We start from the raw sequence: 272,297 nt of genomic DNA, 5'->3' as shown, positions 1-272,297 counted from the left end.
TGTATCACAATGAAGTGGAGGGAATCTGAAAACTCATCTGTTAGAAAATAGTAGGTTCACTAATTTTCATAATGAAAAATTAAGTTTTGATGATCACAAAGAGAAAGGAGGGATTCCTCTCATTTGTTATCGGGATAGTTCCCTTTTTTGGACCAAAATTTGTACTACTGCTGACAGAGTTCCTTTCCTAACAGTGATCAGGTTTTCTTAGAAGTGACCAGAAGAGGGTGTGCATGGCCCCTGAAAACAGTCAAAGGCTACCATGTAATATTAATAACTTTTTTTTTAAGTGAGGAGAGAGGGAAGAGAAGTATCCTGAACTATGGGCCTGACCATACAAGGTGCTTAGTTCTGAGTCTAAGCTCAGAACTCGGGAGCCATACACATAAGTATTTCATTTTAGAAAGAGAACACCATCAGAAGACATTTAGATCACACGTTAAGTAGTTCAATTATTTGAAATTTCTAAATTATCTCAGCAATTCAGTATTTTAGCTTAACATGGGTTCTTCTGACACGTATGAAATATGACACCTGGCTTATTACATTATAGATAGTAATGGCAGCCTTGTGGATCACAGGGCCAAAGCATGTTTCACCGGAGCTCCCACAATGCAGAGCTTGGAACAGGGGGAGATGTTTCTATTTTGGACCCAGTCTCAATCTCTTTATTTCCCCTCACCCTGCTCCTCCCATCTTTCTGACACTTTGAGTAATTATTTGGCAACCCTCTGGCAAGGAAAGAGGTTTATTCTTGCAGAAATGAGTTGGGTAACTGTGTGGCTATAACCTGGGTGCCTGTATTCAAGGTACAGAGGGTTAGAGCAAATAAGATACTGAATTGCATGAGATTTGGAGCTCCTAGCTGAGCACCCAGAGAGTGCAATTGTGAGTTAGCTGTGGTTTGGGGCCTGGAGTAGTACAGGTTTCTGTGGAAGGAATGAGTGCTTTGTCTTCTCAGAAGCATCAGGCTTGGTCATAGCCTTGAATTACTAGAGAGCACAGGTAATAACCACAGCCTTCCTATGGTGGGACTCTGATTTAAGGCAGTGTTGGTTGCACCCTTAGCTATTAGAGGAAGAGTGATGTGAGTAAAAGTGGTTCCTACTTAGGTGTGCAGACTCCCCAGATTATTTTTGCTTCTTTGTTTACCTGAGTTGGAGCATTTTCATTGCTTTGCAAACCCTCTGCTTGAGAATAGGATAATGATTGAAATTTAAGCAGTTAATTTTGTGTGTTAGCTCTGGTTAAGGAGGAATAAGAGAAAAGTTGGAAAATTATTGGTTTCTCAATCATAGGAGAAATATTAGAGGTGATTATCCCTGTCATTGTACTTGTACTTTTTCCTTGCTTTCCCTTTCCTAAAACCTGTCTTGTAAGGCAAATGGTGATTTCTCATAAATGCTCTAATATTTGTAATTAGGAAAGTAAGAAAGATCTGTGTTCCTACTTTACAAATATTCAAACACAATGATGGCCAAGAAAAAGGATTCAACTATTTAATTTTTACGTGTTCCTTAGTACTCAAGATGCACCATTTAAACTATTTCATAACCTTTTAGTTAAGGGGATCAGCAAACTGCATGCAGCCTGTGAGCCAAGTCAGCCAGCAGCCTGTTTTTTGTTTGTTTGTTTTGGTTGTACCGGGTCTTAGTTGCGGCAGTCGGGCTCCTTAGTTGTGGCATGCGAACTCTTGGTTGTGGCATGCATGTGGGATCTAGTTACCTGACCAGGGATCAAACCTGGGCCCCCTGCATTGGGGGCGTGGAGTCTTAACCACTGCGCCACCAGGGGAGTCCCGCCAGCAGCCTGTTTTTATAAATAAAGTTTTCTTGGAGCATAGCCTCACCCATTCATTTACATATTGTCCATGACTGCTTTTGTGCTACATTAACAGAGTTGAATAGTTGTGACAGAGACCATCTGGCCCTCGAAGCCTAAAATATTTGCTATCTGGTCCTTCACAGAAAGTTTGCCAGCCTCTCAATTTGATGATGATGTCCAACAGCACTCGATACTGGTGTGGTTTTTCCCCAGTTCTTCCCTTTATTTCTAGGGATGATACATCTGTCATGGATGTACTAGAAATCGTATAAAGTTCTACCCAGTGGTAGAAGGCATGTGGCTGCCTGGGAGGAGCATCATCAGAAACAAGCCCTGCTGCTTTGTCAGTACAGGGCTTTGGGAGGCCTGGGCCCATGTTTCTCATTCTCTACTCCCTCTGGAACATCGGCCAAGTCCCTTGATTCTCTGGTTCTCCTTTATCAACAAGGGATGTGCCGGTTGAGTCAGTTATCCTCCTTGGGGAAGCAGCAAGTCTGTTCCTTGGTCAAGGGTGGTCCTGAGTTGGACCAGGCTGGGCACTTTCCGAGGCCACCATAGCCAAAGGCTGCCAGTACCCTCAAAGCAGCTTGGTACCCAGAATGGGCCATGGTAATTAAGTCAATCACCCTAGTTTCCTCAAAAACTTGAACTGAAGGCCACAGGAAGTGAATGGAGTGGCTGTGCCAAGACAGTAGAGAGGCCACTGATGCCGAAAACTTGGCCTCTGTGCACCAGTGCCAAATCAAATCCCAGAGACGGAGGTTCAGGTGAAGTAGAAAAGAACGGCTTTGTTGCTCTGCCAGGCGAAGGGAGACACAGTGGAGTTGTGCCCTGAAAAACTTTGTGTCCCAACCCAGGAGGATTTGGTGAGGAGTTTTATAGCAAGGGTTCAAGGGCAGGCTTGCTGATAAGGATCAGGGTGTGTGCAGGGTCTGCACTCCTGTAATCTGGTCTCAGGTGGTCTGATGAGCTTCTCAAAGTTATCAAACTGTCATCTTCTCTGGAGTGAAGAATGCTGACATCTTCCATTTATTGGGGGTTTTAGTTCTGTATAGAGCTCAAAGATATTGTTACGTGTATCCCTTGAGGTGGAACCAGGACCCTGCCCCAAGGCTGCACTATTGTTTCTTGGCTGCCCCTTCCTTGTTTCTGCATGCCCCCCGCCCTTCCCTGATTGGCAACTGTTCGAATCTGTCCTGTGTAACTCAGGGAAGGTCATGGAGGCTGGAGTCTGTTCCCTACAAACAAGAAACAGGGGACACAGAAAGGCTTTCGTGCCCAGGAACAACTCAGGGTTCTGCTCAGTTTCACCATGAGAGCAACAGAACAAGGATCTGCCTTCTATGCTGACAGCTTTGCCTTTTTAGCCCGTTCCTAGACCTTTGATCACTACTGTTTTTTCTTAATTATAGAGAGCTTGTCTGTTTTTAACAACCAACAGAGTCTTCCATAGGTGGTCTTTAAGGTTCCTTTAAACCCAAATGGTCTATGATTCTCTGAAGAGAGGCGTTCACCATAAATGCTTTGAGAACTTTCCACCTTTGTGGTTACATGTGGCAAGAGCCAGCATTGTGTCAGGGTGGGTGGCTGGGGGCATAAAGAGTGGTACCAGGGCTGCAGTGGGGACACAAGAGCACCTGGAGGGTGCTCTCTCCAGGCAGAGCTGTAGGTGTGGAAGCCTTTCAGCCACTCCAACCACCATCACCTCCATTACACCCAGATAGGGTGTCCAGAACCAACTAGCCCAAATCCTTGAGATCATCCTTGAGCCCTCTTCTTCCCACACGTCCAGTCCGTCAGGAAATTCTGTTAGTTTCATACGAAAATATAACCAGAATTCAATGACTTTTCACTCCTTCCTGGCTTCACCATCTCTCACATGGATTCTTGCAACCATCTCTCCCCTGGTCATACTGTTTTCACTCTTGTGCTCCTGTGGTCTATTCTCAACACAGCAGCCATAACAATCCTATTACAAACCTAAGAGATCATGTCACTCCTCTGTTCTAAGCCTTCCAATGGCTCCATCTCACCCGGAGAAGAAGACTTCTTCCTTATCTACAGTGGTCCATATGCCTGTGCACTCACACAGAGACCTCCTCTGACCTCCTCTTCTGCCACACCTTTCCGCCCACCCTCGCTCACTCTACTGGCCTCCTTGCTAGGTCTGGAACATGCCAAGCATACCACTGCCTCAAGGCCTTTGCACTCCGTTCCCTCTGCTGGAAAGTCTATTCATCCCGCACCTTCTTTGGGTCTTTGCTCAAGTGCACCTTTACAGTGAGGCCTCAGGGGAGTCAGGGGCTACCCTATCTGAAATGGAACACCCCTTCATCATTTTATTGCCCAAACCTGCTCTTCCCCTCCCCCACCCATCTGTACTTACCAAGCTCTTAACTTCCTCTAGATTTTATTCATCTTGTCTCTCCTCCCCTACTAAACCCTGTGCAGGCAATGACTTAGGACTGTTTTGTTTCTGCTTACCCTCAGTGCCTAGTACAATGCCTGGCACAAAATAGGCACTCAATAAATCTTTTGAATTAATGAATGAAAGCAGACTAAAGCAAGGAAATCAGCATTTGCAGTGCAGCCGTGCTCTGTGCAGCCACTCCTACTCTCTGACTTCCTGACAACCCCTACTTCCCCTTTTGTTCGTGGTCTGGGACTGGAAGAAAAACTAACCTAAATCTCAAAGGGAAAAAGCCTTACCCTAGAATAGGGGGGCTCCTAGAGTTACTCTGTATTTAATGGTCCTGTGTTGCTTATAACTCAAAACATATGGTAGGTTTAGTACCTAATGATTCCTGTATACGCGGAGGTGACAAATATATGAGACATTTCTGTGAGGTTAAATGGGAAGGGGGCAAGAATGCACAAGCAACTTCCAGTGTATCTGTAACGTTTCATTTTTAAGCTGTATGATCAGTACATAAGAGTGTGATATATTATTCTTTATATACTTTTTACATGCTTGAGATATTTAATTAGAATAACCAAAAAGAACAGGCCAACTAAAATGCAACCACTTTCTATTCTGTAACTGACTTCCCAAACTTTGTACTGAGTCTGCCTTCAGTACATTGACAAAGAAGATTAGTGGTAGAAATGGAACTAGAAGTCAGGATTAAATCCCTATCTTGATTGATTTAGCAAATAGTTACAATTTGTTAAGAGCCAATAGCTACAAATTTTATCTTCTTCCCCATGAACCAGAAACTGTCTCACTTCATCCATCACCTGGCCTAACCCTCCCCCAGGTAATGAGAAATATGGCTCGCACCTATGACTTTCCCATCTGCTCTCCAGCTGGAACAAGGTGCTTTAATCTTCGTGGAAAGATTGAAGACTGTGTTGGCAACCCACTTATCTGGTTTCCTTAGCAACGAGAACACAGTATTTAAAGTGATGGCTTCCCTTGCTCAGAATAGAAATTAAGTAAGCCTAATCCTGGTGCCCTGTGTCTGCTCAGGGCTGCTTTACCTCTTCAAAGACCCTTTCACACCTGTTCAGGTAGCAAAACTCTAAAGGGACGACCACCTAGAATATAATCATAGCAAACACTCTGGACCTGTATCCATAGCCAACTCACCCTTGCCAGTTATAGTGGCCCCCATCTACGATCCCTGGAAATATTGACCAAATTCTCTTTTTTTTTTTTGCGGTACGTGGGCCTCTCACTGTTGTGGCCTCTCCCCTTGCGGAGCACAGGCTCTGGACGTGCAGGCTCAGCGGCCATGGCTCACGGGCCTAGCCGCTCTGCGGCATGTGGAATCTTCCTGGACCGGGGCACGAACCCGTGTCCCCTGCATCGGCAGGCGGACTCTCAACCACTGCACAGCCAGGGAAGCCCCAAATTCTCTTTTTAATTCCAGAATTGAAGAAAATTTTTCCATGTCCTTGCAACTTCTGCAGCAATTTAGGTAGGCTGCCACCAGTTTCCATGAAATCTGAGCAAGTATCAAGATGATGAAGCTGCCCAAACATTGAGGAAAAGCACAATGGAAAAAAAGAGAACTTTTAAAGGAAATTGCTATTAAAGGACTGTGGCCAAGCATCTACTGTTTTGTCAAACAGAGTTGAACAGGTTTCCTTACTGTCAGACTTTTTATAGCCTCTAATATCCTAATGCATTTTGACTCTCCATGAGGGGAAAGATTTATTATATGTCAGGCAATTCCTCAACATGTTGGACCATGGAACATGCGATTATTTACTTGGCCATAGAGAGCTTTCTCTGTGCAAAAACTGTGAACATCCTGGAGGCTGGTAATTAATGCTAACTTTGAAGCCAGTGGGGCATCAGCCCACAAACTGGATGCTGTGCTTGGTCTTGATGGTGGCAGTGACAGCATCATCATGGCACAACAGGAAGCAAAAGCCAGCCATGTATTTACTATGGCAAGGGTCGCATTTCACCATCTGGTTGGCTGGCTCGGAGCAAGCATTGGTAATATCTGCTTCAGAGTTCATAGTTTGCAGATTTCCTGGGGAACTAGCTTTTCATGTAATGTGCATAAAAACATGTTGCTTAAGCTATGAAGGTCCAGGAAGATGGGACCCACAGGGACTCCTGGACTGCTCTAACTCAGAGGTTCTCAACCAGGGGTGATGATCTCCCCCAGGGACATTTGGCAATGTCTGGAATATTTTTTATTATCACGACTGGAGAGAGTGCTACTGGCATCTAGTGGGTTAAGACCAGAAAATCTGCTAAGTATCTTACAATGTACTGGACAGCACCCCCCACATGTCAACAATACAGAGGTTGAAAAACTGGACTAACAATGTCAGGATGCTTGATTAGTCCTGAATGGGTTCAGGGCCCCCAGTAGACTCACACTGTGCAATCCGCGATCTTGACTTGTGTTTCTGGCACATGTTTAGACATTCTCTAATGTTCCAGAGTGAACTTAACCAGGCACATCCAGATCCTCTGGATAAAACAGGCCCTTCTCTCCCACGTACCCTGGGGAAGAGGATGAGGAGAGTTCACCCAGAGCTTCTGATCACATGCCGGTGCCCCCTCCCACGGCTCCTATTTATTTTCTCCCATCACATGGGGAGGCATGTGAGGAGCGAAAGGGCAGGGAGGCACGTCTGGTAAGGGCTGCTGAGTGAATGCTCCAAGACAAGCATGAGTCAAGGGCTCACGGAAGGCCCTAGGGTATGAGCTGGTCTGGCCCTGACCACACAATGGACTCAAGCACGAGTGGTGAGGACAACACCGCAAAGTGGAATCCAGTCACCTGCCCTGGTGAGCAGTGTCCCTGAGGCAGAGGCCTTAAAGCCTCTGCTTGTTACTCTAAACTCCTTCTCAGGGAACAGCTGCCCAGGCCACGCCCCTCAGGAGGATCCCTGGACAGGGGCTTGGAAATGCCTGAGCAGCCTCCATATTCCCGGAGAGGAGAATAGAGCGCAAAACCCCTGCCTACAGAAGATTCGCTCTCTTCTTTAAGTCATATCTTCGTTTTAGGAGTGAGGAGATCCCCGGATGTGGGACTTAATTTTAAAACCGAGACCGTCCTAGCTAATCTAGGGAGAGTTGGTCACCCTACTGTTCGTAGACATAGGGAGACTTATTAAGTCACGAAAAGAGGACCCTTTATTATATTGATATTTTAATTGGATTAGTGGAGTATTGCTGATTATGTGCCCGTGACTGAGTTAGGTGCCTTGGTGGAGTTGAGAGGAGCACAGTAGTCCTGACCCACACATGGTTGTGTGCTGAGAGTGTGTAAACAGTTTGCTTGGAACTCAGAACATTTTCCCAAAGAAACTACACTAAAGTGCTGGTTATACTTCCAAGCTAAACCCCAGAAGCCCTAAAATATAACTCAGAGTTGAAATGATAGGAACCTCACCCCCCTCCACCACCACCAGGACTACAGGAAGCAAAGCGGTTGGAAATGCAGTGTTTCAGCTACCTGGGTCGAAACTGCTGCTGTGATTTCCCCTTGTTTCTAGGAGAAGGTGCCTAGAAAGTGCCATCACTCAGGATGATAGGTGCACAGTCACAATTTCCTGGTCCCTCCTCCTAACACATGCAAGTGAATACACATGTGCGTGTACACATACACAAGTATGTACGAGCTCTGTTTCTTTTACTTTTTTTAGTGAAACCTAAATTAATGAGCTTTTATTATAGGAGAAGATTGTCAGTTGTGTGAATATCAGTACTCTACCCATTCCTTTAAAAATATTTTGATCAATAATAGATTACAAAATTTTCAGTAAAGATAATGGTCGGCAACTTTATTAGTTAATTAATTTAATTAATTTATTGAAGTAGAGTTGAATACTTAAAGATATTTACAATGTTTGTGTTAATTTCTGCTGTACATCAGCTATACACATATATACATTCTTTTTTGTATTCTTTTCCATTATGGTTTATCCCAGGAGATTGGATATAGTTCCCTGGGCTATACAGTAGCACCTTGTTGTTGATCCATTCTAACTGTGATACAGTAGCTTGCATGTACTAACCCCAAACTCCTACTCCATCCCTCCCCTTCCCCCCCAACCCCCTGCCCCTTGGCAACCACAAGTCTGTTCTCTATGTCTGTGAGTCTGTTTCTGTTTTGTAGATAGGTTCAATTGTGCCATATTTTAGATTCCACATATAAGTGATATCATATGGTATTTGTCTTTCTCTTTCTGACTTATTTCACTTAGTGTGATAATCTCTAGTTTCATCCATGATGCTACAGATGGGATTATTTCATTCTTTTTTATGGCTGAGTAGTACTCCATTGTATATATGTACCAGTCTTCTTTATTCATTCATCTGTCGGTGGACATTTAGGTGGTTTCCAATGTCTTGGCTATTGTGAACAGTGCTGCTATGAACATAGGGGTGCATGTGTCTTTTTTATTATAGTTTTGTCCGGATATATGCCCCCAGGAGTGGGATTGCTGGATCATGTATGTGGTCTGTTTCTTACCCAAACTCCCACCCCAGTATGACAGTGTGAGAATCAAGATTTCTTGGTGTGATGTCAAGCCAGTGGCACTTTCCTCTGCTGGGGTGTTCACATCTCAGGGAGGCCTATCTGTGGCCTCCAGATGCTGATGACTGGGAAGGGGAAACCCAGCAGACTCCCTAGAGACTGTCAGAGAGAGACACAGGGCTGGCAGCATGTGGGTGAGGACATCGCAAGCAGAACCCAAGGCAGAGTTTCCAGGACATAGGATCTTTGGTATGGAGAGAACCAAAGAGATGATTCAGTTCAAGTCCCTCATATACAGATGGGGAAACTGAGGCCCAGGGAAGTGAAGGGACCTGCCCAAGGTCACAGACTTTTGGAGGCATATTAAAAGAACCCAGATTTCCAAATCCCCAGGCTCTTGCCACTCCACCCTTTGCCTCAGAAACTAGAAAATCCCCTAGTTTATTTATTTTTGGCTACCTTGGGTCTTCATTGCTGCACGCGGGCTTTCTCCACCTGCGGCAAGCGGGGGCTACTCTTCGTTGTGATGCACGGGCTCTAGGCGTGAGGGCTTCAGTAGCTGTGGCACGTGAGCTCAGTAGTTGTGGTTCACGGGTTCTAGAGTGCAGGCTCAGTAGCTGTGGCACACGGGCTTCATTGCTCCGCGGCATGTGGGATCTTCCTGGACCAGGGATCAAACCCATGTCCCTTGCATTGGCAGGCGGATTCTTAACCACTGCGCCACCAGGGAAGCCCCCAATTCTACTTTTGAAAATAAATTCTCTAAGGAAAGCTTTGTTTTCTGGCCAAAATAGTTGTGCTTGCTGAGCTGGGGGTGATAGAACTCCTGAGGAAGAGGTTGCCAAAGTTTGCTACCCCATGACATTGCAGACCCTACAGCTTCCCTGCACCTGGAGTCTTCTCTAGCCAAGCAAAAAATAGCAACAGAGCAGCACCACCAATCACCAACAGCTTCTACCATCATCACTGTATTTACTTCCACCAGTTGCAGAGGGGCTGCCTTTCTCCTGGCCATTTTCTTACCTCTGTATATGTCCTTAAGCCCCAAGAGCAGTGAGACCACTTCCTGTGGGTGTGCGATGGTGTTAGAAGGGGAAATATAGGCGCTTTGCTGAGAGATTTCATTCTGGTGTTTCGTGCTGCTCTAGCCACAGATGTCTGTTGGACTATTCAAATCTCTTTTCTAACCTGGAAATGCCAATTATCTCCCTCAAGGCCATGCTGCTTTTTGCAAGGGCCTCAGGTGTCCAGAGGGGATGGACGTGCTCTGGATATTCAACTATGATGTTAGTGATGTGTGGGATATGCGGGGTGGTTCGCGCCTTACAAAATGCTTTTGTGTAGGTGATCTTGTTTGACCCTGTGAGGAAGGTAGGGCCGCTATTCCTGTACCCATTTAATGGATGAAGAAACTGAAAATAAATCTGATTATTATTCAGATTTATCCAGTGGCAGAGATGAGGTTAGAACCAGGGCCTCCTGGATTCAGTATCTTTTCCACCAAAAATAGAGTAGTCTTTTAAAATATTTTAATTGTTTTTAACTAGAAAATACCTACACATCATTCAAAATTCGAAAGGTACAAAAAGGTGTACAGTGAAAATAAGTCTCCTCCCTGCTTATCAGCTCTTCCTACCCCCAAAATGCAACTTCCTAGAGACACAGCTTCCAGAGCTAAACTAGACACATACGGGCAATATATATGGCTACATGTTAATAAACACATATATTTGTGTGTATAAACATAAAGGAAGGACTGCTTTTATTCACTTAAACAAATGTATTTTCCTCTTCTGCATGGGAAGCTGCCTTCCCTAATGATCAGTATCGTTCCTGTGGTTGGGGGGAGTTAAATACATGCCCTCTGGAATCAGGCAGATCTAGGGCAGAGCTGGCACTCACCACGTTCATGTTACATAACCTTTCTCATCTGACAAATGGGCGTAATAACTCCTAACACAGGGACTTCCCTGGTGGTCCAGTGGTTAAGACTCCACGCTCTCAATCCAGGGGGCCTGGGTTCGATCCCTGGTTGGGGAACTAGATCCCACATGCTGCAACGAAGATCTCTCACGTGGCAATGAAGATCCCGCGTGCCGCACCTAAGACCCGGCGCAGCCAAATAAATAAATGAATATTGAAACCCAAACAAACAAACTCCTAACACATAAGTGAGGCAGCATCTGTAATGTGTTCAGAACATAATACATGTGCTCAATAAATGTTGGCTGTTTCCTGTGTGCCTACTGTGTGCCAGACCCTGTGCTGGTACAGGAGAAAGGAGATTAGTAAAAATGAGGTGTTGGCCCTTAAAACGCTTATCATTTAAAATAGAGGAAGGAGATCTAATAAACAAACAAATTACAGTACAGCAGAATGAACAGAAGCACTCAGTCGATTAGAGGATAAGAGTACAGACTCTGGATTCAGACATTCTGGGGTTCAAATCCCATCTTGGACAAGTTAACCTTGCCCTGAGCTTTTTTGTCTACAAAACAGGAGTTGTGAGGGTTAAGTGAAATAAAGCACAGCACTTAAAACAGTGCCTGGCACATGATAGACATTCAATAAAGAGTGATTTTAATAGTTATAGTATCTAATTCCACATATGAATAAATGCCACAATAGGAATACGTACCAGGTGTCAAGGTGGCAGGGGGAGAAGGGGAGCATTACAATGACACGAGCAACATGACTGTAGCCCCTCCGTTGGGATTCCCACCTGCCGGGCCCTGTTGCTGGCATTTCACCTGGGTCCTCTCACTTAATGCTCGCAGCCTCCCTGTGAGGATGGCATTACCCCCTTTTCACAGAAGGAAACCAAGGCTTCGAGAACTTCTGCCAAGGCAGAGGCAGAAATGGCAACTTCCTTTTCATCCTCCTCTTGCCACCTGGCTCCCCAAAGAAGAGAGTCACTAAGACCAGGACGTCGGGGACCCAGGGTGCTTCCTGGGTGGACCTCTCCTTGCTCTCCAGTGTGTACCAAGTCCTGCTGTGGCTCTGGGCCTGGGCCAGAGCAGGAACGAGGTGGCCGCTCCAGCAACCTCTGGGGACCCTCAGCGTGCACCCATGGCCACTCACAGCTGTGACAGACAACGAAGACATGTGGGACCCCGGACCCACGCGGTTCAGGAGGATTGGGGTTCTATCTGTACCTGCTCTCGCCTTACCAACATCTAAGTTCCGGGGGGGAGACTGGAGGGAAGTGAGGGAGAGACAAGGAGTAGGGGAGGGAGGAATTGGGCACGTTATTGAAGCAGGGGGGAGGATGGGCCCTTTTGGCCTGGCAATCTCGGGGAGTCCTCTCGAGGGGCTCCTGGTGCCACTGCTGTGATGAGCGCAGGTCTTGAGCAGCACCGGCAGGGCTCACACAGCGGCCAGGCCAGTGTTGAGTTGGCAAAATGCCAGAGGGTAGCTTCTGCTGCTGTCATCACTGCTGTTGATGTTACCATTTACATCGTTTACATGGTACCTTCTAGTTTCCCCAGCACTTTTATACCCACCATTTCACTTTATTTCATAATTGATTACAAGGTTTATGGACAGTTGGGATGTGTTGGCGTGGGGAGGCTGGGAATGGGTCTTCAATTTTCTACCTTCTGCAGTAGATTAAGTAGGTATTATTAGCCCCATTTTAGCAATAAGGACACTCAGAATGTGAACACTTAAGTGTCTTGCCCGAGGTCACAGAGCTTATATGTGGCCAAGCCAGGGGTTTGATCTGCAGGGTTCTCGTGCTAACATCCTGTGATGCTACATGTTGATCCCTTGTGAGACCCTGCACAGCTTCCGCCCTGTACCAAAGAGCCTCTCGGTTCTACGTTCTTTACCAGCTAGGACTAGCCTGTGTCCCACAGCCTGAAGGAATAAGGTTCTCATTGGCAGATCTGGAATTTTCTCCTTTCCATGTTCTAGGGACACTCCCCTCACCCAACCTTTGGCTCCTGTTGTGGACTGAATTGTGTTCCCCTCCAGATTCACATATTACAGCCCTAACCCTCAGTGTGAGTATATTTGGAGATGGACCTTTAAAGAGGCAAAAAGGTTTAACAAGGACATAAGGGCGGGGCCCTAATCGGATAGGATAGGTGTCCTTATAAGAAGAGGAAGAGGCACCAGCATGCTGTCTCTCCGTGCATGCACAAAAGAAAGGCCTCATGAGGACACAGTGAGAAGGCAGCTGTCTGAAAGCCAGGAAGAGAGGTCTCACCAGAAACCAACCCTGCCAGCACCTTGATTTTGGGCTTCTAGTCTCCAGAACAGTAAGAAAATAAAGTCTGGTGTTTAAGCCACCAGTCTGTGGTATTTTGTTATGGCAGCCTGAGCACACTAATATAGCTCCCATGACCAAATCTCTACCCTCCATCTTCACCATAAGGCTTGGAGTCCATGTGATTTACACAAGTGATCGCCTAGCATTTTCCCTATTACTGTGTAAACGCTTTTGTCTCTTTTTTCTCACCTTCTTAGCTCACATCCTTCACCTTCAAGTTAGTTGGACTAACTTAGCTGCCCTCTGTTGTTCTGTTTCTTATCAGCTTTTTTCTGGCCCGCTAGGTATTATCCTTATAAGACACTAGGTCTCTTTTCTTCTTTGATTCTCTTACAGTTGCCCATGACTTATTCCATGTTGGTGGAGCCATATGTAGAGTTGTGGAAACATGATTTGGAGTCTCGGCTCTACCATCTTCTAGCAGAGGGCCTTGATCAAGTCTCAGGATTGCTGGAGTAAGTGGATTAGTGTACTCGAATGGGGTGCGCCAGTTGTGAAGTGCTAGTCAGTGGCACAGTGCTATTGTAGTTGGTGGTGTAGGCGAAGGTGATTTAAGTGAGCTGCTTGGAAGAGCGCCCTCACTGATTTGTGCATGGACATTAGGCCATCACGGAAGAGCATTATGAAAAACATCCCTGTGAAACTCTTAAAGAATATTGCTGACGTTCACAAAAGGGCTGTGTTTATTTTCACAAAAACTTTCAAGAGAAATTTGTAGAGAAATAGCTTGTGATCCTGAGACACAGGTTTGCTTTCATCAGTGAACACCAGGAATCATGGAAATGATCATGTTTCCCTCTTTGTCTTGGCTGCTTGGGAGCCAGGAATTAAATTGACAGCCTATTTCTAGCAAGTTTACTTTCCCTTCTGTCAAACACTTTATATACTATCACCACTGCTGTCACCTTAATTTCCTTGTTTGTTATCTTCACTTGGTTCTTCAGTGTATTTATTTCACAAGTTAATGGATGAATACATTCTTGTTGTAAAGATAAAAAGAACTCAGAATTATACGGAGCACGACTTGAAAGTATTCATTTATTATTTATGGTGTAGTACTGTCTATATTTGTGTAAGCAGCCTCAAATTCATCTGGAACAATATTAGGAATAATCAGGTCTTAAAAAACAAATGAAGAAAAAACTTTATTTGAAAGCTTACTACCATGCTCGGTACATTTGCATATACTTTCTCTTTTAATTCCAACAGCAGCTCGATAAGGTAGATATCATATGCCCACTTTACAGATGAGGCAGTTGAATGAGGTTAAGTTAGTTGCCCAAAGTCTTAGACAGTAAGTGGCAAGGCTAGGAATGAAACTCAGTCTGAGATTCACAGTTTGTGTGTCAGCTCGTTTGTTGTTGTTTTAACTATCTCACCTCTCTAGAGCAAAAAGTAAAATTACAAAATTTAGGTACAACTAGATAGAGAGAGTGTGTGTGTGTATGTGTGTCTCTGTGTGTGTGTGTGTGTGTGGCGGGGGGGATGGCGGTGGGAGTGGCTTATGAATTGCTCTTCATTACACCCACTCCTCACTCTGCTTCAAGCCACTGAAATTATTTAGGAATTCAGCCAAGAGCCTTTTTTCCTCCTTAAGTGCCAACAAAGACCTGGCCCACGATGGCTGATCTTGTGCCAACTCCAGGTGAAAACTCAGCAAAGGTCAGGTGTAAGAGCGGGTAGCCTTTAACCTTCCACCATTGACCTTCCCCTGCTGATCAATGGGCGGCAGCTGTCAGGCCAGAATACAGGGGTGGCCTCTCTCTTTTGGGAAGCGGCAGTGGCAGCATCTGTATTGCCAATAGCTGGTTAGGGTCTGGTGGAAAGGAGTCTGCTCATCTCCCATTCCTGTCCTCAACACCCCAACAAGGGCAAATTCTTATTGCTCTGTAACACGTTTGCCTGGGCCGCTCCAGGGCCACTGGTTCCAGTAATGTGTACTGGCTTCCCTCCTCCTCACTGGCCCTGGCCAGAGGATGCAGCTGTTGACATAAACACTGACCGCTGTCCCAGCTAGCAGGCAAGCACATTGCTATTTTCATCTGAATTCCCAGTATCTTCGAGAAAGAGCTTGGCCATTCCTATCACCGGATCCCTGAAGAGGGAGGTGAGCCTGCGGGCTCCTTCTGTACCCTTCCTTCGACTTGGACTCAGAAGACAAAGGTGAACTTGAGTGCTGTTGGGGACACAGCTTCCCTTTATGCTGCCGCCAGGCCCCGGGGGCTGCCTTCTCTCCAGCACTGAGGCCCTTTTGTCCTGCGGGGCACCCACGGCCTGACTGCCCACACTGTTAAAGCGCAGTTTCGGCTCCCTCCCCCCGTCCCCCGTGAGTCGCTGGGCCTGGAGAAGGGCTTTTGAGTTTCGCGAGCGCACACTGGCCCTTTTCTTCTCCGGGCGCCTGCAGCTTAGATGCTGAGCGCCTGGCAGCCTGGCGCTCAGCTGCTCTTTTTCAGGGAGGCCGTGCGAAAGCGCGCACAGGGCGCTCTTGCGGCCCCGGGTTTCCCGGGACTGGCGGGCAGCACCCCCCAACCCCGCCCCGCCGCCTCCGGCAGCGCGGGACGAGCCCACCCGTGCCAGAGTTCATCCGGGAAGCTGGTCGTCCAGCTCTCATTCCAGGACTTGTAAACAGGCATCCTCGTTGACCCAACTCATTCTGTATACGAGGATATTAAATTTTTTTCACTCTAATCCTATTATTAGAAATTTCAAACATGCAGAAAAGTTGAAAGAATGATAAAGTGGTTACTCATATACCCATAATCTAGAGTCTGCAATTAGCATTTTTTGTATGGAAGGGTTTAGCTATAAGAGCTAGCACTACCCTATGGTGTGTGTGTGTGTGTGTGTGTGTGTGTGTGTGTGTGTGTGTGTGTAGAAACCCAAATACATCCCCCCCCCCACCCCATTTGTTAAATTATGGCACATTTGCACAGTGTACCACATAGCAATTAAAATAACATGGTACATTTAGTGACGTTGGAAAATGTGGGTTTTCTGCTAACAGAAAAAAAAAAAGGTAGAAAACTGTATGCACAGTATTATGTTATTTTTGTTTGAAAAAATGTTCATGACTGGGGGAAAAAAACCACCCTGAGGTTATATATTACAATATTAACAGGATTGAGCCTAAATTAGCATATCAGTGAATTTGATTTTCATCTCTGGCTTGTTTTTATTTCTTTCAATGAAGTACTTCTTTGTAAGGTGAAAACATGGATTTAAAACATGTATGGAAAAATGGATTTAAAACAAGAGGCCGACATGGCTCCCTGGGATTTTCCAGCACCATTTACTGTGACAGGAGTCCTGGGCTGTCCTGCCTCCTATGCAAACATTGCTGCATCGCTGGTCCTGGCCATTTAGAGCTCCACCAGCCTGACACAGGTTCCCAAGTATGAGCACCAGGCTCTCCTTTCCTTCATTGTCCCTGCTCTCCTGCAGCAAACTGGATTTCTCCCTCTCATCACTGACTCGTAGGCAGGGGGGTTCTTAGCCACTAAAGAGTGAGAGTCCTATCATGCTATTCACTTGGCCCCCCGGAAGTAAAAGTCCTGGGGGATGGAATTCCTCTTCTTCAAGAGAAGGCCAGGGCCTAACCCAGGGGGGCTGTATGCTGCCCGTGGGCCCCTGAGTTCTTTCTCTGTGAGAGGCCTGGCCCCATTTAGACTCCCAGGAGAAGCTCTGCTTTAGTTTGGGTTCCTCAGGAAACTTTAGGACCAGCTGGATAATATTTTCATCACCATACAAAAAATGGCAGTTTCAGAGACAACAGCAATAAGAGCTCATTCTATACACATATTTTTAGCTCACAAAGTAAATTCATACACTCTCTTACAGTGGTTCCCAGAGCAGTATCAAAAGTCATTTGGAGATGGACATAGGGTTGCCAACTTTTATTTTGCCATGTAAAATCATTTAAAATCTACTATTTATGATTACAATTACTTCATTACAGAAAAGACGTTTTACCACATATACAAAATAAAAAGAATAATCTCGAAAAAACAAACAAAAAAACCCCCCAGCATTTAAATTTAACTTTATAAAATCCTTACTATATAAAGTATACCTCTCCATCTATGTACTTTTGATATTATTACCATTTCTCTATAAATTGGCAAAAACTTTTTTAAAGACAAGCACTGGTTTGGGAACCAACATTTGGGAACCATTTCTCCATCGTTTTTGATACGTACAATCACCCACTTGCAAGTGAGAAAACTGAGTTTCAGAGATCATCAGCTCATAAGTGGTTGCACTAGGATTCAAATTCAAGTCTGTCTGCTCCAGAACAAGTGATTTTCTCCTGTTCCAGATTGTGTCTGTGTAACCAGGCTGCTTTGTGGTTCTTCCAAGAAATAGTTGACAGAAAACAGGCCTGATTTGCTTTTCAAAGTCTTGGCTAGACTTGGGTCACCAGAGTAAGCCCAATGGATCAAATTTTGTCTTTGATCGGAAAATCACTGAGCTCATCAGATGGTATTAGCCTTTGAGAAGTTCCTCCCTAATTTCATTATTTGCTTTACCAGCAAAACTATCCTTACAGTTGGTTTCAAGGTCAGGAACACATATTAGAATTCTAATCTACCCGTATACATCTACTGACTGATGCCTGAAGTTCCTCCAGTTCAATCATCTCCATTGATGTGTTTGAAAAAGAATATCATTAAAAACTAGGGAATAAAGTAAAAAAAAAAGTGAACAGTATATCCTTTCAATGTTATGGTGAAGCATTGTTTAACAGACACAACCAAGAATTCTTTAATTATCCAGGGAATGTAGTTGTGTCTGACTTTGCTTTTTACTATTAATTAAGGGCTCAGGCTCTGAAGTTACATGTTAACTTGTAGACTTTGTCTAGAATAGAGGCAAATTATTTTTGTCCAGTAGAAAAGATAACCCCAAAGGTTATGGTTTTATGGCCCTGTAGAACATTAACCAGTTTTGTCCCTAGCTTGGCAGACTTATTTCATTACACCTTTCCTGGTAGACTATATAAACCCCTGTTCCTCCAATTCCCATTTGAAACAGCTTTACCATACTGCTGGTTTCATCCCTCTTTGATGAGCTGAATAAAATCTATTTAAAGGCAGTTACCACATATACCACTTTAAAATATTATCAATTATTTGCCTCAGTGTGAATGAAGAATCTGAGAACAGATTTTGAGAAGTTGAAAGATACAGTATTTGGGATGTGAGGATGATGAGGGAAAGGGTGCATGGTGGGAGGGGAGATTAGCTAAACTTCTCAGGACAGTTGTACAAGAATACCTTCACATAGTTCCTTTTTTCACATAGTTCCTTTGTCCTTGAGCAGTGGCCAGTAAGCATGCCTTGCTAGAAACAGGATTTACAAAGAATAATGACTGGAGAAGAGGTTGAAAAGCTAGTTGGGGTTGGCCATGGTGAGAGATTGGAGTTGTACCCTGTAATTCATAGGAGTTATTAAAGGTTTTAATCCAGGAACTGATAGGATCGTATTTTTGAATTAGAAAGAAAGATAATTTTGATAAGAGTACATTGAGGGCTTCCCTGGTGGCACAGTGGTTGAGAGTCCGCCTGCCGATGCAGGGGACACGGGTTCATTCCCCAGTCCGGGAGGATACCACATGCCGTGGAGCGGCTGGGCCCGTGAGCCATGGCCGCTGAGCCTGCGCGTCCAGAGCTTGTGCTCCGCAACAGGAGAGGCCACAACAGTGAGAGGCCCGCTTACTGCAAAAAAAAAAAAAAAAAAAAAAAAAAAAAAAAGTATATTGGATGGGTGGAGAGAGAATCTCAGTGAGAGATGACCAGAGTTTGACTTGTATGTGAATATATATGAATGGAAAGTTGAGTATAAAATCAAATGACAGTTCCAAGGTAGAACAGACAGATTTGGTGAGTGATGAGATGTAGGAAATGAAGAGAGGAAAGAGTCTGAGATGACAGTTGGATGGATGGGAGGATGGTGATGTTGATCAAAGTCTGTATTTTTGACCTGCTGAGTTTGAAGATTGCCAGAAATTTGAACTTAAGAGTTTGGACTAGAAAGAAAACGAAGTTTAGCAGTTCACTGATTATGAATCAAAGCCATGGACGTGCATAGGAGTGTTGAAGAAAAACATATCATTGGGAAACCTCTCCACTACTTCACCGGCTAGGGAACAATTGCATAGTTCACCAGAGGGCACCCTCTTCAATTACAGTACGCTACTGCCATGAACAGAGCTGCCCAACGAACAGTGAATAGTCCATGGCTTTTCAGAGCCATGAAGAGTTCACTGTCCACCACCTTGGCAAAAAATATCCATTTCCCACAGCCATTTTACTTTGTGGAATTGGAGGCTTAGAAAGACAAAGCACATTTCTTAAATGTATGTTGCAGGAATGGAAGATTAGACTAGAAACACTTCCTAGAGGTAATGCTGCAGTCCTGGCAAACACAGGTGACTTGACCCAAACTTTACACCCCTCATGCCTTCATTGTCTTCATTGTCTCATGTCTATTGACAAGCCTGATAAGAGCAGAGCTGAGTATGGGACAATTTGTCTACCCTATTTTTGTCCCTCCCCAGCCCTGCTTTCTGCAGTGCTTTTTCTTGACCTCCATGCCCCACCTGTAGGATCAACGATTCCAGGCTGCAAAAGTAGAGAGCAAAGTGTAATTAATTCCCATGTATCCATCATCCAGCTTCACTAATTATCAGCACACAACCATCTTGCTTCATTTGTGCCTCATTCCCACTACTTTTCTCCCCTGCTAGATTATTTTAAAGTAAATTTCAATGATCACATCACTGCATCACTAAATACTTTCATATGTATCTCTAAAAGATAAGGACTTTTGAAGGGGACATAATTTAGGGAAAATTTTAAGATGTTTTAGATTAGAATGTATGGGCTCAGTATCCATTCAGCCTTGCTGTTGTTCAGCTCTGCTTCTCCCTTGTACCTTTGCTCTGATAATAATGGCTATCTCATAATGATGGCCTGCTATATGTCACACACACCTATTTAGCCCTTATAGTAATGCTGCTTATATGACAGACATTATCTTTTTTATACAGATGAAGAGAAACTGGGGCTCAGAGAGGTAAAGTAACTTGCCAAAATGACATGGATGGTATGAAGGGAAGACTAGAGACCAAAGCATTTTTTGGTCAAAAGAAAAACTTGTTTACTTTGTTAAGGAGGTTCTGTAAGGGAGCCCAGGCTTTCGAAAGTTTAGGTCACAAAATAAAAAAGTTTCTGTCCAGTTTTAGCCCCAGTTTCTCTTTATGTATAAGAAAAATAATGTTGGGACTTCCCTGGTGGCACAGTGGTTAAGAATCCACCTGCCAATGCAGGGGACACAGGTTCGAGCACTGGTCCGGGAAGATCCCACATGCTGCGGAGCAACTCAGCTCGTGCGCCACAACTACTGAGCCTGCACTCTAGAGCCCACCAGCCACAACTACTGAGCCCACATGACACAACTACTGAAGCCCACACGCTCTAGGGCCCATGCTTCGCAACAAGAGAAACCACAACAATGAGAAACCTGTGCATAGCAATGAAGAGTAGCCCCCACTCTCTGCAACTAGAGAAAGCCCACGTGCATAAATGAAGACTCAAGGCAGCCAAAAATAGATAGATAGATAAATGTCTACTGTGCAGCATTACTGTAAGGACTAAGTGGGTATGTGACACAGAGTAGGCCATCGTTATGAGCTAGCTATTATTATTAGAACAGAGGCCAAAGGGAGGAGAAGAACTGAACCTTACCAAGGCTGAACAGGTATTTAAGGGGAAATTTAAATCGATATTTAAAGAGTAAAACACAAAATTACCAAGGTTACCAGGTTTGCACTTAGTCCACTCATGGTGGAAGAACACCGATTTTCTCTTGTGATTATCACATCTGCAGAAGCCATCACATATCTTCACTCATCAGTATTGCAAAAGCAGTTTGGGTAGGGAGTGTGTAAGTTACAGGAAAGGCTCACGATATCATTTATTTTGAGGACAGAATTAGATGGGGCAAACTTTTTCTCCCATTTATTTATTTGCTTATTTATTCAGGTTATTGTTGTTGTTGCTTTTTTAATCTCTGTGTGCAAAATGCTTCTTCGCCCCTGATTCTTAGTACTAAGTGTCTGTATTTGTTTCTATTGTTGCCATAAAAAAATTGGCACAGATTTAGCAGCTTAAATGACACAAGTGTAATATTTTAACTTCCCACAGGTAAGTGTATTTCTGGCCACTAAAGTCCACATCTGTCCCACGTGCAAAATATACTCACCTCATCCCAAATTCCCCCAGAGTCTCAACTTATTACAGCATCAACTCAAAGTCCAAACTCTCATCAGCTCAAAAGGTTTAAATCTCATCATCAACTCAGGTATGGGTGAAGCTCTGGGAATGATCCATTCTGGGGCACGATTTCTTTCTACCTGTGGACTATGAAATTAAAGAAACAAAATAGAATGCTTTCAAAATATAATGGTGGGACAGGCATAGGATAACAGTTATAGGTATTTCAGTTCAAAAAGGGAGAAAGTGGAAAACAAAAAAGAGTCATTTGTCTCAAGTATTTCTAAATCCAGCTAAGCAAATTCCAGTAGGTTTCAAGGTCTGAGAATAATCCTTTGTGGCCTGTGGCTCTGTCCCCTGGACTCATGGCTCTGCCTTCTGTCATCTTTCCTTTTTCATGAAGGGTAGCATAGGTTTGCAGCTGGGAGTAGTTTTATCAGCCTGTTTCCTACGTATAGAATTTTTGGAGTTTGACAACCTTCTTTAATTTTGGACTTTCTCTGTCCGTTTCAGTTCAAGCTGGCAGGGTTTCTGCTGGCATGACATTCTCAAGAACCTTGTGGGTATCCCATGTATGTAATGGGGATTTACTCCATTAGACAAGAGGCTCATTCACAAACCTTTCCTAGGTAATCCCATTTCTATTTTTAGTTTTTGTTTATATGGCTGAGAGAACAGACCTTAAGCTGTCTAGTTTGATTGAGGGTATTTATGAGGCACATCCTTAGTCCAAGGGCCTTTTGTGACTTTATTCTCTGACCTTTTGACCTTTCCGAGATGTCACCTTCAGCTTTTTCTGTAGAGTGCACATTTCCAACAGTGAATCTTTTAATTTTAGCACCTTGCCATCCAGATACTCTGAGAGTTTTCAAAATGATAAAAATCCTGGTTCTTCTTTGTTTAACAGTTCTTCCCTCAATTTATCTCTTTCCTCTTACATTTTACTAAAACCAGCAAGAAGGAACTAGAACTCGCTTTCAACACTTTGCTTGGAAATTTCCTCTGCTAAATGTCCAATTTTAGTTTTTACAAATCCTGCTTTCTACACAACTACAAGACACAATTCCACTAAACTTTTCTTTTCAAAAAAGTTTTATTTATTTATTTATTTTTGGCTGTGTTGGGTCTTTGTTGCTGTGCGCGGGCTTTCTCTAGTTGCGGTGAGTGGGGGCTACTGTTCATTGTGGTGTGTGGGCTTCTCACTGTGGTGGCTTCTGTTGTTGAGGAGCATGGGCTCTAGGCACGTGAGCTTCAGTAGTTGTGGCACACGGACTCAGTAGTTGTGGCTCACGGGCTTATTTGCTCTGTGGCATGTGGGATCTTCCCAGACCAGGGCTTGAACCCATGTCCCCTGCATTGGCAGGCAGATTCTTAACCACTGGGCCACCAGGGAAATCCACCACTAAACTTTCTGCCACTGTATAACAAGGATTCTCTTTTCTTCAGTTTATAAGGGCATGTTTTTTAGTTTCTTCTGAGACCTCATAGGCAGTAACTTTAATGCCCATATTTCTAATAGTAATCCACTCAAAAGAAATCTAGACTTTTAAAATCATTCTTCCAGCCATTGCCTGTTGCCCAGTCTGAAAGCCACTCCATATTTTGTATTTGCTACAGTGGCACTCCACTCCTGGTATCAAAATCTGTATTAGTTTTCTATTGCTGCCACAACAAATTACCACCAACTTAGCTTCAACAACGTAAATTTACTAACTTACTACTCTGCACATTAGAGATCTGCCATGGGTCTCACCAGGCTAAAATCAAAATGTTGGGAATGACATATATATACTATTATATATAAAATAGATAACTAATAAGAACCTGCTATATAAAAAATAAATTAATTAATTTAAATTTTTAAAAAAAGTGTTGGCACGGCTGCATTCCTCTCTGGAGGTTTTAGGAAAGCATTGAGAGTTTTGTTTATTTGTTTTTTGTTTTTGCTCATCTGGGTTGCTAGAATTCAGTTCTTTGCAGCTGTAAGTCTAATATCCCTGTTTCTTTGTTGGTTGTCAACTGAGGGCCCTTCCTAGTTTCCTTGACTCATGGTCAGCCTTCTTTTTTTTTTTTTTGCGGTACGCGGGCCTCTCACTGTTGTGGCCTCTCCCGTTGCGGAGCACAGGCTCCGGACGCGCAGGCCCAGCGGCCAGGGCTCACGGGCCCAGCCACTCCGCGGCATGTGGGATCCTCCCGGACCGGGGCACGAACCCGTGTCCCATGCATCGGCAGGTGGACTCTCGACCACTGCGTCACCAGGGAAGCCCAGCCTTCTCCTTCTTAAAAGCCAATAACGGCAGGTTGAGTCCTTCTCATGTTTCAAATCTCTCCTCCTTTTTCTGTCTTAAATCTCCCAGCTCTTTCCACAGCTGGGAAGGGTTCTTTGCTTTGAAAGCCTCATGTGATTAGATTGGGCCCACCCAGATAATTCCCCCATCTCAAGATCTGTAATCTTAATCACATTCTGTGATATTGTGATTTATAGTAAGAAATATATATTTGGTCTAAAACCTATAAAATTTCCCAAGTGATGAGAGCATCAAAGTTGTCTTTTGTCATATTGATGAAGTGAGTTTTGGAAAGCACATAAGAATGGGAGCTGGTTGCCAGGGGAGCCGACCATGTCATTAGAGGGTTGGAAGTTTTAGTTCTAGCCCTCAGCCTCTGGGGAGGGGAGAAGGGCTGGTGGTTGAATAGATTGCCAGTGGCCAGCGATTTAATTGGTCATGCCTATGTAATGAAGCCTCCATAAGAACCCCAAACTATGGTGTTCTGAGAGCTTCCAGATTGGTGAACACCTGGAGATTTAGAGAGCGTTGTACACTCAGAGAAAACATGGAAGCTCCATGCCCTTTCCGCACACATTGCCCTATGCATCTCTTTGAGCTGGCTGTTCCTGAGCTATATCCTTTCATAATAAACCAGTAATCTAATAAGTAAAATGCTTCTCTGAGTTATGTGAGCTGCTCTAGCAAATTCATCGAACCCAAGGAGGGAGTTGTTGAGACCTCCAATCTATAGCCTGTCGGTCAGAAGCGCAAGTAACAACCTGGGCTTGGGATTGGCAACTGAAGCGGAGGGCAGTCTTGTGGAACTGAGCCCATAACACGTGGAGTCTGATGTTATCTCTGGATAGAAAGTGCCAGAACTGAGTTGAATTGTAGGACACCTAGTGGTGTAGGGGAAACACCTCCCCCCACCCCCGCACACATTGGAATCTGGTGATGAGACCACCTTTTACATTTGCAAAGTTTCTTTTACCACGTTTCTGATATTAGGACGTGGATGTCTTTGGGAGTCTTTAGTCTGCCTACCATACTGTCAGCATCCATATCTGAACCCAGGTTAGTCTGACTATGTTTGGACTTTTTTCACCGGACTCCATAGTTATTTCCTAATTGCCCAGAGGCTCTGCTCATCTTGTACCCCTGTTCTTGCCACTGTGTTTGTATCAGATAATAATGCTTTGGGCCATAAGTAACAGGTACCAGATAACCAAGAGCTGCTTGAGCTACTTAAACCAGTAAAGGTTTATTTTTCTCATATAACAATGTATCTAGAGATGATTGCTGGTCTTGTTGCAGTGATTCAAGGATTTCAAGGCCATTGGCTTGATAACTTGGTTGGTCTTTCTTTCATGATTGCAGTATGACTGCCACAGCTCCAGATAGCACATCCACATTCAGGATAGGAAGACGAGGTTGTTTTTTTTTTTTTTTTTTTCTTTTTTTTTTTTTTCTTTTTGCGGTATGTGGGCCTCTCACTGTTGTGGCCTCTCCCGTTGCGGAGCACAGGCTCCGGATGCGCAGGCCCAGCGGCCATGGCTCACGGGCCCAGCCGCTCCGCGGCATATGGGATCCTCCCAGACCGGGGCACGAACCCGTATCCCCTGCATCGGCAGGCGGACTCTTAACCACTTGCGCCACCAGGGAGGCCCGAAGACGAGGTTTTGAAAAGGGAGGGGAGGCTCCAGTTTTCTCTGCCCCTTTTGTCAGGAAAGGAGGTGTTTTCTCAGAAGCCCCCATGAAACTTTCATTACATCTCATAGACCAGAACTGTGTCACATGCCCTGACACCCTGCAGTTGCAAGGAAGCCTGAGAAAGTGGGTATTTAGCTTTTCCTGGTAGAGGTGGGCAAAGGAAAAGAGGATTGGAAATGAAGTTTGGATTAGCCAACTCATAATGCCAGAGTTTCAATTGGTCCAGGACCCTGTCTTTGCCTTCTTCTCTTGCCAATCCACAGTTAGAATTAGAATCCTGCTCCTGGGTCAGACACCTCGTGATGACTGTGCTGGGGATCACCTGTCCAACACCCACACACTCTTTGTAAGATATCCCTAACCCCAATTAACCACTTAGAATGCCATCTGCAGGGATCTGGATGCACTTCCTGTCACTGTCTGCTGCTGGCCCTGGAAGCACCTGGCCACCTTTCAGAGGCCTAGAGACTCCACCAGTCCATTTGGCTATGTACAAACAAGCCTCTGTTCTGATAGCACCTGTTTTTAAATGGGTCATTTTAAAGCTTTATGCATGTGTGTGTGTGTGTGTGTGTGTGTGCAACATGGTGCATGTGCATACAGAAAAAAGGGGAAATAGGCCACGTTGACCAAAGACGTTTTTATTCTCTGTTAGCTTTAAATTCTATTTAGGTAGAAGGTCTTCTGAAAATATTACTATGGCAGAGATACTATTTTCTATCACAATATCCATTCTCCTCTCCTTCCCCAGTAACAGACTATGATTTTATGTGCAGCAGCCATGCACCCAGACAAAAGACTTCTTCATTCTCAGATAAAGAAGACTTCATTATCTCTTACAGCTACTTGCAGCCATGTGACTAAACTCTGGCTAATGTGATGTAAGTGGAACATTGTGTTGGGCTTCTAGGATATTTCTTTAAAGAGAGTGGGCATGTCCTTCTTTGTCCTTTCATCCATTTTGCTGCCTGGAGTGGAGATGAAATAGCTGGAGCTTTATCTGCCATTTTGGACTATGAGGAAAAGAGATATACTTTAAGGTTGGCCAAGAGCTGACACTATCCTTGGACTTCTCACTTCCAGGGAAATAAATTTTTTGTTCAAGCCACTCTTCTTTAGAATTTTTGTTTTATTTTCAACTGAACCTGACCCTAAGTAACTCATCTGTTTTTCGTCTGCATGATGTCTAACTCTACATAGCACTTTCAGGTACATTATCTCATTTCCAACAGATGGGAAAATATCCATTTTCCTGTGCAGTTTCTAGCTGGCCCTGGTTCCATGAGAGCCAGTGAGGACCAATAGCAACCATCAGAGAGCTATTTACCTACCAAAGTTGAAGACTATGGGGAAACTGGAAACATTTGGTTCAGGAGGCAAAAAGAAGATGTTGCTTTCAGAGTTAATGACGACTCTGGGGAGAACTCTGCCTCCGTTTTTCGAAGCTCGGTCGTGACTCTCAGAGACTCAACCCTTGTTCACTACCTCACTACCCCATGTTTAAAAGGGTATTGGTCTGGGGCTTCCCTGGTGGTGCAGTGGTTAAGAATCCACCTGCCAATGCAGGGGACACGTGTTTGAGCCCTGGTCCAGGAAGATCCCACATGCCACAGAGCAACTAAGCCCGTGCACCACAACTACTGAGCCCTCATGCTGCAACTACTGAAGCTTGCGCTCCTAGAGCCTGTGCTCCACAACAAGAGAAGCCACCGCAATGAGAAGCCATTACAATGAGAAGCCCGCGCACTGCAACAAAGAGTAGTCCCCACTTGCTGCAACTAGAGAAAGCCCGTACGCAGTAATAAAGACCCAAGGCAGCCAAAAATAAATTAAAAAAAAGGATATTTGGTCTCTGCCAAGAGATTTTTATGAATATTGTCTTGTGGAAATTTTTTTTCCTGAAATAGAGCTTCAGCTGTGTTTTCACTCCTCACTGGTGGGCTGTTGGACTCATCCTCAGTGAAAATTCTTAAGGAGTAGGTATTGCCCAGTGACTGTTCTTCAGGAGTGGGTCTGCTTTGTGATGGACATGGTATCGGTGGCTGGAGTAGGAGTCCTAGCCTCTGGTGCCACCTGCTCCACTTTGTTCCAAAATAGCAACTGGTCCACCATCTCCCAGAGTTGTTTTTGTCTTGTTCTATCTCCACCCCCCTATACTCTCTAGCACACCCTTCCTCCACCCCAACTCCCACACTGGGTTCTCTTCCAAAGCTGGGCAGGCATCTTTGCCCAGGTCCCCTTCTCCTCCACTCCTCTAAGAAATCCTAGCAGGACCTGGCTAATTCTATCATGGCCCAGCCTGACCCAGCACTTCCTTGAAACTGCTTGTTCCACCCAAGTAGCCCAGCCAGGGCAGGCTGTCCCTTAAACTGACACTTTGATTCACAACAGGCTCCCTTGGAGGGGGGGCAGTGTGTCTCAAAGCAGAGGAGGCATACACAGTGGTCTCAGCAGAACCCTGCTTTCCAAGGGCAGTGATGAGAGGGGTTAATGTACTCTGATGGTTTAAAGACAATAATGGTTTTTCTTATCTATTATTCATATTTTTACTCCTAACAGTCCTGTGAGGTATTTCAGGCGAATTTTATAGATATGATCTCCAAAGAGGAGAGGGGAGCAAAAACTGACATTTAGTGAGCACCAAGTGTGAGTAGTTAGGTTCTTGCACACACTGGCTGTTACCCTTCCCAGCAGGGAAGGGTACATGCCTGAAACGAGTCAGCGCTCAGTTCTACACGAGACCCACCATGGGGCTTGCACAAGCCAGTAACGCAGAGCAGCTTACTATAAACTCGGAACCTTGACTGTGTCTTCTGTAGTGTGGAGATGACAGGCCTGGGATCTAGACTTGAGCTCTCTGGTGTCCCGGGCGGCAGCGGAGTACAATGGCTACCAGCACAGGCTCTGCAGCCAGGCAGAGCTGCTGGAGGGATCCTGGCCTCATGGTTCAACAGCCAGGGGACCTTGCCCAAGTCACTGAACTTGCTCTGAGCCTATATTCCACGTCGGTAAGGCGGTGATGAAAATTGTGCCGGCCTCCAACATCTGTTATAATGATTGAATGTGAGTGCAGGTAAACTGTCTTTTGTTCCATCATTAGTAGCTCTTGTTAATATTATTTTCATCATTACTAACTGAAAGGGATGTTCTGACATCCTGGGAGAAAGGAAGCCATCGGCCTTGCCCACCCACCCACCTGGAATGGAGATCTTACTCAGTTAACGAGCCTGCTCTGGGGCTGTTGGGGTAGTTTTTCAGCTTCTGTCTTTGGCCTGAGAGCTGCCCAGCCAGCCTGGCTGGGCCTCTGAGGCTGTTCCCCACTCCCCAGTTGCAGATCTGGTTTCTCTCACCTTCATGAAAGGCCCCGGCAGAGATGCCTACCAGAGCCAAGATCTCCAGGGTCCCCTAGGTACAGAGAAGCAGCCCACGGTGGCCATGGCTGCTTTCTTATCTTACCTGGTCCCACTTGGTTCCCCTCCCTCTCCTCCCCAGCCCTTCTAGGATTCATTCCTCCTGAGGGACGGGGGCTGGTCTTAGCCCCTGGAGTGTGGCCCGCACAGTGCATGCCTGGGTGAGCAGGCCCCCTGGGCACCCCCTCCTCCAGGCATAAAGACCTCAGCCAGGACTCACATAAGCCAGGCGGACTCCTGTTTATCTTTCCTTCTCCAGGCCCACACGAGTGTTAGGAAATTGTTTCTTTGAACAGTGTTGGCTTTCTCAGCTTCTCCTACTTTGTGCTAATTTTTCTTTTTAGTTGCCTTGGATAGTGTAGACTCTACTCTGTAGGGGGTAAGAGTGCCAGCTTCGGGGGCTGCCAGTCATGTGCTTGGTGAGGCAGGCACTGTGTGGGGCATGTTGCCAAGTGCCTTACAGAGATCAGGATTATCTCATGAGCCCTTAAAACATCTCCATTACGTGGCTGCTCCTAACAGGTGAGGGCATTCAGGCACAGAGAGGTAAAGTAACTTTCTCAAGATAGCATAGCATGGGGTCTGTGACACCCAGGAAGGGACTCTTGTGAGAGAAGGAGAGAGGTGGGGAGGAAAGAAAATGAGGAAGATTACTTCACAGTCCTGCCCAGAGCCTGTCTCCTCAGCCCCAGGGATGTGGAGTCCAACTGGCTTAGCCACTCTCTTCAGTTTTGCCAGGAGGAGGTGTGAGGGCAGAGAGGGGAGGTCGGTGAGCATTGATGGGAAGATTTATAAAGATGCAAAAAAGGCCTTCCCAGGGAAAAACCATCCTAACAGTTTTGGCAGGCGGGATGCGAAAAGGTGCAGAATTTCTGTGGGGGAGGAGGAAGCCAGCAAGGATGCCTTTTCAGCTGCTTATAAGTAACCATTTAATTCAGAACCTGTGTTTGGATCTCAGGGGAACTCAGGCCACCAAAGTCATAAATACACATGAGCCTAATGCAGCCTTGTGGGCAATAAGGCAGTGAAGGTGGCATCCCTGATTCCCGTGGCTGCCGGTTTGTTTTAATTTTTGGCTTAATGTTCAGTTTCAGAGGCAAGGGCCTTGGCCCACCAAGAAATGTAACCTTCAGCCGAGATTTTCTTGTCTCTTCTGATATGTGATTTCACATCCTCTCAGTGCTTCAGCAGTTTCCTCTTCTCCATTCCTAAAGAACCTGCATTTCCCTTTCTCAGCTCCCTTCCTGGCTTCCTGCTAAGCCTCTTGCAGTTGTCTTCATGTCTTCAGAATGCATTTGATAGGTACAGGAAGTTGCACCAGACGGGAGATGGAACCAGCAATCAATAAAAAAAAGAACTATGTTTCTAAGAAAAATGCATCACGTCTTCCCCCAGGAGTTGTGTACCATATGTCCTAATATCCGTGGAACAATGGGTCTAATTTTTAGCTCTTCTGCTTGGCTTTCCCGGCCATCTCAACACAAAAGAAAATGGACCTTTTAACCTGCTGCCCAGCTTGCAGATGATTTACACTAAAGATTGCCTTTCCCTTTAACCCTTTCCTCAGATATCACAAAATAAAATCTCTCCTTTCTCTCCCTCCAGCTTTATTTCTCCTGGCTACTAGTTTAGTATATTTATGGTGCATGAGTCATCAAGCTGCCGCCTGATTGGATAAAAACCAAGCACCCCTGAGACTATCAGTCAATTACAGCTATTCTCAGCTTCATTCACTGATTTATTAGCTTGCACACACAGAGAGAAATTCATTCAGCAAAGTTCATTCATAAAAATTTCAACACTCTGCGTATCATCCTGCACATCTCAGCCTTCTGTTGCAGATAGGCTCCTGAAAGAAGCTCTGAGGGGAGTCGGGGAGGGAGGGAAGCTCGGAGCCAGGGTGGGCAGGCTGGGAGGGGATCTGAGGATCACGGAGGGATCACAAGACCCTGAAATAATGCGGAGCAGTGCCTGTCACTAGCACTCCTGGCTTGTGGCCCAGAAGGGATGCATGACAAGATCTTCCAAGAGAGGGCAGCCATCAGAAGAAACGAACCCGGGCACAAGGGCCTTTGGCCCACATATACATTTTCTTTTCTCCTTTTTTTAAAAAATGAGCAATCATTGGAACAAGTAAAGGGTTAATGAGCCAGACATTGCCCCGCCCTGTGGGAACCGGAGGGAGCAGGTTTGAAAGTTCCTGTGTGCAGAAGGGGAGGCTGGGGGTAGGGGGCGTTAAATATTTCTGCAAGGCTCCCGCACCGCCAGCGATGCGGCGGGACCGGCTGGCCGGGCGCGCGGCCCCGTGCCGTGCCTAACAGTTGGCCGTGAGCGGTTGCCGCCGCCGCCGCGAGGCTGGGTCCAGGCTTTCCCAGCAAGGAATCCGAGGCGAGAACACCGGGTGCCGCCGCTGGGCCAGGGAGGGACTGAAATCAGCTGGGAAGGCGTTTTCCCCTGGGCTGTTACCCTCGAGGACCCGGAGCCGAAGCGGGCGAGGGCGAGAACGGAGTTGGAGAGGTGGCAGCCGCCAAGTTGCACGGGGCGTTGAGGCGTTTGCTTTCCGCACTGTTTATCTAGCAGACGACGAGGCGATTTATGCAACAGTATCCTGTTTCAGCACTGCCAAGGCTATGCGAGAACGCGGTCCGGACAGCCTGGCAGGACTCGTGCTGTATGTAGGACTCTTCAGGCACCCCGGGATGCTGCACAGGGCCAAGTATAGCCGCTTTCGGAACGAGTCCATCACGTCCTTGGAAGAAGGCAGCCCCGGAGGCTCAGCGGGCAACAAGGGCTCGCCGCAACCTCCCTACCCCGCCCTGGCACCTCACCTGCCGGCTGAAGATGCCACCTTGGCGTCCCAGGAGAGCCCCACCCCACTGTGCACCTTGATCCCTCGCATGGCCAGCGTAAAGCTGGCCAACCCAGCCACCTTGCTGAGTCTGAAAAACTTTTGCTTGGGTACCAAAGAGGTACCTCGACTCAAGCTCCAGGAAAGCCAAGACCCGGCTCCCAGCAGCCCGGCTTCCCCTGAAACCAGTCTGAATAGGGCCATGCCAGCACCTCCGCCTCAGCGGGATGCCCTGGGGCACAGGGCGACCTCTTTAACTCCTGATGCCTGCCCCCTTCCCGGCCCTGGGGAGCCAACCCCCGGGGGCAGGCAGGACAAGCACTTTCTGCAACACCTGTTGGGGATGGGCATGAACTACTATGTGAGGGTAAGTCCATTTTCCTCTCTGCACCCCTTCTACAAGGGGCACCTTCTCTGCTTTCTGAAAGGGGCTGTACATCACCCGGCCGGGTTCTAGGTTTGGATAAGACATTGTGTAGCTGGAGGGAGGGGAGGAGGGAGGCTGAGCTTACAGGTTTCCTTACAGATATCTGGCCTGTATTGGAGTCACACAACTTTTGGCTCAGGGGCATGAACTGGTGCTAACTCATAGGTAGTTGCCAGGTGTAGGGGCAACTTCTCATAGAGACAGCTGAGATGTCCCCCCTGGACTGATCATTCTGGCCAAGAAGACTCAAGAATTTCAAGTCTAATTAGTGATTGAGACCCCATAAATTTTACTGGCCACTGTGTTTCAGTAGAGATTTTTGTGCTAGAGGAATACATGGTGTGTAAGAGACTTGTATTATTTCTGAAAATCTAATTCAGCATTTAACAAACACTTCTCAGAACATGGCTGAGCTTCTAGCCTTGTGCTAGGAGCTAGTCTTAGGTCTTCGGTGCACATTTTTTTGTCTTTATTGCCTACGCTGTGCCCACTGGTCCTTGCCCATGAGCTATGTGCAAAATCAAGGTCTTTACTAGCCTTGCATCTGCCCTTTTCCATTCCAGATCTGGGTAAAAGAAGAATAGAAGATTTGGCCTCTGCCCTTCTAGAGCTCACATTTCAATCGGGGAGACCAACAAATGCATGTGAAATAATAAGAGGACAATATTTAGCAATAGATATCTGGTGTGAGAATGCTGAGGGAATTCAGGAAAAGGGAAAGGTTGTTGTGGTCTGGGATTCATTCATATGGGAAACCTTCAGGAGAAGGTGCATCTTGGAAGAGCTATCAGATTTTTATTGGCAGAAAGGGGGAGACACCTGGCAGGGCAAGAATATGAGCAAAGTCCAAATGGCAGGTATTACTGTGGTGGCTGCAGGGGAGTATCACACTGGGCTTAACTGGAGAAGAGAGGGGATGCTGGAGGGTAGTGGGTGATAGAGAGTATGGCTGGCACATAGTTGATGCTCAAACAAATTTGAGTCAAATAAAGACAAATACAGATCTCGGGTAGCTTGGGGAGGAGGGAGCAGCTGACCAAAGCTCTTAATGCCGTATGGGGAGTTTGTAAACACTCTGATTCATAAACAGAAAGTATCATAGGTTTGTAGGCCAACTATAACTTGATGAAAGTGGTTTCAAAAAGGTCAGTCTGTGAATTTATTTTAGATGGACTGAAGCAGGGAAAAATTATAGATTTGGAGGCCGATAAGAAAGATACTCTGGGAGTTTAGGCACCAGGGGATGGGAACATGGATTAATGTGAAGGTGAGAGAAAGGAGATGAATGTAAGAGCCTCTGTGAGAAGCCTCAACAGTCTTGGGTGACTGAGAAGATCATTTCAGATCATAATACACATAACAGAATGGTGAACATTTATTAAGCAATGGATAGATTGCTGAGTGTGTTATTGCTATTTATAGAGGTTGTGGATGATTATTGATAAAGGAGTTGTGAGGAATGAAAAATAACTTCGAATGTAAGCCTCAGTATGGGATTGGTGATGTCAGTGATAGAAACAGAATGAGTTGGGAAGGGGGTCATGCTAAGTTTGCTTTCGACATGTTATGTGTAAAGGGATGATATCTAAGTGGTACTAATTTGTAGGTAGCAATCATATAAGACTAGCATTCAGGTGAGAAGTCTTATCTGAAAGTAGACATTTAAGAGATAACCCAATAACTGTATCACACACAGACGGTTAAGATCTCAAAGAAGGCCAAATAATGAACACTGGAAGGGTTACAGTGAGAGCAGGCTAGGGCAGCCTAGGTGAATTGATAACAAAAATCTCCAAGGAAGATAAATTTATGGGACACTCAGCTCTTACCCTCCCTCACAGTGACACAGCTCAACATGGAAATAGTTACATGTATCTACTAAAAGTTCGTGGGCAATTCTCACTGGTCAAGCTTAAGGATCTGCCAGGCTCTAATGGAAAATTGTGACTCTCCAAACCCATACTTGGCACCTGCCTTCCCATTACCTAGACATCCTCTGCTGTCTGCCTTCCCTCTCCTTCCCTCTTGTACTTCCTTCCACCTCCCCACACCCACACACCTGTACAATTTTAAATGTGAAAGAGTTGCTGTGTGATCTCCATTTTCCTTAGGGAGTGTCGCCACTGGCATTTTAGATTTTTAACGAGGATTCCGACTGTCTTTTTCTGGCAATGATGACTGACCCCAGGAAAAGTGCTGACCCCATGATCCATGTGAATCATACTATGTTGCCAATAGATAGTGACGTGACACCAGTTAACACCTCTTTTAGGAAGTCAAAATACATGGAAGAGCCTACTTTATTAATTTTTATAAAACCCTACTTTGAAAGGTGGAAGGAACTCAGAAGTTATCAAGTTCATTGCCTCTGTGGGGAAACTGAAGTCCAGAGAAGTGAAAAAAAAATTTTTTTTTTTTTTTGCGGTACACGGGCCTCTCACTGTTGTGGCCTCTCCCGCTGCGGAGCACAGGCTCCGGATGCGCAGGCTCAGTGGCCATGGCTCACGGGCCCAGCCTCTCCGCGGCATGTGGGATCTTCCCGGACCGGGGCACGAACCCGTGTCCCCTGCATCAGCAGGAGGACTCTCTACCACTGCACCACCAGGGAAGCCCGAGAAGTGAAATTTTTTAAGGCCATATAGGTGAGTCAAAAGGAGAGTTAGCACTAGACCCCAATTGCCCCATGTGCCAGTCTGTGCTCTTTTCACCACAGGTTTTCATCCTGGTTGAGATCCTTCTCAGAATTCTTTTAGGTGTGATGTGAACCAATTTTAAAAGACAAAATGCCAACCTATTAATTTACAGTGAAAAATATTGTGCCAATTAAACCAAAATTGTGATCCCATCTGTAGGAAAATGCCCACAGAAAGATTTAAGTCAAAGGTTTCTTGGTGATGATGGAATCAGAGCAGAGAAGCGAGAGACATTCTTTTTAAAAAAAATTATTTTATAAAGGTAACACTTGTTTATAACATTATATGTTTCATGTGTACAACATTATATTTCTACTTCTGTATACACTACAGGGTGCTCACCAACCAAAAGTTTAGTTTCCATCCATCACCATACAGTTGACCCCTTTACCCATTTTGCCGCCTGCCCCTCCCCCTCTGATAACCTGTACTCTGTTCTCTGTATCTACATGTTTTGCTTTGTTTATTTTTGTTTGTTTGTTTTTTATATTCCACATATGAATGAAATCATATGGTATTTGCCTTCTCTGTCTGACTTATTTCACTTAGCATAATACTCTTAAGGTCCATCCACATTGTTGCAAATGGCAAGATTTCATTCTTTTTTATGGCTAATATCCCAGTGTGTGTGTGTGTGTCTGTGTGTGTATATGTATATATATATATGCGCCACATCTTCTTTATCCGTTCATCCATTGATGGGCACTGAGGTTGCTTCCATACCTGGGCTAGTATAAACAATGCTATGATGAACATCACGGTGCATATATCTTTTTGAGTTAGTGTTTTGAATTCTTTGGATAAATACCCAGAAGTGATGATTCTAGATCGTATAGTAGTTCTATTTTTAAATTTTTTAGGAACCTCCATACTGTTCTGCATAGTGGCTGTACCAATTTACATTCCCACCAACATTGTTTGGGGGTTCCCTTTTCTCCACACCCTCTCCAGCATTTATTGTTTGTAGATTTTTTGATGATGGCCATTCTGACTGGTATGAGGTGATAGAGATATTCTTGATGGCTAGTGGACATAGGGGCAACTCTTTTAGGCAAAAGGCAGCCACATATTGTACTCTCTTATCCACATCATGTGACTGCTCCTCTCTTTGCTCAAATTTATTTTATTCATTCTCTCATCTACTGAGAAAATACGTGCTGTGAACCAATTATGCGACAGGAACTGTTCCAGGCCTTGGGCATACATCAGTGAATTAAGAGACCAGGTCTGAGCCCTCATGGAACTTACATTCCAGTGAGGGAAGTTGAGCCATGATTGAATAAACAAGCAAATATAATATGTCACATGTAATAAGTGCTAGGGAGCAATAAAGCAGGGGAAGTAAGAAAGGCAGTTATTGGGTAGAGATGGCGGATACTGTATTCTTTCTGAGTAAAAATGGCATAGTTAGAGCTACTTTTAAGTTTGTCTTGCATCTTTTATCTTCACATTAGGGACTTAATTTGCCATCTACTCTAAGTTAGAGTTGACTTTGGATTAAATATCCTTTTAAAAAGGACTCTTCTTTTGGTCTTATTATGTAGAATCAATGTTACAGCTGAGAATACTTGATGAATCCTGAGCACCTATTTTTGAGTAACTTTCTTTTAAGCTCAGAACTTGAACCCCCTGAAGGTCACTCAAGGAAGGTGGGCTAGCAAACCATTCTTTGAGAGATATCAAGTTAGAAATGGACAGCCAAACTGGGTCTGGGCAAAGTAGTGAGGTGGGTGAAGTCTGTTAAATGTGGCCAGATGGTAACATTTGTTCCCACCATAAGATTAAGTTTCATTTCTTTATGAGGTCTTCCCAAGTCACTTCATCTAGCAACAGACATTCATGTGGAGGTCTCCAGGTGCCCAACGTGGTCTGTGCATGGTGAGCATGGAAAATATACAACATGACCAGTGCTCGCATGTCTAAAATGAGAGGACTGGTCTGTATGGCCTTTAAGGTGCCCCCATCACCAGCATTTTTCTTCTTCCAGTTTTATTGAGATATAATTGACATACAACACTGTATAAGTTTAAGGTGTACAGTATCATGATCTGACTTACATATATCATGAAATGATCACCACATAAGTTTAGTGAACATCCATCACCTCACATAGATACAAAATAAAAGAAAAAGAAAGAAATACTTTTTCCTTGTGATGAGAAGTCGTAGGATTTACTCTCTTAACCACTTTCATACATAATGTACCATCACCGGCATTTAAAGGCACTAAAGCTCCTTTCTCCACATAGGAGGTATTTAAATGTTAGTTTCCTTTCCCACACCCAGTCCATAGATTGCCTACAAATTAATTCAAAGACTAAATAAAGTAGAGGCAAAGAAACTAACCTGGATAGAACTGCCACAGGTAAGCACAGTAGTTCTCACAATAACCCTCTGAGGAAGGCAGTTTTCTCCAGGTGAGGGCACAAAGACCCCAAGAGTTTGTCGTCTACCCAACACTTTACACCTTACGTAAGTAGCAGACTGAGAATTCAAATCCAGGTTTGTCTCACTCCAGTGCTTGTCTTCTTCCCACCCTCTCCCCTTACCTCTGACCAAGTCAGGCAGTCCTGCAGGTTCGTAAATGGAGTAGCACAGATGAAGGACCACGCTGGGCAGGAGAACTTTATTATAGGACCAACCCATAGAATTTGTCTGCTTGCATTCATTTGCATGATTTCAGTCTCCTCACTTCAGCCTCACTCAGCCCAACCGTTTCCCCAGACTGTATTAGTGTCCTAGGGCTGTTGGAAAAAGTATCATAAACTGAGTGACTTATAACCAGAGGCATTTATTCTTTCTCAGTTCTGGAGGCTAGAAGTCTGAAATCAAGCTATCGGCAGGACATGATCTCTCTGAAGTCTCTCAGAGAGGATCCTTCATTGCCTCTTCTAGCTTCTGGGGGCTGCTAGCAATCCTTGGCATTCCTTGGCTTAGAGATGTATGGCTCCAGTCTCCACCTTCATCTTCACATGGCTTTCTCTCCTGTGTGTCCAAGGACACCAGTCATTAGATTAGGGCTCACACTACTCCATTATGACTTCATCTTAACTTGATTATATCTGCAAAGGCTCAACTTTCAAATAAGGCCACATTCATAGGTTCTGGGGGTTAAGACTTCACCTTATCTTTTCGAGCAATGCAATTCAACCCTTAGCAGTCCCCAAGAACATTTACTGCAATGTGTTTGTCCACAGAGACTTTCTTGGGTATTGGGCTCATCAGCTTTGTGTGCAAATATGATCTTTTTTACTTCCTTTGTACATCTCACGGTATAGTCTCACCATCCTGAAGCTGTAGACTAGTATTGTCTATTGTCTTGTCTACAGTAGATGTGGTCGACGGTACTACAATGTTCTGTCTGCCCCAAGTGTCTTTTCTGCAGGAGAGCACTGGTCTAGGAATTATGAGATCTGGGTTAAAGTAATGGCTCTGACACTAGCCAGCTGTGTGACCTGGAATGAGTCATTTCACCTCCTCATTTTCTCATATTTAAAACAAGAGTTTGAATAGAATGCTGCCTAAGATCCTGAGACCCCAGGTCTCCTTTCCCACTGGTCTGAAATCTCCTTCTATCAGGATCTCTTTTCTGAAGGAAATAACTTTTCACATCTTTGTCTTAATAGAGAAGAGGTGGTATGTCCTTAGCACCCTCTTACTAACACTGAGCTGGCTTCACCAGTAAAGCAGAAACATTGCACTGGCATGGGTGCAGGTGGTCAAAATTTTACAGAGATGGTGAGATAGGCGTCATATGGAACAGCATCCAAGTGTGGGATTCCAGGGAGGAGCAGAGGGTGGACAGGTCCAGGGGGCAGGCTAGGGTGCATGATGATGGCCGGCACTCTGGAACCGTGGCCTAGCTCATGTGGTCTTGCTGGCCGGGTCATGCTGGGGCTTGGTGTCCAATCTGAGGTCTGTAGGAGCAGAAGGAGTTAACGTTTCTCTGTTGTCTCTGGACAAAAGTGATAAGAGAAAAAGGCCCTGCCACACACACAGACAGTCTGGTAACTCTAACCTTGAAAGAGGAAGATTCCTAACCCTGGGAAACTTTGAAGAGACTGTCCCATGGTCTATGCAAAATAAAGGCAGACCTTGGTGCTGTGGATCAGGTGCCCACAGCTAATGGAGGTGCTTTCTGCCTCTGCTAATTTCCCCTTTTTCAAAGTTATTGGTGGTTAAAAGAGACGTAATATGGGTGGGAGGAAATAATTCCAGCTAAAACTGACAATTTGGCATGGAGGGTATTATATTTCCTTCCTGTTTCTTTCTTGAAGTAGGTGAAGAGGTAGATTCTTCTAGAACTTAGGAAAATCCTGGTAGGTTTGACCTGTTGTTCCTATTCTCTTTAAACTCTCACACATTCCTTGATCTGACCAGTCCTTGACTACCCCTGACCACTAGAGCATTAATTGGAATACAGAGTTTCAGAGATCGCCAGGTCCAAAACCTTCATTTTGCAGTTGAGGAACGAGGCTCAGAGATGTGAAATGACTTGCCCCAAGCCACACAGCAACTTAGTGGTGGAGCCCAGACAAGAGCTCCCAGTTCTGTCTACAACACTCTTTTTTTTTTTCTATTGAAGTATAGTTGATTTATAATGTCGTGTTAGTTTCAGGTGTACAGCACAGTGATTCAGTTATACATACATATATATATGTGTGTGTGTGTGTGTGTGTGTGTATATACATGTATAACTGATATATATATTCTTTTTCAAATTCTTTTCCCTTATAGATCATTACAAAATATTGAGTATAGTTCTCTGTGCTATACAGTAAGCCCTTGTTGGTTATCTCTTTTATATATTGCAGTGTGTATGCCCAACACTCTATTTTCTGCCCCTATCTTGCTTCACCTTCCCTCACTCCCCAGAGTAAATGCGCTATGTCAAACATGCCTACTTGATTGAAATGTTGAGCGTATGTATTTTTTTAAACACCAGAATAAAATCTTTTTTCTAATAGGAAGACTGTTTTTAAAAAGCAGTGAGAAGGAAAAAGAAAGCGAGGAAGAGTGCAAGGAGGCCGAAGTGCAGTGGCTTTGCCAGTTTTACCCTTTGTTTATGGAGGTCCCTGTGGGTGGCAACGTGTCCACGTCGGACCAGGATTTGTACAACATGCATGGACTGGCCCCGTTTCATTCATCTTCCGAAACCCTTTGGGGTCATTTCCCTGATGCAGCTTTTCCTCTCACTTCCATTTTCATATTACTTTAAAGCCAGTACCATGTCATCACACGGGTTGGATTGAACAACCCCTGTTTCCCAATGTGACAGTCCCATCACGAGGAGAGTGATCTAAGTGATACACACAGCTCACAGGGCAAGGCCATTTCACAGTTTCTTCCCCAGAGCAGGAGTATGAGGTAGCTGGGGTCTCTTACCCTCTCCTAAGAGATACAAGCTTTGGATCTCAGGGAGGTCTGGTCAGATTTGCAATGAAGTATTAAGATCATGGTGACCACAAGATGCAGGCCTCAATGCTGCATGCAAATAGCTGCTATATGAAAAGATTGCATCTGAAACAGGAGAGTTTTGTGAAGGGGTATTTGGAAAAGTCAAGAGGCCTCAAGGAGCTGGATTTTTGAACACATTTGTTGGGAGCATCATATGAAAATGTATTGATAGCATAGCAAGGATGATAAAGAAGTATAAATTTGCAACCATTAGCTTGGGCGTACAAGGGATGTCATTAAAAAAATATATATATTTAAAATCACATGAAATCCAGCAACAAGCCCTCTCTTGTTTGTTTGACAATACTGTCAGTTTCGATCACTATTTGTCCCCCAATCTCTGGATCACGTAATGAATCAAGGGGCTTATTTAGCACCCCTAAATTGGGGAAAGGTCTCTGAGCTTCAGTTCATTGTTTATCGATGGTCCCCTAAAGGCAGGAGCACCCCTGCATCTAGACCTCCATTTGTCCACTAGGATGTTTACTCATTCTGGGAGCCCCTTCTGAGAATCCAGCCTCTCTAGCTGCCCCTCCAGCCATTCCCCTCCAGAGGCCTTGTACTTCCCTGGAGCCTGGCCAGGATGCAGGTTGGGGGTCTGTAATGCTTAGAGGCCCACCAATATCAACCACCCATCACCTTCCCACTTATGCCCCCGAAGAACAGGGATGACAGATGGCTAAAGCACGTTCATGGGAAACCCAGAAGCAACCAGCAATCAAAGGGGTGTGATTGTTGGAGGACACGGCACAAGGGCAGGAAGGAGAGGGAGGACATTCAAGGCTAAGGAAGGATGGGATGAAGTTGAAGGAGCTGCTCGCATTTGTCAGGGTTAGACACTGGTAGCCAAGGGTTCTGAAGGAAAATGAGGCCGAAGGCAGTTCTTGGGAGGAATTGGAAATCTTGTTGCCTGTGGGAGGTTCATGGGATTGAGAGAGGGAGGGAGAGGGGGAAAAGAATGCAGAGTACAGGCAGTGCCTACCCAGAAAAGAATCTGGAACACAGAGGTCATAAAGCAACAGTTTAGCGATGTATTTTGTTTGGCCAAATTAGAAAAAAAATTTTTCTTTGGATTAGTGCCAACGTTTAAAAACGAAGACATTCCAGATAAAACTCTGGATTTCTGGCTTCTTAGAAGAGCTGGCAGCACCAGGCTGACCACATGTCAACAGATGACCAGAGCTGGGGGCTGAGCCACGGTCCCACCCAGTTTCACTCGCTTACATCACCTGTCTGCCCCCCGAAGGTGGCTGAGTTTGCATACCCACCTGTAATGTTATCTTTCATTTTCCAATTCAGAATACCTGGGAGAGAAGCTGAGAATGGCTTCTTCGTGGGCAAAATAGCAGGGCTTCTCTCTTTTATGCAGGGCATGGGACAGAGTACTGGGAATGGGTGAGACCCAGGAGGCCGGGATCTGGCCTTCTCCACTCAGAGAGCCTCTCCCCATCCTAACAAAGTTGCAGAGTTTTCAAGAGTGGTGGAGCTCCAGGACTAGTACAGGCTGTCCCTATTTTGTAAAGATGTGTCAGGCAAAGTTGGTTTGTATATCAGTTCTTTGTTACAATGAATTTTCCCAGAGAAATAATGTTAAAGGTTGATAAAGTTTTCTCATCTGGCTCGGGAGAGGATTAGATGAAGGTAAATACGTACAAAGCTTAGTGCAGAGCTTGTCACGTGGTAAGTCCCAGGTGGAGGGAGGAGAATGAACTTTCAAAGGTCTAGGTGTGCCTCTGGGCAAAAGAAATTTGAAATAGTCTAACTTTGATTTTGGCGTTTTACCATGTCCCTTTGGCATCTTTCCTCCCGGCCACCAGTGCTACCCCCATGGAACTTTCTTCCCTAAGCCTTTCCTGCGGTGCTCACCAGGGCAGGCCTGCCCTCTTCTCTAAAGTTGCCTAGTATTCCTTTACTAGTCAGCATTCCTCTTCCCTCAGTGCAGCAGAGGGAAAAGCATTTGCTTTTGGAAAATATTTATTACTTCATCACCTCTTCATTGTAATATTTCCCAAAGTTTGCCAAGAGCCAACTATATCAGTCAAAAATACTTGCTAAAAGTGCAGATTCTCTGCCCCCCATCCCCATTCTGAACTCGCTGGATCAGAATCTCTGAGGCTGGGGCCCTGAAACCTGCATATTAAACAAGCCTCGTATGCACAAATTTTCTGATGCACAGACAATTTGGGAACCTCTGCTGGGTCCAGTTAGTGCAGTAGTTCTCAGCCAGGGATGATTTTGCCACTCAGGGGACATTTGACAACACCTGGAGACAGTTTTAGCTGTCATAATGGGGGAGGGGGAGGAGGCCCTACTGGTCTTTAGAGACTAGAGGCCAGGGCTGGGGGCTAAACACCCAACAGTGCACGGGAGATCCCCCCCAACACAGAATTCTCAGGCCCGACATGTCAACAGCACTGAGGCTGAGAAACCCTGAGTCAGAGGGACGAAGCATGTGAACCTGGGCTGTGCATTAAGAGGTAATTGTGACTAAAAGAATCAACACCCAATTCAGCATTTGACTTGTAAAAATCTAACCTAACGTAGTGCTAATTTTCTCAGGCTTTCTCCTTTACCCTCTCTTAAATCCACAGAGTCTCTAAAATTACAGTTCACTCTCTTACATCCACCCAGGCAGTACTCCTTTGGCTTCCATATCAGGATCTCAGATGGTGGGAATGAGGGGGGGGGGGTGCCCTACGTTGTTATGACTCAGCTGCACATCACGTATGTTCACATTGGCAGCAGATTCGACACTCAGGTGTGCTCTGGGCTAAGTGGCATTTATAGGCTAAGTTGGTATCCTAACCAGGGTATCCTACCATTACTTGTACCTTCATTTCTATAGGGAAATGCCTTCAGGGTTTTAACAGCTAACTTACAAGTAGATCTTAAGAACCGAGCCTGTCTTGGATTGGAAAATTCCTCTAGTTAGAGGGAAGGAAGTGCCAGAAAGCAAGCAACTTGAGCAAAAAGTCTGTATGCTGTTAAGTGTAACCCCAGAAATTAGATTTTTCCCCTCAGTGTCATAAGAGAATAATTTATATGAATCATTCACTGGGAAATGGTGAAATGTATAATTCAATTTTTTTTTACCTAGTGCCAACTCCAGGTCCTTGAAAGACATTGTCCCTCCCTGTCCTCTCTTCTCAGTATGGCTCTTTTTTTTTTTTTAACATCTTTATTGGCGTATAATTGCTTTACAATGGTGTGTTCGTTTCTGCTGTATAACAAAGTGAATCAGCTCTACATATACCTATATCCCCATATCTCCTCCCTCTTGCGTCTCCCTCCCACCCTCCTTATCCCACCCCTCTAGGTGGTCACAAAGCACCGAGCTGATCTCCCTGTGCTACAGCATGGCTCTTTTAGCCCTGGACGCAGGACTCAGACTGATTCATTGACTACAAAGTTCTGTTTCACAGTGAGTTAAGTGATCCAAGTTCACAGGGCTCATGAGCGGTCGAGCAAGGACTAGAATTCAGGTCTCCCGACTCCCAGGTCAGGGCTCTTTTCACTACCTTTTGTGAATGCGATGTAACCTTGCATGAGGAGGTTACAGTATGAAAGAAGAGCAAAGGTGTCCACACAAGTTCCTGTAATATAAGGCAGGGCATAATAGATGACACCAAAGTGACACGAGTAAAATGTGTGGGAGTGCAGGGAGGAAAGGGGACTCTTTTGAGGTGATTATAGAAGGTTTCTTGAAGGACGAGGCATCTTAACTGAGTCTTGAGAAATGGGTGGAGTTTCCATAGGCAGAGATAGAGGAAGAGCATTATAGGCAAAGAACATGACAGGGGTGAAGGCATGGAGGCAGGAAAGTGGAGGATGTGTTTGGAGAATAGAGAGTAATTGGATTCGGTTGGACAGTGTGTTAGGTATATGCCGGAGATCAGAGCATGGGCTGGTGCTCTAACAAATTTGTATAGTATCTGAAAAGTTGGGTTTTCCAACAGGAAACTATTGAAAATTTTTTTGAATAGGGGAATGACAAACTCGGAGGTATGTTTTAGAAAGATTCTATGGGCTGCAGTGCTTAGAGAGGACCCAAAAGGAGGGAGGCTGAAGAAAGGAAGCCCAGGTGAGAAGCGGGTCGGGAACAAAGGCAGTGGTGATAGAAACAAGGAAAGATGTGAGAGCCACTTGGTGAGGGAGGGCGGAGGCCGGAAAGGTTTGGGCGTCAGGGGTGAATTCCATTTCACATGTGCTGCTTTCAAGGTGACCTCAAAGCATCCAGGTGGAAATCTCCAGAAGAAAATAGAACAGTTAGGACTGAGGAGAAATTATTTTTGTTGCTGTTGGCATCAAGGCCCAGGGAATGGACAAGGCTACCAAAGGGAGAGTGTAGAGCAGGGGGAGAAGAGGGTTTGGGGGATGCCACATTGAAGTATTCTGTGGAGGAGGAGGAAGAACAGGCCTTGATGACAGAACAAGCAGCATGAGGACCAGGGTGGAGAGAGGACAGGGTCACCTAGGGAGAAGGAGGACAGAGTTCCGAGGAGAGAGAGGTTGAATGAAAGAGTGTCAAGCCCATGGAGGATTCAAGGAAGACGAGAACTGAGAAAGAGCCATGGTGTGTCCTTTCATCTTCTTCTTTTTTTTTTTTCCTGTTAAAATTTCTTTTATCCTACATACACTGTTCCTATGACAAATTTGTTTAGATAACATAATTTTATTTCTGTTCACTTCTACAATAGAGATTTTCATTTATTTTTAAAACTATCTCTTACATCATGAGATGTGATTGAGATGAGAAGTTTTTTTTTTTTTTACATCTTTATTGGAGTATAATTGCTTTACAATGAATGGTGTGTTAGTTTCTGCTTTATAACAAAGTGAATCAGTTATACATACACATATGTTCCCATATCTCTTCCCTCTTGCGTCTCCCTCCCTCCCACCCTCCCTATCCCACCCCTCTAGGTGGTCGCAAAGCACCGAGCTGATCTCCCTGTGCTATGTGGCTGCTTCCCACTAACTATCTATTTTACATTTGGTAGAGGGCAAGCTGTGACAAAGCGACAGAGTGGCATGGACATATATACACTTTCATCTTCGTACTCCCCCTCTCCACTAAGGTATCCAGATTCAACTGTTGCCAACCAAGCACAGCATTGGATGCCCCACACTCCCACTCTCTCCCCTTGCCCTCTCAGTGAGTGGCATCTCCCACTTGTCCAAGTCAGAGCTACTCACTCTGTCATACTCCACACAGCCTGCAATTATCAAGTCCGGTCAACTCCACCTTTAGGACGCTTCTCATGCACATCCATTTTTCTCCACCTCCACTGCAGTTTCTAAGGTGGAGACTACAGTAGGCAGCATTTCCAGACTCCATGATCAGCTTCTGATGGAACTGTTTTATGAGACACACTTTGCAAAACTCTACTGTTGTAGCTTTCAGTTGAAACTAGGAGATGAATAATCGTAATATAAGGTGGGAAATGATATACACCTATAGAAAATAGATACATCAGTGTACTGAACTCAGAGGCAGAGACAACTTCTAGCTGGGTGGTCAGGGAAGGCTCCCAGGGGAGATGCCATTTGAGATGGTCCCTAAGGTCGGATAGAAGTCTAACCACAGGGACTATTTTTAAAAAGGGTACTCCAGATGAGGGGATGTAGATAAGGAAATATAGATCATATATAAGAAAGAGCACTGATTTCAGGTTGGCTAGAGTAGAGGCTGCTTGGGAAAAACCAGTAGATAGTAAACTGAGATTTGAGCCAGATTATTATTATTTGAGCAGGCCTTAAATATCAGGCTAAGGAGTCTAGAGGTTGAAGCAGAGGCATGAGGATTCATTTGTGCTAGAGAAGGGAGTGACTGGAGGTGGGGAAGCCCTTTCAAAGTTCATTACAGCAATAATCAAGGTGAGAAGTGTCTATATTAGGGTCTTGTTAGAGGGAGTGAAATAAAGAAACACTGGTAGAGACATTGTGGAAGAAAAATTTGAAGAGGGCAGAGAAAGAGGGCAGATTCCAATCCAACCTGCCTGAGGCTTTGAGGTAAAAGGCTTGGGGTGGGATGGGAGGACATGACAGTAAAAGACACGGAGGATGACAGGAGGAGAAGCAGAGTTGAGAGGGAAGGTAAGAGGTTCAATTGCCGACACGTGAAGCTTGAAGCTGCTGAGAGTTATCTAGACGAGAGGGAGGTGTCCTGCAGGTGGGCAGAGTTGGGGAGAGCATCAGGCCTGGTGTGCGCTATGTGAGTCAAGCCAAGCAATTGGGCGTCCTTATCTGACAATTGTCCCAGTGAAGCAGAGAGAGTTTAGGTGATTTTTGAGAGTGGTAAAGAATGGAGAGTTTCTTAATGTTATATGGCAGAAGGTCCCTTCTCTGATGAAATGTTTCATATATACTTTTGACTCAAATTAAAATTATAGAAATGTGCTTTTGTGTTGTAGAGTCAAGGCCTTTTCTCTCAGTTTTATACATACAACGATTAATATCCCTTTTCATCGTTCTTGCATAAATTCTACTCATAGAATTTATATAGTTTCTCATCTACATTCCTCCTTTCAGTTTTTTTAAAGTGAGGTGAGTTCTCAGAGACATCTTCAAATCACTGTGAGTGCAGAATCAGTTTTATTTAAAAAATCTTTTAGAGTTGTCTTATCCACATCAATTTAACACTGTTATTTTTAAATTAATTTATTTAATTTATTTTTATTTTGGCTGTGTTGGGTCTTCGTTGCTGTGCGCAGGCTTTCTCTAGTTGTGGTGAGCAGGGGCCACCCTTTGTTGCAGTGCGTGGGCTTCTCATTGCGGTGGCTTCTCTTGTTGCAGAGCACAGGCTCTAGACGCACGGGCTTCAGTAGTTGTGGTGCACAGGCTTAGTTGCTCTGTGGCATGTGGCATCTTCCCGGATCAGGGCTCAAACCCATGTCGCTTGCATTAGCAGGTGGATTCTTAACTACTGTGCCACTGGGGAAGCCCAACATTATTTTTAAAAGCATCTTGTCTTCATAAGGTCTTTCTAAAGCTTTTGACTTAATTTTCAGATAAATTATAACCTTTAAAAATCATATTTTATCATTTTGTTTAATATCTACTTAGATGATGTGATTTCAATAGCAGTTACAACTTCCATATGCAGGTATGGCACAAATACAACGGGGTTCTTGGTCAGTCCACAATTCAAATGGTGGCAGCAGAAGATGTGGACATTCCAGTACCCTGCTGGCTGCAGCAAGTTAGTTAAGTGGCAACCAGTTAGCAGAGTTTTATTGTAGTATTGTGTGTTAACAGTACAGCAACTTGGTTTGTTGATATGTCTCACAATGCATTTCCAATTTTTGTCATCACATAGAAACGCTTTGTTACATGGTTGTAATCAGTGAGCATGTTGTCATTCTACTTTTTTTCCTACTAAACTTGACAACAACATCTTGCCCTTGAAGAGCAAACAGCATTTAATGAATTCTGTTGTACTTAGTCTCCAAACGGTTTCTGTTCAGGGAAAATGATGTACAAAGAGTGTCCGAAGGCAAACTAGGAAATAAAAACCACAGCTAGGAATACAGCAGATATCCTGACTACCCATGCAGAATCCCATTCAAGACCCTGTTTTTAAGAGATGAAACTGAATCAGCAACTGTAAGGGTATCTCTGGGGATGGAAGTTTAAATTTAGAAACTCATCTATGGCCCTAAGCCTTTCCCTTTATAAAGAAAACCAGAAAACACTTGGGGTTTGAGTCCCCCTCACTGTTATCAACATTTTTACCAGCTTGAGACTAAGAAGGCCCTCTTTTTTTTTCTCTTAATAACATTCTGCATTTTATAGGGTGCCCTTTGCATCTCCATGCAATTTTGTAAACATTAAACAAATAGAATAAGTTGTTACAAGGGCAGATGTAATTTATTCTCAGTAGCTTTTGTTTGTCACTTGGAAAAAATATGTATCTTTCTCAGGTGCAACAATATTAAGTATTAAAATGTGCTCTACCAAAAACCAATTTGGCTTTACGTAGCTCTTTGTCATACTCAACAAAATGGATATATTTTAACTCTTATTTGCCTGGTGCTCCTTGGGATGCAAAGGCTTCCCGGATTGTGGTAAATGAGGTGGTTCTCTCATCTGTATTTGTGTGTGTGTGTGTGTGTGTGTGTGTGTTACACGGGCCTCTCACTGCTGTGGCCTCTCTGGCTGTGGAGCACAGGCTCCGGATGCGCAGGCCCAGCGGCCATGGCTCATGGGCCCAGCTGCTCCACGGCATGTGGGATCCTCCTGGACCGGGGCACGAACCCATGTCCCCTGCATCGGCAGGCGGACTCTCAACCACTGCGCCACCAGGGAAGCCCCTCATCTGTACTTTCTAAAAATGGAAAAGTCATGACTATAATAAGGAAAAAAGAGCTATGAGGACTAACTTTTCTGAGTTCTTTTTGTTTAATCTAATTTTGTTCTTTATTGTATTTTGTGCAATGTCAAAGGTAAAGCATACTCATTTTGGGAAAAATTCAATGCAGAAGGTTAAATGTGAACACCCCTTCTGTAGGGTAATTGCCACTATTAAGTTTGTTTTGTATTCTGTCAGACTCTTCCCCTAAGCACTGCATATTTATATATACACATAGACAGACTGTGTCAACACATACTTGTTGACACAGATGAAGATTATACCGGACACCCTGTTCTGCATCATGCTTTTTTTTTGTCTCTGACTGGTAGATCGGGGCACCCTCCTGTGTCAGTACGTGCTGATCCTCTGTGGCGATGTAGTGTCCCAGAGGAGGGGCCATGCTTCTTGTCATTCCTCTATTGAGAGACAATTCCTGGCCCTGAGAGGGAGACCTCTCCTTTCCTGCCCTGTTCAGCTTGATGTCTTCTGTCCCTCAGCTGCTCTCCTCACCTGCATAGCTGCTTGCCCAAGCCCGGTTCCCCAGGAGGTGGGTGCTCCCAGCCCAAGGGGATCCTGGTCCTCAGCATAGGGACATGCTCTTCCACTTATTCTGTAGCTGGGGATGCTAAGATCCATCAAGACAGACCATTTCCCCAAGGAAAGTGAGAGAAACTTAACTAAGATTAGCCACCTTGCAACAACTCACCCCGGTGTGTGGGAGCACATCTGTCGATGTGTGTGTATGTTGTTTTGGAAAGCAAAACCTGAGATTTTGTCTGATGTATTTCTATTAGGGAATAACACCAGAATTAAATAAATTCAGGTGTGCCTTTTTTGGCTGGCAATTGGTTCATTCTAGTATTCAGACTAACTTATTTAGGGCTAGAAAGGATGACCTCATGTTAGGCTCTTGGTTTCTCTTTCATCATTCAGCTCCGACTTAGCTTCTAGAAGTCAAAACTAGTCATGTGTGATTACCTTTGAACTGATGAGAGAAGGTGTGGACTTGGGGGCGATACCCCTGGGCAGGCAGGATCCTCTCCCTCCTGCCCACTGACCCGAGTCGCTTTGCTGGGGACTGCCGCGAGGCCTGGTACTTCAGCCAGGAACAGAATCTGTGGGGTGAGATGGAGGAGAACCCTGGACCAGAGGCTCAAGTATTTTTATGCTGGTTTTCTTTTGGTTTTCTGAAAGGGTGTTAAAAATGCTATTCAGGCTAAATGAAGAGATACTTGGAAAAAGTTTTTGATTTGAAAATAAAATGTCTTGGAAGTACTGAAAGTTTGAAATAAATCCTTAAAACTTTCAAAGTAGCTCTAACTGTACATCCACCCCTATCTCCAATTCCCCATCATGCACATCACGGGTAGACAGTTCATGGGAGCTCACACATTCCTGGCTGCATAATGCTGGACTCTCCGGACCTGTCTGAGTTATTTTAGGTATCTCTTCTCAATCCCTTCAAATACAGAGATGAGTTTAAAAAATATGTTAACCCATGTGGAGTAGCTCTAAGCTGTTCACTCAAAAACAAAGAAACCCTTCTTCAACACCAGATCTTAAATTCTTTATCTTTTATGACAAACAGTAATAGGTTGCAAGGTTCTGTGAAAATAAAAGGCTAAGACTTCAAGCGCCCCATCACTGTGCCTGGTCCAGTGATAGGAATGCTTTATGGAGGGAATATTCAGAATGTACTGCACAGAGGGAGGGCAAAAAAGAGGGGAGAGAGCCATGCAGCAAACCCCAACGTGACACAAAGTAAAAGAGATTCTGGCCTGGGGTGTATGGTGAATTTGCAAATCTCCCTTCAGAAAATGTAAGAATTGGATTTGCTAACTAGGCTATCAGCTATGAAGAGAAGGAGGAGAGGAAAGGGAGAGGAGAAGGAAGCGGAAGGATGAGGTGGGACGTGAACATTGCTGTGGGAGGCCCCTGGGTCCTGGCAAGGAGTGAGTATTGATCCTGGAGGCCTCCAGGAAGACTAATGTGCATACTCAAGGGTGATGTATTTATTTCTGATTTATACCCTGCTGACTTCCAGAAAGGTTTTGACGTGGCTCACCTGCTAGTGAGCTAATGCTTCCTACACACACTGAGCAACCCTGAAAAATGAGAGGGCAGAAACTCTGTGAGTCATCACCCAACTGTCTAAGTGAGCTAAGAGTGGGGCTGTTTTTCTGAATGAGGTGCCCACAGATGCTGTCAGCACCACTGGTAGGAATCCTGATAAGTCAGGCTCATTTAGTTGGCCTCACCAGGAAATCACTGAACTTTTCAGATAACTGAAGTTTCTCCGTTTAGAAGTCAGTCTTCTAGAACTTAAAATATTTTATATGGAAAACTCTGTCTAATGAAATTATATGCCTTTTCCTCTTCAGAGATGCTTGATAGCTGATTGAAAAAAAATTCTTGAGAGGGAAATGCCAGACTTTTTTCTCTAGATCTAAGTTTTATTTTTTTATAACCGTTTTATTGAGATATAATTCACATACCATAAAATTTACTCTTTAAGTGTACAATTCAATGGTTTTTCATATATTCTCAGAACTATGCAACCATAACCACTATCTGGTTTTAGAACATTTTTATCACTCCAGAAAGAATCCACGTACACATTAGGAGTCACTCCCCATCACATCTTCCAGCCGCTGGTAGCCGCTGGTCTACTTTCTGTCTCTGTATTTGCCCATTCTGGAAATTTCATATAAATGGCACCATATAACATGTGTCCCTTTGTGTCTGGCTTCTTTCACTTAGCATAATATCTTCAAGGTTCATCCATGTTGTAGCTTGTATCAGTACTTCATTCCTTTTTTATGCCTGAATATATTCCATTGTATGGATATACCACATTTTGTTGATCCATTCATTAGTTGACAGACATTTGGGCTCTTTCCACTTTTTGGTTTTTATGACTAACGCTGCAGTGAGCATTCATGTATAAATTTTTGTGTAGACATGTGTTTTCAACTTTCTTGGGTCTATATCAGTGAGTGGACACAGATTGGAATGTAACCTCACTATTCTTCTGGTGGAAATGGAGTCTTCATTCTAATAATCGTGGTGCTATGCTGGGACCCAGGGCCTCAGAAGCTAATGAATGTGGTGGGTTAGTTGTCCTGAACTGCAAGTCCCCAGATGGCTGAGCTTTTTAAGTTTATATGTCTATTTTTTACAATTTTTCAGATTTCTTTACTCAGTCACCTATCACTCTTTGCTTTTGACAGTGAGCCAGCCTCCAGGGGAACCCAAAACTTCAATGTGGGTTTCTGAGCTCCCAAGAGGGCCACCTTTTATAACTGTATCTAAATCAAGAGTAAATGGGCTCTGAGAGTGTAGGGACCATGGAGCAGATTCAGATCTAATTTCAAAACCTGCAGCTCGGGCTTCCCTGATGGCGCAGTGGTTGAGAGTCCGCCTGCCGATGCAGGGGAGATGGGTTCGTGCCCCGGTCTGGGAGGATCCCGCATGCCGCGGAGCGGCTGGGCCCGTGAGCCATGGCCGCTGGGCCTGTGCGTCCGGAGCCTGTGCTCCGCAACGGGAGAGGCCACAGCAGTGAGAAGCCCACATACCGAAAAAAAAAAAAAAAAAAACAAAAACCTGCAGCTCTGTCCAGCCATTTCACAGCTTGGAGGATAGCCACCCAAACCTATCCACCGACCTGTGATTATAAGATTTAAATGTTGTTTGTTGTAGCCACTATGTTTTGGAGTGGCTTGTTAACAACATTAATGAGGCAATAGCTGACAAATATAGCTACTGTGAAGTCATTAAAAATCATATTTTTGAAGGTTTTTTTTGATAATTTGAGACAACGGTTATATTATAATGCTAAATTGAAATTATGGTATAATTATGAAATTATTATATAATTGAATTTATGAGATAATGCTAACTGGAAAACTCAGGATAGAAAGTTACTTTAAAAATGACATTGAAGTATATTTTTTATATATACATTGCCCAAAGGAATAAAATAAAGCATACCAACATGTCAATAATGACCATTTCTGGTTGGTATAATTATGCTCAATTTTAGCTTTTTTATTCTCTGCCGTGAAATAGGAGCTCAATTAATATTGGCTAAATAAAAAGTTGAATAAATAAATTTCCACATATTCAAAAAAAAGGGTAAATAGGTTCTGAGTGAAGGACTGAGGTGCTTTCCTAAGAGAAAAACACAAGCATAAGCTTTAGTGTTAACTTTAAAAAATCGCTTTGGGCATTTACTTCTGTATTCTCAGCCACGTTCAGGACGTTTAAAGTTGTCAAGGATGAGACTTCCATTTAAGGTGTTATTGTAAAGGCTCTGCTTTTGGGTGATAAGGATTAAACATAATCCCTATCACAACATACTTTTGCTGGTATATAGGAAAATCTATGTAGGAACTACTGAACTGATTCTAGTCCTGGACCTTTTCACAGACCTCTCATTCAGGAGGAAGGGAGCCACAGAGGACCCCTGAGTCCTCAGCTGCCATCTGCAAAGCACAGGTTAAAAGGCCTCTGTATCACTTTGGATTAGGTTATCACAAAGGCTCAAATAACTGGAGTTTAAATAAAACAGAGATTTACTTTTTTGCTCATGTGAAAAAAATCCATAAGTAGGTAGACCAGGGCTACATAGTGGTTCTATAGTCATTAGTAACCCAGGCTCCTTCCATCTTTGTCCATCTTTTTTTTTAAATTAATTAATTAATTTATTTTTGGCTGCGTTGGGTCTTCATTGCTGCACAACAGGCTTTCTCTAGTTGTGGCGAGTGGGGCCTACTCATCGTGGTGGCTTCTCTTGTTGCGGAGCATGGGCTCTAGGTGTGCGGGCTTCAGTACTTGTGGCTCGCGGGCTCTAGAGAGCAGGCTCAGTAGTTGTGGCGCAAAAGCTTAGTTGCTGTGCAGCATGTGGGATCTTCCTGGACCAGGGATTGAACCCATGTCCCCTGCATTGGCAGGCGGATTCTTAACCACTGTGCCACCAGGGAAGTCCCTGTTTGTCCATCTTTAACACATGGCTTCCATCCTCAGACTCACTCATTGCAATATGGCTGTGGGAGCAGCCCCCATCATGTCCGTTTTCCAGGAAGCAGGAAGAAGGAAGGGCAAGGACAAAACTGGTGCGACCCCTGGCTGAGTTGGCCCCTTTTAAGTAGTTTTCCTGAAGTCCTACCCAATGACATTCTCTTACATCTCATTGGCCTCCTGGCTTCAAGGGAATCTGAGAAATGGTAGTTTTTAAGCTAGATACATTGAGGGTTCTGTTAGTATGGAAGAAAGAAAGAAAGGAAAAAAAGGGGGGAGGAAGATATAAGCAGGCAACCCAGAGTCTGTGCCCTGGCCTCCTAGGAACTCATGGTTTAGGATGGACAAGACAAAGGCAGGTCATCAAATAGTGTTACACACAGAGCTGTGCAGAACTTTACAGCTGCCTGTCCCTGGATCACTTCAAAGTGTGTAGGTGTAGATTGTTGAGAAGGATGATTTTTGGTAATGGTTGAATTGTCTATCTCAGTTCTTCAGTGGGAGGACCAGAGGACTTTCTGGAGGATATGGGATTTCAGAAGGATGTTAAAGGAAACGATGGTATGAACAGAGATCCTTTTCAGGTGTTTTGGGAATGGCTGGTCTAGAGCCATCTGTGTGGTATTACCTACTCTTCTTGGTTTCTATTTGTGTCCTCAGTGGGTGCTATTTGATGAGGTGTTCAGGACAATGGTTGGAGGTTTGGAGTTAGCTGCTGGGGAAGGAAAGAAGCTTCTTGCTTTCCATGAGAATATCAAACCTGAACTAAACTCACTTTATTAGCTATAATTGATTGACCTCTCCCTGCCTCTAGAATCTTACTTTCTGTTCCCTTTTTTTTGATTAGTTACAATGAACTATATATTCTTGTAGAAAGTCATTACTTAATTTAATAACCAATGGTACTAATGAGCCACCTCATGGTAATGGACTTTAAAGGAAAGTATAGATCTTCCTGCTCTCTTTTCTTTCTCCTCAGCTAAAAATTCTGAGATTTTTTTTTAAGTACAAACTATAAAATAAGCAAACTGAATCTGAGAGTCTATTTGAGTTGCTTTCTGAAGGTGTCACTTTAAGAAGTCTAAAGGCATTATTTGAGTTTGATTCACAAATTTCTGTTAGAATTCATTGGGAACTTGATGTCTATGATCGTGAACAGATCAGCAAATGTCTATACTTGTTTAGAGCTTTGTGACCTTGTTCAAGTCACTTAAATAAGGGGTTGGGGACAAAAAGTCTTTTCCAATGCAAAAGTTTTATGAGTCTAGGGTTTTGTTTTATTTATTTATTTATTTTTCAAACATTGACTCGATCCAATCACAATGCTCCTGTGATTTAATTCTGAAGCAACCCTGTGGTTGCTGAAGTGGTAAGATCTTGCTGCTGTCCAACATTAATGGCGTTTCCACTTAGGCGAATTCAGGCTTGATCTTGACTATTTAAAAGAATATTTAAGAATCTCCAAATAATATCCAGACATATGAAAAGGGCGAATGTTTCTTCCAACTTTGAAAGCTGTTTAATTTGGGTACTTGGAAGACTTTGACTCATTTAAAGAAATTATTTGAATCAGGCCTTACATATTTCCTGGGTAGTCTACACTTCTGCCTCCCGGGGACCATGATCTCACCTTCCTCTGTTACTGTCAACCTTTCTGTCATATGAGCATGAGCATGCTCAAGTCTGTTCCACCCTTAAAGTAACCTCCTCCCTTAGCTTATCTTTACTCTTTTGTTAAAATATAAAGTTCTCAAAACAAAAATAACAACAAAAGCACTCTGCTCGTTGGTTTACTTCCTCCCCTCTAGACCACCCTCTAAATATCCTGCTCTCTGACTTCTACTGCTCTGCTTTACTGATATTGGTCCACTAAAACCAACAGTTAAAACCAATAGTTAGGGCCTCCCTGGTGGCGCAAGTGGTTGAGAGTCCGCCTGCCGATGCAGGGGATACGGGTTCGTGCCCCGGTCTGGGAGGATCCCATATGCCGCGGAGCGGCTGGGCCCGTGTGCCATGGCCGCTGGGCCTGCGCGTCCGGAGCCTGTGCTCCGCAACGGGGGAGGCCACAACAGTGAGAGGCCCGCATACCGCAAAAAAAAAAAAAAAAAAAAAAAAACAATAGTTACCAAATTCCAGTGGACATTTTCCAGCCTCTAGCCTATTGGTTTTCTCAGCCGCCCTGAATTCAGTTAACAATCTCCCCCTCTGTAAAACTCTCTGTGCCCTCAATGTCCTCTGTATCATACTCTTCTGGTTCTCCTTGTACATTTCTGACTTTAGTTGTGTGTCTTGAGTGGACTTTCCTCTGCCTGTGCTTTAAATGCTGAGTGACATCAGATAAACCACTTAATTTTTTTATCCATGAAAAGTAGAGGGGTTGAAATGGATAATCTCTAAGTTCCTTTCAAGCCCTCGTATCCTTTTAGTCATATTATCTGGAGTCAGAATTCACTGACTTGAACTACAGAAAACTCTTGTGTTTCATGTACAAAGAAGTGTAATGAGAGATTTTTAACATTTGGGCTGCCGTTCTGCAAAGGCACATTGTTGGCTGCTTCTTTTTCAGAGAAATCATAAAAGCTGAGAACTAGTACGGCATCATTCAGCAGTTTATCACCAAGTGGGAGACTGACAAATGTGGTCTGTGGTTTCAGCATAACTGAACAACTGACCATTCATATAGGACTTCAGTGCCGTGACTGGGAAGGAAGGTGGCGTGAATGAGGTTCTTTGGCCACCGTGGCCTCCAGACATGACCACACACTGGGCATGGTTACAGTCCTAGAGAGCTGGAAACCACTGTCACATGGATGCTTCTACGGTGGACATCATGTTTGACTAAACATGGCAACTGATGACAAAAATGTTGGCCTTTTTCAATTGGCCTTTTCCAGTAATACTTAATTAAATGGTACCCAGTTTTTCATAGTAGTTTAGTTAGATGTACTGATATCCGAGATTTCAGATTATTTATCGAGGGTAAGATTCAATTTGACAGGCAGGGGCAGGAGCAAAAGTTTAGGGGTCTTTGAGTCTCTCCTGGGATGGGTGCAGACACTGCTTGGTGGAGAAAAGTGAAAAGAAGAGAAAGTTTGATGGGGCTGCTAAAGTTTGTCTACCTTGTGGTAGTACTTACAGATGCTCTCATTTGTGAGTGTGTAGTGTTCCTTCAATAAGTGTTTAATTTTACAAAAACTCTATGTCCTGAGTTAGATTTGTGGGATTTGGGGGTATGGGCTATACTTTAATTTTTTTGAGATGCTCAGAACTGAGAAATAAGGACATAAAAGCTCAAAGCTGTAACATTTTAAGGGGATTTATAGGTTTACAGGAGAGACCATACACACACCATCATTATTAGATTATATTAAGTTCTTAATTAGACAAGGATACAAATATATTGGTAAGTCATCCACGAAGCTATTCTGCGAAGGTGTTGCCTTGGCTATGGCAATAACCAAATTAAGGAAATAGCCAGCAAGATGGTGGACATGTTGGACCACTGATACAGTAGACAGGGCCCTACACCATTTCTTGAGCACACACCCAGAGTACCCTCTCTGCCTCTGTGCCAGGGGCGATCCCTCTGCTGCCCTGTATGGGATGCACAGAGCTGCTGCCCCTTGGCACCTCTGAATGAGAGCCTTAGAATACCAGATGAGCACCCAATGGCAGACCTGGGAATTACATTAGCTGTATCTGTGCAGTGATGGTGCTGGCATTTCGCCTCACCTTTGGAGCAAAGGACATCCAGCAGCACTCTCCTGGGAAGCAGATTAACTTCAGTGAGTCACTGCTTTTCCATCTCATTTATGATTCATGACCTGGGCTATATTTTTAGCTTGTATTTATTTGGGTCTGTGAAGTGGGCTGGGTGGAAGTGTTGTTTGGAAACTTACAGAAGAATGAGGAGAAATTGGCATCACACTTAATCTTAGGTGGCCTGAAATTTGGTTATAATCATCAGACATTCTGTGACCATTTATTGAGAGCCTACTGTGTGCCATGTACTGTGTGGGACTCTAAGGATGCAAGGTAAATGGGACCCAGATGCTGGCCACCAAGAGCCCATTGAATTACGTGGGCAGACAGTGACCTAGGTAACTAATATACTGTAGCCCCTGCCTATACCTCCAGCCATATCTCTGGACTTCAGTCATATTGAATATTGAGGGCTTTTGGAGCACAACTTATTCTTGCCCTTTACCTCTTGCACATGCTGTGCCCACTGCCTCACACCCTCCCCCATCCTCTCCTTAGTTGCCCATCATGACTCACACCAGCATGCCTTCTTCTGAAACATCTTCCGTGACTCCCTGAGGCTGGGTTGGAGTCCCTCCTACATACTCCCATAGCACCTTGCATCCCAGTGTTTATCACACTCCTATAAAGAGTGCTCTTGATTGAGGTCCCTTCACAGTAGTTGAGGCTTATTCATCAGCTCCCCAAACTAGGAGGCAGGTGGAACTGAAGAGGAGGGGGAGGAACAACAGCATCCCAGGATAGTCACTGACCTTTTCTGAGCCCTTCCATCACTGGGCTCAGCACCCCACCTGCATTACCTTATTTGAGCCTCATAATAAACTTATGAAACAGATAAGTTATTGTCCCTGTTTTGCAGATGAGGAAACTGAGTCCTTGAGATGTAAGTTATCTGCCCAGGGTGTCACAGCTAGTACACATGCAAAGCTGAGTTTCAGACCCAGCCTGCCTGACTCCCAGAGCCCATGCTTCTAGACTCTATGGTCTGTTCCTTCTCCCCCTTCATGGTTGCCATATGGGTCAGGATAGACTAGGTCATTCTGTGTTAATAAGCAATCCCAGCGTCTCAGCGGCATAGACGATAGTGTCCAGAGCATGAGGACCTTCCAGGGAATAAGAGAAAGATTGCCTTTTTAACCACAGGTCTCTAGTTAAATGGCTGTTGGGATCAGTTATTCAGTTGTTCTTCCTGTAAGCAGCACTGCTAAGGCTTCTTCTCTTCTGAACATATTAATGCTTTGACACAACTTAGGATTTCACTGGATCCATCAGGAGAGAGTAGAGTCAATTGCTATTTCAAGGGCAACGTCATCTGAGTAGGGCTAATATTCCAAATCTCATTTTCATTATGGGGACCAGTCCTCCAAGTTAGAGGCCTTCTCCAAGAACAACAGAAAATAGCCTTCTTGATTTCCTAGGATTATACCTACACAGTGATAAAACTCTCTTAAAAGTTTCTTAGGAGACTGGGTCACAGGGCCAACACTTGCTCTTCTCCACAAAGGACGTAGCTTGAAGCTATTGGTTGCAGCTTTTGAATCTCAACAATATTAAAATTGAATGTAAGATATAAGGCCCCCAAGGAGTTTCTGCAAAGAGCACACTGAGAATATTTTTTCATGGGGAATTCACCTTTGTACGATGCAGTGTTTATTTCTGCAGAACACCAAGGGTGATCAATACCGTGAGGAACTTACTGTTTTAGGTGATGGTTGCAGCAATCAATCCTCAAGTTCCTATAAGTTATTATAGAATATAAAAACATCTGCCACCTATAGAGGATGCCTGGCTTTCCTACTCTTTCTCTTCACGCTATAATGAAAATATATATATATATTAAAAAGAGAAATATATATATATAATGACTGTTTGGGTAGGTGAGTGGAGGAGAGATACAATGCAGTATCTTCAGTCCAGAAGTTTTCAGTTCCCTGAATTCATTTTCATTTTACATGTCTCCTTAGACTCTACCCATCATGGAACATAGGGCACTGCAAGGAGGTAAGCATCACGGGGAATCTTCTCTTACCTGACCCAAGTACTGTGGGGAAATTGCACACCTGAGTCTCTTACATTGGTGTTCAACACCACTATGCATTAGCTTGTATTTTTTATAGAGGTAGGGCTTGGAGACTCCCCTAGATGGTCAACTTCTCCAGGTCAGGGAGATGACGTGGAATAGCATAGCTTTAAGCATCAAAAGATCTGGGTTCTCCACGAACCAGTCCTGTGGCCCTTGAGCAGAGCACCGAACCCCTGAGAATCAGTTTCCCATCTGTAAACGTGGTATCATACAACCGTTCAGGTTCTGTCACAGTTTCACCGTGGGGATCAAATGAGATAACACTTGTGAGAACAGACAATGTAAATCGCTGTTCCTACAAAAGCTCATGACCACGTACGATGACTTTTCTGGCTGTACCCAGCAGCAGAAAGAGCCATTCGTGTCTCCCAAGACGTGGGTGTAAAGTTATTCCTAGGAGAGGTCAGAACCCTCCAAAGGCTCTCAGTGTGGATTTTGCTGCAGGGATGACCCTCAAGCTGATTGACTGTTCTGTGCTCAGGTCTGTAGGCAGGGATGAAACCTCTCTCTGTTCAAAAAAATGCCTGAGTGTAAGGGATTTTCCATGCGAGTAGGACTGTTGGTATGAGATGCTGCACAGCCACCTCGTGTTACGCAGATGATTGTCATACTTTGCTTGCCCACAGACAACCAGTAGTCTTTTTCAGATGAATTGAATTTTTTTTTTGGTTGCTTGTAGGCAGCTTATATCCTAGCATATTAGAGTGTCAATAAAATGCCAACCAGACCAAGATCCTTATTGCTTACTTTGGCTTCTGGCCCTCAAGACACTGTATTTGCAGGATCCTGGTTGCCCACTGTTAAAGAGAAACTTTTCTTCTGAATCAACTTAGAAATGCCCTTATTTAATTTTAAAATTCCCCAGGAGATTATATTTAAGATGTTATCAGTTCTTCTTGCCTTAGGGTAACTAGGATGGACTTTTTTTTTTTTGGCTGCGTTGGGTCTTGGTTGCTGCGCGCGGGCTTTCTCTAGTTGCAGTGAGCGGGGGCTACTCTTTGTTGCGGTGCATGGGCTTCTGATTGTGGTGGCTTCTCTTGTTGCGGAGCATGGGTTCTAGGCACGCAGGCTTCAGTAGTTGTGGCACACAGGCTCAGTAGTTGTGGCTCATGGGCTCTAGAGCGCAGGCTCAGTAGTTGTGGCACATGGGCTTAGTTGCTCCGCGGCATGTGGGATCTTCCTGGACCAGGGCTCGAACACGTGTCCCCTGAACTGGCAGGCGGATTCTTAACCCCTGCTCCACCAGGGAAGCCCCTAGGAATGGACTTTTAAAATATAGGTGCTCTCTCCATCTGCTGCAGGCGAAGGAGTCTACTTAGTGGGGAAAGAGCATAGAAGGTGAAGATCTGGGCCAGAGTGGTAGGGTTTGCTCCCTTCACAGCCCTGCTTTGGCTTGGACAGGAAACCTGGAGAGAGAGATCTTGCTTTTGGAAGGAGAAGCAGAACACACAACTTACTTTAGAAGATTCCATCTTTGTAAACATTAAGGACTCAGAGGATTGAAATTCCCTGGTTGCAAAGACCCCAAGTGGGAATGAATGACCAAATCCAAATTTTCAGGCTTTTGAACCTGGAGCAGAAGGAGTTTTCATCAGTGTAGATATTTGGATATAAAAAACCTGTTCAATTTAATCAACCAAAATTTATTTTGAGGGACTACTGTGTACCAGACAGTACTCTAGGTGTTGGAGAGAGAGCAGTCCTGCTCTCTGCTACTAACCTTCTAGTGGGGGAGACAGACAATGAACAAACAAATACTGACTGTTGTCAGCAGTAAGTGCTCTGAAGAAAAGCAAATACAAGAAGACAAAGAATGGTGGAGAGCAGGAAAGTGTCAGCAGCCCTGTGCTCTCGGAGAGGAAGTTTCAAAGGTGCTGTAAGATCATCTAAGAAAAGGCAGTGTTAATAGACTCTCAGACATAGAAAATAAACTTATGGTTCCCAAAGGGGAAAGGGTAGGGGTAGGGAGAAATTGGGAGTATGGGAGTCATAGATACACACCACTATATATAAAGTAGATAAACAATAAGGATTTACTGTTTAGCATAGGGAACTATATTCAGTATGTTGCAATAACCTGTAATGGAAAGGAATCTGAAGCTGTACACCTGAAACGAACACAATATTGTAAATCAACTATAGTTCAATTAAAAAAAGAAAAAAAGAGGGCTTCCCTGGTGGCGCAGTGGTTGAGAGTCCGCCTGCTGATGCAGGGGACACGGGTTTGTGCCCCGGTCCGGGAAGATCCCACATGCCGCGGAGCAGCTGGGCCCGTGAGCCATGGCTGCTGAGCCTGCGCGTCCGGAGCCTGTGCTCTGCAACGGGAGAGGCCACAACAGTGAGAGGCCCGCGTACCGCAAAAAAAAATAAATAAATAAATAAGAATAAAAAAAAAAGAGGAAGAAAAGGCAGTGTTTGCTAAGACCGCTTGTGCCTCTTCCCTTGAGGCCTGTCTCACTGATCTCTCCCCTGAACTCGGTCCCCAGTGTTGCTCCCATTCCAGAGGCAGAGTCCCCCTCCCCAGTGTCCATCTGCCCAGGTTTGCATAGATTGGTGCTTCCCCTAAATGGGGACGGACTTTCCACTCCCTTCTCACACATGCAACTTCCGACTCACAGCTGGCACAAGAAGGGCTTTGACCAGCTTCACTTCAGTATTATTTTAACTGGAAATATACCTCTTTAAGAAGGAACACATTACAGATGGACCAGTTAGGATGCAGGTTATTTTGAGACTTCCTGAACATTATTTCTTGGCTACTTCATTCAAATAAATTGTTTATTGCCCTGTAAGAGGTGCTGGGGATAATGATGACTAAGACTCACTGCCTGCCCTTGAGAAGCCCACAGTCCAGCAGCGGACAGGCATAGACATTTAAACAGATAAATTGCAGCACCACTGGGTGAGTACAACCTTGTGGTGTGACCAAGATGTTCTGGGAGCCCAGAGGAAGAGCAATGAACTCTGCCTCAAGAGTGCTGAAGATTTCAAACAACTATAATCATTTCTGAAGCCTCATTCCTAGATTGATTATTCATCCATTCACAGGTATTTCCTAAATGATTTATATCAGGATCCCAAACTGCCTGAAGATATTATTTGTTGGCCTATTATTGTTGTTGTTATTGTTGCTTGATAATAGTTCTATTGATATATAATTACATTCCATACAATTCACCCATATAAAGTGTACAATTCAATGGCTTTTAGTATATGCACAGAGTTGTGCAACCATCACCAATATTAGAACATCTTTATCAACCACCAAAGCAACCCTGTAACCTGAAGCACTCATATCACATCCCCCCAAACCTTCCAACCGTCCTTTCTAGTTCTATAGATTTGTTTATTCCAGACATTTCATATAAATGGAATCACACAATATGTGGTCTTTTGTGACTGTCTTCTTTCACTTAGAAAAGTATTTTCAGGGTTCATCCATGTTGTACCATTTATCAGTAATTCATTCCTTTTTATTGTCAAACACTATTCCATTGCATGATATACCACTTTTTATTGATCCATTCATCAGTTGATGGATATTCAGGTGTTTCTACTTTTTGGCCATTATGACTAATGCTGCTATGAACATTTGACTGCAATGTTTGTGTGAACATGTGTTTTCACTTTTTTTTTTTTTTTTTGGCGGTACTCGGGCCTCTCACTGTTGTGGCCTCTGCCATTGTGGAGCACAGGCTCCGGACGCACAGGCTCAGCAGCCATGGCTCACTGGCCCAGCCACTCCGCGACATGTGGGATCTTCCCGGACCGGGGCACAAACCCGTGTCCCCTGCATCGGCAGGCGGACTCTCAACCACTGCGCCACCAGGGAAGCCCCCTGGCGGTTTTAATATGCAGTCAGAGTTAAGAACCAATGGTACAGAGTGATGGGAGAAGGGGCGTTGTTTAAAGAAAAGATGGGGGTGGGGTGGGGAAAGGAAGCAGTAAAGGAGACAGAGAAGGAAGAGTCAGAGGATAAAGATGGAGAACCAGAGAATACTCTCAAGAAAACCAAGGAGAGATGCTCCAAGGAAAGAGAAGGAGGTGGCTAGAGGTCAGCAATGGCAGTTTCTCTGGATAGATGAATTGGAGACCAGAATAGGTCACAGTGGACGAGGAGATCATTGGTTTGCTCAGGGAGTTTCAATAGAGTCTTGAGACCAGAAACTGCTGTAGTTGGTTGAAGCATGAATGGAAAATAAAGAAGTGGAGACAGTGTCTCAATGTTGTGAAGAGAATGTCCTCTCCCCATTCCCCCCAACTTTTTTTTTTTAATGGGAAAGACTAAATGTTATTTAGAGGTGGCAGAACAATTCTGCAGTGTCTTCAGGCCACATTGGTGGCCTCTACCATTGTTGAACATTTATTGCATGAAGGTCAGACCCTTGTCATATCATATTTGATATACTGTTCTTCAGTGTTCTGATTGTTTCCAAGTGTCATTCCTTCCCATCTTATTAAGTGCAGGGCCAATGCCTTTAACCTTCTCTTGAACAATATTTCTCCATTCTCCTAGCACAGGGACAGGCACATTCTAAGGAAGGGAATATGCCATTGAAAAAAAGGGATTTAACCCTACTTAGTAATTTATAGATTGTGATCCCAAGAGGTTAAGTGGTAGGCCTTATTTAATTTTTAAACTCTAAAATAATACCATCTACTTATTTTCAAACATAAGCAATACAAAAATGTAAAGTAAAAAGTAAAAGCCTGCCTCTCTCCCATTCCCAGAGGTAACCACTGTTAACTGTGTCTTATGTATCCTGCAGACATTTTTTTCTGAGGATATAAGAATATATATCCTTTTTCTTTAGGTCTTTTGAAGTCATCATTCTGTAAGAGTCAGGTGAAAATTTCCCATAAGTTAGCTCTCATTCCTTTTCTCTGAAAACTGCAGTAATTTCTTCTCTGGAATGCGAAATCCAAGATACACAGGCCATGAATAGGCTGTTCATCTGTCCCTGGAAGCAAGGGGCTGAAGCTCAGACAGTACAAGAATATTATGACTGCCTTGGGGCACGAAGGGAGTGCGTGAGCGGGGAGCTAGGTGAGCCATCTGTCAGGTGCTGAATGGGAAGGTTGTCTGAGTGTCGCCACGTTCTCACCACTCCTGGATGCCTCTAATAAAGGTCTTCAGTGTCCTCCCCTCATCACAGGGTCAGGAACTAGGGAGTGTCTTCTGCCTCATGCCACCTCCTGCAGGCCCCTGAAGAGCTTGGATTCGTGCCTGCTCTTACCATGTGGCCCCCCAGGCTCGTTACCTTCTTACACACCTGGGGAGACCAAAGGAGGAGTCAGTGGGAGCAGCTGGATGACTTTTTCCTTTTGCTTTTCCTGTTCCACAAGGCTCACACAAAGGTTCCCAGAAATGGGCTGTGGCCTCCAGAATAAGCCCTGATTCAGTCTCACTGAATACATGAAACCGAGCCAGGCACTTCCCTTTAATAGGCCTCAATTTCTTCATCTATTTAATGGAATTAACAATGACTAACCTCATAGAAAGAAAAGATAAATCATCTCTTTCATGGTTGGCCTATCCTCATGGGGCTGGGTTTCTTGAGAACAGAGAGCACGTCTTATGCAGTTCTACATTTAATAAATGAATGGGGGGTACTATCATCCCTAGTTTATACTGAAATCAACAAACGAAACTCCTCGTCCCTCAGGCCTGGACATTCAGCCACTTTCCGCTTGGGCAGTCATCAGGTACCTGAATGAAGATGCAGACAGATTCTTTTCCTGCACTGCCCTCTCCCTGCTTCCTCACAGCGATGGTTTCGGAGTGGAATGGACTGAGTGGGTCAAAGGGAAGACCAGCTGCTTCGGGGCTTCAGGGTCATTGTGGAAAACATCAGGCATTGCTCTTCTCCCTTCACATTGCCCAGAGTGGCTTCTTCTTCACGTGCCCGGGGTCGACGGGGAATGTGCTCGTGGAATGTGCTCATTGTCACGATCCCCTCAGGCTAGGATTCACGTTTATCACAGGGAGGGTGACAGAAGGTGTGCCACAGACAAGCGTGTGAAGTAAAACAGGTTTCAAGGAAGGGGAGGGGATTGGAAGCAGTGCCTGGGGCTGCCTTAGAAGGAAGGACATGAGGTGGTTATCGCCATGAAGCGTGATTAAGAACAAAACCTTGGAAGATTCCCCTCCTCCCTGTCTTCCTCTCCCGCTCTCTACTAGAAACCCCTCTCCGCATTGTTAACCAGAATCCCACCATGGCTGCTTCACTTCACTGGGCTGAGGACTGCACCATCTGACACCCTCCCTCACGTGGCTGTTGAGCTTCATCAGCCTTGGAGCATTTCTGTCCCAGCTGACATTTTTCTGCCTCTTTCTCCCCGTCCTGTTCAGATCCGCAGCCTACTCTCCTCCCTGTTGGAGTCCCCACCGTCCACTTTATCGCTCAGGGCTCTCCCCTCAACCACACCTCCCAGCCCTGGAACACCTGGGGAGTTGGGCCCATTCTCCCCACCTTCCCCTTGAGTCTCTTTCTGAGTCCTCAGTTCTGTACTCCTCACTCATCCCCCAGGATGGGGAGAACGGTCAGACCTTCACCTCCCTCTGCTCATTTTTTTTTTTTTTTTTTTTTTTTTTTTTTTTTTTTGCTGTACGCAGGCCTCTCACTGCTGTGGCCTCTCCCGTTGCGGAGCACAGGCTCCGGACACACAGGCTCCGCAGCAATGGCTCGCGGGCCCAGCCGCTCCGCGGCATGTGGGATCTTCCGGGATCGGGGCACGAACCCGTGTCCCCTGCATCGGCAGGCGGACTCTCAACCACTGCACCACCAGGGAAGCCCCTCCCTCTGCTCATTTTGAAGCTCATGTTGGAGCTGAACAGTAGGAGCTTTCTCCACTCTTTCATCCAGTATTTTTTGGATGCAAAATCTAGCATTCGCTGTGGCCCAGGCGTTGTCCCAGGTGTTGGAAATACCATGGTGATCATGGTCCTTACTCTTATGGTGCTTATGGCCAAGGGAATGAAGACAGGTAATAAACAAGCAAATTGACAAGTAAACCTGATAGTGGCATGAAATGACAAATGAGGGACTGTGATGAAGGTGACAGGAGGGGGCCTCTGAGACAGTGACATTTGAATTAAAACCTGAAGGACAAAAAGGAATTAGTCCTGCAGTGCAGTGGGGGAAGAGCTAGGCAGAGCTGGCAATGGAACAGCAAGTGCAAAGGCCTTGTATTTGTAAAGTGTTGGGTGTATTTGAGGAATAGAAGGAAAGCCAATGTGGCAGCGAAGTGCACAGGGGCAGAGTGACACAGATGGAGTTGGAGGGGTAAACAGGGGTCAGAAAACACAGCGTTTAAGTGTTTATGGCAACAAGTTTGCTCTGATAATAAATACCAGAGGTTTTAAGCAATCAGGGGACATGGCCTGATATTCATTTTTTAAAAATCACTCTGGCTGAGTGTGAAAACTGGAGGTGCTTCATCACATTTCAAAAACTGTACCTGGATAGGCTGTATCACCTGGTCTTAAACTGAAAATTTACAGCTGAAGGGAAAGATGACACCACCTCTGCACTAACAAGGCTTCCTGGGGGGATTGGAGGTATAGCCTAGACCTGTTCCCCAAACTGTGTGGGGAGTCTATTCTTTCCAGGTTGAGGGATGCAGGAAATAGGGGAGCAGGTGCTAAGCTCTGGAATGGGAGGAGACACGGAAAGGCAGGAAAAGCCAGAGCAGCCAGTGAGGATAGGAAAACTTTCTTTTCAGTCCACTCTCAACATGGAGCTTGGACCCTTGCAATCTCCTTTCATGACAGTTTTTTTTTTTTTTTTTTTTTTTTGCGGTACACAGGCCTCTCACTGTTGTGGCCTCTCCCGTTGCAGAGCACAGGCTCCGGACGCGCAGGCTCAATGGCCATGGCTCACAGGCCCAGCTGCTCTGCAGCATGTGGGATCTTCCCGGACTGGGGCACGAACCCATGTCCCCTGTATCGGCAGGTGGACTCTCAGCCACTGCGCCACCAGGGAAGCCCTCATGACGGTTTTGAGATGGGCTTAATACCGTGCTACATCTAGCTTTCCTTTCCTACTATGTCTAATGGTTTATTGAACAGAAATCTCTAGACATCACTTACTTCCTTGAGGTACTCAAGCCTTGGGATGTTAAATGTGATTGGGGCAGAATAAAATATTTAAAAAATTTTTTTGTCAGTACTAGACCCCGCAGGAGGAATGTGATGAACAGGAATCTGGCTGAGAATGGCCAGGTAATTGTCCTGGCCAGCACGCTCTACCCTGCACGAGGCTCTAGGCAACACTTGGTGCACTGACCTCCTCTTAGGATGTGAAATCTGTAGAATTCGCTGAGAGATACTGCAAGAAATATCTGAGGAGGCACGCCCAGCTCCTGCCATCTTTCCGCAAGCAGAGGGAGGCTGCAAGGCTTCCAGAGGAAAGCTAAACAGGAAGCAGATCTTTTCCAAGGAGCCTACAGATCACTTTCAATCAGACCACTTGGCTCTCATAACATTTCCGAGCTCATTCTCAGAGAAACACTCTCCCTCGTCACCTGAGGCCCTGCTAAGAGGATTACTCCCACTGCCTCACCTGGCAAAGCTACACAGAAGACTACTAAGTCCCTACACTGAATGCCTCTGCACGATTCCAGAATCCAATTTTCAACTATCAGCTTGTTATTTCCTGGATACCCCACCAGTGTCTTTCAGTCAGTGGGTCCTAAACCAACTCATCTCCCCCTCTCCTGGCTTTCCTGTTTCTGTTAATGGAATCACTGTTCCCTCTGTTACCCTGGCTGGAAACATCTGAGTCATTCTTGACTCATCCTTCTCTCTTATTCTCTAGATCAAATCAACTGCCGAATGGTGTAGTCTCTATTTCCGTGATGTCACTTGAATCTGTCCCCTTCTTCCTACTGCCACCATCCCTCCTCCGTGTGAGCTGTCATTACTTCCCTCTCGACAGGAGCATCCTCACTTTTTCTTCGCCATGAACCCACCTTCATACCGCTGCTGACATAAAGCTCCTCAAACACAGACGATCCCATCACTCTCTTTCCAGCAGCCTGATGGCTCCCGCTGCTGCCACATTAAATATAAACCATCTTTTAGCTTTATAAGTCTCAACGCCTTTTCCAGTACTCCATGTTCAAGCTAAATGTACTCATTCCTGGTGTAGGATATGACTTTTTTTTCCCTTGAACCTTCTGAATAAATAAATGATCTTGCAAAAAGAAACTAAGATCTTCCTATATTACTGTCCTGTATGATCTGCACTTATATGCTTATTTTGTCTCCCTAGAAGATTTGATATTCCTGTATTACCTTTAGTTTTGCTTCCTCTGATCTCTGAGCACATGAATGTATCAGGCACTGCTCTTAGAACACCTGTAGGAAATAATTTTACTCTCACAACAATTCTGATTGTATCCCCATGTTACTGTGACAAACCTGAGATGCAGAGAAGTTGAGTAACTTGCTGGGGTTCCGTAACTAACAACTGGCAGAGCCAGGATACAGATTCACATGGTCTGGCCCCAGAGCCCAAGCTCTTAACCTCTGAGCTCACATTTGTCAGGGATGACAGCTGTATTCCTGATACCATATTTTGGATTCAGCTGATGTTTTATAACTGAACTGCAGTTGAAGGCATGTGGCCATTAATGGTCAGAAATATCAATGGTAGGCTGAGTGTGCAAATGTAATTTGATATCAGGAGCTGATTTACGGTGTTTCCCAGGAAATCACTCTGAAGCTAAGAGCTATCTTTGTGCTATTTTTTCCTACTTGTTCTTTTTTTTCTTTTCTTATTCCAGTACATGGGCTGTATTGAGGTGCTGCAATCAATGAGGTCACTGGATTTTGGAATGAGAACCCAAGTTACAAGGTAAGAGAACAAAAATGGGACAGACTTTGAGGACTATAGTCTAAAGTCACAAGAGTTTCTCCCCACAGGAATTTCATGCAAGGCTTCAAAGGCATCATGGGTTTTTATTCATAAGCCTGGGAGGTACACCAAAGCCCAGTGACCTTCGATGAGTAGCTTTGCCTCATCACGTGAAAGATTTCTCAGCTGTGTGGCGGAGCATCTGCATTTCATATGAGAACTGACAAGATGATATAGTCGGAGAAATAGCTGGTTTCCCAGATACTAAATGTATTTAAAATAATGTCTAGAAACAGGACATTACAGAATCTCAGACCTGTCGAAGAAGTAGCCGAAAATAAGAACAGGGAAAAACTTTCCACATCAGCAAGCCCAAGCTCTCCCCATTTATGGCATCCTTGACACAAGAAACTCTTACTCCTTGTCTGGGTCTCCTTCCTCCATGTAAGGTGAGCTGGATGAAAGAGTTGAACCTGGGGACCCTTACCCAGGGTGGCCCCCAGCAGCTTAGGGAAAGAGCCAGAATCATTATTACACAGAGCACAAGTCAGAAGCAGAAACACAAGGCATGGTTCTTTAAGGCCAGGTTCAAAGCAAGGATGGAAAGGGGAATAATTGAGTGCTGAGACTGGTAACTGGGAAAATTGTGAGGTGAGGGGGATGAGGTGAGAGGACTGGATTTATAGGAATGATTCAGCATGAAGACTTGGGCATCTGCGGTGTGTGGTGCCAGTATGTGTCTCAGGGGCAAGCTGCAGTGCCTGTCTGCATCCGTGGTTGCAGGCCACCGTTTCCACAGGTGAATGTTCTCATTATGAAGAGAGGATAACTTTTCCTAATGCTCATCTTACGGAAGTCCGAGGCCTTGAAAAATTGTCCTCTTGACCAAAAGGTTTGGGGAAAGGAATCATACGCTCTTTAGGAGAGTCACAGTTTACAATGATGTGCAGTATTAAAGACCCTGAGAAGTCCTGTGCTATAGTTTAAAAAGCGCTAACTTCATCTTGAGATTTTCTAAATTTATTTGGCCCCAGAATTCTTTTTTTATGTAACATAAATGAACATTCCATGTATCTCTGGGGTTCCATGAAATGATCTTTAAGAAATGCTATTGTGGACTCTTGTTTACAATGCATTCAAATCTGTCTTTCCAAATTTCTCACCAATCCTTGGTATTCCCCAGGAGTTAAACAGATGAAATCTAATTCTTTTTTTTTTTTCCTGTATTCTTGGTGCCTATATCAGTCCTTGGCACCCAGAAGAGGCTCAATGGATATTTATGGAGTAAATGCATGACTCTACCTGACTACTTTCCAGGATTTGGAAATGGCTACATCTTCCCTCCCTTTTAAGCCTTCTCTTTCACATTCTCAGGCCCTTCAACTATCCTTTAAGCGAGAGGGTTTCTAGATTACTTCCTACTCTCTTAGCCCTAATTTGGACACATTTCAGGTTTTATTTCATTCTGATGATGCTTAATCTGGAGAAAGCCCTTCCTCCAATCCTGAGCTGGTTACAGGTGGGAGGAAGAGGGTCACTACCCCAGGTGACTGGAGTGGGGATACAGGAGAAAGGAATGCCACTGTCCATACTTGAGGATGACTGATTTTTCTGTTCATTCCCTCATCCATGCATTTTGACTTATTCTCCTTCACTTGAATATTTATGGAGTGCTCATTAAGTGCCTGAAACTCTTCGAGAATAAAGGATGAAGATGCCTCTGACCTCAGAGAACTTACATTCTACCTGGGGAAACAGACTATGGCAAGGAAACAAATAAAGAGACAATATACTTTCAGGTAGTAATAAGTGCCATTACTATAATAATAAAGCAGGGTAAGAGTATAGAGATGTAGTAGGTGGGCCTTTAAATTTTATTTTATTATATAGTTATAAATATACTGTATATTTACTTAGAACATTTAGAAAATACAGATAAATATGAAAAAGAAAATCACTCATAATCTCACCTGGAAATAATGTCTACTAACAGTTTGTGCTTTAGAATAACCTTCTGATCTTTTCTTCCTTACATGTGCTTACAGTGATTTTTGTAGAAAATCTGAAAAATATTTGCTACTGTTTCTCCCATGTTGGGCATTTTCCTGTTGCTAAATATTCAGAAGAATTTTTAATTGTGGTAAAATACGTATAACAGAAACTTTACCATTTTAACCATTTTAAGTGTCCAGTTCAGTGGCATTAAGTTCATTTCATCTTGTTGTGCAAACACCACCACCATCCCTCTCCAGAACTTCTTCATCTTTTTGAATTGAAACTTAGTATATTAAATAATAACTTCTTATTCCCTTCTCCCCCAGCCCCTGGCAACCACCATTCTACTTTCTGTCTCTATGAATATGACTACTGTAGGAACCTCATATAAGTAGGGTTATATAGTGTTTGTTTTTTATGTGACTAATTTATTTCATTTAGCATAATGTCTTCAAGGTTTATCACTAGGTCAAACAATATAAATATTTTGAAGGCTTTAGATCTGTTTTGCTAGATTGTTCTGCAGAAGAACCATATACTAGTTGATATCCTCCCTCTCATCCATGTGTCTATTTTTTGTTACTATCTGTTTTTATTTTTTATTTTTTTAATTTCTATTTTATATTGGAGTATAGTTGATTTACAATGTTGTGTTAGTTTCAGGAGTACAGCAAAGTGATTTAGTTATACATATACATGTATCTATTCTTTTTCAGATTCTTTTCTCATATAGGTTATTACAGAGTATTGAGTAGAGTTCCCTGTGCTATATGGTAGGTCCTTGTTGATTATTTATTTTATATATAGTAGTGTGTATATGTTAATCCTAACTTCCTAATTTCTATTTTTAAAACATCTTTATGAATTTGTCAATCTGTATTTTCCTACTGTTTAGTAAATGGTAAAAGACTATTTCTTTCTCTGCCATGAAGATTTGGTTCATGACTAATGTACAGATCCAAGGGAAGGTGTCTGGCATAGTACCTGGATATTATTCCTTGTAGATGTGTCTGTATGAGATTCAGGCATGGCAAACTGTGCTCTGGGCAGATTTGTGGAAGCTTGAGGGTGGCTCACTTTCCATAAACCTCTAATTCCCACCCTACTTCGCAAATATTTACTCTTCTTCCTTCTCTTAATTTTTCCTTCTTTATCTCCTTCTCCTTTCTTTTCTCAACTTACATATATATTCACATTCAGCCACTATTCAAGTTGCTCTATTACCAATTACCTTATATGTTATCAATATATAACTGTTGAATCAGGTTTCAAATAGTTTACAATTTGAATTTCACATATTCACAAAGTTTCGTTTAACTCATAATCCTACTTAACCCAAGAAAAAAATTCAATGGACCAGTTAGAATTCTATAAGAAAGAACTTTATTTTGTGTGACCACAGGTATCTCCTGACATTTACCATCAAGCAGAAGATTAATCAGGTGTGACTGCTGATAAACAAGTGAAGCTAATTGCCACTACACATACAAACAGGTGTATTCAGGCTGATGTCCTACCTATGTTCATTGATCTTACCATCTCTCTACTAGTTAGTACATTGTTCCAGTTAATAGAGAGACAGCAACATGAAGTTCCTGGTAATAAAGGAGGAGGCATGGTTAAGATACAACAGTTGGGTCAGTGTTTGAAACAGAGGAGAAAGATGGAGCCAAATTCTTCTCATTATGAGGGACCTTTCTGCCAATTGTTTGAGGGCTGAATCCATAGGACCTCTAGAAAACAGAGAATACTCAGAGCAGAGAAAAAGAAAAGGACAAGGAGGCCATGTACTTTGTCGGCAGTTCCCTGGATTACACCCTTTCCAAAGCTCTCATCATACTTCTTTGACTCCGGATTTATCCACTAATTCTCACCCAGGCATTTATCCACTTGACTGATTTAGGACCACATCTTCATTTTTAGTAATCTAGTGTTCATGCGAAAGGGAAAAGGAGGAGGTTTTTCCTGATAGAAAAGAGAAACAAGATGATTAAGAAGACAAAGGCCCACAGTGATGGTTGTCTTCAGAATGTCTGGAAAACAATATCAGAAGGAAATAAGAGAAGGGGAAAATGAAAATCATACTAAGGATGACATAGTCATTCCTCTCTCCTATAAAAATGTTCTCTACATGATTTTTATTTTTTAATTTTTGGGGGGGAGTGGGAACTCAAAACTTCTACTAAGATTATCTCTGTTAAAAACTCTCATTCTACTAACGAGGAGATGAAATTTAGATTTAGTAACTTGCCCAAGGTCACACAGCTAATAGATATGAAGATGGAACTTCAGGTTAAGGCTCCAGGATTAAGAAATTTTGCTCTTTGGCACTATTTTACTATGTCATGATGGTTAAATAATACTTTAATTTATTATTGTAGAGAACTGCATTAATAAGTTTTAAAATATGGAATAATCATTGAATTCCTGCTGTAAACCCTTCTTAATTGTCATGTCATCATAGGTAGCAGTTACATACAACTTGTTAATATTTTATCTCAAATTTTTGCATCCTTATTTTAAGTGAGTTTTCTTTTTTGAACTATACTTACGAAATTTTGGTTTCAGGAATAGGTTAGCCTCATAAGAATGATTGCAGAACCTTTCCATATTTTCTGTGCTCTGCCACAACTTGAACAATGTTGGAATTATCTGCTACTATAAAAGTCTTTGGAACTAGCCCAAACAACTCTCTGAGCTTGTTAGATTTTTACCTCCATTGTCAAATCTTCTTTTTTATTAGACTTTTCAAATTTTTTTATCCGTCTTTTCAAATTTTTTTATCCTTTGGTAAGATAATTTTGGGGTGATTTTACCCCCAAAGTTGGGCATTTTATCTTGATTTTTCAAATTTGTCACATAATGTTGGCCATAGTATTCTCATCTAATTTTCACATAGCCTCTATCTATGTGATTATGCTCTCTTCAACATTTCTGATTTGTTTGTGTGATCTTTTAAAATTAGATTTGCCAGAGGTTTATTTTATTGCTCTTTTGAAAGAACCAGGTTTAGTTTTTATTATTCAAATCTACTTGGTCTTTGGTTTTCTAATTCATTTATTTCCTCTTTGTCTTCAGTATATCTTTCCTCCTTTTTAAGTTTATTTTACGCTGTTCTTTCTTTAATTTCTTAAGATTATTCTTTCATAATTTCTTTATTTTTATTTTTGTCTTCGAGTTTTATTGAGATATAATTGATATACAGCACTGTATAAGTTTAAGGTGTACAGCATAATGATCTGACTTACATATATCATGAAATGATCACAATAAATTTACTGGGCATTCATCATCTCATATAGATACAAAATTAAAGAAATATAACAAAATGTTTTTCTTATGATGAGAACTCAGGATTTGCTCTCTTAACAACTTCCATATATAACACTCAGCAGTGTTAATTATATTTATCACGTTGTACATCACATCCCTAATACTTATCTTATAACTGGAAGTTTGTACCTTTGACTCCCTTCCTCTAATTCCCCTCCCTCCACCTTCAGCCTCTCGTATCCAAAAATCTGACCTTTTTAATGAGTTTGTTTGTTTGTTTTTGCAGTGTAATTGACCTACAACATTATGTTAATTTATGGTATACAACATAGTGATTCGATATTTCTATACATTTCAAATTGATCACCATGATAAATCTAATTACTATTCATCATGATTTTTAAAACAAAGATAAAGAAAACAAAACCTCATTTGATCTGAAACACACACACACACACACACACACACACACACACACAAGAAATCATGTCACTAAAACCTAAAGCCCACTCCCTCCCTTGCATAAGCATCCACATCATGCAAAGAAGAAAAAAATCTTCCCTTTCCCACTAAGGATGCCTCTTTGTGTCTTGGTGGGAAACTACCTCCGATACTGAAGGAGGAATAAATTATACGTCAGGGTAAATGCAATAAGTGGAGCTGGTGGGACAGGGCTTGGTTTTCAACCCTGAAGAACAGAACTTCATAGGAAACGTGGAGGGAACATTTAGTTCATCACCACAGGACATAATTTACCCCAAGGGCAGGCACATTGCTGGTGAGAGGAACCTCCAGATCATTGTCTTACTACACTGTCCTCTTCCTGTGTTTATTGCCTTACATTTGTAACTCATCCATGGTAATAAAATCAGCCAGGCTAAGCGCAAAGCACCCAGCACAGGATCTGTCCATGCCAGGCTCCAGGACAGCTGGGAAGCAGCAATTCTTGGTGAGTTATTAGCCTCATTCCTGTGACGGCCACCCCTTTGGGGGTGGGGGTCTGTGAAGGAAATGGGGTGTGGTTAGAGAATGAGTGGTGAGTGCTTCCTTTTGGGGTCCTGGCTTCAGATTCATTTTCTCTAACTGATCATAAGGGATCTGCCCCATTCCATTCCATGGTGGGGAGAAAACCCTGAGTAGTGGTTTTTGGAACTGCTCCTGTAGACAGTAAGCAGGCTGTTTGGGTGTAGGTAGTAGGTAAAGCAGCAAGGAAGCATAGATCATAATTCAGAGGATGTTGTAATTGGAGTAGTTTCCTGTTTGGAATGTTATTGCTCCTGAGCCCTGATTCTGCAAATTTAATTCACTGTATTGAAATTTTGATTCTTTGGCTTCAACAGGACATTAAAGGCAGCTCTTCAGAGACAAATGCATAATTCTGTGTGTGTGTATGTGTGTGTCTGTGTGTGTTAGCAACTATTAGATGCAAAGCAGATCCAAGATGCAGCTGAACATTTACCTAAAGTCCTGTGGATGAGCTTTATAAGAAATGTGAACATCAGGAGGGAAAGTTTTAAGTATTCTGTAGAGGTCAAATATCTGCATGCTAGGTGGCTAAATTAAGATATCAATTTATTTGAAAATAGGCTGGCATTTATGTAAATTTCCTGAGGAATGTATGAATGAGATTGATTGCAGCTATGCATGGATAAGTGTATCAGTGTAAAACCTGGAGTAACTGTCCGGCATGTGGTGTGTGGGTTCTGTGTTGACCTGTGAGGAGACCATGCAGTGAAGTGTGGGATTGCAGCTCACATGGCAAGCAAAGTAAAGACAGCAGAGCTGGGATAAAGGGCCGAGTTTATTAACTTGCCAGAGTTCTAGTTCATAGTGGTCATGCTAAAAATTGAAAACGAGCACTTGCTGAGGCAGAATGTACGTGGTTGGATAAAACAAGTTTCATCGTTCATTGGTCAGGAAGGAATGTAAAGGCCCCAAGAAGGGTCTGGGGTCCCACGGTCAAGGCTTATGACCTTTATCAGCTGATGAGAACAGTTACAACACATAACAGTCAAATTCTCCTCGGCAGGCACCGGTGTGAGTGGACCTACTTCCTCCCACACACCTGGGGACATCAGGGAGCCCTCATGGAGGTTTTGTGTGGCGTGTGTCTGAATGTGTGGACAGTGACCACCTCTGCTAGCTTCAAGCTATGCTACTCCTGGTTCCTCACAACCTCGTTAGGACTGAGATCTCGCTTCTCAGGTATCTGAGATGAAATAGCCAATTAAATTCCTTTTAGAGGTCTTCAAAGATACAGTAATTTAAAAAAATTCCCAAACTGGGACTTCCCTGGTGGCACAGTGGTTAAGAATCTGCCTGCCAATGCAGGGGACATGGGTTTGAGCCCTGGTCCGGGAAGATCCCACATGCTGTGGAGCAGCTAAGCCCGTGCACCACAATTACTGAGCCTGTGCGCCTAGAGCCTGTGCTGCACAGCAAGAGAAGCCACCTCAATGAGAAGCCTGTGCACCGCAATGAAGAGTAGCCCCTGCTCGCCACAACTAGAGAAAGCCCACGTGCAGCAATGAAGACCCAATGCAGCCAAAAATAAATAAATAAATGAATAAATTTATTTAAAAAAAAAAGTTCCCAAGCAGTTGGGAAGGATTCTGATAGCATGACGGAGTCAAACCCACAGAGAGAGGGTGTGAAAGTCAAGGGCACCTTTTCCTTAGAGTCAATAGCACAATGTCTCTCACATGCAGATGCAGTTACTATTTGAATGAGCACAGGTGAGGCCAAGAAGTACAGTTACTAAGGCAACCCACAGAATGGAAAAAATATTTTTAAGTCATATATCTGATAAGGAATTAATATTCAAAATATGTAAAGAACTCCTGCAACTCAACAACAGGAAACCAAACAACCCTATTAAAAACTGGGCAAAGGAATTGAATAGACATTTCTCCAAAGAAGACACACAAATGGACAATAAGCACATGAAAAGATGCTTAACACCACTAATCATTAGGGAAATGCAAATAAAAACCACCATGTGATAGTACTTCACACTCATTAGAATGACTATTATTAAAAAAAAACCAAAAACAACAAAAAACTAGAAAATAAATGTTGGCAAGGTTGTGGAGAAATCGGAACTCTTGTGCATTGCTGGTGGTGATGTAAAATGGTGCAGTTGCTGTAGAAAACAATATGGCAGTTCCTAAAAAATTAAAAATAGTGTTACCATATGATCGAACAATTCCACTTCTGTGTATGTATCTAAAAGAATTGAAAGCATGTATTCAGACAGATATTTGTACACACATGTTCATAGTGACATTATTCACAAACTCAAAAGGTGGAAGCAACCCAAGTATCCACTGATGGATGAATGGATAAACAAAACATGGTATATACATACAATGGAATATTAACCTTAAAAAAGAAAGAAATCCTGCCAGTTGTGACAACACAGATGAACCTGGAGGGCATTATGCTAAATGAAATAAGCCAGACAGAGAAAGATAAATACTACATGTTATCACTTATACGTGGAATCTTTTTTGAAAAAGTCCAGCTCATAGCAAGAGAGTAGAATGGTGGTTGCCAGGGACTGGAGGGCAGGTGGGGAAATGGAGAGATATTGGTTAAAGGGAACAAACTTTCAGTTATAAGATGATTAAGGTTTGATGATCTAATGTATAACATAGTGACTATAGTTGATAATACTGTATTGAAATTTGCTAAGAGAGTAGATTTTAAGTATTCTCACCAAAAAAAAAAAAAAAAGACAAATGTGTGAGCTGATGCATGTGCTAGTTAACTTGATTTTGGGAATTCTTTCACAATGGACACATCTATCAAACTATCATGTTGTACACTTTAAATATATTATGACTTTATTTGTCAATTATACCTCAGTAAAGCTGAAAAAAAGGAAATTCTGACACATGCTACAACATGGATTAACCTTGTCTTAGTGCATTTGGGCTGCTATAACGAAATACCATAGATTGGGTAGCTTATAAACAACAGATATTTATTTCTTACTGCTCTGGAGTTGGGATATCTGAGATCAAGGTGCCATCATGGTCAGGTGAGGGCCCTTTTCTGGATCACAGACTTATTGTATCCTCACATTGTAGAAGGGGCTAGGGAGCTTTGTGGTACCTCTTTTATAAGAGCACTAATCTCCTTCATGAGGGCCCCACCCTCATAACCTAATTACCTCCCCAAAGCCCCACTTACTAGTACCATCACCTTTGGGGGGTTAGGATTTCAGCACACAAATTTTGGGGAGTCACAAACATTCAGCACAGTGCAGGCCTTGAGGACATTGTGCTAAGTAAATAAATCAGTCACAAAAAGACCAATACTGTATGATTTCATTTATATGAAGTGCCTAGAGTAGTCAGATCCAGAGATAGAAAGCAGAATGGTGGTTGCCAGGGGTTATAAGGGGAGGGAGTTAGTGCTTAATGGGTACAGAGTTTCAGTTTGGGAAGGTGAAAAAGTTCTAGAGATGGATGGTGGTGCTGATTGCACAACAATATGAATGTATCAATACTTAATGCCACTGAACTGTACACTTAAAAATGGTTAAAATGGTAAATTTTATGTATGTATGTTTTACCACAATTTTTTAAAAGTATCAGTTACTAGATGAGTTATATTTTTGAAGTATTCAATGTAGTCTGTTTATCTTGCTGAAAAGGTGCAAAGCCAGTAAGAGCAGGACAACTGAAGCATCAGGGCCTATTGTCTAGCAGGTGCCACAGCTGAGAGTATTAGGGAAGGAGTGCATAGTGGCCTCTTCTAACTTCTTGACCGGGAAGCCCAACCAAAAACCATGCTGGCGGAGAGGGCTGCTGCAGGACAAGAGGCGAGAGTAGTTAACAACAGCTGACATTTGTTTTGCTTGCCCAGGGCTTTTACATTCATGTTCTCTTATGAACCACACAATCACCCTGAGAGGAAGGCACTGTAATTCCCCATTTTGAGCAGGGGGAAGCTGAGGCTCAGAGAAGATAAGTGACCATCCCAAGACCACACAGCTCTTTTGCTGGGCTCAAACCCAGGTACTCTTTTTTTTTTTTTTTTTTTTGCGGTATGCGGGCCTCTCACTGTTGTGGCCTCTCCTGTTGTGGAGCACAGGCTCCAGACGCGAAGGCTCAGCGGCCATGGCTCACGGGCCCAGCCGCTGCACGGCATGTGGGATCTTCCCAGACCGGAGCACGAACCCGTGTCCCCTGCATCGACAGGCGGACTCTCAACCACTGCGCCACCAGGGTAGCCCAAAACCCAGGTACTCTTAAACCAAATCCTGTCCCTACGGCACTTAATGTTTCCTAGTGACATTGCTTTGGTTTAAAGCGAAGTAACTGCTCTTATAACTGTGAATAGACTAAGATGCTGGGAGACAATTCAGGCAGTAAAGGGAAGCCTGAGTCATCTTTATCCACATTTTTTTTTTTTTTTTGGCTGCGCTTCTCGGCTTGTGGGATCTTAGTTCCCCGACCAGGGATTGAACCCAGGCCCCCTGAGGTGGAAGCACAGAGTCCTAACCACTGGACTGCCAGAGAATTCCCCTGAGTTGTCTTTAAAATCACTTCTAGGGCTTCCCTGGTGGCACAGTGGTTGAGAGTCCGCCTGCCGATGCAGGGGACATGGGTTCGTGCCCCGGTCTGGGAAGATCCCACATGCCGCGGAGCGGCTGGGCCCGTGAGCCACGGCCACTGAGCCTGTGCGTCCGGAGCCTGTGCTCTGCAATGGGAGAGGCTACAACAGTGAGAGGCCCGCGTATGGGAAAAAAAAAAAAATCACTTCTAACTGAGAGAACAGCACGGTTATGATCATTACCATCGCTGATGTCAGGTCTCTGTGGAACATCTAATTCTTAACATTTTTTCACTATTTCTTTCTGATTATAAAAATTAAATGTGGCTTATTGTGGGAATTGGGAAGTAGGGTAAAAGAAAAGAAAAAACAGACAAATCACTGGAGGTAATCAAGAGTAACAGTTTGGTATAAGGTTTTTCCAGTCATATGTTTGGAAAGTAAAGTGAGATTATATGGTGCTTATTAATTTGCGATGTGTTTTTATCATTTATTATGCACATTTTCTAGGTCATTAAGTATGACCAGTACTTGCTTTGACCTGAGCTTTAAGGTGGCAGAAATAATTTTAAGTGCATCTACTTGCCATAGGTATATTTATTGAGTCTTCTGGCTTTAAGTAGCAGAAAATGACTCTGCCTAGCTTGAGCCAAAAGGGGGATTCTTGAAAGGATATTGGGGCAGCTCATGGAAGCTGAGGAGCAGTGAACAATCAAACCAATAGAAGGATATGGTCAGGGCTGCCGAGGCCTCAGCAGCAGGAGTGCAGAGACTCCCCATCTCTGGTTTTCTCAGTTCCAAATATCAAATTCCTAGGTAGGATGGTGACTGGGGCCTAATCCTGAGCCAGTCATCTTTGGCCAGGGCAGAGTTGCACTGGGGCAATATGGTAGTTCTGTAACACTCATATATTGAGAAGGGCATTTGCTGGGAGGAGGAAAAAACAGCTTGTAAAAACAGCAGTAGTAAATGCAGTAAAAAATGGATTCCTACCTCAAAGAACACAATAGATCGATTTCTTCGAACACCTTAAAAAAAAAAAAGATTGAGAATATATAAATCATCCCCCAAATTCTTCACTAAAATCTAAGGGTTGCAAAACTGTTAGTCAAATGTTTGATGTTATTATAGTTAGTGCATTAATTTTTGAACATAATTCAATTGAGCTGTATGTTTAAGTAGTGTTTGGATATTTCAAGAAACTTTGAAACTACACGTATAGGTATTGTATATGTTTATGCCTTTTTATAGGATGTAGGGCATTGTTTTAGTGTTTTTGAGATATTTATAGAGGTTTATAAAATGGTCATTAGTTTTGTTTTACAACAGGCTGTTTACAGCATCTATATTTGATTTGCTGAGAAATCCTTGGTCAGGAATGAAACTCCCAATTACAGTATTTTTTCCATGGCAAATGTGATCCACTTTATGAAATGGTTTCTAAAAATATGTTGCAGCTGAAATCAGGGCCTGCTAATTTATCCATATGAATCTATAGAAACTTACAGATGTGCAGATATTATTGTATGAACACACACACATGTACACTCTCTCTCTCTCTAACAGGCAATATACACACATTCACTGACCTAAGTGAGAAGAGTTAGCTATCTGTCCATGTCTAAGTATGGATTATAGTGGATGGCCTCAAGAGTTTGAGGAGAGACAAATTAATGCAGAGCTTAAAATGCATGAATGTTAAAGCCTATGCATTTGGGGGTGACCCCAGTATTTTTAGCTTCAATTACTAAATGAAATAGCTTTTTTCCAGTGACTTTTTCCCCCAGGCCTTCTCTACCATGCAGAGTTCAGTTGAGAATACTTTCCGGTATCTCCCTTTTGTGGCCCTCTTTGGTTTCCTTTAGAAGTCGGTACTGGATGTTTGTAACACCCCATGCATTTTCAACTAGACTCTGTGTAAATGTCTCCAGGACCAAGAAACGGGGTTTCTAATTTTGATTTTAATGGACATAGTGGTCAGCTCCTGCTATGAATAATTTAACAGTGCAATAGAATAGGCCTTTTGAACCATTGCTCCTGGAAACACCAATGCTGTGGTTGCACAGGCGCTTCCTGAAAAAGTCCAGAGTGGGCCCCAGAGTGTGTCTGGCCTAGAAGGCCTTGGGTCCCTATGGTCCTTTTTCAGTGGGGCAGTCAGTTGCAAGGGCGTCATCATCCATCATCTTTGGGCCTTAAGGTTCTCCCTGGAAGCCTATTCCATGGGCCTGGTAGGTTGCAGAGCCACAGTGACTGGGGCATAGTTGGATCAATAAATATTTATTGGTTAAAAGAGAGGTTTCAGGGACTTTAAGGCCTAGATCACATTTCTTTAGATGACTCTGGAGGTCTTGAAGGTCACTGCTAGTAGTCAGAGAAAAGCAGAAAAGACCTAGATATTCTACAAACATGGAATCTGGCATCTTGAACCAGACCAAATTCCAGAATGAGGAGCTCTTAGACAATTGGGTCAGGTCCCTGGCTCCATGGTAGAGCATCTGGCACATGGACCCCATTCATATACATTGTTGAACAAAGGGGTGAAAATAAATTCACTGAAGATACTCAGTTTGATTCAGAGAGCCTTGGGGTCCAAGGAGTTGATTCAGTTGAAGAGAAGGATTTCTTGATCCCAGGGAACTGGCTGTACTTCAACCTCTTTCTAGTTCAGGGATTCAAACAGGGTTTTCAACTTTTAGGAAGCAGTCTACAGAGCAGTTTATTATTAATTAATAGCTACGGTCAGCATCATAAAAGTTAACATTTATAAAATATATTACTAGTAGTCCTATTTTGCGCATGAGGATACTGAGACTTAGATAAATTATGGAACTCCCGTAGCAAGTTAATAAGTGGTGGAACCAGTAATCAGGTCTGCCTGACTCTTTTTTTTTTTTTTTTTTTGCGGTACACGGGCCTCTCACTGTTGTGGCCTCTCCCGTTGCGGAGCACAGGCTCCGGACGCACAGGCTCAGCGGCCATGGCTCACGGGCCCAGCCGCTCCGCGGCATGTGGGATCTTCCCAGACCGGGGCATGAACCCGAGTCCCCCGCATCAGCAGGCGGACTCCCAACGACGCGCCACCAGGGAAGCCCTGCCTGACTCTTGTGTACTATGCCTCAGTCAAAATGAGAGAATTCTAAGGAACAAAACTCAGGGAAATGCTGAAAGCCATAAGTGACAGAATAAGGAAACATCCAAACCTCAGGTTAGAATTTGTCCTAGGTTCAAGATACCAGATCCCTTGTTTGTGAGTTCTCTCTGGAAGGGCCTTCATAAAGATGCTCAAAAGTATGTAGGTGAGGATACTTTTAGTATCCTTTTCTGATCTCTACTAAGGAAAAAAAATATGTGTCAGACAGTGGTTCTCAAACTTCAGCACATGAGAGAATCAATCACCTGGAGGGCTTGTTAAAGCACAGAGTGTTGGGCCCCACTCCCAGAGTTTTGAATTCAAGAATTTGCATGTCTGACAAGGTTCCTGGTGTTGCTTATGCCACTGGTCTGGGGACCACACTTTGAGAACCACAGGTGTAAGGGAACCCTATCAGTGGTTTCAAAATGAGTTCTCTAGTTGGACCACGGATCATATGGAAATCCCTTATTTTTGAAAAGGTGGATCCCCAGAAAATCCCCAAAAGCATCTGGAGGTTATTTTTGCTTTTAAGAAAGGAAAAGGGTAAAGCCTAGGGAATACCAGAGCAGCGAGTTTTAATTCTGATATATGTATGTATGTATATATATACATATCTCCAGAAAAATCAATGTTACAGTTCCTTTTAGGAAGAGTGAACTAAATGGGAAGCACTCAGAATTCATTAAAAACTAATCTCAGCCTGAAAGACTTTTCTTTGATAAAAAGAGAGCTTTGTGGCCAAAGGAAATACAGGACAGTTGGCATGTCTCTCCACCTGCCAGGCAGATTTGTTCTGTTTCCTGTCAGGATTCTCCTTAGGAAAACTGTGAAATGCCTAATGGAATAAATGCAGGCTCTGACCCCTTTTCTTAAACATGAGTTGGAGCTTGCGAGAGCTGCACCTACTCTAGGAAAATGTGCATTTTCACGTATGTTTGATTAATAAGAGGGTGGATCTTTTTTTTTTGCGGTACGCGGGCCTCTCACTGTTATGGCCTCTCCCGTTGCGGAGCACAGGCTCCGGACGCTCGGGCTCAGTGGCCATGGCTCACGGGCCCAGCCGCTCCGCGGCATGTGGGATCTTCCCGGACCGGGGCACGAACCCGTGTCCCCTGCATTGGCAGGCGGACTCTCAATCACTGCACCACCAGGGAAGCCCGAGGGTGGATCTTTTTGATCTGGATAATCTGAGCCACTTACGAGGATTTTCTCTGATTTTTTTTCACTGTCATCTGTGACAATGCAGATTCTTAAAAAGGAAAGACATCCTCTAGTTAAGTGTTTATGACAAAGTAAAGTAGCATAATTCTGGCAGCAGCTCATTAGCAGGACTTAGGCTGGATCTAGAAACAGACTCTGAGATGGAGAGTCAAATGCAAAAGGTTTGCTGGGCAGAGTCTCAAGATCAACACTTGAGAGAGTGAGGGATACAGGACTAGACCTGGTGGGGCAGGCAGGGCAGCTTGAATAGTGATGCTTTCTCTACAAAGGCTTCAGCAGATCTCGTGGGTAAAGAGACCGGGCCTTCAAACCCCGTATTGACTTGTCGTTGGTGCCTACTGCCTCCAGGGAGGGACATATCTGTGGGCTAGGTAACTGCCTTAAGGAGAGGAGTTCTGGGGAAGGAACTCAGCTGTGAGCTATTAGCAGTGAACACTCCAGCAACAGGGGCAATGACTACCTTTGTTCCGAAGGGGTATCTGGTTTATACAGGGGGACAAGGATCATACTTGATTTCAGTGCCATAGAGCTGTCTAAATATTTACATATTGAACATTCAGTATATCCAAGGCAGGTGCCATGGGGTATCTAAAGAAAATCAGATAAGCATTCTGCCTTTATAGAAATGTGAACTATCCATTACTACTTGCATAATAGACATAATTGGACCTCTTCTACAACATACTATTTATAACATTCCAGTTATAACCATAGAGTACGCTGCTGGGTACTAGGTATTGTAAAAAGCAGGTTAGACCCAGTTCTCAAAGCAGACAGACATTTTAAGGATAAAGCAATAATAATGGCTGACATTTACTGAAGCATTGTTCAAAGCACTATTATTATTCCCACTATATAAATTTAAGAAACTGAGACATAGAAAGCTTTAAAAACTTGTTTAACATGACAGAGCTTATAGGAGACTGCTAGATTTTGAATTCTGGCTGTCTGATTGCAGAGCCCACTCAATGAGCCTTTCTTCATTCTATTATCATAGAAGAGTTATAGATAAATTAAAGTGCTCCACTTTTTTCCCTTTTAACAATTATGTATAGTAATTTTACACTTTTGTTTATTTCTGTATTCCTGCAAGCACTTTGTACTATATCATGCACATGATACCATGCCACTCAATGAAACTTAGTTGATAGAAAAAAAAAAAGAAGAAGAATGTCAGTTCCCCTCTCCCTTCACTGAATGCTGGTAGGAGAAACAAAGAATGGAAGATGATAATTAACAGTTGTAGAAGAAGTTCCATAATCCTTATATTTATACAATAGAAGACTCATCTCTTATAAAACCCAGCTTCCTGTACCAAGATACTTAGCAAGACCAAGTCCAAAATATGTATAAATAATCTTTGTGAAGATTAAAAGGTTGTGTTCTAATGGTTTTTCTGCCATGTACAAGCTAATAGCTGACTGTGACCCCAAGGCCTCTTACATTCCTTTCTGGTTTGCTCCAGAAGAAGGGTGAGCAAACCACCTGCTATCTGATTTTGATTCTGCCACCTTTTGAGCCAAGAATGTTTTTTGATTTTTTTAAATGGTTGGGGGGAAAATATCAAAGAAGAATATTTTGTGACATGTGGAAATTACATGGAATTCACATTTGTGTCCATAAGTGTTTCTGGCACACAAGCATGCCCATTCGTTTATGTATTGTCTGTGGCTGCTGTTCAAGCTACAACTGCAGAGTTGAGTTGTTGCGACAGTCTGTATGGCTCTAAAAGCCTAACATTTTCACTTTCTGGTCCTGTATAAAAAGGCATGCCGACTACTTCTATGAAGAGATTCTCAACCTGACTTAGCTCTGTTGGAAGCACTTCCAGTAGTCCCACCCTCACCCATTAAATCAGAATGTCTGGAGATGAGACCCAGTCATCAGGATTTGTTAAAGCTCCCCTGTGTTTCCCCAATGTGCAGCCAAGGTTGAGAACCACTGCCTAGAGCATGAATACATTTCGAGGGGCAGATGGATTAGGCTTCTTAGCATACAGGCTGCCAGATGGGAGAGAATGCAGGTCACTTATCACCACCCATGTGTGCAGGGGGTCATGTGAGCAAAGATGTTCAGGACCTCCAGATGCCCTCTGGTGAAAGCCCTTCCCGTGAGGAGATAGCCAGGATAAAGGGGACAGAGTGGACAGGAGAGGATTATACCAAATATCTTTCCCAGCATATTGACTAAGTTGAATACAAATTTCTCGCTGAATGGAACATCATCAAATGTGCAGGTAGTGTAGCCTTCCCTACCGTAGCTGCTAGGAGCAGGTGACCTAATTCCTTAGCATCCACTAATACAACCATCTGGTTGAAGCTGTAGAGCACAGAACCAGTCATACTGTGCAGTGAGTTCAAGTAGAAGTTCTAATCCGCTGTGTGGTCCTTGAACTGATCTGCTTCAGAATCACCTGGGAGGCTGTTAAACTACAGACCTATAGAATCAAAATCTCAAGAACAGTCCCAGGAATCTGCATTTTGAACCAGCATCCCAGTTAATTCTTAAGAACTTTGAAGTTTGATCACCATGTACCTAAATGGTTATCTCAGTGAATTCTTAGCAGATGTGCATGCCAAAGTTGTCCGACCAGTGGATTCAACTGGCTAAGCCAGTTACTAATTCCTTCCAGAGGCACACACGCACATTTTTAAAAAATGGACTTACCAGATAAAATCTATAGTATATACACCAAATGGCCCATAAAAGAAGGAGTTATGGGGCTTCCCTGGTGGCGCAGTGGTTGAGAGTCCACCTGCTGATGCAGGGGACACGGGTTCGTGCCCTGGTCTGAGAAGATCCCACATGCCGCAGAGTGGCTGGGCCCGTGAGCCATGGCCGCTGAGCCTGCGCGTCCGGAGCCTGTGCTCCGCAACGGGAGAGGCCACAACAGTGAGAGGCCCGTGTACCGCAAAGAAAAAAAGGCGTGTTTTTTTTTTTTTTAAACGGTGGTGGAAGTCATACACTCATTCTACCCATTATTGTCTTGCTCAACATTATAGATACCTTTGGCAAACTGTTTTAAGTATCTTAAATGGCACCAAATCTTCCTTTTTTGAAGATAGGCCTAATTTTTGGAAGTAGATAAACATCATTTGGAGTGAAATGCGATGAATAAAGTGGGTGATTATGTTGGATCTGTTTTGGTTTTTTAAAAAATGAATTTTGATTCTTAAGTGACCACACTGTATGATCAGTACACTCTTTAACCCCAAAAGACATGCCTTCATAATATTTTAGTATATTTTGTCTAAAACAGAGTTGTTTTAGTTTATTCCAAGGTAAAGGAGAACAGTCCTTTGGATTTACCAATTCCAGTGTGTTTTGTGTGAAATCAACCCCATTTCTCTGTTGTCATTTCATATTTGAAGGTGTATAAGCCATCAGTATGGGGGTGTGTTTGCATTTTGAAATATGTGATTCTATTACGGGAAAACATTGTGGGGATAGGAGAAAATCAGCACTTCATTTATGTTTACTGGGGAGATACTTGCAGGGGAGGTGCCATCCTGGGGACGGGATGGTCTTTCACTTCATTAAAGTGCAGTTGATGGGTCAACCTTTGCATCAGAGCCAAAGGGCAGAATCACAGAGTAGACAGAACAACCTGTGTTCTATGGTGGCTTGTGTTGGGTAGAATTGCAAATGTACTTTATAATCAGATTTTAAATAGAATCCAGGTTGAACGGAGTGGTGAGATAAGTCCATGTGAGAGTAAATGCTGTGGGCAGTCCTGAAAGGTTTGATTTGACCATCTGGGACCTGAAGTACCTATTTCTAAAATGAAAGGATATATTTTACGGGCTGTGTCGACCCTCCCAGAGTGCATGGGCGATGCCCCTTGATAATAGCACAAAGGGATTTTGAAGTTTTCCATTTTCCGCTGGTCTAGGGGCATTGACTGCACTCATTGTGTGCTTATCGCCATGGAGGCAGGCTCATGTTCTAAAGTGTCCTGTCTGGGGCTTGCACACATTCTTGGATGTCTTTAATTTCACCAAGCTGAACAAAATTGAACACATAGATCACTGAGGCTTGATGTTCTGAAGGCAAAGATTTCAAAAAAGCAGGTACTAGTTTCCCTAGAACAATTGGAACACCGTAATACCACACTGATGTGGCGTCTGAATTACTTACGCGTCCTCTCATTCATCAATAGGAAAGCAGTTTGAGACATTCAGGTGACAACTTGTCCCTGCGACATTGTTAACTGATTTCTTTAAGGGTTCAAGTTGGAGACGAAAAGTAAGGGAAAATCCCTGGGCCTTTGTTCTGCCTACATATTTTTTGAGTTTTAGTTTGGAAAGGCTCTTGCTGGGATTAAAATGTATTCTCATTTCTGTTTCCTTGGACAAAACAGAACCACTCCTTGTGTGTGTGTGTGTGTGTGTGTGTGTGTGTGTGTTGGGAGATGGGGATAGTTGCTTTTAACTGCTCTGCTGGGCCATTTGCCTGGTTTCATGTGACACAGTTTCTGGCTTTCCTATTTACTGAAGAACTGTATTTTGACATTCATTGGAAACATTCTGTCCCACAGGCCCCCATCCTCCCTTAAATGCTCCCCTTTGTCTTGGATTAGGATATTGCCTTCCAAATTTTAAAAAACAAAGATTGGGCAATATTGCTTCCAGAGGAGCTTAACTGTTTAAGAGTTAAAGACACAGAAAAATTATAACTTCTTAAGTACTGTAGTGGCCAGGGGTTGATGAAGAAAGGTGCCTTTGTTTGGGTGATTAGTTTGGACTCTGTTAAAACAGACAAAAATATCTTTTTTGGGTCTTATGGCGTAGGCAGGGTTTTATATGCTTAAAAGCAAATCTTCAACTGCATTCTCATTCTCTTACATCAGCCCGCTTCTCCCCTTCCCTCTCATGTGGCAAAACAATAAACAAAGTGACCACTGTTGGTGCCGTGGGTCTCTCTCTCTCTCTTTCTGGTACAGGCTCCCAGGATGGAAATCTTTAGCCGTTTAAACTCTGAAAAGTCTTGCTCCTCTAAGAGAGGACGATTGCTGAATGTTTGCTTGCTGGAGAATGTCCCATGGTCGTCAGCTTCCAACATGCTCTGCAGAAATGCAGGCTGCTAGAGCAGCTGGGATGGTGGGGGGCACCCCCGTCCTGTGAGGAATCCCTGCTTCAGGATCTCCGTTTTCTTTTTTCTCAGTATTTGTAAAGTCAGTGCTTTAGATCGGAGGGTGTGTCTGGAACTCCAGGAAAGCATTGAAAGTACTATTTGTTCTTGAAAATGTTACAGTTAATCTCTTGGTCGAGCCTGAGGGGAAGAAAAGATCTTTGTGAAGAAAGGCAACAAAACGCAAGCATGTATGTGTCTTCCCTGACTAGGGTTTCAGATTTGCTAACACTGAGAACAGCAAAAAAAGGAGAGTTTTGAGATGTTATTTTAAAGCAGTGGTTCTTAACCTGGGAAGTGTGGATTCCCAAGAGGCCCACAGATGGTTTTCCAGGGATGGTGCTGAGGGGCGGGTGGGTAGGGGTGGGATGGGCCCTCTAAAACTGAATAGAAACATTTGTACAAATAGGCCTTTTATTGAAGAGAGACCTATGATTCTCCTTAGAGTCTCAAGTAAAAAAAAGTAATAACTACTTTATTTTTGGTAGCTCTTTTTCTCTATTATGGCAAAAGACACATAAAATAAAATTTACCATCTTAATTACCACTTTAAAGTATTGGGTTGGCCAAAAAGTTCGTTTGGGTTTTTCTGTAACATCTTACAAAAACCTGAACGAACTTTTTGGCCAGCCCACTATATAGTTCAGGGGCATTAAATACGTTCACATTGCTGTGCAACCATCACCACTGTCCATCCCCATAATTCTTTTCATCTTGTGAAACTGAAACTCTGTACCTATTAAACAGTAACTCCCCATTCTCCCCCAGACCCTGGCAACCATCATTCTACTTTCTATGATCTTTGACCTACTCTAAGTACCTTATGTAAGTAGAATCATGCAGTATCTGTCTTTTTGTGACTGGTTTATTTCACTTTGCATAATGTCCTCAAGATTCATTATGTTGTAGCACATTGCAGAATTTCCTTCCTTTTTAAGGCTGAATAATATTCCATTGTATGTATATACCACATTTTGCTTATCCATTCACCCATTGAGGACACTTGGGTTCCTTCCATGCTTTGGCTATTGTGAATATTTTATTTATTTATTTGTTTGCTTGTTTTTCTTATTTTTTTTGGCTGTGTCAGATCTTAGTTGCAGCACACAGGATCTTTTGTTGAGGCATGCAGGACCTTTTCATTATGGCATGTGATCTCTTTGTTGCGGCGCTCGGGTTTCTCTCTAGTTGTGGTGTGCGGGTTTTCTCTCCCTAGCTGTGGTGTGCGGGCTCCAGGGTGCGTGAGCTCAGTAGTTGTGGCACATGGGGTCCAGAGCGTGTGGGCTCTGTAGTTTGCTGCACGTGAGCTCTCTCATTGAGGCATGTGAGCTCGATAGTTGCGGTGCTCGGACTTAGCTGCCCCATGGCATGTGGGATCTTGACCGGGGATCGAACCTGTGTCTCCTGCATTGGAAGGCAGATTCTTTACCACTGGACCACCAGGGAAGCCCCTAGCTATTGTGAATAATGCTTCTGTGAATGTGAGTGTACAGTATAACAACTTTTTAAAAGCAAGTTCATAAGCACAAGTTTCCCCTTTTCTCTTTTGAGTTGTATATTAAGAGACTTTCTGAATCTGTGAAGCTTCTGGTGCCTCAACTTACTTTAAAATTCTGAGTGAGTTTGCCTTGCACACATGTGTGTTCTTCCCCTGAGGGCATGTGGCTGGGCTCTGGAAGTTCTTCTCGTCCCTAAGGAGATAACAGCCGATGTATAGAAAGCAAAGGGCTGGGGCATCCTCATGGGCCTTCTCAAGAGCTGACCCCTACCACTTTGCCTTATTCCCTTGGCAGGTTACTCCAGCCACAATGCAGAAGGATTGGCCAAAAAGGAGCCCCTTTCTGTGTTGGGGAGTGAGCAAGGGAGGGACCAATATGTTTCTCCTCCCTAGTCCCCAAAGTCTGGGACTCCCTCCTTTTCATGCACTTGGCATTATGGTCCCTCTCTGGGTGAGTGTGGATTTTGAAGTCAGACTTGGATTTGCATTCTGTGTCTCCCACTATCCGCTGCATTATTTGGAGGCAGTTATTAAAATTCTTTGAACTTTAGTTTCTTCATTTGTAAAATGGGGATAAAATACCTACCTTGAAATGACATTATTAACACTAAATGAGAAGACGTACATAAGGTGATGAGTGCTGAGCCTGACCATATAAATAGGAGCAGCTTCTTCATTAAAACCCAGGCTCTCGGCTACAAATCTAAAGGTAGGGATTTCTAATGTGAAAGCATTGCTAAATCTGGTCAAGGGTTTTTTTGTTTGTGAAACTTTGTGGAGTGGAAACTGGCAAATCTACCAAATGAACTGAAAAGATAAATCTGGACTTAGTGGCTATAAAGACGGAGGCGTTAAAGGCTAAGCAGGGATGGGAGCAGAGAGAGAAATGAAGATCTGTTATTATCTATAACATGAGCATTGTCCCATCTCTGCAATTGTTGGCAAAAGAGAGGCAGGCTGTGTCACTCTGTCGGGACATCCTTGACGTGCCCTCACATGTCCACAGTACGTGAGCAAAACTCCTGCTGAGGAACTAACTTTGCATTCTTTTGAATATTTTAAAAGATTTTTTATGCAATCAACTGCACAATGAAGGAAAACATAACACTGTTTACATCTAAACATCAATAGAATCAAAAACAGGAAACAGCAAATCACACACAGAAGACACCTAAACCAAGTCACTGTTTATATGCTCTTTCTATGTCACTCTTTATACAGAATTAATTTTATATAGCTGCTATCAGTGTGTATATGCCATTCCAAGTTCTACTTTTCCCCACTAATTTGTATAGATTCCTCCATATTTCTATAGTTCTCATACTTAACATTTCAAGTGGCAGTATTTATATTGATTTGTTTTATATCTATATCACAAGCTTTGGGGTTGGTTTTTTACTCTAAAATAAATGTTTCTTTTACAGAACTACTCAATGCTATTTCCATACAAATTCCTCCTCCCTTGTCAAAAGCTCTGATAAATATTATGACATTTGTCATCTTTTATGAACTTTATCTCTAGAAAGATTGTATTAATACTAGTCAAGGCCACCAGCAATGGATAAATATACCTGAAGTGGAATTATTCCCATTTCCCCCAATACTGGCTTTGTAATTTTCTTTTTTGTGAATGTAATAAGAGTGGAGCAAGTATCTTATAGTTCCTTTAATTTTTAATTCTAAAAGTATAATGAATGTCAACATTTTCTTGTTTCTTAAAACTGAACTATTTCTAACTCCGTTTGTGTGAATTACCTAATCCAGGAATTGGCAAACGACAGCCCTTGGGCTAAATATGGCCAGTTGCCTGCTTTTAGAAATAAAGTTACTGGAACACAGCTCTGCTCATCTGTTTACATGTTGTCTACTGCTGCTGTTGAGCTACAGTGGCAGAGTTCAGTAGTTGCAACAGAGCAAAGTCTAAAATATTTACTATCTGGCTCTTTACAGAAAAAGTTTTCAGACTCTAATCCCATCTCTTAGCTCTTACTCACTCTTGTTCTACCACACTTTATGCTCCTGCAATATCAATGTCAAAGTACTGTAGTTCCCCACATGTTGTGATAATTTATGTTTTAGTGTCTTTACACATGCTCTTCCCTCTGTCTGGAATTTCCCAACTCCACTCTGCCAGGAAGGTTCAGCCTTCCAAACCCTCCTTGAGGGGTGCTCATCCTATAAAGCATTCCCTTAAATTCAAATTCATAACTTTACTTTTTGTTAGAAGATATTGACAGTTGGAATGAGAATCAAGAAAACAGTGCCTGGAAAAGCAGTTTATAAAACTATAGGTGCTATATAAAAGTAACAACTTCTAATAATAACTATTATTATACTTGGCAGCATCAGTGCCTGCCTTTGTTTCTACTTTTATTTCAAACCATTTACAGGGAGCTTTTTGGACCAAAGCACCCCTTTTGGCTCTCATGGAGTAAAGGATCTAAGAACACCTTTCCCATAATCTCTCTTTGTTAAATACCAACAACATATTTGGGTACCTGGACTAGTTATTTTGGCAACACCAGAGGCCAATTCGGATCAATTAGATGTGTCATCAATTATTGACTAAACATTAAGATGACTCAAAACATCAATCAACCAACCAAACCAAAAAGACCAACTCTCTGAGTTGTCCTGTTTGACTCCACAGAACAAGTTTGGAATCCTAGAGAAGCAATAAACATAAAATTCTGAGAAGATATGCTAAGGCAAAAAGCCTTTCTATCCATTGGTTGCGGGTAATTATGTTGAGAACATAGCTCTGCACTACTATGTATATAGACCTACCTATCTATCTATATTTATTTATATATCTTTATATCTATCTATCTATAATGTATATATTATTGTTAATGGGTCTGCATTCCTCTCTCTGTATCTCCCTTCCTTTGGGAATCAAAAACATCTCATAGAAAATATTTTCATGAAATCTAATATATATAAAAACTGTATATTGGGTGTGTGTGTGTATGTGTGTTTGTGTGTGTGTGTGAATACAGTGTACTAATTTAAACGATGATGTCCAGTGGATCCGGAAGGAGTTTAGAGATTTCCATTTGCTTTGTGAAAAGTTTGATATGTGTGTTGAAAGCCATGAAGCGAAGGTTCAGATTACGCCACGTGAAAGCTTGGGTGGTTCTGAATGCTGAGTTCCAGAGACAAAAGCTCTTAGTTATAACTGCATTTCTGGAGAGGAGGGCGCCAGTTCGTTCACCACTTCCATTAAGGAACAACTACTTCTTTTAGCGGTGCTTTTCTCTCAGGAAGTGCAATATATAGTAAGGGCAGAAAAATAAGCAAAGGAGGAAATCTGTTATTGATTTTCTTTTCTTCTGTGAAATTACATGAAAGCTCAATGGCTTGGAGCAGTAACTTAGTCAATAAGGCTCCATTTGAGACCACCTTGAAGTTCAGTTCTCTCTCAATCCTTTTAAACTTCCTCTAGTGTTGGATTCTTTTGTATTTAATTATCTTTGGTGCTGAGATACTATGAAGCTTTTTTATTCATCACACCACAGAGGATTTTGCTAAAGGTAAAACTGTAAAGTATTCCCAGACAGTAAAATTCCATCAGTCCTTTTTGGTTAGAAATCAACAGCACTGAAAACCAATCCTTAAAAACCAAGGAAAAAAGACGAAGAAGGTGAATAGTAGGGCTCCTTACTGTAAAGCAATTTTTCAATATTAGGGTTTTGCTGGATTTTCTTGGGTTTGAGCTGCAGAGAGACTAAGCTCAGTGTTTTCTCCAGTGGGAGTGGGGAAGGTCATTTATGTCAGACTCACCATTATGTGAGTGTAGTTTTGGTCATAATACTTGCTAATGTTTATTGAACATTTACTGTGTGCTTGATAGTATGCTGAGTCTTTATATGGTTTCTGTTCTGTAGGGAAGCAATAAGTCGCCTGTGTGAAGCTGTCCCTGGGGCAAATGGAGCCATTAAAAAGCGAAAGGTAAATATTGGTGTGGTTTTTTTGTTTTAGTTTCCCTAACTATGGGAAAGATAGTATCAAAATAGTTGTTAGTTCATTCCACCACATGACCCAAGGTCCAGAATGGCCTTGATTATTTGGCATGCTATCTGAGATGCACTCAAAGTTGTTCTTGTCCCTCAAATTTTTCTGACTTGCCAGACACTGTCTGAAATGGTGATGCCTGAGGGTCAGAGTGGAGAAAGCACCTGGGTCTTTTCAAGTCAGAAAATCTGGTTGCAGAGCTAGGTATTTACTTACCTTTGAGCATGGTATCTCATCTCTCCAAAACTCCATTCTTTTTCCTGTAAAGTTAAGCTGTTGAACCAGATGACCAATTTTGGTACCTTCCAATTTCAATATTTTTTATAATGTATGTATTCTGCATTTTAACATTTTAGACTTTTAGGACTCCATGTCCTATTTTCGGATGGAAACAAGAGTGCTGGTAGAGGTAAGGGTAATAAATGGGTAGAAGGAGCTTTTCATGTTGAAAGAAATCATGAGATTTGATGTTAGACTTGGATTTAAATCCTGTCTCTGCCACCTACCAACTGTGTGATCTTGATCAAGTCATTTCACCTTTCGAATCCTTGGTTTCCTCATTTGTAAAGTAGGAGAAAATAGCCCTTAGTTTATAGAATTATGTAAGAATTAAATGAAGTGATGTGTAAGTGTCTTGCTTATATTAGGCTTTCAACGCTAATGGTAGTTAGTATTATCCCTAGAATACTTAGTTGCTTTGAAAAGTCCAAAGGGGAGGTGCAATGGCTCTTAAGATAACTATATGAATTATAGAATTATAGACTGTTTAAGAGGGGAGGAATTTTTAGAGATCTCCAAGTTGAACCCTCTCACTTTGCCAGCTGCTAAACTGTGGCTCAGAGAAGAGACTTGCCTTGAGTCACTAGGAAGATCAAGGTCAGCGCCAGCTGTAGAAGCCAGGTTTTCAGAGTCCCGGCTTACTGCTCTATTTCCATACCACCTTGCCTAATTTTTTATCATTACTCATTATTTTGCATAGGGCTGAACCCACTGTCACCCAGAGTGACTCAGATGAGCCACATGATCTGGGAAGGTCTGATGAATGGCTCTTGAATTCTAGTAGAACTCCCATTACTAGTTTCTCTGACAGAACCAATGGTCTGTCTGTAGACTCTAGCCTCCTCCTGCCTCTCATAACCTCTGTGAATAGGAGGTTCCGACAAACAGGCTTATTCACTTATGACTTTCTCATTTCAGGAGTAGTGGGAGTCCACACTCCACAACAAAATAAAACAAAAGCAAACCAGGCTATCATCTTTCCAGAAAGTACACATGTAAAGAAGTTAAAAAAAAAAAAGAAATTTTTGAGCTAATTTCTTTTGATAGCTAGCATTTTTATTGAGTACTTAATACATGCCAGGGACTCTTCCATGCACTTCATATTTTTTATATTCTTTTTCCTCCCAATTTGAAAAATTGTGGTAAAATACACATAACATAAAATCTACCATTGGAACCATTTCTAAGGGTGTAGTTCAGGGATATTAAGTACATTCATATTGTTGTTCAATCACCACCCCCATCTATCCCCATAACTCTTTTTTTTTAGGAAATAAAGTCATTTATTTGAAGAACAGAATATACTTAGAATTGTTTGCTTCTATAAAGCCCATTTCCCCCAAGCCTTAACTTTGAAATTTCATATTAAGCAATGAAGTTATTTTACACAATCTAGTTAAATAATTTATTAGGAATAGTCCCATAACTCTTTTTTTTATCTTGTAAAACAGAAAGTTTATACTCATTAAAAAACAACTTCCCATCCCCCCCCTCCAGCCCCTGGCAACCACCATTCTACTTTCTGTCTCTATGATTTTGACTACTCTAAGTATCTCATATAAGTGGAATCATACAGTATTTGTCTTATTGTGACTGGCTTATTTCACATTACTTCACATAATGTCCTCAAGTTTCATCCATGCTGTAGCACATGTCAAAATTTCCTTCCTTACTAAGACTGAATAAATATTTCATTGTATGTATATATCACATTTTGCTTTCCATTTATCTGTTGATGGACACTTGGGTTACTTCCATGTTTTAACTATTGTAAATAATGCTGCTATGAACATGGATGTACAAATATCTCTTCAAGTCCTTGACTTTCAGTTCTTTTGGGTATATAACAAAAAGTAGAAATTGCTGGATCATATGGTAATTCTATTTTTAATTTTTTGAGGAGCTGCTATACTGTTTTCCAGAGCTGTTGTACCATTGTACATTCCTACAAATAGTGTACAAGGGTTTCAGTTTCTCCACACCCTTGCTAACACTTGTTATTTTTCCTTCCTTCCTTCCTTCCTTCCTTCCTTCCTCCCTCCCTCCCTCCCTTCCTTCCTTTTGACTAGTTATAGGTCTACACAGATTTTCTATTTCTTCATGATTTAGTCTTGGTAGCTTTTATGTTTCTAGGAATTTGTCCATTTCATCTAGGTGATCCAGTGTGTTGACATACAATTGTTCATAGTATTCTCATAATCCTTTTACTTCTGTTGAATTGGTAGTAATGACCCCACTCTCATTTCTCATCTTACTAATTTGAGTCTTCCCTCTTTTTTTCTTAGTTTATCTAGCTAAAGGTTTGTCAATTTTGTTGATCTTTTTGAAGAACCAACTTGTGGTTTCATTTTTAACATTAAAAAAACATAAATATTCATTCTGTAACAAAATCAATAACTTACAGAGTGTCGTTATGTTATTTTTAAAGCCTCCATCTAAGTTCCTATCAACAGTTCTTGGCAAAAGTAATCTTCAGTTTTCGGGAATGAATATAAAACTGACCATCTCAACATGCAGCCTCACATTGATGAATCTTGACAACCAACAGGTAAGATCATGAATGTCACTTATCGTTTAACATATCATCTATTTTTCTAGAACAGTCTGGGCATAATGAAGAGAATAAAGTTTCAGACAGTGTGCCTAGAACTTAATAAGACATGAGGGAAAAAAATCTGCCAAGGATTTATGTGTAGCAGTAATTAGGACAACAGTATTACTAACCCATCACTGGGGCATTTAACTGCCTACATACTTGCCCCTACCTATCGGCTTTGTAATAAGAACTAAGGTGCAAAGAACATATTAAGTACCATTTGGAATATACTTGAGTCAGTCATTTATTCCTCTCCGCTACCCCTCTCCAAAGGGAAAGCAATTCCATCATCAGAACTAACAGACTGTGTGTTGGACTGGGGATGCACATGAAGGACAAGGGGAAGGGTGATGTTAGGGTCAATGTTCTATATAACCAAAATTTAAGCAGAAAACATTTTCTTCCAACCCTTAAGACTGAAAAGCCTTCTCAAATGTTATTGTGTAAACAACTTTTTCATCTTTGATGATTTATGATGCTATGGTGTGCCTGAGTTCTCACTGTAAACATTATTTCTCAAAGAACAGCATTGCTGAAGCAAATATAAAAGATATACAGGCATTGGCCTAAATATGTACTTTAAACTAGGACACTCTTTTTGGACTTATTTTTTATCTTTTAAACTAAATTCCTTATATCAGGTTATTTATGTATGTTAGACTCTAATTTTTCTTTGTCTAATATGTAGTGATTTGAGGTTCTTAGTATTTACATTTTTACTGTGTGGAGTGCTATTGATCAGGGACTCACGCAAGGTGTTTTTTTTTTTTTACATCTTTATTGGAGTATAATTGCTTTACAATGGTGTGTTAGTTTCTGCTTTATAACAAAGTGAATCAGTTATACATATACATATGCTCCCATATCTCCTCCCTCTTGCATCTCCCTCCCTCCCACCCTCCCTATCCCACCCCTCTAGGTGGTCACAAAGCACCGAGCTGACTCCCTGTGCTATGCGGCTGCTTCCCACTAGCTATCTATTTTACGTTTGGTAGTGTATATATGACCATGGCACTCTCTCACTTTGTCACAGCTTACCCTTCCCCCTCCCCATATCCTCAAGTCCATTCTCTAGTAGGTCTGTGTCTTTATTCCGTCTTACCCCTAGGTTCTTCATGACATTTTTTTTTTCTTAGATTCCATATGTATATGTTAGCATACGGTATTTGTCTTTCTCTTTCTGACTTACTTCACTCTGTATGACAGACTCTAGGTCTATCCACCTCACTACAAATAGCTCAATTTCGTTTCTTTTTATGGCTGAGTAATATTCCATTGACTACATGTGCCACATCTTCTTTATCCATTCATCCGATGACGGACACTTAGGTTGTTTCCATCTCCTGGCTATTGTTTAACGTGAACTTGTCAGTGATAAAACAGTAAGAGGCTTTGAGGTCACATGTAGGTTGAAAGCCTGGCTTTGCCACTAACAAGCAAGGTGTTACCCTACCACTCAATTTTCATCATTAGTGAAATGAGGATTATAGTCTTAAACATAAAGTTTCTGAGAAGATGGACTTAGCAACAGTATGTGTCTTATAGGGTTATTTAGAGGATTAAGTAAGATCATGTAAATCACTGGATGTAAATCACTCAGCACAGTGCCCACTGCATGGTGCATTTTTCCTTGAGGCCTTTTCATATACTCAGTACTTAGCAGGGAAAGCATATTGTAATATGTAAAATTATAAAATTGTCAGTAACATATAAGTACAGTTATAAACATTTTGATTTCCATTTTTTACCAAAAATTCACTTGCAGTTTTTTTTTTTAATTTTTCTTGGAGTATAGTTGATTTACAATGTTGTGTTAGTTTCTGCTGTATAGCAAAGTGAATCAGTTAGGCATATACATATAGCCACTCTTTTTTAGATTCTATTCCCATATAGGTCATATACAGAGTATTGAGAAGAGTGCTATATTATTTATTTATTTATTCATTCATTCATTTATTTATTTTTGGCTGCGTTGGGTCTTCGTTGCTGCATGCAGGCTTTCTCTAGTTGCGGCGAGCGGGGCTACTCTTCCTTGCAGTGTGTGGGCTTCTCATTGTGGTGGCTTCTCTTGTTGCAGAGCACGGGCTCTAGCAACATGGGCTCATAGTTCTGGCTCACGGGCTTAGTTGCTCCGTGACATGTGGGATCTTCCCTGACCAGGGCTCCAACCCATGTCCCCTGCATTGGCAGGTGGATTCTTAACCACTGTGCCACCAGGGAAGCCCCCCTGTTCTATATAGTAGGTCCTTATTAGTTATCTATTTTATATATAGTAGTGTGTATATGTCAATCCCAATCTCCCAGTTTATCCCTCCCCCACCCTGCTTCCCCCCACTCCTGGTAACCATGTTTGTTTTCTACATCTGTGACTCTGTTTCACTTGTGGTTTTGAGGTTTGCTTTATTTTCTAAATTCAAAAGCAGAATAAAATACATTGCTTACACAGTAGTATAAAACACCATAGAGGAAAATGTTTAATATGAAACAATTTTAAATAGATTCCTGTCTGGTTGAATCAAGATTGGTTATCCAAGAGAGGTGATACCACTGATATCTGACAGCAGAACATATGGGGCTGTACTTGGAAGATGCAGCCAATCTGGGTGGAAGGTGAAACATTAATTGTCCTTCGGATGCTTTGCCCTCAAGACATTTGTGGATGTAAAATTTATTTTTAGTTTTCACCCATGTGGATGGTACCAGGGATGCTCAATTCTTTTAGTTATAGGATTTCATTGAGTATAGGAACCCTTGAATTATCTGAGTTTTGTAGAGGAGGAAGAGTAGGCAAAGTGAGGGCCATCACGATGACAGCTGTGCAGAATCGAATGAGCATTTTTAAAAATGGCTCTTTCCATGGCTGACTGAAGTGAATGGGGAATTTAGGAAGAAGAGGGTTGTGGTGTGTGTGGTGGAGGGCACGTTATTCTCAAAATCTCTTTCCCCTCTGCTACCCTTTTCCAGGCCACTGCAATTAGAGCTTGTATTGCCACACGTCCATAGTCTTTCAGGCGAATAAAAGGAGGGACAGTGGGCATGGGTGGCTCCCACGACCAGTAGTTACAGCAAAGAGCTGCTTTGGGGAGTGGCTCACATCTTTTCTGCACTGGTGGCATCGAAGGGGCTGTGTTCAGCCCACCGCTGGAGTGGGGACCAAAGTTAGGATCTCATTGATATTAGACCCAGGGGCTGATTTTTAAAAATAACTTTGAACTATTCTGCAGACCTGGGGAGAATGGCCACGGGGGATGGGGTTTGGGGTGTAAAAAAGATGTACCACGCTGGATGCTTAAACTCAAGAAGCTTTATGCGTTGCTTCAAAAGGACAGCTGAAATGTCGAAGAGATAAAGGCAGCAGAGAAGTGACCGTGTGGATGTAGCATGAGAAAATGATTTATCAATTAAATTTTCCTTAAAGAAAACTAGCCTCTGAAGTTCTAAGATAAATACAAATATCCTCCTCCCACCCTTAACTTCAAAGATATACTTTGGACTGAAAACATAACAGCTTCAAGTTTATAGATACATTCATAGATGATAGAGCATTTATGGGTCAGATGGTTCACATTTATCTTCAGTCACTGAGAACATCAAGAATGTAACCATTCACTCCCAGAAAATGTCTCACAGAACCTCAGAGGCAGAAAATAAGATATTAAACACGCAAACATGCAATGCATGCAATTTTTAAAACTTACCATATTTGGGGATGGGAAAATATATTTTGCAAAAGCAAGTTATAGGGGTTTTTATATAGTCCTTGTTTTTAAAATTCAAGCAACAGGGCTTCCCTAGTGGCGCAGTGGTTGAGAGTCCACCTGCCGATGCAGGGGACACAGATTCGTGCCCCGGTCTGGGAAGATCAGGCCCGTGAGCCATGGCCGCTGAGCCTGTGCGTCTGGAGCCTGTGCTCCGCAACGAGAGAGGCCACAACAGTGAGATGCCCGCGTACCGCAAAAAAAAAAAAAAAAAAAAAAAAAAAAAAAAAAAAAATTCAAGCAACAGACTTCCTTGACATACTTTAATAAGGCATTAAGCAAAAATGTCAGTCTGAGTAGCTCCTACTCCCACTATTTCTCTACTTGTTTCTACACTCCTATCATCGACTCTAACAGCTACTGAAATTGGGAAGGGTACTAAAGAGATAAGGTAAAACGGGCAGAAAATGGAGACATCCTTCAGTCTCCAAGAGGAGAGGCAATTCAAACACCTACAGAGGCCAGGCAGGTAATGCAAACTGTCCAGGTTCATGAACACACAATGGTGCGAGCACAGTGATGAGTGCTACTTGGTCTCCATGTTGGGGAGACAACACTGGGGAACATTGCAAACAGAATACTTTCCCCGTGTAAAGGCCAATCAGATGCTTCCGATGGGATTATAGGTCAAGGGCTGCCAGGTCTTCCACTTTTGGGGAAAAAAAAAAAGAAGATGGAAATCTGGGAGTTTTGCTGCTCTCTCTGGATTATGAGATGTTGGTCTTTAATTAAGAAATTAAAATTATAAGCATGAGCCAAACAAAATAGAGGCGTTCTTGAGATGAGCCAATGTGGGACATCTGATCTAAGCAAACATTTAAAGTAACTATGGATAGACCTAGAAAGCTCTCCACAAATCACACTACACACTCATAAGTTTAAGTTCACTCTCCCCATTCCACATCCCCATCTTCTCCCCCCATCAAAGAGTCAGGATTAGAACGTCCCCAGAACTCCTTTCTTTAGTTTATCTGTTTATATAGATGTGTGTATATCTTCATTTAATCCTCACAATTTATAAGGTTCATCCAATTATCCTTATTTTCAGTTCAGGATCCTGAGGCAGAGATTAATCTACTCAGTTACAGAGGTATAAGCAGTGGAGCCCAGATTTGAATCAGGTAGGCTGGTTCCAGTCTGTGATTAACTGTAACATTTTAAAATGTTACCATTTTCTACATTTAGTAAATATTAACAAGTATTAATTTCAGTGGTCTCTCAGGTTACTCCCTAGTTTTTTTTTTTTTTTTTTTTTTGCGGTATGCGGGCCTCTCACTGTTGTGGCCTCTCCCGCTGCGGAGCGCAGGCTCCGGACGCGCAGGCTCAGCGGCCATGGCTCACGGGCCCAGCCGCTCCGCGGCATGCGGGATCTTCCCGGACCGGGGCACGAACCCGTGTCCCCTGCATCGGCAGGCGGACTCTCAACCACTGCGCCACCAGGGAAGCCCGTCAGTCCTATATTTTACAGAAAAGAACCCCCCTCCCTAAAAGACAGGATGACTGTAACATAAATAAGGCTCCAAATTGTCCTGCTGTATTGGATGTGTCCTTTACTGTCATAATGGAGCAAAAACATCTGGTACCTTTTTACTGATCCTAAGACCTGTTGGTATATTCAGTTTTACTGGGCACAGCCTCCTAATTCTTATTCACATAGAACATCAGCATCTTAAGAACCACAGTAACATCCTTATTGATTTGGCAGTTTTTCCCAGGTTGGCAAATTCTCTTATAGGAATTTACTAAGTTTAATTTCCACCAATTAATTTGTAATCTGGTATTTGAAGCTGGAGCACGTTCCCTTATAGTCATTAAGTTTAAATCATAAGGTGATTGCAATCATACAATAAACCAGTATAACACAATAAAAAGTAGTATTAGAGAAAGTATGTATACAATACCATTAGCCAAACAAACAAAATACACAGAACAAGAAATTTTTATTATCCCCAATGCTGGTGCATAACCAATAACAAGCTTAATTAGAGGAGGAGACAGAGGGAAACTTCAGATACCGAGGTGGATTTCTGGGCAGGTTTAAAACCTTTAAGGGTTGTTCATGAAGTCTTTTTTGGGTGTAGGGCTTTCCTTTTACTGGACAATTTTCACTTAACAGTTCTTACATTATGAAGTTCAACCAGAGTCTTTTGCCTGTAAAAAATGAAAAACAGAGAGCAAGTAAAACAGAATATTTCTCTAGTATATACGGATGTTAGAAATAGTTTGTTTTCTTTGTACTTTCACATACACATTAATGTGTAAATTTGAAACTTATTAAGGACATCTTAATTTTTGACTTTTAAAAATGTTCAAGACAATGAACTTTCTTGAATTAAAAATTACAGTAGCTTTTAAAATGATCAAGATACACGTACAAACAAAATTTCAGATGCTCTTGGAAACACATTTTAAGATATAGCACACATGATACATATTTCTTTTGGGGTTTGACTATCCTTTCAGGATACTGAAGAATACTCGATTTATTTTACACTAAAAATTTAGCTTTTGATAACCACGGCTTGGATAGATCACAAAATGGAACCTGACAGTTTTCTCAATATGCTTTCAGTCCAAATAACTCAAAAACATCTCATGTCCTAAGCTGGATAAATTAGTTACTTTTTCTCATATAATTAATATCAGTGGGCTCTTGTACTGGCAGTCTGTCTTGTTCATGATTTACTCTTGCAAAGCCATCCCTTACAGTAACATATATTTTCCTCAATGCAAGGAAATTAATCTGGACCAATAACAAAGTCAAAGCCATAAATGTTTCAGGACATTCTTGAAAACAGGTTTCAACAGTATTAAGATCCTTTTTCTTTAACAATTTTCTTCCTTTTTCATAACTGTGCAGTCACTATTCTACCAAAAAAAAAAATTTTTTTTTTTGAAGACCAAGTTTTTCATTGGCACGGAACTATTTGGAATGAACCCAAGTGACAGTGGAATGCCAGGTCTCTCCTCAAGTAGTTTCCTCCTCTCTTCACAGCGTTTAACTACTCTCTATCAATAATCTCATCGCAGCCGAGCTCTTCGGTCAGACGATTGACAACCATGAGTGAAAAAAGCTCTTCGATAAAAGCCAACTGATCAAACGGGGTCTTCTCATAATGCATCTGAAACCCGCCATCCAGAGCTGCTTCTCTTGCTCTGGAGTTTCTCAAAAACATCTTGTTGGCTTCTTCAAGGGCCGCTGATACTCTGTAGCCTGCACCACTCAGCTGCTCCTCTTCCGGATAGTCGTAGTCGTCCTCCCAGTCATCGAATTCCTCGCCCTCGTCCTCGCTCTCGAAATCAGGGCCCGCGATCTGGCCTGGCTGCTCCCCAGGGCCGGGCCGGCTAGCGAGGCCTCGCTGCCCCAGCGGCTCCGCCATTGGCTGGGCGGCCTCCTCCTCCATCGGGCCTTCCTCCTCCAGCTGTGGCTGGGCCCCGGCGCGGGAGGGGTTCAGGGATGGCTCCCGGCTCCCGCCGCCTACCTCCATCTGCGGAAGGTCACTCTCGCCAGGCATCACATCCATCTGCAGGTCATTGCTTTCCTCATAGAGCTCGGACAGCTCGTTCATTTCAGACATTGTGCAAGCAGCTCAACCTCCCCGCAAGGCGTTTTCGGCCAGATCGGAGCTACGCGGCCGTGCAGTTGTGCGCTTGCGCAAGCACCGTGCGCTTGCGTGACCTTGTGCGTGTGCGCGACCCCCAGACACCGCCTACCCCTCGGAGCGCTGTTTGGGGGCCGGCAGCTCGCAGTTCCGCCCCGGGAATGTTCCCGGGGCTCGCTAGCTGGCTCTCCGTGCGTACGAACTTCAGACCTAGATGGTGTACGTGCAAGAGCATTGCTTGGCCTCTGACTTACCTAACCGTTCTGCTGCTTATAATGCGATAAGATTGAAAACACATGGCTTCTGTAAGACCCCTTACTCCTCCTCCCTCATCGCCCCCCTCCTTTCTCTCCCTCTTTCTGCTCCTACTCTTTCCCCCATCCCCAGGCAGTCGCGTCTGTTCCACGGTTTTATCTGTCTTTTATCTGTGCGCTAATGACCGCTGAATCCGCACTTCCAAACCACACGAAGTTCTCAACCACAGCTCACCATATTTAGAATTTATCCATTCATCTCTCCTATTTTTCTCATTTAAAAAAGTTAAATTCACAAATAAGCATATTATCGGTGTTCTTTAAAAAACCAGACAAGAAATACACAGTCCCATTGCATTTCGCAGGAGATAAATGTACACTGTTACCAGTTTCGTGTGTATTCTTTAAACCCTTTTTCTTTGCGTTTACATGAATCTTTATGTCCTCGTGGAAAAAAATCTTATTTTTTTACATGTCTTATATAATTGTCTTCAACTGACAAAATAAGCAAACAAACAAAAAAAACCCTCAGCATTGTCTTGAAGATTTACCTGTTAGTATACATAGACATATATTTTTTCATAGTATTCTATTTGTATAGCTATACTGTAGTTGACCTAACTATGCACAAATAACTTTATTTTTTGATATTATAATCTATGGGTAATTGAACATCCACATGTGCCAGTATTTCTCTAGAATAAAAACCTAGAAGTGCACAGGTGGAATTGTGGGGTGTGCATACTTTAGTTTTTAGTGAATGTCAAATTGCTCTCAAATTTGCTGTACAAATTTAAGCTCCAGCCAGCGGTGTCTGAGAATATCCACACCGTTACCAGACATGATTTTGTTGAACTTCAGCAATTTTATCAATTTAATGCCGTCTTGTTTTATTTTTTATAGCCTTAATTTATTGGAGATTATCTTTCAATATGTTTATCGAACATTTCTATCAATATTACCTCTGAAAATTAAATGGTCTTATTTTGGGTTTATTTCTTTTTCTTATTGATATAGGAATTTCTTATAAACTCTGTATATGAATACTTTGTTTCACATGTTACAAATATATTCTCCCTCTTGTTTCTTGTTTTGGGGTTCTTATACAAAAGTTTAGAAATGGGTTTTCATGCAATCAAATCGAAGGGTTTCTTTCCTGTCTTTTTCTTTCTATTAAGATGGATTTACCTACCTCAGAAATCATAAGCATAATCTTTTATCTGTCTTCTAATGTTTGTATAGATCTTTTATGGATCAAACATTTAGTTATAAATAGCATGAGGACAGGATTTATTTATATATTTTTTCATATATGTAGCTTATTCAGCCACCTCTGCTAATTTAATCAATCTGTGCTTTTGTCTGCTATTTGGTGCCACATCTATCATAGACTAAAAGACCACAAAAGTGTCAATCTGTTTTTAGACTTTGTAGTCTAATGAATTTCTGTAGTTTTATAATATGTCTTAATAATAAGGAAAATTGTCTCTTTGTTCTTTTTTTTTTTTTTTTGCGGTATGCGGGCCTCCCACTGCCGCGGCCTCCCCCGCTGCGGAGCACAGGCTCCGGACGCGCAGGCTCCGGACGCGCAGGCTCAGCGGCCATGGCTCACGGGCCCAGCCGCTCCGCGGCATATGGGATCCTCCCAGACCGGGGCACGAACCCGTAACCCCTGCATCGGCAGGCGGACTCCCAACCACTGGCGCCACCAGGGAGGCCCTGTCTCTTTGTTCTTTAAAAAAATTGCTTTAGCTCTTATTGCACATTTATTCTTCCAATGTGAATTTTAGAAGTAGTTTGAAAAGTTCCCTGAATGGCATTGGTGGAATTTTTATTGGAATTGCATGGAATTTATAGATTAATTTGGGGGAGAATTGACATCTTTATGGTATTGTCTTCTCATCCATAAAGGTGATATATCTCTTTCTACTTGTTCAGGTCTTATTTGTACCCTTCAATGAAGTTTTCCAAAAAGTCTTATGTGATTCTTATTAGTTTTATACTTAGGTTCTCTTGTAAAATGTACCTTCCCCCTCTCCCCCATACAGTGTCAAATTGGCTATTGCTGATACATGGGAATGACGTTGAAATCTGTATATTGATTTTGTTTTTAGTAATCATTTTAAACTGAAACATAAATATAGAAAACATAAATATAGAGTAGTGCACAAGTCATAAGTGTATAGCTTGATTATCACAAAATGAACATGTTTGTATAACCACTACCCAGATCAAGGAACACCATTTGCAAGATCCTAGAAAACCACTTGCTTTCTCTTCCTTTGCACCAAAAGTCACCACTCTCCTGACCGCAAACAGAATAAAATACTTTTGCCTGCTTTTGAACTTGATATAAATTCAACTGTGCAGTATACAATCTTTGTGACAGGCTTCTTTTTGCCCAAGGAATATATTGTTGCTATGTAGTAGCCCCTTGTTTGAATACCACAATGATCATTATTGGGATTGTTTCCAATTTGGGGCTATTGTGAACAGGGCAGTGATTATCCTTATTGAGAAGATCTTTTGGTGTACGTATTTATACAATTCTTTTGGATATACATCTAAGAGTAGGATTTCCTGATCATCATGTATAAGCAGCTTCAGTAGATTCTGTTAAGCAAATCTGAAGACAGGATTAGCCAATTGGTGCATTGTTGTTTTAATGAACCCTTGAAACAGTATGACAAATATATCTCTGCAAGTTAGTCATTACACTGTGGTTTCCAAATAAGCAAGCCTAGAATCTCAAGTAAAAGAGACAATCTTCTTGGCTAACTAACACAATTCACTTGGATAGTCTTACTTCATATTGAAAGTCTTAATATTAGTGCCTTAGTAAGAATACTTTTGGTGGCAGATGACTGAAACTCAGTTCAAACTAACTTATATAAAATTAAATAAATAAAATAGAAAAAAATACATAAAAACATAAAGGGAGGGGGGAATGTATTGGTTGAACTGATGAAACACACATTACCCCCTGACGTTTTACTGTTTTTAACTCTCAGCTCTGACTTTTCTCCAGAGTGAAAGTTTCATTTTCCAGCAGGCTTTCCCCACATGGCAGCAAAAGATGGCTCCTAGAAGCTTTGGGCTTATACTAAGGTCTTAAGTGGCAGGGAAAGATGCATTCTATTATTCACCTCAGTTCCTCCCCAAAGATGTTGATTGACTTTGCTGTATCCAGTGGGATGGTGTTTTCTGATTGGCTAGGCCTGGATCATGTATCCAGATGCAAGGAGAGGGGTAATGAGATGGGCGTATCAAACCCACCTGAACCTCATGGTCTAAGTGAGATTATTATAGAAAGTGGGTGGAGTGGTTTCCCAAGGCATGCCGAGCAGCCAAAAGCAAAACAAGCAAATGTATGTACATTACTGTTAGATGGTATGTAACTAGGTATAATTAGTTTATAGCATTATACATGTTTAATTTGTTTATGTTTTCCAGATTATTGCAAATCATCATATGCAGTCTATTTCATTTGCTTCTGGAGGGGATCCGGTAAGTATGAATTCATAAAACTTCTTTTTATAAGAGTTAAAAGAACTTCCATGTAAAGCATATTAGCCACTACCTGTCGTTTCCAAATATCTTATTACTGTTTGTGAATAGCCACATATAGCAGGTAATCAAAAATTTGGTTTTGACAGAATATTTCCTGTCACTGATTTTTTTTTAAGTATTTGGATTAGTAGATGAATTTATAATACTCCATTGTGTTATTATCTGAGAAGCTTCTTGTAGATAATATCCAGTTCATAAAAAACAAGCATGTCATACGTGTTTTGCCAGTCCTCCCTCAGAATTCCTTTCAACGCAGAGTTTCAGGCAGATCCTACTAATCAACTGGATTTGGTATACGTGGGGAAGCATATTTGCCATTCTGGCCGTCAACCAAGGCAACTAAATCTAATCCGAAATGAGCAACTAGGTTTGCAGAAACTCATGGAGGGAACGCTGAGCTGGGGAGAGAAAACTTGCAGTTCCTCCCTACCAAGAGGCCCTGTGATGCTCGTTTCCCATGAATTGTGCAGGACTGAGTCAGTGCTGTCCCTCCAAGCCTTCTTTGCAGAGTGGAGGGTCATTCCCTGACCTCCAACTGCATCAACTGTGGACCAGAGCAAAAGGAGAGGGTCATTGAAGCTAGGAATCCTGTGACTGACCAAGAAACAAATCTGTTTAAATGGAGGGAGGAGGAGGAGGATTTTGCTCCTCTGTGACATTGTGACATTTTTCTTGTACCTTGAAATATAGAGTTGACCCTTGAACAATGCAGGGATTACGGGCCCCAATCTTCCACCAAGTCAAAAATCTTCGTATGACTTACTGTGGGCCCTCCATATCCCCAGGTCCTCTATATCCACCCTCCATCCGGCCTTGTAATCTGGCTTCAACAACGACTCCAAGGATGTGTTTGGTAGCAGAGAGGGTTGACTACCAGTCTGAAAAGGCCCACATTGTCTGTTACTTCTCTTCCTAACCCATTATAACTCAACCATCCATGAAGGAACTCGAATACTTTCCTTAAGCAATTTAAAGTAATGAGTTCTATAAGAGTAGTGTGAAAAATAATTGTTGCTGTTTGCCCTAAATTTTCCTTTTCAAGTTTCAATGGTTGCTGTCATTTTAGAATTGGTATGAAAATCTTTATCTTACCCTAGGCATGCCCTGCATGGTGTCTACCATAGTTCTCCAGAATCCTTGTTCTTTTTAGACTGTCTTTATGTGCCTTCAGTTCTTTATTTCTTTTGACCAACCAAAGCACTGCCCCTACAAAGACAAACAGTAAAGAATTGTAGCCACTGTGGGAAAGTTTGTACCTACTGAATTGAGTGGCACCCTTGTGCTCTCTGCAGCTGGAGAGAAAGCCTGCTGGTTTTAAATAGAAAACTGGAGTGACCAGAAGCCTTGGCATTAGAGGTCCCCCGAGTGAAGTTCTACCCTCAGGTCAGGGAGGCAGAATGGTGGAGTGCCAGGCTCTGCAGTCGAGTAGACTTGACTTATTTAGACTCGAAGCTTCAGGGTCCTCATCTGTAAAATGGGGAATGATCACCCTCGCCTCAAGTGCTGTGAGAATTAAGTGGAATGGTGCATGTAAGCTGCTAGCACAGTGCCTGGCACAGAGTGATAACTGTCACCACTGTTGCTAACACATGTCTGTATTTTCTTAGGACACTCACTGAGATAATGTACATACAGCTTCACATCAGATAACGGTCCAAGGGGTAGGCAACCAGAAGTCTCCGTGGCCCAATGTAGTACCCATTCTTTCTACCATTGTCCCTCCAAAGTTTCAAAAATACTGGGTGTTTCTCTCACCTCTCCACCTTGCTCACCCTCACTTTTACTCTCGTCTCATAAACAGTTTACTTGTCTTCCTTCTTTCAGCCCTGAAGGCAGTTCTTGGTAATTGTTCTGTGTCTGTATATGCTTTCTTCATCTCAAGAATGCATTATGAGTATGTCAAAATTGAATATATTTCTTACATTTCCCCCCACTATTTGTGCTTTGCTTTTAACATCCTTTAAATTCTCCCAGATATTTACAGTTATAGAATTTTAGGACTGTGAGAATGTTGGAGACTCTTTTGAAGATGAGGAAACTGAGGTCTGGAGAGGCCCCATGAGCTCTTTCCCATCAACTAATATAGCAGACAACATTGCTAGCATCATACCACCTCTCCAACTTTAAAATGAGCAGCCAGGCCCTTGGCAATTGTGGCTTTGCTTCTAAATTACATAATGTAAAGCTCATAGATATGACCTTATTTATTTATAAGATATTTCAAATCTTTTGTCTTTTTGCATAAGAGAGATTTACTTAGGTGTGTGTTATTTTTTAAAATAACTGAAGGCAAGTTATGCTGGCCCTGAGATCCATTTCCTGTATGATTCATTGTGGGTTATTAAGTGATTGTCCTTGAGGGTATTACAAACATGGGCTTTTATTTCCTGCCAGTTGACTGCATCTTTCCTCTAGAGAGTCGTGCTTCTAATCTGCAAATGGCATTGTGTGTATTTTTTTTCCTGAGAACTGAGATAACAAAAAGCATCTTTAATTATTAAAATCTGATTCATCGGCATACTGTTTTCAATAAAAGTCAGAATTACCAAGTAGCTTTTTGTTTATTTGTTTTTCCAAAGCCAGCAACATATCTCTTTTTTTTAACGTAAGTTTAAATGGTGCTATTATATCTTTCTTTTAAAGTTTTTTATTTTTATACAATTTTTAAAGGTAAAGTCCATTTACAGTTACTACAAAATATTGGCTCTGTTCCCCATGTTTTACCATACATCCTTGAGCCTACCCAGTAGTTTGTACCTCTCACTCCCCGACCCCTGTATTGCCCACCTGCCCCTCCTCCACTGGTAACCACTAGTTTGCAGCACATCTCTTTTTGAACTCCTTAGGTTTTTCATGGGTTCTCTTTTTCAAAAATGATCTCTCCTTTCTATATATTGATCAAATAAGTGCCTTGTATTTTCGCCCTCTTATTCCGTAAGTTGCACTGCACACAAGCAAGCTAACAACCATAAAACCCATGTCTCTTTAATCAACTTATTTTCTGATGTATGTGGTATCTGTTTGGACAACAGGGAAATCATGGTGCCACATCCTAGTCTGTGACACCTTTGTGACTGCGTAACCCCTGGTATTTCAACTTTCAACACAGGAGAGTTATAGTCCCTAACCATTTTTTTGTGAATGTTTGTCCTAACATATTCCCCACCTGCATTCTCTTTTGTTCTTAGTGACATGGTCTGCCTCTAAATTTTTAATCTTCAGATTCTCTCCCCAAGGGGCAGAGAATGTGGACTCCACAGTTGCTAAATATATAGTGTATATTTGTTTATGTTCCCTCCTAGGATGGCTTTCCTTTGCTCTTTAAGCAGAAACCTTAGTATCGGTCCTTGCCTGAGTATCATATCCTAAATGTACTCTTATCATTCAACAGTAACAATCCATTCATTTTAAATGCAATCATTTTCCCTTTTTTATAGGATACTACAGACTATGTTGCCTACGTAGCTAAAGATCCAGTTAATCAACGAGGTATGGAAAGCAACTAATAGATTTTCTTAAGAGCTGGTATATACCAACTTTAAAAAGAAACAAGCAATTATTTTCGATATGCAAAGTGATGAGAATCACTAGAATGCTATACTGGGGTCTAGAAATATTAAATGCCTCTGAGTTTGAAATAAATAGCCCTGCTAGCAGAGCAAAGTAGAAAAAATATATAGGTGGGATTTAAATCCCACCAGTCATTTGAGTCATTTACATCCCATAAACCAAAAGGCTTATCATCTATTTGTATAAGCGAAAGAGAAGCTGTTCTGGTTATAATAGACGGGGCTGGTTGCCACATCCCCAGTGGACAAATGAGTTACCCTTAAGACTGAAACCAGTAACGTCATTGGCCTGCAGTGGCCTTGGCACGTGTGTGTGTGTGTGTATGTGTGTGTGTGTTTATATGCATTGAGCCTGTGCACTTGCTGTTCAGGAGCCTGGCATGTCACTCTGTCTGGCTTTTTCTCATCTTTTGGATCTCAGTGTAAATGTCTCTTCTTCAGAGAGACCTTCTTTGACTGATACACTACCATCTCCAGTAGTATATGCCACCCTGCTGTGTCATAATACTTTATTTCTCTTCTGTTGACAGTTATCCCACATTTTTGTTATTTTATTTACTCACTTGTTTATGTGTTTAGTGTCTTTCCTTTCTACTGAAAGCTCCTGGAGGGCAGGAACCTGTTTATCTGATTCACCGTTGTTTCCCAAGCACTCATCACAATGCCTTGCACATAGGTGATGTTCCATGACTATTTTTGTTGAATGACTGAGTGAATGGAAGAGTGAGTCGATTAGTTGTCTTATCCCAGGATTTAGCAAGGTTACCTAAGAAACTCTCCTTCCAGCCACACTTTGGATCAGGGGCCTGAAGTTAGGCCATTGAGCCTCTGTAGACAGACATGCTGAGTGTTGCTTCTCATTCCTAACTCTGGAACATTCAGACTCCTCTTAGAGATGAGTGTTAGGTTGCTTCTACTCCTTAATTAGAGCCTGTGAATTGAGCAGTATCCCCTGTCACCACCCCAGGGGTGGAGTTTGCCCCCAAACATTTATTAAGTACACATGGAGTGGAATTTGGAAATTCAAAGAGCTATAAAGACACAGAGGCAGAAATGTGCGTGGCATACTGGGGACAGGTGAATAAAACACTAGAATGCAGGTTGTGTTTGGAGGAGAAAAAAATCAAAAGGGCATCTAGAGGGCAGATAGGAGAGAGCTAATAAGTAGGAACTTATTCCTATGGGCCAAAGGGTGGAGAAGGCTGTTTATAAAACAGAGACTTAGGAAGGTTGATTTGGCAGCAGGATGCAGTAGATGGATTCAGGGAAGGAGGGAGGTCAATTTGGAAGCTCTCGTGATTGTCAGAAATGAAATTATGAGGACCAGCTGCTGGTATAGGACCTGGCACAGAGTAGGTTCTCAGTAAATGCAGGCCAAGAGAACATGGCTCGATGAGATGGAAGGAAGGAACAGGTGACAAATATTGTGCAATACTGCATTAAAATAGCCTCTAAGCTACATAATAAAGAATGGATGTTGCTCAAAGAGTTGATAGAAGAGACAGGAACTAGTGAAGGGGAAACGGGGGAGTAGGAACAGAACACAACAAAGGATACCAGAAGAGCAACCTCTTTTAAACAAGCCTGAGCTTCCTTAAAGAATAAAAGTATGCTATTTTTGGGAAGGTCTCTGAACAACGAAGCCCTTTCTCTCAACCTGAAAAGGGCAGGGTGAAAGGAAGAACAAATAGATCAGGAAATCCAGATGTTTAGTAACTTTTTCCATCAGTCACTGAATATCTCAGGCATGTCATTGCTCTTCAGTAAACAGCAGGAGGCGTTCAAAGATTCTGCTCATTGCTGAGGCTAATGGTGAGCAGGATCCACATGCTTGCAAATCTCCCTGCTTGCTTAAGTGCAATAAGAGAGGCAGAGAAAATACGATGCAACTCGTTCACTTTGAAATCTCCTGTTCTGGTGTCCGAGTAGTTCATCAGAGCTGAGTTGCTAGAACTCACGGGGATCCCAGCCAGGGGTTTCTGCAAAGGCATTTATGAGAACTATTGACTGAGCTCATGGATGGGATTTGAGAGTTGAGAATAGATTCAGAAATGGTTCAAATAGAGGTTTCATTGTTTTCTTTCTTTAGTCCCCAGCCCGTGTATAGGAAGTAAGAAAGGTGCTGGAGTCAGACAGTCTGGGTGGGAATCATAATTCTTCCCCCATCTCACCATAGGCCTCAGCCAAGCTGTTTCACGTCCTGAACCTCAGTTTCTTTAAGTGGGAGAAATAGCATCTACTTGCTGGTGTTATTGGGAGGAGTAACTGAGGTAATACAGGGAAAGCATCATTTCCTTTACAGTCTCTTCTCATCTTTCTTCTTTAGGGAAGCAGGTCTGTTAAGTAGCTAGATGACTTAGAAATCTACGGTGATTTTCTTGGGCAAAAAAGTTAGTATCTCCTCATCACTTACTGCTCCTTTTCCTGTCCCCTCACCCCTTCTCTTGTTTATCTTGGTTGGGAAGCCTTCTGCGAGAAGCCACTCTGTTCACAACATACCCACTGCTTGCACATCCCTCTAGTGTTAAATCCTTTCCCCTCACCTGAGCCTCTGGACTTTAATTTCTGTACAGAGGTACCAACACAGCTCTTGAGTCCACAAATAATTATTAATTACATACTAATATACAACGGGCTGAGGTAATTGTTGTGGAAGAAAAATAATTCCTGGCCACCATGGGCTCATCATCACGGGGGAGAGAAACAGAACCTGTAGGGTGTGCAGGAGAAGTAGGGGAGCATAGGGAATAGTGCCTGGAGCCTGGCAGGTGCCCAGGTAGGCTTTGTGCAATCAGTGAATAAAGGCGCAGGTGGAAGAGCTGTGCAGTGAGAGCTTGGGGCTGTGGGTTTGGATGGTGGGTAAAGGTGGGATTGCAGAGAAAGCAAAGAGTAGAAGTAGGGGAGCCATGGCTGAAAAGGTAGGGAGATTGTGGAGGCTTTGAATGCCAGCCAAAAAGTCACTGGGAGCTGTTGAAGATTTTGAGCTTTATAAAAAATTATTCTGGCTTCTGCCATTCTACTGAAATTAAAAAATGATAAGTTTTCTGGCCTTTGTATCTGTAAAGGAGGGCAGGAAAGCAGTTTGGAATTGTAGAGTCCAATTTGGAGGACATCTCATTGGTCCTGGGCAGGAGTGGTGATGCTTTAAACTGCACTGGGGGAAGAAGGGACGGTCTGGACAAAATTGTGAACTAATAGTACTTGGGAGCTATTTACATACGAGCATTGATAAAAAAAAAAAAAGAAATCAGATGATCATGAGGATTTAATGAGATACTGTATGCAATGCAAGTATCTCAGTGCCTGGCTCATTATAAGTATGCAATAAATGATAGCCATTATTATTATTGTCCTGAGCGGTTTGAAATGGTGTGCACTAAAGAAACAGGGATTTTTACAAATAGGAAACACAATCCAACAGAGAAGTAAGAACAAAAAAGTTATTTACTGTGTGCTCACCACATGCCAGGCATTATCAAGAGTATTTAGTCTGCATGGTCTCATTTCAACCTCACAACAATCCTATGAGGTAGGTATTAATGTTACTCATTTTTTGTAGAAGCAAACTCTGGAATTGAGAAAAGATGGTTTTACTAAGCTCACCCAGCCAGTAAGTACCTGGACCAACTCCAGGTCTGGAGCACACATTTACAAAAGAAGATTACAAGGCACCAAGAAACATAAAAAAAAAAAAACCAACAACAACAAAAAACAACTTTAACCTTACTAGTAATCAAAGAAACACAAATTATAATTAGATATCATATTTTGTCTTTGATAAAAGGTAAAATGTGATTTAGAGTAGTAGTAGCTCTTGAACACTGCAGATCCAAATGTTTCAGAGAGCAAACTGACCATTTGCATCAAACTTTAAAAAAGGTAAACACTTTTGAACCAGCAACTTCACTTCTAAGGAAATAAGCCATGCACAAAGATTAAGCAGTAAAGATCACCGTCATATGTTATTGATATAATAGGAAAAAGAAAATTAATTCAGTGTTCATAAATAGCAAATTATTTAAATGAATCCATAGACTGTACTACCATGTAGCAATTAATGTTATTGAGTACAAAAAGCAGATTATGAAACAATGTGTATGGTATGATTCCAGGTAATTTTTTGGAAAAAAGATAGGAAAGACAAGATGTGGCACATATATACAATGGAATATTACTCAGCCATAAAAAGAAACGAAATTGAGTTATTTGTAGTGAGGTGGACGGACCTAGAGACTATCATACAGAGTGAAGTAAGTCAGAAAGAGAAAAACAAATACCGTATGCTAATACATATATATGGAATCTAAAAAAAAAATGGTTCTGTTGAACCTAGGGGCAGAACGGGAATAAAGACACAGATGTAGAGAAACAGACTTGAGGACACGGGGAGGGGAAGGGGAAGCTGGGATGAAGTGAGAGAGTGGCATTGACATATATACACTACCAAATGTAAGACAGATAGCTGATGAGAAACAGCCGCATAGCACAGGGAGATCAGCTCAATGCTTTGCGACCACCTAGAGGGGTGGGATAGGGAGGGTGGGAGGGAGGCTCAAGAGGGAGGGGATATGGGGATATGTGTATACATATAGCTGAGTCACTTTATTATACAGCAGAAACTAACACAACACTGTAAAGCAATTATACTCCAATAAAGATGTAAAAGAAAAAAAGACTGGAAAGGCACATACCAAAATGTTCCTAGTATGTAGTTATTCCTGGATCGTGAGACTTATGTAATTTTTATTTCCTAGAGTCTTTCTATTTTCTAAAACTACTATAATGAATATTTATTACATTAGTAAAAAGAAAAGAATGTTCTGAACCCTTGAATAAATACAAAAAACAGTGAAATCAGAAAGACAGTGTTATAAACTTACCTGGTGAGTTTGGTTCATCCAGGGGAAAATGTTCAGTAGAAAGAAGAAGCCCAGAGGTTTGTGGGGCCTGAGGAGAGACAGGCCTTCAGGTGCAGGTTTGGAAAAGCTGCAGCTTCTTAGCCCTAAGGGTGAGCTAGATCACTGAAGGAAGAATCCAGAAAGAAGAAGGCTGAGGGTCTCAGGGAGTGGGAGAAGACCAAGAGATGAGTATCTGCTGAGATGCAGGAAGAGCAGTTTCTCTGGGAGAAGAACCTGGGAATGTCTCAGACTGAAGAAGAGTTAAGGGCAATGGAGGTAGAAAATGCCATTCAGTCCAGCAGTTGACAGGCCACTGGTCACCATGGGAAGCACAGTGTCAGTGCATGGGTCAAGGCTGGAGCCAGACCTCAGGGATGAGGAGAGCCTGGGGGGAGCCAGGCTTCATGCTAATAATCCTGAATGCTCCCACTGTCTCCCATCTGCTTGATTCACTTACAGCATTAGTGCATACAAGTCAGGGAAGCTGCCACTTTTTCCATCTTGGCTAGGACTCTTTAGTGAACTCCTTATTCTATAAAAGGCCTTTTCTGTAGAAAAGGTAAGTTCCAGTAAGAGTGTTTTGAGTTTACCTAGTGACTAATACAGCCTGCCCCTGTAATTGCTGTAAATGAGGAAATCTCTTCACTTCTTACTCCAAATGTGTACAGTCCAGAAAGGCTTAAATATTTTCTCTGAATCTAGTCTGTGAAGAGGTCCCAGTTTACCTGAACTACCTGGATATAAGAAGGCCATGGTCCTGAGTCTCTGAAGAAAACAAAACAAAACAAAACAAAAAAACCAAAACCAAAAGAAAGCAAAAAAAACCCCAAAACCAAACCAAAACAAAACAAAAGAACACTGTAAAACCAATTTAAATTAACCCAATTATGTATATTTATGTTTATGGTTATAAAATACATGCCTTATCGTCCTGGTGACATTCCGAAACTATGGACTGGACTGCAGGCTAGCTTCTTCAGGCTGGTTTCTTCCTAAGGGGTGGTAGGCTCCGTGCTTCAGTCCCACAGCACCATCTGGTGGTTGATTTGAGAAGCTGCACTCTTGAATTTCTAGTTTTCTAATAAAAACCAAAAGCAAAAACAAGCAAACGAGCAACAAAAACAATAAAACTGGTCCATTTAAATATAAAACAATAAAGAAGGGCCTGTTATTCTCGAAGAATTGTTTTCAGCCTCTTGTCCATGACTATCCAATTAGGAAACCAAATGAAAACGACAGAAGAATAAGAATCCAAGATTCTTTTAAATCTTACTTAATATAGTACAGTACCTGATACTCAAGAATAGAATTGTAGGTCTATCTGGCTATGAGGCGGGATGAAAAGAACCCAGGTGTGTTTCTGATTCCAGACATGGAGATCAAGGCTCAGGCCTCCATGCAAAATTACCACATCACTGGAAAGTCAAATCCTTTCTTGGGGGATTGGGACTTTTTATATGCTTGTCTTTCTTCCTTCCCATTAGCTAAAGATTGGGAGATTCCTGGCTAAGCTGGTGCTTATCTGAATTTTTGGATATGGGTCTAGCACTGGGAAAGGGGCATTTTTATGTGATTCAAACCCGTTCCTATTCTGGCTCATGACCAACCTAGAAAAGAACAAAGAGCATTTTCACAGAGCAGCACGTGAGTGGCGGCGAGAGCGCCATCAAAATGTGTGTGTTCCCTGAAGTTGGGGAGGCTGCACAGGACACCTGCACAGGGTCAGACTTTTTGGCCAGTTGTTTCTTTCATGGAGATAGGCACCACTGTGTTTTCTTTTTCTTTCTGTTTAATCCAAAAAAAGTAATATGACAGCAATAAGGTTATCCAGAGCAAAGCAGAAAGCGTGTTGGTAGCATCAGCCCAGGAACAGGACAAAAACCTCAAGTATCAGAATCAGAAAAGCTGAGAGAAATAAAACATTTTAGAAGTAAGTGAGAAGCGGTAGAGGACAGTTAGTGGGTTGGTTGATGCATTCATTTCTGTGCCCATGTGCCTTGCCCTGTTCCTCAGAGGGTTTAAGCTACTGCGACTGAGGGAAGATAGGATTTCTATAAAGCAAGAAGGGATTCAGAGATCATGCAGGGCCCTGTCTTGGCAGGTGAGGACCTTGCTATAGAGTACCTTATTCACACAGATTGTGGCATAATTAGAACTTGAACTGGGATCTGAATCTTTTCACAGAGTTTTTTCAGCCATCTTTGTTCTCACATCCCTCATGGGAGGTACACTTTGGTCTTCCTCCCTCCCTCCCTCCTTCCCTTCCTTCTTTCCTTTTCCTGCCTCTCTCGTTATCTTTTCCATCTTTATCTCAAGACATCTCCTTGATCCTAAGAGAAAATAAAATTACAAAAATTGTTTCCATTTTGATATGATTCCTGGTCTTGACTTCATTTTTAATTGGACCAGGAATTTATGGATGAAAAGAAAAGAATTCAAGTGAATTACCTTTTCTTCTCAGAACGTAACACAACTTTTTTTGGCTCCACCAGAGGACACATCTCCAAGGGCGCTTTGTAGGTTTAAGGATATGAGGCCTGACCAAGAAAGAGGAGACCATTTTCACAAATGTCCCAAGCAATCATTTGTACCACTCACTGGTTGTGAGATGCTGCCCCACGATGGTAAAATTGAAGACAATTTCTCACAGTAGAATTATGGGTGTGATTAGAGAAATCAGAATTTATTCATTCATCACATATTTTTAGAACACATTCTATGTGTTGGTCACTGTGTGAAGCTAGTGTAGAGAAAAAGAAGGGGCAATATACAATGGCAGTCTAAAGACAGACCAAACATTTTCCTTTGGTAAAAAGGGTATTAACTTATAGATATTCTTAATTGAGTTTTCAAAATTGTAATTGGCTCCTAAGTCTATTTCAAGATCCAAATTGCTTCTTTAAAGGGACAGCCTTATAAGAAATGATAATTAACCCTTTTGGAGATTTGACACCTTCGCATGGTTTGATTTACTGATGCCACCCCCTGCACGCACACACACGCACACATACGCACACCCCTTCCCAAAGTTCAGAGACATCAATTCTTTAAGTAAACGTTCAGCTAATTCTAAAATAAGAATTATATGAGATTCCTTGAGATGGTTATCAGCATAAAGCTAGGAAACACCATTGTAAGTTCTACCTTAACCTACTGTTACAGGCTCTGCAAATTCAGTTAGATGTGAATGAATTTTCTTTTACTTTAAATAAATACAAAATCCTTTTCAAGACGATGCAAAGCCTAAAATCACGCTTCCAAGTCAACACAGTTAAATCATTCCATCACGACAGGTATCCTCCTCTCCTCAAGTATCCCTTTTAGTAAAATGTTCCAGTGTTGGTTCCACAGTTCCACCGTTTCACAGCTTCCCTGGTATCTAAGCTATTTTGCTATGTACTCACTTAAGCCTTTCCTGTTCTCAGAGAATAGCTGACAGTTTTTACAACATTCTTGAACCATTATCAAGCTTTTCCTCATCCCTCAATTCTTCAGGCTATACAAACCAATATATGTTTTAAAAATTTCTCATGAGACTTTATTGCCTGTATCTTTAAGTCATCCTTATGACTCTTTCTAAGCCATCCTGAGGAAACTTCAAATTCAGTTCAGTTTTCGTATTGTAAGGCCCTAAGGACGACACCATACTCTAACCAAGGCAACTGATATTCCATATGTTGGGGAGATTAATTTATAGTCCCTGAACACAAGCTCTGGTTTTTACACAGAAGCAGCAGCAGCAGATGTGCCAATTCGTTTGTGATGTTCCATCACCTGCCCCCTCCACAATTTATTTCTTTAATTTGCTAGTGATAACTAGCCCTTTCCAGTAACTGTTTTTCAAAGAAAGTGTCTAATAAAACTTTTAATATCTTCTAGTAATGTCAGCTTCATGAAATCTTGGTTTGGATGCTTATTGGAGATAGTTCTTTAATAGGATTTCAAAGACAGGGATTACCATACCATCACCGCTTTCTAGTAGCAATGACAGGGAAAAGGGATGGCTAGACGAGCCCCTCTCTTCACCAGTAGCTCATCCCCCATTTTGTGGGGGGAGATTTAGAAAGTTACCCTTTCTCAGTCATCTGTAGTGTACCATGCAAAGACAAGGCTGTAAACCTCATCTTCCTATCAGATTGCTGCCCTAAGCATCTTCTGTATTGAATTCTAGAGCTAACACTGAACATGGGTCACATTATTAGTCAAGATCAGTCTGCCTTGGGCTTCCCTGGTGGCGCGGTGGTTGAGAGTCCGCCTGCTGATGCAGGGGACACGGGTTCGTGCCCCGGTCCAGGAAGATCCCACATGCCCTGGAGCGGCTGGGCCCATGAGCCATGGCCGCTGAGCCTGTGCATCCGGAGCCTGTGCTCCGCAATGGGAGAGGCCACAACAGTGAGAGGCCTGCATACTGCAAAAAAAAGAGACCAGTCTGCCTTTATTAAAATGTGGGCCCCAAATACCTGCCTCCAGGCCAAAATTTATAAGTGTTTTGAGATACTGAGTTGTCAAATATGAATGTTTCTTCTCTTTGATGCATATGAAATATGAAGTATGCCATTTCAGAGCTGAAGAGAGCTTGTAAACCTACTTTTACTCAATTACCAGTTCATGTTCTGGAAGTATTTTGAATTGATCTGATCTTCTCTTACTGAAAATTTATTGTAATTTTTTTGTATGTCCTCTTGCAGCCTGCCACATATTGGAATGCAGCAATGGAATGGCCCAAGACGTCATAAGTACCATAGGGCAGGCTTTTGAACTCCGGTTTAAACAGTATTTGAAAAATCCTTCTTTGAATACTTCTTCTGAAAGGTCAGCCAGGAGTTCTATAATTATTTGACTTACCGTATTTTGTTTCATTTTAAAATTAATATGGCATTTTAAATTGACTAATGAACTTAGTAATTTTTTTTTTTACAAATAGGTACAGTTTCAGTACAAACTAATAGTGACATTTCTATTTTTCTTCCATTCATATTTGTTCAGATATTTCCTCTTGCTTTGTAATAGAATTAGAGGAAACACTAAAAGTGAGAAGGGGTCGACCCTGTTTCTCTGATGGTATACAGAGCTATGAATTGATTAGGTAATGTCATAAAATGAGCATGAACAAATTTCTTAGGTTTGTTTCAACCCCAGATCCCTTGCAGATCGGTTAAAAAAATTAAGAAAGAAGAGCAAAATAATAAGAATCAAATGTCTGTGACAGGAATTCCTATTAGTTTGTTCATTTGCAGTGCAGATAGATCAGCTCCAGCCAGACTGCGGCAGGGGTGGAACATGACGTGACCCAGGGATCTGGTTGTTCTGTTTAGTCCACAATGAAAGCTGAACCCTTTCAGGCCTGTCAGACTCCACCATGTGTGGAATGCAGTGAGGCCCCTGACTTGCAGAACTCACGCCCAAGAAATAAAATATTTGGACACTTTTAAATGCATTTCTGGAACCCCCCTAATTTGTCATTTTGTGTATCAACAGACACCGGGTTTGGAGATCTCCCTGTATGAGGTGGTCTAGGGTAGCAAAGGAGAGGCGCTACCAGCAGGCCTTGTTGTTGAATTTTTCCTAGGGTAGCACTTACCTCTTAGTGCTGTTATTTTGTTGACATGTAATGAACCCAACAAAACCGTGTGGGTTATCAGTGGAATCAGCTCAATTCAAATGGACTTGATATATTCTTTCTCATAAGAAACTTTTACTAATTCCAATTTGGAAGAAAAATCTGTTTGTTTTTTTTTTTTTTGCCCTGTTTCAATTTTAAAAACAATGCATGTTTACACAAATCTCCCCACTTGCCACATATGGTTCTAATATTTCTTTATGAATCTCATATACTCCAGATTTGTGCAGACAAGTTAGCTGGCCATAGCCTTGTATTTTTTTCATCTTGGTTTAGTAAACTGGGCCAGGCCCACTGCCCAATATTTAAATTTTCTTTGAGCAAAACATTTCCGAAATGGTACAATGAAAGAGTGCTGGAGAAATACAGGAAAACTTTGTGTTTTTATCCGATTGACCAAAACAACTGACATTCAGGGAGTTCGTATATATTTTATCACTGAGAGGAGACACAAAAGCATCACCCTTAAAAAAAAAAAAAAAAAAAAGCATCACCCTTGGCACTTTTTGTTGGCTTACCCCACTTTAATTGTCTACAGAAACCTAACAATTCAGCCATCTGGTTGCTTCCATCCAGATGTTTTCAGGATGATTTGCATGGTTCTGATCAGTCTACATCCCCTACAACATTTGAATTCCCACCCAGCCTCTTGGGGATTCTTTTTTCCCTTACAGTGAGGAGGTGCACGTTGATGACCATGCTGAGGAGAGAGAAGATCATGAGTATTACAATGAAATCCCGGGCAAGCAGCCGCCTGCAGGCGGTGTTTCAGATGTACGGATCAAAGTTCAAACCACAGAACAACTGGCTTACTGCCCCATACGGTGTGAAAAGTTGTGCTATTTGGTAAGTAACGTTTTATTGCTATTAGAACTAACAATGCAGTTCTCTTCTTACCACTGAGAGCTTAACTTGAGGATTACCAAATGCTAGTTTAGAGAAGGTATCATCTTCCTCAGCACAGAGCCAGAGAGTGAATCATTGTCAGAACCTGTACTCAATAATTTTTACTCCCAATCCCCCAACCTCATCCTCAGCAAGTGACCTCACATCCTACTTCATTGGGAAGACAAGGACGGTCCAACATGTTATCTTCAACTTCACCCTTCCGCATCTCTAAGTCTTCCTATGTTCTCCTTGGTTCTCTTCCTTAGCTACCGTCTCCATGACTAATCCTCCCCCTGAGCTCCTGATCCCTTCCCCTCCTACCAACCCTGTGCCCTTGTTCTGGCCATCAACCTCTGTCTCAGTCTTTATTCTCTGTCTGTCTACTGGTTCTTTCGCTTCTGTCTGCAAATAAACTCGGACTCCTCCAACTCATCTAATAATGTCCTACCTCTCTCTCACCTTCCTTTCACCCACAAACTTCTAGAAAACACTGCCTGTATTTCTGCATTCACATCCACACTACACTTCCAAAATCTGAACTCTGCTTGACAACTTGATAGAAATTTCTTTTACAGTGGTCACCGATTTTTTTTTTTTTTTGGTCACCAACGGTTTAATTGTTAAATCTTCAATCTTCTTCAATATTCTGAATCTGTCTATAGCCTGTGATATCTGTTGGCTGCCTCTTCTTTTTTTTTTAGACCTCTTCTGTTAGCTTCTAAACATTTTCGTCGTGTCATTCTCATTCTGCATCTCTAGTTGCTGCTTTTCTTTCTTTTTTCATGTTTTCTAACATTTTATTGAGTATATTCAAACTTACAAAAACGTTGAAAGAATTACACATGAGCACTCATATACTCACCACCTAGATTCTACAATTATAATTCTACTCTATTTACCTTGTCATCCTATGTTGTTAGCTATCACCCATCAATCCATCTGATTTTTGATGCGTTTCAAAATAAGTTGCATCTTTCCTTTTTATATCTTGTTTTCTTGCATGCCCTCCCCTGCAAACCCAAGTCTTACCACCATGGAACCCCTTTCCAGTGCTCTGCCCTTGGCCCTGGTGTCTCCTCTGACATGCCACCTGTGTACATACTCCACCAGTTTCTCTGTCTTCAGCCATTACCTACTTCTCCAGCTGTGATGCCACAAGCATTTCATTGCTTGTTTATACCAAGATTAGACTCAGCATTTTACCTTGACTCCAAGCTAGATTCCTCTACTGACGTACTCATGTTTATTAATGGCACTCCTATTCTTTCACTGATCTACAGTCTTTTGTTTTCTCACACTTATCAACTCAGTCTTCAAGACTTAGGATCCTACCATGAAAGTATCTTAAATCTACCCAACCTTTATCATTCCTGTTGCATCTTTCTAAGTTCTGGTCCTCACTTGCCCAGATGATTCTGAAATCCCCTTCCTTGTCTCCAGTTTCATTCCTTTAAACCCTCTTGCATGGTACTGCTGGATTAATCTTTCAAAAGCAAAGACATTGCCCTTCTCAAAGGCATCAGTGGATCCCATACCCTTACTGAAGAGAGCTGTGTGTATATGGGATTATTGAAGCCTTTGATAGCATGAGATTTTTCAAGGATGAAAAGTGGGTCTGGCACAAACCTTAGTAGAGTAGGGCTCCAATCTGCCAGTTCACGGTTAGATAGAGGTTTGCTAAATGGCCAGTGTTTATACAAGTGTCCTGGAAATCACACTTTCTGGCTGAGCTTGGATTGAATCCTGGAATGTGACCTCCCAAGCAGAGGTCTATAACCCTCAGGATATGGACCTTACATTTATGACCTCCCCAACCCTAATCAGACCCGCCTCTGCAGTTCCAAAACAGTGCACTGGGAGAGGAGGCTATACTCCCCGTCCAAAATCTCAGTTTCTTTTTCTCACCTGTCAGACACTTCCTGTGTCCGAAAATGGAGTTGTCTGCTAAATTCTGCTGGGAGCATTATTAGTGTTTTGTCTGTTTTTTGAAAGTTTATGAACGTTTACTATGTCTGTAAATGTTTCACAATTTGTTGTTTATACAGCCGGGAAACTCCAAGTGCAGCAGTGTGTATGAGAACTGTCTAGAGCAAAGCAGGGCAATAGGTAGGTACAATTGCTCTTCCCCATCTGCCACTCTCCTTATTTCTTCTACGTTATATGGTCGTGTGTGGCCCTTACTCTTAAATAGTTCATGGGAAAGTCAGGTGTATATAACCAAACATGTAGTGCTTCTGTTGCAGGCTTCCCACATTCTGAGAAGCGCAGAATGCCACATATGTGTCAGTTGAAAAGCTATGGTTCTCCCCTGCTCCTGTGTACTCTTCCACACTACAATTCTGCTTTATGGAATCTTTCACTGCTTTTTTTTTTTTTTTCTGCGGTACGCGGGCCTCTCACTGTTGTGGCCTCTCCCATTGCGGAGCACAGGCTCCGGACTCACAGGCTCAGCGGACATGGCTCACGGGCCCAGCCTCTCCGCGGCATGTGGGATCTTCCCGGACCGGGGCATGAACCCGTGTCCCCTGCATTGGCAGGCGGACTCTCAACCACTGCGCCACCAGGGAAGCCCCTCACTGCTTGGATATCATGAAAGCTCTCTTACTGGAAAGGTGATTTCTCTACTCAAACTCAAGGCAGTTCCGTTGCAAAGAATATCAGACAATAAGCTAATATGAAAATTGATGCTTGTCAAATCCATTAGGATTAAGAGAAAACCTTTATTTCTTCTTGGCAAAGGGAATAAAAAGAAATCTGAAATGTGAGAGTCCCAATTAGAGGTTCATACACCCCATACTTGCCAGGGCATTAAATATCTTATTTACTGCGTGTGATAATTGACATCAGGCACAACTTTTCCACAACACAAATGTAGGGCATAGACTATCAGGTTGGAAATATATTTTCATAAAAACATTCTACTGCTAGTTAGTCATTTTATTCTTATAAATTGTTGAAAGTATTTATTTCTTTGGGAAGCACAGTTTTGCAGCTTTAGAGGGGGAGATAACTGGACATTGTAAATAATGCAGTGGAGGATAGAGGTGGATAACCACACTTAGGAACTCAAATTAAATTAGCAGGCACTTGCCAACTAGAAGGTAGTTTCTCACTTCCAAGGATATCTTCATATTTCTTATGGAATTTTGCCAGTGTAATCCATGAATTTTATTATTTCTTATACAGTGGGGGTACATGAGGGTCTTGGTACAGCTGTGATTACCACTTTTCCTCCACCCTGCAAAAATAATCAGAGTAGTGAGTGGAGGCAGTATTTTAAATTCTTTAAAAACATGGTTCTTTTTGAAGGAAATTAAAATTCGATGCCACTCTTTAAAGGTATTTAAAATTCCAAATGAATTCTTAATAATATGAATAAAACAAATTAGTGTCAAGTGTAAATGTCTTTTTAAAACTGTGTCCTTGGGGCTTCCCTGGTGGCGCAGTGGTTGAGAGTCCGCCTGCCGATGCAGGAGACACGGGTTCGTGCCCCGGTCTGGGAGGATCCCACATGTCGTGGAGCGGCTGGGCCCGTGAGCCATGACCGCTGAGCCTGTGCGTCCGGAGCCTGTGCCCCGCAACGGGAGAGGCCACAACAGTGAGAGGCCCGCGTACCGCAAAAAAACAAAAAACAAACCAAAAAAAAAAACTGTGTCCTTTAGGAGCTGCAGTTCCTACCTTCATTCCTCTTTTCCTTTACCCTAGAGATTCCTAACCTAGGATTTAATAGTCAGGAACATACCACATGTGCTTTGTAGTCTTGTATCCATTTTCTGCCTGTGCTGAAGCTCACTTTGAACTGTCTCCAGATGCTGTTTTTTCTCATTCTGTGTTCTTCATTTATCCAACAGTGCACTCAGTGATCATCAGGACGTCCTGTGGGTCAGGCCCTGAGCTGGGTGCTAGGGATGGAGACACAATTGGCATTCGTGTCTTTTGCAGTTTAGCCAGAGGACATACCTTAAACCAGTGCTTACAAATGTGATGAGCATTTCAAAGCCCAGGATGCTATGGGAACAAATAACAGGGACACCTACCTTAATCTGGGAGGCTAGAGAGGGTCTCCCGAAGGAAGTAACAACCCAACTAAGACCTGAGGGATGAGTGGGAATTATCCAGGCACAGGGAGGGAAGTGGGAGGGGAAGGGAGAGAAAGGAGAGTATAAATGAGTACTGGTATTCCTAAGTGTGCCAGGACCAGTTCCCAGATCACTGCATGGAGAGGGTACATGGTGGGGAGAGAGAGGAGTTTCGGATCTAGGAGAGAGTCCTGTGGAACTCCAGAATGTTTCGCCCTGCCCCAATACCTCTTTTCCCAGCTCATCCCTCCTCCCCATTAAGCAGTCGTCATGGCATGCCCTCCTGGCCTCAGCCACCTAGCTTCTGAAGGGAACTCACTGAACAAGAATCCTCAACATTTCTAGAATGATGTTGAATGTTCGAAATCACGACACTACCATCAGAGAAAAGGGGCAAGGTTTCCTTTGATTTTTTCTCCTCAAAAACTTTCACCTTGATTTTTATTTTACATTTTTAAAGTATCCTTCCCCCCAAAGCAACACTATTTCAACTTTATCCAAGATTTTTCTTTTTGTAAGTATAACCTTGTCATAGAATCCAATTTGTTCTTTCTGTTTATCTTGCTTTTATTTCTCCTTTAAACTAACAAACAATGTAACCCCTTATTCTTTCATGCTTTACACATGCCCTAAGCCACTATCAGATCCAAACTCAAGAACAGACTTTTGTAATAAACATTTATTTGGAGCCTGGAACCTATTTTTCCATAGAATTAATTTTAGCCATGTTGGCTATCTCCTAGACAAGTGACCATATTCTACTATTTTGGTTTCCTATACTGGAGCTTAAGTGTATATTTTGTAATGACAAATACAACAATAGGATATTCTATTGTAAGCATCTGTTCTTTAGTTATACTCTAATTGTGGAAGAGTCTGGGACCGATGCTGAGCTTCAGCACACTGTCTTCCTTTTTGGTGGCAATAAGGTAATAGTTCATGGCTGGGAACCTTTCAGAATCTTGGGGAGGTGAGAGATGGTGTTTATAGTTTGGAAAAAACGCTCCAGCTGGATATCCTCCTCCCCTGAAAATCACTGAGCTACAGCCTTGTTTTCTTAGAAAAGCAGGTTCTAACTTCCAGTGGGAACCAAAGTGCTAGGAAGCCATTTCCCCGGACCTCAGCCACTCAGCACATAGAGGGATCGAAGGACTCAACCCCTGCTCCGGGGGCTGTGACAAGTATAAGTCCCTCCTGCTGTGGCAGGAAGGACTTTCCTAACTCAGTGTCTTTTCATCCACAGACACCCAGAAGTCAGGGGTTCCTATCTTGGGGCCTGCCTATGACTACTTGGGTATGTGTTTAAAAGTGATCTGAGGGCTTCCCTAGCGACCCAGTGGTTAAGAATCCACCTCCCAATGCAGGGGACATGGGCTTGATCCCTGGTTGGGGAACTAAGATCCCACATGCCATGGGGCAACTAAGCCTGCACGCTGCAACTGTTGAGCCCATGTGCCACAACTGCTGAGCCCACACACCACAACTAGAGCCTGCGTGCCACAACTAGAGAAGCCCACGTGCCACAAGATCCTGCATGCTGCAACAAAGATCCTGCGTGCTGCAGCTAAGACCCGATGAAGCCAAATAAATAAATAAATAAATAAATAAATAAATAAATAAGATCAGAAATTTATGACCAGTCACCAAATTAATAGAGTTGCCAAAATAGCAAATAGACAGTTTTGATGGCTTTTCCCGCAGATTCACACATAAGCATTTGAGAGACACCTATACAAATATTTTCAACAAGTTTTGGCTTTTTAATTCAGAGACATTTATTTATTCAAATATTGACTTAAAATTTGAATTCTGGTGTATAATAAGTACTGCAATAGGCTTCCTGTTGAAGGAGTTAATTATATTTATTGCCAGATGTGTAAAAGATCCCTGTCCTTAATAATAAATTCCCTTGTGGAAAAAAATAATTAGCAAAATAGCATACTGTTTCCCCAGCCTTCAAGTTAAAATGAAAATGTTGATATTTTTAATCAAAAAGATGTTAAATTTCCACAGACCCTAAGGGCTAGCACTTAAAAACTTTGGTACCTCCAGTATATACACTGTGTATGTTTTTATTTTCTGCCACAAATCTTCTCTTAGGCAGGTTGGATAGTTTCTCAGAGTAACACTTTGCACAAATAACTTTTGGAATGCATGATGGCTGGCATGTGTAGTTAAGCTCTGAATAACCACACACTTTATCCTAGAAAGATATTAAATTTCGGCATGGGGTGAGTTTGTTTGTTTGTTTTTTTAAATTTAAGACAACTTTGCTGACTTAGATATAATGGTGCATTTGAGAAAAAGGAATGGTAGTTTTTAAGAGAGACTGTATAGACATTGATGCTTTTGTGTAACCCTGTGGGATGGTGAACTTGATGTGGTCAGCTCATGCCAGTGCTCTGTGAGGGGCAGATGAGTCAGCGCCCTGCACTAAGGGTTGACTTGGGGTCTTGAGAGCGTGGTGGGGTCACATTTGCTAAGAAAGGAAAACTGGGTAGACATTCAGTCATCTGTTCATTCAGCTGACATTTTTCTTTTGAGCATCTGCTTCATACCAGGCATTGAAGATGAAGAAGATACTCAGAAAAATGGGTTCTAGTCTCTCCTCAGGACTCAAGGAATTTTCAGTCTCAAGGGGAAGACGGAGAAGTAAACAGAGACCTACAGTTTATTATGGAGTGGCACCTTACCCAGCCTGGGGTGGGGGGCGGGGGAGGAGGGAGGACTCAGTGGAAAGCTTCCTGAAGGAGGGGGATTCAGAGCAGGATCTTAAAGGACAAATAGGAGTTAGGTCAAGAAATGGATGGGAAGGATATTACAGCAAGAGATAAGTGTCATGTGCAGAGGCCCAGTAGACACACAACTGAACAGTGAGAAGAATGCCTGCTGCAAGGCAGGCAGTATGCTCAGTGAGGGGCTTACCCACATTCTTTCATTTAATCCTCACAATGTATTCTAAGCTCGGCATCCCCATTTTACAGGTATGAAAACTGACAGAGAAGTTAAGTAACTTGCCCCTGGCCACACAAATAGAGATACCACAGGGATCTGTGGAACCCAGATCCATGTTAATTTAGAAGCAGACTTCTTACAAATACTGTTCATCATATTCCACTTTCAGTAAATTTTTATGAGCAGGCACTCCTAAATAAATATTAATTCAATCATGCATCAGTTCTCTACACTGTGCTAATATATTATGCCTGTATTATAAAACACACACAGAAATAGAAAATTTCAGTTAGAGTTAATGACAGACATTTAAAAAAATTGTCTCGCTAATTATAGTGGCTGAATACTATCATTAGGTAATATCTCAAGGTCTGATATACATTTAGGGCATGATTGATAAAGAAAACAGACATAAATCCACATTTCCATCTTGATAATTTTAACTGCTGGGAGGCCAAAGTTCTGATCTAATTAGATTATTCTTATTCATCAGCTCAGAGTGCAGCTAAGGAGGAGCTTGTACTCAGTAAAAGGATGGTCTTCAATCCTTGATTTTTTGCAGTGATCCTTTAGCCACTTGTCCATTTGTGAAAATAAGTTTAGTTTAAACTGGATAACGTATTTCATAAATCCACTTAACCAAGTAAATGGAAACTGTCATAGGTTGCCAAAAGCAACAGAGAAACGAGGGGCCCTACTGCCCCTTCTGTCAAATCCCACTCTTCCCTCGGAGTATTCCACGTACAGATCATGACATGGGACAGGGTGACAGGGTGACAGGAAGGACCGGACAGAGAGGAGCAAAGGAGGAGCAGATAGTAGGACTGTAGTCTTGACTGGGTTCCCCCTATCTGGTGTATTCTTAGGTTTCCATACTTGTGTTATAAGAATCATAGCACTCTTCACCATGATGTGAAATCCAGTGTGAAGTTGGTCCTTTGAAGGGGTTTAGTTGACTGGAAGAACTGATGTTTTACGGTAAGACAATGAAATAGCAATGTCGCTGCTTTAGGTGCAGCCTCACGGGGATCTTGTATATGTATGGCCAAAACTATAAAGGTACTTGTGTGAACAGAAAGACAAAAACATTCTGTCCTGGCATTCTCAGGACAGGACCAGTTGAATGGTACAAAGTACTTCATGCCATCAGGTAGTGAAATATAGTGCTATTATTCATTCAGGCAGTAACTATTTGTTGATGTGATAATGTGTGCCAGGCATGTGCTAGAGGCAGGGGCTGCAGCTGTCAGCAAGACAGGATCTGTGTCTTTGTAGAACATGCAGTCTAGATGCAGTACAGATATTAAGAAACATAGTAACATAATAGAATTAAGTACTCTTGTGATATGGGCTTCAGAGGGAAGCAGAGAGACATAGTCTAGTCTGCGAAAGTCAGGGAAGCCTCTCTTGAGAGAGATGTTTAAACTGACCTCACCTAAGGATGAGGGTGATGGAGAAGGGGAGGGAAGGGCATGTCAATCAGAGAAGATGGCCTTACGGTGGGGATTCTAGTGCAAGAAGGCTGTTGTGAGCAGGGGCAGAGACTGGGGAGGACAGGGTTGCAATGGAAGCTGGGTGCTCGGGAGCAGGGCCTGGGGCTTGTTGAAGAGTTTGACTTGTACCCCAAGAGCAGTGGGAAGCAGTGAATGTTTTTAAACCTCTGAGAAGTAGGATCAGATTTTCAGTTGTAAAAAGGTCATTTTGGCCACGTGTATGGAATAGAATGGAGGGGAGAAGGCAGAGTAAGGGGACAGAGGACGTAACCTGAGGGGTGAGTTCTTTGCATTAGATGTCAGAATGAACATCAGCAGCTGGTGCAGGGCTGTGCTTGGCGAAACAAAACTTTGGCAATAGAGGGAAGACAGACTTCCCACTCTTAATAATTTAAAATTAAGTAACGAGTTTTTTGAAAAACAGTTTCAATAACTAGTAGATATTCAAGTTCCACATGGCATGTGTGGTTTTCTTGGTTCCTGGGCTGCAGCTCTGAGCAGTGTCTGTTTGCTGGCTGGTCAGCGCCCTTCCTCCCCTGGCTGTTCCTCTTTCACATCTTCCTGGTTTGTCTGCTGTCTGCTGTTGAAGCAAAGGGTCAGCTGAGGGACGGGCAGGGAGGGGCAGGGATACCAAAAGAGGGTGCTTTCCCTCAAAGACTGGTGCTTATTTTGTTTTTACAGGTCAAATCTCAAAGTCAGTATTCAATCCTTGCATGGGATGGGCATGGCTTTTCCCTTCCTGTCAATTCTGGACTCAAACATGATTTTATTTCTTGTTTCCAAAGCAAAAACACCGTACATTGATTTTTACTCACTACAGGTAATGCACACGAGAGAGGGGTACAGTCCCAAAGAGACACGTCATTGATGAAGCCCGCGTGCCGAGTGGATCTCTTCGACGACCCCTGCTACATCAATACGCAGACTCTTCAAAGCACGCTAGGCTCTGCTGGAAATCAAAGTCCAGCTCACCCACTGGGGACCCCATGGTACCGTGAAAGTAAGTGGCTTCTCATTGCCTGTATTAGCTTCCTGTGCTGCTGTAACAAGTTACAACACACTGGGTGTCTTAAAACAAGAGAAATGCATTCTCTCACAGTTATGGAGGCCAGAAGTCCTAAATCAAGATGGCATCAGGGTTGGCTCCTTCTGGAGGCTCTGGAGGAGAACTGGTTTCATGTTACTCTCCTAGCTTCTGGTGGCTGCCAGTAATTCTTGGTGTTCCTTAGCTTGTAGACATGTCACTCCAATCTCTGCCCTCGTCTTCACATGGCCTTACCCCTGTGTCTCAAGTCCCCCTCTTCTTTCTCTTATAGGACAACACCTTTCTCTTATAGGACAACACCTTTCTCTTATAGGTAGGCCCAAAATCCAGGAAGATCTCATCTCGTGATCCTTAATTTAATTACATTTGCAAAGACCCTTTTTCCAAATTAGGTCACATATGCAGGTACCAGGGATCAGGACTTGAGCATATCTTTTGGGGGCCACTGTTCAACTTGCTATACTGTCTCTCATTTTAAAGAACGCTATTTCCTTGGCCTCATGTTTCAGAGAATTAAAAGTATTCTTTCTTACCTCAGTCCCTCACCACAGTTAATAAAGGTTAGAACTTTGTGGCGCTGTTACGGATTTCAAGGTTTTGGAACTTTGATTTTGAATAATCTTTTCACACACTTTAAATTGACTCCCAACTTTTGCTTTCTGCTGTGTGCTTTTGCTGAAGGAAGGGCTGTCAAAGCCAGGAGATAATTTTGAATTTGTTTGTTTGCTTGGGGAACAATGGCCACTGTTCCAACTCTGTTTAGTGATGGTGTTAATTTTATTCATTTCAAAACCCCTTAGTAAGTCATCTATATAGCACTAAAATAAGGTGACTTCTTTCTTCAATGAGGTACTATGAGTAAAATACAATAAGACAAACATCATTTTCCTGCCAGATTGCCTCCAGGGGTAAGTCCATAAACAGGAACATAAATAAATAAAAGCAAAACAAGCCAAAAGCCTACAATCAACTAAAAAATAAATTAAAAAATGCTTTTCATAAAGTACTGGTGCTTGTTGGGTTCAGAGATTGGTGTCAAATTTGGCTTACTCCAAAGATAGAGAATCAGTCGCTGAGAAAGTCCTTTCACTAGCCCAGGAGGTCACTCTAGACGGACTTTCCAGCTAGTGTGGCTGCAGTGACAATAAGTTTGGAAGGAGATCTTGCTGGGGCTGAGCTTCACTTGACCACCTTAACTCTCTAGACTGAGACAAAGGTTTTCATTACCAGCCAGGTGGCACGTAGGCCATCTTCTTGCAGCCTTTCCAAGATCACTCTTGGCAACCAAACAACCCAGTTGGGTTCTCTAGAAGCAGACTCTGAGTTGGAGCTGGGCATGCAGGGTCTTTATTGGGATCAGTACCAGGAAGGGAGGGGAAGAAAGCAGGCTTGGGCAGAGGGAGAGGTGGAGCAACCATGCAGGCCTGACAGAGCCTCAGCCAACCCTACAGAGAGCATGTGGGGGCCCGTCAGAGTTGCCCCACATGGGGCCCAAGGGCAGGGCCTTTTAGCCCCACTTATCTCAGTCTTTGGATGTGGGCCATGAAGGAGGGCAAGCCATTGGGCAAGCAGCTCTCTGTAGCTGAGGCAGACCCTGAAGGGGTGGTCAGCTGGAGACCAGCCCCAGTAAAGCACCTGGGGTACTTGGTCCTTCCTTGAAGTGGGATCTGGGTAGTGCATCTCCATGTCCACCACAGAGAGCATCGTGTGCCATGGATGATGGGATATGCAATGAATTCAGATTTCTGCAGTGAATTTAACTATTTAATGTAGAGTAGCCTGTGTGAATAGGGTAATATATGTTAGAGGGACAGTGTTTTGAAAAAAATTTTCTGGACCCCAGGGGTTTTTTTGTTTGTTTGTTTTTCATTTTTTAGGATAAATAATTGTATTTATTCAAATATAGTTTTTTTAAAAATTTTTATTGGGGTATAGTTGATTTACAGTGTTGTGTTAGTTTCAGGTGTACAGCAAAGTGAATCAGTTATACATATACATATATCCACTCTTTTTAGATTCTTTTACCATATAGGCCATTGCAGAGAATTGAGTAGAGTTCCCTGTGCTATACAGTAGGTCCTTATTAGTTATCTATTTTATATATAGTAGTGTGTATATGTCAGTCCCAAACTCCCAATTTAGTCCCCCCCACCCCGCCTGCCTTGGACCTCAGGTTTTGGAAATAACTTTATAAGAGCATACACTCAATAGCTTCCATTTCATGGACTTTTCAAAGCAACAATATTTTTTTTAAATGGGGACAACAACAGGTTTTTGTTTGTTTTTAATAATTTGCCTTATTTATTTTATTTATTTATGTTTGGCTACATTGGGTGTTCGTTGCTGAGCATGGGTTTTCTCTAGTTGCATCAAGCGGGGGCTACTCTTTGTTGTGGTGCGCGGGCCTCTCATTGCGGTGGCTTCTCCTGTTGGGAGCACGGGCTCTAGGCACGCGGGCTTCAGCAGTTGTGGCTCGCAGGCTCAGCAGTTGTGGCACATGGGCCTAGCTGGTCCGCGGCACGTGGGATCTTCCCAGACCAGGGTGCGAACCCATGTCCCCTGCATCAGCAGGCGGATTCTTAACCACTGCGCCACCAGGGAAGCCCAAAGCAACAATATTTTATTAGAAAATACATTTAGTGGGTGGCCCAAATTATGTAATCTGGGATATTCCTTGATTTACAACTCCAGTTCCTTTATAAGCAAATCTTCAATGTTAAAAATCGTTATGGAACTTCCCTGGTGGTGCAGTGGTTGAGAATCTGCCTGCCAATGCAGGGGACGTGGGTTTGTGCCCTGGTCTGGGAAGATCCCACGTGCTGCGGAGCAACTAAGCCCATGCACCACAACTGTTGAGCCTGCGAGCCACAACTACTGAAGCCCGCGCGCCTAGAGCCCATGCTCTGCAGCAAGAGAAGCCACCACAATGAGAAGGCTGTGCACCGCAACGAAGAGTGGCCCCTGGTCGCCGCAACTAGAGAAAACCCACGTGCAGCAACGAAGACCCAACGCAGCCAAAAATAAATAAATAAAATAAATAAATTAAAAAAAATCGTTATAATCAAGCAAAGAAACTTTGCCTCTTGTCATAGACAATTCAATAATATGAAAGGCAAAACTAATCCATATTAACATTCCTGTCATTAGTTGAAAGTAAATAAGGCTTGTTCTGTCTAAAACTGTAATGTCAAAATGTGTTTTCATTGATTCTAGCCTCTTTCTTTTTTCATCCTCTTTCCCTCTCCCTGCCTTGGTGGCAATTTGTTTAATAATTTAGGCCTCTGGTTCTCTCTCACTCTTTATTTCCATTTGAGATTTAATGTACCATAGCCCTCCTGGACTTCTTGCTACCCCTTTGAGGTTAATTTCAGTATATCATTGCTCCCTCTAAAAAAAATTAACTCCAACTCCAAAAGTATAAATAATGTTGATTTAAGAAAATCTAGTAAGATGGAGTAGGGATAACTTTATACATAACGTTCTGCAGTGTCTTAAATACACCTTTTAATGTTTCCCCCCTAATGTGTCCTCCTGTTTCTTTCCTTCCTCCTGCAAAAATCCTCTTTACCTCCTTTTTTTTTTTTTTTATTTGTGGTACACGGGCCTCTCACTGCTGTGGCCTCTCCCGTTGCGGAGCACAGGCTCCGGACACGCAGGCTCAGCGGCCATGGCTCATGGGCCCAGCCGCTCTGCGGCATGTGGGATCTTCCCAGACCAGGGCATGAACCCCTGTCCTCTGCATCAGCAGGCAGACTCTCAACCACTGCGCCACCAGGGAAGCCCTCCTCTTTATCTTCTTTAGGCATACTTAGCCTCCCTTACCCAGATTAGTTACTAATTAGTTCAGTAAAACAAAACAAAAACAAATCCAGAGACATGAACCTAATATATCTCAAGTATGCCTTCAGGGCTCCTCAATTCATCCTGTCACACTGCCAACATAGGAAAAGCTCTAACACAATCTTTAATCTGATCAAACATAGCAGAAAGAAACCATTAGTACTGAAGCTAATTTTTGTATTGAATTATTATTAGTTTCAGTCTTAGCTTCCATAACAAAGAAACCCCCCTAAATCCCATAGTGTAAAAAGGACTGAAGTTTATTTCTTTTACCTAATAGCCCAAAGATGGATGGTATAGGACTGGTGGGACAGCTTTGCCATTGTGACACTTGGCTTCCATCTCTGGTCTAAGAGCTTCAATTTGGTCTAAGGTCTTCTATCTTTAGTCTGAGAGCTTGAGCTCTCACCATCACATCTGTGTTCAGCCAGTGGGAAGTAAGAAAGGCACGCGGAGTGCACACACATTCCTTTAAAGGACATGACCCAGAAGTGGTCGACATCATTTGTTCTTACCTGCCATTGGCAGAACTCACACATGGGGCCATACCTAGCTTCATGTAACTCTAGCTAGGTGGCCATGTGCCCAGCTAAAAATTAGGAATTCCATAATGTAATGAAAGGGAGAATAGATATTGGCACACAATTAACTGTCCCTGCCGCTGCATACCTTTCTGCCACTCAAATATGCATGAGCTCTTCTTTTCACTTAGAACATATTTGCCTTCTCCCAAAGAGAGACCTTGCAAATACCCCAAACAGTTACAGCATCCAGCCTAAAGTCTGTGACATCCGGGTGATATGAAGTCCTCTCAATCAAGATTGGATGGGGATCCTTACTATTTGCCAAGTTTTCTGCCCTCTTCCACACCCAAAATTAGTGGTGGAAGAGGAATAAGATAGCCTCAATAAAAACCCACATTCACAAAAGGGAAGCAGGCAAAACACACAGTGGTTATTGGTCCATAGTGATTACCAAATCCTGCCAGGCAGTAATTGTGAAGACTTCCTGAGCTGGAAGTGGAGAAAGTGATTTGCTTGGCCTCTGGTTCAGTATTATGGGAGGAATCTCCTTGTCCATTGTTATCTGGGTTGTTTCTGCTATTATCCTTCGTGTGTCCATCTAAAGTAGATGTTGGAGAAAGTGCCTTTCTTGGGGCTTCACCACTTGTACAGCTTATTTCCTGTTGATGTGGGTTTGAGAGATTGGAGTTTGCTTTAGAGGCCAAAAAGCCATAGACAAAAAGGGATTGTCATTTCTTTGGCAATGTATCTTCCTTAAAAACTTAGTAGGATTTCACTCTGTCCATTTAGAGTCAGTTCTACATGAAATTTCCCATAATATTCCTTCACTGTCCTTTTATTGCATGAAGGATGCATTCTCTCTTTCCTGTTATTTGTAATTTCTGTTTTTTTTCCTTGATCACTGTTCTTTGAGATTTATTAATTTAATTGTTCTTTCCAAAGGACCCAGGTTTTGTTTTAATTTTCTATTTTTTTTGTTTTCTGTTTCATTGACTTCCATTTTTTATCTTTATTATGTCTTCCTTCTACTCTCTTTGGATTAAATTTCCTCCTCTTTGCCTAGCTTGTACTACATTTTCTTCTATTGCCTTTATAGTTTTATTTCCAAATAAAATATTTATTTCACTTGAACTTTATATTTTCTCTGAGGTAGGGTGTCTAACTTAATTTTACCTATGAAAGTGATCTAATTTTCCAAACAACATGGACTAAATAATGTCCTCTTTCTCTAGTGCCACTCTCCATTTTACTAGATTCCTTCTACATGTGTGAATCTGTTTCTGGGCCTTTATTCTGCTTTTTATATTGGCCCACTTGCTTGTTGTATACCAGTATATTAATTACTATATACAAATTACTGTGGCTTTTTAATATATCTTAATAGCCATGTAATTTTTCCTTTGTATTACAGATTAATTTTTTTTCTTAGTACCACCTTGATCTTTCACTTAGGCTTAACATTTTATGTTAACATCTTACTTTACCAACTTTTTAGACACGTTATAGAGGTGAATGTATTTTTCCCCTCAGTAACGCGACAAATTTCTATTTTATAGTTTTCACACATCCAGTAATCCATACTGATGAATAATATACAGTTGATTCTCATAATTTGTGGGTTCCATATTTGAGAATTTGCTTACTTGCTAAGATTTATTTGTAATCCCAGAATCAGTACTCATGGCACGTTTGTGGTCATTTGTGGATATGTGCAAAGCAACAAAAATTTTGTGTCACCCAATGTGCACATTCCCAGCTGAGGTCAAACAAGGCGACACTCTGCTTTCTTGTTTCAGCTCATACTGTAAACAAGTGAACTTTTGTGGTCTACTTAGTGCCACAATTCGCACATTTTTATGCTACCTCTTGATGACCTTGCTGTTTAAAATGACCCCCAAGTGTAGTGCTGAAGTGCTGTCTAGTGTTCCTAAGTGCAAGAAGGCTGTGATGTGCCTTACAGAGAAAATGTGTGTATTAGATAAGCTGAGTTCAGACATGAGTTACAGTGCTGTTGGCCATGAGTTTAGTGTTATTAAATCAACAATATATACTAAATAAGGTGTCTTTAAACCCAAACACACATAAAACAAGTTTACATAATGATTGATTGATTGATGAAAATATTGTGACCTGAAGCTTGGTAGAACCTAACCCTGCATTTGTCCTAGGGGCAGTGGTTCGGTTTTCACTAAATCAGTGTTCTGGCAATTTTATAAAATATAACTACTTGCATAAAGAGACTGCTTATGGTCCTCCAGAATCAGAGATGGAGTCTTATAACACATGGGGAGAAAAGGGTAGGCTTTTCTTCCCACAACAGAAAACTGAGGATTGTCCCCCTGACACTTTTCTCACAAAAGTATATCCCTTTTCTGATTTTCCCTTTAGTTAGGTGGCTATCTTGACTCTTGTATACATTTTTTATTCTATAAACAGTGTTTTTAATTGAAAAGTAATACAAATACTCATAGAAGAAATCGAAATAATAAATAATGCTATTTTAAAATATGTACCTTCCCAAGGCTTAGCACCATATACAGTTCCCTAAGATATTAAGAGTTCCTTCTGATTACTTCCAAAATGTTAATGCATGGTTAAGTATTTAGCTATCTACTTATGTACCTCTGTCTGTCTACAGATAGATCTAATGATCAATCTATCTATCTAATCATTCTTCTTTAAAAATAAATGGAGTATCCCCTCCATACTTGTTCTTTTTCACTCTTCTATTTTAGAGATTTGTCCAAAGTAGCACATAATATTTTGTAGTTTTCTTTTTTCCAGTTTTATTGGGATAAAATTTGACATATAACATTGTATTAGTTTAAGGCATGCAACATACTGATTTGATATATATATATATATATATATATATATATATATATATATATATATATATTGCAAAACGATTACCACGCTGTTTAGTTAACATCCATCACCTCACATAGTTAGTTTTTTTTTCTTTGTGATGAGAACTTTTAAGATCTACTTTCAACAACTTTCAAATATGCAATACAGAATTGTTAACTATAGTTGCCGTGTTGTACATTACATCCCTAGAACTTATTTATCTTATAACTAGAAGATTGCACCTTTTTAGCATTTCCCCCATCCCTCACTCTCTGTCTCTGTCAATCACCCATCTGTTTTCTGTTTCTATGAGTTCTGTTTTTTTGGATTCCACATATAAGTGAGATCACACAGTGTCTATCTTTCTCTGTCTGACTTACTTTATTTAGCATAATGCCTTCAAGGTCTATCCTTGTTGCAGTTGGCAGGACTTCCTTCTTTTTTATGGCTTAATCATATTCCACTGTGTATTTATATCATCTATTTATCTGCCAGTAGATACTTAGATTGTTTCCATGTCTTGGCTATCAGAAATAATGCTTCAGTGCACATGAGGATGTGGATATCTTTTCGAGATAGTGATTTCATTTCCTTCAGATATATACCCTGAAGTGGAATTGCTGGATCATACGGCAGTTTAAAAAAAAAAATGTTTGAAGAACCTTCATACTGTTTTCCATATGGCTGCACCAATTTACATTCTCACCAGTAGTGCACAAGCGTTCTCTTTTCTCACCAACACTTAACCTCTTGTCTTTTTGATGATAGCCATTCTAACAGGTGTGAGGTGATATTTCATGTGGTTTGATTTGCATTTTCTTGATGATTAGTGATATTGAGCATCTTTTCATATACCTGTTGGCCATTTGTGTGTCTTCTTTGGAAAGATGTCTATTCAGTTCCTCTGCCCATTTTTTAATTGGATTGTTTTTTTTTTGCTATTGAGTTGTATGTGTTCTTTATATATTTTGGATATTAACCCCTTATCAGATAAATGATTTGCAAATATTTTTTCCCATTCTGTAGGTTGCCTTTTCCTTTTGTTGATGGTTTCCTTTGCTGTGCAAACTTTTGGTTTGATGTAGTCCCAACTTGCTTGTTTTTGCTTTCTTTGCCTTTGCTTTTGGTGTCAAATCCAAAAAACCATTGCCAAGACTGATGTCAAGGAGCTTACCCCTTGTTTTCTTCTAGGAGTTTTATGATTTCAGGTCTTATGTTCAAGTCTTTAGTCCATTTTGAGTTGATTTTTGTGTATGGTGCAAGATAGGCATCCAGTTTCATTCTTTTACATGTGGCTGTCCAGTTTTCCCAGCACCATTTATTGAAGAGACTATCCTGTCCCCATTGTCTGTTCTTGGCTCCTTTGTTGTAAATTAATTGACCCTATATGTATGGATTTATTTCTTGGTTCTCTGTTTTGTTCTGTTGATCTATGTGTCTGTTTTTATGCCAATACCATACTGCTTTGATAACTACAGCTTTGTAATATAGTTTGAAATCAGGACACACCATGCCTTCAGCTTTATTCATCTTTCTCAAGATTGCTTTGGCTAGTTGAGATTTTTTGTGGTTCCATACAAATTTTAGGATTGTTTGTTCTTTTTCTGCAAAAAATGCCATTGAAATTTTGATAGGGATTGTATTGAATCTATAGATTGCTTTGGGTCGTATGGACATTTAAAAAATGTTAATTATTCTAATCCATGAACACAAAATTTCTTTCCATTTGTTTGTGTCTTCTTCAGTTTCTTTCATCAATGTCTTATAGTTTTCAGTGTATAGATCTTTCACTTCCTTGGTTAAGTTTATTCTTAAGTATCTTCTTCTTTTTGAAGTTATCATAAATGGGATTGTTTTCCTAATTTCTCTGATAGTTTATTAGTGTATAGAAATGCAAGTAATTTTTGTGTATTAATTTTGTATCCTGCAACTTTACTGACTTTATTTGTTCTAACAGTTTCTTTTTTTTTGGTGGAGTTTTAACGTTTTCTATATATAATGTCACCTGCAAATAGGACAGTTTTACTTCTTCCTTTCTGATTTGGATGTCTTTTATTTATTTTTCTTGCCTAATTGCTCTGGCTAGGACTTCCAATACTATGTTGAATAAAAGTGGTGAGAATGGGCATCCTTGTCTTGTTCCTGATCTTTTATACCTGGAATAAATCCCACTTGATGCTTTTAATGTATTGTTGAATTTGGTTTGTTAATATTTTGTTGAGGATTCTTGCATCTATGTTCACATGTGATACTGGCCTGTAATTTTCTGTTCTTGTGGTATCCTTGTTTGGTTTTGGTAGTAGTGTAACACTGGGCTTGTAAACTGTGTTTGGAAATGTTCCCTCTTATTTTTTGGATGGAATTGAGAAGAATTGATATTAATTACTCTTTAAATGTTTGGTAGAATTCCCTAATGAAGGCATCTGGTTGTGGATCTTTATTTTTTTTGTTGGAAGGTTTTTGATTAGTTGTTCAATCTTCTTACTAGTAATTCTTCTGTTCAGATTTTCTATTTCTTCATGATTCAGTCTTAGTAGGTTGTATGTTTTTAGGGATCTAAATCTATCCATTTTTTCTAAGTTATCCAATTTGTTGGCATAAAATTGTTCAGAGTAGTCTCTTATGATACTTTGTATTTGTGTGGTATCATTTGTAATGTCTCTTTTTCTTTTCTGATTTTATTTATTTGAGTCCTCTCTCTTTGTTCTTGGTCAGTCTAGCTAAAGGTTTGCTTATTTTGTTTATCTTTTAAAAAACCAGCTTAGTTTATTTTCTATTGTATTTTTACTCTCTATTTCATTTATTCCTGTTCTGATCTTTGTTTTTTTATTTCCTTCTATTAAATTTAGGCTCAGTTTGTTTTTCATTTTATAGTTCCTTGAGGTGTAAATTTAGGTTTTTTATTTGCAATCTTTCATTTTTCTTATGGAGGTGTTAATTGCTAAAAACTTGACTCTTAGAACTGTCTTCGCTGCATCCCATAAGTTTTGGTGCATCGTTTTCATTTGTCTCAAAATATTTTAATTTTCAATTAAATTACTTGCCTCAAGTTATATTCTGACTTCTCTTTTGATTTCTTCTTTGACCCATTGGTTGTTCAGTGGCATGTTTTTTAATCTCCATGTATTTGTGAATTTTCCAATTTTCTTCTTGTAATTGATTTCCAGTTTCATACCACTTTGGTTGGAAAAGATGCTTGATATGATTTCCATATCCTTAAATTTATTAAGACTTGTTTTGTGGCTTAACATATGATCTATCCTGGGGAGTGTCCCATGTGTGCTTGAGAAGAATGTGTATTCTTTTGCTTTTGTATGGAATGTTCTGTAAATGTCTGTTAAGTCAATCTGATCTAATGTATAATTTAAGTCCAGTGTTTCTTATAATTTTCTGTGTGAATGATCTATTTTTCAAAGTGGGGTATTAAAGTCCCATACTCTAATTGTATTGCTGTTGATTTCTCCCTTCAGGTCTGTTAATATTTGCTTTATATATTTAGGTGCTCCTATGTTGGATGCATAAACCTTTGTTACTTTCAATTGTTTTATAGTATTCTATTGTATGAGTGAATCATAATTTGTATAACCAATCCCTTATTGATGGACATCTAATTTTCCCTGTCCTTTGCTAGTATAATGATCAATACTGTCAAAAAAAATCCATTTACATGTGCTTTAAAAAAAAATTGAATGCATCAATATGCTGTCTTCACAGTTCACATTGGTTTCTTTAAATGTCTTGTTCTTTCTTTCTCATTGGAATTGCTTGCAATTGTTTAATCCAGATTTTTGATGTTAGATTTTTTCTCTTCCTTAAACCATATTCCCCCATTTCGAAGGTTTTACTCGCCAGTTACATATGGTTGTGGATATTCATATATATCTTATGTTTTCCTGAATTCCTGGTTGTGACAATGTGTCTTTAGTTGCTAATGGGAACTCCAAGATGACATGATTATTTTCTTCCATGATTCCTCTCACTTTTTTCTTTTTTGATCTCAGTTCAATCCAGAGTGATTTAAGCAACATTCCTTGTTGCTTCCTTAACTGTCAGTACTTCTGAGAAAATATAATTATATCAAGTTAATAATTCATTAAATAGTATATGGAAATTATATATAAATAACTATATTTAAATTATGATTATATTTTTCAAAGTCAACTTTATGTACAAAAAGGAGTCCATACTAGACAATGCACCACAATGTTAAAGAGTGGTTGTATTTGGTGATAGGATGAAAAGTGATTAATTTTCTTTGTTTTTCTGTGTTTACCAGATTTTTAAAAAAATGTGTAACTTTTAAACTTAAAGCAAACGTTTAAAAATATGTTAGATATTCTGCTTTTAGAAAAGTTATATTTTCAGCAAATGTTTGGATGATTGAAATTGTGCTAATTTGGGAAACTATGTTAGGAAAATAATGTCCATATCCTCAGGCTGGCCCATGATCTATTGCCTCTTTTCAAGATGATATAATGTCTGTTTTTCTTTTGTTTTGTCCTTGTCCAAGAGTGCTCCACAATCTCAGAATAAACCAAAAGCCATCATGCACTAAGACGTGTGCACCTACATACACATGCATGCATCTCCCTCACACTCACACACTTTCTCTGTCACATACACAAACACACACACAACTACTCATCAGAAGTTCTCTATTATGCCTGAAAGCAGGCAGCACTAAGGCCAACTACATATATTATTCATCAACTCTGGACACATTTCTTCAGGCTTTTTATGGTAACCATAGATAGAACCTGATTGTAGAGGAGAATATGTTTAGCCATTAGATACAGACTGAAGATATTTTCAAAAAGTTATATTCATGAATGCTGCATTGAAATCGTGATATGCAGAGAGAAGTTCTTAAATAGTGCCAAAACTATAACATATTAATAGGAGACTGGATTATGTCTACAGGGCGCTTGTCTTGTGTAAGTTATAAAACTTAAAGTCAAGAGGATTTCTCATTTGTGAGACCCTTGTGTAAGGACATGTAAACATTCCTTTGCATTTATAAAGAGAAAGCTGGGTTTTATGCAAAAGATCCTTTGAATTTAAAAAGACAAAGTCTGATTTCTATGGTTATTTTCCTAGTAAATTTGCCATATTAAACATACAGCATTTGGGAATTCCCTGGTGGTCCAGTGGTTAGGACTCTGTGCTTCTACTGCAGGGGGCACAGGTTCAGTCCCTCACTGGGGAACTAAGATCATGCATGCTGTGCAGCACAGCCAAAAAAAAAAAAAAAAAAAAGCAAACATACAACTTTTATCTGGATTCAGACCTGAGAATTTTGTGTTATTACTTCTAGAGATGCTGTATATCATCCTGATAGCTTTGCTGTCTATTTAGGGACCTTTGTGGGTTATACAGAAGTAGAGTGGCTAGACCAGTTTTGAAAATGAAAAGATTTTCTCATCCAAGCCAAGTTTTAGAGTGTGGTGATTAAGAACCTGGGCTCTGATGATAGATCTCATTTCAAATCACAGATCTACAACATATTAGCAGTGTGACTTTGGGTAAGTCATTTAACCTTTTTAAAGATCCATTTCCTTCCCATCTAATTTTGAGAGCCAAACAGGATAATATATGTAAAGCATTGAGCAGTACCTATCATACTCAATAAATGTGAACTACATAATAATTGTTATTACTATGAGTACCAATAATACTATAAAGGGCTACCTAGATGTACCTTCTCATCCCCAGTGCTCTCAACTCTGGATAACATTTATTCTGTAGAGCCATGGGAACTTGCCTCAGGCCATGCCTCCCTGATGATTACCTTCTTCTACTTGATCAATTCTGCTTTGTCCAGGCAGGGGAATTACACAAACAGCAAAGTGGTCATTTACTAGGAATGCTGTAAGCTTCAGCACGGCTTTAAAGTTGATGGACAGAAGCATCCCTGAAGCACATTAGTAATTTGGTTTAAAATAAAAAGCTAAATATTAAAAAGTGGGCATAGCCCAAAGTTACTGTAGGCATTTTCAAAGCATTTGAGAATGTTTTAGAAGTTATCTATAGTCCAGGTACAGCATAAACCTCTTTCTCTTTAACATACAGCCCATGGGACATAAAGAGACTCTCTCTGCACTTATGAAAGCAGTTCTTATGGGTCAGTTCCATTTCTCATTTGAAAGGAAAACTCCTGCACCTGGGCAAGCCTTTCCTGGTAACAGAAGCCAAAGGCAATGTTTGGATCTACCATTAAATTAGAGACTGTTGGAAGTTCTAGAAACAAAAACCCCATTTGTTCCAGAAATAGCACTATTTAAAGAGTGCCTGGCACACAGTAGGTCCTCAAATTATATTTGGTGAGTGAATGAATGAATGAACAAAAGGATGGATGAGGAGGTAACTTGGTGTTGTCTCTCTTTGTATTTTGATTTCAGAGGCACCAGAAACAGTTCAACCAGGTGCCACAGCCCTGCCTGCCAGCTCACATTCTTTGCCACACATTAAGCAGCAGCTGCGGAATGAAGACTGCTACCACGGCAAGCTGAGCAGGAAAGCAGCAGAGAGCCTCTTGGTAAAGGATGGGGACTTTTTGGTTCGAGAGAGTGCAACATCTCCTGGCCAGTATGTGCTGAGTGGGCTACAGGGAGGCCAGGCAAAACATCTTCTCCTGGTGGATCCCGAAGGCAAGGTATTATTGACCCCCACTAGAGTTTCACAGGATCTTGTGATTCAGGTTACTCTGAATGATAGGTCTAAAGCCTGATACTGCAGAGTGTTTAAGGTTAAGGGTTTACTTTTTCTTGAACCCTCCAGCTAGAGCAGGAAGTGGTAAATAGAGGCTAGTGGAGGGGTTTGAGTGGGAGCCACACTAGAGGATCACTTAGAGGACAGCCTCTTTCTGCCCTTCTCAGAGCAATTCAGTGAGTTAAATAAATACCTCCTACATGGAAGTACAGGGATTCATAGTTAACTATTGATCAGTATCACATACAGAGTCCTTGCTCTCAGGGGGCTTATAATTTCATAAGACAGATGCTTAAATAATTATGGATGAATAACATAAGAATGGCTCAACCAAAGCATTATGGTGTTTCTCAGGATAGAAGGGGGTGCTCCGAATGAGGCAAACTGAAAAGGCTTCTTGCAGGGTCTGACATGTAAGAGGAACCTTGAAAGAGGGCAAAAGTTTTAAAGGGAGACATTTGGAGCATAGGGAAGGAATCACAGGAGCAAACAGAGCAGTAGAATGGTATTAAATCAAATAAAAGAGGTATGGCTAGAGCAGAGGATACCTGTAGACAAAAATGATCCTGGACAAAAAACTATTATTAAAATAGTAATAGTAAGTTCTTCTCTATAAATAATTACTTTAAATGTAAATGGATTAAACTTCCCAAACAAAAGACACAGAATAACTGGATGGAGAGCTAAATGGACAAGATCCAACTATATGTATGCTATTTATAGGATGCTCACTTTAGATTTAAGGACACACATAGGCTGAAAGTGAAAGGATGAAAAAAGATATTACATGCAAATAATAACCAAAAGAGAGCAGAGGTGGTCATACTTTTATGAGGCAAAATATTTATAGGAATATATATGATAGAATGTATCAAAAAGTAACATGGCAAAAAGGTTGCTTGCAAATTTGGATTGGGTGACATTGTTTACCATTTTCCTAACTGGGAATGACAGTTGCTTTAAAAAGATAATGGTGAGGGGGACCTTAAAGATGGCAGAGAAGTAAGACGTGGACCTCACCTTCCTTCCCACAAATACATCAAAAATACATCTGCATGTGGAACAACTCCTACAGAACACCTACTGAATGCTGGCAGAAGACCTCAGACTTCCCCAAAACAAGAAACTCCCCATGTACCTTGGTAGGGCAAAAGAAAAAAGAAAAATCAGAGACAAAAGAATAGGGATGGGACCTACACCTTGGGAGGGAGCTGTGAAGGAGGAGAAGTTTCCACACACTAGGAAGCCCCTTCACTGGAGGAGACGGGGAGTGGGTTGGGGGGAAGCTTTGGAGCCATGGAGGAGAGCGCACCAACAGGGGTGTAGAGGGCAAAGCGGAAAGATTCCTGCACAGAGGATCCGTGCTGACCAGCACTCACCAGCCTGAGAGGCTTGTCTGCTCACCCGCCAGGGCGGGTGGGGGCTGGGAGCTGAGGCTTGGGCTTCGGAGGTCATCCCAGGGAGAGGACTGGGGTTGGCTGAGTGAACACAACCTGAAGGGGGCTAGTGCGCCACAGCTAGCCAGGAGGGAGTCCAGGAAAAAGTCTGGAATGCCTAAGAGGCAAGAGACCATTATTTTGGGGTGCACGAGGAGAGGGGATTCAGAGCACCACCTAAATGAGCTCTGGAGACAGGCAGGAGACACGGCTATCAGCATGGACAACAGAGATGCCCATGAAATGCTAAGGCTGCTGCTGCCGCCACCAAGAAGCCTGTGTGCAAGCACAGGCTACTATCCACACCTCCCCTCCCGCGAGCCTCTGCAGCCCGCCACTACCAGGGTCCCATGATCCACGGACAACTTCCCCAGGAGAACACATGGTGCACCTCAGGCTGTTGCAACGTCATGCTGGCCTCTGCCACCGCAGGCTCGCCCCACATTCCATACCCCTCCCTCCACCTGGCCTGAGTGAGCCAGAGGCCCCTAATTAGCCACTTCTTTAACTGCCTCCTGTCTGGGTGAAGAGCAGAAACCAGAGGGCGACCTACATGAAGATGCGAGGCCAAATCCACAGCTGAACCCAGGAGCTGTGCAAACAAAGAAGAGAAAGGAAAATCTCTCCCAGCAGCCTCAGGAGCAGGGGATTAAGTCTCCACAATCAGCTTCATGTACCCTGCATCTGTGGAATACCTGAATAGACAATGAACCATCCCAAAATTGAGGCAGTGGACTTTGGGAGCAACTGTAGACTTGGGGTTTGCTTTCTGCACCGGATTTGTTTCTGGTTTTATGTTTATTTTAGTTTAGTATTTAGAGCTTATTATCACTGGTAGATTTGTTTACTGATTAGGTAGCTCTCTTCCTTTTTTTAAAAAAAAATATTTTTTCCTTATTCTCTTTTTGTAAGTGTGAATGTTTATTCTTCTTTGTGTGATTTTGTCCGTATAGGTTTGCTTTTACCATTTCTCCTAGGGTCTGTCTGTCCATTTTTTTTTTTTTTTAGTATAGTTTTTAACACTTGTTATCATTGGTGGATTTGTTTATTAGTTTGGTTGCTCTCTTCTTTCTTTTTTTTAAATTTATTTTTATTTTTTAAATTACTTTTTAGTGTTTTTATTTTAATAATATTTATTTTTTATTTAAAAAATTTTATTTTATTTATTTATTTATTTTTTCTCTCTTTTCTTCTGAGCCTTGTGGCTGACAGGGTCTTGGTGCTCTGGCCAGGTATCAGGCCTGAGCCTCTGAGGTGGGGGAGCCAAGTTCAAGACACTGGTCCACCAGAGACCTCCTGGCCCCATGTAATATCAACTGGCGAGAGCTCTCCCAGAGCTCTCCGTCTCAAAGCTAAGACCCACCTCCACTGAACGACCAGCAAGCTCCAGTGCTGGACACCACATGCCAAACAATTAGCAAGACAGGAACATAACTCCACCCATTAGCAGAGAGACTGCCTAAAATCATATGTTCACAGACACCCCAAAACACACCACCGGATGTGGTCCTGCCCACCAGAAAGACAAGGTCCAGCCTCATCCACCAGAACACAGGCAGCAGTCTCCTCCACCAGGAAGCCTACACAACCCACTGAACCAGCCTTACCCACTGGGGACAGATACCAAAAATGGGAACTATGAACCTACAGCCTGTGAAAAGGAGACCCCAAACACAATAAGTTAAGCAAAATGAGAAGACAGGGAAACACACAACAGATGAAGGAGCAAGGTAAAAACCCACCAGACCTAACAAATGAAGAGGAAATAAGCAGTCTACCTGAAAAAGAAATCAGAGTAATGATAGTAAAAGTAAAGATCCAAAATCTTGGAAACAGAATGGAGAAACTATAAGAATGGTTAAACAAGGACTTAGAAGAACTAAAGAGCAAACAAACAATGATGAACAACACAATAAATGAAATTAACGATTCTCTAGAAGGAATCAATAGCAGAATAACTGAGGCAGATGAATGGATAAATGACCTGGAAGATACAATAATGCAAATAACTACCACAGAGCAGCATAAAGAAAAAAGAATGAAACGAATTGAGGACAGTCTCAGAGACCTCTGGGACAACATTAAATGCACCAACATTTGAACTATAGGGGTCCCAGAAGAAGAGAAAAAGAAAGGGACTAAGAAAATATTTGAAGAGATTATAGTTGAAAACTTCCCTAATATGGGAAAGGAAATAGTCAATCAAGTCCAGGAAGCACAGAGAGTCCAATACAGGAAAAATCCAAGGACTAGCATGCCAAGACACATATTAATCAAACTATCAAAAATTAAATACAAAGAAAAAATATTGAAAGAAAGGGAAAAGCAACAAATAACATACAAGGGAATCCCCATAAGGTTAACAGCTGATCTTTCAGCAGAAACTCTGCAAGCCAGAAGGGAGTGGCAGGACATGTTTAAAGTGATGAAAGGGAAAAACCTACAACCAAGATTACTCTACCCAGCAAGGATCTCATTCAGATTCAACGGAGAAATTAAAACTTTTACGGACAAGCAAAAGCTAGGAGAGTTCAGCACCACCAAACCAGCTTTACTACAGATGCTAAAGGAATTTCTCTAGGCAGGAGACACAAGAGAAGGAAAAGACCTACAATAACAAACCCAAAACAATTAAGAAAATGGTAATAGGAGCATACATATTGATAATTACCTTAAATGTAAATGGATTAAATGTTCCAACCAAATGACATAGACTGGCTGAATGGATACAAAAACAACACTTCTATATTTGCTGTCTACACGAGACCCACTTCAGACCTAGGGACACATACAGATTGAAAGTGAGGGGAAGGAAAAAGATATTCCATGCAAATTGTAAATCATAAGAAAGCTGGAGTAGCATTTTTCCTATCAAACAAAATAGACTTTAAAATAAAGACTATTACAAGAGACAAAGAAGGACACTACATAATGATCAAGGGATCAATCCAAGATGAAGATATAACAATTATAAATACTTATGCCCCCAACATAGGAGCACCTCAATACATAAGGCAAATGCTAACACCATAAAATGGGAAATTGACAGCAACACAGTCATAGTAGGGGACTTTAACACCCCACTTTCACCAATGGGCAGTTCATCCAAAATGAAAATAAATAAGGAAACACAAGTTTTAAATGATATATTAAACAAGATGGACTTAATTGATATTTATAGGTCATTCCATCCAAAAACAACAGAATACACTTTCTTCTCAAGTACTCATGGAACATTTTCCAGGATAGATCATATCGTGGGTCACAAATCAAGCCACAGTAAATTTAAGAAAATTGAAACCGTATTAGGTATCTTCTGCGACCACAACGCTATGAGACTAGATATCAATTACAGGAAAAAAATCTGTAAAGAATGCAAACACATGGAGGCTAAACAATACACTACTAAATAACCAAGAGAACACTGAAGAAGTCAAAGAGGAAATCAAAAAATACCTAGAAACAAATGACAGTGAAAACGCAATGACCCAAAACCTATGGGATGCAGCAAAAGCAGTTCTAAGAGGGAATTTTATAGCAATACAACCTACCTCAAGGAAAATGAAACGTCTCAAATAAACAACCTAATCTTACACCTAAAGTAATTAGAGAAAGAAGAACAAAAAAACCCCAAAGTTAGCAGAAGGAAAGAAATCATAAAGATCAGACCAGAAATAAATGAAAAAGAAATGAAGGAAACGATAGCAAAGGTCAATAACACTAAAAGGTGGTTCTTTGAGAAGATAAACAAAATTGATAAACCATTAGCCAGACTCGTCAAGAAAAAAAGGAAGAACACTCAAATCAATAGAATTAGAAATGAAAAAGGAGAAGTAACAGCTGACACTGGAGAAATACAAAGGATCGCGAGAGATTACTACAAGCAACTCTATGCCAATAAAATGGACTACCTGGAAGTAATGCACAAATTCTTAGAAAAGCACAGCCTTCTGAGACTGAACCAGGAAGACATAGAAAATATAAACAGACCAATCACAAGCACTGAAATTGAGACTGTGATTAAAAATCTTCCAACAAACAAAAGCCCAGGACCAGTTGGCTTCACAGGTGAATTCTATCAAACATTTAGAGAAGAGCTAACACCTATCCTTCTCAAACTCTTCCAAAAAATTGCAGAGGGAGGAACACTCCCAAACTCATTCTATGAGGCCACCATCACCCTGATACCAAAACCAGACAAAGATGTCACAGAAAAAGAAAACTACAGACCAATATCACTGATGAACATAGATGCAAAAATCCTCAACAAAATACTAGCACACAGAATCCAACAGCACATTAAAAGGATCATACACCATGATCAAGTGGGATTTATTCCAGAGATGCAAGCATTCTTCAATATACACAAATCAATCAATGTTATAAACCATATTAACAAATTGAAGGAGAAAAACCATATGATCATCTCAATAGATGCAGAAAAAGATTTTGAACAAAATTCAACACCCATTTATGATAAAAACCTTCCAGAGAGTAGGCATAGGGGGAACTTACCTCAACATAATAAAGGCCATATATGACAAACCCACAGCCAGCATCATTCTCAATGGTGAAAAACTGAAACCATTTCCTCTAAGATCAGGAACAAGACAAGGTTGTCCACTCTCACCACTATTATTCAACATAGTTTTGGAAGTTTTAGCCACAGCAATCAAAGAAAAAGAAATAAAAGGAATCCAAATCCGAAAAGAATTAAAACTGTCACTGTTTGCCGATGACATGACACTATCCATAGAGAATCCTAAAGATGCTACCAGAAAACCACTAGACCTAATCAATGAATTCAGTAGAGTAGCAGGATACAAAATTAATGCACAGACATCTCTTGCATCCCTATACACTAATGATGAAAAATCAGGAAGAGAAATTAAGGAAACACTTTCATTTACCATTGCAGCAAAACGAGTAAAATACCTAGGAATAAACCTACCAAAGGAGACAAAAGACCTGTGTGCAGAAAACTATAAGACACTGATGAAAGAAATTAAAGATGATACAAACAGATGGAGAGGTATACCATGTTCTTGGATTGGAAGAATCAACATTGTGAAAATGACTCTACTACTGAAAGCAATCTACGGATTCACGTCAATCTCTCTCAAACTACCAATGGCATTTTTCACAGAACTAGAACAAAAAATTTCACAATTTGTATGGAAACACAAAAGACCCCACATAGCCAAAGCAATCTTGAGAAAGAAAAATGGAGCTGGAGGAATCGGGCTCCCTGACTTCAGACTATACTACAAAGTTACAGTAATCAAGACAGTATGGTACTGGCACAAAAACAGAAATATAGATCAATGGAGGAGGATAGAAAGCCCAGAGATAAAACCATGCACATATGGTCACCTTATCTTTGATAAAGGAGGTAAGAATATACAAAGGAGAAAAGACAACCTCTTCAATAAGTGGTGCTGGGAAAACTGGACCGCTACATGTAAAATAATGAAATTACAACACTCACTAACAGCATACACAAAAATAAACTCAAAATGGATTAAAGACCTAAATGTAAGGCCAGACACTATAAAACTCTTAGAGGAACACATAGGCAGAACACTCTGTGATATAAAACACAGCAAGATTGTTTCTGACCCACATCCTAGATAAATGGAAATAAAAACAAAAATAAATGGGACCTAATGAAAGTTAAAAGCTTTTGCACAGCAAAGGAAACCATAAACAAGACGAAAAGACAACCCTCAGAATGGGAGAAAATATTTGCAAATGAAGCAATTGACAAAGGATAATCTCCAAAATATACAAGCAGCTCATGCAGCTCAATATGAAAAAAAAAAAACCAATCCAAAAATGGGCAGAAGACCTAAATAGACATTTCTCCAAAGAAGATATACAGATTGCCAACAAACACATGTAAGGATGTTCAACATCACTAATCATTAGAGAAATGCAAATCAAAACTACAATGAGGTATCACCTCACACTGGTCAGAATGGCCATCATCAAAAAATCTACAAACAATAAATGCTGGAGAGGGTGTGGAGAAAAGGGAATCCTGTTGCCCTATTGGTGGGAATGTAAATTGATACAGCCACTATGCAGAACAGTATGGAGGCCTTAAAAAACTAAAAATAGAACTACCATATGACTCAGCAATTCCACTACTGGGCATATACCCTGAGAAAACCATAATTTAAAAAGAGTCATGTACCACAATGTTCGTTGGAGCTCTATTTATAATAGCCAGGACATGGAAGCAATCTAAGTGTCCATCGACAGATGAATGGATAAGATAAAGAAGATGTGGCAGATATATACAATGGAATATTCTTTTTTTTTTTTTTGCGGTATGCGGGCCTCTCACTGTTGTGGCCTCTCCCGTTGCGGAGCACAGGCTCCGGACACACAGGCTCAGCAGCCATGGCTCACGGGCCCAGCCGCTCCGCGGCATGCGGGATCCTCCTGGACTGGGACACAAACCCGTGTCCCCAGCATCAGCAGGCGGACTCTCAACCACTGCGCCACCAGGGAAGCCCTATATACAATGGAATATTACTGAGCCATAAAAAGAAACGAAACTGAGTTATTCGTAGTGAGGTAGATGGACCTAGAGACTGTCATACAGAGTGAAGTAAGTCAGAAAGAGAAAAACAAATACCATAGGATAGCACATATATATGGAATCTTAAAAAAAAATGGTTCTGAAGAACCTTGGACAGGAATAAAGATGCAGACGTAGAGAATGGACTTGAGGACATGGCGGGGGGAAGGGTAAGCTGGGACGAAGTGAGAGAGTGGCATGGATATATATACACTACCAAATGTAAAATAGATAGCTAGTGGAAAGTAGCCACACAGCACAGGGAGATCAGCTCGGTGCTCTGTGACCACCTAGAGGGGTGGGATAGGGAGGGTGAGAGGGAGACACAAGAGGGAGGAGATATGGGGATATATGTATATGTATAACTGATTCACTTTGTTATACAGCATAAACTAACACACCATTGTAAAGCAATTATACTCCAATAAAAGGTAATTGAGGGTACTTTCCTGGTGGTCCAGTGGTTAAGACTTTGCCTTCCAATGCAGGCAGGTGTGGGTTCGATCCCTGGTCAGAGAGCTAAGATTCCACATGCCTCAGGGCCAAAAAAAAAAACAAACAAACAAAAAAAAAGGAAATATAAAACAGAAGCAATATTGTAACAAATTCAATAAAGACTTTAAAAATGGTCCACATCAAACAAAAAAAAATCTTTAAAAAAGTAAATTAAAAAAGTAATTGGGAATGAGAAAATTGTTTACTAAGGGATGCAGAATTGAAAAGTACCTTTACTTTTCTTTATTCAGCAGTTACCTCATTCCAAGGATATGTCTGTTTTTAACCCTATGATTGTTTATGCCTTTCAGGAGAACCATTATCATTTACCCTAAATACATTTGTATTTCCTTTTCAAGGTGAGGACCAAGGATCATGTATTTGATAATGTTGGCCACCTTATCAGATACCACATGGATAATAGTTTGCCAATCATCTCTTCTGGAAGCGAAGTAAGCCTTAAACAACCAGTGAGAAAAGATAATAATCCAGTACTTTTGCATTCCAACAAATGACAGTATGGAAGTACATCACACTGATACTTCAGGAAAGTCCATTTTGTATTAGGACACAAAGATAATTCACACTTGGTTTCTAGATAAATTGGAGCACAAACTGCGAAGTGTATCTTTCTGAGACCATCATGGACTAGGTCCTTTATAAAACAAAGAACTAACAAAAATTGATCTTCAGAAAGTGAAAATCAGAAAAGGGGAAGAGGATGGGTCCCTTTGAAAAGATAGTATACATATGCACGGATGTCACTTTTTAAGGCCATATTGCATTGATAACAAGCTAAAAAAAAGCACAATTAAAATTTCATGTGCTGAAGACAACTTGAATGAACTGGGGCAGTGGTATGTGCCTTTCAACTTGATAATTTGGGGACATTTTCATATTGGGGAGATTAGTTCTAAATGTCTTCATATTCTATAACTATAGAACCATTTGCCAAAAAAGTTTTTCCTTGTTATAAAAATAAGAAGCCATTTGCTTAATAGTTATTGACTATTACATTTTCCGTTTGGTAACACTTTCACCTCAGTGTTAAAATAAATTTGACATTGAATTTGGACTGTGTCTATACCAGTGGAATCAAATCAAGGGCCACTGAAAGCATTGGTCAGTTTCATCGGCCTGTCCCATTTGCTGTTTAAAGGGTTGGAGCCCAAATTTTTTGGCCTAGTATTTCTCAATCTTTGCTATTTGGACTGTTTGTATGCAACATATGACAAACTAAAGAAGCCAAATCTATGTCATCTCTGATTTCATCGTATTTCTCCCTCCTTCCCTCTCCCCCTCACCCTTTCCCCCAAAAAAGAGCACATGAGTGCATGGATTTAAAAGATAGCAGACAAACCAGTGTTCTTCATATTCAATCTCCAAATTGGTTCCATTCTTATTTAAAGCACCAAATTTATTTTAAAGTATGGAGAAATATCCCCTTGACTGGTGGTGACTGAATCATAGGCCCTCATCTACATGTATCCTTAGCACCTTTTCTAGATATCACCAGACAAAATGTACCAGGGAGAAAACACTGAATGAAACAATTGGAAAGGTTTGACACATGCAGGCACACTTGGTAAACCGATGATGTAGTGAAGCGTTGTGTAAGCAAAAGCACTGGACTGGGCCTCATTGTGACCTTGAGCAACTTGGTGAACCTGTCTGTACTCCAGTTTCCTTATCTATAAAATGAGGGAGCTGGGCTAGGTGAATTCATAGGTCCATTTCAGCCCTAACATAATATGAATTTATAAAAGGCAAATTTTTCATTTATTAGGGGTCAGTGTTGATAACCAGTCTGTATAATTAAGCTTGAAACTGCAGCTTTTTCCTTTAGTCTGTGTCTGTACTCATTGAGATCATCATTCAGATAGCAGAGATCTGGAGCCTTTCAGTCAAAAACATTGAAACTTTGGAAAAATATAAGTGATGGTAGTAGAAGTAGATTTGGTTATTTGAGTGGCAGAAAACGGCTTCAGTCTCAGCCCTCTACCTGCCTTTGCATATAGAGATATGGCCATTATTTTTGTGTTTTTTTTTTATCTTGAGTTATCTGGACAATTGCCTTAATTCCACTTCACTTTGGATGTGTAGATACAACTTAATCTTTGTAATTGTGAAATGTTTGCTAAGTTTTAAGTAAAATATGAGAAATTTCTTTCACATAGAAATCATCAGAAACCAAGCACACGGAACTCTAATATTTTTATGTGAAGGTTTATGCTTTTATTTTACTTTTACTGCCATTGGCTTCTTAGATAGGTTTGTTTCCTTTTATACAACTAGGAAATAATGTATTTTTCCTCTATTTTGCATACACTGTAGTTCTTGATTATTTGTCCTCATAAAGGGGATGAGCATGGGTGTAAATCAGCGAAGTTTATGGGTGATCTAATTATCTTAACAGAGACAGAACAGGGCTGTGGTCTCATTCTGGTTGAGCAGAGTGATAACTGGGTGGCCAGAAGAAGTTCTTGATAGAAGATGATGCAAAGAGTATAGCTGGCGTGAGCAGGACACATAGATGGTCCGTGTTTGACTGTAACGGTGTGGTAGTTGGATGAGCAAACACCACACTTGCAACAACGGGCACAGTTAAAGGGAAACAACAAAAGAAGTGTTTGCCTGCATGCTCTTTTAATGTCACATCCTTATCTTCATCTGTCTTAAGGTGGAAATCCATTTGCGTATAAATACCTGTAAACAACTTAAAAAAAATAAATGATTATTGCTTTGTGATGACTGCCAGTATATGTCTGATGTTTGGGATTTGGAAAATTTATCGTTTGTAGGATGCATCAGGGTCCTGACAGGAAACAGATGGCTCACTTAAATTGGGTGACTAGAGGAGAGTTTGATAAAGGGACTATTGACAAAGGTGTGGGTGAAGTATGGGGAAGCCACAAGGGAGGATGCAGTGCTCTTCAGCCAGTGAAGGAGTAGGGGAGGGAGCAGTAACAGAATCTGGAGGGAGAGCTGTGTGAAAGGGCTGCCTTTTAGGAGCTGTGGCCTACAGAGGAGGCACTTAACCAGCCCTGGGGACTCCACTGGGAGGAGGCTGAGGGGCATTATACTCAGTGGACGAAGGATAGCCTTTCAGCAAATGATGCTGGAGCAACGGTACATCTGTAGACAAAAGAATGAACCTCACACTTTATGTAAACATTAGCTCAAATGGATTATGGACTTAAATGTGAAATGTAAAACTGTGATAACTTTTAGGAAAGAACAACATAGAGGAAAGTCTTCAGGATATAAGGCAAGGCAAAGAGTCCTTAGACATGATCTGTTAAAGGAAAAACTGGTATGTTGTACTTCATCCAAAGTACACATTTTTTGGGAATTCCTAGTGGTCCAGTGGTTAGGACTTGGCACTCTCACAGCCGAGGGCCTGGGTTCAATCCCTGGTCGGGGAACAAGCCAAAAAAAAAAAAAAAAAAAAAGAGAGAGAAAAATATACAAATTTTTGATCTGTGAAAGCTCTGATAAGAGGATGAAGGACAAGCTGTGGACTCGGAGGAAATATTTGCAAACCAAATGTCTAGAATAAATAAAAAGCTCTTAAAACTCAACATAAAAATTCTACTTAGAAAATGGGCAAAAAACATGCATAGACATTTCACTGAAGGTATACAGATGGCAAAAAGCAGGTGAAAATATATTCAGCATCATTAGCCAGTAGGGAAATGCAAATTAAAACCACAGTGAGCTATTACTACACACACAACAGAACGAGTAAATGAAAAATAACGACAACAATAAACGTTGGCTAGGATGAGAAGAAAGTAGATCACACGTACATTCCTGGGGAGAATGTAAAGTAGTGCAACCCATCTGAAAAGCAGTTTGGTAGTTTATTAAAAAAGTAAACATGCAACTTACATTCAACCCAACAATTGTATTCCCGTGCATTGATCACAGAGAAATAAAAACTTACGTTCACACAAAAACTTGTACAGGAGTGTTTATAGTAGTGCTGTTTGTAATGACCTAAAACTGGAAAAGTCTCCAATGTTCCTTCGGCGTGTGAATGTTATACCAACTGTGGTACATACATACCATGGAATACTACTCAGCAGTAAAAAAGAATGAATGATGAGATGCTGACACAACTACTTAGATGATCTTCAGAGAATTGTGCAGAGCAAAAACAAGCTAATCGCAAAAGGTTATATACCATAAAACTACACTTATATAACATTCTTGAAATGTTGTTTCTATAAAATTATTAAAATGGAGGACAGATTAAGGAAGGAGTCAGTAGGAGAGAGGGAAGTGAGTACAGTTGTAAAAGAGCAACATGAGGGATACTTGTGTGAATTGTTTTGAATCTTGACTGCATCAATGTGGATATCTTGGTCGTGTTACTGTACTACAGTTTTGTGAGGTGTTATCATTGGTGGAAGCTGGGTAAAGCTTACAGGAGATGTCCCTGTATTATTTTTTGCAATCACAGGTGAATCTACAATTTTCTCAAAATAAAAAGTTTAATTTAAACAAGTTGGGGGGTAAAAGTTAGATATGGCAAGAGATTTTAAGAAGATTGCCACTTTAACCCTTGGCAGATTCACTGAATATACTAAATCCACCGAACATGGTGGTTGGCTCATCTTCATAGTCCCAGGTCCCATCCTTCTAGCACTAGGAGGGGCCATGTGGCTGAGCTGCATGAGAACACCTCCATTACCTACTCAAATGTAAATGTTTGATGGCATCTCCAAAGATACATTGATAAGATCAAAGGGCGGCAAACATAGACGGTCAGCTCTGTCCAGACCCCCTCAGATCCACTGAGCCATTTCTGTGTGTTTTGCTCCTAACTGCCTGCACAGGTGACTGTTGATTCTAAGGACAACCTCAGGCTAGGGGAGCTGCTTTGGGTTACCAAGAGCCAGAAGTGCCCATGGACTTCCTCTTCCCCTTCCCTGGTGCAGGAACAGGAAGGCTCAGCCAATTGCCCCATCCTGATTACGCTCCAGAGATCCCTGTAGGGTCAGGTTGGGGCCAGCACTTCTCCTGAAAACGTATCCCTGCCTGGCTTCTTCCCCTTCCCTGTCCAGCTTCCTCACTCCCTAACAGCTTGCTCAGGGAAGCCCTTCCTTAGTAAATCATTTGCACTCAAATTTTCATCCCAAAGTTCACTTCTGGGAACTTGACCAAAGATAGAAGAATATCAAATAACTTAAAACATGTATCCCATTACTGGACAATAATATCTAAGTGTTCAAATACATTAACATTTTATTACTCTTTTTTTTTTTTTTTTTTTTCTGTTGTTCTGGGTCTTAGTTGCCGCAGGCAGGCTCCTGAGATGCGGCTCACCCACTCCTTAGTTGTGGCATGTGGGCTCCTTAGTTGTGGCATGCAAACTCTTAGTTGCGGCATGCATATGGGATCTAGTTCCCTGACCAGGGATCGAACCTGGGCCCCCCGCATTGGGAGCACAGAGTCTTACCCATGGCGCCACCAGGGAAGCCCCTACATTAACATTTTAAATCTATAATTTCTTCTAAATGATATCATTATGTTGTATTTTGTTAATATCCATTGAACATGTTATGTAAGCATATAAAGTACACACCAGTTTTATAATCTTGTCTTGGTACTTCTTTCCTTTTTAATCTACCGTTTCAAGAAGCAGAAGCAGAGTGTGGCACCTGGGAGGGTCTGCATTCCACGTTCAAATATAATTTTTGCAGCTTTGGATCTTTATCAAATGGTCATCATAACTTTTCTAATAGCTTTTACTGGTTTTCTGATTAAAAACCTTGATGCTATGGAAACTTGTAAGCATTAAATCCAGGCAATTGGCTGTCACACTTTTGGCCGGAGAGCATTGAAGAGGCAAAAGACTATTGTCCCACATACCTTTCATCCCCCAACCCCTTCTTTTTCTTGTCGTGAAAAATATGACCCAGTGACAATAAAGAACTAGAGAGGAACAACAGGAATTGTTGACTCACTTTAAGGGGAGGAATATGATACTGTTCCTATGATTTTATATTCCAAAATACTGCCCTATACATTTTTCAAAAAATGAGTAATTTTATCACTTGCCTTGATAATACATTGTTAGTTACTTAAATAGAATAAATTAATAGCCAACACATTTCAATAAAGCATAAGCAAATTTCAGAGGAATTATAAATTGACTTTAGTAATAGATTACTGGTGACAAAAATTGAACCTCAACTTGGATATTAAAGTCGTTATAGGAAAAGTGTAAATTAATATATTAAAGCAGTTAACACTACGTGCAGTTAGGTTAACTAAACTCACAACAAACTTAATTGGTATCGATGGTGCCAAGCAAAGCTGGTTTATAATTAGGAAGCAGGAATAACAGCTCTTAAAAACCATGACTTACTGGGAATGGTGCTATTAACATCCCTCTCCAAAAGTGGGAATTTCAATTATCTTCAAGTGTGCATGAGCAGGAACTTTACAATGTTGCACATAGAAATGATGAATAATCCTTCTTGGTAAACTTAAATAACGTGCTGATTTTAATTTACAAATTCTAAACATTAGTAGCCCCTAACATCTTACTTGGTAGATTCCTATTAGGTAAACCTTAGCTGTATGTAAAAATAAAAACCTATAAAATTGCAAGTTATTTTCCCATAATAACTGGAGAAACGACTTGTGTGTTTGTGTCATGTAATGACCCATCAGGAATATCCTTAAGGTCCATCAGTGGGCCATGGATCATGTTTGGAGAATCACTGGTCTAGACTTTTCAAATATAATCTGTCACAAATGTGTCTTAGTCATAAACATTTGGTTGCGAAGAACGGAAACCCACCTGTATTAATTTCCTAGGGCTGCCTCAACAAAGTACCACAAACTAGCTTAAAACAGCAGAATTTTATTCTCACAGTTCTGGAGACTAGAAGTCTGAAAATAAAGAGTTGATAGGACCATGCTTCCTCAGAATGCTCTAGGGAAGAATCCCTGCCAGTTTCTGGTGGCCCTGGATGTTCCTTGGCTTGTAGCAATGTAACTCCAGTTTGTTCCTCTGTCTCCACGTGGCTGTCTTCTCCTTGCGTGTCTTTCTGTGTCCTTTCCTCTTCTTTTAAGGACACCAGTCGTTAGATTTAGAGCCCATCCTCATCCAATATGACCTCATATTAACTAATTACATTTACAAAGACTCTATTTCCAAATAAAGTCACATTCTGAGTTGTGGGTGGACGTGAAATTTGGGGGAACGCTATTCAACCCCTTACAAGCTTATTCAAGTAAAAAGATGTTTTCAAGTTCAGATTATCACAGAACCAAGGAAAAGATGAACTGTCAGGCTTCATAAAGCACAGGAACCAGGCAGATCCATGGCTCTCAGTGGCAGAAGTTCATGATCGTCAGTCTGTGTTCCACCATATACATGACACAGCTATGGAAGAAGCATATTTCCCATAAAATACAGAAAATGTAATAAAAATCTGCTTCTGTAGGGTTACCACTTGACCCAGTTTCATGGAGTCATTTCTGTTATCTGGGAAGGGAATATGATCAGCGCAGCTTGGGTCTGGTGCTCACCTTTGACCCAGTCAGGTATGGCCAGGTCTTGGAGTGGTGGGGAGGTGATGGTGATGAGGTCATAGTGGCTGAGGGCAGGTGTAGATTCTGTGATAAGTAGCTTAATCAGGGAAGGCATTTTGACCCACATGTCAATATTAAGCCCCTAGAACAGTGCTTGGTACAAAGTAGATGCTCAAAAAATACTATTGAATATACAACAAATAATGGTTTGATATTCCTCAAATAACACTGTTAAATAGTGTTTCTACATTTTTAAAGCTCTTTCACAAAATCTTATTCCATCCTTTTTACAATCCTGCAAAGCAGTTATTATCACTCCTATTTTCAAATAAGACTTTGCTCCACAGAAGGATTAAATAAATTGTGGGCAAAAGCTAGTAGGTAGGGCCTCCCTGGTGGTGCAGTGGTTGAGAGTCCACCTGCCGATGCAGGGGATGCGGGTTCGTGCCCCGGTCTGGGAGGATCCCATATGCCGCGGAGCGGCTGGGCCCGTGAGCCATGGCCGCTGGGCCTGCGCATCCGGAGCCTGTGCTCCGCAACGGGAGAGGCCACAACAGTGAGAGGCCCGCATACCGCAAAAAGAAAAAAAAAAAAAAAAAAAAAAAAAAAAAAAAGCTAGTAGGTAGGAGAGCTGGAACTTGAACTCATATCTTCTTTAAGTTCAGTGCTTTTTTGAGGATAGCACTCCTTGTTACAGGATGGCATTGCTTTGACCTGATAGCTCTGACAGCAAAGAGAAGGTAGGAAAAGGAAGGAATGAGGGCTTAGCTCCACCTTTATAAATGATCTGAATGGGAGGGACCACATCTCAACAACAGGCATTTCCCCTTGAAATGTAAATGAGTCTGGTAGAGATAGCCCCTCCCAGCTCACAGATGTGTCAAAAATGCAGGATAAACATTGACCCAACATTCTACAAATAATCTTTCCAGCATTCAACGTCTTTGGCAGTTTTTCTCTCTTTTTCCGCATTTGTCTTTATTACCCCAGGATGCCTCTGTGTGCTTGTGTTTCTCTGGATGTAAGTTCATTCCTTGTGCGTTACCATACCTTACCTGTGTAGCATGCCTTTCCCATCCCTCCAGGCTTCAAGCTCTTCTATTGGCTATCTTGTCCCAGCCTACTTCTCCAGTCTTATCTCTGAATACAAGAATCCTTTACTTTTGCTGATCTGCCCTTCATATTGCAATCACTCTTGCTAATCAACCTGCCTGTTGACTCTTCCTCTTCTTCCAGGAACTTTCCCTGAGAGATCCTTCCTTACTTGTTCACTTTTCCCCAGAATTATTACTATTGACTTATATTGTATGTAGTAAACTACTTTTTTGTGTGTTATCATTTCTCTTTTTATGTAAGCATCTTGCACCTCAGAGTGTGGGTGCCTCGCTGGCAGGAGTCCTGCCTCTCACTTTATATATCAAGCACCTAGACCAGGAATTAAACACGATAGGCAGTCAAGAAAATTTCATTGATTATAATATGTCCATAACTCCACTGAAATCCATTTTTTAAAAAGGCAAGTGTCTCTGATTTATTTTTTATTTTGATTTATTCTATTTTTTTGTGTGACTTTGGTGCTTAAGTCTCACTTATATTTTATATATAGTGGTGAGCTCTGGATTTCGAGATAAAGGAGCTGGGTTCAAAATTCTGTCTCTGTCTCACATTACCTGTGTAACCTTGGACACTTTATTATTATTATTATTATTTTCATCAGTGTCTTACACTGTAAAATGGGATCCTAATACCTGTACTAGCCCCTCACAGGGTTGTTGTGAGGAAAAGTGAGCTAGTGTCTATGAAAAAACTTACCAACGTCTAAAGCACTATGTAAGGGATTATAAACACTGTCTCCTCATGTGCTTTCCTGCCTTAACATCTTTTTTTTTTTGTCTTTCATCTCTCTAATAAACAGTCGTTTGTGGGCAGGGATCATTTAGCATTCTTGCTGTAGCATTTCATCTTAACCCTTAGCACAGGACACTACATGCAGCTTGCTGATGGGCTGCAGTGAGACGTGGAAAGCCCATAAGCCTAGTTCTCACTAACAGACACCTTGGCTCAAAGATTTCAACAACTGCCATTTACTTGAATGCCTTTTATTAGCTTTTTCTGGCACAAAGAGCTTTCATTTTATTTGTTCGTTCATTCATTTACCCATTTATCAAGTTTGTTTTGAGTGCCTACCAGGGGCCACAGAGCAAAGTAAGTGCCTTAAGATATTGACGTTGGACTGAGTGAAACATTCACACAGCAACTAGTTATATAGTAGATAACAAGGATTATAATAAGATATGTGCACTGTGTCCAAAGGGGGGAAAGATCAATTCTACCAAGGGAGGGAGGTGTGTGTCATGAAAGGCTTCAGAGGCGGTGCTCATCTATCTTGAAGACTGAGTAGCTGGGGAAGTTAAGTGGGGCAATCAATACAGGTGAAAGGAATAACTTGAGCAAAACAAAAGCACTCTGGGAACCACGGGCAGCTGGGTCAGAGATTTCACTCATCTGTTGCTATGGATTGATTACCTAATGTGTGCCAGACCCTTATGCTTAGTGGATGGGGTTATAGGGGTCAGTGTAGGGGTGGGATGGTGAGGTAGCAAATGAAAGCTAGCCAGATTGTGAACAACCTTTAACAACCCTTTTACTCCATACTAGTATATATGGGAAAGGGTTAAAAGGATGTACTACCAACTCCTTGATAGTCACTGGAACCCTTTTACCCCAGGAAGGTAGATACAATAATTGACTTTACCGCAGACTGGGCAGCTCTGTCCTAAAGGACAGGTTAACATATACCAGAGTGACAGGAACATTCGCACTCGAGGAAATTCAAGTAGTGAATAAACATGTAGAGAATGTGTCATCTCATCAGTAATTAAAGAAACACATTCAAACAAGGCGGGACCTAGTAAGCAAGAAGACAAAGTGAAACGACCTCTAAGGCTGTTAAGGTGATGGGGAAGCAGGCACCTTAGAGAATCAGAAGGGCAAATACAAAAACCTCCAAGGTGGGTTCGTTGGGGAAAGTGAGGGATTCTGTGTGCTAAAGCTGAGAACTGGGATTTAGGAGTGGAGAGCGCAGGGGGAAACGAGTCACTGCACTAGGTGGTGAGGGGAGGGGCAAGGAGTCCGGGCAAAACCGGTTCATCCTAGGAAAGGGCAGGCGGCCAGGTGCTTGGGCGTCTCTACGCAACCGATAGGCCCGCCCCCTCTAGAGTTAACCCTTCCGTAATTGGCTCACGGATCCACCAATGGGCACACAGGAGGAACTTCCCGCCACCTCTGGCGCCCGCTTTTAAACAGCCGTATAGTATTTGCAGCTGCAGGCGGACTTCTCAATCTAGCTTGAGAAAGGCGGAGACTTCCGCCTCTACGCCCTGCCCCAAGCCGGCATGGCCCCGCCCACCAGGCCCGCTTCTAACCAGCGATTGGAGGAGTCGGCTGCTCCTCAATGGCCTCGGGGTTCCGTGGGTTCGGTTGTGACTAGGACGGAGCTAGCCGGTTAGAGCGCCAGTGAGGAGTTTGCTAGAAGTTGGCTTTCGACGGGAGCTAGGGTGTCTCCGCGGTGACAGCATCCGTGGCCTCCGGTGAGTTTCGCTTCTTGGCTGGGCTTGGGGCTGGGATAGGAGAAGGTGCGGGGTCCTTGGGATTCTGGCTGAGGCTTCCCGGAGGACTGACCCGTCCCCTCCCCAAATCCCGCGGTGGTGGGCTGCTTGCGGGTGGCGGGGCTCCGCCTTTGACTTTGAAGTGTCATCCAGACCCCAAGATCCTACTTAGAAGTGACGTCTGGGAAGCCCTCCTCGCCTCCTCCAGGCTGCTAGGGTAGCGCTGAGTCCCGACCCTGGGGACCCCCGCCGTGGTCACCCTGGCGCCGTGCCAGGCCCACAGTGGGTGCTCTGTACACGTGTGTTGACCGAGTGCATGTGACGCTGGCAGCCGAAGCCAGCAGCCCCAGGCCTCCTGGGCTCCGTGCAGCTTGGGTCTCGCGGTACCCGTTTGCTGTGCCATAGTTGACGCCAAACGGAGTTTCTTGGTAGGGCCCTGGGTTTATCTTCGTTCAACCTGTGGTTGCCTGCTTGCTGCATCCTCTGGGCACCCTGAATGTATTTGTCCAAGCTGCTGTCATTAGCACTGATCACAGATTATTGTCATCCTTTGTTTTTATGTGTGTTTCTTTCCCTTCACCAAATCCTGGTGAACTTTGTAATCTTGAACGGTGCTTGGCAAGTAATTGTTGAATGAATAAATAGGCCTCCTAAGCCTGGTGTTGCAAGTCTGAAACAGGCTAGTGTGCTCTGGCTATTTCCATTCTAGAAAGGAAGCTAGCATGTAAGCAAGTAAGTAGAATTTCCTAACTCTCAGGGCACTTAAAGACCCTTTTGTGGCACTTAACCTTTTCTATCTTACAGTCATGAACTTGAGTGTGATTTAAGCTGAATTTCGCCATATCCTTCACAATGCATGACAATTTATATGCACTTCATAGATGTGAATGCACTCAACTAAATGAGAGGCTGAAATTGAAGCTATAAGAAAAGTGTAAGAAATATAGACTGAAAGTGCCAAAGAATGACTAATTTCATGGGGGGAGGGCATCTTGAAGAAAGTGGCATTTTCATCCTAGAAAAGATTGCAGTATTTGAAGGAAAGTTTCCCACACACTGCATATTCACCTTTTCTCAGATATACTGAATGCTGTTTATTCCTTTAACCTCTTTTGTAGCTGGCAGACTTCTATTCATGAGTAACATGTCATGATAAGAACAAAACTAAGATGTATTGATTGGTACACAGTGCTAAGCGCTTCATGTACATTAATCTTGTGAATCCTTGTAACCAATCTTTGAAGTAGGTACTGTTTTTTACCCCCATTTTGTTAATGAGGAAATGGAAACAGTTGTGCAAGTTTGCACAACTGTTAAGCAGGAGAGCCAGAACTGAGCCCAGGTTGTCTGAATGAGTGCCCTCATTCTTAACCACTTAACAGCCATATTGTGTCCTTTAAGATCTATTTCTAAAGTCTTTCTATGAAACTTCTTTCAGCCTTATTTTCTTCTTAGCATACTTAATTTGTACTTTGTACTTTCCTCTATTACAGAATGTATTACAATGTATCACTTAACTATTAATTCATATCATTGTTTCCCTAAGGGACTGTAAGCTTCCCATGGCTGGTAGCATGTCTTAGATACATCTAGGGTATAACCTGGCCCACAGTAGGTGCTCAGTCAAATTTTTATTGAAATAATAAATCTGTAGAGAACAACATGAATGTATTATATTCATTCAACAAATATTGGTTGTGTGCAAAGGGCGGGGGAGATACATTTTAATTCTGCCCCCAGAGTGCTTATAGGCTATTATATGAGGCAAAAACAATGCTACTTTTGCTTTCTAATACTTTGTCCAATTAAACACACATTGGTCTTTCTCATTGCAAGGAGGGCAAAGAAAACATAACCAGCGACAACAAAATGAGTAATGAGTGGGACATATGACAGAACATAGCCTTGTAAATAGGTTCAGAAAAAGTTATCTCTCTAGGAAGAAAGTATTAACCATCTTGCTATTAAAAAAATGCATACTGTACACTTATTCTGCATCTTGATTTTTTAAATAGTCAATATATAGAGAGATATTTCATTATTTTTATTAGTGACACAGTATTGCCAAATTTACTCAGAAGTACTTTTACTAGGGCAAATGTTCTTTTTCAATATATTAATATTGATAGTTCTCAAGATGGTTTTCCCAATTCATACTTTCATCAGCAATTCATGAGGATGCCTATTTCCTATAAAATAGCCACTAGGGCTTCCCTGGTGGCCCAGTGGTTAAGAATCCAGCTGCCAATGCAGGAGACACGGGTTCGAGCCCTGGTCCGGGAAGATCCCACATGCCGTGGAGCAACTAAGCCCCTGTGTCACAACTACTGAGCCTGCGCTCTAGAGCCTACGAGCCACAACTACTGAGCCTGCGTGCCACAACTACTGAAGCCCGTGTGCCTAGAGCCCATGCTCCACAACAAGAGAAGCCACAGCAGTAAGCCCGCGCACCACAATGAAGAGTAGCCCCTGCTCACCATAACTAGAGAAAAGCCCGCGTGCAGCAACAAGGACCCAATGCAGCCAGAAATAAATAAAATAAATTAATTAAAAAAAATAGCCACCACTAGCTGTTATCATGTGTTTTTTTTTAATTTACTGGTTGAAAATCATATTTCATTGTTTAAATGGCACTTTGAATTCTTTGTGAGATTAAGCATCTTTTCAAGTTCGTTGAGCATTTGCATTTCTTTTTTTTAATGAAATGTATCAGTTGCCCATTTTAAATTGAGTTGTCTTTTTCTCATTTCTTTGTGAGAATTGTATATTGGGACTTTCTCTTGTGTTTTGCAAGTCTCTTTCTCATTATTATTTTACCCTTTGATGATATATATTTTTTATACATAATATTTGACTTGCTAGTGATGGTTTTGGCCATATACAGTTTCTTTTTGTATGTGTGTATGTTTAAGTTTCCGTCAAGTTTTTCCTTTATGGCTTCTGGGTTTATTATCTTGCTAGTTTTTTCTTTCTAATTTAAGCAGCCTCTTTTATTGTTCTTAATATTATAGTAAAGTCTCTGATAGCCGTAATCAGTAGTGATTAATAAGCACAAGAAAAGCATTAGCTTTTATTTTTAATTTTAGTTAAATACTAATTACCTTTTTAGTCTCCCTCTTTGTTTTTTAAGCCACAGTAAGTTTATCAAATTTCCCTTAATGCCTAAAATAATTTCTATGGTCTCTGGTAGTTTGCACTTTTTAGAAGGAAAGCTAATTTGTACCTTTTCCTCCCAGTGGAGAGAGATTTTGTTCTTTCAGATATTTTCAGATTTCTTCTTTAATGACATGGTTTGGATTTAAAATGCCATTCAAAAAAAAGATATAGTTTTGTCTTTTACATTTTCTTCACATAAAAAAGAAAATAGGGAATTCCCTGGCGGTCCGGTGGTTAAGACTCCGCACTTTCACTGCTAAGGGCCTGGCTTCAATCCCTGGTTTGGGAACTAAGATCCTGCATGCTGTGCAGCCAAAAAAAGAAAAAAAGAGAAAACTAGACTTTATTTTAAAAAAATGAAAATACCTTGTAGAATTCATTATTCTCTATCTGAGAAAAAGTAGTTTTTTATTTAAAATAACTGTATTTAGCAATAAGCTCTTGTAAATCTTAATGTTCTTTTTCAGTATTCAACAGGAATTGATGGCAGATTGGTGAAGTGTTGGAAAAAAAAAACCCTCCCTCCTTTTACCTAATACAAGGGAAATTAACCCAAATTCCCTATTCTGGCTTTAACTATAAAATTCAGGGAAAGGTGGAAAATACCATAAGAATTAGAAGCAGGAAAGATTATTTCTGCCTGGAGAATTCAGGGATGTCTTTAAGGTCCAGCTTAATTGCATTTCTTTTAAGGAGCAAGCATTTACATGGGCTTGTATTTTCATAATCTATAGATTCTATAGACTTGATGTTCACTTGAAGTAGTGAAAAAACCCTAGAGACATGAGCTTGTGTTACTGTTTTTCCCTCACCATTTCAGCTACATTGTAGGCTCTTTACCATATTCAGGTATCCATCTTATGCTTGTATACAAGAGGTTTCTTGTAGCTGCTGGGTGGAGACAAGGTTTAGAGTCCCCAAGCCTCTCTATTTTACCTCTCAGTGAAGGAGTACGTGTGTCCCTTCCTCCATGTAGCCCTGGCACAAGAACAGAAAGGAGCAGGTCTGGTCTAAGAAGCAGAGGCTGGAAGGGTTTCGTTGATGTGAGGAGTCTGAATTCATAGAATTAAAAGGGATGGGTTGGGTGTAGGGAGGGACCAGAGAGGGGAGGGATAAAGAAGGTGGACTGCACATTAGAGTTTGGCCGAGAAACAGTCCTTGTAAAACGAACTAAAACTTATGGGGATTTTCAGCATCGAAATTCATATTTGTGTTAATCTGTAATACCATATTTCATCTATTATAACGTGCACATTTTCTTTTCCCTTTTGTTTTGTTTTTTTGCCGCTCCGTGTGGCTTGCAGGATCTTAATTCCCCGACCAGGGATTGAACCCAGGTCACGGCAGTGAAAGCGCCAAGTTCTAACCACTGGACCGCCCGGGAGCTCCCTTCTTTTCACATTTTAACATCTACAAAGAGGCTGCATTTTAAAGTTAATGATATGTCATGATTTAATTGGCCATATCTTTTTCTTAGTGGTACAGACAGAACTGTGTCATACCATCAAGGGCACCTTAGAGCTGATGAAGTGGAATATCTTTTGCTATAGAGCTACTGGCTTACATAAAAGTTTGTGATCTTAGTCCTCTACTGTCTACACGGGGGAGCTAAGTTCTTTATGGTAAAATACGTTTGGATTGCCAAGTCTATGCTTCTCATTCCACTTCCAGTTTAATGACATTTTAGAGCCTGAAGAGTGATGTATGATCTGTGGCCCAGCCTCACATCAAAGTGCATTTCATTGGCATGCACAAGAGTGGACTGAATAGAGGGCAGCATTAGGCTGTGTAATTGATGATGCTTGCCTACTTTTTTGTCAGGATTGTTCAGAGTTTTGAAATTCTGGGTACTTTCTGTGTAGTGTCAGGATCCCTAAGTATAATTCAAATCATCAGCAGTCTTTTGACTGTAAGTACTTGAAAACCCATTTCCCGCTGCTGCTTCTGCCACAGCAGTGACCATTCTCCAGGGAAGTCTTGCTGCTGCTTTGGGACAGTGTCATAGCTTCACATCCTTCACTTCTGTTTTTCCTGAGTATTTTTTGCTAGAACTTGATTTTATCAAGCTTAAGAGCAGGACATTTAACACATATACATATTTTTTTAAATTTATTTTTGGCTGTGTTGGGTCTTCGTTACTGTGTGCGGGCTCTCTCTGGTTGCAGCGAGCGGGAGCTACTCTTCGTTGTGGTGCGCGGGCTTCTCATTGTGATGGCTTCTCTTGTTGCGGAGCACGGGCTCTAGGCGCACGGGCTTCAGTAGTTGTGGCACGCGGGCTCAGTAGTTGTGGCTTGTGGGCTCTAGAGCACAGGCTCAGTAGCTGTGGCGCATGGGCTTAGTTGTTTAGCAGCGTGCGGGACCTTCCTGGACCAGGGCTTGAACTTGTGTCCCTTGCATTGGCAGGCGGATTCTTAACCACTGCACCACCAGGAACGTCCCAACACATATTTTTGTTGTGTGCTCTGTGGAGTTTACTGGATTGTAAATGTTTTTGGGGGAGCAATCATTAACTCAGGATTTAGTGGCTCTCTTTCTGAAAAACATGACATTTGGATTTGTGATATTCAGAAGATGAGGCAAGTTGTGGAGGATGCTACCTGTGCCATCTTTAATACATCAAATTAGAAACTTGGAGCGTATTCTTAAAATTTGTATGTTTTGGCATATTTCTGGTTCATTATTATTATCTTATTTTTGTGTGTGGACAAAAATCTTACTGTTTGAGTTATTCTTTCCAGACCACTAGAAAGGTCTACTAGTAGGTTTATTAGCTTTGGGCATTTTCTCATTTTCATGAATTTCTGTCATAACAGCTATTTTCTGTGAATCATGATTAATTTGTAAGAACTCTCTTTATAGTTGGAATACTAACCATTTGTCATACATTAGTTACATATATCTTCTCCCCAGCTGCTCCTGTCTTTTTGTGTATGGCATCTCTTATGTAGTTTGGTCTGGGGAGATTTTCTGGGCTATTTAGAAACCAAACATCTTTCTGTTCCTGCAGGAGGACCATGTCGCTAGACTTCGGCAGTGTGGCACTGCAGACGCAAAATGAAGACGAAGAATATGACAAAGAAGACTATGAAAGGGAGAAAGAGGTAAGTTATTGAGAAAAAGAGTTCTAAACCCGATCTTAAACAATTTTATATCCTGACCAAAATTACATCATTTTGTGTCATTTTGAAGGATTTATGGTTCTTTTTTTTTTTTTTTTCCAAAGCCCCAAAACTTGATCAGCATCTGGACTTTTGAAAGGTAGATGAGTGGAATGCTTCCTTCTTTTGGACAAGAATGAAACATAACTGTATACGATGCCCTAGATAGATGGTTAGATTGCTGAAGCACTTTTCATTTAGGAGGTAGTGGTCGGTCTTGGGGCAGAGGCCTACTTGCGTGGGCCAGCCCAACAGGTTCCCTTGCTTCGGGTAGCCTGTATCCACGTGGGGGCCACCGGTGAACAAGCAAACAGGCGAGTAAAGCAATCTGTGTGAGGGCTGATTTAGCACTGACAAATAACAGGGAGACAGGGTAAGGTGATATTAAGGCAACCAGCCAGGAACTGGTGAGGGAAGGCCTCTCGGAGGAGGAAATGTTTGAGCTGAGCCTTGACTCATGAGAGGGAGCAGCCGCACAGAAGCCCGGGACGGATGCCCTAGGCTCAGACACACCCAGTGTAAAGCCTGGAAGTAGGCAGCAGACCCTGCATATCTGTGAAGCAGCCAGAAGGCTGTGGAATTGGGACTGTGTGAGCAAGGGGTGAGTGGTGGAGGCGGGGAAGAGGTGGTCTGGGGCCAGTCACAGCATGTCAAGGGAGGGTGTTTGTATTTTATCCTAGGGGCAGTGGGAAGCCAGTGGAAGATTTTAAGCAGGGAAGTGATATCTGACCGTATATTTGAAAGATCTTCCTGAATGCTGTGTTGTGCGACGAGATTACAGGAGAAAAGGAGTAAGAGGAGGAGATATTATTTGTGTGTGTGTGTGTGTGTAAAACGAAATCCTTGGCCCAGTAGTAATAGTAACAGCTGGTGGGAATCAACTTGCTTGTTATGATTGTTTTTAGTTTGAGTCAGATTTCTTGATTGACTGCGATAACAGGCTGCTTTTGTACTGAATGTTGCTATGACCCATTTGTTTTTTCAGGTGTTTTTTAAATTTTTTATTGAAATATAGTTGACTTACAATGTTGTGTTTATTTCAATTGTGCAGCAAAGTGATTCAGTGATATATATATATATATATATATATATATATATATATATATATATTCTTTTTTAGATTCTTTTCCATTACAGGTTATTACAAGATACTGAGTATAGTTCCATGTGTTACACAGTAGGTCCTTGTTGGTTATCGATTTTATATATAGTGTATATGTGTTAATCCCAAACTCCTAATTTATCCCTCCCCCCTTTCCCCTTTGGTAACCATAAGTTTGTTCTCTTTCTTTCTTTCTTTCTTTTTAGGCCAATTCTGGGTGACTTTTTTTTTTTTTCACACACACACACTGTATTTTATTTTTACAAGAGATAAATAGACTGACACCAAGCATTGTAAATGGATGACCACAACAAAAGCAACAATGATTGCAATTACAAAACACGAAACACACTCAAACTATGTCATAATATTGACATTCAGTCCAGTAATCCTCCACTGTAACAGCTCCTTTACTTTGCAGTGACAATTGATTTGTATATTTTTTGCCTCTGAGTCCATGTGGGATTTTTTTTTATTCAAACAGAAAGTCACAAAAATTATAATCATCCTCATCAGTTCACTCAGTCCCATGTAATTAAATTTTTTTTTCATCTTGATCTTTTGTTAGCACTTTTATGAATTCATCAGTTTTCCATTAGAGTTCTGAAAATGCTAATTCATTCAGTTCAGCAGTATAGTCAGTTACCAGAAACCTGTACTTGTCAGTCTTTTCCATGAATTCCTTGAAGATGAAACCCTTTTATAGGAACATATTTGCAAAAGCATCAGAGTACACCCAGAACTGTCTGTCAATGACAAACGACTAAAAAATGACCACGGTTAAAGATTTGATGAAAGTTCATAATAATGCAATTGACAAAGAAATCTAGTTATTTCTGAGATATACATTTTAAAGTGATAACTAGAATTATGACTTACAACATTATACCAGAACATTTAAGATTTTTAGAAGTTTCATGTAATGTCTGAAACATTTATATTAACATATTTCCATACAAATAACCCAAAGAAAGTTTAGTATTAGTTGTTTTTTTGGTTTGTTTGTTTTTTTATACTGCAGGTTCTTATTAGTCATCAATTTTATACACATCAGTCAATCCCAATCGCCCAGTTCATCACACCACCATCCCCACCCCACTGAGGTTTTCACCCCTTGGTGTGCATACATTTGTTCTCTACATCTGGGTCTCAACTCCTGCCCTGCAAACCAGTTCATCTGTACCACTTTTCTAGGTTCCACATACATGCATTAATATACGATATTTGCTTTTCTCTTTCTGACTAACTTCACTCTGTATGACAGTCTCTAGATCCGTCCACGTCTCAACAAATGACTCAATTTCATTCCTTTTCATAGTTGAGTAATATTCCATTGTATATATGTACCTCAACTTCTTTATCCATTCCTCTGTCGCTGGGCATTTAGGTTGCTTCCATGACCTGGCTATTGTAAATAGTGCTGCACTGAACATTGGGGTGCATGTGTCTTTTTGAACTATGTTTTTCTCTGTGTATATGCCCAGTAGTGGGATTGCTGGATGATATGGTAATTCTATTTTTAGTTTTTTAAGGAACGTCCATACTGATCACCATAGTGGCTGTATCAATTTACATGCTCACCAACAGTGCAAGAGGGTTCCCTTTTCTCCACACCCTCTCCAGCATTTGTTGTTTGTAGATTTTCTGATGATGCCCATTCTAACTGGTGTGAGGTGATATTTCATTGTAGTTTTGATTTGCATTTCTCTAATAATTAGTGATGTTGAGCAGCTTTTCATGTGCTTCTTGGCCATCTGTATGTCTTCTTTGGAGAAATGTCTATTTAGGTCTTCTGCCCATTGTTGGATTGGGTTGTTTGTTTCTTTAATATTGAGCTGCATGAGCTGTTTACATATTTTGGAGATTAATCCTTTGTCCGTTGATTCGTTTGCAAATATTTTCTCCCATTCTGAGGGTTGTCTCTTCGCCTTGTTTATGGTTTCCTTAGCTGTGTAAAAGCTTCTAAGTTTCATTAGGTCCCATTTGTTTATTTTTGTTTTTATTTCCATTACTCTAGGAGGTGGGTCAAAAAGGATCTTGCTGTGATTTATGTCAAAGAGTTTTATAGTGTCCGGTCTTACATTTAGGTCTTTAATCCATTTTGAGTTTATTTTTGTGTATGGTTTTAGGGAGTGTTCTATTTTCATTCTTTTACATGTAGCTGTCCAGTTTTCCCAGCACCACTTATTGAAGAGACTGTCTTTTCTCCATTGTATATCTTTGCCTCCTTTGTCATAGATTAGTTGACCATAGGTGCATGGGTTTATCTCTGGGCTTTCTCTCTTGTTCTATTGATCTATGTTTCTGTTTTTGTGCCAGTACCATATTGTCTTGATTACTGTAGCTTTGTAGTATAGTGTGAAGTCAGGGAGTCTAACTCCTCCAACTCTTGTTTTTTTTTTCCCTCAAAACGGCTTTTGCTATTCGGGGTCTTTGTGTCTCCATACAAATTTTAAGATGATTTGTTCTAGTTCCATAAAAAATGCCAATGGTAATTTGATAGGGATTGCATTGAATCTGTAGATTGCTTAGGGTAGTATAGTCATTTTCACAATATTGATTCTTCCAATCCAAGAACATGGTATATCTCTCCATCTGTTGGTATAATCTTTAATTTCTTTCCAGTGTCTTATAGTTTTCTGCATACAGGTCTTTTGTCTCCCTAGGTAGGTTTATTCCCAGGTATTTTATTCTTTTTGTTCCAATGGTAAATGGGAGTGTTTCCATAATTTCCCTTTCAGATTTTTCATCATTACTGTATAGGAATACAAGAGATTTCTGTGCATTAATTTTGTATCCTATAACTTTACCAAATTCACTGATTAGCTCTAGTAGTTTTCTGGTGGCATTTTTAGGATTCTCTATGTATAGTATCATGTCATCTGCAAATAGTGAGAGTTTTACTTCTTCTTTTCCAATTTGTATTCTTTTTATTTCTTTTTCTTCTCTGGTTGCCATGGCTAGGACTTCCAAAACTATGTTTAATAATAGTGGTGAGAGTGGACATCCTCGTCTTGTTCCTGATCTTAGAGGAAATGCTTTCAGTGTTTCACCATTGAGAATGATGTTTGCTGTGGGTTTGTTATATATGGCCTTTATTATGTTGAGGTAGGTTCCCTCTATGCCCACTTTCTGGAGAGTTTTTATCATAAATGGGTGTTGAATTTTGTCAAAAGCTTTTTCTGCATCTATTGAGATGATCATATGGTTTTTATTCTTCAATTTGTTAATATGGTGTATCACATTGATTGATTTGCGTATACTGAAGAATCCTTGCATCCCTGGGAAGAATCCCACTTGTTCATGGTGTATGATCCTTGTAATGTGCTGTTGGATTCTGTTTCCTAGTATTTTGTTGAGGATTTTTGCATCTATATTCATCAGTTATATTGGTCTGTAATTTTTTTTTTTATAGTATCTTTGTCTGTTTTTGGTATCAGGGTGATGGTGACCTCATAGAATGAGTTTGGGAGTTTTCCTTCCTCTGCAATTTTTTGGAAGAGTTTGAGAAGGATGGGTGTTAGCTCTTCTCTAAATGTTTGATAGAATTCACCTGTGAAGCCATCTAGTCCTGGACTTTTGTTTGTTGGAAGATTTTTAATCACAGTTTCAATTTCATTACTTGTGATTGGTCTGTTCATATTTTCTGTTTCTTCCTGGTTCAGTCTTGGAAGGTTATACCTTTCTAAGAATTTGTCCATTTCTTCCAGATTGTCCATTTTATTGGCATAGAGTTGCTTGTAGTAGTCTCTTGGGATGCTTTGTATTTCTGCAGTGTCTGTTGTAACTTCTTCTCTTTCATTTCTAATTTTATTGATTTGAGTCTTCTCCCTCTTTTTCTTGATGAGTCTGGCTAATGGTTTATCTATTTCGTTTATCTTCTCAGAGAACCAGCTTTTAGTTTTATTGATCTTTGCTATTGTTTTCTTTGTTTGTATTTCATTTATTTCTGCTCTGATCTTTATGATTTCTTTCTTTCTTCTAACTTTGGGTTTTGTTTGTTCTTCTTTCTCTAGTTCCTTTAGGTGTAAGGTTAGATTGTTTACTTGAGATTTTTCTTGTTTCTTGAGGTAGGCCTGTATAGCCATAAACTTCTCTCTTAGAACTGCTTTTGCTGCGTCCCATAGGTTTTGGGTTGTAGTGTTTTCATTGTCATTTGTTTCTCGGTATTTTTTGATTACCTCTTTGATTTCCTCAGTGATCTCTTGGTTATTTAGTAACGTATTGTTTAGCCTCCATGCGTTTGTGTTCTTTACGTTTTTTTCCCTGTAATTGATTTCTAATCTCATAGTGTTGTGGTCAGAAAAGGTGTTTGATATGATTTAAATTTTCTTAAATTTACTGAGGCTTGATTTGTTACCCAAGATGTGATCTATCCTGGAGAATGTTCTGTGCACACTTGAGAAGAAAGTGTAATCTGCTGTTTTTGGATGGAATGTCCTATAAATATCAATTAAATCTATCTGGTCTATTGTGTCATTTAAAGCTTCTGTTTTCTTATGTATTTTCATTTTGGATGATCTGTCCATTGCTGTGAGGTGTTAAAGTCTCCCCCTATTATTGTTTTACTGCTGATTTCCTCTTTTATAGCTGTTAGCAGTTGCCTTATGTATTGAGGTGCATATATATTTATAATTGTTATATCTTCTTCTTGTATTGATCCCTTGATCATTATGTACTGTCCTTCCTTGTCTCTTGTAACGTTCTTTATTTTAAAGTCTATTTTATCTGACATATATGAATATAAGCTACTCCAGCTTTCTTTTGATTTCCATTTGGATGGGATATCTTTTTCCATCCCCTCACTTTCAGTCTGTATGTGTCCCTAGGTCTGAAGTGGGTCTCTTGTAGACAGCATATGTATGGGTCTTGTTTTTGTATCCATTCAGCAAGCCTGTGTCTTTCGGTTGGAGCATTTAATCCATTCACCTTTAAGGTAATTATCAATATGTTTGTTCCTGTGACCATTTTCTTAATTGTTTTGGGTTTGTTTTTGTAGGTCCTTTTCTTTTTTGTTTCCCACTTAGAGAAATTCCTTTAGCATTTGTTGTAGGGCTGGTTTGGTGGTGCTGAATTCTCTTAGCTTTTGCTTGTCTGTAAAGCTTTTGATTTCTCCATCGAATCTGAATGAGATCCTTGCTGGGTAGAGTAATCTTGGTTGTATGTTCTTCCCTTTCATCACTTTAGGTATACCATGCCACTCCCATCTGGCTTGGAGAGTTTCTGCTGAGAAATCAGCTGTTAACCTTATGGGAGTTCCCTTGTATGTTATTTGTCATTTTTCCCTTGCTGCTTTCAATAACTTTTCTTTGTCTTTCATTTTTGCCAATTTGATTACTAAGTGTCTCAGCATGTTTCTCCTCGGTTTTATCCTGTATGGGACTCTCTGTGCTTCCTGGACTTGGGTGGCTATTTCCTTTCCCATCTTAGGGAAGTTTTTGACTATAATCTCTTCAGATATTTTCTGTTACTTTCTCTCTCTTCTGCTTCTGGGACCCCTATAATGCGAATGTTGTTGTATTTAATGTTGTCCCAGAGGTCTCTTAGGCTGTCTTGATTTCTTTTCATTCTTTTTTCTTTATTCTGTTCCACAGCAGTGATTTCCCCCATTCTGTCTTCCAGGTCACTTATCCGTTCTTCTGCCTCAGTTATTCTGCTAGTGATTCCTTCTAGTGTAGTTTTCATTTCAGTTATTGTATTGTTCATCTCTGTTTGTTTGTTCTTTAATTCTTCTAGGTCTTTGTTAAACATTTCTTGCATCTTCTTGATCTTTGCCTCCATTCTTTTTCCGAGGTCCTGGATCATCTTCACTATCATTATTCTGAATTCTTTTTCTGGAAGGTTGCCTATCTCCACTTCATTTAGTTGTTTTTCTGGGGTTTTATCTTGTTCCTTCATCTTGTATGTAGCCTTCTACCTTTTTATCTTATCTATCTTTCTGTGAATGTGGTTTTTGTTCCACAGGCTGCAGGATTGTAGTTCTTCTTGCTTCTGCTGTCTGCCCTCTGGTGGATGAGGCTATCTAAGAGGCTTGATGGGAGGGACTGGTGGTGGGTAGAGCTGTTTCTCTGGTGGGCAGAGCTCAGTAAGACGTTAATCCACTTGACTTTTGTTGGGTGGGGCTGGGTTCCCTCCCTGTTGGTTGTTTGGCCTGAGGCAACCCAACACCCGGAGCCTACCTGGGTTCTTTGGTGGGGCTAATGACAGACTCTGGGAGGGCTCACGCCAAGGAGTACTTCCCAGAACTTCTGCTGCCAGGGTCCTTGTCCCCATGGTGAAACAGAGCCACCACCACCACCACCCCCCCACCTCTGCAGGAGACCCTCCAACATTAGCAAGTAGGTCTGGTTCAGTCTCCCCCGGGGTCACTGCTCCTTCCCCTAGGTCCCGATACACACACTACTTTGTGTGTTCCCCCCAAGAGTGGGGTCTCTGTTTCCCCGAGTCCTGTTGAAGTCCTGCAGTCAATTCCCACTAGCCTTCAAAGTCTGATTCTCTAGGAATTCCTCCTCCTGTTGCCGGACCCCCAGGTTGGGAAGCCTGACGTGGGGCTCAGAACCTTCACTCCAGTGGATGGACTTCTGTGGTATAAGTGTTCGCCAGTCTGTGAGTCACCCACCCACCAGTTATGGGATTTGATTTTACTGTGATTGCGCCCCTCCTATCGTCTCATTGTGGCTTCTCCTTTGTCTTTGGATGTGGGGGTATCTTTTTTTTGGTGAGTTCCAGTGTCTTCCTGTCGATGATTGTCCAGCAGCTAGTTGTGATTCTGGTGTTCTCGCAAGAGGGAGTGAGAGCATGTCCTTCTACTCCGCCATCTTGGTTCCTCCTCCCATAAGTTTGTTTTCTATGTCTGTGAGTCTATTTCTGTTTTGTAAATAAGTTCCTTTGTATCATTTTTCTAGATTCCACATATAAGTGATTTCATATGATATTTATCTTTCTCTGTCTGACTTACTTCACTTAGTATGATAATCTCTAGGTTCATCCATGTTGTTGCAAATGGCATCATTTCATTCTTTTTTATGGCTTAGGAGTATTCCATTGTATACATACATCACATCTTTATCCATTCATCTGTCGATGCACACTTAGTTTGCTTCCATCATATGAGCCATTTTCTAATATGTAAAGTAATTCTTTTTAAGAGTCACTGTGGACCATTTGTATTAATAGGAAGCAAAGAATAGGGTCAGTTGCCCACGTGGCTGGCAGTAGAGTTAGGGTAGAGACAGAAAGCTGGCATATGTCTCTGAGTGGATTTTGTCCATAGACATGTATTGTTTGGTTGCACAGTGTTTTTAAAAAATTGAATCTATATTTAAAGATTAGAAAATTTCATGTAGTAATCCAGAATTTCTGACCTGTCTTGAAACATCCTAAGCCTGGGCCACATGTGGCATGTGTCTGCACATGGCAGCAAGTAGGCTGGAGCTGGGCAGTGGCTCTCCCGTCCGAGCTGGCCACAGTCCCTCCCGCTGCCCCCCCCCGCCCCCGACATGGGCTTGTGCACTTGGACCTGCCAGCTTCACTCTTGTAAATTCTCTGCCAAGTCACTGAGGGCACTGGAGTTTGTGACCCTTTCCAGGGTTTCTGGATTTTGACAGGGGCCTTCACCAACAATTGTTGGTGGCAAGGGTAGGGGGTGAGGATTTTCTGTTACTTTGTGAACTCACAGCATGAGGTTTACACGACCTTGATGGCTTTTGGGTAGTTCTCTGGCATTAAGCTACTGGGATTTTTGAGAGGATCAGTTTAAGTAGTTACTATAGTAGATTTTAAAGAAGGAGAAAAAATAATCTGACAGGTGATCTTTTTCATTGGAAAAGATGGGTAGGGTATTAGAGAGAACGTACTGCCAGGTGTGTTGTGTGGTGAAAGTTTTAAAGGGGGTATTAGTTAAGGAGGCAGTAAATTCTAGATGATATAGAACAGGGGTCCCCAATCCCCAGGCTGTGGACTGGTACTGGTCCACGGCCTGTTAGGAACCAGGCCGCACAGCAGGAGGTGAGCAGCGGGCCAGCAGGCGAAGCTTCATCTGCCGCTCCCCACCGTCCCCCATCGCCCACATTACCGCCTGAACCACTCCCCGCCACCACCCACTCCATGGAAAAATTGTCTTCCACAAAACCGGTCCCTGGTGCCAAAGTGGGCTGGGGCCCGCTGCTGTGGGAAATAGCCAGTGGGATCACTTCTTGGTAGATTATGTGCTGGGGTAGGGTAGGGAATTTCCAGAGTAAAAGGTGCTCTTAAGAGGTGAAGTATCTAAGAATGAGTGTTTCTAGCAGAGTGGAAGAAAAGAATATTTAGCTAACTTGACTCTAATGTGATGATTATGGGTCATATTAATAAAAATTGTTTCATGTTAGTAAAAAGTATTTTTACCTTTTTAAAAAAAATTGCTACGAGGGAAGAAGTGAGATCAGAGGTTAGAGAGTTTCAGCAGTAAAATTCAGAACTACTCATACTCAGCTGTATGTATATTTTGTAAAAGGAAGTTAAAATAATTGGCTGATCACACCTAAGTTCATTTTCTTATCCAGAAGCCTTTTCCACTTTCTCAATCTCCCTGACCCTATGATAACAGAATAGTTTATAGCCTTAAGTGGTTAAAGAAAAGAATGGTCTTTTCATGCCTGCCTGGTTGGTAGCTTTGGGATTGCCAGGTGGATTAGAGTGTTAGTAGTAGGCTAATACACATTGCTTTCTCTACTTAATGAATCGCTTTGTATTTAATTCATTTATGTAGGTGGAATGCTTGCATCACAAGGATGTGCTGTAGAGCTGGCCAAGCAGGCCGTATCTGACTCATAGGCTACCCTGCTAAGGATTTGTGAGATCCCCTCTCTGTAAATGGCAGAATAATCCTGATTTTGACCGTCTAGTGTGAATGGCCAGTTGCTAATACAATAGGCTTTACCAAACTGTTCTATTTGGATGCTTTGGGATCAGCTGGAGTGTTGTCCACACTTGCCCATAAGTCAGTGAATAAGCCACAGTCAAATTCCAACCTCCATCCCATCCTAACTGGCAGCTCTGCAGTGATGATCTGGACTTTTCCATTTCTATTCCCTCCATTGTTTGCATTGAAGAGTAAATGGAGAATGCATTTAATCTTCGGAAAGGGAAAGGATTTAATAAAGTGATTCAATATTCAGCGGACATTTAGACCAGTGGAATCTCAAGCCACAGACCACTACAGATAGACCCATATTTTGAAACAACCTCCAAGAATTTTGCAGAAAAGTAAGGCACTATAATCATTTCTAAATTGCTACAGTTCTAAGTGGTCTATTGGTAAAAATTTGACCACTGTGTTCCAAGGCATAGCAAAGAAATGCATAACCCACAGCCTCACCCAGTGTTTCACCGGAAACTCCATCTCCTCCACAGTAAACAGAGCAAATTAGGGTGCAGGTGAGGAAGGCTGAGAATACCATGGAGATATAGTATCATAGTAATTAATATTCATATCACTCATTTTCCTCACAACTTCTTGGAGCAGGTTACTTTGAGAACTGCTGATGTAGCAAGAAGGACAACTACTAAGTAGACCTCATCCAAAGTACTCTAGGCAAACTTTTACTTGTAAAGCTGGCCCAGAGAAGAGGACTTCAAAAGTTTTTTCATTAAGTCATTCATAATGTAACAATATGATTTTGCAAAATATTTTTCACCTAAAGTTACTATACTTTGCAGTTTCATCATTGAATATTACAGACATATAGTTGTTGTTGCCATTGCAGTTGCTGTAAGCTCCAAAGTTACTGGTACAGCCACAGTTTAAGGTTGAGTATCACTTGGGATCTCATAGTTTGCTGGCGCGTACCTGTACTTTCTGCAGTGTCACCAGAAGTAGCTTTGGGATTATTGCTTGGTTCTAGATAGTAAAATTATGTATGTAAGTATGTATTTTGGAGCTGGTGGTTTGGGGCAGAAGTACTTAGTAATCTGTGCTTATCAAGATAATACTTGCTGATGATCCTTCGTTGAGTGACGATATTATTTGAAGCCTGGAAAATGATCTTGAATAGAAAGGTAAGCGGTTTGAGTAGCATATGGCAGACAGACACTTGCACCTGGGAATACTGATTTGAGTCTCTCTTAGTTTTTATATCAATACTTCTCTAGTAGAATAATAAGCTCAATTGAGGTTGGAATCGTTTATTTTAGAGGTTAGGCTTTCCATTGCATAGCCTTTCTTCCACTTTTAACTGCCTTGTTTGATGTTACTTCTGGAAACATTTTTGATATTTTGTCCCCACTAGGGGGAGTTGTAAGGCTAACATTTGTTTACATTTTATACAATATTATTTGACTTACTTAGTGGAATTTTCTCATAGTCACCTAAGAAAAGCAAATTAACAAATGGTTGAGTGTTCATATTGTATATTTTTGTTCCTATCATATTCTGTTTTCTTTTAGCGATTTCTTATTCTTTATCTCGATTGTGCCTTTGAACTGTTTCCCATAATATATAGGTATTTTTCAGGGACTGTCACAGTGGGGACAAAAACACTGAACTCTCTGGCAGACTGACGCTTGCTCATATACAGGCAGGTAGAAACTTGTCTTCCAGTGACTGACTGGATGTCATGTGGAAGAAGATAGGAGTGGGAATGGAGAGATTCAGGTTCCGGTGCTGGCCGTGGGACTGTAACTCTCACTTTCATGGGCAAGCCCCTGACCTTCTCTGGGCCTTGGTGTGCTCACATTTAGAAGGAGAGGTTTGGCTTGGAGGAGCTCCAGTGTTCATTCCAGGTCTAAAGTTCTATTATGTGTCACCTGCAGCGTAGCAGGTATTTGTCTAGTAAATGTTGCCATGTTTCTTTTTCAGATGTGTGGCAATCTAGGCAAAGTCTTCCCCACTAACATTGTAAAATTTGTTTTAACTAATGGAATGGGTTAAAAAAAATTCCGTGCATAGTATAATTCATAGACTAAAGCTGTAGCTACCAAGGTTTTTGACCCTTTGTCAGTCCCATGTTGGGCCTTTTCAAGGATGTTTTTAACTTGTCTGTGAGGCTAAAATGAAGGTTCTACTTGGTGTGTATCCATGAAGGCATTATTTAACAACTCATATTTTAAAATATCAGGATCTTTTCATCAGTGTACTTATTGGGTAACCTGTTCAAAACGCAGATGAATGTTGGCCACTCCATTTACTGCTCTTCTCTGGGGAGAAGATGTATTGTATGGTTTGTAATCTTAGAACTCTTGCTTTCATGAATATCAAGGATTATAGACTCTGAAGACAGTCTGTTTAGTTAATTAAAGCCGAAAAATCCCAACAAAAGGTTTACATGTTCTCCGTTTTACATTCCCCTTAAACTAGGCTTTTTGGATGTTCTATGTGGGTTATTGTAAAGTGTTTTGTTGCTGAAGTTCTTTGAGTAAGATGCCCTTATTTTTTTTCTTTATTTTTCAGGAACAAACACATGAAGTAGTAAAGGGAAAGGAGTTTATAGAATAGTTTAGAATGCATTTCAATAGGCACCTTAGCAATGGTAAATTATCTTTTTTCTAGGGAAGGTATCTCTTTAATTATTAAACTCAGCTGATATTCAATAATATCCCACCAAGAAGATTGCATTTGCAACCAAAAAGCAGTACTTCTTCCAAATGTGATGAGTGGAATTAAATCTTGCCATTTATAAGGATTGTTATCTTTGTCTTTGAATCCGTATTTGGTAGTCTGGTGGATCTTTAATGAGGAAAATTTAGTTTCTAAAATTCTCTGTTTTGTAACATGTATAAGTTGATATTGTAATTTTGTGTTTCATGGCACAAGTTTCAATGACCCACAGAAAAATCTGTTTGACAGTGTATATGAGGAAGATACACTTTGATTCCAGGAATGGAAACCTGGCGGGGGGGCTGGGATTTTGTTCCTGAATGGCCTCTCTCTGCCCTCAAAGTTACAGAAACCAAGGAATATGGCCCAGCTATGCCAAAGAACTTGATGGAGAAATTTTTTGAAAGTGAATGAAATGATTTAAAAATGTTAGTACAGGTGTAAAATATTCTATAAAACACTAAATACAATAGGGATTATTTTGCTACTTGATAAGTTTACCTGTGGATCCAGAAGCATTTTGATGAAGTTATTGCTTATGCTCAAATTAATCTTCCTCCATTGATGCCAGTTTGATTAATTTTGTGGTGTCACAAAGAAAGCTACAAGAACTGCTTAATTATTGTGTAGCTTTTTCTGTCTCTGTGAGGGGGGAAAAATGTACCGTTTAGATGTGCCTGTCAAGGTTCCTCTAAATTATAAGGCTATGTACTTAAACCTCACTGAAGGTTTAGAAGAAAATATTCTTTCTGTACAGGAGTGTTTACTTGATGTAAGTACAAAACATTTATTTTGGTTTTCTTCCCTGTGTTATATGTGGGTATACTCTTTTTTTTCCATAAAGATCTCATAGATTGTTTTTTTCTTAGTGAATTTTGTGTCTTTGTGAAATCATTTTGTTACCTTTCTCTTTAGTCACATGTGGTATACTGATATGTTGATGTGTTCTGTTTTGTTTTCAGTGTTTCTTATTCTTTATATATCTTTGGATCAACTGTAATACAGCTAATTCTCAAAATGATTTTTCAGTTACCTTTGTGAGCAGGTGATCAATAAGTCAAGGTCTTGGTTGTTAATATCAGTATCATGATAACTTTTCATTGGACTAGAATATTTTCCTCTTGTTGCATCTTTAAAGAACCAAATGGACTGAGAATACCTGTAAACAAACAATCCAGTGAATGTTAGAAATATGCTATGTGGGTGAGGAAGTGTCCCCCTTCCCCACCTCATGGACCCCACTTCCATTCCCAAATGTGACTTCACCAAAACTCAATTAACAGTTGAGGCATTCCTTTCAGACCTTTCTTAGAATATTTTTATTTAACTTTCACCATATGCATTTTGTTTAAGAATGTTTTTTGATTATAAATGTAACACCCAGATATGTTTTATAGCAACATTTCATTTATGTTATTCTAATGGCAGATAAATTGGGGAGGGGACCTTCCATAGACTAAGAAGCAGCTCATTTTTTTTTCCTCCAGGGCTTTATAGAGTATTTAATATCTTTAAACTCAGTCATTTCATAATTTTACGGGATTGATTTACACACTGTGGAGGGACTCAGTTAGCTTACTAATCGAACTGGTGCTTAACTTTTAAAGAGAAGTCATTATAAGCAGTCTGTTGACTCTTTAGTAACATAATATATGAATCTTATTATTACAAATTTTAAGCCATTATATTGGGATTTGAACAAAGACATTTATAGATATTGAAGTTCAACAAATTAGACAATTCATTTGTCTCTTTATCACGGTTTATCTTGAAACTTGAGTGAATTTATCTAGTTGTTATAAGACATAATACTAAAGATGTAATTTTTCTAGGAAAATGGAGAGCAAAGTCATGTGCTTTTACGTCAGTTTTAGAGTTATGCTTTTGACAGTGCTTTATCTGTAAAACCCTCAGTCTTACAGCTTCTTTTTACTCAACTGTTTATAAGAGCCAACCATTGTATATCTTTTCATCATTGGAACTGGATGGCTGTCTACTAATTAGTCACTCCCCAAGAGGTTTCTATCACATTATTGGAGCTTTTAAGGGCTTCTAGGCCACCTGCTGCTGCTGCTACCCTTATCACCTGGGCAAAGCGCATCTGGCTACTCAGATTCCCTCGGGGGGGGGGGTGTCTGATTGTCAAGTTCTCCAGGTCTGATTACTGGTAGAATCCGTAACATGATACAACATGATACCATGATCGTACCATTATTATGACTTGCTGTGTTTGCCTAAAGAAATTTTAAAATCCTGTTTTATGTGTACTTGAATCTAAGACCTTTGTAGGAGAAGGTAAAGCCTTCTAATATAAATCCTGATGTTTATGTGTTTCCCTTTCCCCAAGTGAAACAATGAACGTAATTCCTGTGGAATTTAAGACATTGACTACATAGAGAAATTAGGAACTTCTTTGACTTCTACAGTCAAAATCACTCGTTCCAAGGCAGCTTTGGTTTGGCATCTTGTGTTTAAGCCAATGTGATATCAACGCTGACCTTCCTGTCTCAGTTGCAGCAGTTACTCACAGACCTTCCTCACGATATGCTGGATGATGATGACCTGTCCTCCCCCGAACTCCACTATTCGGACTGCAGTGAGGATGGCAGAGAGGAAGAGTAAGGACCCAAAATCCCTTTCACTTGTATATCACAATTCTATGTCTTTTTCTTTAGATTCTCTTGCAGGCAATAATACTGGATATGATTATAAAATTGTAGACTAATCCTTAAACTTTTAGATGAAGTTTGGAGGGAAAACACGTTAAAATCTTGGGCTTCTTTGGGCTTCCCTGGTGGCGCGGTGGTTGGGAGTCCGCCTGCCGATGCAGGGGACGCGGGTTCGTGCCCCGGTCCGGGAAGATCCCGCATGCCACGGAGCGGCTGGGCCCGTGAGCCATGGCCGCTGAGCCTGCGCGTCCGGAGCCTGTGCTCCGCAACAGGAGAGGCCACAGCAGTGAGAGGCCCACGTACCGCAAAAACAAAAACAAATCTTGGGCTTCTTTGTGATGTCTATGTCCAAATAAATGATAGGCTCTAATCTAAAGTATTGATTTTTCTCAAGACCACATCATTCTGAGCAATTGGCGATGAACTGGAATGAGCATCAAGTGCTGCCTAAATCTCCAAGTGTAAATGTAAGTATCTGGTGTGATAATGACTTTGATGAGGGTGGGAACAGTGCTTTTCTTTTACTCTTGTTATCTAATAGGACTATAATGAGATTCGGGATGTGTATATTGGAGAGAAAAGTGGCAATGGCTGGGAAGAGAATCAAAGTAGAACTGAAGACCAGCATCCTGGGTATCATCCTGAAGGAGGTGGAGATGAAGGTGGTAGTGGTTATAGTCCTCCGAGTACATATGAACAGACTGATTTATATCACCTTCCTGAAAACTTCAGGCCATACACCAACGGTCAGAAGCAGGAATTTAACAGCCAACCAACCAATGTAATCACATTTTCTGATCCTCAGAGGAATCATTTTCAGGTATTCTAAGAACTTGACTTTACTTTCAAGAATTTGTGTATGTGTGTACACGCATTTGCTGTGTGTGTGTGATTAAGAAATATTCGTAAGTGCAACAGTAAGATTTAAGTACAAATATTGCTGAGAGTGCATTTATTCAGGCTCATGCTGAATTAGTCATGCTGTTTTCTGTTTACAGTTGAATTAAGTAACCTTAAATGAGAATTTTAAAATAGAGACTTTGTGGAAACAATTAAACATTAAAAGTTGAGTCTGTCAAAGAATAGCCATCTCCATTTATTGCTGCTTCTGGCTTCTACCATTTACTATGCTCCAGTGAAAAGCTACATTCAGGTATCCTGATATAGTTTGAAAGCGGTTAATCCTAGATGACACCAGTCAGTTACCTTGATTGTCTCCCTCATCACCCTTATCACAGATTTTGGGTCAAATACTTCAAAGCTGATATCTGTTTTGTGATGATATAGCAGTAGACAGGATGAATGTTGAGGAAAGGAACAGTTTCTTTTCCTCCCTGGGAGAGTTTGATGAAGCAAGGCCTTAGGGTACAGTTAGCTGCTTCTTAGACTTTCTCAATGATAGTGAACGCCTCATTTTGCCAATAGATATTCTGTGTCACCTGATGACAGGATAAGTTTTTGGTCCTTTTAAGGTGGTTATTTTCTCTTACTTCCATCTTTATAAAATGTTATTCATTCCACAAAAGTTATTGAGTATTTATTACATATGAAGCATTGTTATCAGGTTCTTGTTATTGCATATGTGCATTTCCACGATGTTGGCATCATCTAAATCATTATTAAATATTTATATACAATCTTACTGGAATTCTTGAGTGTTATTTATGGAATTGGCCCCATTATATGCTCAAAAGTACAATTGCAGGCTTTCAACGAACAGTGTTAAATAACAATAGTGCTATTTTTAAGCAAAGATGTATGTATAAGATTTGTAATTGTACCACAATTAAGTTCTATAACAAAACTAACATGTCTAATTCAGATAATTTTTGAAGCAAAGACCAAATCCTAATTGTCAATTTCATTTATCATCTTGTAATAGCAATTTGGTATGTCACAAGGTCCCAGTTGTCAAGCTTTGGAATCATATAAAGTGACATATAAACCTTATCAGTCTTCTGCCCAGAATAATGGCTCACCAGCCCAGGACACTGCAGGAAGTGACACATTTGAAGGCCTGCAACAGCAATTTTTAGGAGCTAATGAAAGTAGGTATCAAGTTTATATTTATTTCTTAATCACATAATTGGAGAACTTTGAGCACTTTGAGCATGTTCAAGAATTATTATTTTTTTAAGTATGATAATGGAATTTTTTAAAGAGTTGTATTTTAAGAGATATATTCTGAAGTATTTATGAATAAACTGATAATGAAGTCTAGAACTGACTTCAAATATCATGTTGTTGGGGGTAAGTTTGGGTGGGGATATAGATAAAGCAAGACTGCACAGTCGTTGAATCTAGGAGACAGATTCATGGGATTCATTGTATTCTTCCCTCTACCTTCTTATATATTTGAAATTTTCCTTAATGAAAAATTAAAATAAATTTTCTCAGCTGTATTATATTTTAGTCATTCTAGTTGGTTAAGACTTCGTTAACTTCATATATTTTTTTAACTGAAATCTAATTTGGAAAGTGAAATGTAGTTTTCCTTTCAATCTTAGATTTTTCGTTATATAGAAATGTAATTTAGTAAGTCAACCACTATCTTAGTTTTTTCTTTTGGTTTTTAGAGTTTTACTGTAATAGGCAACTGTGATATAAATTACTTTATACTCAAAATTAAAACTAGACTTACATCTCAGGTTTAGTCATGTGACACTTGCCAAAATAATTTCTTTTACATAGTGTATGTATCAATATGAATGAGAAAAGTGCTACTAGAGAATTTCAAGGAGATCTAAACATTCAAAACCAAACTTGTACCTGACTAACCTGAATCAGTGTTTTCATATGTCCAACTTTTGTTATCATACTCTCTGGCATGTGAAATGACTTCCAGTTGTTGTGCATGTTGAAGAGCCACTGTGATTCTAGAGTGTGACAGCAAGTTTTTTCTTTGTTTGTTTTACATTTAAGAAGCGGGCAAAAGGTATATTGGATGTTCTGGGTTTCTGGCACTGTGCCAACGAGAAAACTGGACTTAGTGGCCCTAACTTCATGGTGCTGCTTCCATCTCGTGCTTAGACTGTAGGATAGTTACTGGGGAGGCGGCCAGAATGCCCTTTCCCCTGGGGAGTCATCAGCAAATGTGGGGGGATAGCCTCTCTTTTTCCTGAGTTTTTGTGGAAGTGGATAGTGTGTTTGGCATAACTGTTTTGGGGTTGAGTAAATAAGTATCCCAACAGTGGCCTGATACCTTGGTGTTACTCTTTCAGTTCTGCTGTGTTCAGTTACATTTATAGCTCCTGGTTGTTTGCATATATCACCTTTCATCACTTCCTTAGCAGTCTGCATTTTATCATGTTGATTTATTTTTTGTTTAAGTCAGTTACACATTTGCCTAAATTTGACATTTGGAAGTTAATTAAATAACTTAATGGTAGTGCCTAATTTAGTGATTATAGCTTCTTAGTAACAGTAGTTTAAAAAATTGAGTTTGAAGAGAGGAGTGGCTTGTAGACTGTGTTTATTCCTGGGCTAGCCCTGTTCTAAGGCCCAAGAGGAGTTTGACTTGTAACAGTTTTCAGTCTTCAATTTTTGGGGGTTTAACCATGTCTTTTTTAAAACAGAAGACTGTTTTATTTGTTAGCATGTAGAAGCATTGTTCTTGTAGGAAATGAAAAATATTTGTCATTGTGTAGTTGAAGGATTATCCTTCTCCTACGAATCACGTTTTTCTTTTTTCCCCCAATGATTTTTAAGTGGTCCTTAAAATGACTTTGTTTCTGAAAGAAGACCTCAAAATTCTTTATTAATCTATTCTTTAATTTATTAATTCAGCAGTTCTGTGCCAGTATAAATATGCATTCATTCCTGTTTAAAATAAAATAGTTTAAGAAGGATGTCTAGAGGGCTTCCCTGGTGGTGCAGTGGTTGAGAGTCCGCCTGCCGATGCAGGGGACACGGGTTCGTGCCCCAGTCTGGGAAGATCCCACATGCCGCGGAGCGGCTGGGCCCGTGAGCCATGGCCGCTGGGCCTGCGCGTCCGGAGCCTGTGCTCTGCGATGGGAGAGGCCACAACAGTGAGAGGCCTGCGTACCGCAAAAAAAAAAAAAAAAGAAGGATGTCTAGAAATTTTCTTTGAAAATGGTTTTATAGAAGTTGATGTACTTTTATTTTTTCAATTTTATGAGAGCATGGAACTCTATTCCTTTGCAATTGATATATACTTCCTTTTCTTTTTCATTTTTTTTTTTTTTTCTGGCCATGCCGCACAGCTTGCGGGATCTTAGTTGCCCAACCAGGGATTGAACCCATGCCCTCGGAGGTGGAGGCACGGGGTCATAACCACTGGCCCACCAGAGAATTCCCTATACTTATTTTTCATTAGCCAAAATGGTAGCGATTCAGAGTTATACACCAAACTAGTGACTTTTCAAACTTTTCTGGAAGTGACCATAGTAAGAAGAACAATTTTTACATTGTGATGTGGTCTATAATATTTATCTATATAAATATTATGTAAATGAAACAGAAGTTTCACATAATAATACCTATTTCTACTACATGATACACTCTGATATATTTTATTTAATCTTGTTACCAAACCAAAACTTGGGTCTGCTCGCCCAAGTGTAGTAAAGCCAATCTACTGACACCAGGTTGTGGTGAGGGAAAGTGCAGCATTATTGTAAGGTGCCATACAAGGAGTTTGGGCTTTCTGAGCGTCAGCTGTCCCGGACTTCTTGTATGGCACCTTACAGTAAATGCTGCACTTTCCTTCACCAGAACCTGGTGTCAGTAGATTGGCTTTACTGTGTGTGGGTGAGCAGACCCAAGTTTTGGTTTGGTAACATTTTTTATTAAAAATGCTAGTCACAATCTGCTGAATTGATTTCATGATACTCTGATGAGTTGTATTTGCAGTTTGAAAAACATTGTCCTAAACGTTGTCCTAAATGACCACAAATTTATATTTTGATATGCTTTTATCTAATAAATTGTCTTTAATTCCAAAGCAGACTCTGTAGAAAATATGCAGATTATTCAACTACAGGTTCTTAACAAAGCAAAGGAGAGACAACTAGACAATTTAGCTGAAAAGTTAAATGCAAGTGAACGTCAAATTAGATATTTGAATCACCAGCTTCTGATAATCAAAGGTAAGATAACAACTGTTGGGTGCTGTCATGTATGAGGTCAGTTGGGCTAGATAGCTTGTTTTCAATAACCTCATTTTAAATAAGAAGCTTAGAGAGGTTGATGTACTTGGTCAGGGGCTCAGAGTGAATTAGTCAGCACGAAACAAAAATCCAGGACTTTTGACCCATTGCCTTGGATTTCTCTCCAGAATGTACATTTTGAGGTCCTCATTATTTCCCTTCTTTCTATTCTGTTAGGATCAGTGAACATTATTTAAATATGCTGATAGCATTCCATCCTAAAAAGTTGTTGTGTCCTTATATGGTTTACCTCCATTTCCCAAAGAGACTTGTGTTTAGTTTGCAGTACATTTTCTGAGCCTACAAATTAGCATAATGTTTTAATCCAAGTAAGAGTCTGTGATCCTGAACTGCTTTGGGAGTGCCAAGGAGAAAATGCAGTCATCTCTGGGAGAAGCACATAGTGTAAACACAGATTTCAAATTATAATTGCTTGCTCTTTGTGCTTTCTGTAGTCTTGGTCAGTGTTGAACTTTGCTTTGTAGAATAATTTTGTGACTGAACTCCAGCTCATTTCAGACTTGATAATGAAAAGATCTCTTTCTGTAATTCTCATGAAATTTATTTTGTGAGAACTTATGAACTGTTACAATAAAGTATGTGGTAAGAATATAAGATTAGGTGAATTTAAGCGTTCATTGCAAGTATGTATAGAAAGTAATTTGTCCTCAGATTCCTTCTTCGATTAGCAGGTGTTTGTCATATCTATGTAGCTTCTCAAGTAACAAATGCTGAAATGATTGTTAGGGGACCTTTTGGTCCTCAAAGGGATACATTAAGACTTTTGAAGAGAGTGGTTCCTGTTCTGTAAAATTAAAAAAAAAATTTTTTTTGGTGTCACTCACATTTGTTTTTGAAACCTTTCTAGTTTTCTCGAAATCAAGTGAAGTTCATTATCTGAATTGAATTAAATACTACAACATTTATGTGATATAGATCTGATATTTGATAGAGATTGTGACAATTAGGGTCCCTCTACAGTAACATATTATTTATATAAAATTTTTAAATACTCTAGATGAAAAGGATGGTTTGGCCCTCAGCCTTCGAGAATCACAGAAACTCTTTCAGAATGGAAAAGAAAGAGAAATTCAGCTTGAAGCACAAATAAAAGCACTAGAGACCCAAATACAAGCATTAAAAGTCAATGAAGAACAGGTAAATATTTGATCTTCATTACTTAGGGTAAACAGTTGTTTCTTACAATGAAATGTTAGTTACTTAACGTTTGGTATTGTGGGACTAAATTTAGAACTTGGACGTTTACACCTTCTTCTACCATAAGCCTGCATTCCTTTCCCTTTCCTTGGAGGAGTGGGTCTCCCATCCACGTAGTCATCTATACACCAGAAATCGGGGGGTGGCGAGACCTCAGCTCCTCTGCTCCCCTTCGTCCAACCAGCCACTATGTTCTGTTGGGTCTCCTCATTTCTGTCTACGTGTCCCTAATTCAGGATTTTACCATTTTTGCAAAAGTCTCTTAACTAGTCTGTAATGTTTTAGCCCTTCTCCTAACTCTTTCCTCTGGCCATCTGAGTAATCTTTCTAAAGTACAGTTGTAGTTATATCTTTCCCTTGCTTAAAGCCTTTCAATGACCCTGCTTTACTTGTGCGGTGAAGTATCGTGTCGAGATGACTGTCTTATCCTTCCCTTTCTCTTCTCTTACTCTTCTCAAACTCTCCTCAAACTCAACAGTCTGTCTGTTGTTTTTATGTACTCGTATGTACTGTCTCCTGTCTCTGGAATGCCCTTTCCTCAACACACTGCTATTTCATGAACAAGCCCATGCTCAAGCGTTTTCTTTTCCTAAGTCTTTCCTGTTTTCTTCCCCAAGCCACATGATCACATCTGTTATAACAGATCTAGAACATCTTGAAGGCAAGAATGGGTGGCCCTCATCTTAGTTACCCCACCATAAGCCCACTGCCTGGCACATAATAGGTGGTCAGTACAGTGTTCAAAACTGACCTAACCTGTGTATTTCTTTTTCCTTATGTTTCTCTGTTCTTGCTCTGGTACTATCATGAGTATAGCTTTATGTTGTGTTTTGGAATTTGGTAAACAAGGGCTACCCTGACTATTAAAATATTTAGTAGCTCTTTTTCACATTTTTTCTTCTAGATCTTGCAAATCAACTTCTCATGCTTTATAAAAAATCTTGTTGGGATTTTGATTAGTGAGGCATTGTATTTACCATTTTATGGATGGTGAACCAAGTCTTGGAGAGGTCAAATTACTTTTCCAGGATTACAAAGCCAGTTACTGACAAAGCATCAGAACCTAAATTTTCTAACCCCAACAGACTTGCCTTTAAAGTGGTGGCACATTCTTTGATTAATGAGATGGGTGGCCATTTGACTGTGGGAAATAGTCACAGTCATTGGTAACCAAGCCTGGTGGTGGTTGATTCATGAGAGTAATACCATTTTGGTGGTTAAAAATGAAAGTGACTTGGTTTTAGATGAGATTTGTGGCTAGTTCTGAGGATGGTTAAATGGAAAATGTTAAAGAATGTTGTCTCATGTCTGGTTGCTTCTCGTCCTTAAGCTCTCAGCTAAAAACAAGAGAGGACTTCCCATCCACCTTACATCTCAAGTAGCCTGTTGCTTCACATTCTTACTCCCCTTCACTGTGTCATATTTTATCACTCTATTTTAAAAATATCTGAAATTATCTCTTTTGTTTACTTGTTATTGTCTGTCTTTTCTCACCAGAAAGTAGTAGGACTTTAGACCTTGGCTGTTTTGTCATCATGTCCTTAAGTGCTTGGAACCCTGCCTGGCACAAAGTGTCCACCTTATTTACTGAACAAATGAATGAATGTCTTAAGCAGTTAAAGTGGTATTTGGGTAAATAGGCAATCTCTGGAACAGAATGAAGAAGAGGCCTCAATTGAAATTTTAATTTTGTGTGTAATATAGATTATCATCATTTTAAACTTTTTGAAAAATGGTAATTATTAAAGAGTTGAATTGCTTTTATGTCGTAACCTACATGATCTTTTGGTAATCTTTTTATACGTTAGAAATTACATTTATAAAAAATAAAGTAGCATAAATTTAAAAAGCAACAGAATCACCAAGTGTATTAGTTTTCTATTGCTGCTGTAACAGATCACCACAAACTTAGTGGCTTAAAACAGCACAAATTTATTACCTTACAGGCAGAAGGTCAGAAGTCTGATGTGGATCTCATTGGGCTAAAATCAAGGTGTCAGTAGTGCTGTGTTGCTATCTAGAGACTCTAGGGGAGAATACTTTTTTTTTTTTGCCTTCTCCAGCTTCTAGAGGCCACCTGCATTCCTTGGTGTACGGCCCATTTCCATCTTCAGAGCCAGAAGTTACTGGTTCTGACTTTTCTGCCTCAGTTTTCCTCATTTAAGGACCCTTCTGTGTACATTGGGTCCACCCTAGTAATCCAGGACAATCTCCTTATTTTAAGGTTATCTGATTAGCAACTTTAATTCAGTCACAACCTTAATTTCCCCTTGCTATGTAACATAACATATTCACAGGTTTCAGGGGTTAGGACATGGGCATCTTTTGGGAGCCATTATTTAACCTGCTACACAATTATTTCATAACAACTATACAGTTACAGTTTTCAAAACTTTCTTTTTAGTAAGTGACCATTGACAGGTTTCATCAGTCTCTCAAACAGTTGTCATTCTTCTATGACCTAACGATTGGATTTCCCCCTACACTTGGAGCAAAGAGGGATGCAAACAGCACTGGGTCCGGTATAGAAGCAGCAGATTCCTTGCCTGGTACCTATGTTGCCATCATTTGCGCATAATCCTCTGTCACTCTCCTCAAACAACTACAGGTTTTTTTTTCTCCGTGAATAATGTTTCCAGCAACCATGGGCCTGGTGGGTCCCAGCTAGTGAAGTCTTAAGGAACTAGAGCCACCATGGGGAGACCCTTTCTTCTCTACTTTCATTTAATTAAGCGTGGTTGATTTTTAGAGTTAAAATTCATAAAGAGAGCACAGTCAAAATACCGTAAGCATAGGTGTCCTGTGTGTATTTACTAGATGATTAAGAAGTCCAGAACAACTGAAATGGCTCTGGACAGCCTGAAGCAGCAGCTGCTGGACCTGCGTCATTCGGAATCACTTCAGCATGCGAGGGAGCAGCATGAGAGCATCGTTATGGGCCTCACAAGGAAGTATGAAGAGCAAGTGCTGTCCTTGCAAAGGAAATTGGATGCTACAGTTACTGCACTTAAAGAACAGGTTGGGATGATTTCAAATGAGCAACTGTTATAAACACGTAAAGCTGGTTATTTTTTATAACTGACATTTTGCAATTCATCATATAGAAATGCTGGATGTTTGCAGTAGGTGTATGAGTATAATTTAAAAGTCCAAAGAGTTTTATCTATGAATATGCCTTCAAGACATACTATTGGAATTCCTTCCTCTTATAGGATTGGTTAGTACTTTCTCAGTTCTCACATTACTAGTTCTTCGTTTGTCGAGTATTTGTGCATATTGTTCATATGACCTCAAAAAATCCGGACTGAAAGGAAGGAGTGTCTGGGAGCTAGCCTGGACTTGAGAGGTTGTCCTGGGAGCTAACCAGGAGGAGAAGGCTTTTCTTGGGTCTCCCAGTGTTTTAGTTATTAACCTGTCAATAAAGATTGTCTAGATCTTGGGAGAAGAGTTAATTTGGAGAATAGTGTAATCAATAGGGAAGAGATTCTGATCTAAAAATCATTTAGATATGAAACTCGAGCATATTTCACAGTTTTAATTTTACCTTTGCCCCAAAGAGAATAAAATGTTGTAAGCTGAGGGTGAGTCAGATAGTGGGTTTGCTTGTGCTCCAAAACCCCAGGGAATCAGTTGAATGAATAACATTTCAGAGATCATTTTTCTCAATGTAATTTCAGAATTAATTTAACCCAAGGAAAGAAGAGAAGAATAATAAGATGTGAGGGTCTGGAAAATCCCACCACACTTAAAATTCACACTGATTTGGGTTGTTCTTTCTTATTTATACAGCTGACTCTGAATTTTTCCATGATTTAGGTAGAGCTATATAAGATTGTGTTATTGGCAATAATAATTGTATACCATTTCATTTTATTTTACTTTCATATGTGTTTATGTTTTTATTAGACTTATTTTCCTACATAAGGTTTTTTATTCTTTTTATGTAGAAAAATATTGTGAATTTGATCAGTGTGAAGGATATATACGGGTGGGGAAAGACAAAGCCTGTGACAAATTATTAAGTCTACTTTATATAATATTTTAAACAAATGGAATTTGAGATATGGTTTTACTAAGCTTGTCTGTGTTTGGGTAGCAGCATGAAAGTTGGACGGGGAGAGTGGTGCCTCCTTGCATGACGAGAGGAGTGGAGTCTGGTGGCTTTTCCATGCTGGGTTGAGGATCTCTCCATTCTCTGCTGACGTGGGCACAATTACACAGGGACAGGCTGGGAGCAATTCCTAGTGTGTTCAAGCCCTGTGCCTGCTCCATTCTCTTTTCTCACCTCCCCCAACCCCTCAATAGAAGAACCCTAGACTAGAACCCTAGACAGAACAAAGTTTTAATTCTGTGCTGACTAGGCTTCAGACCCCTGAACCATACGTTGAAGTTATTGATTAAGGTCTTTTCCACTGTTGCATTCTGTGAGTGATTTTGATTTTTTCTTTTCTTTTCTTTTTTTGTTTTAAATGGAGCAGAGCATAGCACTGATGTTAGCTTCTGCTTACAGTTGTATAACTGCTTTGCAAAGTGGTGATTCCAAAGTGCCTAGGGTTTTCCTTTCTGGGAATGTTTCTTCTCGTATCCCTTTTGTGCTGTCAATTTGCTATCAGTTGGCTCAGCAATATATATATATATATGTATTTTTGTTTTGTTTTGTTTTTGCGGTATGCAGGCCTCTCACTGTCGTGGCCTCTCCCGTTGTGGAGCACAGGCTCTGGACGCACAGGCTCAGCGGCCATGGCTCACGGGCCCAGCCACTCTGCGGCATGTGGGATCTTCCCGGACCGGGGCATGAACCCGTGTCCCCTGCATCGGCAGGCGGACTCTCAACCACTGTGCCACCAGGGAAGCCCAAAACAACTCTTGAAAAAGAGTAGCAAGGAAATAACTGGGTGATTTAGCAGATGAACTTGAATAAGTTTGCTAATGTTCTGAGTGGCTCTCATGTAGTCACACACAAGTGTGTACCTATGTGTATGACAGTGTAGCAGAGTAGATGTTCACACATTGTTAAGTTTTGCTAGTGACAAGAGATTCTTAACCTGGCATCTCCTAAGGCAGTCCATGACTAGGCTCCAGGGAGCTGATGAATCCTCTGAAATTGTGGGTATGATTTTCTCTTGGGTGTCAGTATATGCAGTTTTTTTGAGAAGACCCATGAGCTTATTCAGATTTTCCAAGAAGTTCATACCGCCCCTTGCAAAAAGTTGAAAATCTCTGCTTTGGGAAAAACTTGTTCTTGGAGGGAAAGGACAAAAATTGTAAACTAGTCATATTATTTCGTTTGTTCAGTAAACTTTTACTGAAAACAGCTAAACATCAGGATGTAAACAAGTTTTATGTAGATTTAATTATATTTCGAAAGACAAAACTCAACACAGGGACTACCTTATTCCATGTGATGGGAGAACTAGCAATCCATCGTATAATTGTGTTTTTTTGAATTTCTGTGCAACTAGTATATTTTGAGAAAAACATGGTTTGTAAAATTATATTATTAATTTAATGTTTTCCTTAAGTCATCAGCTTTTCTGGTAGAGAGGATTGTACACACCCTCAACATATAGCAGTTCTTTTTATTTTGGCTGAGTTCCTCTTGGGTTTTTTAGTGTGACAGAGAAGATGAGAAGAAATGAGCTTCTTGCAGCTCATAGTGTTTCTGCACTGACAGAACTCTAATAGCAAACTATCTCCTAGGCTCTCTCCTCCATACTGTCTCTCCCATTCATAGAAGTGTCATATTCTAAGATCTCTGGTCATCTGTCCAAACTGCCTTCTGTAGTACTTCCTCCTGATACAGGTTAAGATCTCTGATTATCTCCTCGATGGTATAAAACCTTTATTCACTCTGGTCTTCTTGAAATCTTCAGCTTTTGGTGAAGTCATGGACTTTGGTTTCTATGTTATGACCTTTACCTGATCTATTTTCTAACCTTTTAAAAAACGTTCTATGTACTTAAACACTTCCTATTGGCTAAGAGACTCCCACAGACCTCTGTGAGTGTAGACTAATCCTCATTTTTTTTTTTTTTTTGTGCACTGCATATCTGTTCAATTCTATTTGCTCTAGTGGATTCAGCTGTTATCTCTTTATCACTACAATTGTCTCATTCAGTCTTAAAAGACGTCTGCCTCTCTATCAGTCTTGAACTGAGTGTTCTCACTCAGGCTAATCATGGAAAAGATGGAACCATTTGGTTTTTTTTGTTTCTTAGTATTTAAATTGCATAGTTTTATGAGTATAATCTGTTTCCCTGAACTTGTCAACAGGAAACAGAGTAGCTTAATTGATTGTTGCCTAAGACACTTTCTTTCCCCATCCCTGTCCATGTAGCGTGTGGGGATCTTAGTTCCTTGACCAGGGATTGAACCCGGGCCGTGGCAGTGAAAGCCCAGAATCCTAACCACTAGGCCACCAGGGAACTCTTAATTGATTGTTGCATATAGCCAAATTATTGCCATGGTCTGCCTCTTCTTTGTAATGGTTTTCATAACTACCTTTTCTTGAACTTTTTTTGGCCAGTTCTCAGTCTCTTGTAAAAGCTATTGTGGCCTCCCTGGCACATAAATGTTAGTTGTCCCCCACCTCTTGCACACACATTCACACTGTCATGAATATTAGCTCATTCGCTGTGTTTGCCATGTTACTTTGGTGCTTTAGAACCAAGCTTTTCAAGCTGGCCTCGGAGTCAGCAGCAGTGTGCCAAGAGGTTTGCACGGTTGAATAAACATGGACCAGTTTCCAGAAGCTTCATTTTGCTCAGAAATTTGGTAGAAAAACTTTAAAGCCAACATGACTACATTATGAAATAGAATACAAAATTCACATGAATTTTTAAGCTAAAAGAGGAGACTTCAGAGTCCCTTTCCTCTGCTTAAGGAGACTGTTAGTAGTACCCTTATGAGGTGTATTTTCTATCTGTATCCTTAAGGCATTACTGGGCTTTAGATTATGCTATAAATCAGGCCCCACATGCCTTTTCTCTGCTTCAAAGTCCTTTCTTGATATTCCTCTTACTACTTATTTTCCTCAGGCTTTTTCAGGTAACATCAGCCAATTACCTTAATTTACTTCTCTGCCTCTCACATGTGCTGCTATTTGCTTGGAATTCAGCCTGTGTAGCCCTTTTTGAATGAGGGGTGATGATTTCTTCTACCTGGGAATGGGATTCCCATGGCTCATTACTTCCAAACACAGTTTCTTTTTGTAGACATTTGAATATATTATATACATGCTCTAGATTTTCTATATATTTCCATGTATTTCCATACACTCACACATTTATCCTGTCTGTTTTTCTTTGACATTTTTCAAGTGTTTTTTTGTAGCACTCCCTATGTATAAAACACTGCACAGGCACCTTCAAAGAGACTATTAAGAGAAATAAGACATGTAAAAGGTGGAAAGAAAAACATGAGAGAAACAGATCAAGTTTAAAAGAAGTTCAGAAGAGGGAGAGATAATTTTTGGCTGTTCAGAATAGAATGAGCTTTTGGCTGTTCAGAATAGAGTGAGTTTCCATGTGTTTGTATCCTTGCTGACTTGGGATACAAATTCCATGGTTCAAAGTGGTCTGCCTAAATATGTATACATACAGTTATACTGAGACTGTAAAATGCAAATAGGCATGTAATACATTTCCTTTGGCTTGAATAAAATCTAGTTTTAGAACAACAGTGCCTTGTGAATATAGAGCAGAGAGGGACTTTAGAAGCCATCAAATTCAAATTTAACCTTTATTATCGTAATTACAAAAGAAAAAACAGACTGAGAAGTTGATGACTTGATCGTATAAGTGTGTTCTTCTGACTCCCAGTCCTGTGCACTTGACCTTGTAAAAGAGGTGATCCTGCCAGGTGATGATTTTATATTTGACTTAAAATCCAAGTATGTAAGATCATAACTGTTAGTTTAATATTTAATAACTAACTGATCATGAAAATGACTTCTTGGACACTTTTTCTATTTAGGAAGATATTTGCTGTCATTTGAAAGATCAGGTTAAACAACTGGAAAGGAATCAAGAAGCAACCAAATTAGAAAAGACTGAGATCATTAACAGATTGACGAGAAGCCTGGAGGAGAGCCAGAAGCAATGTGCCAACTTGTTGCACTCAGGTTGGTGTCTGCGTGGGTGATGGCTCCCCAGAAGTCTAGTAGAAATATGTGGAGGGCACACAGTAGGATCCGTGAGTTACTATAACAATCCAGGAAAGATCATTGGTGACAAAATTTTTTTTAACATCGTTACTGGTATATATGTATGGAGGTGTGGTGTATTTTCATTAGATAATTTGGAAAACCCAGACAAGTATAAGGTAGAAAATAAAAATAGCCAATAATCCTACTACCCAGAGATAACTGTTGTTAATGTTTAAATGTATTTCCTTCAAGTGAAATGAACACACACATATAGACAGTTCCCTGCTTCTGTACACAGTATATTTTAAAATAAATCAAAGCTGAATGTGAAAAAATTGAACAATAAAATATATGTTAAGATAGGTTCTATACCTGAAAGCTAAAAATGGTCATGAAATCCCACTATATTTTGCTTTTAGACTCTATCTTTGATCATATAGTTCTATCCTTTTATATAACTTCTTTAATTTTTCTTTTCTTCTAAGTGGAGTAGCCGCTTACCTGGTCAGTTGAAGCCCATATGTTACGTTTTTGTCACGCTTAAGATTTCTAGTATGGTCTTCATGGTATTAAGTTTGAGACATATGCTTCCTATCACTTTCAGTAGTACTTTTATTTCTTATTTAAGAAAATGATAGGAGAGTAAAATGCAAAAAAATAATCTAATGTTTATACAAACACTACTGTACAGACAAAACTGCCTGGTTTGCTGGTGAATAGCTCACACTGAAGATAGCTCAATGATTATTCATCAACTGATGAATAATCAGACCTTGGCATATGATGTCAATCAGACTATTGATACAATGTATGTAAGAGTGGGTTATTCAGAAATTGAAAAGACTGTCTAAATGTGTGTGTGTGGGTTTTGGTGGAGGCAAAATTTTCATCATACTCCATTTAGGTCCCACCTCTGTGTTCAGTTTTGTATCCTTTTGTTTCACATGGCATTACTTACTGAGCCTTTTCCCTTGCCATTAAAGACTTTGAAAATATGATTTTCTTTTGTTGCATTATATGCCATCATTACTTTGCTTAACCATTTTCCAGATGCTCATTTTCTTTTGAGGAAATCCAATAAAGTCCTTTTAAAATGGGAACCTTTAAACCATTTAGAATATTAGGTTACTAGAGCTTCAGAAGTACAATACCAATATGCTTCTTGTACATGTGGAGGTGGGGTTGTGGAAATAAAAGAACTCAGAGAGAAGCGAAAGGCAGCAAGATGTAGTCTTCTTATTAGATGGTAGAAATGGTTTCCAAAGAATTTTTGCTCTGGCTTTCTGTGAGCTGGAATGTTCTGCTCCTGTTAAAGGACTTGTGGAGTGTTAAGGTCTGTAGACGTGGCTGATTTGATTCATGGCAAAGTCGCAGTAGCCTGTGTCTTCAACTTCCCAGGGACCTATGGGGAGCCATACTAAATCTTGGAAATGTCTGCACCAGACCTATGCCTTCTGGGTCCTACTAGCTGTACCTCTGTGCTCCTAAAAAGGTAGCTAAAAGGTAAAAAAGCAGAGCTCCACCTTCTGTAGCCTCAGCGGATTCAAGTTCTTTTGTACGTCACAGGCACTTTGTCCCTTTACATCTGGTGTATTCTATGATTCTTTCTCCCACAGGCTCAGTACAGGAGGTGGCTCAGCTACGGCTCCAGATGCAGCAAGCACAAAAGGCACATGCTATGAGTGAAAACATGAACAAGGCTTTGCAAGTGAGTGTTGCCACTGGAAAGAGACTCCATGGGTAACTGAATTAGGCGTTGGTTACATCACCTTTCTGAGCCTTGGCTTTCTCTGTATAAAAGAGGTGGCTGGACCGTCTCCAATCCAGCCCGTGGGAGTCGTTCACAGCCTCACCCACACATCTAGGTAGTCAGGCCCAGGTCTGTCCAACTGCAGAGCCAGGGCCCAGCCCCTTCCTTCGCATGGCATAACCTTTCATCTCTGGAGGTGTCCCAGAGATAAGTTTATCTACAAGTGTGGGAAACCTACAAGTGACCTGCCATTCTCTCACATCCTCCTCCAGCACCACTTAACGTTTTCCACTGGAGGAAGAGTTCCAGTATTACCTCCACTGGAAAGAGGCATTTTTTACCTTTTCACCACTGGCAGACTAAAGTGCAACACTTTCTTGGCAAACCAGTCTCCTCTGTCCTGTACTCTAGTAAGCCGATGTGTGCTTCCACCAGCTTCTCAGCTCAAGGGAGGCTTTTTGTGGGGGACAAAATGTGAGGGAGGAGTGAGAGAAGCTGTTTACATCTGTTTTCTCATTCATTTATTCATTTGTTCATTCAACTTACTTGAAAACCTGACATGTGCTACCTTTCTATTTTTAATGTATGCCAAAAATGCATTTGAAGAAGCGTTTCTGCCTTCTATTAATCATTAAAATGAATTTTGAAGAATGAAATGACTGATTCCTTCTTATAAAAAATAATATAACTTGCAATAATTTTGTGTTTTAGGAAGAAATAAAAGAACTAAAAGATGAAATTTCTCTCTATGAATCTGCTGCAAAACTAGGAATATTTCCAAGTGACTCAGAAGGAGAATTAAATATAGAACTCACTGAATCGTATGTGGATTTGGGTATTAAGAAACTCAACCGGAAAAAATCCAAAGTTAAGAGGTATCTAGAAAATACTTTACTATAGAAGAATTCACATTAATAATATTGATGATGCATAATAAAAGGGGTTCTTGAGTGCAGAACAATATATTTTAGTAATTTCTAATGAAGTTGCAATGTCTGAAATCAAAATTAACAAAAACCTCAAGTATTAATATTGTACTGTCCCAATAGCAGTAGGGCACCTCAGTTTCAATAAGGTAAAAATGATTTAGTTAAAATATGTAAGTTAAATTCTACAACTTGAATTATGTATGTTTTATTATTAAGGTGGGGGCATATTATTTTTATGATGTTAACACTGTGTGTTGGAAGTAGGCATTTATCAATGGTATATGAGAAAATGAGCATTAATTTTCCCTAGGAACCTTACTGTGATCTTAGTTTTAAAATACGGATTCTGTCTTTTACACTTAATGCAGATATTTTAACACTGCTTAACACAGATATTTTTAGCACTCTCATGGAAGAGAGTGCTTCATCGTCCCTTCTAGGGACCAGCGGGTGTGTGTGTGTGGGAGTGGTCGTGGTAGAAGAGGGAGCACATTTAGATACCATTAAACACTTAAAAGATGAACGAAGGAAAGGATGTATATTTTGAAGCACTTGCTATTTGTAAGGGGCTATGCAAGGCTCTGGGAGTAGAGTACAAAAGATGAAATAGACATTCTCCCTTCCCACCAGGAGTTTATATTTTGTCTGAAGGGGAAAACGAGACACAGTTGTAAGCAACTAAGTACTGTGTGCTAAATGTAATGCTTGATGTACAAAGGGGCATTTATCCATTTGTTCTACTGGTCTGGGATAAAGATGAAAGATGAAAGAGATTGTATTCAGGCTAAGGAAAGCCTTTCTTGAATGCATTCTTTTTTAAATTTATTTTTAATTTAATTTTATTTTTTTATCTTTTGGCCACAGTGCGTGGCATGTGGAATCTTAGTTCCCTGACCAGGCATCAAACCCGTGCCCCATGCCAGTGGAAGTGCGGGGTCCCAACCACTGGACCACCAGGGAAGTCCCCCTTGAATGCATTCTTGAATGAAACCACCACCCTCTTGTTTATAGATTAAGACTGACATCACTAACATCGTTAGTGTTTCTTGAAAGTATTTACTACCTGTTGTGTTTCAGGTATCATGCAACTAAATACAAATGTATAAATCTCCTGAAAGGTTTGTTCCACAATAAGTTTTAGAACTTATGCTGTGATTCCATTTTCAAAACAGTAGAATGAAATTCAGTAAATTAAAATCTCAATCAGGTGATGCTGTGGAACATGATGTTACATTAGTTGAGTAAGTTTCCATTTATCTGGAGGTCAGTCTTTAGGGACTCTCATCTCAACAGATCCCAACTACAATCTAGAAAGAAGCCAAGAAGCAAATGGCAGACCAAGATTATGTGATGTATTTATTAGGGGCCACCTTGGGGCTCTTATCCCAGGGCCATATTGACTTAGATTTGTTGGTACCCCATGAGTTACCTGATTTCCTAACTGACCACAGAGTAACTGGGTCATGGAGTTGGGAGAGGTGCTGCCAGGGCTTCAGCCAGACGGCTATGCCTCAGCAAGGAGAGAACTACAGGAACTCACAGTGCAGGAGCTGCCAAGCACCAGGGTAAGCAGCTTTATACATCTAGGCCTGTTCTGATCCACATCAGAATGTCCACAGTCATGATCCTGAGTTGTCGAAGAAAGCCTTCAGCTTTGGTTAGTTAATTAAAGCAAAAAGAGGATGAATGTGCTTTAAACGGATTTACATAAAAATTTAAAGTTAAAATGTAGTCATCTGGAAAATTTACTGCTGTGAATGCCTCATTTCCTGTTAATGCCAGATTAATTCTAAGGGGCTAGTGGAAAGAGCACGGTCTTTAGATCCAGATTTGTTTTGAATCATAGTTTTGCCATTTATTACTAACTTTATGACCTTGGGCACGTTTCTTGACTTTTCTGAGCCTGTTTTCTTATCAGGCTTTTTCTATCAGGTAGATTATAGCATATCCCTTGGGGGATAAAACAAGGATTAAAATAGATAGTGAATATAAAGGGCCTCATGTAATAAGTTCTGGCACATATTAGGCACTTAATCAGTGGTAGCTGTTACTATTTTATTTAAGAGATGCTTGGTTAAAATATACCATTGATCAGATTTTATATTAATCAACTTTTGATTGGATACATATATTTTATAAAAAGTCCTTGATCATCATTTAAATCTTGGGGAAAACATGGGATCCACATTATCGTCTTAGAGTTGGGAAAACCGGAGCTCAAAGAGCTGAACGCCTTAGCCCAAGAAGACAGACCCTTAGCAGCAGAACCAGTACTTAAACCCAAAACTTGATTGTCATGTAAATCTGTTGGTTCTTATTTGCATGACAGTCAAACCGTTTTGCCTTAAACTTCATTTATATATATATATATATATTGTTGTTGTTGTTGTTTTAGAGGATTAAAGATTTAATTCCTGCCAAAAAAGATCTCTCTCCAACTTATTACTTTAATTTGTGCCATAATTAGCCTGGGAATTGGGTAGATAATACATGTATATGTGTATAGATTTGTCTTTCCAAGTAGACTTACTCCATCATGATGTTTACTAAAATGTATTTACTTCTTTGCCCTTTCTATTTAATTAGCACTTATAACCCAAATCCTACAGTAATTTAAAGCACATTCCTATAGATAATAATCTTGAGATATCACATTGCTATGTCCCAAAAGGAATGCCAGCTGCATTCAACCAAGAAAGTGGGGAATAACTAAAGCAAGTGGGTAGTCACTGAGGCTCAGTAAGGAGATGTTCAATGAAGTGCAGGATAAGTGAGAAAGATTAGCTTATAGTCATCCCTCCCACCAGCACTTTAATGGATAAGAATTCAGCTTTGAGGAAAAAGTAAAAATATTTATTCTTAGTTCAAAGTGAGAGGAGATATAGGAGAGATTAGATTTGTACCTTTCCTCTGCTGGATTGTGGTTCTTAGAACAAAAGGAAGCAGCACTTTCCCAGTGTTGAGAATTTTAGCTCTTTGTTGACTTGAGCTGCTTTCAAATCACTGACCCAAATATTAGCGGCTCCAAGCTTTCACTCCCGACTACCACCTCCCTCAAGCTACTGCCTAGTAAACTTTAAGGGTTTAGCCTCAGTGTTCTATTTCACGTTCATGGAATTTGAGTAGCTAAATCTTCATGCAGCCTGCAGACAGCTTCCCCTCTCCCTTATTGTAGTTGGCTGCGAAGCTCAACTAATAAACATTTAACAAGTGGAATGCCTTTTCCCTAGGTCTTCTCAGCAGGCTTCATAAGGGACTACAGTTTATTTGGATTGAGGGGAACCAACCTTCACAGGGCTCACTAGTGAGCCTAATACAGGGCTGGTCACCACTGCTGACTTTTCCCTTTTGGGAAAGAAGAGAAAATTATTTTAGCAAGCACTCTCTCTGCTCTGACTTGGCTCCCTCTAGGAGTACATGATGTGCTATTTCAGTGGTCAACGTTCAGTAAGAAAAGAAGTTAGGGATGCATAATTTGTTAACTGCTGAAAGTTAGTTCATGTCACAGCACAGGAAGATGCATTGCAATATGTTTTATATTTCTTATATAATCATATTTATGTCTTACATTTCTATATAAAGAGAAGTGGTTTAAGTTGGCGATCTACACCTACAGACATATTTACACTATATATATTACACACACAAAAGTTGTGTATATTGATAAATATGTAGTATATCGCCAGGATCTCTTTTTGTAATATTAAAAAAAGCCTAATATTTTGTTCATCCTCTCTTTCTCTCTGTATACATGTATGTATAATACACACAATATACATATATATGTATGTGTGTGTATATATATATATATATATATATATATATTAACATTTCATTGGAAATCATCTGAAACTGAAAAACAGAAAAAAATATGTTAATTCAGGTACTGTTCTTTCTTTTTTTAGAAAGACTTTAGTTTTTTCTTTCTTTCTTTCTTTCTTTCTTTCTTTAGCAAACTCACTTTATTTAATAATGTGCCAGAAGTGTTAAAAATATATATAGCACTTTAGGTCTGTGGTTTCTAGTTCAGATTTTTTTTTTTAAACATCTTTACTGGAGTATAGTTGCTTCACAGTTGTGTCCTAGTTTCTGCTCTATAACAAAGTGAATCAGCTATACATACACATATACCCCCATATCTCCTCCCTCTTGCATCTCCCTCCCACCCTCCTTATCCCACCCCTCTAGGTGGTCACAAAGCACCGAGCTGATCTCCCTGTGCTATGCGGCTACTTCCCACTAGCTATCTGTTTTACATTTGGGAGTGTATATGTGTCCATGCCACTCTCTCACTTTGTCCCAGCTTACCATTCCCCCTCCCCGTGTGCTCAAGTCCATTCTCCACTTCTGCGTCTTTATTCCTGTCCTGCCCCTAGGTTCTTCAGAACCATTTTTTTTTTTAGATTCCCTATATATGTGTTAGCATACGGTATTTGTTTTTCTCTTTCTGACTTACTTCACTCTTTAGGACAGACTCTAGGTCCATCCACCTCACTACAAATAACTCAATTTCGTGGAAAGACTTTAGTTTTTTAGAACATTTTTAGATTTACAGAAAAATTAATATAGTACAAAGAATTCCCCTATGCTGTGCACCCATTTTTCCCTCTTAACATCTTACAAAAGCATGGTATCTTTGCTACAACTAATGAACTAATATTGATGGATTATTATTAACTAACGTCCATAGTTTATTTAGATGTCCTTAGTTTTTACCTCATGTCCTTTTTCTGTTCTGGGATTGCACCAGAATACCTCCTTACATTTTGGAGTCCTTTTTCCTTAGGTTCCTCCTGACTTTCCTTGTTTTTGATGACCATGACAGTTTGAGAAATACTGGTCAAGCATTTTGTGGGAAGAAAGATCCTCTTGGAATTTGATGTTTTTCTCATGGGTGGAACCAGATGAGGTTCCATTTTCATCACATCACTTTAAGGGTACATACTATCAGCTATTTATTTCTTTTCAAAAGTAACTTTCTCCTTTATTATGGAAAAATTAGAAAATACGGTTTAAAAGCACCCATAATCTTACTTCAACCCCCATGAAGAAAACCACTATTAGCATTTTGGTATTAACTTCCACATTATCTGTTTTGTAGGTTTCTAAAGATAAAATACTATTGAATATACTACTTTATAATGTATCTTTTAACTTAGTACGTTCTGAAATCTTTAGATATCAGTAAATGTTGTAAATACTTACTAGTGGATATGTGGATGAATGAACTATATTTTAGTTAGTAATACACGGTTTAAAATTTTTTTAAACTGTAAGTAATGCAGTATTATAAACATACTTGTTGAGTCTTTATTCATGTCTTTGGTTATTTCCTTAAGATGTGGGTGAATATTCTTGTTAAAGAGTATGCGTGTTTGAGGCTTTTGATACAGGTGTTGTCAAGCAACCCTGTAGTTTGCATTATTACCCATATTGTGTGATAGTACCTATTTCTCTGTACCCTATCCATTGCTGAGGGTTATCACTTTTCCTGTTTAAAAACTTTATAAAGTTGGATCCATCACTTTTTTTCCCTTATGATTTCTTGATGGTATTTCTCTAGTACTTTTTAAAGTTTTATTTTACCTTTTAAAACTTTTAAACTTGTGAAATATAACACATAAAGAAGAGTGTATGAAATATGAGTGTATAGCTTAATGCATGATTTTAAAGTGAATTCCCATGGAACTACCACCGAGGCCAAGAAATAAACATTGTCAGCAGCTGCCCATATTCCTCTTTCCAGTCATAACTTTGAGGTTACTACTATCTTAACTGTTACGGTAATTATTTTCTGGCTTTTTGTTCTTTTAAGACCTAATTATCCATGCCTAAACACTATAGATTAGGTTTGCCTTTATTTAGAGAACTCATACATTAGGTGGTTTTTCTTTTTCCTTTTCTCCTACAGCTTTATTGAGATGTACAGTTGACCCTTGAGCAACATGGGTTTGAACTGCAGGGGTCCACTTATACGTGGATTTTTTCAATAAATATGGTACGTGTATTTTTATTTTACAGATGGTGGGGGGGATCGGTGCCCCCAACCCTCCACATTGTTCAAGGGTCAACTGTATTTCAAATACCATAAAATTCACCCATTTGAAGTATACACAGTTCAATGTGCTTAGTATACCCAGAGTTGTCCATCTATCACCACAACCTAATTTTATTTTATTTTATTTATTTATTTATTTATTTATTTATTTTTGCGGTACGCGGGCCTCTCACTGTTGTGGCCTCTCCCATTGCAGAGCACAGGCTCCAGACGCGCAAGCTCAGCGGCCATGGCTCATGGGCCCAGCCGCTCCGCGGCATGTGGGATCTTCCCGGACCGGGGCACGAACCCGTGTCCCCTGCATCAGCAGGCAGACTCTCAACTACTGCGCCACCAGGGAAGCCCACCACAACCTAATTTTAAAACATTTCAATATCCCTCACAAGAAACCCAATACTTTTTACCAGTCATTCCCCATTATCCTGTCCTCACAGCTCAGGCAAACACTAATCTACTTTCTACCTCTATGGATTTGCCTGTTCTCTACATTTCACTTAAATGGATTCATATAATATGTGGTCTTTTGTGATTGGCTTCTTTCACTTAGCTCATAATGCTTTCAAGGTTCATCCATGTTGTAGCATATATCAGTACTTTAACCCATTTTACAGCCAAATAATACTCCATTGTATGAATTTACCACATTTTGCTTATTTATTCATCAGCTGATGGACATTTATTTGGATTGTTTCTGTGTTTCTACTTTTTGGCTATTATGGATAATGCTGCAGATTTTTGAGTGGACATATGTTTTCAAACTCTATGTTTAGCATTTTGAAAAATGGTCAAACAGTTCAAAGTGGCTGCACCATTTTACATTGTCACTGGCAATGAATGAAGGTTTCAGTTTTTTCATATCCTCATCAGCACTTGGTATTTTTCATTTAAAAAATTATAGTTTCTTCGTGGATATTGAATGGTTTCTCATCATGGTGATTTGCTAATGATGTGGTTTTTACTTAATGACTAATTATGTTGAACATCTTTTCATGTGTTTATTGGCCATTGTATATTTTCTTTGGGAAAATGTCTATTCACATCTTTTGCCCATTTTAAAATTGGGTTGTCTTTTTATTTTTTAATTTTAAGAGCTCTTTATATATTCCAAATTTAAGTTCCTTGTCAGATATATGGTTTGGATATATTTTCTCCTGTTCAGTGGGTTGTCTTTTCACTTTCTTGATAGCATCCTTTGAAACACAAAAATCTTTAATTTTATAAAGTCCAACTTATGTATATTTTCTTTGGTTGCTTGTGCTTTTGGTATCTAAGAAACCATTTTCTAATCCAGGGTTCTGAAAATTTATACCTATGTTATCCTATAAGAGTTTTATCTCTTACATTAAGTCTTGAGATCCATTTTGAATTAATTTTTGCATATGATATGAGATAGGGTTCTAACTTCATTCTTTTGTATGTGGATAGCCAGTTGTTTCATACCATTTGTTGAAAAGACTATTCTCCATTAAATTGTTTTGGTACCTTTGTTGAAAATCTATTGACTGTGAATGTGAGGGTTTATTTCTGGGCTCTCAGTTTTATTCCAGTGATCTATATGTCCTTAGGCTAGTACGACACTGCCTATAGATTGCTATATCTTTGTAGTAACTTTTGAAATTGGAAAATGTGGGTCTTCCAACTTTGTTTTTCTTTTTCAAGATTTCTTTGGCTAATCTGGGTCTCTTGCCTTTCCCTATGAATTTTAGGATCAATTTGTCAATCTGCAAAGAAACCAGCTGAGCTTTTGATAGGGGTTGCAGGGAATCTATAGAACAATATTGTGTTCTGATCCCTGAACATGGGATGTTTTTCCATTTATTTAGGTCTTCTTTTATTTCTTTCAGTGTACCAGTCATCTACTTTTATAATTTTGTGGTTTTCAGTGTACTAGTCATATGTCTTTGTTAAATTTACTCCAAAGTATTTTATTCTCTTGCCTATTCTTTTTGCTGGATTGTTTTCTTAATTTTATTTTCAGGAGGTTCACTGCTAGTGTGTAGAAATACAATTGATTTTGTATATTAATCTTGAATCCTGCCACATTGCTGAACTTGTTAATTAGTTCAAATAGTTTTTTAGTGGATTCCTTACGATCTTTTATATTCAAGATCATGTCATCTGAAAATAGAGATAGTTTTACTTCTTTCTTTCCAATCTGGATACGTTTCACTTCTTTTTCTTGACTAATTGCTCTAGCTAGAATCTCTAGTACAGTGTTGAATAGAAGTGGCAAGAGCAGACATCCTTGTCTTGCTCCTGATTTTACAGGGAAGTATTCAATCATTCTCCATTAAGCATGAATTCTGGCTGTTAGTTTTTCATAGATATAGGTTCTTTAGATTTTTTTCACCAAAATTTTGTTTGTGAAACTTATGTTGTAGCATGTAGCTGTAGCTCATTCATTTATATATGTAAATATATGTGTGTGTGTGTAACTTTATTTGTATGAATATTCCACAGTTTATTTTCCATCCTACTGTCCATAGAGTCTTAATGTTATTTCCTGGTACAATGTGCATACATTTCTGTTGGGTATATAATATGAAGTGAAATTGCTTGTAGCACTTGTGTTTCAACTTTAATAGGTAATGCCAAGCTGTTTTCTAAAGTAGTTGTGCCGGGCTTCCCTGGTGGCACAGTGGTTGAGAGTCCGCCTGCTGATGCAGGGGACACGGGTTCGTGCCCCGGTCTGGGAAGATCCCACATGCCGCGGAGTGGCTAGGCCCGTGAGCCATGGCCGCTGAGCCTGCGCGTCTGGAGCCTGTGCTCCACAACGGGAGAGGCCACAACAGTGAGAGGCCCGTGTACCGCAAAAAAAAAATAATAATAAAATAAAGTAGTTGTGCCAGTTTACATCCCCACCAGAAGTGTATGAAAGTTTTAATTGCTCTGTCTTCTTGCTGTTACTTGTTATTGTCAGTCTTTTAGTTTTAGCCACTTAATGTGTAGTGATATTTTATTGTGGTCTTTATTTGCATTCTCCCAGATTATTAATGAGATTGCACTCCATTAAAAAATATGCCTATTGTGTTTATTGGTGGCTTGGGTGTGGTGTGGTGTGTGTGTGTGTGTGTGAGAAGAAGGACTTGTTCATGTCCCTTCTCAGTTTTTCCATGATTTTTTGTGTGTGCATGTGTTCTGTTGATTTATAGGCATTTCTGTTGAAAACTGTTCTAGATAAGAGCTCTTTGATGTTATGTGTGTTGCAAATATCTCCTCTCACTCACTTCTTCTCTTTCTTTCCTCTGGCTTGCCTTTTTAACCTTTTAATGTATCTCTTGACGAATGGAAGTTTTTAAACTTTAGTCAAATTTATCCATCTTCATGGTTAGTGCTTTTATAGTCCCTTTAAGAAACCTTTCCTTACTTCAGGATCATGAAGCTATTCTCTTATGCTGCCTTCTAAAAGCTTTATTGCTTTGCCTTGTACTTTAGTTTTACCATCTATCTGGAATTGCTGTTCTTATTAGGCTTTTTCTGATTATTCTTGCTCATTTACACTTCCAAATGAACTTTATATTTAACTTGTTCTGTTCTAGGAAAAAAATCCTGATAATATTTTTACTAGGATCATCTTAAGTATATAAACCCAGGGAGAATTGATATCTTTATGATGTTGAATTTACTTAAGAATATAACATGTCTTTTCATTTGCTTAAATCTATTTTTGTCTTTCAAGTGTGTTTTGAAGTTTTTCACATTTAGGTTTTGCACAATTCTTGTTAAATTGATGCCTAGGTATTTTATTTTGCAATAGTGAATGGGATGTTCTTTTCCATTATTTTTTCTGAGTATTGTTTGTATATATTATTTCTATATTGTGTGTTATAACCTGTTGCCTTCTAATTCTCTTATTGTTTGTAATAGTTTTTCCACTAGATTAGAAGTTTTTTAGATATAATTATATCATCTGCTAATGGAGATAATTTTACCTCTTCCTTTCCACTTATGCTCTAAATTGCTTTCTTTTTATGGTTACATTAGAGTTCTTCTAATTTATTTTATTTAAATAGCAATAGCAATAGTATAAATGTTCTTTTCCAAAGTGGTCGTACCATTTTGCATTCCCAGAAGCAAAGTCTGAGAGTTTCAGTTGTTCTGTGCCATTGTTAAATCTTGATAGCCAATCTTTTAAAATTTGAGCACTTCTAGTTTGTGTGTAGTGATATCTCATTGTGGTTTTAACTTGTATTTCCCTAAGGGCTAATAAAATTAAACATCTTTTGATATGCCTTGCTTTCCTTTTTTCTTGTTGTGCTTAATTATCATTTGTATATGTTGTTTGGTCTTCATATATTTCAGGATACAAGCCCTTTGTCTGACATGTGTTGTGAATATTTTCCTCCACTCTCTAGTTTATCTTATCATTTTCTTAATGGTATCTTTTGAAGAGCAAATATAAGTTTTTATGAATTCAGATTTATCAATTGTCTCATTTATAGTTCATGGTTTTTGTGTATTGTAACTCAGTGTTACAAAAATTTTCTGTTATGATTTTAGAAATTCGATAGTTTTAGCTCTTATATTTCCATTATGATCCATTATGAGTTAATTTTTTAGTATGGTGTGAGGGAAGGATTGAGGTTTATTTTTTTTCATTCCAGTATCCAATTGATCTAATCCCATTTGTCAGAAAAGCTTTTCTTTCCCAATTGAATTGCCTTGGTATCTTTGTTGATAATCAGTTGACCGTATGTTTGTGGGTCTATTTCTGTATTCTCCATTCTGTTCCAGTGATCTTTTTGGTGATAACAGTCTTGATACTGTAGCTTTATAGTTTTGAAATGGGTTGGACACATCCTTCAACTTTGTTGTTTTCAAAATTGAAACTATTCTAAGTTCTTTGCATTTCAAAATAAATTTTATGGTTAGCTTGTCAACTTCTACAAAAAATGTCCTCTGGAATTTTAATTTGAAATGTGTTGAATCTATAGATCAATTTTGGGAGAATTGACATCTTAAGATATTGCTATTTGTCAATTATATCTCGATAAAGCTGGGGGAATTAAAGAAATTGAGTTTTCCAATTTCTGAACATGCATGCTATACTTCTCTATTTAGGCCTTGTTCAGTTTCTCTCAGTAATGTTTAGTAGTTTTCAGTGTAGAGATCCCTTCGGTAGATATCATTTCCCTTTAGCTGAAGAACCTCCTCTGACATTTCTTCCAGAGCATGTCTGTTGGCAACAAATTCTTAGTTTCCTTATATGAAAATGCCCTTATATTTGCTGATTATAGAATTCCGGGTCAACTGTTCTTTTATTTCAGCGCTTTAAAGATATGCTCTTCCACTGTCTCTGGCCTCATTGGTTTCTGAAGAGAAATCTATTGTTATTTGAGTCATTGTTTCTGTATGGAATATGTAGTTTTTCTCCTGCTGTTTTCAAAAAAGATGTTTTTTCTTTTTTTTTTTTTTCAGTTTTCAGCAGTTTGATTACAATGTGTCTAAGTGTGTTTTTCTTTTAGTTTATTTCATTTGGGGTTCCCTGAGCTTCTTGAAAATGTAAATTTATTATGTCTTTTACCAAGTTTGTGAAAATATTGACCATTATTTCTTCAAATATTTTTTCTGCCTCCTCTTTCTCCTCTCCTTCTCGGTCTCCAATTATACATAATGTTAAATCTTTTTATATTGTCCCACAGTTCCCTGAGACACTGTTCATTTTTTTTTTTTCTGTTTTCATGTTAGATGATTGCTGTTGAACTATTTTCAAGTCCACTCATTCTTTCCCCTGTCATTTCTATTCTATTGAGCCTGTCCAATGAGGTGTTTTTTTGTTTAACTTTTAGGTATTGTATTTTCCAATGATAAAATTTCCATTTGGTTCTTCTAAAGTTTTTACTTCTCTGTTGAGAATTCCTATCTTTTCGTTCATTTCAAATATGTTTCCTTTACTCGTAAAGCATAGATACTTGCTGCTTTAAATTTTTAAAACTCTTTGTGATAGTTCCAGCATTTGGGCTTTCCTTGTTAGTTTTATGTTGAGTAATTTTAGATTGTATAGTAGACATTGTGATTTTTATGTTGTATAAAGACTTGTATGGGTGTTTCAAATCTTAGTTCATTTTTCCAAGCCTTTGCCACATTGGTTTGAATCTGTTCTGTGTATACACTTCTCAAGGGTTAGTCAGTGTGAGACTTGCGTGTGTGGTTCAAATTTCAGTTAAATTTCCAAGTCTTTGCTGGTTTGAGGGTCTGTTCTATGCATGCATAGTTCAGGGCTTACACTGAGGCTGTTTATACACAGAATCCAGTATTCCTTTCTCTGGTCCTCTCCTCCCCAGGAATCTTCCTGCACTCTCTCTTCATCATTGGTTTTAGCAATGTGATGTTGATGTAGTTTATGGTGGTTTTCTTCATGTTTTTTGTGCTTGAGATTTATTGAGCTTCTAGGCTTTATGGGGTTTTAATTTTCAGGTAGTAGAAAAATTTTAATTGTTATTTTTTCAAATATTTTTTCTGTCCCCTCCCTACTTTTCTTCTGGGACTTAACTATAGTTAGGTTAGAAAAATTAATATACTCTATGTACTTCTGGTCTTCTTTCTCTGTGTGTTTAAATTTGCTGTGTCTTTATGTCTGTGGATCTTTACTTCTGCCATATTAAATATGCTGTTAATCTCATTCAGTATGTATATTTTTTCAGATGTTTTAATTTTTTGTCTCTGTAAGTCCAATCTGGGGCATAAAGTCTACTATTTCTCTCCTCATTGTTTTCATGTTTTTTTCTCTACCTTCTTGAACATATGGAGTGTACTTAATTGTACTACCTGTGTCATTCAGGTCAGTTTCTCCTGGTTATGGTTTGTATTTTCTTTCCTGCTTTATTTGTATGCTTGGTAAATTTTGATTGGATGCTGGACATTTTGAATTTTATGCTTTAGATTTCGGACTTTATTGTATTTTAAAGAATATTGTTATCCTTTTTCTGTGACACACTTAAGTTATCTGGAATTCATTTGATCCTTTCAAGACTTCTTTGTAGGCTTTGTTAGATCAGATTTAGAGCAGCCTTTAATCTGGGGCTAATTTGCCCTTATTACTAAGGCACTATTTGATGCTCTGTGAATTAGGAAGTCTTTCCACTATGGTTCATTTTCCTGTGGTTTTTTTCCCTGGCCTTGAGGTAATTTTCTCACATGCATCCACAGATCTCCAGAGCTCTCTTTCTGTGTAGCTACCTCTCCCACAGTATTTCTCTCCTCAGATTCTAGCAATTTTGGTTTCCCCATACTGAATTCTGCAACTCGGTGAGATTGCTGGACTCTGGGTTTCTTCTTTCTGTGCTACAGGCTGGAAATTCTCCAGGCAGAAAGCTGTAGCAATTATAGGGCTTACCTTGTTTGTTTTCCTTTTTTCAGGGATCACTCTCATGTGCTGCCTGTTGTCTAATGATTGAACACCACCATTTCATATATTTTATTTGGTTTTCTAGTTTTTTTAAGACAGGAAGATAAATCCGTTCCTTTTAATCCATTATGGCGAGGAACAGAAATATTCATTCCAATTTTTGAATGTATTGACAAACTAAAGTGGGGATTAAATTAGCATGGCATTTATTTTTGTTATTTTTTCTTTTCAGTTGCTCAGATATCCGCCTAGACTTGTGTTTTAGTAGAAGAGATACAGGAATTGTTGGTTAGGATGACTAGTGTTTTACTCTTCATTTCATCCTTTATTTTCACTTTGTTTCTCTTGGAGTAATGAAGGACATGTATATATAGCATGCAATTTACCAAAAATAAAAATGCATGTCATACTGAAGTTCGTATGGTTGAACTTTCAGTGAGGCAGCAGGACTAAGCTTAAGAAGCGTCTTCCTGTGAATGAACTTATTTCTGTATATGGGGATGTGTCAAAGGCAATATCCTGTGTATGACAAAACTTAAAATTGTTTTTGAAATACCAGTATATACTTGTATGGGTTACAAAACATGGTTACCACTGCAGCTAGTTGCTTTTAAGGAATAGCCGTGCTGGCTTTGTTACTTGATTTAACCTTAGATATGATAATTTTTCCATTAGCATTGTACAGCAGGAAGACCCAGCTGAAGAGCTTTCCAAAGATGAGGTCATTCTGAAGCTGAAAGCAGAGGTGCAGCGTTTGCTGGGTAGCAACTCCGTGAAGCGTCATCTGGTGTCTCAGTTACAAAACGATCTCAAAGACTGTCATAAGAAAATCGAAGGTCTCCAAGTGGAGAAGGATGAAAAAAGCATCGAGGTAGAGTTTATAAAGCTAAAATGCCATTTTTGAAGACTTAATAAAGAAAACGCTTACAGTTTTCACATTTAAATTAAACTTTTGACTTTCAGGGATTCATTTGACTTTTTTTTTTTTAAGGCAGAATGTTTTATTTATTTATTTATTTTACAAATGACTTTTATTTTATTTTTGGTCACACCACGCAGCCTGTGGGATCTGAGTTCCCCGACCAGGGATCGAACCTGCGACCCCTGCAGTGGTAGCTCGGAGTCCTAACCACCGGACTGCCAGGGGATTCCCCATTTGCTTTTTTATAAGTAAAGTTTAAAGAAAGAAATGCCACTTAAAGGAATATACTTTCTGGTTACTCTTGGCACCTAGTAAATGAGATGCCAATTAGGTAAAATTCCTTAACCACAAATCCAAGGAAGCATTCTATGTAACAAGGTGTCTGCATTTCCTCAAGATTGGCTTGTACCAACAGTGCTTTAAAATCTAGTTAAATTCTCCACAGTGAAATCCTCTAGCATTTTGTCTGAGATTTCTCTGGCCCCTGTTCTTAAAATAATAGTCATTCTATATTTTAAAAAAATTAATTCTATGGTGATGGTGTTATAGGTGGGAAAGGTATGGAATCAGGTATGTCAGAGTCCTTGAAATCCACCTTTATATCCTTCAGTTAGCATCCTTGTTTTACAGATGAGGAAAATGAAGCTGGAGGAATTTGTGACCCTTCTGAGGTGAGAGTCAGTCTTTGGGCAAATTGAAACTAAAGTACTGGACTAATGAATAGGTCAAGGTTATTTCTCCAAGATCTTGCTGTCAGAGATCTTTAGGGTTGCCCTCCTTCAACAGCTGCCTTTTTCACCCTTCCTTATTTCTAAATCCTAACTCATTTCTATTCCCAGTAGAAAGTAATACATGAAAGACCTAGAAACAAAGAGGAAAGGGAAGGTGAAAAATGAATGTAGGTAGTGTATTCCTTTTTCTCCTGGATGGAAATGATATTCTACTTCCTACTTTGGTACTGTTTTATCTCCTGATCCTTAAACTAGGAGTTGTATTCATTAAAACAGTCCTATTAAAGCAAAGTGTACAAGATGTTCTCTGGTGTTTATTATTATGGAATTTTAATCGTGCCTAGTTTGCTTTCCAGAAATAATAGTGTGTTTTCACTGTGAAAGCCCTGCCCGGTTTGGTTCTTTCTTCTGAGTAACTACATTTGATGAGCACATTGATTTCATTGTTAATAACCAAATGAGAAATGGGAGAATGTGCTTTCCCCCAGCACATTTAACATCTTTAAATCAAGCTGTTTTAGCTTTTTCCATATGTTTCTTATAAAGGATGGGAATGAAAACTTGCATTAGATTAGAGTTGATCAGTATAATAAGCATTTTGGTGAGAGTGTGCTAAGAGTAGGAACCTGATTTTGAGTCTGAACCTTAGCTTAGGTATCTTGGTGCTTTCTTTGTTCTATATTGAAATCACTAGTGGCATTTGCTGTACAGATACACTTTCACATGTGTGGCAATTGCTGGTGGCTATTCCTTGTGTTGTTTTTAGCCTTTCCCTCCATACTCTATAGGCTGTTTCATCAGTGGATTGAAGGGAACTGTCTCATCTTTGAATACTCTTTTTGCCCAGCTAGCCTTTTGCCATAGTGATTTCTCAGCAGTCTACATTTGGTTTTTCTTAAAGTGTGACTTCAGCGCTTGCTGGTTATGGCTGTTCTGCTTCACCTTACTATATAGGAATCTCTTGGGAGTATTGTCTTGATAATTCTCTACGTGTTTGCTCAGTAGATATTTGCTGAATTACTACACATATTGACCCACTTCCTAGATGGGGAAGAGGGAGAGGAAGTAGTAATTTAATCAACAGGTGGTCTTGAAATAAGCACTCAAGTTCACAGTCATCTAATTAGCAAATGACCACCATCAAACTTGGCCTTTGCCTCCTGTTTCCCACATCTTTTCTAATGGAGCTTTCTGTTTAGTCTGTAAAGTCAGAAAGCAGGGTTGGAGGTGTATGTGGAGGAAAAGCAAATCATTCAGTTTAAGCTTTTTTTTTTTTTTTTTTTTTTTAAGCTACTCTGTGCAAGGTCTTGTGGGATTCAGTGATGAAAGAAACAATGGCCCCCCCAAAAAAGAAGAAACAATGGCCATTCCATGAATGAACTTAGAATCTAGAGCCTCACTATCCAATGGAAATATAATGATGCCACATATGTAACTTAAAATATCTAATAGTCCCATTAAAACAGGTGAAATTGATTTTAATAATATATTTTGTTTAACCTAGTATATACAAAATATTATCTTCTCAATATGTGATCAGTATAAAATTATTAATGAGATGGTTTATATATTTTATGCGTGTGCTAAGTCCTTGAAATCTGGCACATATTTTCTCCTTATCGCACATTTCTATTTGGACAAGTCACATTTCAAGTACCCAACAATCGTGTGTGCTTAATGGCTACCACAGTCAGTACTACTGATCTGTAAGGAGATGGACATGTTATAACTTTGTGTAATAAGAATTATGCTAGGGCTTCCCTGGTGGCGCAGTGGTTGAGAGTCCGCCTGCCGATGCAGGGGACACGGGTTTGTGCCCCAGTCCGGGAAGATCCCACATGCCGCAGAGCAGCTGGGCCCGTGAGCCATAGCCGCTGAGCCTGTGCGCCCGGAGCCTGTGCTCCGCAACGGGAGAGGCCACAGCGGTGGGAGGCCCGCGTACCGCAAAAAAAAAAAAAAAAAAAAAAAAAAAAAAAAAAAAAGAATTATGCTAATTACAAAGTGCTATTGAATAGGAATAACTAACTGGGCTTGGGCGTGGGGATGAGGTGGTAAGGTAGCCCTAGTGAAGTCTGTGAGGAGGGAACATTTGACCTCTGTCCTGAAGGATAAATCCAGGCGGGAAGGTGGAAAGGGATATTTCGGCCTTGAGCAGAAGTATGTAAAAAGATGGAGCAAATAAGCTAGAAGTTTATATTATATAAACTCAGTCTTTCTGAAATCTTTAATGAGGCGAAAATCATTCAGTGTCTCAATATCGATTTTTAGAAAGAAGGATCATAGCTAGCATCAAATCCCGAGCTTAATGAAATGATGTTGAACTTTTGTGCTTGCTACAGGGCTGTTAAGAGAAAGAACACATTACTTTAAACTTCCCTGGATGCCTTTTTAAAGAGAACTAGGCCATCAAAATCCTAAAGCCTTTCTATGTGTTAAGAAGATATTTACTATGTAATCTTATTTGGCATGATTCTTTCATAAATGTTTTAAAGGTATTGATGTATTTATTGCTTTATACATACCTTATAGTACATTTTATATCTGTTTCTATCCATCTTATATAAAACAATTTAAAGTTATTACAGAGAGTCCGTTTTTTTGCTTTCATGTCATGTGACTATTCATAGTACTGCTGTTTTATGACATTTCCAGGATAATATGTGGTGAAAGTGAGGAGTCTGCCCATACATAGCACTATACAGTGATTGGGGGTGGATCAAATACTATGCTGTTCATTCCAGTTGAACAACTGGGCCGTTAAGGCAGAATGTGGCAAAGGCCTTAGGAAAACCAGACTGGCTTACTATCAGTCAGGGACCACATCTACACTGAATTTTTTGTAAGCTTAAGAAATAAAACACAGAGGCTTTTCTGTGTCTGATACTTAATAGAGATCGTTACCTTACCACAATCTGTGGTTAAAGCCATACTCTGATTCCAAGGGACTTGATAGGCAATGTTCAGTACCCAACTCAGAAGGGTCCTAGCTAGAATTTTTTGAGACATAGAAATTAGGAAGATAGTATGAGAGCTGGTATATTACATTTCTTGTTTTCTTGAAGATAATGTCTTCAGTATTCCAGCTTTGGAGAGAGGTTTTATTGAAGCGTTCAAATTGTCCTTCTCTTTTGAAAGATCTTCGTAAGAGTTTTGTGCTAACAAGTACTGCAAGTACCAAGTCCCTGTGTGCCTGCAATGTGAAAATATGTCAAAATTGAGTGTAATAGCTAGCCATGAAGATTGTTTTTTCAGTGTATCAATATGATGTTACTTTCATTCTTAGTAATAGAAACTCACCAGTGGGGAAGGAAGCACAAATGAATACTGTAAACTTTAAAAAGTAGAGGCTAAGTTAAAGAAAAAAAATGAAAGCCATTCTAATGAGTCAGTAAAATCCTTTAAAGTCTCATTAATACCCCCAAGTCTGGAGCAAAGCTAACAGGGTGGGTATTCTTAGCTCCTTTCTCTTCTGACTGGGGCAGGAGCAGTGGCTTCTAGGAAATGATGGCAGGTGAACTGGGGAAAGTGCAACTTCCTTCTCTGAAGGAAGTGAAGACTGAACTGGAAGACTGAGCCAAAGCCTTGGCGTTCTGTCACCCCATGTAGGAATGAGATACACATACCTCCCTTTCCCCCAATGAGTAGAATGAACCTTGGTACAGAATATTTTTTAAACATTGAAGTAGAGAGCTCAGAGTTCAGGTAAATATAAAACCAACAGGTCAAATAGAGTGGATATTAAAAAAAAAATCTTTGACCTCTTCAATGAACAAGGAACTTATAAAAATGGATAAAACACTTAGATGGTAAGAGGAAAATGCAAAGTTATATATATATGGAAAGATGAAAAACAAATGAACAATGAAGGCATGTAAGAGGTTCCACAAATGCAAATGAAAAAATTGTTGGAGACCCTTTTCCCCATCAAACACAATAATCATTCAAAGACAGTCACTGCCATTGGAGGTAAAGAGAGCTGGACAGACTCTTGCACTACCTGACAGGATACATTTGTATGAACTTTCTGGAAACTATTTACCAAAGTCCATCATCATTGTGTACCTATTGAATAAAATGTATGAGTTAACACTGATTAAATACAGAAATATAATAGATGCTAAACCTAGTGGGTGAGAGTATGATGAGAAATAGAATGTTTGCATAGTCTCAAAATGTCTCCCCATAAGATATTAATACTTACTATTAACTGCAAAACAGTAACTTTACAATGGAAATGCCTGCAGACAGAATCTTCGGCCTTTATCAGCTGATCATCACCAGTGATGAGACATATTGATGTCATATGTCTCCTAAAAACACACACACATCACTTCTGTGGCATTCATGCCAAAAATGCATAAAGTGAATTTAATAACGAAGTAACATCAGTAAAACTAAATGATTAGTATAGGTACTCTTCAAAAATGTCATGGGTTCGAAAGACAAAGACTGAAGAACTCTCCTGGATTGGAGGAGACTAATGAGACGTGACAACTGCAGGCAATGTGAAATTGTAGACTGTATCCTGAACCAGGAAAAGGATGTTAGAGGAAAACTGGAACATTTTGTATAAGGTCTATGGATTGGGTAATAGTATTGCATCCTAGTTAATTTCCTGGTTTTGATAATTGTACTGTGGTTATATTGGAGGACAGTAATAAAAGGTATATGGCAATTATTTGTACTCTTTTTGCAATTTCTTTGTAAGTATGAAATTATTACAAAACTAGTACTTAAAATTTTTTATAAACCTGAAAAATTTCGGACTTCTTTTCAACATTTAGACTAAAACAGATACCTCAGAAAAACCAACTAATCAAGTATGGCCTGACTCTTCCGATATGACTGTCAAAGATGATATTCTGCGACTTAAAAGTGAAATTCAAGTTTTACAGCAACGAAATCAGGTGATTAAAAAACTTTCCTCTATTTCGTGAGAATTCTCATGACCTCATTCAAAGGACTTTTCAAAAATACAGAGGCAATATGAGTTAGTGGACAAATACATTAGCAGGTGATTAAGGATTCCAGTTATTTCCTTTTACTGCTGGTCATGGGGTAGTATTTTCATCGGAAGGTAAGTTAGTATAATTCCAGTTTTCTGGAATTCCTCTAATTTTCTAGGAATTCAGTATTTCTCTAATAGCATGGCTAATAGAGGTATTCTTTCCTGCTTAGGCAGCCCTTGACCAGAAAGTAAAACCGTGCTTATTTATATGGTTGGGAAGATTATCGTATTCTAAGATTTATCATAAAGCATCAGTTAACCAATACTTCGCTGGTTGAATGTTTTCATACATTTCAAAATAAATACAGAATTTTAATCTTTACTCCTATCAGAAAGCTACTTGACAAATAAATGAATCTATATACTCTTACAAGGCACGAAGAGACTTTTATGGAATTATGAAAATGATATTATGTCAAATAATGTTATAGGGAAAGAGATAAAGCACAGACGATATCAGAAAATGAGATTAGTCAATAAAGATGATGGGTATTTCCTCTAAATACTTTATTCTTTTGTATTTAGGAGCTTAAAGAAACTGAAGAAAAACTGAGAAATACGAATCAAGACTTATGCAATCAAATGAGACAAATGGTACAAGATTTTGACCGTGATAAACAAGAAGCTGTGGATAGGTGAGGTCTAGACAGAGGCCTGATGTCTGTCTTCTGGGCTCTCTTTCCCTTCTCTCTCCCGATAACGCCCCCCCCCAAAAAGATTCGAGAGAAATGATGGTTTGAACCCTCCCTATTGAGATATAAATTGGAGAAGATGAATCCCTGGTTTCTCAGATTAGAATTTGGAACACATTTTCCATAGAGACACTGTTATGTAATAATATGTAATGTTATGTAATGAGCTGAGTCCTACAAAACCATCCAAACTGTAGTTCATTGAAATAGGAGAGCTTAATGGCTTAACTATTTTTTATAAGGAAGAAACCTGTGGGAGGAAATATGTCTTCTAAATAGGAAATCATGGACTTGGAAACAGACTTTTGGAACGTAACTTACATGTGAGTTGGTTACTTTAGTATTTGTGTTTAATATAGATAACTTGGAACCACACTCTCTATTATTTCAGTTAGTTTTTTATAAACAGAGGTTCTCAACACAGACTATTATACTCTGTTTGAAGGACTGGGGCATTTCTCACATCCAGGTTTCTAATTTTTCTCTAGAAACATTTGAAGAAAGAAAATTTTGAAGATTCTCATAAGGTCATCTATTGAAAGCTAATTATTACCACTTTGGGTTGGGGAAGACCAATCTGATCTTAACTGTACTTTGCACTAGAAGGAGGGAGTGGGAAGGAAGGAGGGAAACCAGTTCGTCTTGGTGTTTCTGGTAGTGCTGGCCCTGCCTTAGATTCCGCTGTCTGCTGTCTGTTTCTAGGTGTGAGAGGACTTACCAGCAACACCATGAAGCCATGAAAGCCCAAATACGTGAAAGCCTGTTAGCAAAGCATGCTTTGGAGAAGCAACAGCTCTTTGAGCTTTATGAGGGAGCTCACTTGCGACTTAGGTGAGAATGAAAGAGTTTAGCTGCCCCTGAAGCTGTAGAGACAACATTCTCTTATTCCATTGTTTAGAAGAAAATTGTCTGTTCTGCAGCCTTATATTTAGTTGCTGGTTTTGTGTGTCCAAGGTCTGACTTAGACAAGGTGATTAAGGAGATGGCGGCCGTGCAGGAATGCTACCTGGAAGTGTGCAGAGAGAAAGATAATCTAGAAGCAACTCTCAAGAAGACCATGGAAAAGGAGCAACAGGCTCAAGAGAAGAAGGTACAGGACAAGTTCGTGTTGTGTTCACTTCATTTCGTTTCTCACTGAAACCAGTACACCCACTCTCCTGTGAAGTCAGCCTTCTGTAGAAGTCTTCACGTTTGGCTGTTTCACACTAATTCAGCTCACAAAGTACAGTAAATATTGAAATGATTGTAAAAGCCCTAGCAGAAAATGGCATACCCATAGGAGAAAGTGATTCGTACCTTTAGGTTTATTCTAAGAGGCAAAAGAGAGTTTTAAAAATAAGCAAGGTGGACCTGAGTACTTTGAGTCTGAAACCCAGGGATCCTCGTTTTGTATGTTTGTTTGCTGCCCAAGTGATTCTATACAGTCCTGTGTGCACTGCACGGACGTTTTCCTCTGACCCATTTCTGTCAGGACTTAAGCGTCCTTTTATTCTGGGGAAAAGGGCAGGAGTTTGAACTTGGGTCTCATGATAGGGAATGTGGGGATGTGGAGCTGTGGAGAGGAAGGTCGGTGTGAGTGTGGCCTCTTTCCAGGGAGTTCTCATCGTTCAGGGAAGCTGGAGGGGCTGCAGTACCCTCTCTACTCCTGCCTGAATCTTCCAGGTTGCCCTTGGTGAGTGTCCAGGAGTGAAATCACACGTAAACAGTTGCCCCTCCTGTCTTCTTCCTTGTCCTGGCTCAAGCCTCATCCAGACACACGTCTGCCTCTCCCTTCCCCTTGGGACCAGCCTGCAGACCACAATTTGAAAGCCACCTGCATCAAGATTAGACAATATTTTTAAAGGCTCGAGTAAATGTTCTATATACAGAGGTTTCTGAGTAAGTTATAGTGAAGCTGACTGTGGCTACCACAGACTTAAAGAGCAGGTGAGGAATCCAGGTCACTTAACATTTTGATTATTTTTGAATAGATTAATATGGTAGAAAAACATGCCATGTATACATACCATCTAGTGGAAAAAGAGCTAAGGGGAGCTGTTTTAGTTAGTGCCGGCAGTATGAAAGTTAGAAGGGATCTTAAATTACCTAGAAATTAAAGACTTAGCTCAGTAATGTTTAAAAAAATTAAAATAGAGAGAAGATCTAGTGTGATTCTTTTCTTTCTTTCTTTAAATATATAAATTGGCAAGAACATAAGAGCAGTTCTCTCAAAGAGGTCATTCTTTTCAGGAATATATTTCCTGGTACTTTTAAAAGAATCAATTTGGCTGTAAAATTGAATCTCACGTAATTGGTCAGTTGCAGTTAATAGCTGCTACTGACTGATATTTTGGCTCATGAATGCTTGTGCACTGGGGCAAGAAGGAAAGTTAAAACTGCTATTTGGCCCTTCCAAAAAAACTTACAGGTTAAATTTTTTTTTTAATTTTAAAATTGCCATCCAGTAAAATTGACTCTTTTTCATTTGGTGTCCAGTTTTATAAATTTTTAACCCATGTATGGATTGAAACAGAATAGTTTCATCATCCTAAAAAACTCCCTTGTGCCATCCCCTTGTAGTTATACCCATCCCCCCACTTAAAGGGCCAGTGTACTTAAAGCGTTAAAAATTTAATTTCTTCCTTCTCTGGGAATCCTTTAGTTTTTTATTTAGATTTATCCAAGCTCTTTATAAAGCTTAATAGTCTTCATAAGCCTATTAAACTCGAGCAAGGTAGGGAACTGTTAGGGTAGTCCTTCTCTGCAAGACATAAGCCATTTTCCCTGCAGTTGATCTTCAGGTCTGCAGCTTTGGATACAGACTGTATAAGAAAGGCAATGCCGAGAGTCCCTGGTTGTATTTTCCTGTTTCATATGTGCTCTTTTCTTTTTTTTTTTTTTTTTTATGATGAGTCCTTTCTTGATATTTCTTTTTTTTTATTTTTTATTTTTATTTTTATTTTTTATTTTTTGCTTTATAACAAATTTAATCAGTTATACATATACATATGTTCCCATATCCCCTCCCTTTTGTGTCTCCCTCCCACCCTCCCTATCCCACCCCTCCAGGCGGTCACAAAGCAACGAGCTGATCTCCCTGTGCTATGCGGCTGCTTCCCACTAGCTATCTACCTTACGTTTGGTAGTGTATATATGTCCATGCCGCTCTTTCACTTTGTCACAGCTTACCCTTCCCCCTCCCCATATCCTCAAGTCCATTCTCTAGTAGGTCTGTGTCTTTATTCCTGTCTTACCCCTATGTTCTTCATGACATTTTTTTTTCTTAAATTCCATATATATGTGTCAGCATACAGTATTTGTCTTTCTCTTTCTGACTTACTTCACTCTGTATGACAGACTCTAGGTCCATCCACCTCATTACAAATAGCTCCATTTCATTTCTTTTTATGGCTGAGTAATATTCCATTGTATATATGTGCCACATCTTCTTTACCCATTCATCCGATGATGGACACTTAGGTTGTTTCCATCTCCGGGCTATTGTAAATAGGGCTGCTATGAACATTTTGGTACATGACTCTTTTTGAATTATGGTTTTCTCAGGGTATATGCCCAGTAGTGGGATTGCTGGGTCATATGGTAGTTCTATTTTTAGTTTTTTAAGGAACCTCCATACTGTTCTCCATAGTGGCTGTACCAATTCACATTCCCACCAGCAGTGCAAGAGTGTTCCCTTTTTTCCACACCCTCTCCAGCATTTATTGTTTATAGATTTTTTTGATGATGGCCATTCTGACTGGTGTGAGATGATATCTCATTGTAGATTTGATTTGCATTTCTCTAATGAGTAAAGATGTTGAGCATCCTTTCATGTGTTTGTTGGCAGTCTGTATATCTTCTGTGGAGAAATGTCTATTTAGGTCTTCTGCCCATTTTTGGATTGGGTTGTTTGTTTTTTTGTTATTGAGCTGCATGAGCTGCTTATAAATTTTGGAGATTAATCCTTTGTCAGTTGCTTCATTTGCAAATATTTTCTCCCATTCTGAGGGTTGTCTTGGTCTTGTTTATGGTTTCCTTTGCTGTGCAAAAGCTTTTAAGTTTCATTAGGTCCCACGTGTTTATTTTTGTCTTTATTTCCATTTCTCTAGGAGGTGGGTCAAAAAGGATCTTACTGTGATTTATGTCATAGAGTGTTCTGCCTATGTTTTCCTCTAAGAGTTTGATAGTGTCTGGCCTTACATTTAGGTCTTTAATCCATTTTGAGCTTATTTTTGTGTATGGTGTTAGGGAGTGATCTAATCTCATACTTTTACATGTCCCTATCCAGTTTTCCCAGCACCACTTATTGAAGAGACTGTCCTTTCTCCACTGTACATTCCTGCCTCCTTTATCAAAGATAAGGTGACCATATGTCCGTGGGTTTATCTCTGGGCTTTCTATCCTGTTCCATTGATCTCTCTTTCTGTTTTTGTGCCAGTACCATACTGTCTTGATTACTGTAGCTTTGTAGTATAGTCTGAAGTCAGGGAGCCTGATTCCTCCAGCTCCATTTTTCGTTCTCAAGATTGCTTTGGCTATTCGGGGTCTTTTGTGTTTCCATACAAATTGTGAAATTTTTTGTTCTAGTTCTGTGAAAAATGCCAGTGGTAGTTTGATAGGGATTGCATTGAATCTGTAGATTGCTTTGGGTAGTAGAGTCATTTTCACAATGTTGATTCTTCCAATCCAAGAACATGGTACATCTCTCCATCTATTTGTATCATCTTTAATTTCTTTCATCAGTGTCTTATAATTTTCTGCATACAGGTCTTTTGTCTCCTTAGGTAGGTTTATTCCTAGATATTTTATTCTTTTTGTTGCAATGGTAAATGGGAGTGTTTCCTTGATTTCACATTCAGATTTTTCATCATTAGTATATAGGAATGCCAGAGATTTCTGTGCATTAATTTTGTATCCTGCAACTTTACCAAATTCATTGATTAGCTCTAGTAGTTTTCTGGTAGCATCTTTAGGATTCTCTATGTATAGTATCATGTCATCTGCAAACAGTGACAGCTTTACTTCTTCTTTTCCGATTTGTATTCCTTTTATTTACTTTTCTTCTCTGATTGCTGTGGCTAAAACTTCCAAAACTATGTTGAATAAGAGTGGTGAGAGTGGGCAACCTTGTCTTGTTCCTGATCTTAGTGGAAATGGTTTCAGTTTCTCACCATTGAGGACGATGCTGGCTGTGGGTTTGTCATATATGGCCTTTATTATGTTGAGGAAAGTTCCCTCTATGCCTACTTTGTGCAGGGTTTTTATCATAAATGGGTGTTGAATTTTGTTGAAAGCTTTCTCTGCATCTATTGATGATCATATGGTTTTTCTCCTTCAATTTGTTAATATGGTGTATCACGTTGATTGATTTGAGTATATTGAAGAATCCTTGCATTCCTGGAATAAACCCCACTTGATCATGGTGTATGATCCTTTTAATGTGCTGTTGGATTCTGTGTGCTAGTATTTTGTTGAGGATTTTTGCATCTATGTTCATCAGTGATATTGGCCTGTAGTTTTCTTTCTTTGTGACATCCTTGTCTGGTTTTGGTATCAAGGTCATGGTGGCCTCGTAGAATGAGTTTGGGAGTGTTCCTCCCTCTGCTATATTTTGGAAGAGTTTGAGAAGGATAGGTGTTAGCTCTTCTTTAAATGCTTGATAGAATTCGCCTGTGAAGCCATCTGGTCCTGGGCTTTTGTTTGTTGGAAGATTTTTTATCACAGTTTCAATTTCAGTGCTTGTGATCGGTCTGTTCATATGTTCTATTTCTTCCTGATTCAGTCTTGGCAGGTTGTGCATTTCTAAGGATTTGTCCATTTCTTCCAGGTTGTCCATTTTATTGGCATAGAGTTGCTTGTAGTAATCTCTCATGATCTTTTGTATTTCTGCAGTGTCAGTTGTTACTTCTCCTTTTTCATTTCTAATTCTATTGATTTGAGTCTTCTCCCTTTTTTTCTTGATGAGTCTGGCTAATGGTTTATCAATTTTGTTTATCTTCTCAAAGAACCAGCTTTTAGTTTTATTGATCTTTGCTATCGTTTCCTTCATTTCTTTTTCATTTATTTCTGATCTGATTTTTATGATTTCTTTCCTTCTGCTAACTTTGGGATGTTTTTGTTCTTCTTTCTCTAATTGCTTTAGGTGCAAGGTTAGGTTGTTTATTCGAGAAGTTTCCTGTTTCTTAAGGTGGGATTGTATTGCTATAAACTTCCCTCTTAGAACTGCTTTTGCTGCATCCCATAGGTTTTGGGTCGTCGTGTCTCCATTGTCATTTGTTTCTAGGTATTTTTTAATTTCCTCTTTGATTTCTTCAGTGATCACTTCGTTATTAAGTAGTGTATTGTTTAGCCTCCATGTGTTTGTATTTTTTACAGCTCTTTTCCTGTAATTGATATCTAGTCTCATAGCATTGTGGTCGGAAAAGATACTTGATACAATTTCAATTTTCTTAAATTTACCAAGGCTTGATTTGTGACCCAAGATATGATCTATCCTGGAGAATGTTCCATGAGCACTTGAGAAAAATGTGTATTCTGTTGTTTTTGGATGGAATGTCCTATAAATATCAATTAAGTCCATCTTGTTTAATGTATCATTTAAAGCTTGTGTTTCCTTCTTTATTTTCATTTTGGATGATCTGTCCATTGGTGAAAGTGGGGTGTTAAAGTCCCCTACTATGATTGTGTTACTGTCGATTTCTCCTTTTATGGCTGTTAGTATTTGCCTTATGTATTGAGGTGCTCCTATGTTTGGTGCATAAATATTTACAATTGTTATATCTTCTTCTTGGATCGATCCCTTGATCATTATGTAGTGTCCTTCTTTGTCTCTTCTAGTAGTCTTTATTTTAAAGTCTATTTTGTCTGATATGAGAATTGCTACTCCAGCTTTCTTTTGATTTCCATTTGCATGGAATATCTTTTTCCATCCCCTTACTTTCAGTCTGTATGTGCCTCTAGGTCTGAAGTGGGTCTCTTGTAGACAGCATATATATGGGTCTTGTTTTTGTATCCATTCAGCCAATCTGTGTCTTTTGGTGGGAGCATTTAGTCCATTTACATTTCAGGTAATTATTGATATGTATGTTCCTATTCCCATTTTCTTAATTGTTTTGGGTTCGTTATTGTAGGTCTCTTCCTTCTGTTGTGTTTCTTGCCTAGAGAAGTTCCTTTAGCATTTGTTGTAAAGCTGGTTTGGTGGTGCTGAACTCTCTCAGCTTTTGCTTGTCTGTAAACGTTTTAATTTCTCCATCAAATCTGAATGAGATCCTTGCTGGGTAGAGTAATCTTGGTTGCAGGTTTTTCTCCTTCATCACTTTAATTATGTCCTGCCACTCCCTTCTGGCTTGTAGAGTTTCTGCTGAGAGATCAGCTGTTATCCTGATGGGGATTCCCTTGTGTGTTATTTGTTGTTTTTGCCTTGCTGCTTTTAATATGATTTCTTTGTGTTTAATTTTTGACAGTTTGATTAATATATGTCTTGGCGTATTTCTCCTTGGATTTATTCTGTATGGGACTCTCTGTGCCTCCTGGACTTGATTAACTATTTCCTTTCCCATATTAGGGAAGTTTTCAACTATAATCTCTTCAAATATTTTCTCAGTCCCTTTCTTTTTCTCTTCTTCTTCTGGAACCCCTATAATTCGAATGTTGGTGCGTTTAATGTTGTCCCAGAGGTCTCTGAGACTGTCCTCTGTTCTTTTCGTTCTTTTTTCTTTATTTTGCTCTGCAGCAGTTATTTCCACTATTTTATCTTCCACCTCACTTATCCGTTCTTCTGCCTCAGTTATTCTGCTATTGATCCCATCTAGAGTATTTTTTATTTCATTTATTGTGTTTTTAATTGATGCTTGATTCATCTTTAGTTCTTTTAGGTCCTTGTTAACTGTTTCTTGCATTTTGTCTATTCTATTTCCAAGATTTTGGATCTTGGAAATAGAATCTTGGATCATCTTTACCATCATTATTCTCAATTCTTTTTCAGGTAGACTGCCTATTACCTCTTCATTTGTTAGGTTTAGTAGGTTTTTATCTTGCTCCTTCTCCTGCTGTGTGTTTTTCTGTCTTCTCATTTTGCTTATGTTACTGTGTTTGGGGTCTCATTTTTGCAGGCTGCAGGTTCGTAGTTCCCGTTGTTTTTGGTGTCTGTCCCCAGTGGCTAAGGTTGGTTTAGTGGGTTGCGTAGGCTTCCTGGTGGAGGGGACTAGTGCCTGTGTTCTGGTGGATGAGGCTGGATCTTGTCTTTCTGGTGGGCAGGTCCACGTCTGGTGGTGTGCTTTGGGGTGTCTGCGGACTTTTTATGATTTTAGGCCACCTCTCTGCTAATGGGTGGCGTTGTGTTCCTGTCTTGCTAGTTGTTTGGCATAGGGTGTCCATCACTGTAGCTTGCTGGTCGTTGAGTGAAGCTGGGTGCTGGTGTTGAGATGGAGATCTCTGGAAGATTTTCGCCGTTTGATATTATGTGGAGCTGGGAGGTCTCTTGTGGACCAGTGTCCTGAAGTTGGCTCTCCCACCTCAGAGGCACAGCACTGACTCCTGGCTCCTCAATTTGGGATGATTTGTTGTCTATTCATGTATTCCACAGATGCAGGGTACATCAAGTTGATTGTGGAGCTTTAATCCGCTGCTTCTGAGGCGGCTGGGAGAGGTTTCCCTTTCTCTTCTTTGTTCTCACAGCTCCTGGGTCTCAGCTTTGGATTGGGCCCCGCCTCTGCGTGTAGGTCGCCGGAGGGCGTCTGTTCTTCGCTCAGACAGGACAGGGTTAAAGGAGCAGCCTCTTCGGGGACTCTGGCTCACTCAGGCCGGGCGGGAGGGAGGGGCACGGAGTGCGGGGCGAGCCTGCAGCGGCAGAGGTCGGCGTGACGTTGCACCAGCCCGAGGCGCGCCGTGCGTTCTCCCAGGGAAGCCGCCCCTGGATCCTGGGACCCCGGCAGTGGCGGGCTGCACAGGCTCCCGGAAGGGTGGTGTGGACAGTGACCTGCGCTCGCACACAGGCTTCTTGGCGGCGGCAGCAGCAGCCCCAGCGTCCCACGCCCGTCACTGGGCTCCGCGCTTTTAGTCGTGACTCGCGCCCGTCTGTGGAGCCCCTTTAAGCAGCGCTCTTAATCCCCTCTCCTCGCGCACCAGGAAACCAAGAGGGAAGAAAAAGTCTCTTGCCTCTTCGGCAGCTCCAGAGTTTTCCCGGACTCCCTCCCGGCTAGCTGTGGCACATTAGCCCCCTTCAGGCTGAGTTCTCGCCGCCAGCCCCAGTCCTCTCCCTGCGCTCTGACCGAAGCCCGAGCCTCAGCTTCCAGCGCCGCCCGCCCCGGCGGGCGAGCAGACAAGCCTCTCGGGCTAGTGAGTGCCGCTCGGCACCGATCCTCTGTGCGGGAATCTCTCCGCTTTGCCCTACCCAGGTATGTGGGGAGTTTCTTGCCTTTTGGGAGGTCTGAGGTCTTCTGCCAGCGTTCAGTAGGTGTTCTGTAGGAGTTGTTCCACGTGTAGCTGTATTTCTGGTGTATCCGTGGGGAGGAAGGTGATCTCTGCCGCGTTAATGAATTTTTAAACTATCTTCCTTCAGGCTGCCAATTACAGTCAATTTTCACTCATCTTAGTGGTGGTTTTGTAGGACAGGAAGAAAGAGGGCTGTATCTTCCAGTTCTGAGAGCTCCTTATTCTAGGCACCTTTGCAGAGGTTTTCAAGTTGGGCTGCAACAAGGGTCATATGTGCTCTTTTCTGAAACACTTGTTGAGACAGGCTGCAGGTTAAGTACAAGTTCAATTCCAAGTTGTAAAGATTTTAACACAGAGACTTTCCTCACATGTTAACCTGGCTTGTTCAGAGAAGGGGAATAAAGTCATAAACACAGAACCCTTCAAACTGGGTAGTGATCAGTAGAGGCTATGAATCTGTAGACAAAGCAAAGGTGATCAATATTCCTATTCATGATGCCATTCCTACACACACTAAGGCTCATTTATACAGTTGTAATCACGGTAAGTCAGTCCTTAGAAGTTAGAGTTTTTTGACTGTCTGAGGCATGCAAAACAAGTTTAAACATTTTAAAACTATCCAAATATTTCCTTCCCTCATGTGATAAAAACTTTTTGAATTAGATATTCCTGTAGTATGTTCAACTGGCGGATTCCTATGACCAATAAATTTATTGCTTTTCTTCTGTAAAAAGCAGGAAGCAAGGTTTTCCTCACTGTGGTGGATTGCAAAAATGGCCACACATTCTTCCTATCCCTGAATGTGTGCCTCCTTGCAATGTGGCTTTGTAGCTATTCTCAGTTACAGATAGTCTGTTTCTCATCCGTTGAATCTGACCTTGGCCAAATGACTGACTTTGGCTAATGGGATATTAGTTAACATGTAAAAGACGCTTAGAAAGCTTTTATGCATTGGTCCTTGCAAGCGTGATACTCTTAGGAACTCTTTGACCAAGCACCATGTGAAGGATCTGGGATAACCTGCTAGATGATGACACATGTGACCAAGTCACTGCATCATCCTGGCAGACATTGAACTAACCACCAGACATGTGAGTGTCACCATCTTAGACCATTGTAGCCTCAGTCGTCTGCAGAAATCAGCTGAGTGGACTTAGACCAGAACCACTGCCCAGCTGATCCACAGAATCATGAGAATAATAGGTGTTTGTTGTTCTGAGTCTCTGTATGGTCTGGTTTACTATGTAGTTAAGCTAACTAATATACTCACAAACATACAAACACACGGAAAATTGGTAGCAGTTTTCTTCTTTAGGTCAAAAGGAAATGCAGATACATATGGAAACAACTCCTGAAGGATAGACATACACAGATAAGACAGTTTGGGGATTCCTTCTACAGTCAAACAAAAATAATAACAGTGATATATGATGTGACAGTGGACAACTTTTTCAACCATGTGGATGAGCCTGTCCTATAATCTTAGTACAAATGCACTCCCCATGACCTGACTGAAGAAGTGGGTCCCTCAGTCACTGGACGTTTTCCAAAATCATGCAACACTGAACAAACATGGATATTATCTTCTTGGCATGTGCCAGTGGTAGAGAAGACTCAGATAGCAATTAAGACAGAAATAATCCAGGTCAGATATGAACTGGAAAAAAATCCAGACAACCAGATAGTCAGGAATCAGAAATAATGCCAAAGAGACATAGAGCAAAAGCTTGGTTGCCATGTAGCATTCGTTATGTGAGGTATACTTCCTTGGTATTGTAGTTGGTGGGCTTCAATGTGTTTCTTCTCATAGCATCTTGGTAGGACCTCCAGAAAACCATTTCAAAAATTTTTCAAACAGGAACTCTCATAGATAATTTTGATCCTTGAGTAGAGGTTTATTAGAGTTTTCAGATCAACTGGGTTCCTAGAATAAATAGGGAATATTATATGAATAGTTCAAATTGTTAAATTTGAACTGACACTTGAATGTTCTTATTTGATAATGCTTCAGCTAGTTTTGATAAAAAATTTTATCTTTGATAATGAAAAAACATACCAATCTGGGTTTTATTGAAGGATGCATAGCTTTTAGAATAGAACAGTAATTTTTGGCCTATCTCTGAATACAGGTTTTTCAGAAATATAAATTTTTCTGGGCTGTGATACATTATGCATCTCATTATGGGTGGGGTGTAAACATAAATGTCAGTTTCACCTTTAAAAATAGTGTTTGGTCCTCTGGGAATGTATTTATTGTATTAGATGCCTTTTCATTTAATACAACCATCTGTAAATTTTTTGTCCAAATATTTGAGATGTAGGCAGGTTTTTACAAGACAATTTATTCAACTGATTGAGTTAGCATATAGGAAGATCACTTGTCTCTGTTGCTGTTGTCTATTACATGCATATAACTATTATTTTATAAATTTGACTTGGAGAATATTAGTGTCATATGAGATATTTATTTGAATTTTGTTTAAAGAGACAGCTATTGGAGGAAAGAGAAGAGTATGTAAGGAAACTGCAGGTGGAACTTGAAAAAAAGTACCAAGATACCCTTATGATGGAAAAGGACAAGTGGCTGAAAGAACAAGAAAGTGATATTAAACAGCAGTTTGAAAATGAAATGATGTTAGCCAAAGCACACTGGGTTAAGAAACAGAAAGAGGTGTGGGTTAAAATTTCTTTCTAGTCATCATGTTTAAAAAAATGTAGTATTAACTGTTGAGAGACAGCTCTTGAACTGACATTATTTTTAATTGCCAGGTACATACATTATCACTCATTTTACTTCTCAGAATTGGGCTATTAGCAGCTTATTCACACCAGTTTTATTTTTTAAAACTTCCTACCTCTTGACTCTTCAGCCCAATTCAGGATATAATGTTTTTTTTTTTTTTTTTAGAATTTAAAAATAATTTATTTATTTTATTTTTGGTTGCATTGGGTCTTCGTTGCTGCATGCTGGCTTTCTCTAGTTGTGTCGAACCGGGGCTACTCTTTGTTACGGTGCGCGGGCTTCTCGTTGCGGTGGCTTCTCTTGTTGTGGAGCACGGGCTCTAGAGCGCAGGCTCAGTAGTTGTGGCACACGGGCTTAGTGGCTCCGTGGCATGTGGGATCTTCCCGGACCAAGGATCAAACGCATGTCCCCTGCATTAGCAGGCGGATTCTTAACCACTGTGCCACCAGGGAAGTCCCTATAATGGGTTTTGAGGAGGACTTTTTCTGATTCCTCAAAAATGAAACCATGATCAAATTTCATATTGTGAAATGATTCTGATAACTCTAGACCAATATAATTAACAAATAATTAACCTACATTGTGGATCGGAAGAAAGAAGTAATGACTGGGTAGGCTTAGAAGCACAAAACTTTACTTCTATTTCCTAAGTAGCAAATGAGATTAGAAAATGCTCATAGCTTCCAAGAAAATTAAGAACCAAATTATGATCTTAAAAACCTAGTTGGAAGTGCAATAAGTTCTCAAACTAGGTTCTTCTGACCACAAGATTGCTATTAATCGGGGTTGGGGCTATCTCAAGATGGAATCATAGACCATTGTCCTGTCTTTTGACCTCCCTACTACTAATCTCCTCTCCTCTCCCCCAAATCTCATCAATCTAATGCTGGCACCTGAAACTCTTTTACTAGTCATTTTTTAACATAAAAGTATATATTATGGAATATATCTAGCCATATATCTATAAAAAAAATATGAATGGGGCTTCCCTGGTGGCGCAGTGGTTAAGAATCCGCCTGCCAATGCAGGGGACACAGGTTCGAGCCCTGGTCTGGGAAGATCCCACATGCCGTGGAGCAACTAAGCCTGTGTGCCACAACTACTGAGCCTGTGCTCTAGAGCCTGTGAGCCACAACTACTGAGCCCATGTGCCACAACTACTGAAGCCCGCACACATAGAGCCCATGCTCCGCAACAAGAGAAGCCACCACAATGAGAAGCCTGTGCACCACAACGAAGAGTAGCCCCCACTTGCTGCAACTAGAGGAAGCCTGTGCGCAGCAACGCAGACCCAATGCAGCCAAAAATAAATAAATAAATAAATATATTTAAAAAAATATGGATGATGCAAAACAAATCCCCTATTTTTACATTGCTACAAATTGTTTTTTAGTTGGATTTGCTAACCAGTTATTTACCAGGGGGGTGAGAGAGACAGCTAATGTTTTTGTGTTTTGTCAGGAAAGCATAAAGCATAGAGCAAAAAGGGCCACACAAGATGACCTTTTTGAGAGAAGCAATACAGCCAGGGGCTGTGGTAGCCAGGGAAGCTGTCTGAGAACTCTGGATACCCAGGAGGTGGGAAACAGGAAAAGGGAAGAGCAAATTTTGCTATTTCACAGTTTTGCCCAGTACTAATTATGTTTGGGTCCATCCCACTACACTGTTGAAAGTAGAATCACTAAGGCATCCTTCCAATAATGGCCTCCTCTTTTTTTTTTTTTTTGTGGTATGCGGGCCTCTCACTGTTGTGGCCTCTCCCGTTGTGGAGCACAGGCTCTGGACGCGCAGGCTCAGCGGCCATGGCTCACCAGCCCAGCCACTCCGTGGCATGTGGGATCTTCCCGGACCGGGGCAGGAACCCGTGTCCCCTGCATCAGCAGGTGGACTCTCAACCACTGTGCCACCAGGGAAGCCCATGCCCTCCTCGTGAACGCAGTTGACTGAGTACAATTTCATATCATAAGAAACAAGATTCTAATGTGTCCAAATAAGTAAAAATGTTTTTTAGATTGTTCAATTTTAGGTTCATTAATTATGCTTACCCAGTGCCTGCTTTGTGGAAAGCCTGGTATTAATAGAAAATCACATATTAATAGTAGAAGTTTTCTTTGTTGTTGTTGTTTTATCATGCGATCATTGTAGTGGCAATGTCAAAGCTTCCAGAAGGTCTCATCTTGAGAGCAAGATAGCCTGACCTTACACAATATACTTAACTCTTCCATGTGATTTATGCCCCATAGATAAGGTCAAAGAGTAACTTTCAGGATTTCCTTGAATATATTCTCATTAACTAAATTTCTAAACCTCACATAATAACTACAACAATGTCTAGATGGTTTTCAACACTGCTGTGGTTGCTTTTTTGGCTAGCTATTAATTCTAGTTTTTGCTTATTTGAATATTTTTCTTTTCATACGATTTTTCTTCTGAAAACAGATCAAACAAGAACTTATTCAGCAGCTTGAAAAGGAGTGGCAGCCTAAGCTGGATCAAACTATAAAGGCAATGAAAAAGAAGACCTCAGATTGTTGCAGCCAAACTGACCAAGAAACTACCATTGACGTTATTTCCAAGAAAGAGATGGCAATCATGATAGAAGAGCAGCAGCGAAAGATCCAGCAAAATTTAGAGCAAGAGAAGGAAATAGCCATCAAGGAGGGCTTGAAGAAACTTGAGGTTGAATTGGAGCTCAAATACTGTGAAAATATTGCCAAACAGGTAATAGGCAGGTTTCCTATAGTAAAATTATTGGAACTGACTGCCTATTAATGAAAACCCATAAAGTGCTACTGTTGAACTTGTTCATAACTTTATACTTAAACATTTTGTACACCCCAGGGTAGGATAACAATCTTATGTTGTTCCCAAAATTTTCATTGTATTTCTGTCACAAAGCTGTCGCCTCTCAGTTTTTCTGTATGTTCTTTCAGTTTACAAAATGTTTGCTCCTCTGAGGTCCATCTAAACATTAAGATGCCTGAGGTTAACAATGATGGTTTTACATCTGAATGAAGCACAATTTAATTATGAATCTTTCTTATCTAACTTTATAGTAAATATTCCACTAAGGTAGTTATAGATAAGTAAGCTTAAAATGAATAAGGTATATAACAGTATTTGTGTTGAGACTTGAGAGTTGAATCTGCAGGCATGCCCCTGCAAATGGGACTTTGTCTATAAATTCCAACCTCTGTCTCCCTGTAACAGATGTACAACCAGATCACCCTCATAATTCATCAAGTCTTACATTTTTGCCAGAATTGAAGTATCAACCTCACTTTATAGTCACAAATTCATTCTTGACAGCAAGAAAATGTGCCAGGTGTAAGGCTCTAAACTATAATACGTTACTTGGTTCCAAGAAAGGTCATCCAGAGGAAAGTATAGCTCTGTGTTAACAGAATAAAGATGAGTTATTTGATTTATCAATATTATCTATTACAGTGATTCTTGAATTTTTTGTTCTCAGAATGTCTTTACGCTTTTAAAAATTGAAGACTCGAAAGAGCTTTTTCTGTGTTGGTAGTATGTCTATTTACTGTATTGGAAAAATATCTAAGAAATTTTTAAAAAACAAGAATCCTCGCTCATACTGGCCATTGGCTGTCAGAGAAGAGACATATCATACAGCATGTAGCCTCTGGAGAAGTGCACTATTTACACATGAAAGAATGGGAGTAAAAAAAAGACAAATAAGGTCCAAATTTTTGAAAATAGTTTTGACCTCACAGACCATCTGACAGGGTTTCTAGCCCTCAGAGGTCACTGGACCTTAATATAATATTATTTATTGTATCCTTTTTATTTTAGATCTTTTACTTATTATAAAGTCTTAAGATAATGCCTGAAGTAAAGTTTTAAAAAAAAAACATACTCTGCTTTTGATAAATACTTGAAATTCTACCTATTTGTTAAATTGTTATACATGGTTTCACAAAGAATCCTTAAAGTTTGGAAGCATAGGCAAATACAATAATTGTATCAAGGACACTTTCAATCAGTTAAAAAATAATTTTCTCAACAGAGTTAAGAAAATGTTCTATAGGCAAAGAGACATGTTTTTAGGGGTGCTGCTTAGGTATACAATCACAGATCTTGTGAAGAAAAACAAATAGCATGATATAGTAGAAAGGAAATGTTCATAATAACTTCTAAAGTAATGTAAATTTCTATAGGAGCTTTATCTTTTCCCCCTATTTTTAACTTCCTGGAATTTACCTATAAATGTATTTAGTATTTTAGTGAAAATTCAGCCCCTTATATCAGCTCTGCTTTTGTGTGTGTGTATGGCTCTACGTATGTTGTGTATCTGGATATTTCAAACAAGGAAATAAGGAAAGTTTATTTAATAAATGATCTGTGGTCACCCTGTAACAGATGTACAACCAGATCACCCTCATAATTCATCAGGTCTTACATTTTTGCCAGAACTGAACTATCAACCTCACTTGATAGTCACAAATTCATTCTTGACAGCAAGAAAATTTGCCAAGTGTAAGGCTCTAAACTACAATATGTTGGTGCATGCTTGCCTGTGTGCATGTGTTTATATGTCGGGCACAAGGTCTGAGGAGGTGGTGGGTATACTGATTGGACAGTGGCTGACACCAAGCAGCCTTCCTGCATGTCTTCTTCTTTTTCCCCAAGATAAATAGGAGTTTGTTGGAAATGGCAATTGGTACTTTGTATAAAGCTTTCTAATAATAGTAGTGGCCATCAAACATGTATAGATTTCTAATTCCTGCTTTGCCTTTTGCAGTGGATAGTATGGGACATTTAGAACAGAAGGATTAGAATCTACTGTTTGGGGTAAGGTGGGGTGCTTGAAGTCAGTTTAACTACTGTAGTGCAATACAATGTAAATGCACATGAAATCATAGTGGTTACCTGCATATGGGATCTTTCTGAAATTTTATACATTCCTTTACCTCTCTCTCTCCTGCAATTGCTCTCCTGCAGGTAGAAACAGCTGTGCAAAATGCTCGTCATCGGTGGCTGGAAGAACTGCCGGAGCTTGCAGAGTATAAAGCACTTCTAAGGGCAGAACAGAAGAAGTGGGAGGAGCTACAGGAGCAGTCTGTGGCCAAACGGGTAAGAGCTCTCCTGGAAAGAAGCTTCAGGAGGGCCTCATCTCAGTCCCGGGAACTCCTACTTGCTCACAGCCCTGTGGGAGGATTAAATGCGATAATGCATACTAAGCATAGGGCCTGATTAGTGGGATCTGTTCTCATCATCATCAAGTTGTGGAGGGGGAGAGAATGTGTTTCAGGGTTGTGAAACTCTCATAATCTGGAGGATAACCTTACCCATGGAATAAAATCCCTACTTACCTTGTGGTTTCTTTAGGAGAAACTGAGAGAGCAATTAGCTATACAGTATCCTTTCACATGCATGACTGCTGTTTTCTGTGCTGTGTCAGTAGTCTTATAATATACTCCCCTTGGTAAATAACAGGCTCTCCTTTCCAGAGATGTCATGTCCCTTGACTGGAAACATCAGATATTTTAACCATTTGTATCCTCACAACTTAATTTATTAGTGTAAACCGGTTCTAATCAAAATGCCAATAAACTGAACATAGTTTTGAAGTTTGACACAATAATTCTAAAATTTATTTGGAAAACTGAAAGGACTAGAAATTTTTCTAAATGTTCTGGAAAAGAAATAGTAGTCCAGCCCTAACACTTAATAGAATATGTTGGAAAGCAACAATTCAGACAGTGTTGAGTCACAAAAATAGAATTCTTTTTCATTCAGTACTATACAGACTTGAGATAGGCCCAACTATGACTAAAAGCTTAATAAATTGTTTCAAAACAAGGAAATGAGGAATTTTCCATAATAAATCATCTTATGATAGCATTTTAGAAAAATTGTTTTCCCACCCCCTACATCACAACAAACTCTAGGTTGATTCAGAAGAGAAACATTTTTAAATGACAGTATAGAAAAATTAAAAGAAATGGAATATTTCAAATTTGCATCATAATAACTCAGTTGTGAGGCAACAGGCAAGGCACAGTAGCCAAGATAGGTAAACGGGATAAAATGTGTACAAACATTTAAAATATTTGTTTTTGTAATAAAAAAACAGAAGTGAAGGGGATAATAAAAATAAGGAAAGTAAATGAATCAAACAGAAATGTTAATACTAATATATGATTTAAAAAACGATACAAATTTATAAGAGAATCTGTGGGTGTGTACACCAAAGATGTGAACAGATAGTCTTCATGAGGAGTCCAAATAGCAAACTTAAAAGGTGATATTTTATCCCATATGTTTATATCTTCTCTTCTTAATTGTAATGCACAAAATAGATTGCAGTATCAAGCATATGCTACTCTTCTGTGGTTACAACCATTTTAGAAAATGTGAATAACAGACATTGTAAATGAGTCATATGATGCATTCATAATCTTATTCCACAAATTACTTAAGGAAATAATTCAGCATAAGTAAAAAATCTAATATTTTTCTCAACTTATGTGGTAGTTCATGGGTAGTTCATGTAATGGTTCATTACAATATTCTCTGGACTTTTAGTACATTGAAATATTTCAAAAGGAAATTTAAGAGGGAGACAGAAAGAGGAAATAATATGATGGTATGCATATGTGTCTTAGAGCTCAGAAGTTAAGAATAATAAAGTTGATTTTTCCTTAAGAACACAGAAGGTCTGAATATATGTGAATGCAGAAATACAGAAACGAGAGGCTGGTGTGTTGCTTCTCATACTTGAGCAGGCATGAGAATCACCTGGAGGGTTTGTTGGAGCACATTCCTGGGCTTTGCTCCTGGAGATGCTGATTTGTTGGGCCTGGAGTAAGTCCCGAGAATTAGACTTTGTAACTGACTCCTGGGTGATGTGTTAACTGCTGGTCTTTGGACCACACTTGGGTGTGAGTAGCAGCGTTCTAGATAATTATTCAGCCACAAAACATAGTGTTTTGTGAAAATGCTTCCTCCAAGCCAAATGAGATGAGCAAGAGCCAGGTTCATAGCTTTTGCTGGAGAGTTCTTATAAGATTAGAGTGATCCATCAAGATCTGTGGAAATTTTTTTTTAATTTGTTTTTTTAGTTTTGGCTGCATTGGGGTCTTCGTTGCTGCATGCACGCTTTCTCTAGTTGCGGCGAGCGGGGGCTACTCTTCGTTACGGTGCGCGGGCTTCTCATTGTGGTGGCTTCTCTTGTTGCGGAGCACGGACTCTAGGCACACAGGCTTCAGTAGTTGTGGCACGTGGGCTCAGTAGTTGTGGTGCACGGGTTTAGTTGCTCCGCGGCATGTGGGATCTTCCCAGACCAGGGCTTGAACCCGTGTCCCCTGCACTGGCAGGCGGATTCTTAACCACTGTGCCACCAGGGAAGTCCAAGATCTGTGGAAATTTAAAGCCAGTTTCCAGAGTCCAGAAGTCGGCAGGTTGGTTCAGTGGTTCCCAAACTTTGCTGCACATTGGAAAAATGTGAGGATCTTTTAAAAAATACTTTTGCCTGGGTCCCACCCCAAGGCTTTATGTTTCAATTGGTACAGGGTGTGGCCTGGGCTTAGGGATTTTAAAAGCTCCTCAGGTGATTCTAATGTGTAGCAAGATCAGGAAACACTAAATCAATTAATGCTGTCAAATTCTCCTTGTAAAACTTTATGTGAGAAGTTGCACACTTTTGGTGAGCTTTGGGCGGGTCATGCAAATTCCCTGGGATCTGACACCTCCACCCAGGTTACCTGTTAATTTCCAGGCATCCATTGTGACACAACCTGATTTCCTTTTTGGGAAAGGAAACATGTTTCAAACACGTTTCACATCGTTACTGAATTATTCTGCTGGTAGCAAAAGAATTTTTCTGTGAATTCCTTTGTAAAGCTCATCTTAGATAGTGGGTTCCTTTAGTAAACTTAAAGTATGATTCAAAATTTTTGATTTATATCCAACTATTCAGGAACACATTTTATTGAATAAAGGTATGTAACGTGTGTCTAGGTATCCATATAGTTGAAGATGTTCTCTATAATTGTATAATAGCTGAGAATTAAGGGCGCAGACCCCCTGTCTCAACAGCCAGAGCATATATATGGTATTTGGGGGGGCACATATATATATATATATTTTTTCTGTTTTATAATATTGACATTTAGTCCAGTAATCCTCCACTGTAACAGCTCCTTTACTTTACAGTGAAAATTGACTTGTATATTTTTTGCCTCTGAGTCCTTGTGGGATTTTTTTTTTAAATTCAAACAGAAAGTCACAAAAATTATAATCCTCATCAGTTCACTCAGTCCCATGTAATTAATTTTTTTTTCATCCTGATCTTTTGTTAGCACTTTTATGAATTCATCAGTTTTCCATTAAAGTTCTGAAAATGCTTATTCATTCAGTTCAGCAGTATAGTCAGTATATATGGTATTGATTCATAGCAGTCACCATTGTCTAGGCCAAGCCTTTGGAGATGGCCAGTTCTTCTTTTACATTTGTATCCTTGTGACTTCTTTGAATTCAGTCCAGGGAATATTAGAAGTAAAAGGGACTTGACATCATCATCCAATCTGCTCGTTATATAGAGGACACTAAGTGCAAAAGAGATTAAGAATTTTTCTAAGCCCATGCAGCCAAGAGTAACAGTAACTATATAACATTTTTTTGAGTCTTATTGTTTGCCAGGCTCTAAGTGCTTTATTTTTTTATTTTATTTTTAAAAAATATTTATTTACTTATTTATTTGGCTGTGTTGGGTCTTCGTTGCGGTGCGCAAGCTCTCTAGTTGTGGTGTGCGGGCTCTAGAGCACGTAGGCTCAGTAGTTGCAGCGCGTGGGCTTAGTTGCCCCAGCGGCATGTGAGATCTTAGTTCCCCGACCAGGGATTGAACCTGCATCCCCTGCATTGGAAAGCAGATTGTTAACCGCTGGACCACCAGGAAAGTCCCCTAAGTGCTTTAAATAGATTATTTCCTTTTGTCATTTAATCCCCCCCCCAAAAAAAGAAAAAAAAACTCTATCAGGTGGGCATTGTAATTATCCCCATTGTATAGATGAGGAAACTGAGGCTTAAAGAAGTTGAGGAATGGGAAGTTAATTCCAGCAGTTTGTCTCCAGAGCCTGTTCTGTTAAGCACCGTGCTAGGCTGCCTCTGCAATCCAAGTCAGGATTTGAGCTACAGCTCAGGCTTTTTGATTCCCTATTACTTTTTGGTTATGTACTACTGGTGCCTATGATCTGCTAGTCTTGCTATTCTGTTATAAACAAAAATTGGATTAATGAAAAAATGACTTTTTCTGTTTGATATTGTCATTTAATGAACTGTTTTAACCACTAAAATTGCATTAAAATACAGTATGTTTGTCAGCAAGTTATTGTGCAGGTTATGTGTTACATTCCTAAAAATATTAGTAAGATTTCCTTAGAGGCTGCTTTTGCTTCATATAAAAGATAATTCATTTGTTGGGGGCTTAGATTTGAGGCAGCATCTGTATTAAAAAAAGAAATATGAATTTTTTTCTAAAATTAGTTTTAGATAATTATATAATTATATATTTTTGTCAGTTTAAATTTCTAGTTATTCATATAGAAATGGATGTTTTATTTTAAATAATGTAAGACAAAGTATTAGGTGATTTAAAATGAGGGAAAAGATCCTTAAGTTTAGTGTAAGTATATTTTAGGAAGAGCCAATGTCATATCTAAATTTACTTTTTCCCTTTAATTTTGATTTTAAATCTCTTATTAATAAGTTCAAAGATTAACCCAAATGCTTACTTTAATTTTTTTTATTAATGAGGAGAATCATAAAGAGTTTTCATTGTACATTGTTATGTCCTTTAGATATTTTTTGCTGTTTCTGAAGCTAAAGAGAAATGGAAAAGCGAGATTGCAAATATGGAGGAAAATGTCATACCTGGAAAGCAATTGGAAGAGAAGATTCATTCTCTGCAGAGAGGGCTTGAGTTAAAGAGTGAGGAAGTCCCCATGGTTATCAGGGCTGAGTTGGCAAAGGCCCAGAGTGAATGGAACAAAGAAAAGCAAGAGGAAATCCACAGAATTCAAGAAGAAAATGAGCAAGATTACCGGCAATTTTTAGATGATCATCGAAATAAAATTAATGAGGTGCTTAAAGCAGCTAAAGAAGACTTTATGAAACAAAAAACTGAACTACTTCTTCAGAAGGAGACAGAATTACAAATGTGTTTAGACCAGAGTCGCAGAGAATGGACTGTGCAGGAAGCTAGGCGGATCCAACTGGAAATCCATCAGTATGAGGAAGACATCCTAACTGTCCTTGAGTTTCTCTTAAAGGACACGCAGAAGGAGCAAGCCAGTGGTTCAGAGAACAAGTACCTTTTGGAACTCATGTCGACTTGTTCTTCGAAATGGGTGTCTGTGCAATATGTTGAAAAACTAAAGACCTGCATACAGAAAGCATTTCAAGATACACTCTCCCTACTTATAGAAACTGTCAACTCAGACTGGGGAAAGGTATGTTCCTAGTAAGTGAAAAAAGCTATGATTAAATGTGAAAGATGATTGTAGAAGCTGCATTTGGTATTTTTTCCTTTCTTCATTCTCCAGTTTAATAGGTGTAAGACTTGTGTTTTTGCTAGTGGTTTAAAAACCTTTTAGCAAATTCAAAGGATTGCAATTTTTTTTGCCCCCCCAAATTTGCTTCTTCATAGTGCCACAAATATGAGCAGAGCTTTTAGCCATTAGACATCTTTTTCCTAAAAAAATATATATATATACTGTTCTTTGTAAGGGCCTGAGATTTCAGAAACTGAATAACTTTCATTCCTATTTTTGTTTTTTGGGCATGATTACTTCAAGAAATATGCATCGTATTAAACTAGGGTTTCTTAATATCTTCTAAAGAGTTTGGAAGCCTATTTCTTGCCCTCAAGGAATTTATATCTCATGTAGGCAAAAAATGCCAACTGGGTACAAAGAATATTGATATAGAAACAAGCAAGTAGAGGTATGGCTCACTCACACAAAAAGCCCAGTTTTGTTAGTGTACTGTATATGTGCATGTAGAATGAGTTAGTTATATTCTTTTTGTTGTGTAAGTATTCTCTGACACCAGCTTTTAGTTTGTGTGGAAGATCTGATAAAACCAAAGTCTTGCTGCCTTATGATTAAAGATATTAGATATGCATGAAAAATCTGGAATGAAATTCTAGGCATTGTGACCAGCCAATTTCAACATTTGGAATTCGAGGTAGAAAAAAAAATGCCAATATTATAATGTTTGTCTGATAGAAGAGTTGAGACATAAGAACTACAATTCATTAAAATATTGTGATTAAAGATTTTCAAGGCCAGGATTGAGCATTTGATATTAATACCTACTGGAAAGAATTATAAGCTACAAAAAAATCTGAGTTCCAGTTTCATACTTAGCGATAACTAGCTTATTTACCTTGGGTAGTCATAGTTGCTCATCTGAAAAATAAAATACAAATCCCTGGTCTAATTCCTTGGATTTTGGTAGGATACAAATGACATAGTTTGATCTTTCTGCATCTTGCATTTGAAACACTACAGAATTTTAGAGCCAAATGAACCTGAAAGATCAATCTATCCCATCCCAATTCAACCCAGTTGATATTTTTATTCTTGATTTCACAAAGATGTTACTGCTTAATAGTTGCTTTTAATGTAAAATTAACTCAGCAAGACCACTTCCCATGAATACTGCATGATTGAGAATTTTTTGAAAAAGTAGATAATTAAGATGAATTATTTATAGCAGACTTTAAGGGTAAGAAGTGATGGGAAAATCATGCTTTCAAGTTTGCTTTCCTGAAGCAAAAGGAAACTGCTATAAAAGTCAAGAAACTACAACACCTACTGTTAATATATATAATCAACCCTGGGGTCTTTTTATAGGGCTTAAAATTGTGCAAGCAGTGTAAGATCCTCTGTAAGACTTTATGTGTCTCACACGTATATGGAGACAGAATCACATAATTTGGCTAAGAATTTCGACTTTTGCAGCTTTCACTGAGTGGGATCAGATTCTGTTCCTGAGAAAAGGGTGCCTCTGAAATGCCTAATCTGGCATTTGTCACAGAAGAATAATACTCAGCCTTCTGCTGTCTTAGTGCTAACTCAGCTCAGGACCTTGAGATAAAGCAATGATTATAAAGCAGTGATTATAAATTTGCAATATCGGTGCCATAAATGTGAAGAATTATGATTTATAATTGATTAAATTTGTGGTTTTTAGAACTGTTCATGAAAATTAAAACTGGAAAAAATGATGGGTATATATAAAACAAGTCCTCATTAAAACTTAGGTGATCAAGATTTAATTTAATTTAATTTATTTTTAATCAATTTTTTTCAGCTTTACTGACCTACAGTTCACAAATAAAATAGTAAGATATTTAAAGTGTCATCATGGTGATTTGATATACATATATATTGTGAAAGGCTCCCCACCATCTAGTTAATTAACACATCCATCACCGCACATATTTACCTTATTTTTTGTTGGTGAGAACATTTAAGTTTAGATGATCCAGATTTTAAATGGCAAGAATGCAATTAATTAAAAATATGGTTTCCAATAAAATGAATGCCTTATCAAATATATAATTTATATTTATATACTAAGTATATTAATACAGCAGTTCATAATAGATAAAAGAAAACAGAAATATCAACTGGAACAAAAATTTTAAACAAATATAAGGATGTGTGTTTTGTGTTTTCTTACCACCCATGTCAAGTTAAAACTAAGACAAAAGGTTGCTGCTCCTGCCTTTTTTGCCATCTTGGCTTTTCTCCAGTTTTGAGCAGAAACTGGAAATATTGGCTACCTTTGGGATCAGTTTTTATTATTCCTTTTGGCCTCAACCTCATACCCTCTTGATTGACTGGAGTTTGCATTGTCTCTGTACCTACTGACCTCTACCTCTGTTGGGCGGCATGGGTGCGTTTCCTGACAATGAAATGAGATCAAAATCAAAATCAAGGCTTCTAGAATTAAGCATATATAAGGTATTTTAAGTAATTAAACAAGACAGCTTTCTCAAGATTACCTGTTCTGTTTGAGATTTAGTAGTTGTCCAAAATCTGAAAATATATTGCCTTAAAAGAATGTCCCACCATTAATGAATTTAGTAGCTGTGCTGCCAAAACAGAAACTAGAATGCAGAAAGTGTTCAATAAATATTGGTGAGGAGATGGTCTTGTGCAAGATGTTTCACTTAGGTGAGCCTCAGTTTCTCTCCTTCACATTGGCATTTGACTGTCCTTGTGAACAAATGTATTAAAGTATTTAGAAACATAACATACTATATGTTTCAAAAATTGTTTTTACTGTTGTTACTTTCAATTCATGGGAGGTAAAAGGTTGGTACTATAGTTTCTAATGAATTTTCTCCCTGCTGCAGTGAAAATGTTCTGGATTTTCCAAAACAATCCTGATTTCACATAGTCTGTCCTGTGGTTTGATCACAGAAACCATTAAAATATCTTAAAAGTGGAAACTATATCTCCTGTCTGTCCCATAGCTGGCCCACCAGTCCTCTGTTGGATAATGTTCTCATTTGGAAAATATGGTCATAGGAGTCTAGCTCATAGTAATGGCAGTATTCACATAAAACCCTAAGAAAAATACTGGTGATAGTTTAGGCAAGATTTTTTTCAGGCTGTGTTTTCTTTTTATATTTTTAATATTAGTATTTTGAGTAGAGAAAGATTTTTAATAAGCATTAACGATGAAGATAATCTGTTTCAGAGAAATATGACCAAGATCTCTAAGGATCCTGCCACAAGGGTCACTGGCAGAGGAGACCCTGGGGTCCCGGCGATCCTTCCTGCACTTACATCTGGACACGACGCTCAGCCCTTGGCCATGCAAGAAGCAGAAGCAGAAGCTGGTAATGGGATTTTGTTCCTACTGTTCTTTGCATTATCCATAATCCCAGTTCCAGAGGGTTGTTTTGAGGATAAAAGGAAATCAAAGACGTGCAGTTTTCATGAATGAACAAATGTGTGATATTACTCCTAAGTAATGTGTGTCCTCCCCCCAGGTTTCATTTTGTATTAGAAGACAGGGTTGCTTTAGGCCTTCTTATTTCCTATCTTTTCATGGTCTTCCCTCCATTCAAAAGTGACTCTTATTATGAGGAGAATAATGAGAATTTTAGTAGAGAAGTCATGTTTTTTATTTCCTGGCTTTGATGAGAAAGGGTTACACATAAGAGAATTGCCAAATCACTGAGACCTTTCCATTCAATTTATTGAAGCTTATTTCAACTATTTTTAATAGAAATCTTTCTGAAGTGTATTAAGTGTTTTCTGATGTATTCGTGGGTTTCTTTAGATTGGGGGGCAATGTTTTTATCTCTTCCTCTCCACCAACTGTCAAAGTGAATGGTACATAGTTTGTGTTCCTTGAATATTTGATGAATTAATAATTTAACTTTTACTTTGTGACTTAGAGTTGTCTCTTCAAAAAGAATTGCACTGTGCTACAGCCCCTTGAGGTGTTCAGAGCTCGCTGAGGAATATGGGCTTATACTGTCTATTTACTGGGATTTTGAACTAGGAACTGCCATATTCTTTATAAGCTGCAGTCCTTTTAAGACATTGACCCCTTGCAGCCTGCTCCTTCCCTCCATGTACAAACCATACGTACTTTTTGTTTCTTGTCTGCTGTCTCCATTGTAACCTGGAAAAGAACTAAGAATTGCCAGAACAAATCATATGTACAAAGTCAATAACCTTAGTTTCCACATGTTTCTAATTCAGTAGGCCTATTAACAGAGTCTTAGAGAATCTCTGCCTTTCCTAAGAAGTCAGTTGACAGTTACTTTTCTCATTGCCCATCCAGAAACCCTTTTTCCTTATCTCTAGGTTCTAGATAGTTGAGAATATCTTTTTGCCAATTAGTTAAATGCTAATTTACCAATTAGTAGGGTAATACTATCTTAATTTGTATCTTGCTTCCTATGTTTCAATGTCATTTTAGATCTGTTGTTATGTTCGGAATAACCTGAGAATTACTTTCTAATTTGTGAAATGCATAGAGGTGAGTTTTAAATATTATGTGGAAGGTCCAATCAATATGAAAGAAATTAGGTTTGACTTAGGACAAATCAAACTATAAAAGGATTTACTTTTCTTTAATCTTTTTTCCCTAAAAACAAACACATTAACAAATTCATAAGTTGGAAAGGGTTAAATAATCCAAAACATATAAAGTCCTTCATAATCCTACCACCAGAGAGTACCACTGTTAGTGGTGTGGTTATATTCTCCTAATATCTTATCATTTAATATTAATTATGAAATACTTGATACATGCAAAGAATATATGTAATGCACATGTAAGTTATGAACCTAACAACCAGGAACCCACTATTTGACTTAGGAAGTAGAACATCACCAGTACTGTTGAAGACCCCTGTGTGTTTCACCACAATTCCATCCCTGTAACTTCCCCACAATCTGAGGTAATAAATATTCTGATTTAAAAAAAATCATCTTCTTGCTTTTCTTTGTTTTGACCAAATATAGGTATCCTCAGAAAGCTTTTGCTATATTTTGTTTGTCTTTTAACATTATAAAAATGGTTTAATACTTGTTTTAGTCTTTGTAACTTGTTTTTTTTCCACTTAATATCAAACTTGTAAGATTTGTCTTTTTAATGCATATAGCTCTGGTTCATTCATTTTCATTGCTGTATAGTATTCCATTGTGAATATACTATAATTTATCTATTCTCTTATCAGTGGGCATTTGCCTGGTTTCCAGGTTTACAAAACCATATCTTAAATGAAATATATAAATGCCATATATTGTGATGCTTCATTAATCCTTTGATGCTTGTAAACTTAACTGGCACCATTTAAATGAAACTAAAAAGTCAGAAGAGAGCTAAGAATAATTTTTATGGACTAATGTTTTTACATCAACATTTTGGATATTGGCCTCTGAACCTGTGCCAATTTGTATTCCTACTTTATTATATCAATTATATTAATAATCTATTTCTGTATCATTTTTGAATATTACTTAAATTTTATAAACTCTATGTGTTACTAATAGCAATAGCTATTCCTTATTGTATAGTTGCTCCATGCCAGGTACTGTGCCAAACAAATTTTATACATTTATACCTCCTGACAGTTTTGAATCTTTGTATCATTTGGAGATAATTTCAAGCTTACAAAAAAGTTGCAAAAATAAAAATAGTTGCAAAGAACACTCATATTCCCTTTACCTAGATACACTTATTGATAACATTTTATTCCATTTGTGCTCCTCTGTGTGTATGTGTCTCTGAACATTTCATTTTTTCCTGAACCACTTGAGGATAAGTTATATACACATTATTCCTTTTTACCCCAAAATACTTCAGTGTATATTTTCCCAAAATAAGGATTTTTCTTGTATACCTTAGTACAGTAAATTTAACATTAGATGAAAATGTGTTATACAATTATATCAGTCTACTCTTTGTATTCTAATTTTGTCAATTGACCCAATAACATCTTTACAGCATTTTTTTCCCCACAGTACAGCAATCTATCTGGGGTCAGGTGTTATGTTTGTTTGTTTGTTTATTTATTAACATCTTTATTGGAGTATAATTGCTTTACAATGGTGTGTTAGTTTCTGCTTTATAAAAGTGAATCAGGGGCTTCCCTGGTGGCGCAGTGGTTGAGAGTCCGCCTGCCGATGCAGGGGACACGGGTTCGTGCCCCGGTCTGGGAAGATCCCACATGCCGCAGAGCGGCTGGGCCCATGAGCCATGGCCGCTGAGCCTGCGCGTCCGGAGCCTGTGCTCCACAAGGGGAGAGGCCACAACAGTGAGAGGCCCGCTTACTGCAAAAAAAAAAAAAAAAAAAAAAGTGAATCAGCTATACATATACAAGTGTTATGTTTAGATGTCATGTCTCTTTAACCTCCTTTAATCTAGGATATTCCTCTCTTTGCCTTTTATGACATTGATGTTTTCGAGAGACATATTCTTCGCTCTCCCCAACACCTGTCAACCCCTGGCTTTTAATAAAACCTTTTCCTTGTTTTGGGTTTATCTGATATTTCTTCATGATTTTGATTCGAGTTGTTTTCTTAGCTAGAACACCGCATAGGTGACGTGCTATCATATCTGGAGGTATGCAATGTCTGTTTGTCTTTTATTGGTGAGGTTCATTTGAGCGCCTGGCCAAGGTGTTATCCAGTTTCTTCACTGTATAATTACTGTGTTTTTACCCCATCACAACTATTAAGCAATCTGTGGGGAGATACTTTCAAGACCATAAAAATGTCCTTCTCCTCATTAAAACTTTCCGTTATGCTTAGCAGTCATTGCTGAATCTTATCTGATCCAGTCTTTACTCTGGCAGTTGCAAAAATTTTAATTTTTTCACCTCCAGACCTCCTTTTACTTTTACCATTTGGCACTTGGTATGTTGTTATCATTGAGAATCCTCCTCTCTAGTTTGCTTGTGTAGTTACTACCTGTTTGTTTATTTTTCTATTTATCTGTCCGTCTACCTATCTACCAACTTACCTACCTATCCATCTATCCATCCATTTATCCCATTATTGTAGGATTATTGGTGTGACTCAAATTCCTACTTTTTCAATGTTTTATAATTCATTACTATACTTAATTAGTGTTCAAATTGTCCCAGATTAAGCTAATGGAGCCCCTTCAAACTGGCTCCTCTGTCCTTGTGACATGCCTGTGTTTTTGAGTAGTTTCTTAATTTCTGGCATAGCAAAATATTCTAGTCTCATCTTGTATATACCCTAAGTACTGGAGTCAGCCATTTCTTGAAGATCCCTGGTTCCTTTTAGTGGGGAATTGTATTCAGTACTACGATCTGAGCATTGGGTTTCATGGCAATTTTTAAAACAGATGGTATTATTCAATTTTACGTATTAGAGAACTAAGTCTCAAGAGAGGTTAAGTAATACAACAGCTGGTAAATAGTGGAAACAGTATTTAAATTCAGGTCTCTCTCTTAAGCATCATGCTCTTTTCAGTTACACTGTAGCCTTTAGTCATGTCATCTGGTTTCCTTTCCTTCCTTCCTTCCTTCCTTTTTGTAGTCTAAATTGATATAAAAGTTTGCTATCATTTAATTTTTGCAGATGAGAAAAAGATCCTTGAAATTAAAGATTCATGCAGTGGACACTGCTTCCAAGAACTTGAAAAGGCAAAGCAGAAATGTCAAGATCTGGAAAGAAAACTGAAGAAATGCTATAGGCATCTTGAGCATTTGGAAAGGAAGCACAAAGCTGTAGTGGAAAAAATCGGAGGTTAGCATTTAAGGTAGCACTGCTACCAGTATAAATCTCTTTGATCCTTTTGAAATGTTCAAATGTGACATTGTAGTTAATGTAGGCGCTGATTCTCTTTGGGGATTATTATAAACTAATTTGGACCTTATTTTTACTAACCAAATTATTATTATTGAACTCAAGAGGAAAATTGGAGCTCTGATTAAAAGGTCACATTCCTTCTTTTTTTGATTGAATAGCTTCTGAGTGCTCAGTATGTGTCAAGCAGCATTGTAGGCACTGGGGATACAACAATGAAGACATCAGACAAAATTCCACTTTTGATGCAGATGCACAGGACTCTGTTCTCTGCCTTCAAGAAGCTTACCATTAAGTGGGGAGAACTGAAAATAGATTAATAAATAATTTCAGCTCTGAGTATCTGGCAGTGTGTTCAGGTAAACCTGGAAAAAAGGATGTTAATTAACTCTTCCTCCTATTAAAGTTAAGGAAGACTTGACTAAGCCTTGAAAGATGAAGGTGTTTGCCAAAGAGAACAGCATTCTAGGCAGCAGGAGAAGATATGACCCAAGGCATATGGGTCTGATCTGGCCTCCTTTCCGTCCATTCTTCACAACAGTGTCAGGAAATTATCTAAGAGGGATATCTTCTGCCATTTCCTATTGCCCTTTTGAAGAAGGGAGGCTATTGGGCTCATGAGGCTGCTTCCTCTTACCTTTCACTGTTGACTTGTATCCTGTGCTTTATATTCTTTACATTTGAAATATTTCAGATGCTTGAGCTGGTCAGGGATTTTCTTCTACTGCTGGAGCTTGAATACAATATTATCATGCTGTCCTACACTTTCCCCTCTCATTCTCGTTTTGGTCTAACTCTTCCTCATCCTTTAGGATTCAACTGAGAAGATACCTTATCTGCAGAGCCTTGATTTTCCCCAGTCTGGGTTAGACGGGCCGCTCCTATGAGGCCCCAGAGCACTTGGCTCTTCCTCAATTAACATTCTGCATTTCACTTTTTGGTTACTTGCCCACTATCTTTTTTAACCTATAAATTTCTTGAGAATAAGGAATTATCTTTGTTCTTCCTTATAGTCATGGTGCCCATTACATACCAGACAGTAGTAAATGCTTGAATGAATGAAGAACTGAATGCAAGGGTCTCAAATAATGTGTCATCCAGAAAAGACCAGACAGATAGGTTCACTCTTTTTTTCTACATTCACCTCTGTCGCTTGCCTGGACAACAGTCATCTCTTTCTGCTTCCAGTCTCGCCTCTCCAATCCATTTTCCATCAGGCAGCTAGAGCGACCTTTTTTTTTTTTTTTTTTTGTCTTCTGGTGTCTGATTTATTCTGAGTGTGCACAATTAGTGTTGCTTTATTTCAGTTTCTGGTTTACTATTTGACACGCAGTTTAGATACAGGCTCTGTTAATGACATACTTCCTGAATCAACCTTTTTGGGATATTATTATTATTACAATTATTAGGATATTTTCTATTCAAAAAACAAAACTGAAGACAACAGTTTAAAATCCCCAACGACATTCTAGATGCATAAGTAATACATAAAGATTCTACCAGTTGGAGAATTTCTGAAGGAATAGAGCGACCTTTTAAAAAAGTAAATTGGATCGTCACACTGTCTTGTTTTCAAGCCTTCAGTGACTTGTCTGGCTCTCGGTATGAAATACAAACACTTCAACATAGAGTTTAAGATCCCACATCTGCCAGCCCCTCAGCCTCGTTCCCTGCCACTGCCCCTGCCCAGCCCTCTTATTCTCTAACAGAGCTGTGACAGGGGTTTCATTGTCTCTTTTCTCCGAGTCTCTTTGCATCTCTTCCTTTACCCCACCATCTGTCTTCCCATCGGGTCACATTGCCTGGCTAACCCTACTCATCAAAGCCCTGGATCATGCCTTCCTCAGAGAGGCTTTCCTAACTACCCCAGACTTGGTCAGGTTCCTCCGTTAGACATTCCCCACAGCTCCTATGAGTTTTACAACATTCATGTGCTTGCCATGATTTATTGTCTCTATTCTCCTTTGGAGTGTGATGGTGACAAGGATGAAATCCTGCCCTAGCACTTAGCACAGTACCTGGCATCATAGCACACTCAGTCAATCTTGTTGCCCAAGAGCAGCCACCTACTCCCACCTACCGTTTGCTCAGTCTGCTAGACATAGATGATAATTACTTTAAGGCAAGAAAGGGTTTTAGGAATTTTGAGATACAAAACAACACAGTTTCCGTGGTGATTGCTTAGGTCTTTAATAGAGGCCAGAGAGTAAGTGAGAGTAAATTTGTCCAACTGTGGATGTAGATACAGTGTGGCTATTGTAAATTAGATGAAAATCAAGAAAATCTGTTTTACATAATAAAATGACAAGGGCAGTTGGATGTGATTATTCTTTATAAATAATAATATTTAGCACCATACATTGTGATCATACAGTAGTTATTCTACATAGTGCTTTTTGAGGCTGATAACTTCTATAATTCGTGGACTTAGAAATAATCCAACAAAGTTGATAGTTAGCTCAAAACAGCAGGCTGATAAAAGGGGTCAGGGTAAGAATTTAAGTCATTTTATAGTTTGATTTCAGTGTTTGTCTTAATGGAAATCTATTAGTTGGTAATATTTTTGTTATTGTGGTTGTTTTTTGTTTCTTAAGTTCCATTTTCCACTGTCATGGTAGCATTTATTGAAAAGTGATGGAGTAAGAGTGAGTGATTTAGAAATATACAAGCTATATCCATCACTGGGGGAACAGATTGATTCATTCCCCAACTTATAGGGTGTGTTGAAAGGATGGCGTAGCAGGAAATATAGGGTGCCATGTTCATAGGTATTAAATATTGATATTGCCAGGCCTTGTATAAGGTGCTGTGCACTTACTATATTATTTCCATTATAATCTTCAAGGTAGGTGATACTATCCCCACTTTACATATGAAAAAACTCAGGTTCAGAAAGATTAAGTAATTTGCCTAAGCTCATCCAGCTGGTTAGAAGAAAAGCTAGGATTTAAACCTGTGTCTCTCTGACTCTGAAATTCATGCTTTGTTCTCTGTACCACATGGACTCCATCAGTCTCCTCATCTTCTCTTTAAAAGTTCAAAGAATTGAACATATTACATTATTTCTGAAAATGGCACCTACTTAAGCTTAATATTTTTTTAATTTTGTATTGAGGTACTTGTTCAGTGATCATTTATATGAGCATAGACTGTATACCAGGGTCCATGAGGGACATGGGATTAGGAAACCTACTATGTTTCTAAATAAAGCCTTTAGTCTAACTGGAAAAAAAAACACATGCATATAAAACAATTGGAAATTTATTCCAGGACAGTGTGTAACCCAGAACAAGATGAAAATGGAATATAGATTTAAAGTGCTGAGAAAATAGAACAGGGAGTGGTCAGATTAGGGTTTATCAGGGAATGAATGACACAGGGAGCAAATGGAAAATTTTCAGTCTCCTTTATAGAAATTTGTGCTGGTAATTTAAGGGAAAGACTGAGAGAAAAAGAGATTAATTGACCAATATACTATAAACTTTCTTTTTTTAGAAGAGAATAGTAAAGTTGTTGAAGAATTATTAGAAGAAAACAATGACCTGAAGAATAAATTGGAAGAACTGAGAACACTTTGTAAAACACTACCACCAAGGTAGGCTTTTACTATTACAAAGAAATCATTTATTTCTGAGTATCTTTGCTTTTTTTTTTTAATATCAGTCATATCAATAATATCATACCAAGAATATCAGTCACTTTTATTGTTACATAGCAAAAGTATAAAAAAGAAGAAAATCTTCTAAAACCCTGTCCCCAGAAGATATCTTTTATTTAGTATATGTGCTGCTGAAGCGAGCACTTTACCCTTTATTTAAGCCCTTTTATACACACACGTGCACATGTTTTAAAAATTGAGATTATCGTATAAGCTATTTTGTAACCTTTTGTTAATATTATAAGATAAACACTTCCTCCGTGTCATTGGATATACTCCTATAATGTGCTTTTCAATAGCTGCATAGATTTTCATCGTGGATTTATCATGATTTATTTAAGTAACTATAACACAAATTGTTGGCATTTTTCTCCTAAATAATTATAATAAAGATCCTCATATGTGAATTTTTTAGCACATCTTAGCTTATTTTATTGGAATATATATATATATATATTTTTCAAGTTTCGTTTTTCACTTAAAATCTCTGTTTTTGCAATCTTTGGTTTGTTTTTAGGTCACTGTCAGAAGGGGACTTTGAACATTCTTGCCTGCTGTGCGATGGGGTGGCCTTGGAAGAACTTCGTGGGCAGTACATTAAAGCTGTAAAAAAAATTAAGCGTAAGTCCCTAAAGAGATTTCCAAGATTTTAAGGTGGTTTGGGTCTTTTTTGTAACTAGCAGTAGTAATTTGGGGGAATTTTCTGAACTACCTTGTTCTTACCTGCTTTTAGAAGAGATCACTGATAGCTTTTCTAAATTATGTAGATGATTTTACCCAAGTAAATTTGGAGTTTGCCCCCCAAATTTTGGAAGTGGCTCAAGGCTAGAGGTATTTTTATATTGTTAATTATCCTGGGTTTTTGGGGGGGACACTAATATATATATTTTTAAAGTATAATTGACATATACCACTATATTAGTTTCAGGTGTATAACAACGGTTTGATATTTGTATGTGATCACCAACGATGTCTACTTTCCCCATCACCATACAAAGTTACAAAATATACAATACAGTAGTAGTTCCACCTTATCTGAGGATTTGCTTTTGTGGTTTTGGTTATCTGTGGTCAACTGCAGTCTGAAAACATTGCGTGGAAAATTCCAGAAATAAATAGTTAATAAGTGTTAAACTACGGGCCATTCTGAGTGGCATGATGAAATCTCATGGCATCCTGCTACATCTGCCTCCAGACATGAATCATCTCTTTGCCCAGCATATCCTGCCTGTTAGTCAATTAGTAGCCACCTTGATTACCAGATCCACTGTATCACAGTGCTTGTGTTCGTCACCCTTCTTTTACTTAATAAAGCCCTCAAAGTACAAGAGTAGTGATGCTGACAGTTCATCTATGCCAAAAAGAAGCCGTAAAGTGCTTCCTTTAAGTGAAAAATTGAAAGTTCTTGACTTAATAAGGAAAGAAAAAAAGAATCATATGGTGAGGTTGCTGATCTACAGTAAGAACAAATCTTCTATCCGAGAAATTGTGAAGAAAGAAAAAAAAAGTGTATGCTAGTTTTGCTGTCACACATCAAACTGCAAAAGTTACGGGCACAGTGAATGATTAGTGCTTAGTTAAAATGGAAAAGACATTAAATATGTACAATAAGATATTTTGAGAGAGATCACATTCAAATAACTGTTAAAATATATTGTTAAAATTGCTCTATTTTATTATTATTGTTAATCTCTTACTGTGCTTAATTTATAAATTAAATGTTATGACAGGTATGTACGTATAGGAAAAAATGTAGTATATTTAGGGTTCAGTACATGGTTTCAGGCATCCATTAGGGGTCTTGGAATGTATCCCCTGTGGAAAAGGGGGGACTACTGTACAATATTATTCACTATAGTCACCGTGCTGTACATTACATCCCCATGACTTATTTATGATTGGAAATTTGTACCTATTGACCCTCTTCTCCCATTTTGCCCACCCTCCAACCCTCTCCCCTCTGGCAACCACCAGTCTGTTCTCTATTTGTTTTTTTAGATTCCACATATAAGTGAAATCATACAATATTTGTCTTTCTCTGTCTGACAGTTCACTTAGCATAATGCCCTCAAGGTCCACCCAGGTTGTCACAAATGGCAAGCAATTTCTTTCTTTTTTATGGCCAAGTAGTATCATTGTATGTATGTACCACATCTTCTTTATCCATTCATCCGTTGATGGACACTTAAGTTGTTTGGCTATTTTGGCTATTGTAAATGATGCTGCAGTGAACATAGGCACATGTGTATCTTTTTGAATTAGTGTTTTCATTTTCTTTTGGTAAATATCCAGAAGTGAAATTGCTGGATCATATAGTAGTACTATTTTTCTTTTTTTGAGGAATCTCCATATTGTTTTCCATAGTGGCTGTACCAATTTGCATTCCCATCAACAATGCATAGGGTTTCCCTTTTCTCCACATGCTCACTAACACTTCTTGGTCTTTTTGATGGTAGCCACTCTAACAGGTATGAGGTGATACCTCATTGTGATTTTGATTTGCATTTCCCTGATGATTAGTGATGTTGAGCATCTTTTCATATACTTGTTGTCCATATCTATGTTTTCTTTGGAAACCTGTCTATTCAGATCTTCTGCCCATTCTTAATCAGATTGATTGTTTTTTGTTGTTATTGAGTTGTATGAGTTCTTTGTATATTTTGGAAATTAATCCTTATTGGATATATGATTTGCAAGTATCTTCTTCCATTTAATAGGTTGCCTTTTTTATTTTGTTGATGGTTTCCTTTGCTCTGCAGAGCATTTCAGTTTGATGTAGTCCCACTTGTTTATTTTTGCATATATTGCCACTGCTTTTGGAGTTAGATCCAAAAAAATATCACTAAGAGCAATGTCAGTGAGCTTACTGCCAATGTTTTCTTCTAGGAGTTTTATAGTTTCTGGTCTTGCAATCAAGTCCTTAATCCATCTTGAGTTGATTTTGTTTATGGTATAAAGAAAGTAGTCCAGTCTGATTCTTTTGCATGTGGCTGCCCAGTTTTCCCATCACAATTTTTTGAAGAGATTGTCCTTTCCCCATTGTATATTCTTGCCTCCTTTGTTGTAAATTAATTGACCATGTGTGAGTGGGTTTATTTCTGGGCTCCGTATATTGTTTCATTGATCTGTTTGTCTGTGATGTCAATACCAAACTGCTTTAATTACTATAGCTTTGTATTGTAGTTTGAAACCAGGAAGCATGATGCCTCCAGGCTTGTTGTTCTTTTTCCAGATTGTTTTGGCTATTTGGGATCTTTTGTGGTTCCACACAAATTTTAGGAATTTGCTAAGCTACTCCAGCTTTCTTTTGGTTTCCATTTGCATGAAACATTTTTCCATCCCTTCCCTTTTAGCCTGTATATGTCCTTACATCTGAAGTGAGTCTCTTTAACATTTCTTGTATTTCCTATTTTTCTGTTGAAGTTCTCTCTGTGTTCATTCATTCTTACTGGTGAGCGTCTTTATGACTATTACTTTGAACTCTTTATCAGGTAAGTTACTTATATCCCTTTCATTAAGGTTTTTTTCTGGGGTTTTGTCTGGTTCTTTCATTTGGAACATATTTCTCTGTTTCTTCATTTTGCTTGACTCTCTGTGTTTATTTCTATGTATTAGGCAAAACAGCTACCTCTCCCAGTCTTGAAGGAGTGGTCACAGGAAAACTGGGGTGTGTTTCAGGCTGCTGTCTGTGCAGTGTCCTGGGGGTTGTAGCTTGCCAAGAATTATCTCTCCAGTTGTTTCAGTCCTGCGGGGTCCAGAAATGCAAGCCCTCTAGCCACCAGAGCCAGGTGTTCAAGGGGTGTCCCTTGTGTGAACTGTGCACACCTGCTGGGTTTGGTGTGGTGGGGCTGCAGTGGAACACCAGGCTGGGTTTGGCATGGTGGGGCCACCATGGAGCCCAAGGGTGGGGCAAATGGCTCTAGCAAGGTAGAGGAAGAGTGTAAAAATGGCGCAAAGGCCAGTACTAGTAAGGTAGAAGAGTACAAAAATGACTCCCGCCAGCACCTCTGTTCCCTGGGAGAGTTCTAACAGATTCTGCCCTTCTGGCAGATGCTTTAAGATCAGCAAGTACATCTCCTTAACATAAGGTCTAGGCATTTTTAATGCTGCTGTTTTTGCACTAGGTTCCTGAGTTGAATGAGTCTGTGTGAGTCCTGTAGGAGTGGAATCTCAGGTTCCTACAGCACTTTGTGTCTCCTGGACGTAAGCCCCATTAGTTTTCAAAGCCAGGTGTTTTGGGGGCTCATCTCTCTGGAGCAGGTCCTAAGGGTTGGGGCACCTGATATGGGGCTCAAACCCCTTGCTCCTCAGGGAGAAGCTTTGTTTTTGTGATATTCCTCCTGATTGTGGGATGTCATGCCAAGGGTGAAGGTTTTGGCAAGATTGTGTCTCTGCATCTCCTACTCACCTTGATCTGTCCCCTTTATCCTTTGTGTGGGGTGGCTCTTGGGCTAGTTCTCAGGTCTTTTTCAGAGACAGTTGTTGCATATGTAGCTGTAGATTTGGTGTGTCCATGGGAGGATGTGAGTTCAGGATTTCCTGTACCGCCATCTTGAACTGCTTCCAAGATTTTTCTTCTTGAACACTAATATTAAACTAAAAATTTCATAATCTTACAACTTAAATAACTACTACCAAAGAAAATGTCATATGAGTTTAAATGAGCAATTACTACTTTCTTCCATAAACTTTTAAGGACCATGAAAAATGGATGTAATTAGGAATTATTCTGTTGTCTCTATTATTTTCATAATGGATTATGTCATAGATGTAAATTTGTTTACCAAGTCCTCTAGTACTAGGTGGTGCCGCATATCCTGCAGAACATTTCTGTGGTTTATGTTTTCCCAGTAGAATACCTCCTGGTTTTTAATTGCAATATTGCATAGTTGGTATGTATGTCCCAGAACAATACCAGTGTTTATGTACAAGAAATGTACATTTACCTCCTAAAATTGCATTCATTTTAAACAGAATGAGTGGGAAAGGTCTCAAGTTCCAAATATAATTGGTAGATCATCAGAATCATGGTGGAGATGTTTTGAAAAGCCCACTCAGTATCAGTATAGAGAATGTGCTTCTTAGCTGTTGCTGGTGCTAACAGAGTCCATATTACTATAAAGAAATTTACTTTTTGTTAACAATTATAGTGATTGGAAAGTGAAATTTTAAGCTTTTCTTTTTCATCCTAACGTGATAACTTGTTGTGTATTTATGTGTATTGTTTTACATTTTAGAAGTTGGTTGGAAGTTTTGTTTTGACATGTACTCCATCAAAATTTTTCCCACTTGAAGTAATGAAAAATAGCCTTCCACTTAGCATTTTTGCATAGAATGTGTAATTTTCAGGAAGAGCTTACTGATATTGAGGAAGATTACTTTACGAGTTGGAATCCTTAACATAATAGGGATGATAATATTCTAGAGGTAGGATGTAGTCCTGGATTTAGGACAAAATGTTAACCTTAAATAGTGGTAGTTCCAATCAGAGCACACTGAGTTAAACATAAAAGGAAGACTTGAAAGCTGTGAACTATTTTTAAATGTAAATTTCAGGAGGCATCATAAGTCTCATCTCTCTCCCTGCAATAGCATTTTGTACATATCTCTCATGGATTGTAGTATTATATTTAGTTGGATACTCATAAGTGCTGCCAAAAGAATTGAATAAGTAATGAAACATGGATTTTCAGAGCACAAGTAAACAGAAGAATATGAATCCAGCTCATATTACCTCCTTTCTCTCTTTCTTTGTCTGCTTCTCTCTTCCTTTCTGCCTTACCCTTTCTGTATATTTCTTTTTTCTCTTGTCTTAACTGGACATAATATGTAATTGAAATGCATAAATTTCTGTGCCTCATATTAATGATAACTGCTTGCTTCAGTGTTTCAAAATATGACAGTTTCCCTGGGGGATATGCCATGTTTCCTTACCAAATATGTCTGTCATCATTGTAAAAGGACTTTTGGATTACTCCTGCTTTGAGTCGACCAAAATGGTGACCAGAAATATTCCATTTTAATGATTGTAGAAAACTATAATGTTTAAACTATACATCCAGTCACTTCATCTCCCAGAAAATTGGTCTGAAGTCTGCCTCTCCTGTTTTGGAAAAACTGCTAATAAACGTGCATTTTGTGGGGATTCCCCCCGCCCCCAGGTGATATGCTTCGTTATGTTCAGGAGAGTAAGGAAAGAGCTGCGGAAATGGTAAAAGCAGAGGTATTGCGACAATGTCAAGAAACCTCCCGAAAGATGCGCAAATATTATTTGAGTTGCCTCCAACAGATTTTGCAGGATGATGGAAAAGAGGAAGGGTAAGTTCTGTCTGAACAGTGTGTCCTGAGAGTACCAGGACAGCATGTTGTCATTTTCTAAGCATTTTCCTTAGCCACAGAATTAACTGTGTCTACATGATGAGCCATTAAGGATTAAGAGAGGCTTAATGTCTGTGCTGCCCTAAGTGGTGGCAGAGCATATAGGAAAACGAAATCCTGGGGCTAAGGAAACTTATTTTTTCCTTTAAACTGTATTAATTTCATATTCTGGAATTCCCCACAGGGCTGAGAAAAAGATTATGAATGCTGCTAGCAAACTTGTTATGATGGCAAAATTGCTGGAAACACCTATTTCTAATAGATCCCAGAGCAAAACTACACAGTCAGGTATGTCAAAATGAGTTACTTGAAGGATTTTTCTCTCCCTCTTTTTTAGATATTTAATATCTTTAGTATGAGAGTAGAGAATGTAAGGAGTGAGAGCTGAGTTATCCAATTGTGTGTATGTTTTACTTAAACTGGAAACTTACACAAAAAAGTGTAGTTTCCAGTTCAAGTAGGCAGACTGAGCTTACCCACCAGCTTCCTCTTGCTGCTTCCATCCCTAGAAATGATAGAAAAGATTTTAAACGACAGTATAGAAGGAGAAAAAGAAGAAATTATAACTGAGCTTTTAAAAGTTACAACTGATAAATCGGAGGCTGTGAGAAATCCCTGAAAGAAGACAAACACTATAAACCGAAGATGGAAACCTCAGTTCAAAACTCCCAGAAGATGATAGTTGCAAGTGGGAGCAATATTGAAACTGTTCTATGTGTGAAGGTAGTATGTCCCAGGAGAAGTAGTAAGCCTAGGGGATACCAATGGGGTAATTAGCTGGTGTTCCAGAACAGCTGAAACCAGGTGGGATTGCCCTCTTTATTTCTCCTTATCTTTCTTCCTGAACCTCAGATTGGGCTAGGTAAGAGCAACAGGAACAGAGAGTCTGGGAACTGGGCAGTGCTCTAGGTGGCTAGCCACACCAAGGGGGAACTGAGAGCCCAAATGCCCAGAGTACCAGGTATCAGGTCTTTGTACCCTGCTGCTCATTCCTTCCCACTCCACTTCCAACTCCTTTAAACAAGCAGCAGATACTGTACTCAGGACATCTGAAAGATAAGCATTCAACCAAGAATTACCACATATTTATAGAAAGCCAGCACCATGAAGAAAGATACCAAACTCAAAATAAGACAAAGCAAAAAAAAAAAAAAAAAAAAAATCCACAACAGAACTTATACCTAAAGAGATAGAATTAATAGAACAAACAACGACCTGAGAATGTTAGAAAAATACAGTATTCTCAGAAAGATGTAGGAGGATATTATAGAGGAAACTAACAATATGCTAAGATTTATACTATTTTCAAGGAGAAGATGTAGATACTGATAACTCTAGAGATTGCTAGAAAAATACAAGTTTGTGTATAAAAATTTAAGGCTAACAGAGAAATAGAATATATGATTTTCAAAGTAGTAGGGGTAAAACTTGGAAGAAAATGTTTCAATCTAATAATCTAGAAAGAGGAAAAATACATGTAGAAAGCATGGGTAAATAGAAAATAATAGTAGGTTGAAACATCAGCAATCACACTAAATGTGAATTGGTTAATAAACTCACTTATTAAAAGACCACGATTTTCAAACAGTTTTAAATATTCTAGACATATGTTATTCCAGGTAAGAACATTGTCAAAAATTCAAAATAAAGGGCTGGAAAGTGATATACCAAGCAATGCAGTGTTGATATCAGATAAATTATAGAGTTAAATACAATATTAGGTAAATTAGAGTTAGCATTAAACTGACCAAAGTGATAGTTCATAATGATAAAGGAGCAACCTCCCAAGAAGCTATAAATGAATTCTTTCTGTTCATAATAAAATAACTTTAGAATATATGAATCAAAAGCTGATGGAAAAACATGAAAAAAATTAGTGAATTCCCAGTCACACTGGGAGGATTTGAACCTATCTGTGAGGAAATGGGTTTTTTGCACTTCTGGAAAGCTTGAAGCAAAGACTGTTCAGGAATTCCTAAGTTTGATGTTGGTAAACGTTCTTCAAATAAAAGCACAAAGATTATTTGTGTAATTTTTGGAATGGAGATGTGAACCTTGGCTATAAAAGGTCAGTGATGTGTAACAACAAAAGAGTTTTCTAGATGTGGGGCAACTGCAAATAATGAATAATGTCCCCAGCAGAAACAAACCCTTTTCAGAGACTTTAGGGACCGAGATACCCTACTTTGAGATATGATGCCTCTGATTCTATGCTGTGTGGCTGCTCTGCTTCTGATCAGATTTAGTGTCTTAGCTAATTAAATCAGAAATTATTTTAGCTTTGAGAAAAAGAAAGTGTGTGAGAGGGGTGTGTGTGAGAGGGGTGTGTGTGTGTCTGTCTGTCTGTCTGTCGGTCGGTCGGTCTGTCTTGGGTCGGATGGGTTCTTCCAGCAAACTTTCTCCATCTGAAGCTCCATATTTGACATCAGAGCAAGACTGGAAATGTTGCAGTTGGCTCTTGAAATGCTGTACCAACTATTACAGAAAGTAATACAGCAGGTGGATAGCAATAATAACATATTAGATTTCATTAACAAAATTATTCAGCTTTATCTAATAGATATATGTAAAAGAATATTTTTAAATGTCCGGCATTGATGTATTTTCTTTGAGAATGATTAAAATATATATGCATCCCTTGGAAATATATAAAAACATAAATTTTTTTCTCCTCTTTCAGTGTTAATTTTCTCCTAATTTTGTTTTCCCCTAATTTTGTGTTCCCTTATATACAATAGTATTGCCTCCGACTTCAGAGATGCTGACTGGAGTTGAAAAATCAAAAAGAAATGATGTGAATCAGAATATATCGTGTCACAGTGAAAGCAAATCAAACAGAATAAAAACTATCCCCAGAAGTATGTGTGACCAAGTTCCTAAGAGGAGGGCTGCCTGTAACTTACAAAGGCGATTAGAGGACGCAGAGCACGGGGACAGAAAGCACGAGCGTTCCAAAGAGTCACATCCAGACTTTCAGTTCGGGGATAACAGTCACAGACACCTAGACATTTTGCCAAGGAATGTTTCTCTTGAGTTTGTTCCTTGCGAAGGTGAAAGAGGCTTTGGTTTGCACAAGAAGATAGACCTCCTCGGTGATACTGGCTCTGAATCACTCCAGCACTCAACTGCACACCCCTTTCTCGGATCCTTCGGAAATAAACCCTCACCTAGATATACCCCTAGTCTTTCTGAATCCGAATCCACGCATAAAACTTTCCAAAGTCCTAATGAAAGACTTGGTTTAAAATCATACAAGAGTAATCCACGAATGGCAAGTGAAAATGCTGCACCTGAGAAAAGTCAAAGTTTGGGTGTTAAGGAAACTCCAGTAGAGGATGGAGGGGACCTCAGTGACTCTGTAAGCTGGCATTCCAACAGTGCCGCTCTACCCTGCAACAGTCATGAAGTGTCATTTTTGCATGATAGGCCACAAGAAACTCTGGATATGCTCGATGAATCTGTTAATTTCAAACAGTTTTCAGCAGCAAGTTTTCCTTTAGATTCAGAGAAAAGCAGTATGATTCATCAACCTATGAAATGTCCGAGTGGTCATGCTCCGGACCTGTCAGAAGAAACCACGTATTCCCCACCAGGGAAGATCAGCATGACTCTTGGACACCCACCTCATCATAAGGCTGTTACATTAAAGTCAGATTTCAAAAAACTGAGCAGTACAGTACCATCTGCAGTATGTCCACAGCCTTCAAGAAAATTAATTGCTCCTCTGTCTAACCAACAAGATAGTGGCTTTGATAGCCCATTTGTCAATCTAGACTAACTGTTATACAGCATTTAAGAAGAATCATATATTGTTAAGAAAACTGGAAGGGAAGACTTCATACTGAAAAATATTTGTGGGTTCTGCATATTTTGAGATGTTTTAATAACATCTGACTATCGTATGAGTAAAGTATTCTCATAAAATTACTTGAGATATTAAGGTTTCCTTAGTCTTCTAAAGGGCTAATCGTGTATGTGTCATCTGCTTCTGTGTGGTGCTTGTATCTGGTTGCTAAACCACCTATTTTTATACTTATAAATTAGCTCTCTGTGCAGTGTTAAATTATTTAAATAAACTTGCATATGGTCTGTAGAATTGTTATGAATTATTTTTAAATTCATAATGTAGAAATGTTATATTGACATAATTTGAAATTCATCTAGAAAAACATATAAACCTTGATGATTCCTACGTATGATCAGCCAGATTTAATTTTTGAAATTAACCATGTTGAATGAGGCTATAGATTTACTCTACACATAGTTTTCCTGGAAATCTCTACTCAAGAGTTTGATCCTTGCTTTCAGTTAGTGGAAAAGAAGTATTGCAAGGATTGCCACAAAATACATAGCTGAGTCCTGGCTTCATTATTTCAAATATTAGTCTGAATTTTTTTAGTTGGCATTTACGTTATTTCAAATCTCTTGTGACACCCAGAGACTTTCTTTGTCTCTTTTATGGTTTCATAGTCTTTCCTTCATCTGAAGCATTACTTTCTTCTTTTTTTTTTTTTTTAGATTCTGCCTACTTTACACTAATGATTGTCGACAAAAATAGTATTGTCTAATACAGTATTTCATGACTTTATTGGGGAATATTTTTGGACTTCACAATGAAAATGGACTAGGTCCAGAGAGGTCAGACATCGAGCAATGCATGGGGCAGTGAAGCGTCTCAGTAAGTTGGTTCCCAACCTAGGAGTCTTTCAAGATGCCACACCAGTCATTCACATAGATGAAAAATCTGATTATTGTGATCAGACCTTGGAACTTAACTTCATTATGCTTGTGAACACCAAATACTTTTGTATGGTTTTAATAGACACTGACATTTTCAAGAATATAACTGCTGGGAAAATGGACAAAAGATTGCATTTTGTCTTGCTTTGGAATTTGA

At 40.2% G+C, this 272,297-nt stretch overlaps 3 protein-coding genes across 7 annotated transcripts; 2 read left to right on the top strand and 1 right to left on the bottom strand.

The window, feature by feature from the left end:
* Positions 1–31,340: 31,340 nt before the first annotated feature.
* On the top strand, positions 31,341–158,281 carry SHC4 (SHC adaptor protein 4). The gene is made up of 12 exons (XM_060096798.1): positions 31,341–31,925; positions 69,142–69,212; positions 94,912–94,975; positions 97,746–97,865; positions 108,981–109,034; positions 112,535–112,586; positions 122,253–122,376; positions 123,859–124,030; positions 126,118–126,178; positions 133,420–133,599; positions 147,257–147,510; positions 156,443–158,281. The coding sequence occupies exons 1-12, from the start codon at positions 31,341–31,343 to the stop codon at positions 156,596–156,598; spliced, it is 1,893 nt and encodes a 630-aa protein (XP_059952781.1). The 3' UTR covers positions 156,599–158,281.
* On the bottom strand, positions 103,593–105,328 carry EID1 (EP300 interacting inhibitor of differentiation 1). The gene has a single exon (XM_060096799.1). The coding sequence runs from the start codon at positions 105,247–105,249 to the stop codon at positions 104,674–104,676; it is 576 nt and encodes a 191-aa protein (XP_059952782.1). The 5' UTR covers positions 105,250–105,328; the 3' UTR covers positions 103,593–104,673.
* An 8,830-nt stretch (positions 158,282–167,111) lies between the features above and the next one.
* CEP152 (centrosomal protein 152) lies at positions 167,112–271,496 on the top strand. 5 transcript variants are annotated; one of them, XM_060096794.1, is made up of 27 exons: positions 167,112–167,224; positions 173,406–173,499; positions 188,745–188,851; positions 189,297–189,369; positions 189,444–189,722; positions 190,785–190,950; positions 193,870–194,010; positions 195,089–195,228; positions 198,106–198,306; positions 203,263–203,410; positions 205,051–205,142; positions 205,896–206,059; positions 220,195–220,390; positions 225,957–226,079; positions 226,706–226,815; positions 227,575–227,703; positions 227,827–227,962; positions 241,466–241,747; positions 243,989–244,120; positions 248,848–249,498; positions 252,764–252,905; positions 257,137–257,304; positions 260,860–260,959; positions 261,540–261,643; positions 267,184–267,340; positions 267,585–267,688; positions 270,139–271,496. In XM_060096794.1, the coding sequence occupies exons 2-27, from the start codon at positions 173,413–173,415 to the stop codon at positions 271,176–271,178; spliced, it is 5,172 nt and encodes a 1,723-aa protein (XP_059952777.1). In that variant the 5' UTR covers positions 167,112–167,224; positions 173,406–173,412; the 3' UTR covers positions 271,179–271,496. The 5 variants fall into 5 exon arrangements, with proteins under 5 accessions (XP_059952777.1, XP_059952776.1, XP_059952780.1 ...); XM_060096793.1 differs by having other exon boundaries at positions 193,867–194,010; XM_060096797.1 differs by lacking the exon at positions 257,137–257,304.
* The last annotated feature ends 801 nt before the right edge of the window (positions 271,497–272,297 follow it).

This window comes from Mesoplodon densirostris, chromosome 4 (assembly GCF_025265405.1).
Source record: "Mesoplodon densirostris isolate mMesDen1 chromosome 4, mMesDen1 primary haplotype, whole genome shotgun sequence".
In the NCBI taxonomy this organism is placed as follows: domain Eukaryota; kingdom Metazoa; phylum Chordata; class Mammalia; order Artiodactyla; family Ziphiidae; genus Mesoplodon; species Mesoplodon densirostris.
Note: the sequence above shows the minus strand (reverse complement) of the source record. Positions and strands in the feature narration are given on the sequence as shown.

Bases quoted from the DNA above. Each gene is read 5' to 3' on its own strand.
- EID1 (XM_060096799.1), bottom strand. From the start codon at position 105,249: ATGTCTGAAATGAACGAGCTGTCCGAGCTCTATGAGGAAAGCAATGAC.
- CEP152 (XM_060096793.1), top strand. From the start codon at position 173,413: ATGTCGCTAGACTTCGGCAGTGTGGCACTGCAGACGCAAAATGAAGAC. The intron at 244,121-248,847 runs GTAAGAGCTCTC...TATGTCCTTTAG, and splicing joins AGCAGTCTGTGGCCAAACGG to ATATTTTTTGCTGTTTCTGA. The intron at 260,960-261,539 runs GTAGGCTTTTAC...GTTTGTTTTTAG, and splicing joins TGTAAAACACTACCACCAAG to GTCACTGTCAGAAGGGGACT.
- SHC4 (XM_060096798.1), top strand. From the start codon at position 31,341: ATGCGAGAACGCGGTCCGGACAGCCTGGCAGGACTCGTGCTGTATGTA. The intron at 97,866-108,980 runs GTAAGATCATGA...TATGTTTTCCAG, and splicing joins TGAATCTTGACAACCAACAG to ATTATTGCAAATCATCATAT. The intron at 109,035-112,534 runs GTAAGTATGAAT...CCTTTTTTATAG, and splicing joins TTGCTTCTGGAGGGGATCCG to GATACTACAGACTATGTTGC.